This window comes from Mirounga angustirostris, unplaced genomic scaffold, assembly GCF_029215605.1.
Source record: "Mirounga angustirostris isolate CCGP_5_RB_7025 unplaced genomic scaffold, mMirAng1.0.hap1 SCAF_5, whole genome shotgun sequence".
In the NCBI taxonomy this organism is placed as follows: Eukaryota; Metazoa; Chordata; class Mammalia; order Carnivora; family Phocidae; genus Mirounga; species Mirounga angustirostris.
Window position 1 is genome coordinate 62,471,386 of NW_026991713.1, and position 243,793 is coordinate 62,715,178.

The window sequence follows — 243,793 nt, forward strand, 5'->3', positions numbered from 1 at the left end:
TTACAGCCATAGGTATGAGCTGAGTGAAGAACATTGGTGCAATGTAGTGTGTAACATGGGGTTCTGGGGACCCTGCTCATGCAGATTGCTTGTGTCCTCTGATCCTGCTTAGGCTTGATCCCAGGTGTAACATTTCCATCTTATGATGGATTGGTACTGGGCCCATCTGACTTTATGACTTGGTGTGTCTCACACAATCCAGCCAGTGATGGAAAGTTCCAGATGCATGGTCACTTGGTGTCCCGTGGTCACCCTTTCCATCTCCATTGTGGCCCAGTGGCCCACGAGAAGCTGCCTTTCAAACGGCATATAATTCTCTGCTACGACTCGCATGTTCTTGCTCCAGGATTTTAATAGTTTGCATTGTGATTCTTCCACTGGATCTTGCCGTAAACTTCACCTCCACCACCATGGGTCTGCCATATCTATGGCTCCAAAACTTACTTAAAGTCGTCCCTGGTATATTGTGCAGAGCAGTTTAACCAGGGATAGAGGGCGCCTGGGTGGCTCAGTCGGTTAGGCGACTGCCTTCGGCTCAGGTCATGATCCCGGAGTCCCGGGATCGAGTCCCGCGTCGGGCTCCCTGCTCAGCGGGGGGGTCTGCTTCTCCCTCTGACTCTCCCCCTCTCACGCTCTCTCATTCTCTCTCTTTCAAATAAATAAAATAAAATAAAAAAAGGGGGGGGCGCCTGGGTGGCTCAGTTGGTTAAGCGTCTGCCTTCGGCTCAGGTCATGATCCTGGAGTCCCTGGATTGAGTCCCGCGTCGGGCTCCCTGCTCAGCGGGGAGTCTGCTTCTCCCTCTGACCCTCCCCCACTCATGTGCGCTCTCTCTCTCTCTCTCTCTCATTCTTGCTCTCACAAATAAATAAATAAATCTTAAAAAAAAAAAAACAAAAAACCAGGGATAGAATGTGTTGTCTTCACAACCTGAAGAGGCCTACTAAGGACTGTGTTTCCTTCTTGGAGAAAGAGCATGTAAGACGCATTAACTTGTTGTTGTTGTTGTTGTTGTTTACGTAAGCTATGCCTAATGTGGGGCTTGAACTTATGACCCAGAGATCAAGAATCGCAGGCTCTATTTACTGAGCCAGCCAGGTGCCTCAGTAATTTGTTTTTTTATGTCAGGAGATATGTCAGCAAAGCTCCTGACTGCTAGACCTCTGACTCTTCAGAGTTGATTTCCCATCCTCTGGATTGCATGCAGCTTACCAAGACCTTCGGTGTACTAACTACTTCTTGTTCCATCGGTCTCATCAGAGTGATGTCATGTAACATACTCTGGGACAAGACTATAAATGTATATTCTTTTTTTTTTTTTTTAAGATTTTATTTATTTATTTGAGACAGAGAGAATGAGAGAGACAGAGAGCACATGAGAAGGGGGAGGGTCAGAGGGAGAAGCAGGCTCCCTGCTGAGCAGGGAGCCCGATACGGGACTCGATCCCGGGACTCCGGGATCATGACCTGAGCTGAAGGCAGTCGCTTAACCAACTGAGCCACCCAGGCGCCCTATAAATGTATATTCTTATCCCTTCTATGTGAATGTGAAATACTTCTGATTCTCTTCTTAAAAAAACTTTTAAAAATTGATATATAATTGACATATAAAATTATATGTTTCAGATGTACAACATGATTTGATATATTATGTATTACAAAATGATCCCCACAGTAAGTTGCAATAGTTAACATCCATCACTGCACATAGTTACAAATTTTTTTATCTAGTGAGGAGAACAGACTGGAATAGAAAAGGACCCATTTGTCAAGTCAGTGGCTCCATACCATACCATGTACCTGAGACCATATTAATCCGATCTAGCAAAGATACCAGATCAGATGCAATGGCTACAATTGAGGCTACTAGTTGGTTAAGCTTGTACTCGTATACTGCAATCCTCCGGGATCCATGAGTTTGCATAGAACCAGACTGGTGTATTAAATAGAGCTTAAACAGGGACAATTACCTCTGAATCCTGACATCCTTACAGGTGGCACTAATCTCCCCATTCCCCCCCCCCGAGATGCAATATTATTATCGTTATTGATTATTTGGCTGATTTGGGAGCAGTTTCAGAGGTTTCTCCATTTCTGGGCTTTCAGTTCTATCCCATTGATTGATAGGTCTCTCCTTATGCCAGTACCGTAGCTTTGTAGTAGGTTTTGAAATATGGAAATGTGAGTACTCCAACTTTGTTCTTTTTCAAGACTGTTTTGACTTTTCTGAATCCCTTGCATTTCCATGTGCATTTTAGGATCAGCTTATCCACTTCTGCCAAAGAGGCATCTGGGATTTTGAGAGAGATTGTATTGAATCTGTAGATCAATTTGGAGGGTATTGCTATCCTAACAATATTAAATTTTCCAATCCTTGAACATGGGGATGACTTTCCATTTTAAAGATTTTATTTTATTTGAGAGAGAGAGAGAGATACTGAGAGAACAAGTGGAAGGAGGGGCAGAGGGAGAAGCAGACTCCCTGCAGAGCAGGGAGCCCGATGTGGGACTCGATCCCCAGGATCATGACCTGAGCCAAAGGCAGACGCTTAACTGACTGAGCTACCTCGGCACCTTGACTTTCCGTTGTAGATCTTCTTTAGTTTCTTTCAATGATTTTGTAGTTTTCAGTATGTAAGTTGGCACTTTGGTTAAATTTATTAAGTATTTTATTCCTTTTTATGCTATGTTAAATAGAACTGGTTTTTAAATTTTATTTTTGGAATGTTCATTGTTAGAAAATAGAAATAAAATAGATATTTTTGTGTTGCTCTTGTATTCTGCCACCTTGTTGAACTTGTTTAACAGTTTGTGTGTGTGTAGGATTTTGTATGTACAAGTCATTTCATCTGTGACTAGAGATAACTTTAATTCTTCCTACCCAATCTGGATGCCTTTTCTCCTCTGAGTGCTCTCAATAGAACCTCCAGTACAATGCGGAATGAAAGTGGTGAGAACAGGGCGCCTGGGTGGCTCAGTTGGTTAAGCAACTGCCTTCGGCTCAGGTCATGATCCTGGAGTCCCTGGATCGAGTCCTGCATCGGGCTCCCTGCTCAGCGGGGAGTCTGCTTCTCCCTCTGATCCTCCCCCCTGTCATGTGCTCTCTCATTCTCTCTCAAATAAATAAATCTTAAAAAAAAAAAAAAAGAAAGTGGTGAGAACAGACTTTCTTCCACTGTTCCCAACCTTAGAGAGAAAGCATTCAGTTTTTACTATTAAGGATTATGTAAGCGGTGAGTTTTTCATCGATGGTCTTTATCAGATTGAGTCACCTTCATCTTTGAAGACTTTCACTGGATACAGAACTCTGAGGTGACAGTTGTTCTTGTTTTTTCCCTCCCAGCACTCTAAATATATTGTTCTGTGTTCTTCTGGCTTCCGTTATTTCTAATGAAAAATTGGTTATCATTTATGCCATTTTTCTCCTATATGTAATGTGTTACTTTTACTTGGCTTCTTTGAAGACTTTTGCTTTACTGGAGTTTAGCAGTTTGCCCATGATCATGCCTACATGTGGTTTTCTTTCTTTTTTTTTTTTTAATTTTACATTTTTTTTAATTTTAAAGATTTTATTTATTTGAGGCGGGGGGAGCAGAGGGAGAGGGACAATCAGACTCCATGCTGATCATGGAGCCCTATGTGGGGCTCAATCTCACGACCCTGAGATCGTGACCTGAGCCGAAATGAAGAGTTGGATGCTTAACCAAGTGAGCCACCCAGGTGCCCCCACATGTGGTTTTCTTCATACTGCTTGGAGTTTCTTGAGCTTCCTCAGTCTATACATTTATGTCTTCCCAAATTTGGGGACCTTTTGCCAGTATTTCTGCAAGTATTTTTTATGTCCCATTCTCCCTCTCATCTTTGTGGAACTGCAATTGCAGATATGTGAGACCACTTGATATTTTCCCACAGGACTCTGAGGCTTTATTTTTTTCCTCCAACCTTTTTTTCCTCTGTTCTTCAGATTAGGTAATCCATCTATCTTCAAGTTTGCTTTTCTTTATTATGCTATCTTTAGTCTGCTGTTCAGCTCATTAAGTCCTTGAATTATTCATCTCAATTATTGTACTTTCCAGCTCTGGAATGCCCATTCTTTCTTTATAGTTTCTGTTTCTCTCTTGATTCCTTATCTAGGAATTCTTTATCATCCATTTGTGTGTACATTTCCCTTTAAGTCTCAGTATATATGTATAGCTGATTTGAGGCTCTTGATTGCTATTGCACATTTGAGTATTTTGGTATCTATTGACTGATTTCCTTTTCCCTGAGTAAAGATCACATTTTTCTGTTTCTTCACATTTCTAGTAGTGTTATTACTAGAATAAATTATATTGCTTTACAGAGTGATTTTTTATTTCAGGAGGCAGTTAATTTGAGAGGACTTAATTTGCCATCTTTTTCCTCTGTCATGGACAATGGCTGAAATTTCTGCTCAACTCTTTCAGTTTCCAGCTGCTTCCCTCCCACCCCCCACCAGCAACTATAGGTTTTCCTCCATGTAATTTAGTTTAGCCACCAGCCAAAGATTTTGACACATTCTATATGCAGATTTGAGGATTTACACCTTCTGGGGCTCTCTCCCTTCATAGATTTCCCACCTAACTACTCTCTGGCTTCCCTGCCAACATGGAACTCTATCTTTTTATACCTTAAGCCAGTAGGCAGTGGTTATCACTGAAGCTGCTTGAAATTATGACGATGTCCTCAGACACACACACACACACACACACACACAAAATCACACACAAATGTCACCTATTGCATTTCATCTTTCAAAAGTAGTTACCCTCCAGTTTCTGTCTTCTGTGGGTCATTTTCCAGTGCCTTCAAATAAGTAAAAAAAAAATATATATATATATATATATGTGTGTGTGTGTGTGTGTGTGTGTGTGTTATATATATATATATATATATATATATATATATATATATATATATAGTTCAAATTTTAAAAATTCTATCTCTGGGAGGATTAATCTGACCAGGTTATTCCATCATTATCAGACACTAGAGGCTCATGCTATTTTTATGTTTATTGTGTATTCAGCAATCTAATAAATGCCTATTTGTTTATACATTTGTAGATTCTCTTGTATTTTCTACATAGACTAGCATATCATCACCAAATGTTTTTGTTCCTTTGTATCCCATTCATATACCTCATTTCTTTCTCCCTAATGTGCTAGCTATAATCTCAAGTGTAATGCTGAATAGAAAATGAGCATCCTCATCATTGTTTTGACTTTCATGGTAGTGCTTCCCAAGTGTCATTGTTAAGTTGTTGTTGTTGTTGTTGTTTTTACTGTAGGCTTTTGATAGATGTTCTATCAGTTCAAGAAGTCTTTCTGTTCCTTGCTTGTTGAATTTTTTTATTAGTCAGTGTTGAGGATTATCTTGTCTTTCCTGAATCTATTGAGATGACTATATGGTTTTGACCTTCAAGCTGTTGATAAAATTCCTTATATAGATTTTTCTAATACTGAACTATCCTTGGTCTGACCCTCTTTGAACCTCATCTGTTATTTCTTACACATTACTGGGTTTGCTTTGCTAGTGTGGAAGATTGTACTTTCCAGTACAGTATCTCCACATATATCCACCAAAGTCTCTCCCATCCCATATGCTCTTTCACAATCTGACTTTGCCTCTCTCTCAAGACACAGTGTCATCTCCCTTGAAATCTGGGCTGAGCAGTGGAATGCAACCGAAGTGGTGTATGACTTCCAAGATGAGAAGTTTACAGCCTAACATGCTCTTTCTCCTGATGTTTCTTTTGAAAACCTGGCTGCATGTTCCAAGAAGCCCAAGCTATGAGGAAAGGCTACATTGAAGTGCTTTGGTCAATAGTCCCAGCTGAGCCTAGTCTTTGTTATCTAAGTCTGGGCTTCAGAGGTGCGAGTAAAGATGTCCAGATGATTCCAGCCCCAGGCTGTTCAAATCACCCCACACAATGGAGTTTTTGCAGCCAAGGCCAGACATCTTGGAGTGGAGATGTCATTCCTGCTGTGCTTTGTCCATTTCATGATGCACAGGATGTGTTTGTATGGCTTTGTTTATGCCACTACATCGGGGGGGTGTATTACACAGTAACTGAAACAGCTAGGTTTTATTTATAATTTGCATCTTTTCACAAGTGAGATTGCTTTATTTAAAAACTGCCCTAGGGGGCGCCTGGGTGGCTCAGTTGGTTAGGCGACTGCCTTCGGCTCAGGTCATGATCCTGGAGTCCCGGGATCGAGTCCCACATCAGGCTCCCTGCTCAGCAGGGAGTCTGCTTCTCCCTCTGACCCTCCTCCCTCTCATGTTCTCTGTCTCTCATTCTCTCTCTTGCAAATAAATAAAATCTTTAAAAAAATAAATAAATAAAATAAATAAAAACTGCCCTGGGGGCACCTGGGTGGCTCAGTCATTAAGCATCTGCCTTCGGCTCAGGTCATGATTCCCAGGGTTCTGGGATTGAGCCCCGCATCGGGCTCCCTGCTCAGCGGGAAGCCTGCTTCTCCCTCTGCTCCTCCCCCCGCTTGTTCTCTCTCTCAAATAAATAAATAAAATCTTAAAAAAAATAAAAATTGCCCGAGGGACGCCTGGGTGGCTCAATCGGTTAAGTGACTGCCTTCGGCTCAGGTCATGATACCTGGGTCCTGGGATCGAGCCCCGCATCAGGCTCCCTGCCCAGCGGAAGCTTGCTTCTTCCTCTTTCACTCCCCCTGCTTGTGTTCCTTCTCTTGCCGTGTCTCTCTCTGTCAAATAAATAAATAAAATCTTTAAAAAAAAAACAAACAAACCCAAAACTGCCTTAGTCTGCTTTTGGTATCGAGGAGTTGGATGGCTTTTTCTTTTATAGGTGAAACTGGAATTGTCTTCCTTGTGAGTTTGGTCAAATTCACATTTTCTCTTTCTTGACTTTTCAAATTGCATAGTATATAGAAAGTTATCCATTTCATTTAAAATTCAAGTTTACTGCAAAATGACAATAATCCCCTAAGATTAAAAAAAATACGATAGCTGTAGTTATATTCTTTGTGTTTCCTACTAGGTGTGTGGGTGTCCAAGCACACATGAATTTTACTAGAGATTTTATTGGGTTGTTTTTTAAGAAACTAGCTTCTGGCTTTGTTGAACCTTTTCTATTTTCTTTGTTTTCCATTTATTAATTTCTGTTTCCCTCCTTATTTTCTTTCTTCTACTTTCTTAGAGGGTCTTTACCTTTGCTTAGTTGAATACAACTTATTTTTAGTTTTTTTTAATAAATGCATTTAATATAAATTTCCCTTATATCTGCTTCTTAGGAATTCCCATTATTTGCAAGTTCCAGGTCCTATTTTGTCAGGATATTTATTTATAGAAATTATCTCAGAAATGAGTGTTCATCTTCCTGAGAACAGAGGTTCAGAGAAGTGAATGAGGTCATCAGGTGACCTCTATCAACTTCCTCCTAGAGGATCTTGCCTCTACCCAGTTTTATTGAGAAAAAAGTGCTTCCTCCTCTCAAAAGCTAATCCTTCTATCTGTTCTCTGAATCTCTGCCCCTCCGACTTCCTCAATGATCGTTTTTGGTCAGTTATCCCTCACTGCTGTATTTGGATGTTTTCCCTTTCTACTGGCTCTTTCTTCTGACACAGGAATATTTTATTTCTTCCATCCTTTTAAAAACATCCTCCCTTGATTCTACATCCCTCATTTAACTACCGTACCACCTCTTTTTTTGTGCGTAGAAACTTCTGGAAAAGAGTAGCTATTCAGTCTGTTCAGTCACCTTTCCCATCACTCCTCTCTTGAACCAGTTTGCTGCCTTCTGCCCCCAGAGCTGCAAATGAAACCACCCTGACCAGAGTCACCAGTGACTATCCCATTGCCAGATGCAGCAGAGGCTGGCCAATCCGTTATACTCCGCTTCACTATAGCCTTTGGCATGGCTGACCACTCCCTCTTTAAAACTCTTCCTATGATTTCTTTGACCATGTTCTTTTCTGGTTTTGCCCCTACCTCTCCAGGCACTCCCTCTCCTTCCTCCACCACTCTTCGTATGCTGTTGTTTCCCATAGCTCCCTTATGGATCCTTTTCTCACTCTACAGGATCTTCCTTGGCAATGTCATCCACTTCCCGGTTCAACTACCACTTTTTTTGTTTTTTTAAGATTTTTAAATTTATTTGAGAGAGAGAGAATGAGAGAGAGCACGAGAGGGGGGAGGGGCAGAGGGAGAAGCAGACCCCCCGCTGAGCAGGGAGCCCGATGCGGGACTTGATCCCGGGACTCCGGGATCATGAGCTGGGCCGAAGGCAGTTGCTTAACCAACTGAGCCACCCAGGTGCCTCTCAACTACCCTTTTAAAAGGATGTCTCCCAAATATCTAGTTCATGGCCAGAGCTCTCTTGAGGCAGAGACCTAAATATTCAGCTGCCTGCTGAACTTCCTCACTTGCATGTGCCATTGCATCTCAAATGAACATGACCAAAATGGAACATACCATCTTTTTCCCCACATCTGTTCCTTTTCTTTTGTTCCCTACCTTGGTAAATGACCCCACATCTACCTAACTCCCCAAGGAGTTGTTTTGGATTCCTCCTTCCTTAGCCTGAATATCCTGTCATTGAAATCTCACCGCCTCCCAAGTTTGCATGCACTGCCTCGTCTCCATCCTGTCACCGTCTTGGCTGAAGTGTCCTTGCTCTATCCCTGCGGTTTCTGCAAAGGCCTCCCAACCAGTCTCCCTGCCTTGGCTTTTATCACTTTCCCTGCCGACACCAATCCATGTCCTATACCACCAGCATAATTTCCTAGGTTGCAAATTTGAGTATGTCATTCCCTTGCTCTAAACCTCTCATTGGCTCTCTTTAGTCCTCTGGATAAAAGTCCAAAATTCCTAGCAAGATACACAAAGCCCTTGGTGATCTGTGCTTGGATCAAGCCTCCATAGATAACTAGCTTTAACTTTTCTCCCTTCAAACCCTCCATCCTAATAACGAATGGTAGTTCGCAGAAAATCCAACTCTGCCTTTCTACTTGTTGCTTTATCTGGCTGTCTCATCCTTCAAAACTCAGTTCAGGAGCGCCTGGGTGGCTCAGTCAGTTAAGTGTCTGCCTTCAGCTCAGGTCATGATCCCAGGGTCCTGGGATCGAGTCCCGCGTCGGGCTCCCTGCTCAGCAGGGAGTCTGCTTCTCCCTCTCCCTCTGTCCCTCCCTGGCTCGTGCTCTCAAATAAATAAAATCTTTAAAAACAAAACTCAGTTCCGATGTCACCTCTTCCAGCAAGTAGTCCTCATTATTCCCCCTCATCATTGGATTGGGTGCCTGTCCTACCTGCTGCCACTGTCCACCCTTTCTCATAACCCTTAATATATTGTACTGTTTTCCTGGATCTCCTTGAAAGCAGTGACTTAATTTTCTCTCGTTAGCTTCAGTTCTGTTGCAGTGTCTTGGGCCTAATGGATAGACATTCAATAAATGTATGTTAGGTGAAAAATATGTTCTCAGCTGCCTAAATAGGTTGGACAGTAATAGTTCAAGGACCAGTTTTAGTGTTGGGAGAACACGCACAATTTGATGGGCTCACGTTAAATTGAAACCAAGACCTGAAGAACAAATGACATCACTTTAGTGAAGGCTGAAATCCAGTCCAACCACAGATTAGAGAAAAAAAAAAAAAATTTATGATCCATAGTTTAAAACTACCACATGCCACGTGGGTAGGAGGAAACCTAAACTTTAATTGTTCCTGACAAAGGCTTCTTAGTTTTCAAAATGACCCTCTTGTGTTCCTTGATTTGTCTTCCTGTTACAGCACTGATTTACTGTAACTTTGGATCTCTGTGTTCATTTTCCTTAGACCACTCTAGCTATCTTTAGGTCTTACCATCTGAGGTTAAATTTAAAATTTATCAGTTCCAATTTATCAATCTTCCCAATGTGTGAAGCATTAAACACAATCAGGCATCAATATTTATTAACACAAGACAAAGGAAACACATTCAATGAGTTAATAGAACACTGTCCAGCCAGATGTTAAATTTAAAAATGTATATCTAGTCTAATTTCAAATAAATAAAAAAACTTTATACATAATTACACAGTACTATAGTTTGAATTTGACACTGGTAAATATCTTGACAGAAAGTAAACAAAACATCATTTAGGACTAAAAAATTATTCTTATATCTTTACACACTCTTCCTGTGGACAAATAACATGGCCCATCTACACATACCTAGACCAGAAATGTTTTATGAATGATAAAGAAAAGGCCTACTGTGTATTTGGAGTACTGCAGCTTCTTGCTCCAAATACTCTTTTACATCAAAGCAGACAACAAAAACAACACTAAGGCATAGGTCATGTTGGAGTTTGAGGGTGAGGTGATAACTCCTCATTGCTTTAGTCTAAAAGATTGCTGGATATTCAAAGAAAGTAATTTATTTGGCCAAGATATTGAGCACCATGCCTGGGGCGGAGACCTTAACAAAAAAACCTAAGGCCTCAGGCCCTTTGTTGATTCAACAAAAGCATTAAGCAAGCACTGCCCAGGGACTAAAGAAAGGAGACACACTTATATTACCAACAGACAGGCAATGGTCCCTAAACAGCCCGAGGCAGCACAACTTCGTGAGGAAAGGGCTTGATGGTGGCGGTGGTCTGGACCGGGCCCCCTTTCTGAGGCAGCAAGTAAATAAAGGCTGTGGATTCACACCCATGCCCGTTAGCATGCCGGTCATTCCCAGGGTCTCACTGATGCAGGAGATGACACTTGTGCAGCTCTAAGAATCCCTTGGGCTTAGGAATTTTCCTGAGGCAGCCCCTTCCTGATCTACCTCAATTACTTCTGCTGAGAGGCAGAAAGAGGTTCAAAAGCTGTCAGATGAATGGATTTCTCTCAACTGAAATGGGGGCTTGCTATTAATCTCGTTGTCTTTTTCACAGGCATAAAATAAAAACCCAGACAGAATGTGTTCCAGAGTTTTGGCTAGGCTGTTTCTATCGGTAATGGCCTTTTGGGTCTGTCCTAAGAGTCCATTCTACCACAAAGGTTCTACTTAATGTGGAAAGGGCAAGAGCACTGTGTCATCAGGAGGAAGTTTTCTTATCCAAGTCTGTACCAGACTAGGCATTAAAACTATAGATGACCCCTCAAACACCCACAGGCTAACGACTGGACTCTCTTCCCCTTCCAGAGGATCCTTTACCACAGTTACTGAGAAGGTCCCGAAGACATAGCTCAGCTTTCTTTCCTCCACTAGCATATTCTGGCTTTGGGGAATATGCAAAAGATCAGTAAAGCAGCCACAAGGTAGAAAGCAAAAACTAAAGATAAATCAGAGGCCTGAGGAACTACAAACCCAGATAATCAGACCCTAAGTAACTGGGAGTTGACCATACTCTGAGATTACTGGAGTATCTTATTTGAAAGAATGAGTACACATCACCTCTGCCCAATACTGTAGCTACTAGCCATACGTGGCTATCTGAAAACTTGAAGTATGGGTAGTCCGAACTGAAATGTGCTTAATACACACTGGGTTTCAAAGACTTAATACGAAAAAAAGAAAAGAAAGTATCTCAATCCCTTTTCATATTGATTCCACATGGAAATTATAGTATTTTTGATATACTGGGTTAAATAAAAGATATTAAAGTCAATTTCACTGGTTTCTTTTTACTTGTGCAAATGTGGTCACTAGAAAATTTAAGATGACCGATGTGGCTCACATTATGTTTCTACCAGACACCCTAACTTGTGCAGTAAGAATTTTCAAAGCAACCCATAGGATAAGACTCTGCCTATATTTTTTTCTTAGAACTCGTGGATTATGGAGATAGAACTATTTAATCCTCAGGATCCCTTGCTTTGTTTAGTGAATCATTAAAAACTATTGTAAGAAAATTACTTTCCAAATAAGCAGGCTGTTCTTTCTGCAAACTGAACCGTAGCAAGTCACTGGGATTTCCTGCCCCAATGTAAGTACTTTTTTTCTGTACATCTTAGAACCTCTTCCATCATGTGTAAATTAATTTCATCCAAAATGTCAAAAAAGAGATCTGGAACTGGAAAATGTCTTGAGGTCTGCCCTCAGCAGAGAAAAAACTGGGAGGAAAAGAGGCTTATGTAAAAGGGAGGCAAGAAAGTGGCCTGGAGCCACAAGACTGAAGGGCAGCCCCCGAGAGTGACGAAGGGTCTGGGCTTTGCATTATAAACCTTATTTTCAGGGTAATTACAAGTCTTAAAAATTGTTTAAAAACATATTTAGTTTACATGATGTTACAGTGGGGTAAATAATATGTATTATTAAAATAGTCTAAATAAATATTTACACAACAGACCAGAGTGGGTCCATTCTGATATAACAAGTTAACTCTGTTCACTTGGAGCTTTTCTTTTTTTTTTAATTTTTAAAAATATTTCTGTAAGAAAAAAATAATAAAATTCAACTATATTCAAATACATGAAGTATCAGACCAAAGAAAGGAAACCGAGCCAGAGGCCAAACTCAGTCCCACGCTCAGTTCACTTGGCCTGGGCACCACAGTTATTTCAAAAGAGTTTCTTGCATACATCAGACTCCCCCTATTTCAGCATAAGCCTCACTATTTTGGCAACCCAAATTGGTCAGTTTTGAGATCTGTAGTTATGTCACCTTTATGGTTTCCCGTGACTGCTGATCCCACTGCCTTCCCAGCCTGTCATTCTTGTTCCTAAAATCCCTGCCCTCATGAACTGGAAGAACAGAGGACACTCTTCAGTTTTCTGAAGAGAAGCTATATGGATAAACTGGAGACGAAGTTGACGATAGGCCTGGAAAAAGAGGAAATCCTAAAATCTTATGTAGTCACTCTAAATCTGAAACACAGTTTCAACACTGGGGGCCGGAGTGAGTTCTTGTGGTTTCTTAGGATAGGGTGGGATCTAATGAAGCTTAGCCTTTTCATAACAGTTTGATTTTTAAACCGAGATTTTTCAGCTTGTAGAAACAGGTTGAATTCTTAAAAGCTTAAGCTGATTCTGGGAATGCAAGCTTGAAAAACAGAGGCAGCTTTCGTTTATAAAATACATCAGCCAACAGAGACATAGTACAATGTGCAGCGAAACCTGCAAACAATTTGCACTTTTCAGTTACCTATTCAATTACACTGCATTAAGAGAATATTGAAATTCTCACCAAGTAGAAATGCTTCTACTTTAGTTGTCATGACTACACACGCCAATTCTTCAATTGTTTAGCTGAATTGTTGTATTCTTATTTACACGTTTAAAACACTGGTCAAATGTTTTACTCTCAAGAATTATATATATATAAAGTAACTCTCCTATTCAGTGGGTTATTTGATTTGCTTATTATGGGTCAGCAGAAAATAAGCTGAGCAGTTCCACGTCAACAAACCTGCAGAAAGTCCAGCTATGGTAAAACGGCAGAATACAGTACAGAGCGGGGAACTGGAGAACTCCCGACTACCCCCTTCATGTGAATTCATTAAACTCCCTTACAAAATTCTAAAACAGCATTAGATAAAAATACAAGTATATACAACAGATGAAAAAAATGCAACATGCATGGAATCGCTTTAGTAACGTGCTGCTCACGCTATGTCAAAGCTCATGACTAATGACTGTTAACATTTTTTTCATTTGCTACCATACGATTCCCCTTTCCTGTGTGTCCTGTGATTGCAGAATCCCACAGGATGAGATGAAGGATATAATGTAACCATCTCAGCTTATTTCACATCATATGAAAGCTTGCTCCTAGTCACTGGTCTTTGGTCCTTGTGGTTTTTCAGGATGGCCCCCCTGTGATCCCCACAAGGCTGGTTACATGTTATAAGCCACATAGATGGGGTCTAACTGGTCCGCCAGGAAGCTGTCACGGAGGTGCATCCTCTGCTTCTCTCCTCTGGAGTTGATGGGGATAACACCTGGGTCCACCACCACCACGACGCCAACGATGAGGTAATGCTCTTCCAGGACCACGTTTGTCACTAAAGGAACCAGATCTAGGGCTTCCTGTTCAGAGCCACACAGTTCCACAACCACCACAAGCAAGTTGGTCCATGTGAACACGGCACTGAAATTTCAATGACATTCAGTTAACATGTCATTACATTTACCAGGCATCTTTCATAGGATCTGCTCAAGACTTATCCCAATTTCCCTGACAACTGTCTTCTCTCTCGGATCCAAGCAGAAGGCTAGCAGCCATGCCTGCCATGACCTTGCCCCTGTGATCGCAGCTGATTAGCTGAGCCATCTACAGTCTCTCGGGGGTTTGGCAATGGGTTTGAAAGTTGTTAGCTGGTCATGTGAACTAAGCACATGTGAAAGTTTTGGGGTAGCCGGGTGTCCAGAGCATCACAGAGAATGGCTCTTCCGGGATGAGAGAAAGAATGAAGTGGATGCCTCTATGGCTCTAGAAAGTGAGAGGACAGTGGTTCCTGATGGCCTTCCCATCCCTTACTTCTACCTTTCTTGAGATCCAGAGAGACTCTTAGGAACCTCTGAGGTAGCCAGGTATTCTTTTCATTAACTCTCTCTTTTGCTGAAGTTTTTTTTGAAGAGAGTTTCTGTTATTTGCAACTGAAGAGCTTTGACAAAGATAATATTCTGAGGCCCAACAGGAAGGGAGTGGACCTCTCATCTGTGCTTAGTGCCCCATACAGGTGTCTCTCCCATCGGGCCATAAAAGTGACATAAGGTAGAAAGTTGCCTTACATGGAGTGGGACTGCTGGGTTAGAAGGTATGACCTGACCTGTGATATGAAATGTTAAATAGCTTTAAAAAACAGATTCCAATCATTAAAAAAAAATATACACAATACTTGGTTGCATAAAAAGTCAAAGGTCTAAAAAAAAACCCACAAAAGTTAAAGGTCTAAAACTAGAGGGTAACCATGGCACCTGACTTCTCTGTATTGTTCTTATAATTCATGGGCATTGCTCGGGTCTGGGGAGAGACTCTGACCACAGTGAGATGAAGATGCTGACAAGGGGCGCCTGGGTGGCTCAGATGGTTAAGTGTCTGTCTTTGGCTCAGGTCATGATCTCAGGGTCCTGGGATTGAGCCCCGCGTCAGGCTCCCTGCTCAGCGGGAAGCCTGCTTCTCTCTCTCTCCCTCTACTACTCCCCCCTGCTTGTACTCTCTCACGCTCTCTGTCAAATAAATAAATAAAATCTTAAAAAAAAAAAAAAGATGCTGACAAAGGAGCATCTAGAAAGCATGAGCAGCCACAGAAAGAATTGCGGCTATTTAGCATGGGTTAAAAAAACAAAAGAAAAGGCGCCTGGGTGGCTCAGTCGTTAAGCGTCTGCCTTCGGCTCAGGTCATGATCCCAGGGTCCTGGGATCGAGTCCCACATCAGGCTCCCTGCTCGGCAGGAAGCCTGCTTCTCGCTCTCCCACTCCCCCTGCTTGTGTTCCTGCTCTCGCTATCTCTCTGTCAAATAAATAAATAAAATCTTTAAAAACAAACAAACAAACAAATAAACAAAAAAACAAAAGAAAAAAAACCCACCACCAAGGAAGGACATACTGCATTAAAAATGTAGAAAAAAAACTGGGTGGATTCTGTATTGTCAAGAATCCAGGGAACCTGGGTGGCTCAGTCGGTTAAGCCACTGCCTTCGGCTCAGGTCATGATCCCAGGGTCCTGGGATCGAGCCCCGCATCGGGCTCCCTGCTCATGCTCAGCGGGGAGCCTGCTTCTCCCTCTCCCTCTGCCTACTTGTTCTCTCTCTCTGTCAAATAAATAAATAAAATCTTTAAAAAAAAAAAAAAAAAAAGAATCCAGCATGAAAGCCACTAGGTAAAAACTATCGAGTTTTAATTTTAAGGAATTTTTAGTCAGTGTGAGGCTGGATGTTTCTTTATCAGGGATAATGTGGAGGGAATTCCTACACTGAGAGGGAAGTTGGATGAGGTCATGATGACCTTTTTCATCTGCTTACCATTTGACAATTTGCGAAGCACATTCCCATTTGATCCTCCCCATAATTAGGAAATAGCAGAGAAAGTATTTTACATGAGAAAAGCAGCCTAATGTGGGAGAGCTGGGCCTTCAAGTTGGGTCTTTTGACTTCAAGTCATGGTTCTTTCCACCATATTACACCGACTTTCTAGAGACAGATGATCAGATCTCTTCCAACTGTAAGAATCTATCAGTACTCGACTCCCTGGGGGTTCCACGGAGCCTGTCTCAGTGTCTCCACCACCTCATCTGCCGCAGCAGACGGCACATCACGACAAGAAAGAATCAGTCCATTTACTCTCTTACTCTCCTAGGAGTTCTAGGTCTGTAGCGGGTATCTGGTAGGGACGGCTGACTACTTAGATCAGTTTTAACTGACACTACACTACAGCTGGGCCGGCAAACCCATTCTGTGCGGGGGCATTTACCATTCAGCAATGCTCCTGTGGATCCGGGACACTGAGGTCTCGATATCGATCGGGTGGTATCGTAATCCTCTCAGCTCCAGTGTTTCGTCCAGAGCTCCCACCACATATAATGCATCGTGACGCTCTGACAGAAAGAAAAAGAGAAATCTGGTTCATCAGACATAATGAGCGCAATACAACGTTGGAGTGAAGAGCACCAGGTCAGACTGCCTGCCACGTCACTTGACCCCACCACGCACCAGCTGTGTAACCTTGAGCCAATTACTTAAGTCTCCGAGTCCTGCTTCCCCCTCTGTGAGACAGGGAGAACAATACATGGCTGCTGTGAGTATTACATGAGATAATCCAGGTGAGGGAGTTAACATGATGCCTGGTACATTTTAAGTGCTAAAAAAGAATTAGCTATGATGATTATTATTATTACTACTATGTCCCAGGAACTGTGTCCAGTGCTGGGAAGATGACAAAACACGATTCCCGCTCTGAAGACACTTACTGTCTAGTGGGAGAGAAAGACACACAACAGGTGTTCCACTGTGACACAGTAAGCCCCGTGCTAGGAGTGCGCATGAGGTGTGTGTGAGGCGAGCAGAGGACACTCCCTGTGCTCAGTTCAAGGGTTCAGGGAAAGAAAAGCCGAAACCAGGCTAGGCTTTTACGGATAAATAGGAATTAGCCAGGTGACAGCTGGGGGAGGGGTGGAGCAGGGAGAATGGATTTGAGAGGGAGAAGAAATGAGCATGTGTTGTTCCTAGACATCTGCAAGGAGTCCAAATATAAGGAGTAGGATTACAGAATATGGAGAGATTAGTCCTGGTTATTAATAGGCTTGTAATCTGGCTAGAACATGGCAGAAATCTTTTTTGTTTTAATTGTATGCACACACCATATACGTAAGGGTACGTATGTGGTTTATGCCTATATAAATACTGCATTTTGAAGAAAGAGATGATTTTGCTAGGTCTACTGAATACAATATTTTCAGGAAAGGGTAAATTTCTGAAAAATTGAGCAAAACAAAGTGCTAGAAGCTGTTGGAGAAGAATGAGGAGGTCTAGCACATTCCCACCATATAAGAAGAGCTCATAAAGACTATAATAACAAATGCAACAGAAACATGGCAGTTAATCTCACATCATTTCCATAAGCCAGGAAACAGTATCATTCCCACCGTCCAGGTAGGAAACTGAGAGGCTCAGTGATTGCTCAAGGTCACAAAGCAAATGGCAGAAGTAGGCTTCAAAGCCAGGGCGCCTGGTGAGGGATACCTCCCTCTTCCCCAGTATGTTATCCTGCCTCCCCATGAAACATGGAGAAACTATGGGCGCTGGTCACTATGGAACAGACTCAAGGAGCTTAGGAGAAATGACTTTGCTCTAATTCAGGCCCTTAAAGTCCAGTGAGTTACCTGTATCTGTTCTTGAAGTGATGATACAGCTACTGTTGGGTATTTTAACATGGCCATTAATGCCAGGAGGAAGAAAAATTGAAGGCAGGCAGGCAGCAGTGAAGCCATGACAGTCAACTGAGCAAAGGGTAATGGGGGGACTGCTCACACCAGAGCCTTGCCAAGCAGTCTCACATCTAACCCCCGTTAGACAGATGAAACACCCGTCCTAGGAGCCTGTGCAGGGGTTCGAGTCAGCCAGGGGCACTGTCAGCATCGGGCACGTCTCCGAGACTGTCGGCCGTGCTCACCCACAGTTCAGAGATGCTGACATGGTACCTGGGGTGCCTGCATCCTAGTTACTCCTCGTGGGGCAAAGTCTTGCTTCAAATGAATATAAATTCATATATGGGTCCAAGAATCACAGCAGGGAATGACTAAATACACACACATGGGACAACGCAAAGGCCGGCTGAGGAAGGTGAGCCAGGGCTACCAGCTGCAAAACAAAGCAGGCTGAAGGGAAAGCGCTGGTGAGGAAGCTACCTCCAGTGGCCGCTGTGAGCTCAGTCCGGCGGACAAATCCAAGATATCCTGTCCGCGCCCAGAGTGTCTGCGCGGCATCCCCAAAGCTGAGGCGAGTGTTGAAATGATCAGCTTGAAGAGTCTCACTGTCATAGATGGTGTAATAGCCACTGGCCGTGTGGGGACTGTTCACCCAAATCTACAACAGGAAGAGGGCATCGGTCAATTTCAGCAGGGTCACAGAACTCTAACAATTCAATTCTCTTTGGACGGATTATTATTATTTTTTAATTCTCATTGTTATAGTAACAACAATAACACAACAAGAAAGGCAGTTGACATTTATCAAGTGTTTCCCATGTGCTAAACAGAGAGGTAAGTACTTTATAGGCCTTATCCCCATCAATCCCGACATATGTGACAATACAGTTCTGTACTATTGTTATTCCCATTTTACAGATGAAAAAACAAGGAGTTAAGTAACTCGTCTAAGATGCAGAAACTAGGACTCACACCCAAGCCTGCGGAGCTGCAGAGCCCACGCTCTTTTTTTTAAAGATTTTATTTATTTATTTATTCATGAGAGACAGAGAGAGAGAGAGGCAGAGGGAGAAGCAGGCTTCCTGCGGAGCAGGGAGCCCGATGCGGGACTCGATCCCAGTACCCTGGGATCATCATGACCTGAGCCGAAGGCAGACGCTTAACCATCTGAGCCACCCAGGCGCCCCCGCAGAGCCCACGCTCTTAACCACGACGCTACACCACCTCCCTGGCTCATTCCTCAGCCCCTTCCAGAGCCCTGCAAATGCATCAAGGGATCACTTCTGTGCTTCTGTGCTAAGGTATAAAGCCCTCAGGAAAACACTACAGGGTATCTGAATTCGCACTGTCAGCATAGCAGTAGCTAACAATGGTAATAACACTAGTATTTATTGCAAACTCATTACGTAACAGGCACTGTTCCACGTGCATTACACACACAGGTATTAATGTATTTAGCTGTCGCACAATTTTTTTTTTTTTTAAGATTTTATTTATTTGACAGAGAGAGACACAGCGAGAGAGGGAACACAAGCAGGGGGAGTGGGAGAGGGAGAAGCAGGCTCCCCGCGGAGCAGGGAGCCCAATGAGGGGCTCGATCCCAGGACCCCGGGATCATGACCTGAGCCGAAGGCAGACGCTTAACGACTGAGCCACCCAGGTGCCCCAACTGTCGCAAAATTTCATTAGGTGAAATTAGGTGGGTGCAATTATTATTTATGGATGAGAAAACTGAGGCCCAGAGAAAGTGAGTAACTCGCTCAATAGTTACAGGTTGGGAAGTGGCAGAATGCAGGTCATTTGGCTCCTGTACCTACAACTCTGCTCCCAGTAAACTTCGGGGTGAAACATCAGTGCTCCTCAAATATTTGAGGGCAGAAAAATCAAGTCTTTTTAAAAATCTTTTTTTTTAAATTCTTATGTTAATCCCCATACATTACATCATTGGTTTTAGATGAAGTGTTCCATGATTCATTGTTTGTGCATAACACCCAGTGCTCCATGCAGAATGTGCCCTCCTCAATACCCACCACCAGGCTAACCCATCCCCCACCCCCCTAAAAATCTTTTTTAAAAAAAATCTTGATACTAATACAAAGATGGACACATTTTAGAATAAGAATATAAAATTTCTATAAATTAAAAAAATTTAGTATTGTGGCTCCTTTCAGTTCCACCCCTTAATAGGTGGAAACAGGCAGGATTTGCCCATTTTCCTTTTCAACTAAGGGAATGTCAGTGGACCAATCTGTGACTAGTTCTAGTCTGGGTGCTGAAATCTTCTCTCCATCCTGGTCTCAATCTCCCTCTTTTTAATCTTGAACCTTACAGAAAGATTAAAACTCTTTTTTTTGTTTTGTTTTAAATTTATTTGACAGAGCGAGTGTACACAAGCAGGGGGAGCGGCAGGTAGAGAGAGAGGGAGAAGCAGGCTCCCTGCCGAGCAGGGAGCCCAACGCAGGGCTCAATCCCAGGACCCTGAGATCGTAACCTGAGCCGAAGGCAGATGCTTAACGACTGAGCCACCCAGGAGGCCCAGATTAAAACTCTTTTAAAAAAAAGATGAAAATTCACAATGGGGGAAAAGCTAAATCCACAGTTTCACCGACTTCTTGAATGTGAACCCTAAAATCTTTACTGCCAACTTTTCAGATAAAGATAAAAATTATACATACCTCTCCAAGATGAGAGTCTCCAACAGGCCCTTTGGTCTCGGGATTAACAATAACCACTTTCACTCCAGGTAAAATCTGAGCATCAAAGGGAAAACACAAAGACTCAATCAACTCTAATGATCCCTCAGAAATGCAGTCACCCGCCACCCCTCCTTTAGTGAGGCGAGCGAGTGCACAAAGGCAGGAGCTCACTGATGTATTGCTCACTGCATTGCCCTCAGTGGAGACCAGAGGTATAATGAGGTTCATCCTCAAAAATAAACCAGGGAACCAATCAGTCTATCTTCCCTTCAAAGGGATGAGGAACTGCAGCCCAGAACCATAACAGTAGGAATCTGTAATGTGACTGCCCTTTCTCATGATCTATCCTGTTCACTGGAGTGATGGCAGGAAAACCCCTTAAAGCAGAAAGGGCAGCAGGGAGGGATCATGTGAGAGGTTCTGCTCCCGTCTTCAGCAAGAGCTTGTGAGAGGAACTTGAAGAGTAAGAGAGGACGGTGGCGGCTTTGCAGGAGAATGGGTCCTACCCCTGGGATCATGAAAGACATCACATGCTCGGGATCTCCCTCAGGAGAGAAAAGGAAGAACAGGTACTGGCCGTAAGAATGGCTCACGGCTTCTCTGCTTACCCATATTCTGTCCCTTAAACCTCCTTCTCCATCATGGGTTTCTAGAGTCTGAGGTTAGCTGAGAAGAGCTACAACGATTATCTAGGCTCATACATCTAAGACCTCAAGGAAGGAAGAGAAAAGACCGTTCTCACTGGTCTGGGTCAGGCACTGCACTAAAAGCTTCCGAGGCGCCTAACCACGAGCTGAGGTGGATGGAGATCTGACAACGTGGTAAGACGATCAACCCAACTCCACTTCAAAGAGTTTAAATGGAAGAGAGGAACTGGAGTAAGTGCCCCATGGACTTGATCTACTGCATGATAGGTTAGGTAGGATCCCCTTCTTTTCTGTATAGTTTTCCCCTATGCCCTTCAGAATTACTAGAAGGAATTCTGAGGCATCATTGCTATCTCTTCAAAAGAATGAGAAACTCGCTAGCTTATGCTGATGTTCTATCACCCTGAGTAAATGTTCAGAACTGCTACAGACTTAAGGCTGTGTCTCTCCAAAATTCATACGTTGTATGTAATCTACCTAAATCCCCGATATGATGGTATTAGGAGCTGGGGCCTTCTACCATGTGAGAATACAGCAATAGGACGACCATCTATGAACCAAAAATTCTTCACCAGAATCTGCTGGTGCCATGATCTTGGACTTTCCAGGCCCCAGAACTGTGAGAAGTAAGCTTCTGTTGTTTATAAGCCACCCGGTCTATGGCATTCTGTGATAGCAGCCCAACGGGACTAAGACAGTAACTGTGTCTCTTCTTGAACATTTTATTTTATTTTTTAAAGATTTTTAAAAATTTATTTGACAGAGAGAGAGACAGCGAGAGAGGGAACACAAGCAGGGGGAGTGGGAGAGGGAGAAGCAGGCTTCCCGAGGCGGGGCTCGATCCCAGGACCCCGGGATCATGACCTGAGCCGAAGGCAGACGCTTAACAACTGAGCCACCCAGGCGCCCCTCTTCTTGAACATTGTAAAGCCTCATTCTAATCTAAGATATCTTATCCCCATAAACACACACTCTATATATCTGTAGTCCCTTCCCCATTTTGGTTTCTCTTTCAGCTTTAAACACATGCATGCCCTCCCTGATCTTCAACCACACCTCTCCACTGCCACCCTATTTTTCTCCCTGTAACATTTATAAAGACAGAATTGGCTCTTTCTAAGTGCTGTTCACTTCTCCACCTTGAATATAATGAACACTGAATTTCGCTGATTTGTCAAATAAGAATAACACGTCAGTTGCATTTTTAAAAAGAATCTGTGGAAATTAAGAAAGGCCACATCTACAATTCTTATCTATGTACCCATATGCATTTGAAAGTATTAGCTAAGGTGAAACTGTTGAATTATCTCCAGATTTCAATTAAGGCTTGCCCTGGGTACTATTATGTTACATGGTTTCAAGTTTCTTTACAAGGAACCAATAAAAAAATAAAAAATAAAAAAATAAAAACAAATAAAATGAACCACTTCCCAGGTAGACCAACTTCCAATGGTTAACAAATTACCTTTCCAGACTCTGAGAGAAGCAAACTCTGGGGGGCCCCCCGTTCCACAAGACGAACCCTGTAGAAGAACAGTATTTACTATATACATACATACATATATATACGTATTTGAAAAAATGGCTGCACCACATCTACTACAGCTGTATACTGCCCTCCTGAGACCTTTATTTTCTCTCTCCTTCTCATGCTAGAGCGGAGTTTCTCAAACTTGGCACTACTGACATTTTGGGTCAGATAATGTTCTTTTATGATTTTTTTTTTTTTTAAAGATTTTATTTATTTATCTGAGACAGAGAGAATGAGAGAGACAGAGAGCACATGAGAGGGGGGAGGGTCAGGGGGAGTAGCAGGCTCCTTGCTGAGCAGGGAGCCCGATGCGGGACTCGATCCAGGGACTCCAGGATCATGACCTGAGCTGAAGGCAGTCGCTTAACCAACTGAGCCACCCAGGCGCCCTCTTTTATGATTTTTTACGAGGGGCTATCTATCCTGTGCATCGTAGGATGTTTACCAACATCCCAGGCCTCTACCCACTAGATGTCAGTAGCAACCCTCTTGTTGTAACAAGCAAAGCCATCTATGCACGTTGTGAAATGTCTTCTGGAGGGCAAATTCTCCCCACTGAAAACCACTGTCCTGGAGAGATGCTCTACTGTGTAGGCTGGGTCAGTGCCCCGGGGCACATCAGTGAACACAGCCGAAGTCGGTGGGACCTGGCAAAGGTCCCAGAGCCCTAGGACCAGGCACTCACCTTGGGACATAGCTAAAATTCCCGTTAGCTGATGCGGAGGAGGGCTTTTATTCCTGGGGTTTAGATAAAGTGTTGTTTCAAAAACCCTACTCTGCCTCATTTATTTTGTCTGTTCCATCTTTTATTTTTAAACTCCCAGAGGAAAGAGTTTACCCATTTTAGTTCACTTTATATCAAATGTCACAAAATAGTTTTACATAGGCAGGAACTAAGTATTACATTTTAATATTAAAGAACAGCGCAGCTGTTCTGAGAATATCTGAGAATTAGAGCTTTCTTCTTACAAACATAAGTCTTATCAGGTATTAATAAAAACAAATTCCTTCCCTCTTCCCATCCCTCCCTGGAAGATACAAACAAAAGGAATGAGGGAGAGAGCCAGCTTTCTTGGGGCTCAGAACTTTTTATGCTTAGAAACTCAAATAGGGAACGAGCATAATACATCTACTGTACCTGTCATGTCTCAATGATTTCAGATCTACATACACAGTAGTTGGATCAGGCCCTGAGGTTCCCTAAAGAAAAAGAAATCAGTGCACTGTTTATTTAAAATTTAAATGAATTGTGTTTCCATATTTCACATTCTCAAATCAAGAAATAGATAATTTAGCCACACACATGAAAAATCCAAACTCTATTCGGAAAGCTCACCCTCTCTTCAGCCAGATGAGGCAGGGCTGCAGTCAACACCTGAAAGAGACTCATGGCCTCATGTTTCTTTTCCTCCCTCCCCTGGGAGAGCAGGCCAGGAGCCTAGTCACAGGGGCTGGAGCAGCCCTGAAAGGTTACCAGGCTGAGGAGGGTTCTCATCCCTGGACTCAAGGCAGAGATGAGACACGCCAGCATCCACAGGATTTTTAAAACCAACACTGGCCTAAGTGGACAGTAAGGAGCCTGTGATGGAGCTCCAAGGTTAAATCATCATGATGCTACCTGAACGTCCTTTGCCCACGGTCACAGAAGCCCTGAAAGTACCCACCCATGTATGCCATCTTCTTTTACTCTCCCTCTTGTCCCTACCTGTATTTACCGTATTAGCCTCCCAGCTCCCTAAAATCAGACTTAGTTCTTTTCTATTATTTACCCACCAACAATAACATGGCAAAGTTGCCATCTGGCTGAAGAAAAGAATACAGGCTTATTTGTGCTTCCTTTGTTTAAAAAAAAAAAAAAAGGAGACAGAAAAACAGAAGGTAAGATATTAATAAAATTCAAATAGGACTCAAAAATCTTGGTTCATCATCATGTACCATTCAACTACTAGAAGTAAACATTTAAATTGGGGCTCATCTGCTGGGCGTGACTCCAAGCGTGTGTACCTAGTAACTCAGTGACTCTACAGAATGACCCTGTGAAGAATAATTCTATTATCTTCATCCTACCGGTGAGCAAAATGAGGCACCGTGAAATCCAAATGAAGAGCCTGCGGTCCCAGAGCAAGTAAGTGGAACTGGGCTCCCGCCAGGCTGCCTGGCTTTGAAGCCTCTGCTGTGGAACAACACACACTCCGCTTCCATTTATTATCAAGCAAGATTTCATGACAGTCACCTGTAAACATATCGCTACATTGACTCTGGATCCAAAAGTGGTGCTGACAGCCCGAGGGGACAGCCCAATGTCTTTGAAGAGCTTGGAGAAGGACTGCTGGAGGGCAATGCGGGGTCGCTCCTCAGCCACAACCACACATGTCCGGATGCAGGAGAGGTTGATTCCTCTGGTCTGTAAGACACCAATGGCCCGGGAGTTGAAATTAGTAGGAACAGAAAAAGAACCGAATAGTAAGGCCATTGTTCTATCTCTTTGGTCAGGAAGAGCCAAGGAACTATGTATTCTCATCTCAGACACTCAGGGAAAAGACTAAAGTTTTCAGAAATGCCAAGGCATTCCACTAACATCACTACCCACTGGTAAATCTGTTCATTCTCTATTTCTTTCCTCTTTTATCTAAAAATCTTAGATTCTTCAGCTATCCACTTTTATACCTCCCCATTTCTGTGCTTTAGATGTCTTCCTATTTCAAAATGGAGAGAAGGGACTGAGAGAAAAAGAAATCCAGCACTCTAGAGATCGAATCTTACTTCTTTTTATCCTTCTTAGGGTCAATCCTCTATTTTTATTTATTTATTTATTCTTATTTAAGTTCAGTTAACACATAATGTATTATTAGTTTCAGAGGTAGAGGTCAGTGATTCATCAGTCTTCTATAACACCCAGTGCTCATTACATCACGTACCCTCCTTAATGTCCATCACCCAGTTACTCCATCCCCCCCCACCTCCCCTCCAGCAACCCTCAGTTCGTTTCCTATGATTAAGAGTCTCCTATGGTTTATCTCCCTCTCTGATTTCGTCTTGTTTTATTTTTCTCTCCTTTCCCCTGTGCTCTTGTTTTGTTTCTTCAAATCCACATAATTCTCTATTAAAGAAAATCCGTGTCCTCTGACTCTCTCATATGCCAGTCAGACATATCATCCCTGGGTACACACATGAATGAGCTCCCCTGATCTTTGGGGCACACCCCAATCTCCACTACTCTGGGGCTGCAAATTTTCTTGGAAAAAAATCCTACTGGGGGTCATGGTTCTCTTTCATCTTTCCACGAAGTCCTTTCCATTCAGCCTCCCGACTAGTTTTACCTTCCTCTCCACAAAGTAAGACTCAGATTAAACTCTGAAAGAGCGCATGAAATTAGAAAGTGGAAGAAATAAAATTTCTGAGGTTTACAAAATGTTGGCTGGCTAGAAAAAAGCAGGCAGATAGGCCTGTCAGGCCCGGCTCGGGTCTCGTCATGCGTGGCCCGTTTCTTTCAGGGCTCTTGGGACCAGCTACTTGTGTGGTTGCTTCTTACCTTTAGCACCTCCACTTGGTTTCCAAGCCCTTTGGTGCAGAGCTCCATTACTGAATAGGAGCAGAAAGTGTCCCTTATTTTGTACTGGTTGACAGTGGAGAGCCAGAGGAAAAGGTTGTTTTCTAACTCCATAGGAGGAATTAAGATGGACTGGTGACCTGAATAGACACTGCAAAGAAGAAAGGCGAGAGCTGACATCAATTCATCCTAGACGTCTTGATGTTTTAGAACACCATCCATTTAACAAATATTTACTGCATGTGAAGGGCTGTGTAAGGTCATATGAGATATAAAGGTCTAAGCATCAACCTTGCTCCTGTCCAACTCACAAGACACAATAACTAAAATAAAGCAGACTGGTATATACTGTAACTGAGATGTGAAGATCATAAAACCAAGGTAATAAAAGAAGGAGCAAGTCATTCAAATTAGGAAAGCTGGGGCGGGGGATGGGGGCGGTGTTTCACTGAGTAGGTGTCAGTTGACCTGGAGCTTAAAGAATGTGCAGGAGTTTGACAGTGGCTGGAGGAAATGGGGGTGGTGGTGAGAGCATTCCAGGCAGAGGAACAGCATATGCAAAGGAAAAGAAACATAGAAGTATATGGTGTGTTTAAAGTTGTCAGAAATAGCATCCTAGTATGAAATCCTATAGCACAGGATGCATGGGGGAGTGGTGAGAAGTGAGGCCAGAAGGGTTGGGGCCAAACTGTAAAAGAGCGTAATTATCATCTGAAGGAGTTTAGGCTTTACCAGCAGCAGTCTCTGCGGCTTTAAGCTGGGGCGAGCCCAGCACCATGGAGAGAGACTGGACACACAGACACTGGCGAGGGAGGGACAGGAGAGGTAAGAGATGATGAGGGCTTGAATCCCGACAATGCAGCCAGGATAAAAAGAAAGGAATGACAGAGTCACATTTTATATGTATAGTTCGCAGCCATGAATCCTCAACTTCCTAAACCCGAGTATAGATCAGAATCACAAAGAGCCCAAGAATCCCGTATTTAAAAAATACTGGAATTGTGGTTGCCAACTCTGGAAATCTAAGTTATTAGTAAGTCCGGGGAAGGCCCATTAATTTGCTTTTTTAAAGACCTCGAGGTGATTCTTATGTACAGACAGGTTTAGGAACAACTGAGCTACAAAGGACACGACACTTAATTGGATGTGAGACGTACAGATATAGAAGTTGAAAATAATGCTCAAGTTCCTAGTTTGGGCCCCTAAGGTGAATGGTCCCATCCTATCAAAGATGAGGACACACAAGGGGAATGGCTGAGTTGTAGGTGTCTGTGAAGCACTCAGGGGGATGTCTACCAGGGAGGTGAAAATGCAGGGCTGAGAGAAGGTTCCCTGGGAGGAGTGGGGATCTGCCATTCCATAATGCTACTTTCCAGGCACATGCTGTCATCCAATCTCATTATACTCCTTCCTGCCAAACATTCTACTGTTTGTAGAATGTACAGGGGTACATTCTAGCTGTCAAAGCATGACATATTTCACCCAAGTATCATCCTTTTACTTGGCTCTGCTTCTAAAATAAGGATTACAGGATGGAGCAGAGAGCAAGTAATAAGATCACTCACTTTTTGTATGAGGCATAAAACTAACAGACAAGAAAAAAAAAAGGGAATATAACCAAAACTAAATGAACTTCAGAGATACATCAGGTGCACAAATTCTGGAAACATCAGCATTTTATTGAAAGATTACCAAATTAAGGGAGCAAAGGGAAGGATGAGATGGTTATAGCCCCAAAGACATCCCCATTCATTCTGTTTCTTTGTTTTTCCATTCCTACCTGCAGAGACACCAGAGTGCAAAGCCAAGTCCACAGTAAGGGTCAAGGCAGATAGCGATCTGCCGAGAAGAATACAACTCACACTGGAGCTTGATGGCTCTACAAAGAGCGTTGACTGCAGAGTGGGACATCTGGAAAGTAGGGAACATAGAACAGGCTGGAACTGGCATCCCCACAGGCAGAAAAAGCCCTAATGACAGTTTTGAAAAGTTTCAAATTTCCCTCAAACTCCTCAAAATAATGTTTGTTTTTCATTGTTTCAAAAAGTCTATCTAAGTCTGGAGTGCCTGGGTGGCTTAATCAGTTAAGCGTCTGACTCTCAATTTTGGCTCAGGTCATGATCTCAGGGTCATGAGATCGAGCCCCATGTCCAGCTCCACCCTCAGTGCACAGTCTGCTTGAGATTCTGTCTCTCTCTCTGCCCCTCCCCACCCTCTAAAATAAATAAATAAATCTTAAAAAAAAAAAAAAAGCCTACCTAGGTCTAACATAAGGTAACATATTTTTGTTCATTAGTTAATACTGAGTTCTATGAAATATGAATCTATGGTTTCTTACTGGCTTTAACTGTGACTCTTGTTATCTATTAGCTTCTAGGCCAGGTTCAGAACACTTTGTAACACACATTCCTTGGGGTTACTTATTCCGGAAGAGCCAGTGCTTTTATTTAAATATAGCAGGGACCTTTGATCCTCCGCCTACTGTCTCTGGTACAAGCAGTTGGCCTCCACATTTGAAGTCCCTGGGGCAGTGGTCAGCTCTATTTTGTGCAGACCTGGCATTGTGCCAGCATCCAGAGAGAGTCAGTATCTCCAGCCCACTCTACCTTCACTCCTGTCAGCATGCCAGTTGTGGAGACACTAAAATCAAGATACGCCAACATCTCAGCAGTGGGTGGTTTATACAGCTGAGGTAACCTTTTCCTGGGTAAATCATCTGCAATGAAAAGAAAAAAACCTGATGTCAATCAGACACATTGGAACATGAAAATCATTGCTCTTCAACTGGTTTTCTAAGGCTTTGCTATGGACAAATATAGCTCCTGGGATTTGCTAAAGCTTAGGCCTCTCCTATTTAACCAAACAGCTCACGTATGTCACTCCTAGAAGTGGGCTGGGGTTGACACCACTGGGTAATATAAACAAAGCAAATCTACATCAGATAAATGTATTTACTAGAAGGTTGGTGAGGGGTAAAGTAACAAGGCGGTAGAAGACATGAACTAAGGAAGCAGATCACTGGTGTTCAAATTCTGCTCTGCCATTTACCACTGAAGTGACTTTGGAATTATTTAACCTCTTTGTTTCTGTTTCCTTATAATACTTACCCTCATAGGATTGTTAGAGAGTTGATTCACATAAAGCACTTTTCAAACAACTCAAAAACTCAAAAAGCCTTAGTTGTTATCATGCTGGTTCCAAGTTAAAGTTCATTATTTACCGTTTAGTACATGCAATATCACTCATGGACAGCTTTAAAAGTTGTTTTTCTCCAAGTTAATATGATAGATTTTTAAGAATGAAAACCTAGAATTAGGGATTATTTTCCTTTGCTCGTTTATTTATATACCTTGCCCTTCCTCCCAAATTTGCTTCGTAAGTATGTCAAAACCAAGGATGTCAAGGATGTCTCTGGCCCCAACCATGCCTCTTTAATGACTCCTATGGCTTTCTGGATCAAGAAATAATTCTGGGGGCGCCTGGGTGGCTCAGTTGTTAAGCATCTGCCTTCGGCTCAGGTCGTGATCCCGGGGTCCTGGGATCGAGCCCCGCATCGGGCTTCCCGCTCTGCGGGAAGCCTGCTTCTCCCTCTCCCACTCCCCCTGCTTGTGTTCCCTCTCTCGCTGTATCTCTCTCTGTCAAATAAATAAAATCTTTAAAAAAAAAAAAAAAAGAAAAAAAAAGAAATAATTCTGACTCTAAAATTTAAATCTCTGTATTGTTGGGCGCCCATCTCTGGTCAAACCAAAGAATTTATCTATCACTTTCAACCCGCTTTTGTATAGTGTAGGGTCACTCATGTTCCTACAGAAACCTTTCTGTTGTCTGTATCACAGCCCATAGTTCAGGTCTTCCTGAAATGCGGCTGAGTCCAATAACCGTAGTAAATCTACCTGCATCATTAACACCAACCCACTCCATTTGTGTTATATATAACTGCGCTTACGTCCTTAAGTAACAAATGTAAAAAACTCTAGTTCAGCATTTGGCACATAACCACCACAAATACCTGCCATCCCTGCATTTAAACCCATACAAATGTTCCTGAGTTGGACAGACACCATGTGGTACTTACTGAAAACAGGGAGAAAGGAAATGAATGGTTAAGAGTCTGGGAATGGAGCCAAATCAACTGGGTTTGAATTTTAGTTATGCTACTTATTTAACCTCCCTATACCTCAGTTTTCCTATCTGTAAAATGAGGATAAAATTTACACCTATCTAATAGGGTTGGTGTAAGGATAAAATTAGGCAATATATGTTAAATGACTGGCATATAGCAAGGGCTCAATAAAAGATGTTATTATTATGATTATATGTGAGGTGCTTTACATTATGTCATTTAATCATTACAGCTCCCTGAAGTGGTTATTACAACTCCCACTTTATGGACAATTTTGCCCTAGTAGGGATATACGGAGAGTAACAGAGTATCAGGATTTAAATATCATCTCTCTGACTCCAAAACCCACTCTCTTCCCTCTACCACCATTCTCCAGGTATCCCCACATCTTATCCCCCACCGTGCTTTATTAGCACGAATATCATCTACAAGTCATGTACTTCATGGTTTTTAAAGTACTTTCCTATTATGCTGCACTTGACATTCTTGTAAAATACGGGAGTCAGGTAAGGGTGGTTAGCATTTTAGGAAAGGGTAATCTCAGAGAAGATTATATAGAAAATAAGTACTTGAGCTTGAACTAGAACCAGGTCTTCTGACTCCTGGTCCAATGCTGCTTTAACTAGATCACATCTGGAAGTCGAGGATCAGATCATCTCAAGATTTTATATGGTCTTACGTGTACACAGTTATATTCTGCATAAAAACCTAACCACCATTTGAGGATGCCAAGAGTAAGAGCAAGACACTTTTTTGTTTCAAGAGCTTTTAGCAGACTGTGATCTGCATCTTTGGATCTGGTTGCTGTAGCATCCAGTCCTTTGGTAATACAAGCGAACCAGACACGAAGTTTTGCTTCTGTCTTAGCAGGTGGAATGTGTTGCAACCTAAGAGTTGTATAAACATCTTTGGCATGAGAATCTAGGAGATCTCAGGGAATGAATGTTCTTGCTCCTTCAGTAGCTCTGGAGAAATCTCCCTTTCACCTGTGTCAATGATGGTTGGCCACGTTTTCACGTCCACAGCTGCTGCTGCCTCTCGGGACCTCAGTAACCTCAGCAGGGTCTGTGTGGTGAGAATGCAGGCTGCTTTGCTGACCTAGAAAACAAATGGACAGAAATAAGCACCAGGAAGCTCAGTTCCCATGTGGCACCACAGGCTCTGGCTGCTGCTAAAAGCAAACTCATACTGGACTAAAAGCACACCATACTGGACAGGACAGTATTCGTTTTTCAAAGAACACACAACAGTACAGTGGATGCTGGTGTGTCCCCTACATTTGTCCTTCTGGAACTGTGTAACACTGAGTTATCTCAGAAGGATGGACCTGTTCACAACACAAGTTATTGTAAACAAATATTCTCAAATATTTCATAGTTAAAATCTCAGTGTGGATGCCAACATCTCTTGATTTCATGAAGACCAGGATAAAGTAAAAACATGGATTTTGTACTGCTCAGGGAATGAGAGGAGTCAGAGGATCATCTCTACAGGAGTTCGTGTTTGCCACAGTCTAGTGAATGGAGAAATGTACTAGGCCTAGAACATATCCTGAATTTGAGGGATGCGGAGCTGTCATGGAAACTAAGCTCTCCTTTCACACCTATACATGGAAAATGCAAAGTGACCAACTTCCCCTTAAACTGCCAACAGAAGGAAACTCCCCTCCCTGCTGCTCTGTCCTACTTTGCAGAATATAAAGAGGGCATTCTGCTGAACTGAACTTTGTAATAAAATCATCTATGGTGAACATGGCTTTTACACCACAGGCTCTGGCTGCTGACAGAAACAAATGTTACACAAATTAGAATTCTGCCTCTTTGCTGTAACATGAGTTAGGATATGATGCAATACAGATCTATGTTACTTCCTTCAACTCTCATATCCTTGAGAAACTTCTATCACTTCCAGGGCAAGATCTGGATACCTTTTAAGACTATGCCAAGTGAATTTATAAAACTAACCCAAATAAAAATGACCAACATTGGGGAGAATTCAGTTTGGCATGTCAAATTACCTTGGCTACTGTGCAGAAAAAATGAGAACGTTTTTTTAAGAAGGGAGATAAAAAAAGTTTTATGGAGAATTACTAATGACAGCCTCACCTCCTTAACGTTCATGATAAAAATACAATTCTGTACCTCACCAATAATCACTTTCCCATATTCCTTCACTGAAAAATGCTAGTCATTTTGTTCAGATAAATGAAAAGGAGGTGGTTTTCAGGAGACAGATTTCACTTCCTGACTCAACAAAACCGGAAATTTAGTAAGGATCCTGAGGCAAGATATACTCAGTACTTACATCAACAATCATGCGGACAGTAGGCAATGTGGCCGTAAGGTTCTGAGCATGAGGAGGTCGGACAGTGACAGGTATGCACCCCGCATACAGGCAACCATAGAATGCAGCTATTAACTCGATGCCTGCAAGACAGAATAACTTAGCTGCCCTGTATCACTCAGAAACTAAAAGGCAGATCTTCTAAAACCAGTTTATTAAATCATGTGCCAGATAGTTTATTGAGATCATAATTTAACATAGATAATAGCAGAAGAAATTTTTTAAATCGAGAAGGGACTGAATGTAAAGAAGGAAGCATATAAAACAACTTAAAAAATATACAGAAGCCAAGAGTAAGTAACAAGAAAGGAAGTCAGAAGTAAAGAAAACTCTTGAAAGACACCTAAGGAAGGTATTTTGAAATCACTACTTGATATTGCTTAGAAGAAATAACGGCAGAAATTAGGTCTGGTAACTTAGGAAATAAAAGAAAGGGGAAAGGAGGGATGAGGAACACCTGAGCTTTAAAAAAATATTTAGAAGGCTGCTGTGTGACAAGCAATTAGACTTCTGAGATGTTGCTCCACCTGTGGGTGCGAGTTTTAGGGAGGTAAAGTGTGACTCAGTTTGAAGAAGACTTTCCACTATCAGGACATGGAGAGTGGCCTTTTCAGGAAGTGCTCTGGTCCATCACCATGTCATTCACTGGTGGATGGAAGACATCTTACAGGAACACCATAGGAGGGTTCTTTTACCAGAGGACTTTCTTTTTTTTTTTTTTTTTTAAAGATTTGTATTTATTTATTTGAGGGAGAGATAGAGAGAGAGTGAGAGAGAGAGCACAAGCAGGGGTGAGGGGCAGAGGGAGAAGCGGACTCCCCGCTGAGCAGGGAGCCTGACGTGGGACTCGATCCCAGGACCCCGGGATCATGACCTGAGCCAAAGGCAGACACTTAACCAACTGAGCCACCTAGTCGCCCACCAGATGACCTTTTAAGAAGTCTTAGTATCAGGGCGCCTGGGTGGCTCAGTTGGTTAAGCGACTGCCTTTGGCTCAGGTCATGATCCTGGAGTCCCAGGATCGAGTCCCGCATCGGGCTTCCTGCTCGGCAGGGAGTCTGCTTCTCCCTCTGACCCTCCCCTCTCTCCTGTGCTCTCTCTCATTCTCTCTCTCAAATAAATAAATAAAATCTTTAAAAAAAAAAAAAAAAAAAAAAGAAGTCTTAGTATCAGTATAAATAAAATAGCATAGTGAGAATCACAGAACAAAATGAACTAAGGGGGATAAAAGACCAGAGAAAACCAGAGGTATGAGTGGGTAATGTGACAGAAGAATAAAGAAACGAAAAACTCAACTATTTCACCTAACATTTTTAATATTTACACCAAACTGTCATCAAATAATTCTGAGTCCCTCTTACTGTGAAGAGAACATTTTTAAATTAAATGAGAGCATGGAAGATGAAAGCAGCGATAACGAAGACTACACATCAATCAGGATATAAAGAATGCAAAGTCAAAAGAGTTCACACATAATATTCTTTAGGAACTGGGTGAAATGGTCCCATTCCCGAACACTCCTAGAAACAAAGCACCTCTTTTGAAGGTTCCAAAAGTCAGAAAGTCTTCACTTATTCATTCGATATTTACCATAGCACCAGGAACTATGCTAGACAGTGGGAATACAAGACTAAATACAACAGACACAGTCCCAGCAGAGCCATGGTGCTGCCCAACTCCAGGGCGTGAAGCTTGGTTCTTACCTTAGCCTGGGTGCCTGGGACTCCCAGAGCTGGGAAGTGCCCAGCCTATGTGGGCAAAGATGGCGGCCCTCACTTCCTGGCCTCTCATACTCTGTAGTCTGGTAATGGAGCTTGAGTCTAGTTTACCAACCCAACACCTACCAGGTGGATAGAGCAACACCACGTTGTCTCCTGCATTTAGATGACCCTTATCACCAAGAACGGACGCAATCCTCTCTGCTCGCTTATGAAGCTGAAGGCAATTGGCTGTGCACACAGTAGTTCCCTTGAAATAGAAGAAAGTATAAGTGGGTCAAAACTCAGGAAATTGAACAGTGACAAGTACCACGTTATGTCAGAAAGGCTTGTGCCTTGGTAGATTCTCTTTATCAAGTTATCAATTCCAGTGAAAATTCCCGTAGTACCGAAAGACGTGTGGTATTTCTTTTTCAATGCCTGATGGTACTTAGGGAATATCAACATTAACTTAAATCAAACATACGTATCTATAGTCTTTCTTGTTTAAGACAGCTAGGAATTTTTTATTTAAATGAGGAAGTAAGAATAGAAGGAAAATAAAGGAAATAAAAGTAGGATGAGGGCAGGAGTCACTGCTGGCCGTGTGGCCACTTGCATCATGTGCATTTGCTGTGCGTCACACAAATTTGGCTCCGAGTATTCTAACAGCAAAGATGTAAACAAAACAGGAACAATTGGAATCAGAGTCCACTCGCTGATAATAAAGATTAGCAGATCAGAAGATGGCCAGCTACTCCTTTTTTTTTTTTTTTTAAAGATTTTATTTGTTTATTTGACAGAGAGAGACACAGCGAGACAGGGAACACAAGCAGGGGGAGTGGGAGAGGGAGAAGCAGGCTTCCCGCCGAGCAGGGAGCCCGATGCGGGGCTTGATCCCAGGACCCCGGGATCATGACCTGAGCCGAAGGCAGACGCTTAACCGACTGAGCCACCCAGGCGCCCCCAGCTACTCCTGATCCTGAGAATAATTTCTCCTTGAGGTCTTCATCAATTCCTGAATGTCAATCCAAGTTTCACTGAGCTGGGCTTTTTGAAACCCTTTTGTGTGTCAAGATAAACCACACAAATATGAAAGTGCATAAAATATGAATGTACTGCATAATGGAAAATTACAAAGCAAGCCCTGGCATAAGAATGGGCAGGCACGAAGCACACCACTGCCAGCAGCAGCAAAGCACACCCAGGGGTGCCCCCCCGCTCCCGGTCTAGTCTCGTTCTTTCTTTCCCTCCATACGTAACCGCTACTTTGACTTTTTAATCTTAATCACTGATTTCCTTTTCTTTATAATGTTACCACCCGTGAAAGATGGGATTTTATAGAAATGTAATGTACAGTATATACTTCTGTGTTTTGCTTCTCTCTCTCAACATTAACAGTCATCTTTGCTGCAGTGCACGGGTGTAGTTCTCATTTTTGTTGCTGCGTAGTATTTAACTGTACAAACACACGACAATTTATTCATCCATTCTGCTGCTGATGGACAATATCATTCTTATACATGTATCCTCATGCTTAAACACATGAGTTTTGGTAAAGGGTAGACCTAGAGATGGAATTCTGGGGTCACCGCATATGCCTATCTCCAACTTCACTAAATAACACCAAATTATTCTCTGCCTATTGTGCTAATACCACCCTATCTTAATTATTGTAACTCTGTAACTCAAAAAGTCTCAGAAGAAAAACAAGTTTTATTTTTAAAGCTACTTTAAAAATAACTTTTAAGTTTCTTTAATATAAAATAGTACATGTTCAATAAGGAAAAGAGAGACAAGTAAAATATAAGATATAACCACTATCAACGTTTTGCTGTATATTTTCCTGGCTTTTAAAAGATGAGTATATATTATATATAAATTCACATGTGACATTAAAAAAAATGTTACCATATTATACTATCTGCCTGAAGTTGTGTATTGCACTGGTAAAGAATGTGGGCTCAGAAGCCAGCTCTGGGTTCAAATGAAAGCGCTAATTTCCTAGTCCCACCACTTACTAGATCTCAGGCAAGTTATTTTATATCTCCGGGCCTCAGTTTCCTGAACCTTAAAATGAACTATAAAATATATAGCACCCAGAACAGGGTCTTCAGTAGGTACTCTATTATTATTATTATTTTTTAAAGGTTTATTTATCTCAGAGAAAGAGAGTGAGCACAAGTGGGAGGGGCAGGGGGAGAGGGAGAGAGAATCTCAAGTAGACTCTGCACTGAGCACGGAGCCCTATGCGGGGCTTGATCTCACGACCCTGAAATCACGATCTGAGACAGAATCAAGTCAGACGCTTAACCGACTGAGCCACTCAGGTGCTCCTAGGTTTGATTATTTTACTGAAGTTTGATATGTTATTCTTTATCACTTACACATTATGAATATTTTCTGCATAATCAAATATTCTTTTATAACACTGTTTTCAATGGCTGTATAGTATTTCATGCCATAATTTTATATGCCATAATTTACTTAGTCAACTGTCTATTGTTGGACAGTAAGGTTATAACACTAAAATGGATATCCCTTTGGCTAAAGTCAGGGTTAAATCCATAAGGCCATTTCTTGTATCTTACAATATTCTTCTTTTTGGCCTGGGGGGTACAGTAGCAAACTAAACCTTCAATAAAAACAATTTTCTGGGGGTGCCTGGATGGCACAGGCAGTTAAGTGTCTGACTCTGGGTTTCAGCTCAGGTTGTGATCCCAGGGTCATGAGACTGAGCCACTGGGTGTGGTGCCTGCTTAAGATTCTCTCTCTCCTTCTCCCTCTGCTCCCCCATCCCCTGCACTCTCTCTCTCAAATAAATAAATCTTTAATTTTTTTTTTTTCCTGGGCATGAGGGAACAATGTGATATGGTCACTAAGCTTTCTGACAGTCTGGGCTAATCCAAGGTAACATATTAGAATATGCAGAAGAATAAATGGACTAAATGTCTTTGAGTCAACACATACATTATTTCTCTAACCAAGAAGCAAATTTAAACTTATGCTCTCTAACAAATACCTGGGGGTGCACCTGGGTGGCTCAGTTGGTTGAGCGACGGCCTTTGGCTCAGGTCATGATCCTGGAGTCCCTGGATCAAGTAATGCATCGGGCTCCCTGCTCGGCAGGGAGTCTGCTTCTCTGACTGCCCCCCCTCATGTGCTCTCTCTCTCAAATAAATAAATAAAATCTTAAAAAACAAAAAACAAAAAACAAAACACAAATACCTGGGATACAGGTTTCACAGGACTTTAACTGTAGGCCAGCTTAGAAGCGGAGTGGGGAAGTAAGCTGGACTGACATTTTCTTACTGAAATTGAGGACCCTAATGAATCCACGGGCTTGGAGGGAAGCCCAATTCATTTAGAGTAGAACAAGGAAGTCGAAAAGTTTTCTATCAGAATGCAATGGTTCTTTAGATTTTTAATGATTTTTCACTAAGATGCATAGCATACTCCCCTTATGAGGTTCTATCACTAAATAAACTCTCAAAAGTATTTGTATAAAATACATCAGAATCCAGGGGGGCCTGGGCAGAAGGGGGCAATTTGGGTAGGTGGCCCAGGAGATTTCTTTTTTTTTTTTTTTAAAGATTTTATTTATTTATTTGACAGAGAGAAACACAGCGAGAGAGGGAACACAAGCAGGGGGAGGGGGAGAGGGAGAAGCAGGCTCCCTGCAGAGCAGGGAGCCCCATGTGGGACTCGATCCCGGGACTCCAGGATCATGACCTGAGCCGAAGGCAGTCGCTTAACCGACTGAGCCACCCAGGCGCCCGGCCCAGGAGATTTCAATAGGCCCTACAGTCCTCCCCCGATGGTGGGAAATACTGTTATACGCCATTGTCACAGTACTTTTAGCCTCTGATTCAGCTGTTAAAACAAGTATTAGCACATGCCCACAAGTATTAGCAATGCCTAACTTATATAATATTCTGGGGAGCCTGGGTGGCTCAGTCGGTTAAGCAACTGCCTTCAGCTCAGGTCATGATCCCAGGGTCCTGGGATCGAGCCCTGCATCGGGCTACCCGCTTGGCGGGAAGCCTGCTTCTCCTTCTCCCACTCCCCCCACTTGTGTTCCTGCTCTCTCTCTCTCTGTCAAATAAATAAATAAAAATCTTTAAAATACATATATCTATTTTATTCTGATGAACCATCCATTAGAAAGTATCAGTTAATAAATTTTGAATAATTTTCAATTTGTTTTTTATCTGTTAGCAATAAATCATTTAAGTATATAGTAAAAATAACTTTGTTTCAAGAAATATTTATCTATGGGGCGCCTGGGTGGCTCAGTCTGTTAAGCGTCTGCCTTTGGCTCAGGTCATGATCCCAGGGTCCTGGGATCGAGTCCCAGACTCCTTGCTCAGCAGGGAGTCTGCTTCTCCCTCTTTCTCTCCCTCTGCCACTCCCCCTGCTTGTGCTCTCTCTCTCTCTCTCAAATAAATAGTAAATAAAATCTTAAAAAATAAATGTTTATCTAAAGTCATTTTCTTCCTGGTGGAAGTCCAGAATTAAAAGTCAAATTGGGTTAAAAATGACATGACATAATGCATCCTATACATCTGCAGATCTATGGAACTGTACTGTTAGCCCCACTGTTCCTATCAGAACTGAATAAAGGCAACTCGACTGTAACATGAGGAGAGCCAGCATTAGATAACACTCCAGGAGGTCTCATTTCAACCTTGAAGTGATTGCACAATTTATCCTCATATGTCAAAACAAGGAGAAAGCAGTAACTCCTCCCTCAGAGTTGACAATGGAAATTTTCTGATGGAAGAGATCAAGAGTGCCTAAGATCCCCCATAATAGTCATCTGATTAGACATATACAGTTGGATTTTTAATACCTTGGCATTTAACAGCATGAAGAGTACATGGTCAGGAGTTGCCTGGGCTCGCCACTGTAAAATCTCCGCCAGAAACTGGTGCTGAAGTCATAAAGCAGAAAAAAGAATCAGGGTCAGTAACTTTGGAAAAGTTGGATAAGGCATCTCCCATCTACTGCCTGAAGCAGAAGTTCTGTTCTTGACTTTTTTATAAAAATCAACACATCTGAACTCTTCTTACCTTCCTCACTAAGTCATTCTCTTCAATCTGCCCAAGATCTCTTCCTGCAGCTTGTGCTATGCGTTTTCCAGCAACCAGATTCCCAACCATCACAGAAGCAGGGCCCACACCTGTAAGTAAAGGCAAAAATCAACTCTCTGGGGGTGGTAATTCAAACTATATCCCTGAAGTATTTCCAGACTGACCCAAACTAGTTCAAATATTCATTCAACAATTCAGACTGAGCATTCCTCTAGGCACTGGGGGCACAGTAGTAAACTAGCCAAACAGCCTGTTTTCTGGTGCGGAAAGGCAACCAGTAAGTACATATACAAATAAACCATGTCAGGTAGTAAGAAGTGCTAGAAAAAAACAAGATAGAACCAGAGAAGAGACAGGGATTTTGGAGGGTGGAGGGGAGCAGGTGGGCTCCTATAGCTTGGGTATAAGGAATTTTTCACTCTGAGGAGGTAACAGTTGGTTGCACTAGTTCCTATTGATAAATAATTTCATCAGGTCCAATCACAGTATGACCCTAAAAATGGACTTAACAGTAAGGAATATCTGGTCTGGAAAGAAATCCGCCATCTATGAGAACTGAGAGTGGGTTCATCAGGAATCTCAGAAGTGCTTTATTAAAAGTGAGTAATGACAATGTGTTGTGGGACATTCTATAAGACAACTGGCCTGGACTCTTCAAAACCCGTGTCTTTAAGAGAAAATAAGGCTAGGAGTTTCCAAATTAAAGGACATGACAGCCAAATCAATGCATGACCTTGACTGGATACTAAATTTTTAAAAATCAGTTGTAGGGGTGCCTGAGTGGCTCAGATGGTTAAGCGTCTGCCTTCGGCTCAGGTCATGATCCCAGGGTCCTGGGATCAAGCCCCACATCGGGCTCCCTGCTCAGTGGGAAGCCTGCTTCTCCCTCTTCTTCTCCTGCTCCCCCTGCTTGCGCTCTCTTGCTCTGTCAAATAAATAAATAAAATCTTTAAAAAATTAAAATAAAAAAAATCAGTTGTAATAAAGAAGTGAAGAAATCTGGATACAGACTGTGTATTATTAGATGATAGCATTATATTGTTAAATTTCTTTCTTTTCTTTCTTTCTTTTTAAAGACCAAGTATGTGTACAGGAGCAGGGGTGGGAGGCTGGGGGGTGGGCAAAGGCGGAGAGAGAGAGAATCCCAAGCAGGGTCCACATCCAGTGCAGAGCCTGAGCAGGCTCCATCTCTTGACCCTGAGTTCATGACCTGAGCTGAAATCAAGAGTCAGATGCTTAATCAACTGAGCCACCTAGGCGCCCTAAGGTTAAATTTCTTAATAGAATAATGGCATTGTTGTTGATTAGGAAAACTTTAGGACTTTTGTTTTGTTTTGTTTTGGTCTTTGGAGATAACATTACAGAAATATTTAGGGGTGAAATGTCGTGATTTCTGCAATTTATTTCCAAAGAGTTCAGTAAAACAATGTTAACAACTGGTGAATCTAGGGAAAGTATACAGGTGTTCATTGAGGTATTCTTTCAATATTTCCATGGGTTTGACACTTCCAAATAAAAATGGAGAACTCACTGAACTCTACCTCTGAAACTAATAATATATGTTAATTAATTGAATTTAAATTAAAAAATAAAAAGGGAGAACTCTCCCTCTCTTCAAGAAAAAAGTGCTAGGGTGCTGTATGCCTTTCTTGACAGTTGCTTGAAGACTCTATTGTACCAAACTAAGCAGATGGCTAAAAGATAACAAAACTTATTACCATCCATGTTTTGAATAAGGTTGATGCTACATTATGAATTAATATTAAATATCTTTTATTGCCAAAATCTGTTGATCCTAAATATACAGCTGGAATAAAATCACTTAAATCATAGACTCTAAATAACTGGGGAAGTATAGGTAAAGGGTATAAGGGAATTCTCTGTACTATTCGACAACCTGAAGTGTGAAATTATTTCAAAATGAAAAGTTAAAAAATTTTTTCACGTCGAATAAAAAACTCAAGTATAAAGTACTCCAACACTCTGCTGGACAATTTGAGTCTACAAAGTATCTACTGAAATTTTAGGTATAATATGCAAAACTCCTTCCTAAGAAACGGTATAACAAGTTACAGAAAAGATATGTTATATTGGCAACAGCCTTTTATTTTTTTTAAAGATTTTATTTATTTATTTGACAGAGAGAGAGAGAGCACAAGCAGGGGGAGCAGCAGAGGGAGAGGGAGAAGCAGGCTCACCAAGCAGGGAGCCCGATACAGGGCTTGGTCCCAGGACCCTGGGATCATGACCTGAGCCGAAGGCAGACGGTTAACTACTGAGCCACCCAGGCGCCCCTGCAACAGCCTTTTATATAGGCAGGGACTCAGAGTGTATCTGACTGTGTTAGCTACCCAATCCTGAAATTAGACTGTAAAATTAATAAAGGTGTGTGTTTTTATTTATTTTTTATTTTTTAAAAGATTTTATTTATTTGACAGAGAGAGATAGTGAGAGCAGGAACACAAGCAGGGGGAGTGGGAGAGGGAGAAGCAGGCTTTCCATGGAGCAGGGAGCCCGATGGGGGGCTCGATCCCAGGACTCTGTGACCATGAGCTGAGCCGAAGGCAGACGCTTAACGACTGAGCCACCCAGGTGCCCCAAGGTGTGCGTTTTTAAAAGTGAATTTTTCAGAGTAGTTTAAAACAGCAAAAATAATTCAGCAGCTATTTCTTGAGGTCCTTTTGTGTGCATTCCTTAAGTCTAAAGATCACAGAGGGTGAAAAATAATTGAAAGCAATAACATCTAGAAGGCTAACTGCTGACACCTTGCTGCACCTATAAATACGCCTTCGTCCTATTTTTCCCCACAAAATTATGCAAATTTCCTGTGGCAAAGAATGCTAGTCATCAATCCCAATATCTATTCTCCTCTTCCTCCTTAATAACAGACCCCCCAGTTTTAAGCTATGCAAATAAATGCCTGGAATTAAGACTATATTCTTTAGAGTGGAAGACTAATACGTAAGAGAAAGTATATGTGCAATTTCTAGAAAATATGTTTAAAGGGCAAGGGTATTTCCTTCTTTGCTTTTTTTTCCACTTAGCTAGAATATAAGAATGATAGCTGGAGGTCAGGGGGCCCAACTGGGCCCTGAGGCAGTATGCTAGGATGGCCGTGGCAGATTGTTTTATTTTCTTATAATCCTTCCTTTCCTTCCTGTTGTTGCCGAGATAATATGACAGGAGTATACCTCTCTGCTCTAATGACTCTGGGCATGGTCTGAACTTGTTCTGGACAATGACATGTTAGGAGCCATGACACAAACAGAAGCTTTAAATATGCTTGTGTGGTTTGGCTTGCCTTCTTGCTTTTGCCATCTGCCTTGAGAAAAATATGGTGCAGTAGCTGCTGGTCCCATGATGAGGAGACACATGGAAGAGTTCCGAACCCAACTATAACCTGGAATCAAGCCAAGCTCAGCTGATCCCAGCCAAGTTTAGCAGAGCCACATCCCATGAGTGAAAAATAAGTGCTTTGAAGCTATTGAGTTTTTAGAGTTATCTGTTATGTGGCATATCTGTAAAAACAGTTGACTGGTACAATGCCAGAGCAAGAAGATGGAAGCTGGAACCACAATGACTGGGGAGCTACCACCCTAGTCCCACACTGCCTAGCTCTGAATTTCTTTTACCTGAGAAAGAAAAACTTTTCTCTTGTTTTTTTAAGCAGCTATTAGGTTTTTCTGAAATTTGCAGCCAAAACCAGTCCTAATGCATTTCCCTTTTTTTTTTTTTTTTTAAAGACTTCATTTATTTGACAGAGAGCGCCCATGAGCAGGGGGAGCAGCAGAGGGAGAGGGAGAAGCAGGCTCTCCTGCGCAGGGAGCTCAATGCAGGACTTGATCTCAGGACCCTAGGATCATGACCTGAGCCGAAGGCAGACGCCCAACCGACTGAGCCACCCAGGTGCCCACGTTTCCCATTCTTTACACAATAGCTCCAACAGGCAGCTCGCTGAGATTTCTGTCACTAGGCTGCCTTACCTTAACCTTTTCCATCTTCCTTTTCCTCTCCTTTCTTACCTCACTCCTATTCATCTCCACTTTCCCATATTCTTCTTAAATCTCAACCTCTCATGTTATCCCCACATCATCTCTACCCCATCTGTGCCATGGTTTTCAAACTGCTTTGGTCCAACCCATATCCATCCCACTAAGATCTTAGCAGGACATCACAACAGACAGCAAAAATACAGAATCCAAACCTAATACTTTCATTAGACAAGGCAGATGCCATACCTGTGGGGGCTTAGGAATAAATCTTTTATAGAGGTTTTATTGTTTAATAAAATTGAAATCTGGCTAGCAAAAGCAATGTTTTAAGCATCTAGTATGTCTCTAGATAGCATCTTTTAAGCACCTACTATGACATGAAAGGTTTGTTAAAAGAATCCTGGGTTGGGGCGCCTGGGGGGCTCAGTCGGTTCAGCGTCCGCCTTCGGCTCAGGTCATAATCCTGGAGTCCTGGGATCGAGCCCCGCGTCGGGCTCTCTGCTCTGCGGGAGTCTGGAGTCTGCTTCTCCCTCTCCCTCTGCCGGCCACTCCCCCTGCTTGTGCACCCTCACTCTCTCTATCAAATAAATAAATAAAATCTTAAAAATAAAATCCTAGATTAAATGCTATTTAAAATAGCATTTTAGGGGCACCTGGGTGGCTCAGTCGTTGAGCGACTGCCTTCGGCTCAGGTCATGATCCCAGGGTCCTGGGATCGAGCCCCGCACTGGGCTCTCTGCTTGGCGGGAGGCCTGCTTCTCCCTCTCCCACTCCCCCTGCTTGTGTTCCCTTTCTCACTGTGTCTCTCTCTGTCAAATAAATAAATAAAATCTTTAAAAAAAAATAAAAATAAAAAAATAGCATTTTATTATCAAGAGTATGCTTATTGTTATGAACACTGAGTAATCTATAAAATTGTTGAATCATTACATTGTACAACACCTGAAACTAATATAACACTGTATGTTGATCATATTTCAATTAAAAAAGTTATTTAACATATTAAAAACTATTTAATACAATAGGATTTTAGGGATGCCTGGATGGCTCAGTTGGTTAAGCGTCTGCCTTTGGCTCAGGTCATGATCCCGGGGTCCTGGGATCAAGTCCTGCACCGTGCTCCTTGCTCGGTGTGTGTGAGGGGGCTGCTTCTCCCTCTGCCTGCCTCTCCCTCAGCTTGTGCTCTCTCTCTCTCTGACAAATAAATAAAATCTTTTAAATAATAATAATAAAATAAAATAGGATTTTACTCATATGACAAATGAATGTAGGTCTTCAGTAAACCAGGAAGTGAGATGGAGAAGGCTCTGTGTGTTATATGAATCTGCCACACACTTAGGCAGGCAATATGGAGACAGTTTTTATATATATTTTTTATGAATTACTTACAGACTTCTTGATTTTGACTGCCCCTTCAGAATATTAGCCTCCATAAACTCTTATTTCCACTAGCAGAAACTGATAAATATCATATATACTTTGCTAGTGGATGAGTTGACAATAACAAGTATCTAGATAAACAACTGTGACATCATCCCCAGCCACCAGACCAGGGAAGTAACTTTTGCAGAGCAGAGTGTATTAAAATTTTAATAATGTTAGGATAATGTCTTGAATAAAAATGTCCTAGAAGGTAAGAGGCTAACCTTTTTTTTTTTTTTTAAAGATTTTATTTATTTATTTGAGACAGAGAATGAGAGAGAGAGCACATGAGAGGGGGGAGGGTCAGAGGGAGAAGCAGGCTCCCCGCCGAGCAGGGAGCCTGATGCGGGACTCGATCCAGGGACTCCAGGATCATGACCTGAGCTGAAGGCAGTCGCTTAACCAACTGAGCCACCCAGGCACCCAAGAGGCTAACCTTTTATTATTGTACATTATGTTTACCTTCCAGTAAAAGCTGTCTTACAGAAATATGATTAAATGCCACACTTCCCCTTCCTTCCCTAATCTCCCCATTACCTCCTCTCTTCCCAACACATTTGGAGGCCAATGAGCTGATGGACATTCTGTCTGTGTGTGTGCACCTATGTGTAAGTGGGTGAGTGGGTGGTGGTGGCAGGATCTGTAAAGTCCAGATTTGGGCTCTCAGGTTTTCAGCCATTCAGGACACTAGAAGCCTCTTATTAACTTCTCAATTAAAATAAATTAGCATCAAAAAACGTAATGATTTCAGTTTGGGTTAAACAGATATTTCAACATGATTGACCATCAATCAATTACTCCTCCCTTTAGCCTCTTACTCAGCCTTGTAACCTCTGTCTGCTCAGAAATAAGGCAAAAAGGTGAAATGGACTATTTGGGGTTTTTTTTCCTCTTTTCCATATGGCAATTCATGTACACTTACTTGCATCTTTTTTTTTTTTTTTTAAAGATTTTTATTTATTTGACAGAGAGAGATACAGCGAGAGAGGGAACACAAGCAGGGAGAGTGGGAGAGGGAGAAGCAGGCTTCCCGCAGAGCAGGGAGCCCAATGTGGGGCTCGATCCCAGGACCCTGGGATCAGGACCTGAGCTGAAGGCAGACGCTTAATGACTGAGCCACCCAGGCGCCCTACTTACTTGCATCTTGAATTCACAGGAATTCGGAAAATGCAAAATATGCTATTTATCTTGTGCTTATAATGTGGAAAATTTCGAAATTAAGTATCTTGCTCCCTAGAGATATTACAGGCCCAAATCAGACCCCTAAAGCTTAAAACGACTGAGGGATGACTCTTGGTAAGTGATTCCCAACAGAAAGGCAGTATAACATAGTGACTCAGAGTGTGGATTTTAGAGTCACACCTGGTGTGAGTCTCAACTCAGCCACTAACTAGCTATATGACTTTGAGCACAATTCTTTTCTGAACTTTATTTTCCACAGCTGGGGCAACACTTTCAGGTCACATATGTACAATACTTAGCTTGTATCTGGCTTTTAGTAAGCACTCAATAAATACTAGCTATTCTTATTATTATCAGAACTTTCTCTTAGAGGACTTCTTTTATTCCAGTTCAACAAGTGAGATTTCAATCATCTTGACCCCAAGCCTTACATCCAGGGGAAATGGAAGCATGCTACTGAGAAGTACTCAGAAGAGGATGCCAGTAATAAACTCAGAGAAGGAGATTCTGCAGGCTCTCAATCCTCCCTGCTTTTGGTCATCTAATACTACTCTTATGTTACCAGTCTTTGTAAAATCCAGTTCTAGAGAAAGAATCATGCTGAAAAAAGTCAGCTTCTTGAAGTTATAATTTTAATGTTATGTCTTCAAAGCTAGCATATTACCTGGTTGCTTTTGTCGGGGTTTTGGCAAATTGGTCACACATGTATGTGGGCACATGAGGATATTGCAAGGATGTAGAGATCCCTCCAGAAAGAGCTGTTTCGTCTGAGATATGTGGATCCCTCCTAGAGGAGTTTTTGGCAATGTATTGGCAGGCACCAGAGCAAGACAATAAACACCCACTTGATGAATGCTATCGATTGCCTAGAAAAATACAAACAACAATATTCAGTGAGATTAATTTTACTACATTTGACATCCTCCTAACGTAATCCATTATTCTACTCTAGGATTTTTCCTTTTCTATCCATTCTAGGTCTAGAATCTGCTAGATTTTTTAAAATCTCATACACCTGAAGCTACCTGTTTCTTTTAGCAATGGCAGAGATCAAGAGAAGATGGGTAAGATATGATCTAAATGGGACAGCGGTGGATACTGATCTGTAAGCCTCAATATGTTCTCCCTTGAATGGTAATGTCCAAAACCTAGACATTTGTTTCAGTTCTTTTAATATACAACATAGCTCAATTCAATAGAGGCCAAGTATTTTTATTATGAACACAAGAGAAGCCCTGAAAGTGGGCCCCTGCTTAACTGGTTCACCAAGTTACCCAGAATCCTGTCTACAAAACAATGGGGTGAGGCCCACCACACACTGAACCCTGGAGGCCACTGGCACCTCCACTCCCGGCTACGCACCTGTGCCTCTGCTGAAGCTCAGCTGTGCGTGCTTCCACACCTTTTATGCTTGTTCTTGTGTTCACATAATTTAACTATTACATCAATTGATAAAACAGAGGGTAAAAGAACAGAGAGAGTTGTGCTTTGTTTGGAAAGACTCATTAAAAAACTATTGCTGGGAGGTGCCTGGGTGGCTCAGTCGTTAAGCGTCTGCCTTCGGCTCAGGTCATGATCCCAGGGTCCTGGGATGGAGCGCCGCATCGGGCTCCCTGCTCAGCGGGAAGCCTACTTCTCCCTCTCCCACTCCCCCTGCTTGTGTTCGCTCTCTCACTGTGTCTCTCTGTGTCAAATAAATAATAAAAATAAAAACTTTAAAAAAAAACCCAAAAAACAAAAAAATATTGTTGGTAGACACAAGTTAATTCTAAAAAGTAAGGATTATGTATTCTAGTCCCTTTGCACATACTTACATTCTAGTCTAACTTAAAGGAAATGAAAACAGAAAGCACAGACCATGCAATTTGATGTAGTGTATGAAGGAGGCTGACCTGGAATGCAAACTGGTGTACTCATACTCACACTGCTCTCTATCAAATGAATGCAGATATTTAAATGTTCTGTGTAAAAATTTAATAAGTGAAGAATTTCTCATTTTTATGATTCTCTGCTTCAACCACCTTTTAAAACTAACTGACCAACTACTAATACCAGTTCCAAACATACCAGCTGAGAGAGTTCTATTGTATCTCTCATAAGTCTTACTGAAAGAGAGATACAGCCTTAGAAGAATGGACCAATGGTCATAAAAGACAGACACGACCTTTTATTAAAACAACTTAACAGTGCAAAGGAATAAACCTGAACATCATATTCCTCAGACTATCCTACTAATCAACAGAGACAACTGGGAAATAGAAAGTCTGGCAGGGGTCCTAAGTCTCTGGTATTTTAGAATATACAGAGAGTTAGCAAATGTTATTACCTGAAGCCTGGATTCCCCACTGAAAATACACCGTCTGGCGAATCATCAATCGACCACCTTCTTTAAAAGGTGCTGAGTTAGGTATTTAGTTTATATTATACATAGATCTGGAGTTAACCTCTGGGCTCTAACCTCCCAGAACATATGGGGTCCTTACTGCTCTACTGTAGATCCAAATACTCCAAGCTGAGAAGCTACAGATACTGGGGAAATAATGCCCTCTTATTTCATGCCCAAATCAGACCCCGAATGACTTTTACAAGAATCTGGATTAGTAAGTAAGCAGTGCATGTGATTCCTATAGTTGCTTTCCAGGAAAAAGTAAGAAATATTTTAGGGGAATTTCAGTTTCCTATAATAGGGGGAAAATGTGTAATTCATTACAACATTCTACCATTATGCCTCACAATTCATTCCAAATGAAATAAGCATTTTGTTTGTTCAAAAACATGAATGGTATGAAAAATATTCTCTTTGCAGGTCTGATTCTTAGCCATCTTTCGGAGATCAGCCCAGTCCCACTTCTTTATAGTCTTTCCTGACCAGCCTATCCTCAGTAGATTCTCTTTCTTGTCTTTTCACTACAAATAGCCTATACTCTACCAGCTGATAATTCAGAACCACGAACCCCGAATATAAAAAGAAATCTTACAAGTCATCTAGCCCTATCACTCATCTCGGGTTTGCATCATTTCTATACCATTACTACTAACTGGCAGTGAATATATCCAAATACCCCAAGCAGACAAGTAATAAATGTTGGGAACACTTCCAATAACATAGAATTTTCTTTGTCAAAGACAGTCCATGCTTTCTTTGGACCATACATTATCCAACAAATATTTACTGAGTCTACTACGTGTATGTGCTGGCATGACTCTCAGGATCTAGGGACTGAGTTGTGAACAAAATAGAGGAGGTTTTGGCCTTCATGGGCCTTATACTGTAGTGGATGTAGAAAACAATAACTATAAACACATGGTGATGAATACTGAGTAGACAAATAGTGAAAGGGAATGTTATTTAAAACAGTGGATCTCTCTAAACTCCTTACTGGAGATTATGCTTACGATGATTTTTTTTTTTTTTAAAGATTTTATTTATTTGATAGAGAGAGACACAGCGAGCAAGGGAACACAAGCAGGGGGAGTGGGAGAGGGGGAAGCCGGCTTCCCGCGGAGCAGGGAGCCCAGTGTGGGGCTCGATCCCAGGACCCTGGGATCATGACCCGAGCTGAAGGCAGACGCTTAATGACTGAGCCACCCAGGTGCCCCTATGATGATTATTTTTGATGTTAATAATAATCACCATTGTTATTTACCAAATACACCCTGTATACTTCGAATAACGATCTCACTGAATCCCTCCCATAGCTCTATCATTTTATCCCCAACTTACAGGTTAGGAAATAAACTCAGTAAGGTTAAGTAACATCTGGTATGGAGTGGCACTGTGATTCAAAGGCTGTAATTTCAAATGAAGACTAGACTCTTTTCATCATTCTATCCGTCCAACCCTCCCAACTAGTGATGTATCCCTTACACAGAGCCCAGGTCTTTCTCTTTCCCTAATGGTTATCTCACCTAGCTCTCTAACTCCATAGGAAAGCTCCTTCAGCATAAGAACAACATCTTACATTTGCTTGGATCCCTGCATGCTAGGCACCCATTACAGAACATATATAGTAGGACTGTAGTTGTTGACAAGTGGATTGATTTCTGTCAAAGATGTGTTCCACACATGGTCAGTTTAAACTTTCATGGTTACTAAACACTCAGGCGCAAAAAAAAAAAGTGAAAGAATCTGCTGAGGCAGGTCAATTCATTGTTCTTGGCATCCTGAGCAGAAAAACACTATGTAGACCAGAGGGAGAAATGGTACTAATTATATTATTTTGCTAAGAGTAACCAGAATGTTTGAGTACTGACTGGCAAGAAAAAAATAAGGTGTCATAAGTAGCCCAACAAAGAAAAGGCTTACTCAGTGGTTGCTGCCACCTCTGACAGGCACAGCCAACCTGTCCTGACAGATACCAAGGGTGTGCGCTCACCTGCAACACTCGGCTCATCCACTGAAAACTGTCTTCCTCTGAAGCGTCGGGTCTTTGTTCCGCAACCACCACAATGCGCTCATCATAAAATACAGACACAGAAAACACAGCAATTCTAAGAGAGACAGATCAAACACGTCAGGACTCCCTTCACAACCAGACCTATTTGCTTTGCTCAGCTGGAATAACAGAGAGGAGACATCCCCACCACACTAGCCAGAAGCGAGTTGTTTAGAAAATAAAATGCCACGGTCATTACCATTAAAATGAGGACTCAGAACATGTACTAATAAGCACCACTGGCATGAACACTGGGACACAGTGATAAATAGGACACAGTCCCTGTCTTCATGGAGCTTGCATGTCAGAGACAGAACAAATAAATATAAAATAATGTCATGTTGTAGTATACACTGGGAAGAAAAGCAAGGCAGGGCGAGGGGCAGAGCGGTGTGCGGGGTGGCCGCACCACTGAAGGCAGGGTAGTGGGGGAGTGCCTCCCTGAGGAGTGGACACTGGAGCAGAGACCTGAGTGAAGTGAGGACGCGAGCCATGCGAAGATCTGGAGGAAGAGGTTTCCGGGCAGAAGGAACGGAAAGCGAAAAGGTTCTGAGGTAGGAACGAGCTTGGCAGGTTTGAGGAACAGCAAGAAGGCCAGTGTGCCTGGAGCAGAGTAGTGAAGCAGAGAGTGGTGGGGAGAGGTCAGACCCAGACCAGGGCAGGCAGGGGGACCTGGCAGGCCAAGGGGAGGGGGATGTTCTGAGTGAGGTCTCCGCTCAAACGTCCCCTTAGTAGTGAGGCATTCCCAGACCACCCTATACAAACCGGCAAGCACGCTCTCACCCAACCCCGTGTTCTCGATTTCCCTGTGTCTGCAGTTACTGTTTCCCCTGATGAGAATGTGAGCTTCACAAGGGCAGAAACCTGGCCTGTTTCGTTCACTGCCACATGTGTCCAGAACAGTGGCACACAGCTGGCATCCAATAAATATCTGTTGAATGGATGCCTGAAAGAATGGGAAGTCACTAGAGAGCGGCATATGCCCTTCTTTCCTTCCTTTCTTCCACATGTATTTATTGAACACCTACTGTGTGCCAGATGCTGTGCTGAGTGCTGGGGATATAACAGTGACCAAAGAGAGAAGGTCAAGTGCCCCACGGAGTTTACATCTCAGAGGAAGTCATGTCATTACAAAAACTACACATTTTAGGAACTGGTTCTGTATGGTTTCATTAATTTTTCCTACTTCTTAAAAAACTAAAGGGATACCCAGAGTGCTTTAAATATATATATCCATGATTATAAACTACTGGATAGACATCAACTACTCAAGTATGTACCAAATATCTTTTCTTGTGTTAATAAGCAAAGAAAAAAGGATTTGTAATTGACTTTATCCATGGAATTTGAAATTAGCACTTGTGTACTATGTCAATCTCTGTGTTAAAATGTTGTAATAATTTAGTTAGAGATGAGTAAGAGAAACAATTCTCAGATATAAAATTCCTACAATGTAGCATCTATCTTAATTAGCCTGAATGGCACTACTTCTATATTGACAGATGTAGGAAGTTGAATATTTTAGTAAAATTCTCCAGAGTCCTCAGAATTCAACAAAGAGTAATAATTAAAAATTGAAATATAGGATATGGTTATATTCTATTCCTCTCAATTTCAACCAAAGAACCCGCCATGTTAAGACAAATATTCAAAGGCCAACTCCTGCTATGCTTAGCCAAAAATAACCCAATCACTTAGAGACTCTACAGAATACAACTCAAATGACTCTGTAAAGATACATTTAGATTCCACTGGAAGTGCTAACATTTGAATTTTTACTACTCACCTTCCTCTATAAACAGTCTTTATTGATTCAACAGCCAATCCAGTAGCAACAATGTCATCAGCATTATGTCTTCGACCACTAACCATCAGTAACCCATCCATTTTTCCAACTACAAACACCAAACTGCCCTGAAAGGTAACAACAATTTACCTTGATTTCCATTATTTAAATAGTAAAACAGACATTTTACTTCCTACCTTGAAATAGGGCTCATCAAAAATATAAGAAAACAACACTGTGTTTTATGGCTTCTAAAAAAAGTGTTTCATACCTCAAAAATCAGGGGGGAAATCAGTAGCATATTACAATTAATTACAGCATATAAGAAAGGAATTTGTTGATATTTATTCTCAGGGAGGAATTTTATTAAGAAAACAACTAGGATTCCACACAAGCACAGTTTATTTTCTCAGACATGATTATGTACCTATTCATAAGATGGATGCAAAGAAAAAAATGGTTAACTCATTTAATACTGGAATTAGGAAGAAATTAAAACAGCTGAATGTGAGAACGCCTGTTTTAGGTTTACAAGGTAATGCTGTTTCCATTTGGCAAGATGAAAAATAGGCTAATAAAGGTTTAAGAAACACTGGAGGAGGGCGCCTGGGTGGCTCAGTTGGTTAAGCGACTGCCTTCGGCTCAGGTCATGATCCTGGAGTCCCGGGATCGAGTCCCGCATTGGGCTCCCTGCTCGGCAGGGAGTCTGCTTCTCCCTCTGACCCTCCTCCCTCTCATGCTCTCTGTCTCTCATTCTCTCTGTCTCAAATAAATAAATAAAATCTTAAAAAAAAAAAAAAAGAAAGAAACACTGGAGGAGCCTCTCCCTTCCAAGAAGATAACACAGCTGCAATCCCCCAAAAGCATCACTGTACAAATAATACTTCTCAATAATTCCCCTAGACCCATTTACAATAAGTTGACTTTTCCGTTCATTACACAAGTCCTAAATTTCCTGGACAATTTACACATATTCAATTATCTAGTAGTCGTCTCCACATGAATGTCACCCGTTGAATTATCGCGCACAATGTAGTGTCATTCACTGACTGGGTTATGTAAGTAAAGTAGAACTTCTAGCCTCAGGAAGCTACTGGTCAATCTCAGAAGATGGAAAGGAACCAGCCATTTCTAACACAGTCTGAAAAGTGCTATGGTGGAAGTAAGTGAAGAGAAAGACAGACACAGATCTGTCCATTTCTTCATTTCTTTCACAGCAGAATTTTCAGCTGGGCATGGCTGACCAAAATAAAGACTATTTCAGTGCCCCCTGACCCATGAGACATAAGGGGAAGTGTTGCTCAGTAGCGTCAGGAAATCTTCCTTAGGAGATGGTAGGACTGCACTCTATCCTGTTTCCTGGAATGCAGATGGGACACCGCAGCTCCATCTTGGACCTCAGTCATGGAGAGGTAAACTAAAAGGGGCTGGGTTTTGGAGAACTTTTTGGTGCTGAGAGGAGAAGTCAAGACAGTGGTTATAGATTTCTCTTTCTAGGACAGTGATCCTCTTAGAGGTGTGCCCTTCACGCCCCTGCCCCCATAAATGGTGGGGAAGAAATAAAATTAGATCTCTCCTTACGTAACTTGAGTTGTTAAGAGAAGAAAGAGTAAGGAGGTAATTAGAGTTGGATGGAGATATATGGGCTTAACTATGATCACGAATATCTGTTACTAACAAAATATAATCAAACTTCCCATTATGTCATGTAAAACCCTTCATGATCTGCCTGCCTCTCTACCTTCCTTGTTGGTTCATGAAGCTAACTGTGAGCTCTCTGAGAAGAGACTTTGCATTTTAATTGTCTCTGTCAGTGCCTGTAAACACCACTTGCTGGAAAGCAAACTGATTTCATGGTGTAGTGCTGCTAATTTGTATGAAAATGCTTTGTACACAATTATGGTGTCCCTTTGCTAAGGTAACTTTTCTCAGCATTCTTCTAACTTACTGAAACACAGAAATCAAATCAAAGAAATGGAGCAAGAATAAATGAAGAGTTTTTCTTTGAAAGTAAAAAAGTCTTAGTTTGAAGGAGTCAAATGAACTTGGGTAATGAAAGCAATAAATATTAACTCAGTTTATGACATTTTTAAAAAAACTGCTCTAAATCTAAGAGAGGCCCTGTAACACTCTTGAACTAATCTGAATTTCTTCTGTTCTGTGACATAAACTTTTGTAAAGTACAAATATCTGGATCAGATACACCAAAACAAACATGAATGTATCACTTACCGGCCCTACAAACCCCAGAAGTCCTGACCGGATGAAGGGCACATCCCCAACAGGAGAGCCTGCAGAATTCACTGGAATCACCTAAAAGACAGAAAGCAGTGAAAATCTTCATTTTTTCTTAAAATATGTATTTGATTTTTATTTTTTATTTTTTTAATTATGTTATGTTAATCACCATACATTACATCATTAGTTTTTGATGTTGTGTTCCATGATTCATTATTTGCGTATAACACCCAGTGCTCCATTCAATACGTGCCCTCTTTAATACCCATCACCAGGCTAACCCATCCCCCCACCCCCCCTCCCCTCTAGAACCCTCAGTTTGTTTCTCAGAGTCCATAGTCTCTCATGTATTCGAGTTTTAAAAAGTCTTTAAAAAAACTACAATGGTAATATACACTTGTTAAAAACTTAAAATTATATAGTGATGTCAGTATTCCCACTTTTTTTTTTTTAAGATTTTATTTATTTATTTGACAGAGAGAGACACAGCGAGAGAGGGAACACAAGCAGGGGGAGTGGGAGAGGGAGAAGCAGGCTTCCCGCGGAGCAGGAGCCCGATGCGGGACTCGATCCCAGGACCCTGGGATCATGACCTGAGCCGAAGGCAGACGCTTAACGACTGAGCCACCCAGGCACCCCGAGTATTCCCACTTTTAAGGGATAAACATTTAAAATTTGTTGTGAATCTCTTGGACGTTTTATAGCTAGACTTAGACTTAATATTAACATATTAAGAATTTATTTTTATAAAAGGTCATATTACATATACTGTTTTGCAACCTTTTCCCCCTACTATATATTTTTCACATAACATATATATGTTGGATATCTTTACAAGTTGATGATTGTTGCTCTAGCTCTTTGTTTAATGGTTCTGTGATACATCATCACACGGGGGACGGGATAGAGTAGCCCTCGAAGTCAGACGTAAGTTCGATTTTTGACTCTGCCATTTACTAGTTAAGTTCCTGGACTTCTTGAAGTCTCAGGTCCTTCGACCATAAAATAGAGCTCCCAATGCCTGTCACAGGTTTAGGGTAAAGATTAAGGGAATGTAAATAGATCTGGAGATGTAAGCACAGTGTTTGGCCCACAGTCGGTCCTCAGGAAACTATGAGAATTTAGTACTATTACAGTATAAGCAGTCTTTCTGGCTAGGCAGGCCATCTAATTTTACTGTTATAAACGTGCTTTACTGCTGTACAGATTTCTGTGTATTTGTACAAAAGGCATGAGCCCTTTCAAGTTTTTCTTACCAGTAGTTTATTTTTATTTTTAAAAAGATTTTATTTATTTATTTGACAGAGAGAGAGAGAGAGAGAGGGAAAGAGAATCTGAAGCATACTCCGCACTGAGCACAGAGCCCAACATGGGGCTTGATCCCACAACCGTGAGATTGTGACCTGAGCCCAAACCAAGAGTTGGACTCTTAACTGACTGAGCCACCCAGGCGCCCCTGCCAGTAGCTTATTTTTAAAGATATACTTTATTTTATTTTCTAGTCATGACTAGGTCTTCTGTCCTACTGGAAGGTTAACTACACCAGAAAACTCTCTCAGGATTTAAATGTAAGAATCCAGTAAGAAAAGTATTAGAAACTGTCATTTGCAAAACCAAGGCAATAGTTTTCTCCTTTTTTTGGTTAGGATTTTTATTCTACTTCGTTATCATTAAATTTATATTGCAGATTTCAAAATTTCTTCAGCAATAAGGACCTAGCAGTTTGGCATTAAAGTCTGAGAATTTTGGCTAGGCAGTTGCTCTTGTATGAAAGGCAACATAATAAAATATGATCAGTATCTTCAAACACTGCTTGAGTATCTTGTTTATGGTAAGGAAAATGCAATGACGAAAAATTTAGATATTGGGAACCTAGGTACTCCAAGCATTTAAAAAGAAGAGAAGTAGGGTGAGATTTGAAGTAGTAAAATGTATAGACACTCAGCACAGGTAATTAGTCACCTGTGAGAGCAAATCAAGAGCCTGGCAGTAAACCTATGCCTTAAGAGTTTATCAATTTCCACTCCTATCAAGATGAATTGGTCACAGCTTTTGAAGGCAGGCCAAGATTGCAGTAGTAATAATGATGATGTGATGATGAATAGACATTTAATAATTTATATTATACCATTTTAGGCTGTGGAAACACAGCTCAGGAGCGCTTAACCTTTTCCAGCTACCACACTATTCATATAGATTAACACTGTCCTGTCAGTTACATCTGTTGCTACATAAGTTTGTAATGGTATGTACCAATAGTGGTATGGTAGACAGATGTGCCCTGCCATACTGAGACTGAGAATCAATTATAGAAAAAGGAAGCTCAAAGAACCGAAAATTGGTAGTGGTCATATTATAAGCCCTGTCTAATATAAAGGCCCATAAAATGGAGTTTTCTGTTCCCTAAAAGCTACCCTGAGGCAGGTTAATCCCAATTATGAAATACAGACAATTCATTATACCTGTTCTGATTCCCAGGCTCACCAGGCAAACTTTCATTACAATTTGTCTTCACATGCAGAACTGTCTGCAGGAAAACAACGTGCTAGTTCTACTAGAATATGAGCTATTTGAGGAGCTTTGTTTGTTTTCCTGAGGTACCACAAGCATCTAGAATACTGCCAGACACACAGAAGGTGCTCAGTAAGTATTTGTTGACTGAAAGACTGAATAATGGGAGCAATAAGGCCCTGTGACGGGACAGTTCTTCATTAGTAACCCGGTGTTCTGGGGGACATCAGTCTTCACAGGCTCAGGTTAACTTGAGTCTTACTCTGGAGAGATGGATCTACTGTCAATGTACTCTTAAAATTAAATATGTGGGCTTACAAAGCTCAAGTATGGCATATTCACCAGACTGAACTTTTGTGAGGCCTCTTACTCTTTATTTACTTGACGGGTAAACAGTACTTCCTGCGGGCCGGGGCTGTTCTAAGTCCTTTATAAACATCAACTCATTTAGTCCACAACAATCCTGTGAGGTAGATAACTATGATTTCTCACATTTTAAAGATAGGGAAATTGAGGATCAAAGGGGAAGGGAGGGAAAAATGAAACAAGATGAAACCAGAGAGGGAGACAAACCGTAAGAGACTCTTAATTTCAGGAAACAAACTGAGGGTTGCTGGAGTGGAGAGGGGGTGGGAGGGATGGAGTGGCTGGGTGATGGACATTGGGGAGGGTATGTGTCGTGGTGAGCGCTGTGAATTGTGTAAGACTGATGAATCACAGACCTGTACCCCTGAAGCAAATAATACCTTATATGTTAATAAAAAATAAAAAAATAAATTAGAACAGGGAAAAAACAATAAATAAAGATAAGGAAATTGAGGCACAGGAACTCCCCCAAGGTCAGCTAGTAAGTGGCGGAGTTAGGATCTGAACTCAAGCAGCCTAGCTCCAGAGTATACTCTTAGCTGCTCCATTATGCTATTTCCCATAGACCAGCTCATCTGACTTTGTGACACCCTGACCTCACCAAGTAAGATCCCCCACCCCAGACTTTCATATTATGTACCTCAAATGTATTTTTTGTCACACCAGCAAGCCCAAAGTACATCATGCCTCCTGTTCTAGAGCTGACACAGATTTCTCCAATTTCATCTGTTTTGCAGAGTTGGGGAGGTCCATCAGGTCTCACAATGCACATCATCCCTAGTGTGCAGAAAATACAGTTAAGGGACAAAGATTCTGGAAACTTTGTAAAATAACAGCTTCATCCCCGTGAACCCAGGAAAGTTGTGCATTTACTGAGTGGCGTTAAGTAAGAATACTAAACAGGAATGTCAAAAATAGACCTGAAACTACATAGGTGTATCTGAAATGTCCATTTTTTAAGCTCTGATAATCTTTAAATCTTTAAAATTCAGCAAATAAAACTACAACAGATGCAGACCGAAGCTTTCAAAGAGAGTAACATTTTTTTTGAAGATTTTATTTATTTATTTAAAGAGAGAGAGAGTGCGTGTCTGCAGGAGAAGGGGCAAAGGGAGAGGGAGAGAATCTCAAGCACACTCTGCACATAGCATGAGCCCAACAGGGGCTCGATCTCATGACCCCGAGATCATGACCTGAGCCGAAATCAAGAGTCAGATGCTTATCGATTGAGCCACTCAGGTGCTCCCAAAGACAGTAACATGTTAAAAATGACTACAAACGGCGCCTGGGTGGCTCAGATGGTTAAGCGTCTGCCTTCGGCTCAGGTCATGATCCCAGGGTCCTGGGACCGAGTCCCACATCGGGCTCCCGGCTCAGCGCAGAGCCTGCTTCTCCCTCTGACCCTCTCCCCTCTCATGCTTTTTCTCTCTCGCTCGCTCTCTAAAAAATAAATAAAATCTTTAAAAAAAAAAAAAAAAGACTACAAAGTCCAAAGAAACAGGTTAAATTAATTTACCCCTGGGCAGATCAAACTCACTCATGGAAGCAGTGTGCTCTAACTTTCTTCCAGCCCCAATGTCTTGGCAATTACAGTGAAAACCAGACAACTTTAGTGTAACTCAGTACTTAAGCTTTCCATACGAAAAACTGTAATCAAATCATTCAATTAAATCATACAATACTGCTGGAAAGTAAGTATAATTAGAATCACCAAACTGTTAGAGAGACTTTGAGAACTTAAGTGACTAAGTATTAAATTTTGTATTCCTGGGTGTGGGTCTCATATTTTATCAGGCTCTACTATCCCTAATGACAAATCTTTATGAAAAACCAAAAGGTGCTCCGGAGAGAACTCACCACCAGGCATTACGTGGCCCACATCCTGGACCGTCAGTGCTGAATTTTTATCTTCAGTATTGACCCGTATTACCCCATAGCTCAATCCATTCATTGAGAGAATAGCTCTTCCTGGCAAAGGGGCCCCTGGAACTCCAGGCCTGAAAACAAAATAAACTCATCAAATTTGGCAAATTACATGGTATCAAGATAAAAGTACAAATATGTAAGAAAGCAAATTTCCTCTGGCTACCACACACCAAAAAATCCTCCTTTTCTCTACCCAAAACATGCCAAATTAATCAACTTCACACGTACAAAGCATGGTTCACATTCATTCGGGCGGAAAAAGTAAATTTTAAATCCAGTATTAAGAATATATTGGCTTGGGTGTACTTTCCATACTTAAGCTGTTATCAAGAACAGCCTATTTGTAGTTTAAGATGCTAACGAAGGAGTCTGAAGAGCAAAACAGCACAGAAAAAGAACTCATTCACAAATACGAGATGAGAATAATTAACGTAAATTTTCAGTTTACCAGTTACCCTTAGGGCAAGAGTGGGGAAAAATAAACGAGATGCTTCCAACTGCTTTACAAAGTCATTTTCACTTTTAGGCTGATGAAGCAGAAAATTAGTTAGCACCCCTTGTCATTGCCTGGTAAATATTGCACATTTGATCAGAGTTGTAACATACGTCAAGGGCCCTAACATTCTGGACGATACCTGCGGATTGCAACAGTCATGGCTTCAGCAGAAGTAGCACATGGACAGATGGCCTCAGGTTTCAGTCCATGGCTTTGGAATAGACTCAGGAAGGCATCACAGGACGACACAGACCCTAAGGAGTTGGAACAGATCAACTTGAAAGCTGAAATTGTGATTTTCATTACTGCGGAAAATTGGTAAAGTGTGGAGAACGGACCCATTTGCTTCTCATGAGAACTCTCACTGTACATCATTACTTCCATATAGATATTTTATTGTACCTGTGAGATGGTGGATACATTTCAAGGACAAATAAATGCTCACCCGGCCCATAAAATAGGTCAATGACACTATTCAAAGTCACAATTTGGCATAGGGCTGCGCCTACCAAACTGCCCAATCAATAGCAGAGATGCACTGTAGCCAATAGGCAGCCAGTCTGGAAGCGAGCAACTCTTCCTGAAGTAACTTGTTTAGCTACTATAGTGCTGATATTCTCTTCTATGTGATATTCTCCAATTTGTTTCTTATTAATGTCAACCCCACACCTGTGTTTATACCAGGATGACTACTATACCATTGTGACTACTGACAGAAATCCATTTATGGCAAAGAGCACAGTTTCTAATGCTTTACCTGATTCTACTCAGAGTGTTTGTGCTTGTAAGGAAAAGCAGGTAATATGGTAAGATCTCTAAAAGCTTTCCCAAAGTCTCTGATTTGTTCATAGGGGGAATTTACATAAAGTCCTAACACCTGGTTATAGCAAGTCACCATCTTACCACTCCTTGTAGTCACATGATAGAAAAAGGATATAAATGAGTGAGCAAGAAGGGGTGTTTTTTTGTTGTTGTTTTGTTTTTAAAGATTTTGTTTATTTACTTGACAGAGAGAGCACAAGCAGAGGGGAGTGGCAGGCAGAAGGAGAAGAAGAAGCAGACTCCCCATGGAGCAGGGAGCCTGATGCAGGACTCAATCCTAGGACCCTTGGATCATGACCTAAGCCAAAGGCAGACACCCAACCAACTGAGCCACCCAGGTGCCCCAAGAAGGGGTGTTTTTGAAAACTTATAGAAAATGTGGCGTATCTATTCAGTGGAATATTACAGGGCAATGAAAAGGAACAAAGCATGAACACATGTTACAACAGGGATGAATCTTGAAAACATGCTATGTGAAAGAACCCAATCACAAAAGACCACATGTAGTAGGATTACATTTATACGAAATGTCCATAGTAGGTAAATCTGTAGAGACAGAAAGCAGATGAGCAGTTGCCTAGGGCTAGGGGACAGAGAGGGAGAAATGGGGAGTGAACACTAATGGATACAGGAACTTAGTTCATGGTGACAGTTGACTAACTATGCATATTCTGAAACCATTGAACTGTACACTTTAAATGGATGAGTTTTACGGTATGTGAATTACATTTCAATGCAGATGTTAAAAAAAAAAAGCTTAGAGAAAGGAGGCAAAAACCTCAACCTACCAAAGGAGAGAATATTCCCAGGCCCACACTCTAGAAATACTCACAGGGATTAGCTCCATCAGTTACAATTAACATTCGGAGGGAACTCAAGCTCACATCTCTTTGGTCCCGATGCGCCATCATAGCCCAATGCAAGTCTCGACATTTTACTAAAGCTACCTTGGCTATAAATTCAAAAGGGATAAAGTTAACACACACATACATACTAAAACTGGTATGTATTTAATATACTATCATAAAAACATTTTTACTTATTTTAGGGATCATGATTCTCACTTAGAGAAAATAAAAAAGACTTCAAAGAAATTGTGCCAGGTGTGCTGAAGCATTATCGACTGACAGGACACACAATTATTGTGCTTACTGTGACCCGCAGGCAGGCCACATAGCTCAGCTAAGGAAGTTTTGAACACTGAAGCACCCAATAAATCTAATTCGGGGCTCAGACTCAAGCAAATTAATCTCAACTCTTAAGACGTTGAGACAACATACCTGATTTTAGAGTGACTGAATTCTAAAACCTGTCAAGCCACCAAGGCACAGAATTATGGCTCTATAATTGTTCTAAGAGCAATTTGAAAATCCCTGAAATCTTAGTTCAAACAGTCACATAATTAAAGCTTAGATGCTATGTATGATTACCTTTGTGGGCATGTACTCTTTGGACCCAAGAGAGAGGGCAAGTCTTCATAACAGAGTAGGGTACGCTAATTGTATGCATCTTATTCATTACATTCTGAAAAGCCAAGAAAGATAAAAAGTAATCAATACCCAATACATACTAAGCATTTTACAACTGAACTGATATTTTATTATTTTAATCATACAAGTAATACATGCTCTTTGAAAAAAATCTGAAATATTGACTCTAAGGTTAAAGTCTCCTTTCTACTACCTACCCTCAAACTTGGTTCCCTCCTCTCCTCCTCAGAGTCAATTGATTATGAATCTGGCGTTTATCCTCCTAGTCCTTTTTCTATATATTTACAAATATATTTGTCCCCACAGAAAGATAAAAGTTTTTTTTAAGATTTTATTTATTTATTTGACAGAGAGAGAGAGACAGTGAGAGCAGGAACACAAGCAGGAGGAGTGGGAGAGGGAGAAGCAGGCCCCTCCCGCTGAGCAGGGAGCCCGATGTGGGGCTCGATCCCAGGACTCTGGGATCATGACCTGAGCCGAAGGCAGACGCTCAACCGACTGAGCCACCCAGGAGTCCCAGATAAAAGTATCTTTAACATAAAAGGCATCATACCATACATATATTGGCAGCTTGCTTTTTTCATTTAAATTGTTTTATGGCTAAGTCTATGCACATCAGCCTAAGAGATCTACAGGATTCTTTTTGAACTGCTGCTTACTATTCCATAGTATGACTATTTCACAATTTATTTAGGTCATTTCCCTATTATTGACAACTTTTTTGCTATTATAAACAATGTTTCAAGGGACAGGTTTATACTTACTTCCCTGCGCACATGTACAAGTGTTTGTCTACAGTAGATACAGAAAAGTAGTACTGCTGGGTCATAGAATATATGCTTTTAAAATTCACCAGATACTGCCAAACCACCCTCTAATCCACTCGGTGCTTTCATCATGCGCATGCTCACCACATACCACAAAGAGGTGGGTATTACAAAGCAAGAAATCAGAGTTTCCCTGATTCTTGGAGGAGGTCCTGCTCAGACTTATTATGTGTTGGGGTAGATAAAGCTGAGTGAGCTGAGGGGGTCATGCAATTTGGTGTCTCTCCTGTCCCCCAAATCAAACATACCCAGACTCCGTGTCCCCAAAGAGATCCAGCCCACAGAATAACTAAGTCTTGGTATTTAGGCTGGTCATTTTATTTACCACCTAAGTGGCCCCTCAAAAACAAGATACCACTGTAAACCCCCTTTACCTCCCTCCAAGTTTCTAGCTATGTTGACAAAGTTTTGAATTTCCAGGACAAAATGGTGTTACTACCAAGTCTTTATACATGTCCCTATCTTGCTCTTTGTATCACAGGGAGAAAATTCCCTCTAACTCCTCAAAAGGGTGTTTTAACCTCTGATTAAAAAAACAAAATGGGAAGGCCTTCGGAAAGAAGCTGGAAAGTATGTACACTCAAGGAATAGGCTCTTACTACTCTGAGGTGTCCTGGGTGAAAAGGGATCCTCCTCCTCTTCCCCCAGGCTTCACTGTCTACTCATTCTCAGATTCCTGCAGTGCGCAGGGAAGTTGGATGAGATGTTCTCTCGAAGGTCCTTTGCAACTCTCAGATCCTTTATCTCTCAGCATGCTATATATGGTAGCTTTTCCCATTTAAATGTCCCCTCTCTTTATCTCCACCCCCAAAATACCTCTATAATGGCTAAATCTTACCCATTTCTCAAAGTCCAACTCAACTGTGCTCTTCTAGAAAAATGGCCTGATATCAGAGCTGGGAGGAACTACCCTTGGCCTAACTCCCATAGTATGTTACCTGTTCCTCTATTACAGAAGTAGCCTGATCTACCTTGTTACTCTATTCTTTAACTGTCACAGGGAGTCATTCAATATATTTTGCCCAATGGAAAGGTTAGATGTCATTAAGCACAGTTGCCAAGTTCTAAATACATTTATGTAATCCTTTCTTGAGAAAAGAGAAGAGGTAAATCTCAAACATACTATTGTTAATCATAAATAAATATACAGTCATTTGTAGAAAAGTGGTACTATGATGGCCGATGTTTTAAAAAAATTTTGATCCTAAGTTCTCCCACAAACTGTTATGTGAAAGGTATGCCCAACCACACACTGAAGAAAAAACAGAATTACGGTCTCCTTAAAAACCATTACCATTTTATTACAAAATTATTCTAGAAAATATTTTTGATCTTTAGGGGGCTTAAATTTCAAACAAGCACAGGGAGATGATCTGGTTACACAGCACACATACTGATCTGAATTATAAGCACAATTTACACTAAAGGCCATAATTCTGAGGAGCTTACCGCAAACATGCCATGCCACAGCCCGGCATCCTTCTTAAAGTCTAAAACATTTACTACTGTCTCCCCTAGGATTAAAAAAAAAAGGAAAAAACAAAAGGAAATCATCTTTAGTGTTAAGCAGTAAAATTGTCTCACTTGTCTCTATTAAACAACTGGTTTGATACTTTGGAAGAAATCACTAAAAGCTCTCAGGGTCTTTTGATTACTTGAGGGTCCCCTCAAACTGGCTAGGGGACTGATCATAGGTCAGAGAAGAGATAATGAGTTTGAAATTCCTTACGACATAGGCACTGTCTTCCAAGAGATATTTTTTTCCTAATTATATAAGGAACACATGCTTATTTTAGAAACTTTGCAAGTTTCACAAACACATGTAAAAAATTGTTACTTCCTAGAGAAAATTAAAAAGTTGGTGTATATATATATATCTATATATTACATACACACACGCACACACACACACACAAGCATACTTATATCTAGACAGATGCCCACCATAACAAAATTGGCATACAGATATCTACCATAATAAAACTGGCATACCACTCTGTATCTAAATTGTTGCCACTTAATGATATATTGAAACAATTTCCCTATATCTTTAATATTCAAGAACAGGAGTCTTAATGCCTCAGGGTATAATCCATTACTTGAGCATATTATAATTTAATCAATCCCTATTTTCTGGCATTTTGATTGCCTCCATTATATATAAATACATTTTACCAGACAAGAATGCTGCTCTTTAATGAACATGTATTAACTTGTTTCATTTTATGAAAGGAAAATAAAAAATTTAATATTGTAAAGAACATTCTAAGGCAAAGTCATTACACTGTATCAACATATCTAAAGTTCAACAATACAGAATACATTTTTGTGTTTTAATTTATGCTTTTTGGTAGCTGGATTTCTTTGACTCTAACTCCAAATGTACAGCTGGTGTCAGCTCTGTATACACAGGAAGACAGAGATATATAACATTTTGCAGCTAATAAACACATGGTTTTAATTTGTTTTCTATTTCTACACTCTAGAAGTCATGCTTTACATATTTGGTTTGCCCAGAATTTTAGTTCCTTTAAATTATAGCATATTTGTGAAAAAGAAGAAAGCAAAAGCAAGCCAAGAATGTGTCTTAGAGCATTTCACTCTGAATTTGGTCATTAACTGGAATCCAGTCGTTGAGCACTCTGCTCACGGTCACATATATCTGAGGCTCACAATGAGGGCAGTCACGGGATGGAGTCTGACCTTCAGAATAATTGCAGGCCTGGGACAGAGCTTGGCAGTGAGACAACATTGCAAGGCGGGACACTGTAACTCCCATTACACTCCCTTCTTTGCTTGTTTTATACTAGAAAAAAAAAATCACAAAAAACAAAAGCATAAGAAAACACAATAAAATGGGTTATTTCAAATGACAAAGTAGAATTCAAAAATGAAACCCAGACAAGCCATGGTAATGGGCTGATTTTAATGTTTCATATGACTATTTGACGCTATGCACTGGGGGGCCCCAAACTCTAATCATGCAAAGATAGGACTGAGGAATGATGAAGCTTGACAAAAGTATGTGTGAAAAATTCTTAAAGGTTTAATTAGTCATCAGTGTGAAGTGGCTGCTAAAGAAGCCAAACAAGTGAGTGGAGCTGCATTAATAGAAGCATCGTATCAAGTACACAGCAAGCAGGGCACTGCAGACTTAAAGGTGGGTAAGACGTGGTTCCTGTCTGTCAGAAGCTCCTACATCGGGAAGGGGAGACCTAGAAATGGCCTATTCACTCCTACAAATCAATCAACTCGCATTTTGCTTTTTACCTCAATGCTCCACCCAAGCTGTTTTTCACCCAGATCAGCAACTTCTGTTTGTTAAATCAAAAGGATATATGACATACTTGATTTTATCCTGCATTTCTATGACATCTGACACCTCCTTCCTTGACACTGTCTCCTTCCTTGGCTTTTGTGATATTCTTCTCTCCTATTCATCATCTCTCCCCCTCTCTCCCCCTTCCATTTCCTTTGCCCATCCCTTAAATGTTGGCATTTCCTGAAAGTTCTGTTCTGCTTTCTCTTTTCACTTCATTCCATCGGGGTACCACTCTCCTGATGGCTCCTAATTCTCGGTCTCCAACCCAGCCCTCCTTCCAGATATCCAGACTTATAGAGTCAACTGTTCCCCCTTAACGACCTGTAGTCCTGTGAAAATAAATGCATCCACCATGGTATTCCTCATTCCCCACCCCGTGCCCATGAACTCTTACTATATTTTCTTCCCCCCCCAAATTATTTATTTATTTGACAGAGAGAGATAGCGAGAGAGGGAACACAAGCAGGGGGTTGGGAGAGGGGGAAGCAGGCTTCCCGCCAAGCAGGGAGCCCGATGCGGGGCTTGATCCCAGGACCCCGTGATCATGACCTGAGCCGAAGGCAGACACTTAACGGGTGAGCCACCCAGGCGCCTCCTTGCTGTATTTTCTTAATAAAGGATGGCATCATCTACCGCGTTGCTCAAGTCAGAAACCTGAGAGTCTTTCTTGCTTCCTCCCTCTCCAGAGCCAGGCCCTAAATCCTGCCTCTTCTACTTCCTTACTGTCTCTCAATTCCACCTACTTTTCTCTATCCCCATTACCATGAGCTTGGGCTTATCTAGATAACTATAAAAGCTGGACTCCCTGTTTACCTTCTTAACCCAACCAAACCAGATACATCTTTTAACAACATATTTATTCTTATCAAACTCTTCTGACAACCCTTTAATAGCTCCCTATGACTCCTAGGGTACTTTAAACTCACTAGAAATGTCCTGTGGGTAATAAGAGGTTCCTAAGTAAAAACTGCAAGTTAGTTCAGAATAGCCAAAGCCTAGAAATGTGGAGGGTAGTAGTTCTACATGAGGTCAGAGAGCCAAGCAGGGGCCACAAATGAAGTGCCCTTCACTTTTTATGAAGAACCAATAAAGAAGCCTGAAAAGGAGTGTTCACTGAGGCAGGAGAACTGACAGAGTAGTCAGGGAAGCCAGTGAGCAGGGTTAAGGAGGCTGGAGTGATGAAATATGTCCTCACTGAGAAATGATATGGATTAAGAATTGACTGCTAAATTTTAATTGCCTGTTTACTTGTCTTTCATTTATTTTAATTAATTTATTTTTTAAAGATTTTATTTATTTATTTGACAGAGAGAGCGAGAAAGCACAAGCAGGGGGAACAATAGAGGGAAAGGGAGAGGCAGACTCCACGTGGAGCAGGGAGCCCGATGCAGGGCTCGATCCCAGGACGCTGAGATCATGACCTGAGCTGAAGGCAGGCATTTAACTGACTGAGCCATCCAGGTGCCCCACTTGTCTGTCAAACATACTCAGCTCTCTTTCATCTTTCAAAGCATCCAACATGAACATATCACTGCTCAAAGCTACTGCCCACTCTCTTCCCTATTATAGCCAGTTATTACCACAGGGCTCAAGGCTGGGTGGATTTTTTTCCTGAAACTTTTCTTTTTTAATGTATTGATTTGTCATTAATTTAGCAAACAGGTGGTGAGCATTTACTAATATGTCTCGAGCACAATGCAGAGTCATCAAGGGCACAGCTTTTAAAGTGAAACAGATGGGAGTGTAAATCCCAGCTCTGTCATTTTTGAGTCATGTGGACTTTGGTTGGTTACTTGAGTTCATTTAAGCCTTAGTCTCCTCACCTATAAAGCAGGTTTGATAACAGGCCCAACCTCATCGGGTACTTGTGGGGACTGCCTAAGATCACGCATTTGAAGCTGCTCTTAGCCTGGTGCCTGCTATGCAGGAGGACTTGATCCCTCAAACTGAATGTTTCGATCACTCAAGGTCCTACACTGACCTTCAATACCAAACCCTTTAGCCACGTGTTTCTTCTTGCTCTTTATCTTTCATCTGTTAAGTTTGTTCTTCTCAAGCACAGCTCTTTTCCTTCCTTGTTTCTCCATTCTTTTGCTTCCCACTCCCATACCTCCCCAAAAGCGGCAGAGGAATATCTCTGTCATTATATCATTTCTTAAACCTTTGTACATCTCTAGGTCTTGTGTAACTTTCTTCCATGACGAGGATCAATTTTTTTTTTTTTTTTGTGGGGGCTGTCTCTCTTGAATGTGTATTTACGTTAAAAACAATTAGAAGGTCTAATACAAGCATTTTACAAGCCAAAAGATGGAACTCCAATAAACTAGGAGGCTTTTCTAAAATTAAAACTGCAAAAGGTTAGTTTTAAATTTTATAAGATGGCAACTGAAGCCACACGAAGCCAGAATGTATGTTCTAGTCTCAGGACTTACCTCAATGTACGCTGGTTCTGTACCAGCAGGTGAGATGTGGGGCTGCCAGTCTTTAGGTGGCTTCGAAAGGTACTTGGAATCTGTTACAACCCATTTGAGCCGGGGCCAACCTAAATCAAACCCAAAATAAAAATTGAATTGCCTAAGCCATAAGGGAAGGAGTTCACACTGAATTGGTCGTTTTAGTATCGAGACCAAATCAAGGTCATTGTAAAATCAGTAAAAGACTGCATTTTTTATTAGTTTTTAGTGATAAATCACCAGACAATTATACCTTCTTTCAAAAGTACAATCGTTCCACATGCTAATTTCAGGCCTTGACATTACCTCAACAACTGGGAGGTCCATTTGGCAGTGGAAGTCCACTGAGGTTAGTGGTCTATCCTCTGTCTCTACATGTAGCATTTAGCTTTAGTGAACAGAGTGGTAGCTTTTCCAACCATCAGCATAAAGGTTAAGGGTGTGGGCTGTGGAATCAGACAGATTTGGGTTCAAATCGCTGCTCTGCCACTTATTAGCTGTGACTTTGGGCAAGTTACTTAACCTCTCTGTGTCTCAGTTTCCTCACCTGTAAAATGGGGATAATAATGGTACCTACTTCATAAGAATGTGAGAATTAAATAAGAAAATAGATGTTAAGTACTTAGCTATTATCAAATTAAAATACTTATTAAAGTATAAGTTTTAACTTTCAATTGATAATTCAAGTATAAATATTACTAACCTTTAAACTGTACAATTTCTCCATTCTGGGTTTTTGGCAGCCCCTTTAGACAAACTTCACTGGTAAGAGCTAAGGCAATACCACAGCTTCCTAGCAAGAAGCCAATCTGCTGCCCTCCAGCATCCTGTGGAGAGAAGATAATGAGCACGGTGGGGAGTGAACGTGAGCACATCCGTGCCCCAAACCTAACACTGAGCAATGCTCTGGCACTTGTGTGATAACATTCACGGGACCCCACTGACACCTGGCAATTGTCAAACTCCAATGACAATATGTTCTTCCAAATAACTTCTACAATACAATGACTTCCTGAGTACAAATCAAATATTTTATTAATCTGACATTGCTAATGGTGAATTCTACCAGTCAATGTGACCATTTTATTCAAAAGTCAGCAATGTTCCTCTTTTAAATTAATTTCAGGCCAGTGAAATAGATGTGACGTGAACCTGGTTAAGTTGTCTTGACCTAGCCACATCCCCAAATTCAAAAGCAAAGCAACCCAGGTCAGAATAAAATAATGTAAATGGACACCAAATGTCCAAATTTACAATGAAAGTGAATGGATGGTTATACCTAAATCCACATACTCCTTATTATTCTATTTTAAAGGAGGTAAGATTTAAGCCTTATGACAATAGCAGAGAAAAAAACTGAAGAGATAGTCTAAGGTAGTTCCATTAAAATATCACCTTGAAAGTATTATTACGAAACCACACAAACACAGCCAACTTAATAATTTAAGAACAACCCTATGATTTCCTGACTAATCTAAAGATGCTATATCCCATCAACCAGTTTCAGGGATGTCACCAATTTGTTTTTTACTCCTTTCACAAAATAACTGTTCTTATAAATCCACACTCTCTATCATATTTGTCTTTATCATGACCCCTCAATAAACTGTAGGAGAAAATCAGGGTCAAACAGCTCACGGAGAAATCTTTCGGTTAAACTTAAAAAAAATTTGCTACATATGCTGCATGGGCTGATGTGTCATTAAAGTAAAATCTTATTCCCCAGAGTAGTAATACACATCACTGTATCATCCTTCAACTTAAAGGAAATCCTGGGTTGTATGATACAATTAAAGGAAATCCCTTCACAAAAAGGTCTCACTTATTATAAATGTGGATTATCTATAGTCTCAAGGAAGTAATAGGGATCCTCTCTATAAATGGTAATTGTTGAAAAGTAAGGTATGCCCCCATGAGTTTTAAATTTTATCTATAAAAATTCTAACTTAGTTGAAACAATATTATTTTCCTGAAATTTATAAACAATAATAACTATTATTTGTCTACAACTCTCATGTTTTTAGAAAGTGAAGCTGAATACTTAAGAAAACGGTTAGGCGGTTTCTAATGTCATGATGGAGTCAATCGATCCAAGATCCAAGAAGCCCACCATGTCACATCAGGCTACATTCCTCTTAAATTTAGCAATGTTACCTTTCTGGTAAGAGGTACCTCTATAGGCACTGGAATCACTTCTGCCAGGAGACATCCATAAAAAGCCACCATAAACATGACTGGATCATTGTTGGGGTAAACCAGGGCTACCTAAAATGCATAATGACATTCAATAACAGAGGAATAAAACCAGACTAATACTTTCAATGTCATTGTCGAAGATAAACATTTATATATAACATGTCTCATGAACACAATAAAACTAATAGCCTAAAGAAAATTAAGTTATTGAGAAAGATGCACAAGTCTAAAAAAGATTTCTATCATTCCCGTGATTATACTAGACATGTTTTAGAAACTATAATGCAATTCATCATCATCATCATAAGAAAAATTTTTCACTGAATTCTACTGGTGATTGAGCAGTTAACAACTCACCTTAAGTAGTAAGTTAATTACTTGTAAAACCTAAGGCAATTTACTTTAGTGCAGGACTAAAGCAATAAAATAAATGTAATGGGTCTCTCTAGATAAGCCAGCATATTAGAGAATAAGCCTTACAACTCTCAGAGAACTCACAGGAGTTGACGGACTCGATTGCCATTACAGGGCCAACTCAAGGTTTCTTATTCTTTAATGAGTTCATTGCATTAGTCCTCACTCACTTAGCCAACAATGCAAGTCCTCTAGCATGAAGGCTTTGGTAATGGTGTAAGTTAATACTGGCACAAGCCATTATGGATAAAAAGCTAATTCATCTACAAAAGATAAACATTGAAACTATGTTCAAACTATTCAAAACCGTGATCTTACCTGTAATGCATCATAGGGATAACTGACCCTTCCTAATTTACTGAAGGAATGTAAAACTATTATCATTGTGGAGCTTGTTACTTAGCTTAGATGTTTATAGATTGACATGTTAAACTTAATTATGTCACCAGACTCTTGGTCCCCCTTCTTTTACTTTCAAATTCTCTCAACTCACTCCCAAGATAAATTCAATCCTCAAGTTGCTAATCCTTTCTAGAGTTCTAAAAAATGTTAATTCCACAAAACATTTAAGACAACCCATTTCCTTCCTGCACACAAGTGTCTATGGTGCTAGGAAGACACAAAAATTACCTTCTTAGGGTTCAGTGAGGACCAGGAAACCCTCATGTGTCACAGTTATAAGTGGAAGTCACCCTCTAGGTGCCCTTTGCCACAGTGCAAAAGTATTTTTAAAAGGCTAGTTCAGGAGGTTCTATATCATGAGCCTACTAAAAAGAAGTCTGTTGTGTAGTTGATGCTTCATTCTACAAATACCAAATAAAAAGTAACATTTGACGATAAGAAGTCATCATATTTAGAAAGTCATTGATAGGAAAAAAACTCTCCAAAAAGTTAGAAAAAAATTTTGTTTAATGTCACCTTCAATTAAAGAAGAAATTAAATGATGTCATTTTGTTTCTTCTTAGAATATGGCTCGCCCTCTCTTTCTACATAAAACCACAGAAAATGTTTTGAAAAATTTTTATGGGTAATTTGTAATGAAAAAAAATCAGAGTAAACTTTATTGCTATTTTTGTTGTCTGATTAATGAAATATTTATTTCCAGAAAGAGTGAGCTCCCTCTTTCTTTGTATTAGCACAAGAATTTACTGAGTAGTAGGTACTGAAAGGGACATGTGAATTTCCTTCAATCTGTGAATATAAGAACTATAACCTGGCATTGAGCAAACCATTTTCATTTTCTAAGAGTAAAAGTTACATAAATTGTACTGTTGTGCATTAAAAGTTCAGAATGTGCATATTAGAAAACAATGAAACATCACCTCCCTAGAACCAAAAAACCAATTACCCTGTCTCCAGGTTTTAATACAGGTTCATTTTTGGTCCCCAGTTTATTAAGCAGTGTGTAGGCCAACTTTAAACTTCTGCTCCACAACTTTCCTGGAAAAAGAAAAGAATCATATAGAAAAACACAGGCCTACCTCAGCGAGGGGGCATTCAGTTCATTAGCACATTTAGTAAGACAGTGGCCCTTCCAAATGTCTCATTAGACAAGCATCACCCCCAACACGCAAAGCTCCTCCCCCACAAAAACTGCTTTATATTCACTTGAGTTTACGGAAGCCAGTCCTGTTTCCAAACAAAAAGAAAGCTTTATCAGATGCTCATTCTGGTAACAGATAATATTTCAAATTCTTTTGTGAAGTAATCTGATATCTTTAGAAATAATTTGATGTTAGCTGATCACATTTAAAGGGAGGACAACAATTTTTATAACAGGGCTGAAAATCAGAAGACTACTTCTGCTCTAAGCTTCTTCTGAAGAACTACTTACATATATGGTATTAGATACTTGAGGTTAACTGCAAAGCAGAAGTATGACTCAAATGATTAAGCATTCCATGGCACTGTATTTCAGTGAAAACAGACAATATGGAAATTAGGTGAAACGTGGATATATTCATAGGTGTTATACAAACATGTAAAGATTTAGTCAGCTAACTGCTTTAAGGGTTACATGGATGAAATTAATATATAGCTTCTGAAATGAATGCTAAAAACCACTTTTTGGGGAAAAAAATAGTTGATCTTCCCCTCTTTCTTCCCCCTCCCTCCAAACACCCTTAGAAATTCTTATCTTAGATTATGCAGAAAGTGAAAAAGAAATCATGTCATTCTGAATAGGTATGTTAGTTTTACATATAACTCATTCAGTGGGGCAGCTAGGGTTTTAAACTCACGTCTGTCAGATTCTTTAAATAAAAACTACTTTCTTCCGAAAATTACTCAGTATCTAGGTTTATGGACATGTGCTTCACTTCTTTTTTTTAAGATTTTATTTATTTGCCAGAGAGAGAGAGAATGCATGAGAGAGAGCACAAGCAGGGGGAGCGGCAGGCAGAAGGAGAAGCAGGCTTTCTGCTGAGCAAGGAACCCGATGTGGAACTCGATGGGATCATGACCTGAGCCGAAGGCAGACACTTAACCGACTGAGCCACCCAGGCGTCCCTGAGCTTCACTTCTGAAGGGAAAAAGGAACCTGATGTTTGAATAAACTAGTATAAAATCTCACAGCCCAGGTTGAATCCATTCTTCTTCTTGTTGATAATTGAAAAATAGGGGCACCTGGGTGGTTCAGTAGGTTAAGTGTCTATCTTTGGCTCAGGTCATGGTCTCAGGGTCCTGGGCTCCCTGCTCAGCAGGGAGTCTGATTCTCCTCTCCCTGTGCCTCTACCCCTGCCGCCCCCACCCCCCTTGAGCTCTCTCTCTCAAATAAATAAAATCTTTAAAAAAAAATCTAAAAATTGAAAAATAGAATTATTTTAGAGGAATTTTTAAAAGAAAAATAAGTTACTTTGAAAAGCTATTTAAAAAAGAAAAATCAAACTTTAGCTGGGGTGCAAAACTAAATGGAAAAGTACCAATTCTTTGGAGGTTTTTTTTTTTTAAGATTATTTATTTATTTATTTATTAGAGAGAGAGAGCGAGCGAGCACAAGCAGGGGGAGCAGCAGGCAGAGGGAGAAGCAGGTTCCCCGCCAAGCAAGGAGCTGGATGCAGGACTCAATTCTAGGACCCCGGGATCCCAACCTGAGCTGAAGGCAGATGCTTAAACGATTGAGCCACCCAGGCATCCCTAATTCTTTGTTCATTATAAAATTTTGTGCCTATTCTAGCGAGAGGTAGAATGAAATGGCAAAGATCTAAAAAGTAATTGGTTTCAATTTTTAGATAAAACTATCAGATTTTGGGGGGCAACTGGGTGGCTCAGTCAGTTAAGCGTCTGCCTTCAGCTCAGGTCATGATCCCAGGGTCCTGGGATCAAGCCCCGCGTTGTCGGGCCTGCTTCTCCCTCTCCTCCCAGCTTGTGCTCTCTCGCGCTATCTCTGGCTCTCTCTCAGATAGATAAATAAAATCTTAAAAAAAAAAGCATTTCTTTAAAAACAAAAACAAAAACTATCCTGCCCAAACATCTTCTCCAAATCCCCTTCTAATATTAAATCATCAGTGGATCCAGAAAGCCTTTCTTCTTTCTGCTCTTTTAAATATTAGCTGCTTTGCAAATATCATTTAGCAAATGAAAATATTTGACAATAGCTTTACTTAGACCTCAGGATCCTATTAAAATAATTTAAAATATCTGTTGAAACACAATGACCAGCAACCGCTAAATATCAAGATGAAAACACCACCCATGATAATATGAAGAACTATCAGGAGAAAAGGAAGGAGCTGGGACTCTTGCAAACTGACCATATGTGAGTGTGTAAACTGGTTTCCCCGTCACGTCCAGGGCGGTCAGACAGGGGCATTTTGCTTGTGTGGTGCCCCAGCGCTGCAGGGCCGACTCAAGAGCAGGAGGCCAGTTACAGATGACTCCTAATGGCTCCCCCTTTACAGGGGTCATCTGCCGTCCTTCAGGCTTGGGCTGGTTGGGGTCTGGCTGAGGTACTGTACCAAAAAAAACCCCAGGGGTTATAAAAATATTATCTGAAATATATACAAATAGCAACTAACAAAACTTAGGTCTCTAATCGCAAATATATTTCCCTTTTCTCTTCATCTTTATTTGGTTTAAACTCACTCTGAAAAAAGAAATGATATCACTAGAAATGGTAATCCACAAAATGGGCCTGAATTCACCTTCCCACATAATCATGAAATCATATTTAATATATTTTATGTAATTAACAAATCCTGACTCTAACAAAGCAAATCATTGAACGTACAGAAAAGCACAGAGCCTACATTCCTTTTTAGCAATTTTATAATTTGACTCAACTGGTTTTTAAATCCTTAAATCCTTCTAATTCAGAAGTGTCTGATGTTAGAGAGCCAGGTTGCACTTCACTGGGTTATATTTAACGAAAAAGCACTAAACTGTGTGTCAGAAAACCCAAATTTACGTTAACATTTTACCAGTGTGACCTTAATCAACTTGAGTTACTTGAGTCTCATTTTTCCTCATCTGTAAAATGGGGATAGTAACACTTAGACAGGGTCATTATTACACTTGATCTTAGTCAAAAGGCAGAGACGGGATCACAGGGTCATTATTAGACTCAAACAGATGACAGTGTTCCATGTCTCCGTACGTTCGTACACATCTCATCTGGCCAACCCCTTTGCTCCTGGTATACTTGTACGCATCTTTGTCAGGATGCAGCTCAAACAGCACATTCCCTGGGAAGCCGTCCCCAGTCATTCCTTCCTTAGTGCTCCCCCACTGTATGGTAGTCTACCCTTAATTAAAGCACTGAGGATCCTCAAAGAATTACTGTGTAAGCTTTTCTCCCCCTAAGCCTGACACCTTCTTGAAAGAAGGCCTGGTTCTTTGTCTTCTTTTGCCTATGGTGCCTAATACATAATGGTAGCTCAACTGATGTTAATTAAATTGAACTGAATTTGGGGGAACGGAAGTGCTAGATTATTAACATGGTCATTCCAGAAATTGGAGGTGAATAGTATTTCATATTTTTTCATATAAATAAAAGTCCTCTTAATTTTTCTACAATGAACAAATATTATTCAAATAATAAAAAGCAGAAAAATTCTATTTTCATAGCAGCAAGATAATTTATACACGGAACAAAGTCATTTACTAAGTGCCAATGATATGCACAGGATGTAATAAACACTGAGGAAATAAATGCTGTACATATCATTCTTTGAACAAACATTTATTGTTTCTAATAAGTGCTAGGTGCAAGGAGCACTGAGTCTGCGCCCTCATAAGGTATCTGGAGTGCAAGGGGGACACACACACATACACAGAACTAAGTAGAGAAACATGAACAATGCATGACAGAAACGTTACAGGGATGGAAGAAGGCCACATCACCTAGCTTAGAGGACGGAGTCCCCCATGTGAGCTGAGTCTTAGAGGAAGGGTAGGAAGTGGGAGATGAGAGAAGAGGCATAGAAAGGAAAAGAAACAGAATAAGCAGCAAGTATTAGATGGGCAAATGAAATATGAAATAACTTTATTTTATAGCTCAACTTAATGACAGACTTGGGAAATTTACTTAAAATGTCTTGATTCTTTTTTCTACTAACATAAAACTAATGAAATAGTTTCACTTTCCAATTCACTGCCCTAGGTATGTAACGTTTCAGCTGCCCTTCTACTTCATATATTCCCAGACTCTAAACCACCATATTCATTAAAAAAATAAACATGTGTGATTCTAAATAGTTTTGTTTTTATGGACAGACTGTATATATGGTAGGCATGGTCTTCTGGTCATAAAAGTGTGTATGTTATTGCCACCCACTAGGCCTCAATGCAGACCCTGGGGGACACTCTTTCAAAGGCTCCCAAAGACATGTGGATACTTTACTTTTCCAAAGATAATCATCACTTAAATGAGCAACTGTCGCCTATTTATAATTAGTGGAAAGCTGTTAGTGCTATTCTGCCAATGAAAATTGTTCAAGTATGATTCCTATTAAACCTTGACCTTCATTTGCCTGGTTAATACACAGTGCTAGAAATACTGGGGAGGCTATTACTGGTATGAGCATCTTGAATATCAGGATATGTAGGAAGATGTCCATAGTTCAGTGAGTTTAGTGACTCCTAAAGAAACATAAAGTCATCTTAACCTCGTACGTCAGGTTGCCTGTTGCTTCTGGCTGCATAAAGTGGGCTAAGACCAGATCTAGTCTATTAACATGCCTAGTTCCATTAACACATCCAAAGTGATCAAAGCCTACTATATTAGTCTCAGGATGTAAAAATGAACTACAAAGCTACCAAGGCTCAGTTCTGTTGACAAAACCTTTTGTTAGGTAGATCTGTTCGTCATCCAGCTTCAATAATTATCAAACGGCCACTTTCATTTCATCTATACTCCTACTCATTCAACTCCCAATTCTTTCTATTAAATTTCATCCATAAATATCTGTTAAATTATTAAATAAAGAAATCACTATTACCACTTGCTCTACGAAGCTCTCCCTAACCACACAGATGGGACTGATTTCTGCCCTTCTCCCAGCTGTTGCATTAGTCGATACATACTTACTGGCTAAACTATGCTTTCACGTGTATATATTTTAGTATATCTAATGTGTAAACAATATGAAGGAGTGGCTCTATTTTCATAAATCTTTGAACTCTTCACCATTTACCACACTGTCCTGTAAAAAGCAGACATATGTGTTGACTGACTGATTTAACAAAAGGATTATGTTGTATCAAAAAAGACTGGGCAAAATTTTTTTTTTTTTTCCCTGTAAGGAGAGACTTTATTTGAAAGGATTAAGGCAGGGTTGGAAGGAGGGGAAAGACTGTTACAATAGGGAGAACTCTCTGGCAATAAGATCTGCAAGTGTCTCTGACTGGGCAAATTTTTGAGGTCAAATTTGACATGTGTATTCTAGGATAATGCAAAATGTAAATAATTTAAAAAATTTTATTATTTGGGAAAGTTCCTAATTTCAAAGAGCATATTTTACAAGGATAGCTCTATGCTCCAGTTATCTCTTTGCCTTTCTCTCCCCTTCCTCTCTATTTTGCACCTGAGATCTGAAATACAAATGATCCTTAGGGAAAGAAGAACAGAGAACTACGAATTCTTTCAACAAAAATGCTGCCTCGTTCACCTTTAAATCCTACGGTACCTGACATGTAGTAATTGCCTAAGATATGTTTGTTGAAGGTATATATGTCTTCAGTATTATTACTACTACCTTCCACAATTTCTTCAGAGTCATCCACGAAAAATTCTTTTAAGGGAGGTCTTTTGGGTCGTTTCAGAGTGTTGAGAAGCTGCTGGATTTTGGTGGATACTCTGCTACTGACAGGAACACCTAGAAGGGAAAAAACAGTAAGTTAAAATTCATTGATTTTAGAGCTATCTCAGCTTCTCAATCCTCTTAGGAGTTTTTATTTCTAATGACATTTGGCTCTTGCTCAGTCTTACTCTAATTCAACTGGGTCAGAAATGTACAAATATGTACATAACAAGTTTTATGACAACACAGAACAAATATGGTGCTATTATTAACACCCTGCTTCCAGATTTCATCTAATCCTCTTTCTTACTTATAGCATTCTTTTTTTTTTCCATACTCAGTTTTTTATTCAGAGTATCTTTTGACAATGCAGACTGTCTGAACAAGTAACAGTGCTGCCACAGGGCAGGCTGTTGAAAAAGAGGGTGCTCCAGGGGACATGTGGGCAGTGGAGTTCTGCTCAACCACTCAGGCGCTGCTATTCACGATGTGAATTTTCCCAGTTTAACTAATATTCTCTATTTAGCTGCCCAAAAGAACTCCCTACCATCAGCTGTATCCATAAGGCTGGACCTGTTGGATCCTTTGTGCATGCCTTTAACTATCCCCGAGGGGGGCAGATCAATATTTGCTGGGCGCATTGAGGAAGATGATGATGAAGAAGAGGTAGTTGTAGTAACATCAGGGGGAGCAGAGAAATTCTCTAAGAGGGGAGAAAACAAAATTTAGAATCATATTACATTAGCAATAAAAAAATTCTTTAAAGTTTTGTTGTTTCTTAACAAGGAAAAAATTACCTAAACAGGGCATCAACTGTTATAAAATAACCTTTGAAATCAAATTCTACTAGGAAGATATAATGTGAGGGCAAGAGGTTAAGGAAGGGCATATCAAAATTATTATTTTTAAAAATTTGAATAGCCTTAAGTAAGAGCAAATCACACATTAAATATTCCTGAAAAACATTCTTTCCTACACAGAAAGACTGGTAGAAATTCAATATTAATAATCATAATAGAATAAAAACTGTGAGTGACTTCAAAATGAAAACAAAGTGAGTATGGTCATAATGCTACTAATATTCTAGTCTCAAGCATTTCTTCATGTTTACGTTGGCTTATCTATGTTTCTTCTTCCACTGAAAATGGAAGGAGTGTCTTGGGAGTGGGGTCAGATTCCTCAGGTCTCCAGATGAAGAAAACCAGATAAAGCCCACTTCCAATTTTTATAAAATAATCCACAAGAACCTCAGATCTACTTGACACACAAGGTTCTTCCCTTGATTGAAGCATGATTAAATAATGTTATTGTACTCTGCTTCATGTAGGGATTCTTAATATTGAGAAACTGAATGACATAAGTTGGAGGAGAGCATTCATCAGGGATGTGTTACAAAAAACTTAGAAAAACATCTGGAGAAGGAAAGGAAAATTAGAGGAAGTAAAATATATGATTCACAAGAATAACAACAAGCCACTCAAAACTATAAAAAAGACAAAAAGCATAATATAAACAATTTCTAAAATAAGTTTGGGAGTAAGGTCTCTATGCCCTAAAAGTCTGCTCTTACTAGTTCAATAGTTTTTAAAGTTCGAAATATACTAGCACAAGTATACTACAGTGTATACCTTTCTGTAGGATAATGAAGTAACAAAGCATTAAGAATAGGCACTTTTGTTTGACCCAGCAGTTCCACTTACTTGGAATATATCTTAAAGAAATAATCAGACAAACGCACCAAGTTGTGTGTTCAAGGATGTCCCTTCCAGCAGTTTTTACAATAACAAAAAATTGGATACTAGCTAAATGTCCAAAACAGGGGAACGGCTAAATAAGCCAAAGCATAACCATATAATGGCATACTTTGAAACCATAAAAATATAGTATAATTCTATATTAATGATCTAAAAGATGTTTGTGATACACTGCTAAGAAGAGCAAGTTATGAACATTATGTTTAGTACAATTACATTTTTGTAAAAAAGACCCAAACCCTACATATTCATATGCAAAAAAAAAATCTAGGAAGAGACACATTAAAGTGTTATCCATGGGAAATGGCTTTATAGATTATCTTTATTTGTACCTTCAAATTTTTCTACTGGGAAGATGAATTGCTTCTGTTAGAGCAAACATCCAAAAGGCAATAATGTTAGATAAAACAGTTTCTCTGAGTACCTGAATAAAAAACTTTTCATAGACTAGCAGAAGCAAGAGAAAAAATATAAGGTCAGATGAAATCATCTTGTTAACAAAAATCCAGACAGAGTTAACTGGGGATTAGGTCTGCCTTCTGCTCAGGTCATGATCCCAGGGTCCTGGGATCGAGCCCCGCATTGGGCTCCCTGCTCCACAGGAAGCCTGCTTCTCCCTCTCCCACTCCCCCTGCTTGTGTTCCCTCTCTCACTGTGTCTCTCTCTGTCAAATAAATAAGTAAAGTATTAAAAAAAAGGACAATATTTTTAATAACTGAAATTGCTCTCTTTTAGACAAATGTGGAAATAAAACCTGACCCAACCATGGCTCTGCTGCTTGTCCTTCCAAACAGAAGAGGTGGTGAGCATGCTCATCTGTAGCTACTTTAAGAGGTTCAGTGAATTACAGGGCAGAGCCAAGAGTGCGCGACAAGGCACCAGCTGTTGGCACTTAGCTTTTTAATGTGGGCAATCATACCCTCCAGGTAGCTATGTTCTTTACTAATTACAGGCTTGAATTACAAATTTTCTAAGTTTTTCTTTTCAGAAATCAATTAATAGATTAAAGATATATATATGTAAAGTAATAGAGAAAGGTCACTGATATGAAAACTAAGACACCACAGACACATGATGTTTAAAACACATTACTTAGTGCAATATGTACCAACCAATTTAGCAGCAGAGATCTGAGCTGTATCTTTACCTGCAGATGTCACAAACTCTTAAAAAAAACACACACAAAAACGTAAAGCAGAGCCAAGCAAAAGCTACAGTCCATACAGGCGCATCGGCAGCAGGTAGCAGCTCACAGAGCACCAACATCCTCAGCCTGCACGCCCCAGGTGTAGCAATAACACAGCAGCAAGGACAATAAATCCAGTCTTTATGCTAAAGACAAAGGGCTTCACTGATACTGTCTTAGTGCAGAATTTGTTCAGGTTTTATGGGTTTTTGTTTGAGAAAACACAGATAACAATCCTGGGAAAACCTAAGATGTTACATAGTTTAACACCTTTTAATACATGGAATATTCTCTAACAGGGATAAACCCACATTAAGACTGGTGTTATATCTTGCAGCTTGAGTATTGCTTATGGAAATAGCTATGGCTTCAGGTGGGCAATGCTATGCACCAATAATGCAGATGATGCCTATCATTCCAAATGTATTTCAGGTGTTTCCTTCTTTGCCCCATTAACCGTTATGTTCGTTCTGATTTTCTTAGGCCACTCTGAAAAACCTAATACAAATCATAAACTATTTCCTGGATGCTGGGAGCCAAATGGAACATAATTTGAGCTTCTTGGGTAGATCCAGCTCCTACCTATTCGAGTATTGGCAAATACATCAGCTAGAGACCCACTGGTTCCTTTGACCTCTCCATGGGACAGCGTAGAAGATGCGGATGAAGAAGTGGACGATCCCTGAATTGAACGGTTGATCCAGGACTCAGCATTCTGTAAGCTCTGTTGCAAGGCAGCAGAGAGCGCAGCTTGGCGTCTCAGAGAGCCCTCATCCTCAGAGGCCGAAGACGTGTCTGTGTGGAATTAGAAAAAAAGAAGTTCTCGATCCTGCCTCGAACAGAGACCTTTCAGTTCTTGCTCATTGATCACACATTCAATTTTGACACCAGCAAAATTTTGCACTTTTTTTTTTTTTAGAGAGACAGAGAGATTTGGGGGGGATGGGGGAGAGGGAGAGAGAGAGAGAGAATCCTAAGGAGGCTCCAAGCCCAGCATGGAGCCCAATGCAGGGCTTGATATCACAACCCTGAGATCATGATCTGAGCCAAAATCAAGAGTGGGATGCTTAACCAACTGAGCCACCCAGGCGTCTCTATTCACATTCTTAAGGTAGATTTAGTATGTAAAGTTTCTCAAGAATCTCAAGGAAAGGTCTATGGACAAAACCTGCAAAAATAAAACAGCCTAAATCTGTAAGTAATTTTTAAGTTCTTAAAAAATCCCTTTTAGAATATTTAAACTTCATTCACTGCTTTTCTGTTCTGAACTTAACCAGGATCTAAATTCTTCTGGCTTATCTACTTATATTCAAGTAATACCGAAGTGCTTATATATCTTCCACAACCTCTTAATTAGAGAACCTTGTGATAGGTTGCTACACTGATTCTGACAAGTACTTATTAATTAGTGTCTACTCAAAAGGAAATGATTTTTTTTTTTTTAAGATTTTATTTATTTGACGGAGAGAGACACAGCGAGAGAGGGAACACAAGCAGGGGGAGTGGGAGAGGGAGAAGCAGGCTCCCCGCCGAGCAGGGAGCCCGATGCGGGGCTCGATCCCAGGACCCTGGGATCCTGACCTGAGCCGAAGGCAGACGCTTAACGACTGAGCCACCCAGGCGCCCCTCAAAAGGAAATGATCTTGATAGTGTGATATAAAAAACTTACTTTCGTTAACAACAACTTAAGTGTCTAACAGTGAGTTAGGTGCTGGGGAACTAGAATGGAGTTAGAAACAGTGCTTAGCCTGGAGGCATTCATGGTTTTAGAGGAAAAGTGGTCACTCAGCACACGTAAGCTTTTCAAACATGACAGCAGACAACCCTGATCTGTATGGCTCTCCTTAATTCTCAGAGAAGAACTGTGAGAAATTTACTGATGCCTGTATTTGGCCTGGCTCTGACTTCAGGAAAATAAGGCTTAAATTAGAAAACCATGTTGAGAAAAATAAAAAATGAAAAGTTCAACCAAATATAGGATAGCCGAGGGAAGCAGAAGTCAGGAATTTATTTCCAGGCTCTCAGCTTAGGAGGCATACAAGTTAAAGGGGCATTTGGTCTGATGTGAAACAAACCCTTCGACATGATTTAGGGGGTTATAATTAACAGCCTGTGGACTGAATTTCATTCAATTTTTTAAAAAATTAAACACTCTGTGGTTAAACCTGCTGAACACTCTAACTCAGGGGAAACTGTAGGTTTGCGTTCTGCTTTGGTTCAAAAAGCCAGAGAGAGGGCTGCCTGGCTGGCTCAGGTAGGGCATGCAACTCTCAATCTCAGGGTTGTAAGTTCAAACCCTACGTTGGGTATAGAGATTACTTAAAAATAAAATAATTAAAAAAACAAAACACAAAGAGCCAAAGAGACAACAGGGCTAGAATGCTGCTAGCACTCCACAATGGAAATTTGAACCACAAAAGACTAATTTAACCTAGAAGCCAAATTTTGCAGGTCCAGAGCAAGCAAGGAAGTTAAAATAATGACTATATCCTGGCTTCGTGCTCTGAACCACCTCCAACTTATTATCTCATATTGAAGGAGATATGAGGCCCAAGACTGATTATTTTTACAATCTACTACATAACTACAATACGTGCTGGAAACTATGTCAGGTTCTGGGGATTCTGAGATGTTTATGTTCTTATGAGACAGTGCCCTAAAAAGGCTTATGGTCCAGTACAGGAGACACAATCCCACGGACTATCTCACAAGAATACAAAGGATGCTAAGAAACAGGGTAAGCAAAGGGTTTCACAAGAGGGGCACCAATCTTAGTCAAGGATTTCAAGAACTTCTATGTAAATGGAGTAAAAACTTTGAGGTGTAAGGGGCAAAAGATGAGGCTGGAAAGGTAAACAGTGGTCAGACCCCAAAGGATACATTGATGAGGTTCTTTAAAGGGGAAAGACATCTATAATGCAAAAGGAGAGTGACTTAAGGAAAATATAGAGAAAGAAAAATAACAGCATCTGTAGCTTTTTATACAAGCAAAGAGGTTTGTATCATTCCCAAAAAATATTCCAACATTTTAACGGTATACCTTGGAGGGCAGAGATTTCTGTCTTTATAAACATGCTAAAGAAAAGATGACTGGGCGGGTGGCGTGGGACAGGTGAATCTGACCCTAAGAACAAAGTACTTTCAGGGTCATACATCTCAGGATCCCACAAACTCCACTGGATTTACAGGCTGTCTTTATTGGATCATTTATTTTAAACTGTGTTAAGTCTAAAATCAGAATAACCCAATTTTCAGGAGATAGTAAAACCAGTATTTTCATGATTAGGTTTATGGAAAATTGGCTTCACTATGTTTCTATATTGGATCAATTATGTAATTAGGTGTATTGTTTCAATTCAATTACCTTGTTTGCCTGCCAGTCCTCCTGAGTGTTTAGTGACTACAACTGTGGGCTGGAAAAAACATGGCTTTGGTGTCTGTCTTCCATTTGAACTCTGGGGTCCGCCCCTCACAAGCTATGTGACTTGGGGATAAAATTATCCATCTGAGAAGGTTTGCTTGTTCATCCCTTCAACAAATACCACGAAGCGCTACACTAGTTGGCAGGAATAAAATGGTGAACAAGGAAGATACGTCCCTATTCTAATAGGACTTAGAGTCTTACACAGTGCAGGCACCCAAGGAAGTGAGCCCTAAACCCAGGCAGCCCAGAAGGGTGAGAAGCTATTGGTTCTGAGGGCCACTGGGGGGCGGGGGAGCAAAGAGTCAGGGAGAGGGAACAGCATGCGAGGATGCTGGGAGGGGACAGAAAAGGCACATTTGAAGATCTGAAAGCAATAGGACTAGCTCAAGCACAGGATGCTACACTGACGAAAGATGAGGCTGGACCAGTGGATAGTACTGGGCTGCTAAGGGTCTTTGTGCTAACTGCAACAGGAGACCACGGAATGAGACAATGTCCAGAAGGCACCCCCAGCAGTGCCAGCACATAGCAGCTGGCCAGTAAACCTTAGTCCCCCTCCTCCTCCCCAAATAATCCACCCTACGTTCGCTCACCGGCACAAAACTGGCCGTGCAAAGCTTCCGGCGGATTGCCTACTAAGATCACACAGAACATTATATCTTTTAAGAAATAAAAATGAGCTCCCTTAAATATTTATATGTTTATTTGGTAGTTTTTTGGGTTTGTCAAATAGCTATCACCCAGGAAACTGCTGTGGATTAGAAGAAATCTGGGCAAGATTTAATAGTAATAAAGTTATCTTCCCACTCATTCTGCTCCGGTTGAACATGAACTCACAACTCTTATCCATCAAGTTCCTTGCCAACTCTACTTTTATGTAAGATGAATATCATAGGTCCTACAGAAGAGAAAACAGTTTTTAAAACATGGTTTGCCCTTCAGTTTATAGCCGGTGTGATTTTTAACACAGCACTATTTTATACGGATAACCAGAAGCCTAAAATTCATTTATAACCAATTAGAAAACATGTAACAATTAGCTTGTTGATTTTAAGGGAAGGAAAGTCCTGAATTTACTGCCTTTAACTGTGGTAGCACTTTTAGTTGTTAGCCATGAGTGGAAATGACTTCCTTCTTCTTGGCAGAAAACAGATCTATGATACCTAAAAATGTTTATTTTAAAAGTTTAAACACCTACCCATTCCACCTACTAATGGCATAATCCATCCAGTCTATTCCTCGGTTATCTACCCAAGAGAAATGAAAATATACAAGGACTTGTACATGAATGTTCATAGCAGCTTTATTTGTAACAGGTAAAAACTGGAAAGCACCCAAATGTCCATCAAGAACTGAAAGGACAAAGAAATCGTGGTATATGTATTTGACAGACTACTATTCAGCAATAAAGAGGAATGAACCTCCGATATACACAACATGGATGAATCTCAAAATAATTATACCGAGTGGAATACGACAGACCTCCCTTGCCCAAAAAAAGTACAACAAAGTATGATTCTATTTATATGAAATTCTAGAAAATACAAACCAATGTATAGTGACAGAAAACAGATCATGGGGAGGAAGAGAAGTAGGATTACAAAGGGATTATGAGGAAATTTGGTAGGGGGGGGATGATGGATAATGTTCATTTTCTTAATTGTGGTGACAGTTTCACAGTTTTGCTATGTCAAAACTTAGCAAAATAAATACTTTAAGTATGTTTATTGCACGTGGATTATAATTCAATAAAGCTGTAAGAAGAACGAATTTAAAAAGATCTATGAGGGTGAAAATGGCACCTCACTGAGAGGATGGTTACATCTCAGTCCAGCTGCACTACCTGAGGGCCACTGTACCAGCTGGACACGCTCCTGGAAAGACAGTGCCTGCCACTGGGTTCTGACCGCTGACACCAAAATCAGGCCCAGACATCAGCTTAGAACAGTAGCTAGGTCAAGATTCACTGAAAGAAAGATCTTATCCTAACAATGACTACAAAATATACCACATAAGCTAGGCCAAGAAATAGGAGCTTCAAAGAACAAGGAAAAGGAAACAACTCGTAGGACAGTTGGTGAATGACTTCTGACTGGCATGAATTGCCTGACCATGACTGTACAAATTGGAACCCTTCTGAGAAGGGGTACTCGCTGTCAATAATTACTCCAGGGTCGCTGTACCTATAAGGGACCTCCAAACACTGTTTTTCTAGGTATTTTCCCATGTCTATGAAAAAAACAGTTCACAAAATCAATTAATATTACAAATAATACTGTTGCCCCTTGAACAAACACAAGGGTTAGATGCACTGGCCCCATGCATGGTGGAAAGTCCACGTATAACTTTTGACTCACCCAAAGCTTTACTAATAGCCTACTCTTGACCAGAAGCCTTACTGATTATATAGTCAACACATATTTCTTTCTTTTTTTTTTTTTTTTTGGTTTGTTTCAACACATAATTCATGTATTATATGTATTATATACTGTATTCTTACAATAAAGTAAGCTAGAGAAAAGAAAATGTTATTAAGAAAATCATTAAGGAAGAGCAATACATTTACTGTACTGTAAAAAAATCCACATAAAAGTGGACCCACACAGTTCAAATTGTGTTTCTCCTGGGTCAACTATATTGAGGTAAGAAAAGAGATTTTTTTTTTTTTTTAACTTACTACCTATTTGAAAAGTTAGGTCAACCATGCAGCAATTGCTGGAGCTCCAGATTTACCACAAAATATTTACTTGACACTATGGTAGAAGGAGAGGCAATATGCCAAGTGGTTTAGAGAATGGGCTTTTTAGGTCAGACTGCTCTGAATTCTGATCTTAGCTCTGCCACTGAGAGATCTTGGGCAAATCAGTTCTTAAGGGTCTAATTTTGCTGTTTGCTGTTGTTGTTCTTTTTCTATTGATTCTCTCCCATGGTGTTTTCTATTTTTGGACTGTTTGCTCACAAAATTCAGCGGATCTTTATCTCTGGGAATCCTAAGTTCCTGGGTTGAGGTTGTATCCTTGCAGAAACTGTGTGTCCCAAAGACCATTTTTTAATGTTAGTCAGTTCTTACCAGGCAGTACAGTGAAACTCAAAGCTTGAACCCACTTGACCCCAAATTCTTAGGTAAGGTCCGAGCCCCTGTTATCCCAAGGCCAGGCGCAAGGCAAGCTTTCTTGACATCTTTTGCTGGCATGTTAATTTTTTCTAGTTCACTCTTCTGCTGAAGATGTAAGCCCCTCCAGGGATCTCACTTCCAACCCCCCACCTTATTATTTATTTATTTTTAAGTAAGCTCTACGCCCCCCGTGGAGCTCGAACTCACAACCCCAAGATCAAGAGTCACATGTTCTACTGACTGAGCCAGCCAGGCGCCCCCAACCTCTAACCTCTTATATAGGTTCAAGGTTTTATCTTTTCTATCCTTAGAGTAATTAAATTTAGGCCCTTTGTTTCCTACCTCCCTGCTCCCCAGGGCAGGGAAAGTGAGCACCATCTCAGCATTCTGATGTTCAGTGACTGTTCTCGCCCTCTCTTGTTCCTGTATGTATTTAAAAGGAAACTGGTTATAGTCTATCTAGCATTTCTAAAGGGAAGTTTTCTTTTCCCTGTTCTAGGAGAGAATTTTCAGATTATCTAACTGACTACACAGATAGAAACAGAAGTCTGGGCAAGTAATTGAGCTTCTCTAAACCTGTTTTCTCATTTGTAAAATGAGAAAGGGGACTGTTGAGAAAAAGAAAAGAAAAAATATATGCTAAGCACTTAGCCCTTTGACTAGTAAACAGAGGGTACTCAATAAATGGTAACTATGAAATTAGTTTTACTGGAAGCCTTAAATTTTATAATCAGCCATTGGAATAAACAAATTCAATCTGACAGAGTGGGTTTTTATTGTGTTTTGGCTTAAAGAATACTGAATATTTACTGGTCTCCCAAGCAACTGCAGACCAATGCTCATAACCCATACCATAAATTAAAGTATGCTATTAACATGATCCAAGTCTATTAATTAGAGCACATTTTATAGGGGTCTGATTTGCCAATTCTGTTTATTTTGCAGTTTTGAATAAAAATGGAATATTTGGGGAAAACTCCCCAAGTTGGTAATTCAGACAAGTGTTCTCTTTTGAGTTTAAAGTAACTAACTAGAATGTTTGGGGCTATAAGCTCTCAGAAGGCAAGAGCTATTCAATTTGCTTAGAATAATACCCATTATTCTAAGGAAACTGAGTATCAATTAAGTAAAAACGATCTCCCAAACATGATACTTTGGTAGAGTAAAAAAACAAAATCAAGTAGACTTGAGTCTGATACATAATTGTGCTGCTTGACCTGGGGCAAATCCCTTAGTGACTACGAACCTGTTTGTTTCCTCATTTCTACAGAAATCTGCCCTTTCTATGTCAGAGTGGCTATGAGGAGCAAATGAGGCAGGGCAGCCATTGTGAAAGCCACGTGAAAGTCCCTTTTGTACTGTAATGTACTGTAATTCTATAAAGCATTATTAAAGTATGTTAGAAGTATATAACATCCCAAGTCTGTTCATGGGCATCACTATCATATAGAGAAATGCAGAGAGGTAAATTTCTCCTTGTCTGGTCCCATGAATTACTTCTGTAATCACTTTCAAGCAGGGCCCTGTGTGGGACAGATGTCTAAATTCATTCTACCCAAGCCAGCTGAAATAGCTTACTGTGTTTTGGGGTCATTCTGTGGTCTGTTTGGTCATCCAAGTACCCTTAGAATGCAGCACAGGGTAAGTCCACAAGGGTGGAGAAAAAATTTAGAGGGGAAAACAATGTATGCTGCAGTTTTTGCATTGTGTTTATCCGTATGAATGAGAAACAGCATTACACAAAGAACCCCTACAAAGAAAGAGCTGAGGTAATTGCCTCATGACATTAGTAAATGATTTCAGCACATAAAGGGAACTGGATGGCAGTAATTCAAGCAGTCTAAAAGACTCTGAAAAAGGCCACAGGCACTAAAAGAACCGTAGTTTGCTACCAACATGGAGAATTTAAATTTTCCAGTCCATAAGACAGAAATCAGTGTACCTATCAATAAGCAAATTTTAGGTTGACTGCTATTTTATTATTTGTGAATGACAGATGAACAAAGGCCAATTATTTCCCATGCCAACTATTTATCGTATTTTCCATTCCATATAATACTATGAATAAGGCCAAGATTTATGGCATATTCTACTTGCTAAATCCTTTTATTAAATCCTTCCCAAAATAGCTCTAAAATTTCATCGGTTCAGCAATTCCAACAGTTATATGTTGGATGCCTCCCAAAGAAGCCCGGTGGCTCATGCACTCTCACAGGGATCCCAGGTACTGGGCTCCCACAGGACAGCACGTTCACAGTGCGCACCTTACAGCAAACCCACTTTGTGGGGTGTGGCGTGACTGCTCGCACAGCGCACAAAGGGCAACACGACTAAATTACTATGAAATCTGAGGCTGGTTTTGCTCTGCAAGCGTAGTACAACTTTTCTAGAAAGAGTGCCACGGCAACGTCATTTTTATAGTTGCCCAGAACTTCCTCTTTAAAAAAAAAAAAACAAAAAAACCCCGCCCATCACCAGCAACAATCCTCTTCCACCTCCCCAACCCTGAGGGCAGCCTCAGCATTCTTCTGAACTTCAGGGTTTCAGGGGCTATCAGAGGAAATACGTGAGATAAACCCTACCTGCCATCCCTGGGTTAGAGGGAGCCAGTGACACCGGATTAAATTGCAATAGGAACAGGAGACAGCCAAGTGTCTCAGCAGTGGCTCTCAGAAGCTTGGAGAGAATGAAATCTGAATCCTAACATGGGGACAGCAAATTCCATTCCCTAAAATGAAAAGTACTGATGGAGGCCTTATGGTACAGTTCTTCCACACCACATCACGCTAGACACGGGCATGTGCGTAACTGCAGAATGAGAGCATCAAGATCTATCTCCATGTGGGGGCCATGTGAGAAATCACTCTGTAGGGTGCGCTCAACATTTCTTCATGATGGGAGAATTCCTCTTCTGTTTGACAACGTTCATGTCCCTGATAGTACAGTAAGGTTTCTCATATGTTATTCAGAGATCCCTGGATCCGGAGATAAATGGATGGGAAACCTTTTTATTACTCTGCTCTGCTGAATAAAGGTCTTAGGAGAGAGGACCATATCTTTATAATCATGAAATTATCAAGACACATAAGGTGATCAGGAAAGTTATGCCACATCTTTAAGGCTGTAGACAGAGTAGAACATTAGTGTTTAGAGATCCAGAAGACTGTAGTGAATTCCAAAGGACTGTGGTCTCATTCAGCAATGAATAGCCATGACTTGTTTCTGGAGTTGGTAAATTCCCCTCAGGCAGTGACTTTTGTAAGGGGATAAGAAAGGTTTCCATTCCTTCTGAGCATTCTCAAGATCCTTTGCTGCACTCTCACATTTAACCCGAGGCCATGAGAGCAGACTATTTACTCTGAAACTGCATTTCTTTAATACAGCTATGGAGAGGATTGTTTCTAAGAACTGCGCGTCATGTTGCTCCCTACCCTTTGCCATTTATTACAACTGAACTCTCAGCCGCGCTGCAGCAGAATCTGCCAACAAGGAATAGCTACTAAACTGAGAGCCCCCTTTGTCCACCAGGACCCACTGGTGCTATACCGATGTGGAAGGGAAACCACCCAAGATTTTGCATGAATGGGCTGGAAGTGTGCACCATTACAGACACAAATGTCTTATTGTGAAGGTCTGCTAGAGGTATCCTGTGTTACGGTTTGAGAAACACTTGAAGCCAAAAAGCTATTTCTCTTTCAAACATACTGACACCACAGATGTAAAGGAAAAACAGCACACACAGTTAATGAGCCCTCAGCACACCCAAATGCTGAGAAGTTAGCCAAAACCTAGGAGAAAACCATTAATATGAACCCAGACCAGGGAACAGGATCAGTGTAAATAGCTCAACTTGAGAGCTGTGAATCAAAGTCAATCACGACAATGTAACCTTCTCCCCAAAGATATGGTAAGTCCTTTAGACCAAAACTACAGGGAAAAAATGTTTCCCTAAAGATTTCATTACCAGTAAGAGGACAGTAGACAGATACTACATTGAGGCTCTGAAATAGATCTATTATGTTTAGTCTCAGAGGCCTACATGGAGATCTTGTCTGGGATTTCACTTAAAAATTTTAAGGTTTTTAGGAACTTTGGGAAAGATTCTAAATAGACAAGACAACTTAAAGTTGTTCCAGTTGTTTCTCAAATAGGAAGTTAAAACTCCTAAATTTACTTTAGCAGGGTTATAGATTCCAAGTCTGGGGAATGAGAATGGGGTGGAGACACTTAGTTCTCGCTGATCTCATGAACCCATTATAAAAAGTGGGTTCTTAAAAATATATAAATGTATATAAAATATATTAACACATACACAAACACACTTACATATGTTTTTCAGATCAATTAAAACTTTGCATGACTGCTCTCACATTGTCTTTAATGACACATAAAATTTTGTCCCACGTGCACTTATCTGTAGAGACAAAGCATCTGATATAGGAGTACAATTTGTTAAAGAAATGTATGACTATGGGTCATATTTTAGATGTCAACGAAAATAGCTATTAAACCACAGAAGGATTTTTTTAGGCCCTAAGCTTTGGCCTGTGTTTATTTATGACTACATGAGTTCGGGGGTTACATCAAGGAAATGCCAGAAATTCAGAAGGACATTAAAAAAAAAATAGCTTTACTCTTAAGACCTCTTTTTGTATGTCATTTACAATGTAACTATCGACACCTGCCACCTTCAGTGTGTACTCTTATACACCTGGGATGATGAGGCTAGTTCCAGCTCCTACCTCAGAAAGGAAAAAGCCGAGCTTATTTCAGGAACATCAAAGGAGTAACTGTCCGAGAGAGGTTCTGATAGACCTACCAGGAGGTGTGCAGGCATCTGCAGGAGACTGGACGAATGTGGACCGCCTTTTGGTTGGCATGGGCAGAGCCATTTTCTGTTCTTTATGCTTTGCCAGTGCGGCTTGAACTGCTTCTGTATGGATATCTGAAAGATTAAACATTTGCATTTATTAGCTCCTGGTTCTTAAAGTGTTTACTTCTGTGAGCTGAACTATCACTGCCTCAGTTGTTGAAAAAGGGATGTTTAGGTGATTTTTACTTATACTTTGTGTTGTAACAATTAAAAATAAAAATGAAAGAGAGGAGACAAAAGAAGAAGTCAAGGATAGTTTTACAAAGAAGGAAAAAGAAACCCAGAATAATTATGTGACTGCTTCAGACACTGAACAAAATGGGGGGGGCAGGGCTGGGGAGAGGGTAAGGCGTCTAACACGCACCCGTGCCAGGCAGGGAATCCCATCGCTGGATGGAATGAGTGTTGTGCAGGTCCCTGGAGGGCACTCACTATTCTTCAGGAAAAGACGCTTATGATCTACTTAACTACCTGAAAGGGGTTGAGACACGTCAGTTCTACACCACAGAAACAGAAGGGCTGATTCTGATCTAGAAAAAATATAAGGGCTGATGGTACTTGTTTGCCACTTTGGCCACAAGAGAATTCAGTTCTCCCCTTGAAGTCTAAATGGAGTCTCAAAATTAACATATCCAGACAGAACTTGAGATTCTCCACTCCCACCATAAAATGCCCTCTACATTTCTGCAAAATCCTATGAAGGTAGATAACAACTGAAGTAGCTTTCTAGTTCACAAGAATTTCATCCTCTCAGGAATGGGCCCAGTCAGGGGACATGCAAACTATCCTTAGAAGCTGTCTATGCTATGTAAAGGCACCCCTTATAAGAGGTGGACCAATCAGATCCTTTTATTAGGGTAGGGGGAATTTAAACTGAATCAAGAAAACACAGGTCCTAGAACTGAGTCACTTTAAAGATAATGCCCTACAAAGAAGGAAAGTTCTTGAACTTCAGGGTTGAGACCCCCAAAGCTGTCTCTCCTTTTCTAGGGATTTCTCAACTGTTCTCTGCTTCTATGACTTACCCCAGCTATTTAAGGTAACCCGAGCTAGCCTGTTTCATGCAACAACAAAAAAACCTTCACTAATATAACCAGAAATATCTTTGTGTGTAAATATAGACTTACAACATAATTTTAAAGGGCTGCATAGAATTTCACTATATGTCTATGCCATAATTTATTTAAGCAACTTTGTTTCCAAAGTTTTGCTACTATTCATAGCAATTATTCACAGCAAGAATAATTCAGTATTTTCACCTTAGTACACGTCTAATCCTGTTTCTGTAGGATTAATTCCAAAAATTGCTGAGATGTATTTCCTAAGAACAAGGATTTTACCCTTATATAACCACAGTACATTTATCAAAATGCAAAAATTGAAAATTGATACAAACCATTATGTAACCCACAACCCATATTCCAACTTAGCCTACTATCTTTCAATAATGCCCTTTATAGTTTTTCCTCCTTTGTTCCTGACCTGAGACCTAATATAGAATCACACATTACATTTACTTGTCACATCTATTATCCTATAATCTGGAACAATTTCCCAACCTTTGTCTTTTATTACCTTGACATTATTGTACAGACTAATTATATTGTACAATGTCCCTTAATTTTGGCTTATTGATATCCTTCATAATTAGATCCCTCATATTCCTGCATTTTGGAAGGAATACCACAGAAGTAATGTCTTCTTGAAACATTATGTCAGGAAGCATCTGCCCCATTACTGGTGATAGTAACTTTGATTACTTGGTTAAGATGGTGTCTACTAAAGTAATCCATTGCAAAGTTACTATTCTTCCCTTTATGTAATTAATAAATTATTTATGGGTGAATGCTTTTGAGATGATGTAACTTACATATTTCATTAAACTTTCACCTATTAGTTTCAGAATCCATTGATAATTCTTGGCTGAATCAATCATTATTATAATGGCTACAAAATGTTGATTTTATTTTTTAAAGATTTTTTAAATTATTTATTTGAGAGAGAGATAGAGATAGTGAGAGAGAGCACGAGCAAGGAGGAAAGAGAGAAGCAGGCTTCCACTGAGCAGGGAGCCTGGACTTGGGGCTCCATCCCAGGGATCATGACCTGAGCCGAAGGCAGATGCTTAACTGACTGAGCCACCCAGGTGCCCCCAAAATATTGATTTTATAACTCCATCATTACTTCTGTATTTATTAGTTGGTTTTTCTATTATAAGAAGAAGCATCCCTTTCTCCCCCAATTTATTTATATCAATACAGACCTATCGATTCTCATTTTATTCCATGGCTACTATTACTATCATTACTTATTTTGATGGTCCTATTACCCCAAATTTGACCAATTAGGCCAAATCAAATTGGCTCTTACGTCCTTTAGACGTATTCCCATCATTTTGAGCAGTAGCAGTTTTCTGGTCTAAGATATTCCAGGTATGTTCCCTGTTCCAGCACTAGAATTAGACATTTCTCTAAGGAGCCTTGGCTCCTCTTAGTGGAGAATGGTATTTAGAAACCAAGATCTTAAAAGTAGGAGTGCAACTGGGGTATCTTTCTTCTAAGCCCTTTCATTGGATAAAGGAATATATATGTGAAAATATTCACACACATATATCTACATCAATATTAAAACCATAAATTCATATTAATAACTCTAATTCCATTTCAACACCACAGAATTCATTCAACCTTCCCCTTTTGTAACTCCCTTCTCTAACAGTAAGAAACCTGGTTCACAAAATCCTCAATATATTTTATTTATTCACTCAATCGTACAATACACAAAGTAGTTTCAAAATTACTATCCCATATTACTATGAAAAATAAGTCTAAGTAGAGGTTCAGTATTTGTTTGTATTTCTTTTTGTCTTTACACTGAGTCAAAGTACTGTGTTCAAAAGCTATTTGGAATAGTTCTCACCCCTTCCCCTTTGGTGGTTATATTATTCCACTGGGTAATATAGCTAAGTTAATTTGTTTTTCATATTCCATAGGTCCCTCTCAATGTTGCAGATTAAACATTATGTGACATAATAAGAAATATACAGTTGGTCTCTGCCCCATTTCCTGACACTGAGCTCTTAAAACCCTTGTAATTTCCTGGGTGACAGGAGTGTCTTCTGTTCGAATTAGGCAACTCTTGGTAGCGTCCTTGACAGCCTCAGGATTGGGGCTGGTCACCAGGAAGACCAAGCCATGATTAGAAACTTGGAACTTTCAGTCCCATCCTTCATCCTCTTGGGAGGGGAGAGGGGTTGAGGATGGAGCTAAACACCAATGGCCAATGCCTACATAATGGAACCTTCATATAAACCCTAAACAAAGAGTCTGGAAATGTAAATCAAAACTACAATGAGATCTCATCTTAAACCTGTCAGAATGGCTAGAATGAAAAAGACAATAACAAGTGTTGTGAAGATGTGGGGAAAAAGGAACCCTGGTACACTGTCAATGGGAATGTAAAGTGGTGCAGCCACTGTGGAAAAGAGTATGGAGGTTCCTCAAAAAATTAAAAATAGAACTACTAAATGGTCTAGTAATTCCACTACTGCGTATTTACCCAAAGAAAACAAAAATGCTAATTCAAAAACATATGCATCCTTATGTTTACTGCATTATTTATTTATTTATTATTTTTTTAAATAACATATAATGTATTATTTGTTTCAGGGGTACAAGTCTGTGATTCATCAGTGTTACACAATTCACAGCGCTCACCACGACACATACCCTCCCCAATGTCCATCACCCAGCCACACCATCCCTCCCACCCCCGTCCACTCCAGCAACCCTCAGTTTGTTTCCTGAGATTAAGAGTCTCTTACGGTTTGTCTCCCTCTCTGGTTTCATCTTGTTTCATTTTTCCCTCCCTTCCCCTATGATCCTCTGTCTTGTTTCTCAAATTCCTCATATCAGTAAGATCATGATACTTATCTTTCTCTGATTGACTTATTTTGCTTAGCATAATACCCTCTAGTTCCATCCTCGTTGTTGCAAATGGCAAGATTTCATTTTTTGATGGCTATTGCAGCATTATTTATAATAGCCAAGATATAGAAGAAGCTCAAGTGTCCACTGGTAGAATGAATAAAGAAGATATGGTATAGGGGCGCCTGGGTGGCTCAGTCGTTAAGCGTCTGCCTTCGGCTCAGGTCATGGTCCCAGGGTCCTGGGATCGAGCCCTGCATCGGGCTCTCTGCTCCGCGGGAAGCCTGCTTCTCCCCCTCCCACTCTCCCTGCTTGTGTTCCTTCTCTCGCTGTATCTCTCTCTGTCAAATAAATAAAATCTTTAAAAAAAAAAAAAAAAAAGAAGATATGGTATAAATACACAATGGAATATTACTTGGCCATTAAAAATAACAAGATCTTGCCATTTGCGATGACATGGATGAATCTAGAGAGTATTATGCCAAGTGAAATAAGTCAGACAGAAAAAGACAGATACCATATGATTTCATTTATATATATATATATATATATAAAAAACACAACTCAAACTGACTCTTAAATGCAGTTAACAAACTGGTGGTTGCTAGAGGCCAGATGGGTGGGGCGGATGGGTGAAATAGATAAAGGGCATTAAGAGGTACAAACTTCCAGCTATAAAATAAAAAAGTCACAGCGATTAAAAGTAGAGCATAGGAAAGTCCATAATATTGAAATAATGTTGTGTGGTGATGATATTTATCAAGGTGAGCATTGAGTAATGTACAAAATTATTGAATCACTATTTTGTAACCTGAAACTAATAAAACACCATATGATAATCATACTGGAATTTTTTTTTTAAAGATTTTATTTATTTATTTGACAGAGAGAGACACAGCGAGAGAGGGAATACAAGCAGGGGGAGTGGGAAAGGGAGAAGTAGGCTCCCCGCTGAGCAGGAAGCCCGATGTGGGGCTCGATCCCAGGACCCCGGGATCACGACCTGAGCCAAAGGCAGACGCTTAACGACTGAGCCATCCAGGTGCCCCATCATACTGGAATTTTTAAAATAAGTAAGATGCAGATTTTTAAAAAGGCAGAAACAGACCCATAAATACAAAGAACAAACTGATGGTTGCCAGAGGGGAGGGGAGTAGGGAGATGAGCAAAATGGCTAAAGGGAAGTGGGAGATACAAGCTTCTAGTTATGGAACGAGTAAGTCATGGGGAAAAAAGTACAGCACAGGGAATATAATCAAAGGTATTGTAATAGCAGTGTATGGTGACAGATAATAGCTACACTTGCAGGGCGCACAGCATAATGTACAGATTTGCTGAATTACTATGTTGTAGATCTGAAACTAATGTAATATTGCATGTCAACTATACTTCAATTAAAAAAAGAAAAGAAGGGGCGCCTGGGTGGCTCAGTCATTAAGCGTCTGCCTTCGGCTCAGGTCATGATTCCAGGGTCCTGGGATCAAGCCCCGCATCGGGCTCCCTGCTCCGCGGGAAGCCTGCTTTTCCCTCTCCCACTCCCCCTGCTTGTGTTCCCTTTCTTGCTGTGTCTCTCTCTGTCAAATAAATAAATAAAATCTTAAAAACTAAACAAAACAAAAACCTACACCAATATCCCTGATGAATACTGATGCAAAAATTGTGAACAAAATACTAATAACCTGAATTCAATAGCATATTAAAAGGACTATATACCATGGCCAAGTGGAATTTATATGTTGAATCATAGGAAAATCAATAAATGTAAGGCTCTACATCAACACAATGAAGGACAAAAATCATATGACCATCACAGATGCAGAAAAAGCATTTGACAGAATTCAACACACTTTCATAAGAATACTAAACAAACTAGGAATAGAAGGATATTCTCTCAAAATAATAAAATTCATATATGAAAAGCCCACAACTAACCACATAGTCAACAGTGAAAAACTGAAAGCTCTTCCTTCTAAGATCAGGAACAAGGCAAGGATGATTGCTCTCACCACTTCTATTCAACCGATGTCCTAGCCAGAGTAATTAGGCAAGAAAAAGAAATAAAAGGCATCCGAACTGGAGAGGAGGAAGTAAAACTGTTTCTGTTTGCAGATGGCATGATCTTATATGTAGGAAACCCTAAAGATTTTACACATACATACAACTGTTAGAACTAATAAGCAACTTCAACAACTGCAGGATAGAAAATCAAGATATAAAAATCAGTTGTTTCTCAATACTAATAATTAAACCATCTGAAAAGGAAAGCAAGAAAACAATCTCATTTATAGTAGCATAAAAAAGAATAAAATATTTATAAATAAACACAACCAAAACACAAAAGACTTGTACATTATGAAACATTGCTGAGAGAAATTAAAGACACAAATAAATGGAAAAACATCCCATGTTCATGGACTGGAGATCTAATATTGTTAAAATATCCGTACTACCCACAGTGACCTAGATAGATTTAATGCTATACCTATCACAATCCAACAGTACTTTCTGAAGAAATAGGGAAAATAGGAAATAGGAAAAAACATCCTAAAACATATATGAAGTCTCAAAGAACCCCAAATATCCAAAACACTCTTAAGAAAGAGGAATAAAGCTAGAAGCCTTATACTTCCAGATTTCAAACATATCAGAAAGCCAGAGTAAGCAAGATAGTATAATACTGGCATTAAGACAGGTACATAGACCAATGCAATAAAGCAGACAGCCCAGAAACTAACCCTTGTTTAATCGGTCAGAGGGTCCTTTACCAGGGTGCCAGGACTGCACAATTGGTAATGACAGTCTCTTCAACAAATGATGCCAGGGAAACTGAAATATCCACATATAAAAGAATGAAGTTGGATACTTATCTTGCACCATATATAAAAATTAACTCAAAATAAATTAAAAACCTACACGTAAGACCTGAAACTATAGAACTCTTAGAAGAAAACATAAGAGGAAAAGCTTCATAACCTTGGAATGGATAATAATTTCTTGGATATGACACTATAAGCACAAGCAAGAAAAGCAAAAATAGGTGGGACTACATCAAACCAAAAAGCTTCTGCAAAACAAAAGGAACAATCAGCAGAGTGAAAAGATAACCTACAGAATGGGAGAAAATATTTGCAAACCATGTACTAGATAAGGCATTAATGTCCAGAATATATAAAGAATTCCTACAACTCAACAAGTAACCCAATTTTATTTTACTATTTTTTTTAAAGGAAACACTTTTTTTTTTAAGATTTTATTTATTTATTTGACAGAGAGAGAGACAACAAGAGAGGGAACACAGCAGGGGGAGTGGGAGAGGGAGAAGCAGGCTTCCCGCGGAGCAGGGAGCCCAATGTGGGGCTCATCCCAGGACCCTGGGACCATGACCTGAGCCGAAGGCAGATGCTTAACGACTGAGCAACCCAGGCACCCCAAGTAACCCAATTTTAAAATAGCCAAGGGACTCGAGTAGACATTCTCCAAAGAAGATAAACAAATGGACAACAATCATATGAAAAGATGCGCGACATAACTAATCATCAGGGAAATGCAAATCAAAACCACAATGGCATATCACTTCACACCAATTAGGATAGCCACAGGAAAGGAAAGGAAAAGGAATAGGGGAAGGGGAAGAGAAAGGGGAGGGGAGAGGGAAAGGGAGAGGGGAAAAGAGAAAAGAAAAGAGCAAGTGTTGGTGAGGATGTGGAGAAATTAGAATCTTTGCGCACTGTTGGTGGGACTGTGAAATGGTGCAGCTGCTATGGAAACAGTATGGCAGGTTCCTCAAAAAATGAAAAATAGAACTATCATATGATCTAGCAATCCCACTCTTGGGTATATATCCAAAAGAGCTGAAAGCAGGATCTCAAAGAGATATTTGCACACAAATGTTCAATGCAGCATTATTTATAATACCCAAGACATGGAAGCAACCTAAATGTCCATGAATGAATGAATGTATAAAGAAAATGGTGTATGTATATACAATGGACTATTATTCAACCTTAAAAAAGAAGGAAATCCTATCATATGCTACAACATGGATGATCCTTGAGGACATTATGCTAAGTGGAATAAAACAATCACCAAAAAACAAAATACTGCTTGGTTCTCCTTACAAAAGATACCTAAAGTACTCAAATTCTTAGATGTAGAAAGTACAAAGGTGGTTGGCAGAGACTGAGGGAGAGGGAAACAGGGAATTGTCATTAAGTATAAGATCAAAGAGTTCTAGACAGTTATTATGTAACAATAAGCACATAGTTAATACTGAAACGTACACTTAAAATTGTTTAAGAGGGTAAATTTATGTATTTTTTACCACAGTAAAAACATTTGTATGTAGTCTCATCACATCTGGATTTTGAGTCTCAGAAAGCCTTCCTCCCATAAGGTTTCCTATAAGCCCACATTATAGAAAAATTGTTTTCTTTCAGTACTTACCTTTTTTTTTTAAAGTAGATCTCTGATCCATTTGAAGTTTTTGCTGGCATATGGTGTGAGGAATGGATTTACTTTGTATTTTTCCAGCTGTCCTAGCACCAATTTATTAAAAAGCACATTTCTGACCCAATGATTTACAATGCTATCTTTATTTTTTATTTATTTTTAAAATTTTATTTATTTATTTGACAGAGACACAGCGAGAGAGGGAACACAAGCAGGGGGAGTGGGAGAAGGAGAAGCAGGCTTCCTGTGGAGCAGGGAGCCCGATGCAGGGCTCGATCCTAGGACCCCGGGATCATGACCTGAGCCAAAGGCAGACGCTTAACGACTGAGCCACCCAGGCGCCCCCAAGGCTATCTTTATTATACACTAAATCCCAGAGGTACTTTGGTCTATTTCTGCACCTGTTATTCTATTTCAGTGGTCTGTCTGCCACTTTGTGTGCCATACCGCACTATTTTATAGAGTATGCTTTAATATCTAGTCGGTATAGTCACTCTTCATAGGTTTTCCTTCTCAGTGTTTCCTAGCTATTCTTACATATTTATTTTCCCAAATGAATTTCAAAAACATGTTTTCTAGCTCCACAGATAAATTTGATAGTGTTACTGGGACTGGATTAAATTTATAAACTAATTTAGGGAGTCCTGCCATCTTTGTCATGCTGAATTTTCCTATCAAAGAATAAGGGATGCTTTTCCATTTATTATGTCTACTTTGTATCTTTCAGGGTGTTTTAAAGTTTACTTCCTAAAGGCTTTACACATTTCTTATGTTTTTCCTAAACAGGTCTTATCTTTTCTATTGCTTCTGTAAATGAAATTTGCTCTACCATTGTATCTTAACTGGTTATTGGTTGCATACATGAAGGCCACTGATTTCTGTACTAATTTTATATCTTGCTACCTGACTGAATTATTTCATTAGATTAATTTTGCCATTGACTCTCTTGGTTTTCTAAATAAACATCATACCAAGTACAAATACAGTTATACTTTTTCTTTTCTAATTCTTATACCTCTAGTTGATTTCTCTTGTCTACTTGCATTAATACCTCTAGTACAATTTAAATGTTAGCACCGTTAAGATTAAAAAAAATTCTTGCAAATAAATTTTTTAAAAGATGAACAGCTTAACCTTAATAAAATAGGCTTAGGCATTGGACAGGTAGTTTATAGAATAAACATAAAGGGTCAATAAACATATTCAAAAGATCCAATCTCATTAGTAACACTTCTACCAACAAGGTATGAGAGTGTCCATTTCCCTACATCTGTGGACAACACTGAACCATTTTTTTCATTTTTCCCCAAGAGATAAGTGAAAAATGTTATTTACAGTTTTAAAGTAGCTGCTCCTATTTTTGGCTTGTTTTTATGAAGTGGTTAAGACATGATGCGTAAATGCCATAGATGGGCTTAAGTACATCTATGGGGCAGAACAGACTCTAAGTGCCCTTACCTCTTAGGATGGATGAATGGATAGATAGATGGACAGATAGACAGACAAGTAGGTAGATAATGGACAGACTGAGAGGCAGACAGACGCATGGGTAGGTTGAGTCAGTAAATAGAGAAGTACAGTTAAGAGTTACCTGCAAGCCATCAAGTAGTCACGTCATTTTTACCAATTTCTAAGGTACGAACCACTTCAACATTTTTAATTATGGTAGAGGCAGCAACTATTAAGTTCTGGAACATTAGGATATCACATTAATTTTGGCACCACGCTGTGGGCTAGTGGGGATGGAGAGTGAAATTTTAATTTAGTTTAAATTTAAATGAAATTTAATCTGCATTTCACATTCCCCTATACAGATAATGTATCGTTAGCCTGGAACATCTATATAGCAAACAGCTACTCATCCTTCAACACCTCCACGAAGCCTGCCCCTGACAGTGCCCAGTTCCCAGGCTCCTTTCCCTGTCACCCCCTCGTCTATGCTGCCTCTACCTTGTATAAAGGGTTCCTGTGTTTAACAACAGATTCTTGTATTTCTGTCTGTGTTTCTCTAGCATCTAAATTGTGCTCAACTCATAGGAGGTCTACAATAAATTCTTGATGAACTGAAATAAACACAATTTACTTTCCTTGGCATAAGGAAGCATGTTAATATAGAAATAAAATGGTCCGGGTGTATCTGTGGCAGCTACCTTAGCAAATGCCACCATGTCAGAGATCAGATTTGGACAGAGAAATAAGTTCTCAATTAGGGTGACAGAGGGAGTTATTGTTCCATTTGGCTCCCGGTATTATGTTGGAAGAATCCATACTTAAGAGTAAAAATCATTAAGAACAGTAACTGATTTAAGGCTTTAAATCATTTATCCAGGGCTATCATTTTTAAAACTCTTTTACAAACTTCCAGTTATAAAATAATTAAGTCATGGGGATGGAATGTACAGCATGGTGGCTATAGTTAATAATACTGTATTGTACATCTGAAAGTTGCTAAGAAAATAAATCTTTTTTTAAAAGATTTTATTTATTTATTTAGGAAGAGAGAGCAGGGAGAGGGGCAGAGGGACAGAGAGAGAATCTCAAGCAGACTCCCCACTGAGCACAGAGCCCAACGCAGGGCTCAATCCCACAACCGTGAGATCACGACCTGAATCAAAATCAAGAATCAGATGCTTAACCAACTGAGCCACCCAGGTGCCCCTAAGAGAATAAACCTTGAGTCCTCACCCCAAGAAAAAAAATTTTTTGTAACTATGTGTGGTGGTGGACTTACTGTGGTGATCATTTTACAATATCGAATCATTGTGTTGTACACCTGACCTAATGTAATGTCAATTATACCTCAATAAAAGAAAGGAAAAAACCTATCTGCTATTTTTTTTGTTTAAAAATAATGTAAATACATTTTATATTATATGTATTTTGTATTTTACCACAATTTAAAAAAACTGGAAAAAAATTAATATACATATTGGAAAAAGATGTAAGCAGGGGCGCTTGAGTGGCTCCGTCAGTTAAGCATCTGCCTTTGGCTCAGGTCATGATCCCAGGGGCCTGGGATCGAGTCCCACTTCGGGCTCCCTGCTCAGCGGAGAGCCTGCTTCTCCCTCTCCCTCTGCTGCTCCCCCTACTTGTGCTAGCTCTCTCTCTCTGTCAAATAAATAAATAAAATCTTTAAAAATTAAAAAGAGGTAAGCACATAGAATGCTGAAGTGAAAACTTTCCCCAGATCCAGCTCTTCTCAGAACTAATCCCACTTCTCTCTCTAAAATGAATAAATCTTAAAAAATATATATAGATATATACACACACACACACAGTACATCTCTCCATATCTGCACAAAAAAATCTACCTCATTGCTTTTCTATGAGCCTTCACAGAATTTGAAAATCAACTTTCATATAGTTCCATTGTGTGGATCTGTTACAAACTATTTAACCATTGTTTTATTATGAATGATATTACAACAATGATATTTGCATATATATCTTTGTGCACATACGTAGGTATTTGTATAAAATAAATTCCTAGAAGTGGAGTTTCTGGGTAAAAAATGTATGAATATTTAAAGTTTTATTTTTTTTTTTTTAATTGGACAGAGACACAGTGAGAGAGGGAACACAAGCAGGGGGATTGGGAGAGGGAGAAGCAGGCTTCCCACCGGGCAGGGAGCCCGAGGTGGGGCTGGATCCCAGGACCCTGGGATCATGACCTGAGCCGAAGGCAGACGCTTAGCCACTGAGGCACCCAGGCGCCCCTGAATATTTAAAGTTTTAAAGTATTGCTTTTTAAAGTATTTCAAAGTAAAATACTTTAATAAAGTATTATAAATAAAATACTTAATACTTTTTAAAGTATTAAGACCACAGTACCAACTTACTTACAGCTCTGAAATAGTATTACACTGCATTTATATTTATTATACTACTTTAGTGTCCCTGAGGTTTACTTAGTTGAATCAAGAATACCATATTTTATTGAATCTATGATGCCATCCTATATAAAACATGTCTTGATTTCAGACATGTTAAAATGTGAAAAGTGTCCTTATATTAGATGAAATTATGGTACTTAGCTGTCATGGAAAACAAATGATTAACTGCTTATACTGAGAAAAAGCACTTCCTCAGCAACAGCAAATCAAATACTTACAGTTATTAATTAAAAATAACACACTTCCAGGAGTATTTTTGCATGAGATATGAAACATGTAATAGCAAACTTGCTAAAAACGGGAATTATTCACAATAATCAAGCTTTACAAGGCCCGTAATATTTGGATAATTAACAATTACAGAGCATGTTCTTCTTTACCATAAGGATTCTAGCATCAGGCCACAGAACAAATCAAACCACCCATCTATTTTCTAACATGATAAGCCCTGGCCCATACATCAGTGTCAAAAGGAGATGTTCACCATTACTATATCAGCAAAGCTTCTTATTGATAAAAACAGGCAGCTCTCCTAACTGGCTTTGACTCATTCACCAGCATACAATTCATCCTGATCTTTGATAAAGAAGTCACTTCCGAATTTCAGTCCCCAGACACGGCTGACTTCGGACATCTTTGCCAGAAGCACGTGAAAGCTGGGTATCATTTTCCAGCACTACTGTTCGAGCTGAAAAGGTGATAAAATACTTTAAAAGTCCTTTTTTGTTTTTGTTGTTTTGTTTGAGGTAGCTAATTGCTCAAAAATTTAACTTTAAAGGAGTTGTCAGAATGACTAACCATAAGATCATTATCCATCTCAGGCACCAACTATTTTCTACACTTGTGACCATAACACATGTGTAGAAAGGTGTGTCATGCCTTGATATGCAGGAAAAAAAAGGTACTAACCTTTTGCACTTTGGCTAAGTGCAAAGAACAGAATCAGGTCAGATATAACTCTGAATAAATATAAACTCTTTACACCATGTCCGAAACATGAAATACTAAAGTCTACTTAGATTTGATTCAACTAATCAGTTGAAATGTCATAGGTATTAATAAGCCTCCATCAAATAAGAAAGGATTTTCCAGTTACACTCACTAACATCATTAAATCTTTCCTGTGTACCCACCAGTTTATTCTGAATGCTTGTGATTTTTGCTAAACACACCCTATGTTCTCATGCCACTGTCACAAAGAGGTGAAGTTCAACTTCCAACAATTTCTACCATTTATTTGCTCTACTGCTGCTGTGACTGTTGATTTCTTCTTCTTCATAAGGGGCGCCTGGGTGGCTCAGTCATTAAGCGTCTGCCTTCAGCTCAGGTCATGATCCCAGGGTCCTGGGATCGAGCCCCACATCGGGCTCCCCGCTCCGCGGGAAGCCTGCTTCTCCCTCTCCCACTCCCCCTGCTTGTGTTCCCTCTCTCACTGTCTCTCTCTGTCAAATAAATAAATAAAATTAAAAAAAAAAAAGAAGCCACAATTTGTTGAGTTTTCCTTTGCAATTTGGCTAAGTAAGTCCTAATATACTGAAAAATGTGATTTTCACCTAAAATCCATGCTTGCATGCCTCCTTTCATGTGCCCCCTCATGACAGCATTGCAGTAGTCTCATAGCTTTCAATATCTTCAGGGTTTTTAAATCAGCTTTTCTTCCCTACTTTACCTCCTCTCTGGCCTGCTTGCTACTACCTCAAAAGAAAAAATCCCTGTAGACAAATATCCAAAACCCTACTCTTAAACCCTCAAAACCCCTGCACCTAACTAAGAGACTCCAGAGTCTGCTAACCAGTATTTGATTCATAGACTACACTTTCCAACATTTGGGGTAAATCTGAGAGAACTGGTATAAAATAACAGGGGCTGGAGATGACGGTTAGGTTTTAGTTGACAAAGGCCAAAATTTTACACTAAAGGTCACTATAGCCTTTTTCTGTATGTGATCAGCTTGGACATAGGATAGAGAATCACCTTTTTGGTTCCTTACTAATCCTTTTATTATATGCCGTAAAAACAAACCAGAAAAAAGGGGTGGGGTGAGAGGACCCACAAAACTCCCAGAAGGCCAGCGGTGAGAGTTTAGAGGCCCAAACCCTTCTGGATTGGTCAGAACCCACTGCTCCTGAACCTGGGCCCCAGCCTTAAAAGGTGCCTAGGAAATCGGGCTTGGGTCTTGGCAACAAAGAGGAGCTCCTGAGAGGTTTTTCTACATCCAGCTGTACCTCCCTCTAATCCATTTCTTAACTAATAATTACTTTTATTCTTTCTTTTCTCCAAAATATCTATTTAGCCCTTATATATGTTTGGCCCTGTGCCAGGCACGGGGATGCAGGAATGGCAGAACAAACATGCAGTCTGCACCTGGAGCAAACCTCTAGAACAAACACAAATCTACGTAACTGCTCTGCTGAAATCCTTCAATGGTATTCAAATTTCCTCAAGATCTCGTCCCTGGTGATCTTTCTAGACTCATCTCCCACCTATTTCTGGGTCCTTGCATTCTAAGTTCCAGTCATAATGAACCCCTTTCAGGTCTACTACCTGATGCTATCTCCCTAATGTGTGTCTGCCATGACACCATTTAGATGTCTAATTCTCTGAGAAAGCCTCCCCTGATTACTCAAGACCAGGTTAGGTATAAGGGAAAATTCTGGTGTGGCGTGGAATTTCTATTTTTTTTTCTTTTTTTTTTTTTTTTTTAAAGATTTTATTTATTTATTCATGAGAGACAGAGAGAGAGAGGCAGAGGGAGAAGCAGGCTCCCAAGGAGCAGGGAGCCCGATGCGGGACTCGAACCCAGGACCCTGGGACCATGACCTGAGCCGAAGGCAGACGCTCAACCATCTGAGCCACCCAGGCGCCCGAATTTCTTTTTTTTTGATGGAACACTTCTTGTTCCTTTCTTTCAGTGTATAAAAATACATATCTAATAAAATCAGCTCACAAAAGGTCTGACACAACTCTGCAACCATGTCCTTTTCCTCATTTCCTCTAAAGCAGTTTCTGAAAGGATGTGATATACACTGTTTTCCAACTCAAGAAAAGATTAAAGATTGGCTGGTACAGGAGTCAAAAATCTGAAGAAAGTAAAAAAGAGCACTGCAATTAGTTTGATGGCTTAATTCTGCTACTTTGCAAGGCAGTGAATGGGCTGCAGAGACTGCCTTAGCACACTGGACAATGGGTGGGCATGGGATGGGCTTGCCATGCCACAGGTCCTCCTGAGGGGCCAGAATTGGTTGCTCTGCTCATCAGTCCTGGCCATGATATGGCAGGGGCACGTTCCCGCTGCCAGCCACAGCCTGTTGCCTTTTCCCTTCTTTGGGAGACCTTTTGCGTCAGAAGAAAGCAAGTTTAAGAGTTTACTAATTTGAAATTTCACTGTGAGTTTTTGTTCCAGCTCCATTAGTAAGAAGACTTGATCTACAGCTCTGGCAAACACAGAAGGATCTGCCTCTTCCAACAGTCCACGGAGCTCTCCCAGGACCACCCTATGTGACCCTAGCCCCCCACTCTTCTTATTTATTTATTCGTGTTGCCTTTGTACCTGTCTGCCTCCTCTTCTGCCCTTGAGGGCAGAAACGTAGTTGCTGCTGTAGCCCCAGCAAATACTGAGTATCTACCACACCTGGCACATAATAAACAATAAATGACTGATGAATGAACTAATATAGACCTGCTGGCCCTTCAATGGGAAAAAAACCAAACATTAAAAGCTTTCAGGATATAGTGTTCATATTACAGTCACTAAAAACTCTTCTGCTGATAACTTTCAGTTCCTTCTCACCTGATCGGTATCGTTCATCCCTGGCTCCCCCAGATCGAGTTCGGTGGTACTTAGAAGGAGCGGAAGTTTGAGCTGCAGACGGAGCAGGTGTCTGGTTTCTATGTTCTTTCTGCACCCCTGAATCAGTTTCTAAAAAAGGAAGTTTGGAATACAGTTATCTGACAACAATAACAGCAAAGGTTTCTGAGCACTTTATGGCATTCCCACAACACTCTCAGGTAAGTACTATTACCCCATCTGTAATAAATGATCAATATACACACATAAAAATGATGCAAAGACATCCAGGCTAAAAAATATAATCTTAGAGTCGTAATTGTCAACAGGTGATGGGAGAGAAATAGCAAGAAGCTAAATGTAAAGTGAAAAGGCCATTCCAGAGATTCTAAGAATTAATGGGGGGGGCTGTATATGACCCCCTAATCCTGCATAATGGTACAAAGAAAGCATGGAGAGCTTTAGCCTCCCCCACCATAAGTTACTCCACATAAACGTGTCATTTAAGCAAAATTACAGTGTTTATTATGCAAACAGCTTCAAGTCAAGTCTATTAGCCCCTTTCAACTGGAGTCACTACTGAACTTGTCCCTTTCCAGTACCTGGCCTGTCCCCATTCTCTGCCCTCTCAACATTTACTGTCTTTTTCTAAATTTTTTTTTTTAAGATATTATTTATTTATTTATTTGAGACAGAGAGAATGAGAGAGAGAGAGCACATGAGAGGGGGGAGGGTCAGAGGCAGAAGCAGGCTCCCTGCCGAGCAGGGAGCCCGATGCGGGACTCGATCCAGGGACTCCAGGATCATGACTTGAGCTGAAGGCAGTCGCTTAACCAACTGAGCCACCCAGGTGCCCAACATTTACTGTCTTATAACAAATACAGAGAAGGGGGAAATAAGCAGGTAAAATAATCAGAAGAAAAACACTTTAAGTTCTGGTATTATACTGCCTTTTTTTCCTCAAATGGTGTGAGCTCCTAAGTCATATTTTTTAAAGTTATAGTAAGACCTTTTAACATAAGATATACCCTTTTAATAAATTTATAAGTGTATAATACAGTACTGTAAACTCCAAGCATCATGTTGTATAACAGATCTCTAGAACTCATTCATCTTGCATAACTATAACTTTTTAAAATTTAAATTCAATTAGCCAACAATATAGTACATCATCAGTTTCAGATGTAGAGTTCAATAATTCATCAGTTGCGTAAAGCACCCAGTGCTCATCCCATCACGTGCCCTCCTTAATGCCCATCACCCAGTTACCCCATACCCCCACCCCCGCCCCTCCAGCAACCCTCAGTTTGTTTCCTATGGTTAAGTCTCTCATGGTTTGTCTCCCTCTCTGATGACTTCCCCATAATTAAAACTTTTTACCCACTGAGTAGCAATTCCCCATCCCCCCCCCTCAGCAACCACCATTCTACTCTCTTTCTGAGTATGACTGTTTTAGATTCCTCATAAAAGTGGAATCATATAGCATTTGTCCTTCTGTGACTGGCCTATTTCACTCAGCATCATATCCTCCAGCTTCATCCATGTTGTCATGTATTGCAGGATTTTCTTTTTCTATGGCATATTTTAAATTTCTTAAATACACTTAATTGTGCCCAGCAAGGATCTCACACATAGGAAATTAAGTGCCCACTACAGTAAGATGGCATTTATCCAGTGAATGTACTGCTCCAGATCACAGGTGAGAATCCGCTTCTAATCAAGAAATAAAAAAGCAGACTGAAAGCACAGTGGTCTGGGGAATATAAGCAATAGTCCCACATACCTTGTGCAGGCTGAGGGCATCACATTACTACAGGAACTGAGACGCCTCATGACAATGTCATATCATCTTTTAAAAAGGGTTAGCGGGCGCCTGGGTGGCTCAGTTGGTTAAACAACTGCCTTCGGCTCAGGTCATGATCCTGGAGTCCCTGGATCGAGTCCCGCATCAGGCTCCCTGCTCAGCGGGGAGTCTGCTTCTGCCTCTGACCCTCCCCCCTCTCATGTGCTCTCTCTCTCTCATTCTCTCTGTCTCAAATAAATAAATAAAATTTTAAAAAGGGTTAGCATGCTAGAGAGGCCATCTCTAAGAGCTCTTGGTGACAGTCCCAGCTGAGCCCAGCCCTCTACCTGCCCCTGCCAAGGCACCAGACATATGAGCGAAACCATCTTGAACCTTCTAGACCAGCCCATGAACCAGGTGAAAAGCACTTAGTGACCCTAAGTGGCACCATGTGGAGCACGAAAATCACCCAACCGAGCCCTGCTCAAATTCCTGGCCCACAAAATCTTAAGACAGAATTTAAAAGGTTTTTTTTTTTTTAATAGTTAGATTATTTTTCATATACTGTTTTTAAGAAAGCAAGAAGAATATATTTTAGGATGCTCTCCACTAAAGTGCTTTTATGGATCTAGAAATGCTTATTTTTGATGGTTCTGGCAGCTGAAAATTTTAACATAAAATATATTAGCAGAGCAGAACATATTTTAACACTGATATTTTGAAATGTAATGTCTGGGATTGTAAATTGAAAGGTTTTTTTTTTTTAAGATTTATTTATTTTAAAAAATATATATATATTTTTAAAGATTTTATTTATTTATTTGACACAGAGAGAGAGAGATAGCAAGAGAGAGAGAAAGAGAGAAAGAGCACAAGCAGGGGGAGCGGCAGGCAGAGGGAGAAGCAGGCTTCCTGCATGAGCAGGGAGCCCGATGAGGGGCTTGATCCCAGGACTCTGGAATCATGACCTGAGCTGAAGGCAGCGGTTTAACCAACTGAGCCACCCAGGCGCCCCAAGATTTATTTATTTTAGAAAGAGAGAGAGAGAGTGTGCACACACAAGTAGGAGGGGCGGTGGAGAGGGAGAGAGAATCTCAAGCAAACTCCGCACAGAGCACAGAGCCTGATATGGGGCTCAATCCCAGGACCCTGAGATCATGACCTGAGCTGAAACCAAGAGTTGGGTGCTTAGGAGCACCTGGGTGGCTCAGTCGTCAAGCGTCTGCCTTCGGCCCACTACAGTAAGATGAGAAACAGTTCTCCCTCTACCCCCGCCCCCCACTCATGCTCTCTCTCTCTGTCTGAAATAAATAAAATCTTAAAAAAAAAAAAAAAAGAGTTGGGAGTTCAACCAACTGCACCACCCAAGCGCCCCTATAAATTGAAGTTTTTAATCAACCTAAATTCTTTTGATAATACATTTCACAGAAGAGCTATACTGAATTCTTAATATTTTCATACCTTGTTTCATTTCTTAGTTTACAAAGGAGTTAACAAACTATAGCCCATGTCTTTTTATTTTTCTAACTAGTTTCATCAGAACATAGCCGTGCTCGTCTGTTTATGTACTGCCTAGGGGTGCTTTCGCACTGTCAAGGCAGCACTGAGAAACTGAGACAGGTACTGATGGTCCTCAAAGCCTGAAATATCTACTATCTCACCCTTCACAGAAAGAGCTTACCAACTCTTGGTCTATAATAACAAAAGCTAGTGGCTCAGTCGGTTAAGTGTCCGATTCTTGATTTTGGCTCAGGTCATGATCTCAGGGTCACAGACTGAGCCCCACATTGGGCTCCACGCTGAGCATGGAGCCTGCTTAAGAGTCTCTCTCTTAAAAATAAAAATAAAATAAAAAATAAAAAAATAATAAGGTTTGTTTTGTGCTAGGCACTGTGCATTTAGAAGTTTTCACATGTTATTTATTCTTCACAACAATCCTACAAAGTCAGCAGTAACACTATCAATCTATTACACAAAAGAGATCAGAGACATGGATTATTTTATGCAAAGTCACACAGCCAAGGGATGGCAGAGCCAGGATTCAAACCCAGATCTAACTCCACTGGTTCTCAACCAGAAAAGGGTATGAAAATTCTCCCAAGACTATTAGCAATCAGAATTAATAATATAGTTTAGGAACATCTAAATGCTTCAGGATTTACAGTCAGCGGCTAGATAATAGTTCCTTTTAAAAAAATAAAATCAACTGCCTTCATGTACAAGATTCTGCAAAAAGCCCCTCCAAATAAAAATTTCAGCCTTTCATTAGAGGAATCATTTAAAGCATATTCCAATTAACTTTAAATAGAGAACAAAATATAGAAAGGGGCTATTTTTATTTATATTGTCAGATGATCTATACAGGAAGGAAATCAGATTAGTACACATGAGCTACTCTGCCTGTAAATATGCACAGAGAAAATGGTTTAACTTAGAGCACTAAGTTTAAAACACTAGCTTTGTATTATTTGCGGGGGAGGGTGTCACAGTGAACCTATATCTGAATTACCCATCACTGATTATTTTTTAAGTTAAATAAGTAGGACAGACCAAACCACCCTGCTAAGAAACAAGGAGCTTCTGAATTAGATAGGTAATAATCCAAAGGATGAAAAGCATGAACACAGATTCTCATTTCACAAAGGATGGACACCAAAGGTTTATGTATTTTTTACCATTCCTCTCACTTATGCTTTTACTTTGTATTCTTCAATGTAATTACTTAGGAGAAAGAAGATAATATAGGTCAAAGAATAGAATTTGTTTCAAAGAAATGACAGGGCAGTGATAGGGAAAGTGGGAGTTGATACATTTGTTTGAGGAAAAATTCAAGAGAATGAATATTTCTACTCAGGATTAAGCGTTATCAGAGATCAAACAGACATCTGATGAGAACTGAGAGTCAGATGACACTTAGCAAAAGATCTACTGAGCTGGTACCGGGGGAAATTAAAAAAAAAAAAAAAGGTCTCACAACACTCTATTCACCAAGCAACATTACTATGATGCTCTGCTCAGTTCTCAGTTCTCTCAGGAATTTAGTCATTCAAGCAGACCAGGTCCCTTTTGGGTCTAAAACCATGACAATCATTTTGTTGTAGCTTGTCAGAAATGAAAACAGAAGGTCGACTTGCAGTTTTAATACGTGGCTGACAAGTTTGTTCACTGAGTATTCCTTGGGTGCCCACGAAGCACAATGCCACAGAAACATGGATTTCTGACTGAACAACCTTGGCTTAAATTTGCAATACATCTGCTTGAAGTTCAAAAGTAGCTAAAGAAAGAAAGAGAGAGAGAGAGAGAGAGAGAGAGAGAGAAAGAAAGAAAGAGAAAAAGAGTAAAATGAATTCTTTGGAACTGAATCATTTTAAGTATAACAGGAGAGTTTAATAATGGAACTGTAGATAATCCTTTTTTTTTAAGTAATCTCTACATCCAACATGGGGCTTGAACTCACGACCCTAAGATCAAGTCACATGACTGTACCAGCCAGGCACCTCTGTAGATAATCCTTTTGAATGTAAATAATCAGTCTCCAATTCACATGAATTTTATAAATTTTTATTCCCACGAATTAGTTTATCTTTTAAAATATAATACAAGTATATTTTATATGTGCATTGAAAAAACTGGAAGCAAATACAGTAAAATGTTAATAGCAATTATCTCTAGGGGATGAGATTATGAATGTTTTATATATTTTTTCATAGGCTTTACTGGGATGCTATAATTTACAAAAGTTATCTTTTTCAAAACATAAATATATGTTCATTATAGAACATCAAGGAAATAGTTAAGTGTAAAGAAGAAAATAAAAATGATATTAGATCTTCTTAATTCAAAGGTCGTACCACATAGACTGACCAAAAGAAGTTGAAATAATATTCAGTTTTTAGCTTCTTTAGATAAATTAGGACTCTGCAAGCAGGATTTTTCAATCTTCTAAACTCAGTTGCCTCCTTTTCCAAAAGTAACTGACAAATCAATACAAATTTGGAGGTGAGAGGGAGGAAACAATGTCCTAGTTGGATTAAAGAACTGTGAAAGTCTTTTTTTTTTTTTAATTTTTTTTTTTTTAAAGATTTTATTTATTTATTTGACAGAGAGAGAGATAGCGAGAGCAGGAACACAAGCAGGGGGAGTGGGAGAGGGAGAAGCAGGCTTCCTGCCAAGCAGGGAGCCTGATGTGGGACTCAATCCCAGGACCCTGGGATGATGACCTGAGCCAAAGGCAGACGCTTAACGACTGAGCCACCCAGGCGCCCCGTGAAAGTCTATTTCTACCTTAGCTTACTTGCCAGGGCAACAATTTGTCATGGAAGGGGGCAGGAAACAATGTACCTCAAGTCTCCTCAAAGAGAAGAGGGAGGGTCAGGGGACATGGGAGCACAGCAGGGCATTATTTAACAGTACATCCAATGTCAGCAGGGCAGGCAAGATGCTGCTCAAACATGAATCATTCCTTGCCCAGGGTTTCACACTCCAACAGATCTCAGGGATTACCTGGGGCCTGAAAATAGAGATTTCTATACTTCGAATAAGATGTGTACAGTTTCGCTATCATAGTAAGAAACTAAAAGTAAAGATAGAATTCACTACATGTATCAACATAATAAGGTATTACACACCGCAAAAAAAAAGAAAAATATGTTGCCTCAGCAGACCTGTGAAATAGTCTAAATGAAATAATGTCAAGTGATGAAAGAACACAAAATATCATGTCCATAAGGTGATTACAACTGTAAATGTTAAAAACTACTTATATGCACTTATAAGGACCAAACAGGACATAAAATCCCTTAAGTAATGATGAGGTACTCTGTAGTTCTTCACTATTTCATTCTTTTGTTTACAGAAAGAGTTATGTATAAATCAAAATAATTTTAAAAAACAGTAAATTCAGGTACATGCTGGAACAAGAGCTGTGGACCTCACAAATCAAGTCTTCTTCAAAACTTCTAAATTCAAGTGTGAGGGTGCCTGGGTGGCTCAGTTGGTTAAGCGACTGCTTTCGGCTCGGGTCATGATCCTGGAGTCCCGGGATCTGGTCCCATATCGGGCTCCCTCCTCAGTGGGGAGTCTGCTTCTCCCTCTGACCCTCTTCCCTCTGGCGCGGTCTCTCATTCTCTCTTTCTCAAATTAATAAATAAAATCTTTAAAAATAAATAAGTAAATTCAAGTGTGAACATACTTGAGATCCAAAGAAAAAGATAACTTGCTGATTATTACACAATGACTGTTAGTTTGAGGGTTCCTGATATTTTGGTCAGTTGTATAGAATATCCACTAGGGGTCGCCATTATGTTTAACTAATGATGTTACCAGATTTAGTAAATTGAAGAAAAAACACAAATTTTAATTTCTTCTACAATACAAAGCCTCCCTTCTCAATGATCAACATGTACATGATTTATTGTTCTTTCACAAAGACAGACTTCCATGATGCCATTGTTTGAACACAGTAACAGTGATGACTTGAAAAAGAGGCTGATATTTACTGGTATAAAACTATGCAAAATTTCCTTTAAGAAGATGGAAGAAAGCCAACCTCAGCTTCTTATCTTTCCACTCTGCCTATGATTTAGCAGATATTCTCACCTGCAGGAGTAACAGAGTAAAGCAGGATGGGCTCTGAGGACCAAGTAATGTAATAATTCAACGTTTTAGAGTAAACAGAGCAGATATGCTCACTGCTCTTGGTGCTGGAGTACAGAAAAGAAATTAAATAAGTGATCACCACTTCCTGTATATCTTTTACACCACATATGGGCTGAAAGGAAAAGAACCAGGCGCTCTGAATGCCCACAGAACGGGCAATTTAGTTTGTATTAGAATTTCAGGGAAGATCTGTTACGAGGAGACACTGATATAGGCTTTAGTAAGGCAAAGAGAAGGAAAAGCCACTTTCTACAAAAGCATGGTATCTGTAGAAGTCCAGAGAGGGAGGAAAAGCCTTGACAAGTGTAAGAAAGACTGATGGGGACAGCGAAAGAGATGGAGCGATAAAAAATGAGGCTGGAAGAAAAGCTGGGTTGGGCCACTTATGCTAAGCCAAAAGAGCGGTCTTTGAAGGGATTTAAACAGGAAATGACAGAATAATAATGATAATAACATTTCTATGGCTCTTTAAACTTTCATGACACCATCTCATTTTACCTGCACAATAACATTATCTGATAGACACCATTAAGGGAGGACACCCATCACAGATTAGATTTATTTTTCTATACTGAGAGAATGTCAGTAATCACCTTGAATCATTATAAATGGAGCCTCCACTCCCACCTGGTACAAGAAGGGTGGGTGAGGGTACCGGTAAATCACCTGGGGAATCTTCCTTTTGGAGCTAAAGTCCCATCCCGTGTTCCTCCCCACTCCCTTGCTAAGAGCCTGCCTTAGAAGGATACGTGATTAACCTCACTGGCTGGGGAAAGGGAGGAAAGAATGAAGAGTGTTTGCATTTGGAGCCTGGAAAAGGGGCCACCCACCTGCCTGATTCCTAGGGGTGGATTCTGAGAGAAAGGGGAGTTAGAAGTGGCAGGTGTTTGAACAGATCCTGACCCAGAGCTTCCCAGGCCACCTGGCATCAGGAAAATGGCTGAGCATGGAGCTGAAAGAGTACTATACGAAGAGCTCTGCTCTGAGAATTCAAGACGGCTACGTTGGCTGAGCTGAGTAGAGACTGGGTTCCTCTGTCCAGAAAGCATGCTTAACAGTGGGTTGGTACCACTGGTCACCAGGTGAGGAGCAGTATTCAAAACTCCCCCATGAGGTACTGAAAAGCAGCAGCAGACTATGGGGCTCTTCCCTTTTCGGTGTGGAAACTGCACTGACCACCTTTTTCTGCTCTAGCTATATCCCAGGGTGTTCTTGAACAATTCAGAGAAGCCCCCCGAGGAAGATAGTGGACTTCCTTCTGATAAGGAATGTGGGAACAGATGACTGCAATGTGTGTGCACTCCAGACTATAATACTATCCAAACCTAGCAAATGAAAGCACAGAACTGGGACTGGAATACAAAATTCCATGTTTTTTCCATTAGGATGTGATCCTCACTCGGGAAGGAACTTTTAAATCAAAATGGAATAGATAAAATAAAATAGATGCCACCCCCACCCCTCCACACACACCAAGAGACATTCTGCCTACTTAATATTTATATAGTTGGAAATGATCTGGAACATTCCAAAATGCCATACCTGATTTCAATAGCTGGTTTTAAGTTCATATCCCTTGAATTTCCACAGTTCGTTGTTGAGAACTCTCTTACAATACTTAGTTTACTGTATCTTTTATAATCCTCATTTGTATATCTGTCTTACCTCTCCTACTTGTAACTTGTACTCCTCCTACTACAAATAACTTGAGGTCAGAGTCTGGTCTTAACTCATCTTGTACCTCCTGCAGTCTCTGGGTCTGGGTCTCACAGTGTAGGCACCCACAATTTTGGCTAAAATACATAATTAAGGGACGGCTGGGTGGCTCAGTTGGTTAAGCGACTGCCTTCAGCTCAGGTCATGATCCTGGAGTCCCGGGATTGAGTACCGCATCGGGCTCTCTGCTCAACAGGGAGTCTGCTTCTCCCTCTGACCCTCCCCCCTCTCATGCTCTATCTCATTCTCTCTCTCAAATAAATAAAAAGGAAAAAAAATCTTAAAAAAAAAAATACATAATTAAGATCTTGTCTGTCTCCTCAGCTCCACCAATGATAGTGAGTGACTGGGAAAAACAAAGACAAAAATGGAGAGATACCAATTTAAAGGGCATGGTCAAATGTTAATATGAAAAGCCTGCTTATTTGTGTATCTCTAAGCTAGGCAAGTTTTATGCAAAAAAAAAAAAAAAATGTACCTTTCACAATTTTCATACTTATGCACAGTCATTAAGAAGAACAGGGTCGTGGGGTGCCTGGGTGGCTCAGTCATTGGGCATCTGCCTTCGGCTCAGGTCATGATCCTGGGGTCCTGGGATCGAGTCCTGCATCGGGCTCCCTGCTCCGCGGAAAGCCTGCTTCTCCCTCTCCCACTCCCCCCTGCTTGTGTTCCCTCTTTTGCTGTGTCTCTCTCTGTCAAATAAATAAATAAAATCTTTAAAAACAAAAACAAAAAACAGGGTCGTAAACTGATGGTTACCAGAGGGGGGTTGGGTGGGGGGATGGGTGAAATAGGTGATGGGGATTAAGGAGTGCACAGGTCATGATGAGCACTGGGTGATTAAAATAAAAACAAAAGAGAGAAAGAAAAATAGGGTCACAGACTATCTTCTAGAGGGGTTATCAGAGGCTTCAGAGAGACAGCATACAACACAAGGTTTTCTGTAGTCATCTACAGGCTTGCACAATCTCAAAGGCAGGACCGAATGGGAAAGAACAGTGATGAGAGGGGTGTGGAGCTGCCGGCAAAGGCAGCATGTGGATACGGACTGGAATACCGGTGAGCAAACACCCTCCAGCAAAATAAGCAGCAATCACAAAAGAAATCCAAGTTTGGGGAAAACCTCTAGGTCACCAGAGTGTCTTACCAGGACAAGCTAGAGAATGTCAACACATGAACAAATTCATAAACTGATAGGTCTTATCCTTAAAAGGGCAGTATGTGAGGGATTGGGGAAAAAATAATGTGCAAACCTAGGCCAAGAAGGAACATGGAAAAGGTGAGATTCTATTCTAAAGCAGGAGAAAAGCATAATTAAAGGAAGTGAAAGAGAGTGGGACAAAGGCTAAGGACAAAGGAGAAAAACACACACACAAAGGTTGCAGACAGTATCAAATATACGAAGACAGAATGGATTGTCTACACCAATGCATCAAAAACAGAAGCTGCAGTAATGTCCTAAAACAAGAGACGTGGGCCCAGAAGAAGATGCCACTACTGAACTTCAAGGCAATTTATTTATTTATTTTTAGGGGGAGGAGGGGGAGGCAGAGGGAGAGAGAGAATCTTAAGCAGGCTCCATGCCCAGGGCAGAGCCTCACACAGAGCCTGACCTCAGAACACTGAGATCACCGTCTGAGGTGAAATCAAGAGTCAGATGCTTAACCAAATGAGCCACCTAGGTACCCATTCAAGGGCAATTTTAAGTGGTAAAGAGTTGCCAAACAGAGCTGAGTAGGTCTCTTCTCAGACCCGCCTGAAGGAGGGAAGCCTCCCAGTTTGAACACATGGATCAGGCTGTTTTGGTGACCACATGATCAGCTTGCTCGTGAACAGAGAAAATGAAGTACTAAGGTCTCTGAGGTCTTTTAGTTTGATAGAAATTATCTCTGAATAACGCTTACATAGAAATGTTAGGATAAAGAATTCTGATTAAACACGGCAGAATGAACACTTCTATCTACCCCTACTCCTTCCCAAAATGCCACCAGAATGATGATGAAGGCCTGTAGCAGAACAAGAAAACAAACAGTTCAGATACATGCAGGAAGAGAGACAGCACCAAGAGCTGTTTCTACAAAAAGAATAATAAACTGATGGATAATTCTGAAAAAAATGTAATCCTAGTAAAGCGAACGGCTTAGCCGTGAACAATATTTACATAATCATAATAACGTAAGCACTGAGTTTCTTCAGCTGCTGCTAAGGTGCTCAGTCCTTCAGAGGAAGCAAAGACCGCATTAGGGTGAGGTTCTCACTTCACTGGGTGACTTGCACCATGCCCAGCAGTGCCCGCTCAGCACTCCCCCGCAACATGGCCTTGGTCTTGGAGCTCGCCTGCAACAACTTGGCCCTCATCCTGCACGGAAAGAGGTGATGGTCCTGGAGGATAAGATCAATGCCCTCATTAAAGCAGCGGCTGTAAATGTTGAACCTTTTGGGCTGGGCTTGTTTGAAAGGCCCTGGCCAGTGTCAACATCAGGAGCCTCAACTGCAATGCAGGGGCTGGTGGACCTGCATCAGCAGCTGGTGCTACACCTGCAGAAGGTCCTGCTCTCTCCACCAGGGCTGCCCCAGCTGAGGAGAAGAAAGTAGAAGCAAAGAATCAAGGGACTCTGATGATGACATGGGCTTTGGTCTTTTTGACTAAACCTCTTCTGTAACCTGTTCAATAAAGAACTGAACTCTTAAAAAAAAAAATGTAAGGGGCACCTGGGTGGCTGAGTCAGTTAAGCATCTGCCTTCAGCTCAGGATCCTGGTATGGAGCCCCTCAATGGGCTCCCTGCTCAGTGGGGAGTCTGCTTCTCCCTCTCCCTCTGCCCCTCCCACTTGTGCACAGGGTCTCTCTCTCAAATAAATGAACGGAATCTTAAAAAAAAAAAGCACTGAATGCTGATTTAACAACAAAAGTAACATATTAAGGATATAGCCCACAATTAAGTATGAGGTGGGAGATGTGAAAGTAAAGGGGAAAAGGGAGTATGTGGTGTCCATGTGGTTGAGGGAGGAATATGTAAGAGAGAAAGATTCTAATATTTTCTAGTAGGAAATAAATAATGCTTCAAATTGAAAAAAAAAAGTCCAGAAATAGTGGTAAAAATGGGGGTGCCTGGGTGGCTCAGTCGTTAAGCGTCTGCCTTCGGCTCAGGTCATGATCCCAGAGTCCTGGGATCGAGCCCTGCATTGGGCCCTGCTCCGCGGGAAGCCTGCTTCTCCCTCTCCCACTCCCCCTGCTTGTGTTCCCTCTCTCGCTGTGTCTCTCTGTCAAATAAATAAATAAAATCTTAAAAAAAAAAAAGTGGTAAAAATGTTACCTAGAAACACAGAGGTAAATGCCAGAAGGAACAGTTAAAGGAGTTGAAAGAATCCATCTGTAGGGAAGAAGACACTGCCCATTTTTGTTGTTGTTACAGACCCTGTAGTCCCATTTGACTATTTAAAATAGATTCATTAATTTCATTTAAAAATAAAACTTAAATAAAGAGAAATGCCAAATCTCAGATGAGAACCAAAATACTCTACACAGTCTCTTGGAGTTGTAGCACGTCTAAACTAAAAGATTTATTGAGGGTGGAGACAAGCTGCCAGGATCATCACTCTCCAATCTGTACAGTAATCTGTTTCTTTCATTACCCAACACTTTCATCTTCACAGAAGTTTACTGAAAGAGATACTGGAAATTCTAAATGTCCTTTCTGTTCAGTTCCACAAACATTTCTAGAATGTCTACTATATGCCAGGCCCTAATGCTAGAAACTGGAGACATGAAGAATAAAAATAATAATGAAAAAAGAATTTTCCTGATTTCAAAGACCTTAAGAGTCTAGTAGGAGAGTAAGACACATAAATAAACCATAATCAATGAGACAGTCAAAGAGAACTTCTTAAAAATGCAGCTCAGATAATGGGAATGGGAACGGTTTTTGATAGGGCTGATCAAGGAAGGCTTCTCTGTGGAAGTCCTAGTTGAGCAAACCCCTAGTGGAGTGAGGGAACAAGTCAGGGCGGGGGAGCGGGGGAAGGGGGGTGGGTGGGTATGCCCCAGACACATCAGCCTTGTCCAGTGTTGTCTCCTAGTGTCTCAATAGTACTTGGAACCCTGGATGCACTTAGTAAATATGTGGTGTCCAAAGGTTTTCTCAGTAACCCCTGTATCATTAGAATAAACTCTTTCCTTAAAAATAGCTGAAATATCAGTTACTTGTATCCAAAGTATCTTAACTTAAAGATGAGACCTGGGATCAGCAGAGGGAAATTGCCTCCCTACATAAAACCTTCGGTTTTTCTACAACTCTAAGAGTGGGCAAGAACGACTAATTTATAGAGAGGTAAGAACACATGTGGTTTGAAATTTCAATTCTTTGGACCATGCCAAAAGAGAGTTAATTTCTGTCCCCTTCCTCCTGTACATCTTGGCAACTGAGGTGTGTGAGAAGCTCTATATCCAGGCCCTAGTAGTTTCCATACTCAAAGATGTGCTACAAGCCATTCCTTTCAAAGAGGCCATGGCTCAGAATGAGTAGAAGATGTGAACATACCAAAGCTTCATTTCTCCCATGACTCTCAATATGTGAGCTTCTTGAGTCCCTGAGTATGATTTTAACCTTTATCAAGATGCATATTTTTCACACATCATGGTTCTTCATTTACCAGATAAAAATCTGGTTTGTGTTTAACTAAAGAAACAACTATCAGTTCCAATGTTGGGAGATTTGAGTTATTTGACACGTCAGATTTTTGTCAAATAGTGACTTCAGAACCTAACCCCTGTGACACCACTGATCAGGCTATGCATATTACTATTACTATTTTTTTATTTTTTAGATTTTATTTATTTATTTGACAGAGAGAGACATAGCAAGAGAGGGAACACAAGCAGAGGGAGTGGGAGAGGGAGAAGCAGGCCTCAGCGATGCAGGGCTTGATCCCAGGACCCTGGGATCATGACCTGAGCCAAAGGCAGATGCTTAATGACTAAGCCACCCAGGCGCCCCTAGGCTATGCATATTATTAACCAATACTGTCCTTACTCAATTTCTACCACTTAATTTCTAAGTATTTTCTTCAACCCTTGTGTCCTCTTGCACATATCTCCATTCTCCTGCTACACTGTTAAATTTCTTAAGTCTTATTTTAAAGATTTATTTAACACTTGAGGAAAGAAATCGAAAATACACATAAATATGCAATCCAAGATAATTTCAACCCCAAATAAATTCCATACAGAAAATCATTCACTAGGGGCGCCTGGCTGGCTCAGTCAGTAGAGCATGTGACTCTTGAACTCAGGGTCTTGAGTTCGAGCTCCACACTGGCTGTAAAGATTACTTAATTAAATAAATAAAAATCCTTAAAAAAAAAATCACTGAATTTTTAGATAAGCACGTGCACATAACTGTTCTAGTAATACAATGCTGCAAGCAGTATTAATTTTTTTATTTCAAAAGAGATTAGTGAAAAATGCCACTTATTTTTTTTTAAAGATTTTATTTATTTGACAGAGAGAGAGAGACAGTGAGAGAGGGAACACAAGCAGGGGGAGCAGAAGAGGGAGAACCAGGCTCCCCGCCGAGCAGGGAGCCCGATGCAGGGCTTGATCTCAGGACCCTGGGATCAGGGCCCGAGCCGAAGGCAGATGCTTAACGAGTGAGTCACCCAGACACCCCCAAAAATGCCACTTTTAAACACTACCACCTTCACAGTGAAGCTTCTCGCCATTAAAAGAATGAAATCCCATAAACTAAGAGAAAGAGCTCAGAAGTTATCCTTCCAAAAGGAAGATTTAGAAAATTCTTACCAATCGTTCCTCGGCCTTTTGGCTAAGATCAAGTGTAGAAAATTCTTACCAAAAGCATTAAAATGACTTTTATCTCATTTAATTCTATATCAGACATTAATATAATTTAGTAAGTTTAAAACTTGCATTCCAATGTTCTTTAAAAAAAATCACACTAAATGGTTTCTTCAAAATCTACAGAGATATACGGGGTAAATACTCTAAGGGGTAATCTCTTTGCTACAGAACCTATATCATATAGATTATCCAGCCCTACAACCAAGCCCATTTTGGTAAAGACATGAATAGATTCAAGATCAGAGGTAGGTAAAGTGATAAACACAAATAGAGAGAACTCCCCACTAAGAAACCCTCACTAACATACGTAAATACTATAGGATGGACTTTAGAAAGAAGGAAATTAAACTGAGAGGAAGGACTGAGATGTATGAAGAAATAGGGAGCAAAGAATAGATATTAAGTACCATTAGCTATATAACAATAATTGATAATGGAGGGAGTATGTAAACAAGGTCATACTAAAATGTAAGATGGAGAGTAACATTAGTCAATATTGAAGCATTTTAAAAGTACTTATATTGTTTGGGAGGAGAATTAAGAGGTCTAATAACTCTAGACAGTTTAGATTGTTTAAAAAGCCTTAGGATAAAAAACACCACAGGGACAAAGACAGTTACTCATGATAAAAGGAACAATTTACAGGGTGCCTGGGTGGCTCAGTTGGTTAAGCGACTGCCTTCGGCTCAGGTCATGATCCTGGAGTCCCTGGATCGAGTCCGGCATCGGGTTCCCTGCTTGGCAGGGAGTCTGCTTCTCCCTCTGACCCTCCCCCGTCTCATGTGCTCTCTCTCATTCTCTCTCTCTCAAATAAATAAATAAAATCTTTAAAAAAAAAAAAGAACAATTTACAAAGAAAGACAGTAATTATTACTTCGTGTATACCTAGTAACATCACGGTTTTTTTTTTAGATTTTTTTTTTTTTTAAGATTTTATTTATTTATTCATTAGAGACAGAGAGAGAGAGGCAGAGGGAGAAGCAGGCTCCCAAGGAGCAGGGAGCCCGATGTGGGACTCGATCCCAGGACCCTGAGATCATGACCCGAGCCGAAGGCAGACGCTTAACCATCTGAACCACCCAGGCGCCCGACATCACTTTTTTTTAAAGATTTTATTTATTCATTTGAGAGAGAGAGAGCATGAGAGAGCACAAGCCAGGGGGAGAGGTAGAGGGAGAGGGAGAAGTAGATGCCCCGCTGAACAGGGAGCCTGACTCAGGGCTGGACCCCAGGACCCTGAGACCATGACCTGAGCTGAAGGCAGACGTTTAACCGACTGAGACACCCAGGCTCCCCTAACATCACTTTTTTTTTTTTTTTACCTTTGTAAACGTATTTATTTATATTTTATTGTATTTTTATCATTTTACTTTTTTCCTCACAATAAGTGTGCTCTTTAATCCATATCCCTTATTTCTCCCATCCCCCCATCCACCATCCCGCTGGTAACCATCAGTTTGTTCTCTATAGTTCAAAGCCTGTTTCTTGCTTTGTGTGTGTCTTTTTTTTTCCCTTTGCTCATTTGTTTTGTTTCTTAAATTCCACACGAGTGAGATCATATGGTATTTCTTTCTCAGACTTATTTCACTTAGTAGTATACTCTCTAGCTCCATCCATGGTGTTGCAAATGGCAAGTTTTCATTCTTTTTATGGCTGAATAATATTCCTTTGTATATATATACACCACCTCTTCTTTATCCATTCATCTATTGCTTGACACTTGGGCTGCTTCCATAGTTTTGCTATTGTAAATAACGCTGCAATAAACATAGGGGTGTATGTATCCCTTTGAATTAGTATTTTTGTATATTTTGGGTAAATACCCAGTAGTGTGATTCCTGGATCCTAGGGTAGTTCTATTTTTAGTTTTTTTGAGGAAACTCCATACTGTTGTCCACAATGGCTGCACCAATCTGCATTCCTACAAACAATGCAAGAGGGTTCCCCTTTTCCACATCCTCTCTAACACCTGTTGTTTCCTGTGTTTTTGATTTTAGCCATTCTGACAGGTGTGAGGTGATAGCTCACTGTAGTTTTGATTTGCATTTCCCTGATAATGGGTGATGTTGAGCATCTTTTCATGTGTCTGCTGGCCAGCTGGATGTCTTCTTTAAAAATGTGTATTCATGCCTTCTGCCCATTTTTAATTGGATTATTTGGCTTTTGGGGATTGAGTTGTAGCAGTTCTTTATATATTTTGGATACTAAACCTTTATCAGATATGTCATTTGCAAATATCTTTCTCCCATTCAGTAGGTTACCTTTTAGTTTTGTTGACTGTTTCCTTCACTGTGCAAAAACTTTTTATTTTGATATAGTCCCAATAGTTTAATTTTTGCTTTTATTTTCCTTGCCTCAGGAGACATATCCAGAAAAATACTGCTATGGCCAATGTCAGAGAGATTACTGTCTATGCTCTCTTCAAGGATTTTTATGGTTTCAGCTCCCATTTAAGGTCTTTAATCCATTTTGAATTTATTTTTATGTATGGTGAAAGAAAGTGGTCCAATTTCATTCTTTTGCATGTTGCTGTCCAGTTTTCCCAACACCACTGTTGAAGAGACTTTTTCCAAAGAAGACTTGTTCAAATTATATTTTCAGTTCTCGTGTGTTGAAGATTAATTGACCATATAATTGTGGGTTTATTTCTGGGTCTTCTGTTCTATTCCTTTGATCTATGTGTCTATTTTTATGCCAGTACCTACTGTCTTAATTACTACCGCTTTGTAATATAACTTGAAATCTGAACTGTGATACTTCCACAGTTTTTCTTTTTCGAGACTGCTTTGGCTACTCAAGGTCTTTTGTGGTTCCATACAAATTTTACGATTGTTTTCTAGTGCTGTGAAAAATGCTGTTGGTATTTTAAATAGGGATTGCATTAAATCTGTAGATTCTTTAACAAAATTTTTTCTTCCAGCCCATGAGCATAGAATATCTTTCCATCTCTTTATATCGTCTTGAATTTCTTTCATCAGTGTTTTATAGTTTTCAGAGTACAGGTCTTTTCCTTCTTTGGTTAAGTTTATTCCTAGATATTTTATTAGTTTTAGTGCAATTATAAATGGGATTGTTTTCCTAATTTCACTTTCTGCTGCTCCATTATTAGTGTATAGAAATGTAACAGATTTGTATACATTGTATACATTGATTTTGTATCCTACTCCTTTATCAGTTCTAATAGTTTTTTGGCAGAGTCTTGAGGGTTTTCTATATATAGTATCATGTCATCTGTGAGCAGTGAGAGTTTTACTTCTTCCTAACCAAATTAGATTCCTTTTATTTCTTTATGTTGTCCAATTGCTGTGGCTAGGACTTCCAGTATTAAGTTGACTAAAAGTGGTGAGAGTGGACATCCTTGTCTTGTTCCTAGTACTATCACTTTAAAACATAGAAAGCAAAACTTGACAGAACTACAAGGAAAACTGATAAACACATGGTCATGGTACAGATTCTTTTTTTTTTTTAAAGATTTTTATTTATTTATTTGAGAGAGAGAGAATGAGAGAGAGCACATGAGAGGGGGGAGGGTCAGAGGGAGAAGCAGACTCCCCGCCGAGCAGGGAGCCCGATGCAGGACTCAATCCAGGGACTCCAGGATCATGACCTGAGCCGAAGGCAGTCACTTAACCAACTGAGCCACCCAGGCGCCCAATGGTACAGATTTTTTTAATACATTTCTATCAGAAATGATAGATCAAATAATCAAAAAGTTACTAAGAATAGAAAAGATCTGAAAAACACAATTAACTACTTCGAATTAATGGGCCAAAACCATCCATTCAACAAATAAAACACAAATAGATGAGTTACAGAAATTTACCAAATACTAGGCACGTCTTAACAAATAAGACTTGATTTTATACAGGCATGTTTTCTGACCATAGTGAAATTAAGAAGGCAGAAGAAAATCTAAGCATCCAACTCAGGAAATTTAGAAAGAATACAAAAGAGTAAACAAAGAGTTTAAGGAAGGAAATACATGTAGAAGCTGAAAATAATAAACCAGAAAGTAAAAGACATACTTAAAAAGGTTCAACAAATGGGGTGCCCGGGTGGCACAGTCGGTTGGGCTTCGGACACTGGTTTCAGCTCAGGCCATGATCTCAGTATCATCAATCAAGCCCCACATCAAGCCCCGCATCCGGCTCCACACTGAATGCAGAGTCTGCTTGAGACTCTCCCTCCCTCTCCCTCTGCCCCTGCCCTTCCTATGCTCTCTCTCCATCAAAGAAATAAATAATCTTCAAAAAAAAAAAAAAAGTTCAACAAAATCAAAAGCTTATTCTTTGACAAGACAAACTTCTGGGAGGACTCATCAAGAGAAAAAAGAGATACAAGTAGACAATGTAAACAAGCAGAGGCTTTAAAAATAAAGAGAACATTGCAAATAACTTAGTAAATCTGAAAATGTATACAAAACAGATTTCCTAGAAAAAAATTAAACTTGCCAAAAATGAAGAAACAGAAAACTGATAAAACTTGGTGACAGAAAAGAGATGGGCAATGAAGGACATGCAAAGGATGATTTTTAAGTGTCTAACTTGTTGGGTTTTCAGACGTGGGTTCAATTTACTCAGAAGGAGAAAACTAGAAGAAAAGCACAAGAGCAGGCTGGATGTCACTGTAGTTGGATTTTGTTTTTTTGTTTTGCATGTGTGCGTGTTGGTAGTGGTGGTAGGGATGGTGTATGGATATGATGAAAAAGAGGCTCCTTAAAATTATATAAAGAGAAATGTTAAGTATGCAGTTGGATCTACGGGTCAGGAGCTTAGGGCAGATTTGAGGTGAAGATAACAGTATTTTGGAGTTACCTGTATTTAAATGATAATTAAAGCCACAGGTATGACTGAAATGCTGTAGGGCGATAGAGCATTTGTCTGGATCAACAACCTCAACATCACCTCAACAGAAATGCAAATTCCCAGGCCCCACCCTGGACTTCTTGAATCAGAAACCCTGAGAATGGGGTCCTTCAATTTGTATACTGACAAGCCCTCCAGTGATTGTGATGCAGGCTGCAATCTGTGAGTTACTGCTAGACAGTGAGACATCAAGAGGGCTTGGGGCCTTGCCTTGAGAACCTCAACACGTAACAGAGGAGAATGAGCCTGCAAGGATGACTAGAAGCAATAGAAAGAGGAGTGTAAGAAAATGAAGAGAGAGTTTCAAAAGGAGTGTTTCAAGAGGTAGAGTGACAACCTCTGTGCTGTCACTTAAAATAGTTCTAGAAGGGTCTGGAACGGGCTGAGAAGTGAGCAGGAGTTGAGAAAATAGAGACAGTAAATACAGACAGCTCAGAGCAGTTGGATCATAAAGGGGAAGCAAAGAGGGTGAAGATGGAAGAGGCTGACAAGGGAGGATTTTTTTTAACAGAACAGTAACAAGCATGATGGACTGCTGTGGAAGAATCTGGCTGAGAGGGACAGAGTGAGTATACGAGAGACAGGAGCTGACAGCAACAGCAATGGCACTTTTAAGGGACGGGGCAGCTGTCTGCATCAGCAGGGGGAACATCTTATTACTTACAATCTTTGGAACTGCTAGACAGGATAATAATAAAAAACAGACCAACTTTTTGTTGGCTTTATTATTGCCTTTTTTTTTTTTTTAAGATTTTATTTATTATTTGACAGGGAGAGAGAGAGTGAGAGCACACAAGCAGGGGGAGCAACAGAGGGAGAGGGATGTGCAGGCTCCCTACTGAGCAGGGAGCCCTATGTGGGGCTCCATCCCAGGACCCTGGGGATCATGACCTGAGCCGAAGACAGACGTTTAACAGACTGAGCCACCCAGGCGCCTCCTATTATTGCTTTTTTAATTGTTAACAGATACTGCACCCCTTATTGCCTATATCAGGGGCAGCCCACTTCCACTGCCCTGTCCTTGGTGTCACTGGATGATAATATAAAGTTTCTGAAAACGGAAGAGGGAATGGGATCAAAGCACAAGTGGAATGACTGACCTTGGATAAGGGGAACAGATTACCTTTTAACCAGAAGGAAGGAGGTAAACATGATGGGCACAGATGTGGCAAGTCTGCAGTTTGGTAGTAGGAAGCTGAAGGAGCTACCCTCAAATGGCTCCCATTTTCCCCATGAAGTCATCTGCAAGACCCTTCCTACTGTGACAAGGCTATGTTCCATTCTGTTGGCCTACTGCAATTAAATGTCTGATTCGTACTCACTGAACAAACTTCCATGTGTGATTTGGCTCCCCCTGTAGGCCTACCCATGGGCAAGAATGTGCTGATCACACAGATTTGAGTATGTCTCAGTGGTTTCTCACAGTAAACTGATAAACTGTTATATTTTTTTAAAGATTTTATTTATTTGGGTGCCTGGGAGGCTCAGTCAGTTAAGCATCTGCCTTCGGCTCAGGTCACGATCCCAGGGTCCTGGGATGGAGTCCTGCATCGGGCTCCCTGCTCAGCAGGGAGTCTGCTTCTCCTTCTCCCTCTGCCCTTCCTCTCCTCTCATGCTCTCTCTTTCACAAATAAATAAAATCTTGAAAAAAAGATTTTATTTATTTATTTGAGAGAGACAGAGAGAAAGAGCAGGAGTATGGAGGAGATACAGAGGGAGAGGGAAAAACAGACTACCTGCTGAGCAGGGAGCCCAACACAGGACTTGATCCCAGGATCCAGGGAGCGTGACCTGAACCGAAGGCAGAAGATGCTTAACCTGACTAAGCCACCTAGGCGCCCTGATAAACTGGTTTTTGGAACATGATTTGGCTTCTATGTAGCCTGGCTACAGAAAATAGATCACAGTCCTTTTTTATATTGAGTCCTATTTCTTGGCCCTATTTCTTATTGAGTTATTGTCTTGGGATCCAATTGCCTTTTTTTTTTTTTAAGATTTTATTTATTTATTTGACACAGAGAGATAAAGCACAAGTAGGCAGAGCCTCAGGCAGAGAGAGAGAGGGAGAAGCAGGCTCTCCACTGAGCAGGAAGCCGGACGTGGGGCTTGATCCCAGGACCCGAGGATCATGACCTGAGCCAAAGGCAGCCACTTAACCAACTGAGCCACCCAAGGCGCCCCAAGATCCAATTGCTTTTGCACAAAGTCACTAAAGTAAATCTCTGACCCTACAGAGGTATGGGCCAGATCCACATTTAAGCAGCCAGAGTACCCCTCTTCTCTGTCATGCCTTGCTCAGCAAATGCTGGCTTTTCATTAGCTGTCACTGGCCCAATTTCTACCTCTTCTTTCTCCATTCCTTTTGACATCTGTCTGTTCATTAAGATATTTTAAATTGGCTGTCACTGCACTGACCTACTAGTTTTTGTAGGGAGGAATTTCCAAGAATAATATAGGAAATAAAACAAGGACCTCAGTGAAATATACTGATATGTCACCATTATTCATTTTCTTATTCTATTATTCATTCAGTATTTACAGACCATATACCCTGTGCAAGGCTTAATATTAGAACTATGGGGAATACAAAGTTCTCAAGGTATTTATAATCCAGAAATAAAAGCAATTAGCTCCACAGAGAACAGGCTTGAGGAAATGGGACTTTGATTGCAAGGGAGAAATAAAAATTCCTTATGTAAAAGTGATTAAAGCAGAAATAGGCTATCAAAGGAAATCCTCAAATCTGAGTAACTTTAAAAAAATATGATGACTTAGAGACAGACAGCCTTGCCCACAGGCAAAGGTTACAGCAAGCCCTCTGGAATTAAGCACACGACTCAGGACTTTCTGACATATAAAGAACCCACCAGTCTCTTTGCAGAGGAATAAGGGAATCAACAGAAAAGTTTATTAGGGTTCTTACCCCCCAATCCTCAGGTACTACAATCCTTGAGTTGCCTTGTAATACTTCTCACTTCTTATCTTTGCTGCCCTTGCTCCTCTCCACCACAGTTTGTGCTCAGGCATAAATAAGATGCAGTTTTTCCATGACCTGGAATTTTCTGCCATTGAATCACGTCAGCTATGCACATAATGCTACCACCCAAGCTCTGTGTAAATGATTTGATGACTTAGGTATTTTAAAAGTGCCTAGCACACAGCAGATGCTCAATTAAGATTCATTTCCTCCTTTCTTTCCTTCCGTTTTTCTCTCTCCCCTGGTGAGGAAGGGAGGGAAAAAACAGGAACCAACAAGACAGATCTTCTGTAAGATAGCATTCTTTGGGGTAAAAATACAGAAAAGGTTTAAACCATTTCTCATTGCCTACCTTGTGTCTGCGGGATGTAGGGAGACAGGAGTTTTGACCTTTTCTTTTCGTATCCCTTCTGTGTGATGTCCCCTAAAATAGCAAGAAACAGAAATAGGTTATGCATTATTCTTACTCTGTGGTTGTTCACTGTAAAAATAAAATTAATTACAGAGTGTTATAGAATTACCACATAGAGAGTAGGGGGAAAAAATGTATAGTTCCTTGCCAAGGATTTTGCTATGTGTGATTTCCCACAGTCTTGGAGCTGACTTCTTGTGGAAAATTGTAGGGCTTGTCTCCACACCAATCTAGCATAGCAATATGCTGCATACCATGTCAGAGATTCCCGAGTTTCTAGGCACCCCTCGTTTCCCTGGTATTTAGGATAGACCAAAATGGAATGCTGCAAGGCTGGCAGACAAATGATCTCTCCAAAGTTTCAGTTTGACCACATGAATGCAACTGATACAGGAGGTACTCAACTATATTGCTATATGGAACCATGTAAAATCAAAAGTCTAGTTCAGGGGAGAAGTCGAGGTTCAGGCACTGGGATGGGATACCTGAAAGGCCTTTCTGCATCCTAGTACCTATGCTTGAACCAGGGCTGTAATTCCCATATTCTCTCCCCTTGGTTCACTGGTTTGTATTATTTATGTACCTGGATGTCTTTTTCACAAGGTTAAACAAAAGTATACACAAAGGACAAAAAGTACACATGCAACAAATGCAATAAGAATAAACTGATTAACAGAGGAAAAAATGTGTGGAAGTGCCAAGAACTACACTAGGTACTAAGGAAAAGGGAGCAAATGAATGGGTCGAGAGCAGGGTGAAAAGGAACAGGAAACGCAGGAGAACAAAAGTTCATTCAAAGGCGAATGAGTAACTCAAAGCTGGGGGAATAAATATGTATTGTGAGTTGACATGGTAAAGCATTGTTTTCTAAAAAAAGAATCTTTTTTTTAATTCAGAGAAAACTTTATTTTAAAGTCAAATTTTAGCATAAAAAATAATTTATATACTAAAATTTACAACAGAGACTTGCAACCAAGGGTGGTGATTGTCAGTTGCTGTTAGCCTCAGCACGGGACTGATGGAGTAGACGGTGGGGAGGTAGCAGAGCTCACTGAGGGCTTAAGGAGGGAAGTGACACTCGCAGACTGTGGAGTTCAGCAAGTTAGTTCACTCTTCCTGAGGAGAATGGGACCAAGGGTAGAGGCCAGAGAGACTACCTGTTACCCCAGTGCTACCACAGTGATCTGGGCAAGTTAGTAGTAGCCTAAATTAAAGACAGTGGTAGAAGGGATAAGAAGAAGTGAACGGATTAAGAGAGACATTTGGGAAAAACACTGGACAGGATCTGGTGACTGGATGGATATGGGTGAGAAGGTTTCTGGCAGATGGTGGTGCTATTCTGTGACAGAGAAATACAGTAAGAAGTCCAAGTTTGGTGGGTTGAAGAAGTTGAGTTTAGGAAAGGCCCAAGAGACACACAAAAGAACATGTCCATCCAACAGCTGGGTATGTGGATCTCGAACTCAAGAAAGAGATAATTTTGTGGGGCGCCTGGGTGGCTCAGTCGTTGGGCGTCTGCCTACAGCTCAGGTCATGATCCCAGGGTCATGGAAAAGGCAAGATACTGAACAGTTTACATAGTATATTCAATTTTTGGAATAACTATTTTTATACACACACATATACATAGAGAAAATCTGGAGTTTTACACATCAAAATATTAACAGTGGTTAGCTATGGCTTGCAAGGTTATGGATTCGTTTTAGCTTCTTTTCCTTTTTGCTTGTCTGTATTTTCTCATTTTTCTACAATGAACATCCATTATTTCAAGAAACAATAAATAATTAAAAACTACAATCACAACTACTTACTAGACCGCACACACTGAATCACAATGGCCCTTCATCTTTCCTTCTCTAGTGAAATAAGAGAAACCTGCAGTCCATTTTTTGGAAAAAGAAACCAAATCTTGTCAAATTAGCAAACTGAAGAGTTTAGGTAATCTCCAGCATTATATACAACTAAGCGACATGTGGGAGCCTACCAAGGGAACCCCCCTTAAAAAAGAGGAAATCAAGTCTTTTATTGCAAAAGAAACAATGGAGCATTCTCCTGTCCCATTTCCCACTCACAAGCTTCCCTATTTCCACTGTACACATACATCCCACTCCTCGAAGGGCACAAAGACCACTCTGCTGCCTCAGAACACATCTTTTAAAGTGAAAGGCCTTTTTAAGCTTTCTTCAGGGTTTAGAGTCTCAATTATTTACTGTCAGCAACTGATCGTGGGACAAACTGGTAGACCTAGTATCTTGGAAGTTAATCAACTAACCATCTCAGGTTTTGAAAAAAGTCAATTAATGGAGTCCATCCAATTCAGCCATGACAATCAGCTCCATTAGATCCATAAATGAGCAAAGCCATTTAAGGAGACCTAGAAGATGAATTGCAATAAGAATGTGTGGACTCTGCTGATGAGCCTTTAAAATGCCCTCTCTTTTTTCTATGACCACAAGACCATGCTCAGAAGTCACCTCCTGTGACACCTGCCACCCCTCTTCATCACTTCTCAGTACCCCTTCAACTCTGCACACGCTAGAACAGCATGTGACACATCACTGGTACTTTAATTATTTGTTTACACATCTGTGTCTCTACTAGACTGTGCACTTGAGGACAGGGATTGTGTTGTGTTCATCTCTGTAGCCCGCCCACAGCCTGGCACAATAGACACTTGCTGAATGAGTGACAGAATGAATTCGTAAGGTGGAGGCAGTGAGAGAAGAACAAATCAGAGACATGTGTACTTGGGCGGAAAACTGGAAACGTGAGAAAGAGAGGGCTTTACATTAGCAAGAGCTGAAAGGCCCAGGGAAAGAAATTCAGTGAACCAAGTTTACTGAAATTGGACAGCTAGACTTCAAAGGTGACTAGAAAAGCTGCACCTGGCCCGCCTGAAGGGAGGAATATAGTCCATAAGATCACTGGGCATTAAAAGCTATAGGAACTGCACCAGATATCGATGTATCCCTTAGCCAGAGGGCAAGATCAGACCGAAGGAATTCAGTCGGCCCGCCTAACTGAAGTTGTTATTCCACATCTCAGTCACTGTCCACCGGCAGTCTGTGCTCTTATCATTCTCACCACTGCTAGTTAACCAGTGTTTGCAGCACTAAAGCAACATTTCCCAAACACCCAATTTTTGAGAATCACCTGAGGAACTTGTAAAAGTACAAATTCCTGGGGCACCTGGGTGGCTCAATCAGTTAAGCGGCTGACTCTTGGTTTTGGTTCAGGTCATCTCTGGGTCCCGGGATGGAGCCCTGTGTTGGGCTCCCTGCTCAGCAGTGAGTCTGCTTTAGGATTCTCTCTCTTCCTCTTCCTCTCCCCCGCACTCTCTCTCTAAAAGAAATAGATAGGGGCGCCTGGGTGGCTCAGTCGTTGAGCGTCTGCCTTTGGCTCAGGTCATGATCCCAGGGTCCTGGGATCGAGCCCCGCATCGGGCTCCCTGCTCAGCAGGAAGCCTGCTTCTCCCTCTCCCACTCCCCCTGCTTGTGTTCCCTCTCTCGCTGTGCCTCTTTGTCAAATAAATAAAATATTAAAAAAAAAAAATCTCTAACATGTTTAAATAAACAAATCAATAAATAAATCTTAAAAAAACAAAAAAATTCCCAGCCCCTAGCGTGAAGATTCTGATTCACTAAGTCTGGATTAAGTCCAGCTCCTGTATTTCTAACCAGTGCCTTCCAATGAGTCTTTAAAAATCAGGCAAGTTTGGATTGCCTGATAGAGAATCATGTCTGCAGTGTGCTGGGCAGTTCTGACTTAATGTGAGGAGGGGACAAGAGAAGAGGGGAAGAATGTTGTCTCAGTGGGGACACAGCCTCAAGGGAGAGCAGGAAGGGGGCTCACAGACACTCAGTCACACCACAGGCATTCTTAGAACAGATTTTTTGCCATCTCTCATATAAAACAAAAAGGAGTGCCATAACTATACCTGTATAAAATTTGCATTAAAATGGCACAGATCTAAGTTAAACCTGTTGTTCAAGTTTTTTGAGAACTACACAAATAAAGAAAGGATTAGCCTTCCCCTCCCAATAGGGTAACGTATTTCTCTGCCCACATACGCACTTAGGAGAGCAGCCACTTCCGGGGGTCTGCAGCCCCCAGCAGTGTGGAGGCACCCAGCCTGTAAGAAGATACACGGATCCACATGACTTAGACTGTCCAGTCGCTAGGCAATGCCACAATACTGAATAGCCAAAACCAGACAAATAGAAAGATCCATGTGTGAGGCGGAACCTAAAGGAAGTATGTTCCCGATTTCCCTCCTCGCCAACCCAGGGTCAATGAAAGCAGCTTGGCACAGGCAGCCAGGAATCATCTTTAAGCAGAGTGAAGAGGGGGCTGGGAAGAGGTGTGTGTGAGCCTGCTAGCCAACACAAGCCTCTCAGAGGTCAGCAGTGAGAGGAGGACTAATCCTACAAACTGGTCGGCCGTTTGAGTGTCTATTTACACTGATGAGGTGGCATGATGCTGTGGCTTGCACTTAAAGAGTCTGTGCTAGAAAGAACTACATCTGGAGCACAGCCTTGCCACTTCCTGGCTCGCTGACTCTAGACAAGTTTTACTTAACCTCTTGATAAGTCTCGGTTTCCATGTCTGTAAAATGGGTAACAGTAATAGCTGTCTTGCTAAGTTTTTATGGTGACTGAGACTATTTGGAATGGGGTCTGGGCTCTAGAAAGTACCAATGTCAACAAACTTTTAGTGAAAGCCTACTGAGGCCTACCCTACTGGCCAGGTGGGGGTTGGGGTGGGCAGCTGTGTCGCAGAGAGAGGAGGAAGGCAAACAACGTGGCCAACACTCTGTAACTGAGTGCTGTGGGAGAGAGGCACAGCAAATACAGTACGGGACCCACAGGAAGCACCGTGAGCTCTGCCTGGGTAGAGAAAGGAAAGCTTTACAGAGCAGGTGACATTGTGGCTGGGGTCTGGCCTTGCATTCTAATATCAGAAATAGGACATAAACTCCTCATGATGCAGTCACTCAGCGGTTTACTCATTTTCCTCTGCTGCTGACTGGCTCTGTGTGGATACGGCCGTGTTTGAGGGTTCCTTTAGGATTTTACCTCCCAGAGAGAAGTAGAGCAACACTAAGTAATTTTCAGAGATGACCTTGTACGGCACCCTGAGCAATTAGGTGCTACGTAAACACAGGGCTCAGGAAATTCTGGAGGGTCACCAAATGGTATGTATGGATAATCTTGATGGACGGGGAGCAAGGATTACAGTTCCAGCCATAAGCTCTTTCTGCTCCAATGGAAATAAAAAGGCATGCGCCACTGCAGCCCTGCCTTAAAGTCATACCGCTTCAGTCAGGGGTGGCAACGGTTTGAGGGACTTTGGGATGTCACAAAAACATTTTTGAGCAATGAACAAATGACATGCAGAGTGTTAATAAAACAGTATCTATGTCTTTAAGAAGTTCCCAATCTAAACAAATAACTACAATAAAAGTGACAAGTGCTACACTAGAGATCATGTACAAAATTCTAAGGGAATAAAAAAAAATAATGGTAATAAAAAATAATTACAATACTCCAAGAATAAATAAGTAATTAACAGCTCATCGAGGGCTTACTATATATAACAGTCTCTGTTCCAAGAGCCTCACAACATCCCTTATAAGGTAATATTATTATCAGTCCCATTTTATAGGTGAGGCTACTGAGAGACATAAAGTTTAAGCTACTTGGTCAGTCATGCTTAGTAGGCGATATGCTTAGGATCTGAACCCAGCCAGTCCTGGCTCCAGGACCCCTCCTCCTAAAAACTACCCTATATTCATTTTTCCAAGAGAAGCTACAAATTTGGCCTCCAAAAGACTGGGAAGACATCCCAGAAGTTGCTCTTGGGTTGGGTCCTGAAGGATGATGGTCAGGACTGTTCTCAAACCCACAGCTCTGGAAGAGAATAGCAGACCTGGAGCAACAGAAGGCTATAAAAGCTGTGAATTCAATCTCTGAAGAATAGACACTGTCCCTACTGCTGTTCCTCCAGGCCATGGGTGCTCCAGACACCTGAAGTTCAAGGCTGATATTTATCTCATGCGTCCACAATTTTACTTCTTTCTTAATTAAATGCCTCTATATAACACAACAAGCATTCCAACTTTCCAAAATATTCGGGTATTAATTCATCTGATTTGCCTAAAAATCCCCTTCAATAAACAGAAAAGACATCCTCTCTACTACAGGACAAGAAACTGAGATGTGAAAAGATAAACGGCTTGCTTAAAGACACACAGCGAGACTAGAATCTGGGTCTCCGGCCTTTTCTTACTGTTCTTTGTCCATTGTTTATTTGTAGGTGGCCCCCAAATCAGATGCAATAAAAGTATAAAACTAATCTATTGTTCATAAAATGAACAACATGACATAAACAATTTTTCTGACTCACTCCAAAATATAGATGACTTTCCAGAAGGCATTAAAAATCCACCCCCACCCCCCAAGGAGGACTCTGCATGAATTGTCTCTTTAATTATATTTTAAATGAGACAGCCAACTGTGGAAACCGGGTCCAACTGCAGTTAAAAAACAATCAGCAAAGTCATTATACTTCATTACTAAATATTCAGCTAACAGAGAATGTGGACTTTCTTTTTTGTTAAGTAGTAATTAGGAGGGAAAGAAATGAGAAACTAAGAAGAAAAACTTCTAGAGTTACCATCTTCCAATATACTTCTATCTAGTAACTCCTATCCTTGACATGTAAATCTTAGACCAGGAAGGTGGTACATGTTGGTTATGGCTGGAGATGGGGAACTAGGACTGGGGTTATGGCCATTTACACATCAGAAATGTAAAGAGACACATATAGACGAAGAGCCAAAAATATAGCTGAGAATGTGAATGAGGTAGATCTTAGCAAAACTTTTTTTTTTTTTAAAGATTTATTTATTTGAGAAAGCGAGAATGAGAGAGAGAGAGAGTACATGAGAGGGGGGAGGGTCAGAGGGAGAAGCAGGCTCCTTGCCGAGCAGGGAGCCTGATGCGGGACTCGCTCCCAGGACTCCGGGATCATGACCTGAGCTGAAGGCAGTCGCTTAATCAACTGAGCCACCCAGGCGCCCTGATCTTAGCAAAACTTAAAAAGGCAGAGGATTTGGATCCTATCCAGGAGATGCTGGCTAGAAGACCAAGAACAATTTTTATTATTAAACTTTATCATGTTCTCCTTACAACAATTCTATTCAATGAATTACATACATCAGCCACCCATCCTCCAAATATCCTCCTTCTAGACGTGATAAAGACTCACAACAAATATGAATTTTTTCTCTAAAAGCACTGTTTTTATTTACACAGAGGCCTAACCACTTCAGCTGCAGGAGGAGTGGGAGAGGTTCACAGTCACACAGAACAATGGTCTTACCCCTTAAACCAGCTACAGGGCATTTTGGCCTTTGTCTTTCCCTATTTTTCTTGCCATATCTGAACTAAAAGTGGCCAACAGGATTCTAAGGAATTAAAAACCTTGAATTATTTTTTAAAACTCCTTGTAGTTTCTTTCTACACACAGGTATAGAATTAATCCTATGTTGAGAGAAGAGCGAAAGCTACAATATTTTCAGAGTTTAGCCAGAAATAAATCTGTTAAAATACTTCAATCTGTTGAAAGAAGAATTTTTATTTTAGAAAAAAAAATTTTTTTTAAAGATTTTATTTATTTATCAGAGAGAGAGAGAGAGGCAGGCAGAGGGAGAAGCAGGCTCCTTGCTGAGCAAGGAGCCTGATGTGGGACTCGATCCCAGGACCCTGGGATCATGACCTGAGCCGAAGACAGGCGCTTAACCGACTGAGCCACTCAGGCGTCCCAAGAATTTTTATTTTAATCTAATTTTTCTTTTTTCTTTTTTTTTTTTTTTTAAAGATTTTATTTATTTGTCAGAGAGAGAGAGAGAGCACAAGCAGAGGGAGGGAGAGGGAGAAGCAGGCTTCCCGCGGAGCAGGGAGCCCGATGCGGGGCTTGATCCCAGGACCCTGGGATCATGACCTGAGCCGAAGGCAGACGCTTAACGACTGAGCCACCCAGGCGTCCCTAATTTTTCTTTTGAAAACAAAAATCAGCCGTTCTAAAAGTTCAACTGGCAGCCTATAAAAGCTATAGTCTTCTTTTAACTCAAACTTGCTAATCTTACAAAAGATTTTCAAGGAAATTAACTTCAGGGCATTCACATTTCCGCTCTCAGTAGATGTCCTCTCACCTCATTTAGGACAATAACTAGACATTTTCCACGTCAAGAATTTGAGAATAAGCCCAGGTTGCTTTCTTCCAAAACTCAAACCACAGAATTGTTTTGGCTGCACAGTTCTGTTTTCTAGGTCAAATATATATGACTTCTTACAGATGGTATTTCACCTAAGGCATCAGGCAAGTTCAAACAAATAAAAAGCAACAGAGTAAAACGCTTGAAACACGCTGAGAAATTGAACTCTCAGCCTGACTACATCAGCAGGCAGCTGGCTCAATTAATCCATCTAAGGCAAAAGGTATGCTCATTTGTCCATGAGAAAAACTATGTCTGCAAATAAGAAATTTGCTATACAAATGACCTGGATGTCGAAAGAGAGCAGGAGGAATCCCTGAGATGGTTCAGTCGGTAGGAAAAGCATGGGTTCTAGCATGAGGCAGGTCTGGGTTTGGACCCCGAGTCTGCCAATTTACTGGCTCCATGACAAGTTACTGAACAAGTCGGCCTCAGTTTCATAATAGGTGAAACTGGAATAACTCCTACCTTGAGTGCTTAAGATGAGTCTTAAATGAGAGAATAAATGCAAAAGTCCCTGGCACACAGCACACATTCAACTAGTTTTAGTTGACACCACTCCAGCCCCAGCCCCACCCATAAGTCCCAACAATAGCTTTAGCCTCAAAAGGGTTACCTAGAAAATTCGGGATTAGGTTTTCTTTAACAACAACAACAACAAAGAGGAGAGACTGCATGTCATGTCTAAAGACACATCAGGGTACTAGATCTTTAGCAATAAGAGCCAACAAAATTAGTTACTTTGGGTGCTAGTGGTCTAAAAGAAGGAAAACTGACATCAAAGAGGAGGTACAAATATCTAAACCAGAAATGAGCAGAGATTAGTTAAAATGAATATATGTAAATTTATGTAAACGAAATAGTGTCACTATGCACAGAACAGGATTCCATACCTCTGACTATGGGTGTTGTGACAATTTAGGGCTGCAAATGCCGAGGGAAAAAAAAATCCCCAAAAAAGTCAGGGAGTAAAAAAAGGTAGTATTTTTATAACTTCTCTACCTGACTTTTATCTTTATGTTTCCTCAGAAAAGTCAGGAAACTGTTCCTTTTGAGAACAGCTAGATATTTGCCCTTCTCCTGGTATATATCAGAATAATTTTTAAAAACGAAGCATAAGTAATAACATCTACACCAATCACTGAATCTGAAGTAAATAGGTCATGTGCTAGGCATTCCTTATCGATGGTATAGAAAAAATTAACAACGGCTCAAAATCTAAGTATGTCATCTAGCAAGTGCAGAAATAAAGTGAAAATTTATAAACAGATAAAGAATTTTGTTGGTAGCCAATTCATACTGGAAACCAAAGGTACACAGGGAAAAGTTTAAGTAGGGAGAACACTGCCACTGCTAGAGTATGTGGATCACAAAATGAACAGTTCGTCTGGGTCAGTGGCAAGGGCTTTTCCAGTGGGACAGAAAACAGATTATCTTTATGTGTATGGCACAGATTTACAATCTCAGATTCCAGGTGTCGGGAGACGGGTTTTCTTCCCTAGTTGCTCCAAACCAGCTCTCTGGGTCCTGGGCAAGGCACTGTACTTCTCTGGGCCTCCCTTTCCTCATCTGTAGGAATGAGGATCCAATGAGCTCTACATCTAAGGCTGCTTCTGATCGTTTGCTGAATGCCACTTGCCTGGCATTATTATGTGTGGCAAGTCAGGACCAAAGGAAGATATCCAGTAGGCAATGAGATAGATGAGCTCTAGGACAGACATATAGATGTTCAGCATCAGCGTAGGAGGTGGTAAGTGAAGGCCTGGGTGTGAATGATATCATCAGAAGGAATGCACTGTGAGAAGAGATGGCAGCCAGAAAAGGAATCTGGGAGAAAACTAACATGTAAAGAATGAGGAGAGGGAAACTAGATGATACTGGGGCACAGCACGGGCACCAGGAGGGAACGGGGGGGAATGGAGGGAGAGGGAGAGGAAGGAGAGGGAAAGGAAGAAGACGACGACGAATAATGTATTGTCACATGTAAAATAAGGACTGAAAAACACCTGCAGGATTTGACAGCTAGATCAACAGGGGCCCAGATAAGAACAGTTTTAAAGGAACGGTGAAGGAAGAAGACAGAAATATTTATAATACTGAAGAGCGGATAAGAGGTGAAGTGAGAGTAATAGATTCTTTCTTTCAATATGTTTTGTTATAAAGTGAACGAGATATGGGGCAGTCTATAGGAGGCTACAGAGTCAAGGGGAGTTAGTCTTTCTTTTTCTTAAAGAAGGACAAATTTATATGTTATAGAGAAAGAGCTATTAGAAAGAGGTTGAAACACTGACTCAACCAACAAATACTAAGATCTTCTTACGTGAAAAGCATTACTTTAGAGGTATGAGACAGAAGAGAACAGACACGGTCCTGAAACTTAATCATGGTCATGAAGTTTACAGTCTAGTCTCTTCCAGCACAGAGAGACATCCAGAAGCAATCATATAATTAGTGAGTGAATTACAAGTGGGCTAAGGGCTTATAAAGAGGTCACGTCCAGAGGGCTGAGAGACCTCCGACAGAGGCTGCTGCAGGCACAGTGCTCAGTACGACTGTGGGCAGGTTCAAGGGCCGGTCCTGGCCTTGGCTGGGCAGCTGGGGAAGGCTGCTCTGAGGAAGTGATATTTAAGCTGAGACCTAAGAAAAACAGAGATGTCTAAGTATTTTGAAAATGGAACAGGAGCTGGGGGCCGGGAGCTGTGGACCCACAGTGGTATGCTTCACATATCCCCTGTGAAGACCGTGAGTGGGGCGGGTCTGGGTGGGAGGGAGCACAGCTGAAAGCCAGTTCCATGCAGCAAGCGGGATGACATGAAGCTCTGGAGGCAGTGGGAGCCCAGATCCCACAGGGCGCTGGACACCATTTGAAGGAGTTGGGATTTTACTCCAAATAAGAGAGAAAGCCATTGAAGGCCTTGAAGCAGGGGAGGAACATGATCAAATATAGCAAAGGAACAAGGTAACTGACAAAGATGAAGATTCCTGAAAAGATTAGAAGGAATAAGATCCAGAGCTGGGGGCATGGGCTCCATCATGGGTTAGCTCCATGGCTTCTCAATCTATGCTGGGAACGTGGTATGTGTCCTCGCTCTGTGAGTGCTTTATGGGTGTGGAAATGTTTATCCTCAGCCCTTGGGTCAGCCAGGCAGAGCTTACAGGAGCTGGAAACCCTGGGGCAGCCACCTCAAGTAGGCAAACAGCCTTTTTTCATCCCGTTGTACTGAACAAATATTATCATTTTCTGTGTTTGTCAAGATGCATGAAAGACTGGGAAGTATTACAGGACTTTAATATCTCCTTCTCTAAGAAAGGAAGCAAGTTTTCGGTCCCGGTTTTCAGGTGACAAAGTGAGGCGCAGGGAGACTGTGACTTGCACAAGGACACACACTGGGAGAGCCAGCTTCAAACCAGATGGTCTCGCTCCACGGTCCCAGCTCTTTAACCACTGCTGAAAGCTGCCTCTCTAAGGCTCTTTGCTGAGAAGGACCGGAGAGCTGGAAGAAAGGGTTTTAGTAAAGACGCTGAGCTGCCACTAGAGGAATGGGAGGCACACGCTCTGAAGCTGACAGAGGCGACAGTCTGGGCTCTGCCGGTTGGTTGGTAGCCAGTTGTGTCTGAAAAAGCTAGTTAACGTCTCTAAGCTTCAACTACCTCAACCGTAAAACAAAAACAATAGAACCTAATGTGTTGTTATGGGGATTAAAAAGATAATACAAGCAAAGTTCTTAGTTCCTGGCACAGAGTAAGCCCTTAATGGCATCTGCCGCTCTAATGGCAGAGGGAGTTAACTGAAGAAATGGACAGTGTGCCAGGCACTGCTGAGGGCTCAGGGAGACAGAACAGAACTTTTAGTGGCACCGATTTCCAGTTTTGTGATTCTCCCCAGCAGTCCCTGCCAGATGGCTGCTTAGAGCTGGGGTTTAAGAGGAAAGGAGGATGAAAGGAAGGAAGGATGATGGGATCAGGCTAGCAAGTATTTATTGATCAATAACCAATTACTTGTTGAATAAATGATCTGCAGTACTATCAACCTAACTTCTTTAACTTTTTAAAGCTTCTAGGAGAAATACACTCAGGATCCATCTTGGAATGGCAGAAACACATTACCCTCAGGAAGAAATGACAGGGTTCCAAACGGAGAGAGCTGAAAGGAATCAGGGAAGGGAAATCTGGAGGGTATATAAAGGTTCCCCGCTAGGCCAGTTCTCCTTTCCTACTTCCCATACTTGCTTTTCTTTTCTCACTTTGGACCCATTAAAAACAAAACAAACAACAAAAAAACTATTAAAGACAAAAATCATGTAAATGTGATAAAGAATAGAGAAGACTGAAGATTAGTTTATGTTTGAGAAGAAACACTAAAAATTGAAATTTTCTTGGGCCTCATAATGGCCTGGGGGAAGAGCAGAGCCTGTCAATGAAAGGATTATTACTGGTGCAGGGAGAAGCTTTGGGGGACGTGGTGGTGGAAGCTGGGGGGTGCAGGGGACAGGTCTGTTGGAAGAGTGACTGAAGGGATGGATTACTAGGGAAAGAGGCAGAGGGAGGAAGAGGGAAATGAAGAAAACCATCAGAGGCAGTGGTGGCGAAGAAAAGGGAGTTCCTAAATCCAACAAAGTCCACCCTTGATCAAACATTCATAAAAGACAGCCAGATGTTACCGCTGGTTCCTCTTTTACCATGGTGACATTTAAAATAACTAACCAGTGGTCACTATTTTTAAAGATTAAATAAAAACAACGCACACCCCTCAATGCAACCTCAGCAAAAGAATTCATGCTTGATGTTAATAATCCTCAGGAATAGAGGCTTTCTGAGCAAGGGTAGAGAAACAAGCGAAACGAATAAAAATGATCTTGCAGCTACATAATTTGCAGTAGAAAGCTGCAATGGCATTTCAGTAGTCCAAGAGCTGATATCCTTAGCAGGTAAAAAAGTAGAGTGAAAGAAAGAAATATGATGAACTGCTTAAGGATTCTTATACACAACTTGTAATTTTATAAAACACCTATCCACCAATGTTTAGGAGCTGTAACTTTTGGTTTGGCTGATAAAGTATGGGGTGTGTGTGTGTGTCTATTGTTCCCCTAGAGATATTTAAATCTCCAATATCATTACCAAAAAATCTACTTCTTTCCTGTAGTTTCACTTGAAGGGGGAAAAAAAAAAACAATAACAAATTCCTTCCTAAAATAGCAAAGACAACAATGCGAGGAATAATACTTCAGAGTTTGAACAGATATTTCCTGTACTTCATTCAATGTACTAATCACAATCAAAATTAGGAATTAAAGGGAAAAAAACACAACTGCTACATACCCTCAATAATAACAAAAAACCAAGTACACCATTCTTTGTCCACACTTGCCCCTCAAACAAGATACCACCTCACGTACGAATAGAGTATTACAAAAAAATAAACTCTGAATGCTGTCAATATAAGAAATGTGAATATTAAGCAAGATAAACGCTCCTCATGACAGTAGTGGTAGTCATAAGAAAAGCCATTATTCCACAATAAATGCTAGAAATAATCAAATGCTGGTGTTCAATTATGTTTAAGTGCTATAGCTATAGACTTAGAATTTTTAAAAAATTTATTAAAATCCTTGCATTACAAATACTGTCATTATGAATTTGAAATACAATTTCCTTATTCCCTATCCTATTTGAAATGTGATTTTGTAATACAGTTATTTTCAGAATGAAGATTTTTTTCAGAATGTAATTATGTTTTAACAGAACATGAAAGATGATGAAACATCATTATAAAAGCCAAGTATGAAAGAAAAAAAAGCCAAGCATAAGCAATTTGTGTGCCAAGGGGTTAAAGAAAAGATAAGTGCCGCCATCATCTCTTCTTTTGTCTTACATAATAGAATTTTTAGCTGGGCAAAACAACTACTGGATAAAGACCACATTTCCCAGTCCCCTCATAGTTAGGTGTGGTCAAATAACTAAGTTCTGGCCAATGTGGTATGGACAGAAAAAATGTGTTACAGCACGACCTCTCCTTTTCTCCCTTCCTGATGGCTGAACTGGGATTTTGGTAATCAGCCATCTCAGACCATGTGCTGACAGACAAATCCAAGGATGGTGAAGGAACAAGACAGAAAAAGCCTGAAGCCCAACGACCTCATGAAGCAGAGTTGCCATATGCTAGTACAGACCATTACATGACATGGAAACCAATCTCTATCTTAAGTACCTGTTATTTGGGATCTCTGTTACATATAGTCAAATCCATAATCCAACAAATACATAATAAATGAGATGATTTCCAGTCAGTGGCAGCAAATAATTGCTGCTATTTGATGTCCTCACCACAACCATAAGCCATGGTACTCAAACTTTTAAAAGTTAATTTAACTTGTATCAGACTCGGTTCATCAATACATTGTATCAGTGTTAACACTTCTGATAGATGCTGTTTCCACGAAAGGTTTTAGCACAATTAAAATGGCACCTCTGCATTGTACTTGTGTTTATTTTTATTCTTGAAGTTAAAACAGCAAGCACTTGATATGCTTAGTTCCCCATCAAAATGTTATCTAAATAAACTATCAGTTAAAAATAGAAAAAAATTTGTGTGAACACAATTCCAATTACTAATTTGCCAATTGTTGAAGAACTACAGCCTGGAAATAAGCAAGCTGTGTGAGGAATGATGCTTTTCCTCTGTTTTCAGACTAAAAGCTTGCTGTACCAGAGCCACTAGTAATTCCAGGAAATTCTCCCAAGCTTCAATCAGAACAACTCTGTTTTTACCGATTACCTTTGATCATGCTTTAGCATAAGACTGTTTTTGAACTTGGGGCACCTGGGTAGCTCAATCAGTTAAGCATCTGACTCTTGAATTCGGCTCAGGTCATGATCTCAGGGTTGTAAGATGGAGCCTCAGGTCTGCTCCACGCTAGCATGGAGCCTGCTTAAGATTCTCTCTTTCCCTCTCTCTCTAAAAAAAGAGTAAAAAGAAAAGAAAAAAAAAAAAGACTGTGTTTCAACAAAGACCTTCGCCTTAGTTAAAAGATTTTAAAACTACTGAATATATAACTAATAGTCATAGAGAATAGTCTTCTTTTCAGTAGTTGAAAAGAAATGCTGTCAGGTAAAGGAAAGGAAGAAAGATAAATCACTGGGGAGCATCCTGGCTGGCTCAGTCCGTAAAGCATACAACTCTCAGGGTTTTAAGTGGCATGGAGTTTACTTTAAAAGAAAAACAAACAAAAAACAAAAAAGATAAATCATTGGAAAGAACTGATTTGATGAAAAGAGGTAATGAGATTATCCTAAAAAAATTTTTTTAAGATTTTATTTATTTATTTGTCAGAGAGAGAGAGCGAGAGGCAGGCAGAGGGAGAAGCACGCTCCCCGCTGAACAAGAAGCCCAATACAGGATTCAATCCCTGGGATAATTACCTGAGCAGAAGACAGACACTTAACTGAATGAGCCACCCAGGCATCCCTTAAAAAAATTTTTTTTTTATTTAAAAATTCCTGGATCTTCCGTAACTGTGTGATCCTCTAGAAGTCAGACAGATCTGGGGCACCTGGGTGGCTCAGATGGTTGGGCGTCTGCCTTCGGCTCGGGTCGTGATCCCAGGGTCCTGGGATCGAGCCCCACATCGGGCTCCTCGCTTAGCGGGAGGCCTGTTTCTCCGTCTCCCTCTGCCCCTCTCCCTGCTCATGCCCTCTCTCTTTCTATACCTGTCTCAAATGAATAAATAAAATCTTTAAAAAAAAAGAAGTCAGACAGATCTAAGTACTGAGCCTGGCTCATCACTTACCAGCTGTCTCTTTTAACAAGTTACTTAAGGTTGTGGATCCTTGTTTTTTCCATCTATAAAATGTAGAAAGCCACACTATCTCACAGGACTGTTAACAAAGATTAAGTGAGATAATGTTAAGTAAAGCTCCTAGCAGAGTGCTTAATCCAGAGCAGACACTCAATAATTGTTAGTTTCCCTCTCCACCCACTCTGCCCCTACCACCATCAAAATCTCTGAATGAATTACAAATGAAAGGGTTCTGATGTGGGTTGAATACCTTTTTGCAATGGGTGATATTTATATCGAAGATCGGAAACACTTCTCTGGAAAAAAACATGCATTCACACAAAAATTTGTACAAGCATGTTTATAGCAGCATTATTTATAACCAAAAAGTAGAAACAACCCAAATGTTCATCAGCTGATGAATGGATAAACCAAATGTGATATATCCATACGATGTAACATTTTTTAGCCATAAAAAGGAATGAAGTACTGATACATGCTACAACATGGATGAACCCTGAAAGCAATATTCTAAGTGAAAGAAGTCATTCACAGAAGACCATATTCTGTATGATTCAATTTATGTGAACTGTCCAGAATAGGGGGAGGATGGGAAGTGACTGCTAACGGGTATGGGGTTTCTTTGGGGGTAATGATAATATTCTAAAATTAGATTGTATCAGTGGCTGCACAACACTGTAAATTTACCAAAAAACAGTGAATTGTATACTTAAACGGGTATGTGAACGATACCTCAATAAAGCTTTAAAAAAATAGGAAGTGCTAATTCAAAACAATATATGCCCCCCTATGTTTATTGCAGCATTATTTATAACAGTCAAGACATGGAAGCAATCTAAGTGTCCACTGATAAATGAATAAAGAAGATGTGATATATATATATGTGTATGCATATATGTGATATATATATGTATGTATGCACACAATAGAATATTACTCAGCCATAAAAAAAGAATGAGACCTTGCCATTTGCAGTAACATCGATGGACCTAGAGGGCATTATGCTAAATGAAGTCAGAGAAAGACAAATAACATATGATTTAACTTATATGTGGAATCTAAAAAAAACAAAACAAAAACAACAACAACAAATGAACAAACAAGCAGAAACAGACCCATAAATACAGAGAACAAACTGATGGTTGCCAGAGGAGAAGGTGGGATGGACAAAATAGATGAAGGGGTGTGGGAGGTATACAGGCTTTCAGTTATGGAATGAATAAGTCATGGGGGATGAAAGGTATAGCACAGGGATATATAGTCCATGGTATAATAGGTGACAGATGGCAGCTACACTTGTGGTGAGCACAGCATAAGGTATCGAGTTATTGAATCACTATGTGGTACACCTGAAAGTAATATAATATTGTACATCAACTATACTTCAATTAAAAAATAAATAGGGGCACCTGGCTGGTTCAGTTGGTGGAGTATACAACTCTTGATCTTGGGTTTGTAGGTTCAAGCCCCAAGTTGGGTGAAGAGATTACTTAAAAATAAAATCTTTAAAAAACAACCAAAATAAAGGCTGGACATTAAAAAAAAAAAAAAAGTAAACAACAAATGACACTGTATCTAAAATTTAATAAGCCAAATCACAGCTATTCAAAATACTGTCATCTGGAAAATACATTGTGGGGGCACCTGGGTGGCTCAGTCAGTGAAGTATTTGCCCTTGGCTCAGGTCATGATCCCAGGGTCTTGGGATCGAGCCCCACATCGGGCTCCCTGCTCAGCGGGGAATCTGGTTCTCCCCCTTCTTCTGGCTTGTGCTCTCTCTCACTATCTCTGTCTCTCTCAAATAATTAAAATATTTAAAAAAATAAAGTACATTGTGGGTTTGTGTATATAAACTTCTATGTCATGTATAGGAACTTTTAGCAGTTTGTGTTATTATTTCTTTCTGTTCATTACATACAATGGATGCCTTCTCTACTGTGCATCTAAAACTGTATCAGCTATGTATCCTACTTGGTAGAAGTGAGAAAAGCCACTCAATTTCCTGTACAGCTTAATTCTCTTGTGGAATGCTAACTGATATATGTTCTTTTTAAACAAACAGAATACTTTGAAATCGACCACACAGGAGAACATAAAGCAAGATACACAATTTTTAAAGAACTGGTATCATACAGATCACTTCATGTGTCAACAATGCAAACAAGTTATAAATCAATAAAAGGTAACTTTTTTTAAGGGCAGTCATAAAAATAGTCTACTACTGTGCCATTTTGTGTATGTAGTATACTATCACTTGATATTAGTACATATGGCAATGGGCTGAGGTTGGATATATGTTTGCATACTGTCAACAGATTTCCTTGTTATATTTAATACATTTGTTTCTCAAAAAATGTATACAGTCAATCCTATTTAGAAGCATTAGAGAATCTGCTATTTAAAGGATTCACAGAGTAAACTTTCTATATTACAAATATTGCCTAATTCATCTGTACCTAATTCTTTCAAAAGTTTATTCTGTATGTAGCAGAGTATTCACTGTACTATTACTATCTGAGTGAGTACAACCCATCAGGGGCTTGCATGAGATGCAAAACAATTCAGAGAAAGGAATTCGGTACTCTGGTCAGTGCCAAGGTCAACATTTCCCCCAGTGTTCTCCTAATTCAGCAAGCCAAGGCCTGGAACCAGTCCATGGCTTTATCATTGCAGATTTATCCTTGGGCAGTTCCTGAGAAAAGACCTCCACTGGGTCCTATCCTGGCAGAAAAATGGGACCAGACTTTAATCACCTGAGGGGACCAACTAGCTTAAAAATCGGAAACATAGCCAATAATCTTCCTCATGGCTAAAATGGCGAACACAGAACTCTCTCTTCTCCTTTCCAGGCTCAATGTCACTGACCAACTTGAGGCTTTTTTTAAAAAGACTGAGTTCCCAACTAATATACCTGCTTCTTATTAGACTAGGCAGTCGCCAGACAGAGACAAAACTAAGCATCCATTTTTTGCGCTGTGATACTCTCTTTCCAATTCCTCCATTCTGCCTAGGCCTCTTTTCCAATCTGGATGTATCTTCTGGACACTATATTCTTCACTAATTTATAAAAAGGCATGACCTTGTCTGTTTTCCCTTTAAACCTGTATCACTTGTTTATTTGCTTGAGAAAAACAGTAATTTTAAATATTAAATTAAATATTGAATTTTAACTACATACCAATTATACTGCTGAGACATGTATGTATTAAATTATATAAACTTCAGTGCTACCATACACAAGTGTGCAAAGTCCTGCTCTATTTCTGCCTCCTCTCTTCCTACTCACAGATTCCTAAGAGGGGCAAAAGTGGGAATTACTTCGGTAAATTAATATAAGAGCTTCAAGCTGGAAATATATGAACCTGCTCAAGGCTGACAAGGGGGATTTCCAGAACTCCAAGAACTCCCTTGTGATCCAGCCCTGGGTGACTAATAACAAGAGTTAGAGGAATTTTGCTCTCTGATCACAGGATCAGAACGCTGAATTGTATAATAGGAGCAGTAACTGTGACAAACCAGGATAGGACTGAGCGGAGAACAAAGGTGAAGATGGCTAGAATCAAAACCATATGCAGGGGCACCTGGGTGGCTCAGTCACTGAGCGTCTGCCTTGGGCTCAGGTCATGATCACAGGGTCCTGGGATCAAGCCCCACATCGGGATCCCTGCTCGTCAGGAAGCCTGCTTCTCCCTCTCCCACTCCTCCTGCTTGTGTTCCCTCTCTCGCTGTGTCTCTCTGTTAAATACATAAATAAAATCTTAAAAAAAAAAAAAAAAAACCATATGCAAACAGATTTGGGTTCTTTAGAGACTGAGGCATGAGACAGGGTAAGATTTAAGTGCTAAGAATAAAAACAGGTTAAATGTGAAGCAAGAGGTAGTAAGAATGCATAGAAACATTATGAAGGCCAACAAAAACAGCCTACAGATGCAAGAGAAGTGGTCACTGAACTGGCTAAGAGGTAAAAACCAAATATACAAAATCATAAAATATTTTATATAAAACATAAAAAAGCAAACATGATTTCAATGAAAAGGCTCTCTCTGGTAAGCCCGTTCCACACAGTTTGTACTGTCCACAAACCATACAGAAGCATGCACATACATATGTTACTGATCTCATCTCTCATTCAGCCAATGTTGATGGCCTGCTAGAAGTCAGGCCCTGGTCTAGGCACTTGGGGAGTGCCAGAGCAGACAAAGATTCCCTCGTAGAGCTTACATGTGAGGGAAGAGACACACAATAAAACATAAAGATAACAGGAGATAAGTGACAAAGAGTGTTAGTGGAAAGTGCTACAGAAAAAGAAGAAATTAGAAAAAGCTCAGGGTATGGAGGAGTCAGAAGGAGGAGGCAGGCTGTAGTATTTGATAGGGCAATCCAGCAGAACTCATTTGACAATGTAAGATCTGAGCAAAAACTGAAGGAGGAGTTAGCCATGCAGACATCTTGGAAAGAGCCTTCCAGTAGACACCTTCCAGGAAGAGGAACTGGCTATACAAATCAATGAATTGAGAAATACAAACATGTTTTAAGCTTTAAAGAAACAAATATCAGCCTTCTCCCAAACCCTTATCTTTGGAAAATAGTTTTCTGAGGCAGTTAAAAAAGATAAATTGGAATGCCTGGATTTTATAGAAACATTTTAAAAAGCAAGCCACCAATTTAAAATCTAATCAATTAAAATGGTTATCTAAACAGATTGGCGAGGGGCACCTGGGTGGCTCAGTTGGTTAAGCGACTGCCTTCAGCTCAGGTCATGATCCTGGAGTCCCAGGATTGAGTCCCGCATCGGGCTCCCTGCTCGGTGGGGAGTCTGCTTCTCCCTCTGACCCTCCTCCCTCTCATGCTCTCTGTCTCTCATTGTCTCTCTCGCAAATAAATAAATAAAATCTTAAAAGAAAAAAATTTTTAAAAAATAAACAGATAGGCGAATGTTTTCCTGAGCTATGGGTGGCGGGGGGGGTGGGGCGGCGGGGGTGAGCTGTGGATGGCTAATGCCAGGCCAGGCTCCCAGGGCCCAGCCTCCCTGCTCCTCCGTGAGGCCTGTTCCATGTGGCTCCCAGGGAGAGATCATCACACTGCTATCAGGCTGCTCCCCTGCACAGGAAGCGCATCTAGTTTGGGACTGGTAACGGGGAGATTTGTTTTCCTCATTTATAAAGTGTTATTTACACCCACATTTATGCACACTATTACAATGGCTTTTCTGTGGAGAAGAGCAATCAACTTATTCTAGTATTAATACTGTTAACAATTAAAACAGTAAATTCTAAGAAATATTTTGTCTTCATCAAATACTAGCTAGCAGGGGCCACAGGGTGGTTTTGGAAATCCACTGAAACGTCAAAAGATGTCTAAATTAACTGGCCTGGTCACATGTACAAAAGAGAGTGGTGGAGATGCATTTAACTCAAACATATACGTTTCTGGAATTTACCCATCTCCTACCCCGAGTGAATAAATGTTAATTACTAACCATCATGAAAATAGCTCTTTTTGGTTCTATAAACTGACACCATCTCCCAACCATTTGAGGTGGCTTACTAATTAAAAACAAAGGTTCCCAATATTTCAATTTTTTTTCCTGTTCAGTTGAGCTGCAGGAAATGGAAGCAGTTGAATGTGAATGTAAATACGGATGTCCTTACAGAACTGCTGTCATAAATTACATGACCAGGAAAAGAGCAAAACAATACAAAAGATCATAATCTCAAAATCTCCTACTACCATCACAGAAAACAGGTAATTTTTATAGAAATGGTGTTGATGATAACAGTTAAACTAATAAATAACAACCAGTGACTCTAATCTCCCTCAGCAAAGCCTATAATTACACCCTGTCAGGCTTTCTCTGTTATATTATATGGATATCTGGTTATATGAAGAACTAATAAAATCAGAACATCCCCTCAGGCAAAAATAATTGTGCAGTGACCAAGAGTCTTTAAAATATTTATATGTTTTTACCCAATATGTCTTCTAGGAATCTACCCAAAAAAAAGACAAAAATTTGTCCACTCAAATGCTATTTTTATAGTGACAAACTGTGAAAAATCAAATGTTCAACAACTGGGAACAGTTTAAAAATTATTTGGAATGTTCTGTATCTAGCGTAAAAAATATTTACTAAGAATTCCTATAGCAAAAAGGAATTACCTTTGTTTAGTAAAAAAACTTTTTGAATACACAAGGTAGACAATGTAAACAGCACTGGTTTTGGCATAAAATGATCTGGTTGATGATCTGGTTCCATTCTTCACTCGCTCCATGTCTTTAAGCAAGTAATTTCTAGCCACCTATCAGTGCCCTCATCTGTAAAGTAGGGACATGAATATCCAGCATATCTATCCCACAGTGGTGTGTGTGTGTGTGTGTGTGTGTGTACCAAAGCAAAGTAATAAATCTACAAACCTTTTGAAAGATGTTAATAAAGGATCATCACCATCATCAAAGCTACTTTTGAAGGAATGAATAAAAAAGGGAATGGAGGTATGGTAGTTTATATTCTTGCTAGACAAAGGAGAGAAGGAAAGCAGACTGCTTTATAAAATTACCCACTTACAGATGACCAGAGAGATGACGCAGTGGCATTCATGAAGAATCTGGAGCTGTACAAGGATACATTTTAGAGCAATGTGAGCAGCAGTTAAAAAGCCAGGTACAATAATATGTTCCAAAAGTCTCTAAGGAGGGGAGGATGGAGCCTGGGTGGAGGAAAAAGGTAGTGTGTGTGAGGCACCCACGGCAGGCAGATAAAAGCACTCATGTTAAGATTCTCCTTAAGGGTAGGGGCGCTTGGGTGGCTTAGTCAGTTAAGCTTCGGACTCTTGATTTCAGCTCAGGTCATGATCTCAGGGTTGTGAGATTGAGATTATCGCTCCCTCTCCCTCTCCCCCTCCCTACTGCCCCTCCCCCCTCTTAAGGGCATGTGCTCCTTCTCTTAAAAAAAAAAAAAAAGATTCTCCTTAAGAGTATAAGTCCAGGACTAAGACTACTTAACAAAACTATGTACAAGTAGAACACATCATGAGATGCAGGTTGTATCTACTGTTTCCAAGACACTGTCGTTACCATTACCTTAATTAAGTGGATTACCCAATTTTTATAAATCGGGATTCTTCGTTTGCCCTTCCTTTAAAGAAAAAAAGTCCTTTCCTCATTAATGAAGAAACAGGTAGCTGTGGATGACTTGATGGTATTAAAGAAAGGAAAACAAGTCAAACTCATACTTGGAAATTACTGGAGTTATTTCTGAACCTTACATCAGTTAGTCACATGGATGCTCTGAACCCAACCTGACGGCATTAAGTGTGACCGCGTTCCACAAGAGTGCTCACTTCATGCCAGTGGGAGGCAAAAAAGTATACTTGCCAAATGTGATAAAGAGAACTCTGAAGGGCTGAGAACAACCAAGCCAAGAAGTAAAGCCATCAAAAGAACTTTATTGTTGAATTTGCAACCCCTTTCCTTAAATGTGAGCATTCACTTTAATATAACATATACTTTATACTCACAAAGATTGAAGATAATGATACAAGGGCAGCTGTAAAATATTATTAAAGCACTCCATTGTTTCAGCTTAAACAGGAGTCTGCATTCATTCCAAAGACTCCACTCTGAGGCATCCATGACAAAGTCTGGGACCACGCAGGAAAGGTCCAAGGGCCCCCTTCATCAAGTCCCAGTGTGAGTCCTCACGACAACCCTCCTCTCAAAACTCCCTTGGTCGGTCAGACACCACACATCCCAACACTCAAAGAAGTGATGCTCATTTTTCATAACACTCCTGCATGCACAGGAGGCCACAGCACTACTTAATACTGTTATATTAACATAACCTTCTCACTTTAACCTTGTCCTTCTCCAGAGTAATCAGAATAGTGAGTAGCTGCTGTCTGCAAATTCTTAACTATGAACACAACAGACAAAATAAGAAAGTAATTTCTATGAAATACCATAATGCTGACAAAGAAGATCAACATTTCAATATAAGATGCCAGCTTTTCAAACACCTTTGCTTAAATTAAAATAACTTTTAAAGTGATTTAAGTTTGTTGTCAAATAAATGATGGATTTCCCATTCCAATTTGCACTATGCAGCCCTTAAAAGAATGAAGTAAATCTATATGTGTTGAAATGGGAAGTTCTCTAAGATACACTGAGTAAAAGAGTGCAGGAGAGTCTGTAGAGTGGAGCCCCCACTATATAAAGAGTATATCTCTGTGTGTCTATGCTAGAAGGATTCACAAAAGGCTGGAGAGACGCGTGGCGTGAGTTGGAAACTATCTATATAACAAAAAACTAGCTTAATTTTTAAAAGAAGTTAGTGGAAATTTTTACTGATCTTATATAAATCTCTGACTACATTTCAAGCAAATATTACCTATTCTGTCATAAAAAGTAAAAATAACCAAGCTTCAAAGAAATAAAACTGAGACCAGTGATAGCTATTTTTAAAAACATGCAAATCAGATTTAGCTCAATACCTTTGATTACTGACCTCCTGTTACTGAATCCTGTTTATTTTAATTCCAATTGAAAACTGCCTTTTTTTAGGATCATCCAAACCAGGTCAACTGGTCTTGGACACATGTCAAATGGGAAGTCCAGGCTGGCCTGGCACTTACACAGCCATTAAGACTACATGAGCAGGAAAAGCTCTAAGATTCAATAGCCCCGGACCAGCTATGCATAGTAATGACCATCCTCCAACTATCCACATACGTTGCTCTTGTTAGCCTGTTTAACCAGCATGCAAAACTTTTAGACACAATCCTATTCATACAGTCAAAACTTTATCAGACCCTCTTGCAATTTTTCACTTTTACTTATGATTATTTTATATTTTTAAAACAATTAAAAAAAAAACCAATTCTATCTCATTGTAAATACATAAAACACAACAGGAAAGAACCTATGTTCCAGAAGCTGAACTAGAGTTATGAGATTTTAAAGGCACAAAGAAATCCCACTCTTTGAGGGTAGAAGAGGGATGGCTAAACGTAAAAGAGGAGAAGGTAGGAGCCCTTCAATATATTCCCAGGAGGCCATGTGCCAGAGACAACTTATTTAATTCATTTCTCATACATTTTTACTTTATTTTATCTGGAGATTTTTCTTCTGTGAATAAATGACTTATTTTATTTTTTTTTTTTTTAAGATTTTATTTATTTATTTGACAGAGAGAGACACAGCCAGAGAGGGAACACAAGCAGGGGGAGTGGGAGAGGGAGAAGCAGGCTTCCCGCCGAGCAGGGAGCCCGATGCGGGGCTCGATCCCGGGACCCTGGGATCATGACCTGAGCCGAAGGCAGACGCTTAATGACTGAGCCACCCAGGCGCCCCAAATGACTTATTTTATAATATAAATCAATACACATCCTTTTGGAAAATACATTCAACTGTCACAAAGTAAGAGAAAACTGTACTTGAGCAACATGGATTTGTCTCCTAAATGACTGCATTAAAGATAATCTTTGTGTACTTGAAGCCTTCTGTTAATAAAACCTTACCGGTTTACTCTCCAGTTCTAAATTTATTCATCAATACACAAAGGGACAGGAAACCTACCAGCTACGTGCACCACTAGCTTGCTAACACACATTACCAGAGTCCGCGTGGTTTTACTCTCATTAGAGCCAATAGCTGCCAGAGTGTTATTCCTTTCAGACCTTGAACCTGAGCTCCATGATAATTTATATGGCCAATTTAACTTAATGGTACTATGAAAATAATGTTTTAAAGATACCATGTTATTCAAAGTAGAGCTCCTCCCTCTGAACAAGAAGAAAGCGTCAAAGCAAACCAAAAGAATTACATTACAGCTAAAAGCTAAAAAGGTGGATCATGGATTCTGAAAGACAAGACCTTTAAGATTTGTCACTCAAGACACACCAGGGCTGACACTGTTAAGTTATTTTGTGTTGTTGAAATAAACCAAATAGGGGCGCCTGGGTGGCTCAGTCTTAAGTGTCTGCCTTGGGCTCAGGTCATGATCCCAGGGTCCTGGGATCGAGCCCCGCATCGGGCTCCCTGCTCTGCGGGAAGCCTGCTTCTCCCTCCCCCACTTCCCCTGCTTGTGTTCCCTCTCTCGCTGTGTCTCTCTCTGTCAAATAAATAAATAAAATCTTTAAAAAAAAAATAAACCAGATAATCTTATCTAAAAATCAGGCAAAATAAAAACAGCAAAACATTTAAATTGATATAAGACCAAGAGAGACAGGCAAAACATTTTATCACACATCAAACTATAAATACCTTTTCATATGTCATTTTTGAACTGGGCTAAACTTTAAAAATACATTATTTCAATATTTCTGATGGCCTTTTCCTATTTGATAGTTAATGTTGAGTTCTAGATTAATAATTTGATCATGAAACTACTTCACACTTAACATAAAGGGTTATACTGATTAATTCTTAATCTATGTCACATGATGAGGTAATACACATAACAAGCTACACATTAATTTGTTGACTTTACTTCATAAAACTTCTTAAAATTCTGCTAAGTCCAAAATTTGGCCCAAACATCACCAAGAGTTTCTTCCCTTCTAGAGACCTCATCTATTAAAAATTAACCCTAAATTAATTCTCACAAAACTGAGGTAAACACTATGTTTACAGGTGTGGGTCATCAGATCAAAGAGAAAAGAGCAAAAGCAAAAGATGTCATGGTTCACATTCAAACTCAGGATGACATTTGGTTCTGTGCTCTAATTACTAAGGCAGCAGAGAAAGATTGGTTGGGCTCCAACATCTCATACTTGAAATGAAACAAAGAGGTGTGTTCCCAATAGGAACTACTGATTTCCTGATAATGCCCACACATCATCTCCATTTGTGGCTTTAGGTGATTCACTAATCTCTGATGGGCTCTCCGTCATATGCAAAATGGGTGGAATCATTTGTAAGGCTGGGACATATCTTTAATCAGCTGCTGCTGTGTCTTTAACAGAGCGTCAACATGTTCTATATCTCTAGAAGACTAAATTCAGCTCTGGTCTTACACCAGGACATTAAGTGTAGAGCTACACATAAATTCTACTTAGTGTATGGGTTTTTAATTCCAGCAAGTGTGGAAAACAATGAGAAAGGTTGAAGTGTAAAATTCAAGTTTAGCTCAGATTGAAATTTAGTTGCCTATCAAAGGAAAAAGAAAGAAGGAAAAAGAATTAAAATAACCCTACCAGATGGGATTAAAAAAAGAAGAAAAATCAATATAATAAAAACTTAGAAGAATTTCAGGTTCAACAACTGGGAATTAGATTTAGCCCCCAGCTTCTTGGCCCTCAAAGTACATGGAGAAGTGAGACAAACTTGGGGTGCCTGGGTGGCTCAGTCGTTGAAGTGTCTGCCTTCGGCTCAGGTCGTGATCCCAGAGTCCTGGGATCGAGTCCCGAATTGGGCTCCCTGCTCAGCAGGAAACGTGCTTCTCCCTCTCCCACTCCCCTTGCTTGTGTTTCCTCTCTTGCTGTGTCTCTGTCAAATAAATAAATAAAATCTTAAAAAAAAAAAAAAAAGTGAGACAAACTATTCGATTCCTACTCTTTGAAAAGATGGTATACCTAACTTGTAAAAGTAGATTGCCATGTGATTCTGGTCCATAAAAAGACTAAAATGTTTTAACATCAAAATTTGATCAATCTATAACTTTATATTAAAGTCTAAATTCCTGTTTTTAAAAAATGCTTTCACTGGAAATGATGATCACAGTAATGACCTTCTAGTAGCTGCTGCTGTAACAATTACAACAATGATTCACTCCTTGGGCCACAACTATGAACCCTCAATCATTTCTCCAGTGGGGGTCACAAGTGGCATCTCTAAACAGAGAAGAAAACCATGTTGTCAATGTTACTAAGAAGAAAGAAAAGAGAAAGGAAGCAGCTTGAGGATCTTGGAAGATAATTAGCTCCAATCGGCTTTTATTTCCACTGTAATATTTAAGTTTCTCCTCTTAACCTCTTGTAATTTTTCTTCTTGATGATCCTAAATCACTCAACTGTAAAAATTTCAGTAACACAAAGAATCCTCCCACGGGATCACAAAAGCCTAGTAGGATATCTGGCCTGTTTGTGCGAATCTGCAGACCCCATCTCCCATCACTCTCCTCCTAACCCACCCACCTCACACCCTTTGCGTCTGCTCATATACACTAAGCTTCAGGAATCCTGCACCAATCATTTCCTGTGCCTGAAACACACTTTCCCTAGACTTTCTCATAAACTGGCTCCCCTCTCATCATTCCAATGGTTTCAGTTCAAATGTCACCTCCTCAGAAAGGCTGCTCTGTAGTAAGCACGCACTCTTACCTTTTTTTTTTTTTTCCAAAATGGCAACACACTATGGCAATTACTAAAGAAAATCAGCCATCTTAAAGTAACCGGCAGGATTACTGTCACGATTTTAAATTAATAAGACATTTAGCAATCACTTTAATCGAGTGACTTTAAAGGTGAGGAAATAGAAGTTCTGAACATTAAGAGATTTTCCCTTATACTTCACTTCACTAGACCTCACCTCCACTCTCCAAACTTTATAATGTTCTATAAAAATAGGCACAAAATCTGGTTGGACATTAGGGGCTGTAAACACAGAACCCAGCAGCCAGGTTAAGACAGAATTAGCGTTAACATGGTCTTGTTATGGGTGCCTGCTCACCACCCAGTAGAGGGAAACAAGCTGGAGGATAGAAAGATACCTCGTTCAGAGCATTCCCTAAAAAAGGTCCTTCTGATCTTCAGTGAAATGCCTATTAAGGAAATAACCACTGCACATGCATTTAAAAAATGCACTGGGGAACTCTGAATCTTGTATAAGTACAGTACCGTAGCAGTACTAACAAAACAATCTCTAAAGCTGTTTCACCAATATATTACTTCAAGGTTGGTTTTCTTGGTGAGGTGGGGGTGTGGGGTGGGCAGTGTATCTGAACATTTAGTCTAGCTTTACTCACATCTGTTGGTATTCTACAGCTACAAAAACAAATCCTAGGCCTACAGATTACATTTTTATTAAAGCAAACGATCTCAAGAGACAATTTTCTTTAAAATGTCTTTCCTACTTTGGGGTGCCTGAGTGGCTCAGTCAGTTGAGCGTCTGACTCTTGGTTTTGGCTTGGGTTTTGATCTCGGGGTTGTGGGATGGATGCGCTCAGTGCAGAGTCTGCTTGTGATTCTCTCTCCCTCTACCCCTTTCTCTCTCTCTCTCTCTCTCTCTCAAATAAATAATCTTAAAAAAAATACAAGTTCTTTCCTTTGTCTACTTTTCAAACACAACTAGGACAGAGTTTAAAGTATAACACTGCTTGTCCTTTTGTTCTCTAAGGCCCAAAACAGAAATGCAGGCAGACCACCTACAGTATCTGACAAGTCAATGGAGAACTGAAAAGAAGCAGGGAGAAGAGTGGATGAGAGAAGCATGGGTGGCACACAATGTATATGTGGGTTTTCAGCTTTTGGAAATGAATTGTAAAAGGTTAAAATTTAAGATCTCAAAGCACAGGAGATACTAAGAGGAGGAAGAAACACAAAATAGTGAGACTAGGACTAAAGCAAATTCCTAGGCTATCACAACCTGCCATAAGTCATTTCTATGCACCTCTATGAATTAAAATGATGATGCTAGTTTTATTTCAGACAAAATTTAACAAACTCCCTCATGAAAAATCTTCCCTCCCCATGAGACACCTCCATAGCCTCTAATAGGGCAGGTATCCAGAAGAAGGAGTGGTGAAAAGGTAACTACATTAATTAGTCATCAAGTAAATATTTGAATAAGGTCCAGATAGCAAGTGAAAGGCAAAACAAGCAGGGTCTAAAGGCTGGGCAGAGTCAATAACTTGAGTATCCACCGAATCCAAGAGGACAAGGGAATACTTGTAGTATTAAATCATCACACTGTACACCCTAAAAGAATAAATGAAAAAGAGGAGCAGGGAAAGGGTAAGAGAAGAGACAAGGGGCTCCTGACTTGGTATCAAGCTCCAATTTTATCCAGAAGCTTCATATATACTTCCAACTGGAATGCAGAAAGACACCTGCCGAAGATACACAAGTGTAAAAACAAAGTAGTTGCATCTGGAAGAGAAAGACACCTAAGAGCAGACCAGTTTATAAGTTGTAATTAATGTATACTACTTATTTTGTAATATATTCACCCATGGTTCAAAATCCAAAGATACACATATAATAAAAATATCATTCTCTCTCCTGTTTTCCAGTCTAGAGCTTTCCTGAGAATCTGCCCAAAGACGCATACATAAGCAAACCACATTTTCATGTGGACATGTTTTGACCTCAATATTTTTAATAACATTTTTCCCCAGGAGTCTTTCTTTTAACCAAACTCACTGGCATCACACATACCTATATATTACAACTTTCCTAAGAAGCTGAGCTGGGGTGGGAAGTCTGGGCTCCGGCTTCCCTCTGGACAGAGGTCTATTTTCTCAGAGAAGCATGAAACAAAGCCATTAGTTGAGAGAATAGGAGTCTGTGAGGTTTGAAGAACAACTATGAAATAGTCCTCTCAGAATCTGAGAATGCAAATTATCAGTGGGGTTTCCTAGCAGTGATGAGCCCCTTGGAGGCTTGTGGTTATGTCTACGTGGAATTCTAGTAACACTTTTTGCATACAGTAAATATTTCTTTCAATCAACTTTATTATCCAAATTTATACCAAGAATTTGATTTGTGATACCATCTTTGATGGGCTCTCTACACATTCCCCGAATTTGATTCAGTCATCTGATTATCAGCATCTTTAAAAAAGAAACCAGACAGGCGCCTGGGTGGCTCAGTCGTTGGGCGTCTGCCTTCGGCTCAGGTTGTGATCTCAGGGTCCTGGGATCGAACCCCGCATCGGGCTCCCTGCTCCGCGGGAAGCCTGCTTCTCCCTCTTCCCCCTGCTTGTGTTCCCTGTCTCGCTGTCTCTCTCTCAAGTAAATAAATAAAATCTTAAAAAAAAAAAAAGAAAGAAAGAAACCAGACAACAAACCAAAGAGAAAGCAAAAAATTATATATCAGGGGAAATGTGACTACAGAGTGAGTCTCTCTTATATTTCTGGATGAAATTATAGACTGATGCTTGAGACATACTTTAAAATAAAGGGGGCATGGAGGAGAAAGTAAAAGTGAGTAGAGGGTATTAATGAAATTAGATTAGCCATGTGTTGGTAATTACTGATAATCAGTGATGGGTACACAGAGATTCCTCATAGTACTCTACCTACTCTGGTATATGTTAGGAACTCTCCATTAAAAAAGGCAAAAACAAAAAAGAAATCTAGAACAACAAATGTAATTATTTTATGCTTCCAATATAAACTAATATTCCAAAGCTTCATAAATTTCTAGTTTGCTTCCGTAACAACTAATCGGGAAAAGAAGCTTATCAGCTTTCCAAATAAAATCTCCTTCATTTCCAAAGTTCCCACCCTTTTCTTTTGTCTTTTTGGGATGACTCGGGCGCTCCGTTGCAGGCTCTCACACTAGGCTCTGACTGGATCACTATTAAAGGCAGCATTTTAGCCTCAAGAAGAGAAAAAGAAAAAAGTAAGATAATAGTTATCATCTCTTCTTTCCTGCCTCAACAATTTTCTGATCTCCACAGCATATGGAACCACTGTAACAGACAAGCCTACCTTCATTAATTTCCCTTTTAGCGAACAGCAAGTAAAGTAAGGACTGGGACCAGAGCATGCTTGACAGTGGCAATGGAGTGAACAGTCCTGTGCTTCCCAGTGTCCCCAGCACACTGGTGAGGTTAATTTATACCAGAAGCAGCTTTTAAGGACACTTACCATTGTGGTGAATGTGGGTAGCAAATGGATGTTATGGGAGAGAAATCAGCACTGTGTAATCCCCCTCCTGGGACAGAGGGTAAAGCATATTTCTTTTATTCTACTGGCATTCTCCTCCATCCCTCCCACATCTCCTTTCACCCCACCCTCTTCTAATACCAAACTTGTGGCAAATAAGATGAACAAGACACTGTAAGGCTGGAAAGAACCAAAATTCTATTGGATGCCACTGCTCTAGTTCAGCCTGCCTATCGAGGGTTACCTGACTGGTTTTACTGACGGAACTGGTTGCCCAGGAGGGTGTACATGATCTCTGGGAGCCACAACGAACATTTTCTTTGCGGTAGCAGTCTTAGAAGTTTTTTAGCTTATGAATACGTATCTATTTCAGCGATTCCCAAATCTGGCTAATTAGAAGAATTTCTAGAGGCATTTTTCTAAGACTCAGCTGGGGCCCAGAAATCTGTATTTTTAAAAGTCATCAGGCAGTTGTACTCACTTAGGTTTAGAAACTGATGATACATTATGACTTAAGGTACAAACGTAAGTCACAGTCAAAAGAGTAATGCCTCTAAAATCTTTAATTATTCTGAACATAAAGTATTTTCTCCAAAATAAAACCACAATTCTAGATGACATACAAAGTAAAACCAAACTGTTCACTCAGCAAAACACAATAAAGAGCTAACAAATACAAAGGAAGGATTAAATAAAGCAGGATCTTTTTAAGACTGGTATCATTAACATCTGGGGCTAGACAATTCTTTGTTGATAGAGGCTATGCTATGCATTGTAGGATGCTTCTATCCTTTGAACACAAATTCGGTGAAAATCTCAATGTAACCACATAATGAATGATTTTGTTGACATGAAGGCAAGCTCTGACTTCTTTCCATTAGATGCCAGTCACATCCCCCTACGTTGTGACAACCAAAAATATCTCTAGATCTAGCCAAATGTCCCGTGGGGGACAAAATCACCCCAGTCCAAAACTACTGGACTAAAGGAACTTGGCGAAAAATAGAAGAAAGACTAAAGGAGATTGGGGGTGAAGATAAAGAAAATAAAACCGTCTTCAAAATATAAAGCAATAGCAAGAAGAGCACTGTCCGTAGCTCTTTATTTTTATTAAAAATACAACTGACGGAAATGGACTTAAATTACAAAAGGGAGCATCTAGAGGACTCAAAAGGAAAAACTTCTTAACTCCTGAGGTTACTGGAAACTGGAAGAAGGCCTTTCCTGGAGATAATTAGAATGAAAATACTATGATATGACTCAAAAGATGTGGGGCTAGAGTGTGTAGGTCTGAGAGACCAATGGGGGGCCCTTTTGAGCCAAAGAATCTCTCCTGCCCTGGAGCCTGAAAGACTCCTTCAGAAAGAAAGCACTTGACTCATAGTTAATATCTCCCTGTGGACTCAGGTCCATGTGATATGACCAATTCTTGAATGCACACACAGCAAGCCAACAAGGCTAGCAGGTTTGTGGCCCTTCCCTGTGCTTTTGTCCCTCGAGGCCAAGGTGAGGCTATGAAATAGTCTTTTCCTTTGTGCCCAAGGTCATTCCCAGCATTTGCCTAGTGCCTGTCAGACAGAGGCCGCCAGTTGGGAGTGGGGATTTGACCAGTAATGGTATTCAACCCAGATCTGTGCACCTCACCAAAAGAAAAGGCAAAAAGAAGAAATCAGAAAGAACTAAGTTAAGTCAGAAAGTATTTTACTGTAAATCAGCAGTTCCTAAAAATGTGGCCCCTGGGTTTCTGGAGGTCCCTCAAGAACTTACGGAGCTCCACAAAGGAAAAAAATATTTTAATAATGATATTAAGACATTATTTGCCTTTTTTACTGTGTAAAGTCTATTTGGAATTTTTACCTCTCATTCTTTATCCATAACAATGGATTTCAAACTTCACACTCTTAAATTATTTGCACTCATGGCGTAAAAGTAACAGTGAGTGAAACTGCTGGAACCTTAGCACAAATCAAGATGGTGGTGACCTAGGCCACGCACTCACAGGTGGAAGTTATTGATTTTATTACAACTTGACGCCTGAGTGCACATCTTTTTAATATTCTGTGTTGTCTCAAGGAAAAGCACTTGCATAACTCAGTTATGAGCTGAACTGGATGCCTTTTTATTTAACACCATTTCTATTTGAAGGAACAAATGATGGACAAACTATGGTTATTCAGACTTGAGTATCTGGCAGATGTTTTCTTGAAAATAAAGGAATTGAGCCTGTTACTGGTGACACTGATGAAAATGGTAAGTTTCAGTGAACTGACAGTGATTTCAAGCAAAAGTCAGAATTTTGGAAAACTTAAGCTTGACAGCTTCCTAACACTTACCATTTTTTCCTTATGAGACTGGAGGTGATATTAACAAATATAAATTTTGATATTGTATGATGAAATGTGTCATAATTTACAAGATGTACATAACTCAGTGATTCAGTATTTTCCAAATGACCAATGCATAAGGTTAAAAAAAGAAAAAAGATAATACCTGGGTAATAGCTCCATTCAAAGTACAAGACAGGTAGAAGGATTTTTGTGTAACATAGTATGAGATATTAATCTACATGGTTTCATAGTCTACACTGTAACTAACCTTCAACAGACTACCATTTGAGTTTGGGTGTAGTATCAAAGAAGAATATCCACAGTTATGTAAGTATTTCTCATAAAAATATATTACTTGTTATAACATACCACAAATTTATTATTGTTATTTTAAATATGTTAAATATTTTTTAAATATTTGTTTTAATTTCTAATACGGTAAATTATAGATGTAATACACTTAAAAGCTCTTTGAGCCTCAGTAATTTAAGGGCACGAAGTTTGAAAAACACTTTTATAAAGAACAAGAGGTAAAATTTTTAAATACTTTTTAAAGAAACTGCAGTGATATATAAATAGGGGACTGCTTCATCTTTTAAAAGTTATGAAAATTTAGCAACAAAAAGAACTACTGATATACAAAACAACCTGGATGAATCTCTAGAGAATTATGCTGAATGAAAAAAAAATCTGGGGCACCTGGGTGGCTCAGTAGGTTAATAATCTGCCTTCGGCTCAGGTCATGATCCCAGGCTCTTGGGATGAAGTCCTGCATCAAGCTCCCCGCTCAGCAGAGGCTGCTTCTCCCTCTCCCTCTGCTGCTCCCCCTGCTTATGCTCTCTCTCTGTCAAATAAATAAAATAAGGAAAAAAGAAAGAAAGAAAGCGAGAGAGAGAGAGAGAGAGAAAGAAAGAAAGAAAGAAAGAAAGAAAGAAAGAAAGAAAGAAAGAAAGAAAGAAAGAAAGAAAGAAAGGAAGAAAAAGAAAGAAAGAAAGGGAAAGAAAGAAAATCCAATCTCAAAAGATTACATACTCTGGGGCACCTGGGTGGCTCAGTTGGTTAAGCGACTGCCTTCGGCTCAGGTCATATCCCAGGGTCCTGGGATCGAGTCCCACATTGGGCTCCCTGCTCAGCAGGGAGTCTGCTTCTCCCTCTGACCCTCCCCCCTCTCATGCTCTCTCTCTATCTCATTCTCTCTCAAATAAATAAATAAAATCTTAAAAAAAAAAGATTACATACTCTAATTCCACTTATATAATACTCTTGAAATGACAAAATTTTAGAAATGTAAAACAGGTAAGTGGTTGCTGTGGGGGAGGGTGGAGCTAATCTGGGAAGGGAAGTAGGTGTGGCTATAAAAGGACACCAGGAGGGATCCTTGTAGTGATAGAAATGTTCTGTATCAATGTCAATATCTTAGCTGTGATACTGTTTTATGGTTTTACAATATGTTACCAGTAGAAGAACTGAGTAAAAGGTAAATGGAATCTTTCTGTATTATTTCTTCATAACCACATGTGAATCTATAATAATCTCAAAATTTTAAATTTAGTATTTAAAGTTATGAAACAGAAATCAACAGAATGTAGCATGACTGTATCAAAAACCTAGAAGCTATAAATCCTGCCTACCAAAGTCAAACTGATTAATGATACCTTATTTAAACTAGTATTTTTCATATCTTAGGAATAAAAATTATTCTTCAAAGCACCTATCCTAAGTATTAATTCATTATAGTTCCTACAACATGGCAGACATTGCTAGGAAAAAAATATAAAAATGAATAGGACACGGAACCTGCCCTCAAGGTGGGCATAGTGTAGCAGGGATGACTGAATGGCAAATGAGCTCTCGGAATGCAATCTGGAATGTGCAATAACAGAAGTACAAACAAGGTTGAATGGGGGCATAACTGCATAGGAGACAGGTGGACTTAAGGGAAAAGGTGACAAGTGAGCAGAATCTTAAAGGGTGAAGAGGCTGCTGCAGGCAGAAAACAGGGGAGAAAAGGGCAAAATGCAATGCAGGATTTTAAATCAGAGGGTATGATTAGCCTTATGTTTTATAAAGAAATCTGACAACAGTACGGGAGGAAGAGACAAGTGAGAGGGCTACCAAGTTAGCCCACGTGAAAAACAGGACAGGCAAGACCTCGGGGGGCAGAAGGAAACAATTAAAAGTGATATTTTGGAGGGAGAAATGATAGGACTTGCTCAGCTAGGACAGGGTTAGCCAAACTTTTTCTGCAAAGGATCAGAGAGTAAATACTTAGGCTTTGCAGGCCACAGAGGGTCTCTCTGATTGCTTAAAACAACTGCTTAAAAATATACAAAAACGGGCGCCTGGGTGGCTCAGTTGGTTAAGCGACTGCCTTCGGCTCAGGTCATGATCCTGGAGTCCCAGGATCGAGTCCCACATCAGGCTCCCTGCTCAGCAGGGAGTCTGCTTCTCCCTCTGACCCTCCTCCCTCTCATGCTCTCTGTCTCTCATTGTCTCTCTCGCAAATAAATAAAATCTTAAAAAAAAAAAAAAAAAAAAAAAAAACATACTTGTCTCCCAAGTCTCTGCCTGGATTTGACCCAGCAGCCAGAGCCTGCTGACTCCTGACCTGGGAGATTAGCAATGAAGAGGGAAGAAGAGCTGGAGGTGACACCCAGGTTTCTAGCCTTACCTAGTGGACAGGCTGAGGTGCTGCTCACAAAGATTGTGAACACACAGAAAAAGGCAAGAGTTTCTGAGTTGCTGTTGAGAGAGTGGGTGGAAGAGAGAAGTTTATTCTTAGATGGCCCAGATCAAACTGTGAAACAAAGTGTCAGATATACTAATATGGAGTTCAGAGCAGAGGTCTGGGTAGGAGAGAGAGAGAGATTTGGAAATCATCAAGATATAAAACAGTTAAAACCATGTAAGTGGTGATGGTGAAGTGGAAAGAAAATGGTCTATAATTGTGGTGAACACTGGGGGGGGGGGTGAGAAAAGGGGTCTGTGAAGAACACAAAGAAGAGACGAGGAGGCAGGTATATTTTAAAATGCTCAAGGACGGCACAAAACCAAGCTGTGGACCTTATTGCCAGGAAAGAATGTTCAGTCAGAGATGTTTCAGAAAAGCAGAGAGAACTGCCTATGGAGAGACAATTCTCATGATTCTGGTAAACAAACATTTGCCACAATGTCCAAGAGGCCAATCGCTTTAAGGTCTGTTTCCCAAAACAAAGGTTCACTCTCTGGCCTACTTAGACTCCCGTTTACTACCCCGGCACCAGCCGATTCTTCGTGTAAACCATGCATGGAAGAAGGAACCAAGTGCTAGAGGGGACATTTAGTCCTCACGTCTGACATCTCCTTCCATGATTCCAAGTCCATCAGTTGTAACATCTCCGCCATTTCTTTGCCACTTAGAAGATTCTATCCTGGGGAGGGAAGCAACGGATCTGGTGGGCAAATTTGGGGAAAATAAACAGTCCAGCTGTGCCCTTCTTCCTCGTATCAGCGAGCTACCTGTAGGAGCTGGGTCGGGTGGAGGGTTTGCATACCACATATCCCTTCAATTCAGCACCCCTGTGACCAGGGGGTAGGATTGCCTAATTTGGGAATTCAGTTAACAAGCCAATTTAGCTCTAATACTACGAAAAGCACATCTCCAAAATGCCCTTCAAGTACTTACATATAATTCATAAATATTTACCTCTGGTCACTTTAAAAATACTTGAGAAGACAAATTATTTAAATAAGTAAATTTAGTGACTTCATGCAAAATACCTCCCACACTATCATACAGTACACCGTGCTATTTTTAGTTTAAAGAAGGAAAATACACATTCTGTAAAACAAGGAAATGTAATCAAAATCAGACTATTTTTAAAGAATGCCTCCCGTCTGGGTCCTGCCTGTTTGAACCATGAAAATCATGGGACTCCGTTAGAAAAACGAAATTGCCCTGAAATAGTACCTCAAGTGGTTAGTGCTACAGCTTCTCCACCAATCACTGTAAATACTGTCCAGGGCTCAAGGCACATCTCTATTGTTTCTAACACCTACTGTACATTAAGGATAAGGTTATACAGATTGTGCTGGAATCACCACATGCAGCGATTTAGGAGTCCACACCAAGTTGTAGGTGGCTACAGACCGGGTAGACCAGGAAGAAATGGGACTTAAAACAGGATGGCAGGTAGACCAACTAGCACAGACTGTTTTACTAAATCTGCAAGTTACTTGACAGGTACTCAATTTTATTTGTCTCTTTACACCCTGAAGCACCCAGAAATTTACACAGTAAATATTCAAGCAGTTATCCGTTTAACGAACTGGATGTTTGTGGCTGATGAAGCCAGAATTCTGACTTCCGGATAAATGATTGTATCTGAAGATTTTATGGAATTCACTTCTTCTGGGTTATGTGCTAATAGTGGCGGTTAGATTTAGAGGAGAGCCTAAAAGGATACTTAACCATTTAGTTCTCCCCAAATGAAAGCATGGAACACCCTATGTGGCTTTATTTATTAGAGTTCACATGCAGAATAGTTCATATCTAATCGGTTTCGGAATGCCAAGAGTGTTCTTTGTTTCAACAGCACATTCTAGCCAAGATGCTGACACTGGGCATATTCTCAAACTCTCAGCTGTCTCCCAGAGCTGCTCAGATCTGATTTAATACTATCAATGAAGAGTCACAGCACGAGAGGGGCTGGATCAAGATGCTTTATGAAAAGCAGCCACTTTTTTTTTTATTAAAGATTTTATTTATTTATTTGACAGAGAGAGACACAGCGAGAGAGGGAACACAAGCAGGGGGAGTGGGAGAGGGAGAAGCAGGCTTCCCGCAGAACAGGGAGCCCGATGCGGGGCTCGATCCCAGGACCCTGGGATCGTGACCTGAGCCGAAGGCAGACGCTTAACGACTGAGCCACCCAGGCACCCCTGAAAAGCAGCCACTTATATGAACGTCAATTTACAGAAGAAGACACAAAACGTTTCCTGTCATTTTAATACTGGCAGCATGAAGGAGGAAAAAGCCACCAACATTTTAAGCACACTCATTTACAGATTTTCCAGCTTAGAGAATTGATAAATCAGAGCTCTAATTTTCACTATCTGGGAAATGGCAAAGATGCATAATGGAAAAGAGGAGATTCAAACAGTGTAGTAAACTGGAAGGTCCTTGGAAATAGAGCCTATGTTTTGTTCATTTTCTTACCCATCAGAGGGCCTAGGAGTAGTGTTTTACAGCATTCAGTAAATGTTTACTGAATCAAATTGCTACAAAAGCATTCTCAGCACACCACCCATCCAGCCTGCCGTAAGTTTAGCAACCCTTAACTCTCTCCTTAGCAAATGCTTTCAGTTCCACTTAACGGCAAAATATTTTTTGAGAAAACATAACTCCATAATATATAAATGAAAAAAAAATCTCCTTTGTGTATTTTTTTTTTAAAGGAGCCATATATTAGGCAGCAAAGTCTGAGGTAATTATGTTCTTATTCTGGGAAGAATATTTGTATATCAGCATGCAATGGCCATCTTCGCTTTGAAGAGAAAAGGAAGATAAATAAAGATGATAAAGTAGAACAACAGATCCAAGTTTGTGAATTTTTTTAAGTTTTGCCTTGTTTATACAGACTGAATGAAGACAAATGAGAAATATTCTGTGGTAAAAAGGAAAGGGCAACCTAAGCACAGCAGTGTAACTGGAGCTGCGCTGAAAGGGACTCAAAGGAACAAACATCTGCAATGCTGCATACAGCTGCAGCCATAAACGTCTTTTCCTAAAGGACTAGTTAAACTAAAGTTTACACTGAAAGGCAGATGCATCTTTTAAATAAACTCCCAGGCCTAGATGTATGTTAAAGTCATATGAATAATTAAAAAGCCAAGGGTCACAGAGATTTGACTCCCATCTACCTACAGCCAAAATCGTTCTTCAAGAGGTTGCCAACAATAATGCATACTCTGTGAGGCTTTTCCTGGCAGTCCCATCCTTCCCCAACTCCTCCCCTATATTGCCATGGAATTTTCTTTTCATACCTCTACTTAATCACCTGCCTTAGCATATAATCAAACTGTAATTTCCTTTTTATTACAAATTGGTTTCTGATTAGACTGGAAGCACTTTGTGGACAGGAACTGGGTCATTTTGCTATCCTCAGTATCTACTAAATAGTAAGCAGTCAGTAAAAGTTTTGTTGAGAATAAAGCCAAAACGTCTGAGAATACTGTTTTACAAATCTAAAGCTGCTCAAGAAATTGTTTATGCATCATATACCTACACATGGTCTGCTTATATCTTTTACACCTTAGAATGACAGCAACTATCTCATTCAGGACAATGTTTGCACTCAGTAGGTAATTGATAATCAACTGATACATCTAGAACACTCTGGGTGTTCGAATGTACATACATAAGACAGAGAGAGAATGAATATATACAATATACTACAGAATATAAAAGACAAATTTCCTAGATCTATTTTTAACCTATGAAGATGTTAAACAACATACAAAGGGGGAAAAAAAAACATAGAAAGGATAATTAGAGAACTTCCTCATTTTTCAATCAGGACTTGGAAAGTGTTCTGGAGTTGATTTTCAGAAGTGATTAAGGAATCATGACATAGCAAAAATCCAGCCAAACTACAGAATCTCTCATAAAGATATCAGATAACTTCAGTCATAGAAGTGTCAACTTTCTAGAACAAATCACAAAAGATTTCTGATTTGTAACAACTAGCAGTAGATGTCAACAGAGAAGCTCAGATGTTACTCCTTCTTGGATATTAGATGATTTTTTTTTTTAAGATTTCATTTATTTGAGAGAGTGTGAGAGAGATCACAGAGGGAGAGGGAGAAGCAGACTCCCTGCTGAGCAAGGAGCCCAATGGGGCTCCATCCCAGGACCCTGAGATCATCACCTGAGCCAAAGGCAGATGCTTAACCGACTGAGCCACCCAGGAGCCCCAAATATTAGATGATTTTTAAACTTCTTAGTTTCACAATATAAAAATATGTAAAAAAAAAAATCTTCTAAAAGACCAGTTTATCTGGTATTTATATAATAACTTTAAGTTCATTTAAAGGCAGTGTATAGTTTTATAAAAGAGCTGAATCTCAAGTCACTATCTGGTAAAAAGTATGTACTGAGAAGTAAAAAAAAAAAACAAAACTCTGACAGTCAAGAGTGAGGCTAAGCAATCTTTAACTGCCACATATAAAGGGCTTAAGAGCCTCATTCTTCCCTTAAAGTCTCACCCTCAACCCACTAGAAATAGCTGTGACAAATCAGCAGGCCAAGAGAAGGGGTCCAACAGTTCAAATGGTGGAATTCACATGCATAGTCTCTTCCACCTTCAAATGTCTGGTAGGTTAAAAGGATATTTACCAACCACATAACATGGCCTTGGTTTTCAGTAACAAAATGCCATTTGACAAGTCACAATGGAACAAAATTCTCCCCAAAAGTCCAATATACACTAGAGATTTACATTGCAGAGCATGGGGGGCGGGGAGGAATGGCCCATGATGCAGCATTTCCTTTAGGTAACATGTTTAGTAACTACTGAGATAGTTAACATACCCCTTGAAAAAGCTACAATAAGGACTCACATTTGGCAGACTCTGGGAGAGAGAAAAACAATGATCATATTCACTGAAAACTAAACTGTCTTCATCACTAGACTTTTCCCCTTGACTAATAAATAAGGGAAAATGCCTTTCAGACACTGGCAATCTTCATTTATATTCAAGATTTTAAAGATCCATTAAAAGTATAATTATAACAGATCTAACATTCTTTTATTCCTTTTATTAATGGAGTATGACTACTTTTAGTGAAAATACATGCATTTATAGTGTACCATGTGTGTTATGGGCTGAAATGTATCCTCCCACAAAATTCATATATTGAAGCCCTAACCCCCAGTACCTCAGAATGTGACTGTATTTGAATACAGGGCCTTCAAAGAGGTAAGGAAATTAAAATGAGCCTCTTAGGGTGGGCCCTAAGCCTATCAAACTCATTTTCTTATTAGAAGAGAAAGTCTGGACACACAGAGATGCCCACACACAGAGAAAAGACCATGTGAAGATGCAGTGAGAAGGCACTATATGAAAGCCAAGGAGAGAGACCTTAGAAGAAACCAAATTTGCTGACACCTTGACGTTGGACTTCTAGTCTCCAGAACTGTGAGAAAATAATTTTCTGTTGTCTAAGCCACCCAGTCTGTATTTGTTAGGGCAGCCTGGCAAACTAATACACACAGTAAAAAGATGTCTTCCACACGATCAAAAAGTGGTATGGCAAAGATGGCTAGTTGCCCAGCAGAGATTTAGGTTTTCCTTCACAAATGGGGCTGGAAAGCAGGTGACCAAGTACAGACTACATTTTCTGCCTCTTTTGTACCTAGATTTGTGCTCATCAACCCAGTACGCCCAGTCTGAGATGAGATTAAGAAAATGGAGGGGCGCCTGCATGGCTCAGTTCATTAAGCCTCTGACTTTGGCTCAGGTCATGATATCGGGGACCTGGGATACAGCCCCACGTCAGGCTCCCTGCTCAGCCTCTCCCTCTGCTCCTCCCCCCTGCTCGTGCATGCTCTCTCTCTCAAATAAATAAATAAAATCTTTTAAAAAAATAAAAGAACCACGTGGAAATTGTACAAAAGAAAAGCAAACTATGTCAAATAAAAAGGTCACAGGATAGGCTGAAGAGCAGAATTGAGATTATAGGAGAAAAAGCCAATGACAGATCAACAGATCATTCAATCTGAAGAAGAGGGAAAAAATGAAAAAATTTAACAGCCTCAGAAACCTATGAAACACTATCAAAAGGTTTAATATCCATGTCATTAAAATCATAGGAGAGAAGGAAAAAAGTGGATGGTAAAAAAAAATAATTGAAGAAATAATGGCTATAAACTTCCCAAACTTGAAAGACACAAATTTACAGATTGAAGAGAACTCCAAACAGGATAAACTTAAAGAAAACCACACCCAGACACATCATAATCAAAATGCTAAAAACCAAAAAATATTCTAAAATGCTTAAAAGTGGCTAAGAAAAAAAATGTCTTATTATACACAGGGGAACAATAATTAAAGTAAAAGCAGATTTCTCATCAGAAACTATGAAAGCCAGAAGGCAATGGAACTGTATTTTGAAAGTGTTGAAAGAAAAATACTGTCAATCCCGAATTCTAACTTTACTGAAGATATCCTTCAAGAATGAAGGTGAAACAAATATGAGGAAAGGCTAAAATAATTTGTCATCAGTAGATGGAAATTTCCACACTATTTGCACAATTTCTCTGTAAATCTAAACTTATTCTAAAATAAAAATTTTATTCTTAAAAAAAAGAGATGAATTGGATAAATTTTTGGAAAATTTTGGAAATGCCAAAGATAGCACAAGAAAATCTGTGAATTTAGGGGTGCCTAGGTGGCACAGTTGGTTGAGCATCTGACTTTTCATTTCAGCTCAGGTCATGATCTCAGGGTCGTGGGATCAATGCCCACACATCAGGCTCCAGGAGTCTGCTTAAAACTCTTTCCTTCTCCCTCTGCCCCACCCCCATGCTCTTTCTCTCAAATAAATAAGTAAATCTTTAAAACAACAGCAACAACAAAACAAAACTGTGGATTTAAATGACTAAGCATTAAAAGACTTGAAAAGACGTAAATAAATTTTGAAAAAGACCTTTACTTTTTCATTCAAATTTTAAACTGTTTGCCAAATCTCTCAAGAAAAATACACATGGAATTTAACTGGCACAACACTGACCATTAAAAAAAAATCTGAATATATTTTAAAAGAAAACTAACTCCATAACTTTCAAATATATAAATAGCATTGCTGAAAAGTGATGGGGAAGCCCTGCTCTATTCTTTTAAGTACTTGCTCCAACCCTGTGTGCAAAAGCGACCTAAATGATAACTTCCTTCCTAATCTTATCATCATAAACACTCCCTCACGATGCCCCATAATCTTTTGTATTCCATAATCAGGTATAACCACTATTTAAGACTTGCTCTGAAATCTGGAAGAACAGCTTCTAACACCTTCCCCTCCTCCACCACCTCTTTATTTGAAAGCTTGTTCCTGGCAGTCAAGGTCAGTGAGATAACTAACACAATTCACATGTCAGTTTGGAAAGTGATTCCAAATATTTGAATTATGATACTATATTATTTATTCTCTTTATTTCAGTCAAGAAGTACTAATGGTCCTAGCAATACGGAGACAAAAAACATGGTCCTTTACTACTAGATTAAGAACTCCTCAAAGAGAAACAGACCAATAATTACAAAAGAGATTGAACAGGATTATGTTAGAGTCAATTAATTTCCCTAATTATGTGATAAAACAAATTTTTACGTACAAAAATTACTGTACACGCTTCTTAGGAGTATCATTTCCATCAGTCAAGGTATTTCCGTCATCTTAGATGCAATGCATTTATGGGTGCACTAACTTAATTCATTCTACTCTGAGGAAGTCCACAGAAGCTATTTGTAGAAAGACATTTGTAGCTCTCTTTAAAAAGAAAACAGGCACCCGGGTGGCTCAGTCATTAAGCATCTGCCTTCCGCTCAGGTCACTGTCCCAGGGTCCTGGGATCGAGCCCCGCATCGGGCTCCCTGCTCCGCGGAAAGCCTGTTTCTCCCTCTCCCACTCCCCCTACTTGTGTTCCCTCTCTCACTGTGTCTCTCTGTCAAATAAATAAATAAAATCTTTTTAAAATTTTAAAAAAGAAAAAGAAAACAACAATTTAACTATGTAAAAGTCACAACCTGAAATGGCGATAATAAATAAAGGACTTTGTATAAAAGCATTAGAAAATGTCCACAGAAGATTTTTCCACCTTTTAATATGTCTGGAGATAACTATGACAAACTGTAGAAATATAAAAACACCCTTGTCAGCTTTCATGAAAAACCTGAAATGTCTCTGAATCAAAATGATGGCTCCTAAGCATAGTTAATAAAGGATAACGACAAAAATAAAATCTCAAATACTCACTATTAACTGGTTTGGCTGAGAAGAAGGAAAAGGATCTGGGGGGGTCTCACTTTTCTTAAACAATCTATATTAGTAAATAGGGGGAAACGGCTGATGTTTTAAATATAATTTACCGTCCATCTAATTCACATGGGAGTTAGGGGGACTGTGCTCTTATACAGGTTGCTATTTTCTAAAGTTTTACTCTGTGGAATAAAGTTCAGAAATACTGAACCATAAAAAATGTGAAAACAGCTTATCTGCCAGACAATTGCCTAAGCATTTAACGAGCTACTGTTTAATGTGAATCTCAGAAGAAACTAACCACTGAATCTTTTAGAGATGTAATATCCAACTAAATTTAACGGTAATTAAAACATAATTTGAGAGGGCGCCTGGGTGGCTCAGTTAGTTAAGCGACTGCCTTCGGCTCAGGTCATGATCCTGGAGTCCCGGGATCGAGTCCCGCATCAGGTTCCCTGCTCAGCAGGGAGTCTGCTTCTCCCTCTGACCCTCCCCCCTCTCATGTGCTTTCTCTCATTCTCTCTCTCAAATAAATAAATAAAATCTTTAAAAAAAAAAACAAAACCATAATTTGAGAAAGACCATTTCAGACTGAAAATTCTCTGAAGGTAGAGAACAAGATTTTTCTTTTTTACTTTTTACCTCGACTTATACTTGTACACAGGTACACAAAGAATGACAGATTAATTTGGTATGCTATACCTTTTCCCTTCTACAAGTGCAAACAATACATTTTAGATTTTTTTTGTACTGCACCCCCTACCAGTCTCTGGTAGGGTGAAGAAAGGGCATTCTTTTGGCAGCATGGAGGGAGGGAGAGAGGATCTGGGAACCTAACCTGTTAAGACATTCAACAAATCTTCCTGTTTGTAACCTACTTTCCCCTGCATTTCCAGGGGGAACTGCTCCAGCCCATTCCTGAGCCTTTTCGATTTTCATAGTGTAAATCGCCTAGCTCCCCCATTGCCACTTAGATTCAGCTTTTTTGGGTCTGCTGAGTCAGTTACCAATCATCCACCTGTTTTCCAGTTTCCAAAATTTTGTTGCTGTTGTCTCTTCTATGGTTTTGTTTTGTCCTTGTGAGTTAATGCTTACATTTTTTTTCCCCTTCACGGTCATTTAGGGAGGGGTGGGAAAGAACCAAGGCTGTTAGGCATATTCATTCTGCCATCTCTGACTGCAAGCTCCTCAATGGTTCCTGAGATACTCCTCACTGGTAGAAAACACATGCAGAAATACAGTGCTGCTTTACTGCATGACCTCAAGCAAACCACCTCACCTCTTAGGACCTCAATTTCCACATACATAAAAAACGTTAGAATAGAAAATTCCTAAGGTTCTTTTCAATTCTAGGAGTGTATGATTCTCAATTATTACCCTTGGCAGGAGCATAGAAACTTAAATCACCTTGATGTCTTCAGTCAGCACTGCTGTATCTAGAACTATTTCCTTTTTTCCATTATTTGTATTACCCCTAACAGTAAAGGACGTTGATCAAAACAATGCAATATCTAAAAAGTTCTTGAACTAGACTGTTAACTTACATAATTTATATATAACATATATAATTTATAATAAACCTCAAAATTTGTGACAATTTACACTGGGCTGTGTTAAAGTTCACCTTTTATTATCTATAACACTACCATTTATTAAGTACTTAGTTTTCCTTGTTCTTGAAGAAATGGTTACCTAAACAAATCAGTAGTGTCAATTACATGGCAGAGAGGCAAAGCTCAACCTTAGGAGACAGAAATAAGAACATTAGAATCCATTTACTAAGACTCACAAAGCTTACATAACCTAAGTTCCTCCAGGGCTAAGCAATCTGTGCACATAGATGTGGTCACAAGAACAAGATTCTTGCTGTCTTTCACCCACCATGAGCTCCAGCAGATCCCTCAGGGAGTATCTCTCCCACAGCAGGCCACTATCCATAGTTCAGCAGGGGTCAGCCACCATCATGCAGTTCTTGCAGATGCTTCTGCCTAGGAAGGGCCTGCCACTGTTCTAAGAACTGACCAGTGTCCCTACCAAGAACGCTAGAGCCAATACTTCAGATCTGCCAGACTTAGAGGATAGGGCAAGGATGGCTTCCACCCAAAAGTAGAGAGATCACCCAAGCATAGCCATGACACCTGAGGATCTACTTAATCCCACTGGTGTCTACACACCACACACAGAAAATCAGCTCCCAAACCTTAGCCTGGACCATGTGCAGAATGCAAGATGGGCAAGGCATATAAACTACATATCATTTCAGAGATTTCCAGACACTTTCTGCTTAATCGATCTCATTCCCTTCTCAAAGTCCTATAAAGTTGTAAGAAATTATTATCCCTGTTTTATAGATAAATGATCAAAATTTAGTGATTCAGAAAGTTTCAAAATATCTAATATCATCTAGGGCACTAAACAGTTCTCCTGACATAATGTTTCCTCTCTTACTCCCTAAGTTTATTCTACTTAAAAAGGCAATACCTGTCTTCCCAGTGGCAAAACCCTGGAGAGAAGAAGACATATCAGTAGATAAGTAAGTAGTATAAAGATGAGAAGTCAAAGAGACATGACACAGGAAAAGGGTAGCAAGAATGGAAGAGAAGCAAAGTTAGGACATGTGCTAAATCAACTAAGATTTAATTTCTCAAGATTTGTATGGGGTTTTTGCTGTTGTTCATAAGAGTTTCTTGAACAGCTAGGAAAACATAGGCTAAAAAACAACAACAAAAAAAGCAGAGGCTAGAACCTATCCTTTGATCAGTGTTTTATATATTGGGGAGCAGGGAAAATGACAAGAAGCAACGGGAGAGAAGGCTCACTCTGCTTAGTAGAGGCACCTAGAAATAGAGAACATGAGGTACTAGAGAAGTGTGGGGTAAAAGGACAACAACAGATAAGAGGTCCAATAAGCTGGAAAAAAGTAAGTATTAAACATGACTGCAGTTGGAGCAAGATGAAGTAAAAGTTAGAAGTCAGAGAGGCAAAGTAGATAAACATAAACTAGAAAACCAGCTCACAAGGAAGAGGAGAGCCAAAAGTCCCAGGAGCTTCCAGTCGGAGACGTTAGAATGTCTGCACAGCCTCTGTTCCTTCTCATCTCTCACTGAAGAGCAGAAAAGGGAAAAAATTTAAGCATTAACCCACAAGGACAAAAAAAGGACTGAAAAGACAGCAGCAACAAAATTCTGGTATTTGGAAAACAGGTGGATGACTCAGCAGTCTCAGAAAAGCTGAGTCTAAGTGGCAAAGCGGGAGCTAGGCAATTTACACTATGAAAATCAAAAGGCTCAGGAATGGGCTGGACCAGTCCCTGGAAATGGGCGGGGGAGTAAGTTACAAACAGGAAGATTTGTTGAACGTCTATTTCAGAGAAGTCAAACTCCCAGATTCTCTCTCCCTCCCTCCCTCCGAGCAGCCAACAGACTACCCTCTCCTAACCCTTCCAGAGACCACATATTTATTTTCTAAAGAGATTAAAATAGAGCACCTCTAGAACGGATAACACCAGGAAAAGCTGAGGGCAAAACCCTATACTGAAAAAAGTAAGAGACATGTAGAGATGTCTTTCAGACATGCAGCTAGCCAAAGTGAGGGAGTAAACCCAAAAAGGTAAAAACCTAGGACCCAGGACATAGAGAATGAAGCAAAAGCAATCCCTAGGGAACTAGAGGACGGCCCGTTCTAGTGTTGTGCCGCATACCCAGAGATCAACCCATCAAAACCACAGAGGTTCTGGGGCGCCTGGCCGGCTCAGTCAGCAGAACATGCAACTCTTCATCTCAAGGTCGTGAGTTTGAGCCCCATGGTGGGCACAGAATTTACTTAAAAATTTTTTTTTTTAAATTGGGGCGCCTGGGTGGCTCAGTCGTTAAGCATCTGCCTTCGGCTCAGGTCATGATCCCAGGGTCCTGGGATCGAGCCCCGCATCGGGCTCCCTGCTCGGCGGGAAGCCTGCTTCTCCCTCTCACATTCCCCCTGCTTGTGTTCCCTCTCTTGCTGTGTCTCCCTCTGTCAAATAAATAAAATCTTAAAAAAAAAAAAATTTTTTTTAAATGAACCAGAGTGGGTCAGAAGACTCTAGGATGGACTTTGTTCAAGAAAGCAAAACTGATAGAACACTTAATGTGAATGACCATACAGACGGGAGATTCATGCAACTGAGAGAGAGTATGAAGACCAGTGCTAAATATATAGAAAATTAGTAAATTAAAGAACTAACAACTCCAGAAGAAATAAAATTTAAGCAGAAAAGAAATAATCATGGTATACAACATAATTTAGCTGTCAATATCATCTACATAATCATAATAGTGTAAATTCTGAATATCGATCTAACATTATCCAAAATTATGCCATGACTATATGGAGAGGAAAGTGGTATGGGAAGTACAGGTAGGTGGCTAAGGTAGGAAGCCAATAACGCAAAAAAACTGAAAATCAAGAAGTAATGTATGCATGTTATTTAAAGACATGAAGGTGAAACCTAAAAGAATCCACTAAAAGAGGTTATCTCTGGGGAGAAAGAAATTGGGTAGAAGGGGTGAGCAGAGGACTACTGTTTGTGGTGAAATCTTATAAAATTATTTAACTCTTTAAAACATGTGCATATAAAACTTCAATACCAATAAAATTTTAGTAAAAATTTAAGAACAAAGGAAAACAAAAATGAACCAAAGCCTTCTTTTAAGGAAAAATTTAAAAAGACTTCATATTAACTATTAGAATAACATTCCCATTTAGATGAAACAGATAATGCCATTACATATATAATTTAGTTCTACCTCACAACATCCTGGCAATGATTCTAAAACTGCTCTGCAATACACAAACAGCCTCTTGCTACATTCAGGACTGCTTAATGAATTTATTCAATAAATGAATACTGAGGGTCTATACTAAGTGCCAGGCACTGTGCTAGGTGCTCAGTGGTCAGCAAAACAGATACAATCTTTGCCCTCATGATACTTCAATATAGTGGGAAAGAGATTTAATCAAATGATCACACAAATAAAATGACAATTTAAAAAACAGCTTAGGTGAGAAGGTGCCAAGACCACTCAATGGAGAAAGGGCAGTTTCTTCAACAAATGGTGCCAGGAAAACTGGGTATCTGCATGAGAAAGAATGAAGCTGAACCCTTACCTTACACCATATGCAAAAATTAATTCAAAATGGATTAAAGACCTAAATGTTAAGATGTGAAACTATAAACTCTTAGAAAACATGGGGAAAAGCTTTATAACATTACAGTGGGAAATAATTTCTTGCCTATGACACCAAAAATACATTGAATTAAAATTTTTTTTCAAGATTTTATTTATTTATTTGGCAGAGAGAGACACAGCGAGAGAGGGAACACAAGCAGGGGGAGTGGGAGAGGGAGAACCAGGCTTCCCGCTGAGCAGGGAGCCCGATGTGGGGCTCGATCCCAGGACCCTGAGATCATGACCTGAGCCAAAGGCAGACGCTTAACGCCTGAGCCACCCAGGGGCCCCCCACATTAAGTTAAATTTAAAACATCCAAGGACACAATCAAGAGTAAAAAGGCAATCTATGGAATAGGAGAAAATATTTACGAATCTCCATTTGAGATGACATGGATAGACCTTGAGGGCATTATGCTAAGTGAAATAAGCCAGAGAAAGACAAATACTGAAAAATATCACATGTGGAATCTTTTTTTTTTTGTTTGGTGCCTTTCCTTGTGTCATTTTTTAAATCTTTTTAATTGTTATGTTAATCACCATACATTACATCATTAGTTATAGATGTAGTGTTCCATGATTCATTGTTTCACATGTGGAATCTTAAAAAGAAAAAAAAACAAAGTCAAACTCATTTAAACAGAGAGCAGAAAAGTGGTTGCCAGGGCTGAAGGGGAATAGGGAAGGGTTGGTGAAAAGGTACAAACTTTCCATTGTAAGATGAATGAAGTCTGAATATCTAATGTATAATATGGTGACTGTAGTTGATAACACTGTATTGTATAACTGAAATTAGCTAAGAGTATAGAACTTAAATGTTCTCACATACAAAAAGTATGTGACATGATAGATGTGTTAATTAACTAGACGGGGTGAATCCTGTCACAATGTATACATATATTAAATCACCATGATGTACACTTTAAATATCTTACAATTTTATGTCAATTATATCAATAAGGCTAAAATTTGAAAAATATTTACTAATCATATGTCAGATAAGGAGTTAATATCCAGAATATATAAAGAACCCTCACAACTCAACAACAAAAACACCAATCAAAAAATGTACAGAGGACTTGAATAGACATTTCTCTAAAGATGATATATAAATAGCCAACAAACATATGAAAAGATACTCAGTATCACCAATCATCAGGGACACGCAAATCAGAAACAAGGAGATATCACCTCACCCTCATTAGGATGGCTACTATCAAACAAACCAACAAACAGAAAATAACAAGTGCTGGCGAGGATGTGACATTCAATGCAGCAATCTCACTTCTGGGTATATATTTATAAGAACTGAAAGCAGAGTCTGGAAGAGATGTCTGCACACCATGTTCCTAGCAGCATTATGCACAATAGCCAAGAGGCAAAAGCAACCCAAGTGTCTAATGAGGCATGAATGGATAAAGAAGATTTAGTATATGCATAAATAGAATATTATTCAGCCTTAAAAAGGAAGAAAATCCTATCACATGCTACATGATGAAGCTTGAGGACATAATGCTAAGTGAAATAAGCCAGTTACAAAAGACAAATACGGGGCTCCTGGGTGGCTCAGTTGGGCATCTGACTCTTGATTTTGGCTCAGGTCATGATCTTGGGGTTGTGGGTCTGAGCCCTGCACTGGGCTCTGCACTCAGTGGGGAGTCTGCTTGGGACTCTCCCTCTCTGTCTGCCCCCCGCCACACACATGCACACCTGCTCTCCCTCTCTCTCTCAAATAAATAAAATAAAATAAAATCTTAAAAAAAAAAAGACAAATACTATATGATTCCACTTACATGACATATCTGTAGCAGTCAAATTCATAAAGGCAAAGTAGAACAGCGTTTACCAGTCCCTGCTAACCAGGGCCAGGGAGAAAAGGGGAACTGTTTGATGGGTACAGAGTTTTAGATTTGCAAGATGAAAAAGTTCTGAAGATCTGTTTCACAACAATATGAATATATTTAACACTACTGTTCACTTAAAATAGTTAAGATGGTAAATTTTATGCTATGTATTTCCTACCAGGCACACACAAAAAATTATAAAAAGAAAAAGGCGTAGGTGAGATGCAAGCAAACAAGTGGTAAGAGGCAGATGAGTGGGAAGAGAGGCATAATGAATAACACAGGCCCTCTGGGGCATATGAATCAATTCAATGGAAACATTTATGGCTGCTTACAAGATACTGCCCTATGTTCTCTGGGGGTTACAAAGAAAGTGAGACTGCAGCTCTGCCCTAAGAATTGACAGCCTATGACGAAGATTTACTCGGCACTGAACTATAATACCAAGTTGTATATGGTCCCAAGGAGTACAGACAGAAGTGCTGTACAAGGATAGAGAAGGTAGATTTTTGATTCCCAAAGTGAGGACACCTGTATAAAAACAAAGAAATACATCACATGCCAGGCAATGTTTCAATGTGGAGACAGAGACGATGCCACCACTGCCCACAATGAGCTCAGAGTCCAGAGCTCAAAGTCTAATGGAAGAGGCAGAAAAGTATCAGACAAAAAAAGTGCGGAAGTGCTACAAGAGAGCTGAGAAAAGAATTAAGAGGGGGGCATCTGAAAGGCACCCAGAACCCAGCCCTGAGGAGTGACTGATAAGAAGGAGGAGTCACCTTAGGGCGCCTGGGTGGCTCAGTTGGTGAAGCGGACAACCCTTGGTTTCAGTTCAGGTCATGATCTCAGAGTCATGAGATGGAGCCCTGCATTGGGCTCCGCACTCGGCTGGGGGGTGGGTGGCTCTGCGTGAAGATTCTCTCCCTCTGCCCCTCCCCCTACTCATGCATGAGCGGCGTGCACGTGTGCGCTCTCTCTCTAAAATAAATAAATCTTTTTAAAAAAAAGGAAAAAGAAAAAAAAGAGTCACCTAAACTTTGACTTAAAAGATGAGAACGGCAAAAGGAGTAAATTATGTAAAAGAACAGACATACAAAAATACACAGCTTCTTTCAGGACCCACAGTGCTACTGTAGGAATAAAGAAGCAGGCAGGCAGGGCACAGGAATCAATTTCAAAGAAATAATTAAGAAAAGACACAGCCCTTAAGACGTATTGTTTATTTTAAAGTTGAAAAACAAGGTGCCTCGGTGGCTCAGTTGGTTAAGTGTCTGACTCTTGGTTACTATGAAATAGCACGCAATTATTAAAAATTACTCTGTAAGAAAAAAATTACTGGGTGCCCTTTTAATAGAATATAGGCACACTCTTTCAGGGTTATCTGATTCCATGGGAGTCTGGACCTTTCACCGTTAGCGCCTGAGCTATTTTACAATAAGTTGTAGAAAATTCTTAACAATTCAAATGAATTTTGTCCAGAGGAAATGTAATCACTACTATCTACTTGGCTCTCCCCCACCCCTAAAAAAACACCAGCTTTACATCTGCTACTAAATTCATTTCAGCATTCCTGACTGCCTATATAAGTATCTGCTGTTTGGATTCTCTTTCGAATTAAGTTGTAAAAGTTCTTTGACGTGTGTTCATTTATTTTTTTAAAAAGTAGTGAAAATTTATTTATTGAAACATAAAGATCAAATTACAAAACAGTTTATTCCTTTTGGCAAAGAAAAAAAGGAAAAACAGATATAGAATTATATTCAGTCCTTTCATCTATGTGTACACCTCCATATACATATGGACTTTAAGAATATATACCAAACAATTAACAATGGTTATCTCTATGGTACATGTGTAATTTTTCAAATTGTTTCTGCTTATCTATGATTTTTTTACTTTTTCTACAGTCAGTATGTATTGCTCAATGTGGGGAAGATTAAGAAAAAATTTTATTCAAATTCAAATAAAAAGTAAATGAACTGATCTCAGAAGTATCAGAAACTGTTAAAGCACAGACAGCAATCAGAGGCCAGTCAGTATAGAGATGAACAGTCTTATACACCTCTAATGCCCAAGGACAACATAGTAACGTAGCATAGGACACTAAACACTCAAAATAATGAACCCGATTTTATTAATAAAGGGTTAAATTATGCTCTGTTTAAGAAATTAGAGAAATATGTCGTATAATTTCAGGTGACTTCCATCAACCATGACTCAAATTTAAATAGCTTTTGCTCTTAAAATGCACTATGGTAAATATCAGTTACGTGGGAGATTCACATATTCAAGATATCCTATTACTCAAGAGTGAGTTTGAGTCAACTACTCTGATGTAACATTTGACTGATACTTGAAAAAGGCTAAGTAAAAGAAGTCAGTCACACAAGACCACATATTTATTGTATGATTTCATTTATATGAGAAAATCCAGAATAAGCAAATCCACAGAGGCAGAAAGTAATTTAGTGGTTGCTGAGGGCTGGAGGAGAGAGAAAGGCGGAGTGATTGTTAATGGGTTTGGAGTTTATGAGATGATGAAAATATTCTAAAATTAGATAGTGGTGATTGTTCCAACTCTGTAAATATAGTAAATACAACTAAATTGTATACTTTGTTCAAAAGTGTGATTTTTATGGCATGTGAATTATATCTCAATACAGATGTTATTTAAAAAAAAAAAAAGACGTAAAGGAAAGGAAAATGCAAAAGTTGACCAAAAAGAAGTTGGATAAAAGGTCAGTGTGTAATCCTCACATGTAAATGAAAATAACAATACCTACCTTGCAGGGTTTTTACAGAATATATGTAAAGCACTTAGCACAGCACTTGGCACAAAAGAGCTACTCAACAAACAGAAGCTCTTCTTAATATACACATTACGTAAACTGCTTTTGACTACAGATTTCAAAACAAATACATGACAGACTCGGGTCCTCAAAATACTTCATGTTTTGAAAACACTACTGACAAACCTGAAATTTGTAGCTAGCTGGCATCCCTAGAAAAAAATTTGTCACTTGCCTGCAGACGGGGGTAGGCAGCACTGGTTTCGAGCCTGCGTTACTAACCGCACAGAAGTGGGCCAGTATGCTGCCTGTAGATTAACAGCCACCATGAGCACTGAGGGACAAATCACTCCCTTCCCGCTGAAACAGCGCTGTTTGGAATCTGGTTCTACCAGGCCTATTCATTTCCTTCTGTTTAAGATAACTTTTCAATAAGGTAAAATGAATCACGAGAGATGGAAAAGCCTGGTAGGTTACCCAGACCACTCCCCTCAGGAACTCTGGGATATAGGAAACTTTTACAGAGCTATTAATATACCAATAGTAACAAATAATATCTTAGAGGCTAATTGTTCTTTTAAACTGGGTGTCTCTCATTAAACATTCATAGTTAGATTCTGAGTAGTTCAATTTCTCAATTCAGTTGCGAATGCCATGGTCTCGTGAAAAAGAATGAAAAAAAAAAAAAATCAGTGAAGAAACTGTTCCAAATCTGCAGGAAGCTTCAAGTCTCAAAAAGTAAGCTGGCCCCACGAGTTTGCTATTATTAAGCCTAAGATTAAAACCCAAGAGTTCTCATGGAAATTTTAAGAACTTAATGTTATCCATTACACACAAAACTAACCAGGCCTAAAAAACAAAATTCACAGTTTGTAGGCATCTCATTTTCCTTCCCTAGGCAGAGAGGTGACACAATGCAAATGGTTGCTATTCTGCAGGTGGGGCGGGGGGGGGGGGGGTAAGCTGACGAAGGAAAACAGAGTCCTAGCTAACTTGGAAACTGATGAGTCCCTGGGATCTAAAATTGCCAATGACAATGAAAGGAAGTTCAAGAAAATTTCCAAATCTGATATAACCAGATACACTGATTCTTAAATTTGGAACAGGACTTTTCCTTCATATGTAAAGAGCTTAAATTTCTATACCTGAAAAAGAACAGCATGTCATTAAATTCTTTAAAAATCATCCAGATGAAACAAAATTAGGAGCACACGGACATAAGCTACGTATTTCTATGTGTCAAGAAGATCATTCTAAAATGAATTTAAATAGGCTATCAATGTCCTCTGAAACATAAAATTCAGAAAGAAGTCATGAACAACTAACCACACAGGCTTTTTAACAGGCCCCATTCTTATCCCTGACGTGGTCTCTAGAAGGGAATTCCAATTCACAGTCCAAACCTGGAACAGTTGTACTGAGTTTCATTGCTCTCGAGTACTTTTTTTGCTCAGTTTCAAAGGTCATGCAGTTGGATAATTACCATAAAATTTAAACTTTAACTCAGAGACATGAACAAACTATAACCTGCATTGAAGAAACCCTAACACATATCACTGCAACACTAGAAAACTGTCTGTACATTTCCAGAAAAATTCCTGTCACCTCTTGAAGAACTTAAGAACTATTATTGCACACTGTGACACATGGAAAACTACTTCTTTGTGTTCCGCACTTTAAAATACATGCCAATACAAAATAATAATAATAATAAAAAATAAAATAAAATACATGCCAATACAATCCATCTTGTAGCTTCACTGAATATTCAACTGTACTCATTCTATATGTGTGTTGTACATGTATACATAAATATACATATACATGTATACATATGTATGTAAACACACACGAGTGTATGAACATACAATTTTAAAGGACATCTTTATTAATTAAAAATTAACTTAAAATACCTAGTTGGATCTGTATCTTCTATTAATTTTTTTTTAAAGATTTTATTTATTTATTTGAGAGAGAGAGAGAGAGCATGAGAGGGGGAGGGTCAGAGGGAGAAGCAGACTCCCCGCCGAGCAGGGAGCCCGATGCGGGGCTCGATCCCAGGACTCCAGGATCATGACCCGAGCCAAAGGCAGTCACCGACACCCAGGCGCCTTCGAATAAAGCAATCTTAAGGAAAAAATTAATAGGGCGCCTGGGTGGCTCAGTCGGTTAGGCGACTGCCTTCGGCTCGGGTCATGATCCCGGGATCGAGTCCCGCATCGGGCTCCCTGCTCGGCGGGGAGTCTGCTTCTCCCTCTGACCCTCCCCCTCTCATGCTCTCTCTCTCTCTCTCAAATAAATAAAATCTTTAAAAAAAATAAAAAAATAAAGATTGCTTTATTCGAAAAATCAGAGAAAAGTAAAAAGAATGTAAGTCACCCAAAATTCTCACCTTTTTTCAAAATACATCTAGTAAGAAGTGAAAGTTCCATACTCTGTTTCTCTAAATCCAATTCCAAGGGAAACCACTATTAAGATTCAGATGTTCATGCTTATACAAAATTTAATATATACATACTTTTTTAAAACAAAAATTAAATCATGCTCTACACACTGTGTCACAGCCTAATTAGTTTCACTTAATATTTCATAGACTTTTTTTTTTAGCTCAATACATATATAGCTCTAGTTCATTTTTTTAAATGGATGAATAGTAAAGATAAATCATAATTTCACTGTTTTTCTGTTGACAAGCAGTTAGGGTGTTTCCCACTTTTGCTCTTAGAAATAATGCTTCAGGGGCACCTGGGTGGCTCAGTCGGTTAAGCATCTGCATTTGGCTCAGGTCATGATCCTAGAGTCCTGGGATCAAGTCTGGCATCAGGCTCCTTGCTCAGTGGGGAGCCTGTTTCTCCCTCTCCCTCTGCCTGCCACTCCCCCTACTTGTTCTCTCTCCCCCTCTGTCAAATAAATAAATAAAATCTTAAAAAAAACCAAATAATGCTTCAGTTAACATCCCACTGCATACATTTTTATGGTTCATGCTATTGTTATTGTGAGAGATTGTTAGACATGCAATTACTGTGCCCAGGTTATACAAAATGAACCCTGCAGAGTAACTGCTAAATGATCTTCTAAAAAAGATAGTACCAATTAATATTGCCATTAAGTATTTTTCACTTATTCTTGGCTAGTATTGTACACAGGGAAATTATTACCTCGAGAAACCTTTCATTCTTTTCAGCCAAACATTAACTACTAATTGAATCAATAATCAATGGTTAAAGTTAAACATATAAGTTTGTCACTTTTTCTTTTAGTAGGTTCCACACCCAGTGTGGAGCCCAACTCGGGGCTCAAACTCACAACTCTGAGATCAAGACCTGAGCTAAGATCAAGAGTCAGACTTGACCAACTGAGCCACCCAGGCACCCCTAAGTCTGTCACTTTTATAAAAAGGATTACGCCCCCGCCCGCCAAAAAGGAGTGAAATTCATTGTTTAGAAAGTGCTATTTTCAGGGCACCTGGATGGCTTAGTCGGTTGAGCATCTAACTCTTGATTTCAGCTTAAGTCATGATGTCAGGGTTGTAGGATCCAGCCCCGAGTTGGGCTCCATGCTCAGCGGGGCGTCTACTTGAGGTTCTCTCTCTTCCTTTTCCCTCTGCCCCCACTCTCTCTCTCATTTAAAAAAAAAATTTTTTTTTAATAAATCTTTAAAAAAGAAAGAAAGAAAGAAAGTGCTGTTTTCACTAAAGTCAAGGGATGAACTAGTTGGTGGTTAACAATGCCATGAATGTCAAGGAGGAAAGAGAGTAAAAATAAGCCAAGGAGAACTATTAACCTTTAAGTAAGCAGCATTACTAAAATAGAGAATAAAACCAAACAGAAAGTGGTATATTTTAAAGCTGTTTTGTAAGTAATGAATTTCCAAATTATACATAAAACCAGTTGTAAATGCGAAAGAGACGTTTCTTTTTCTTTCTCCACACCGCCTCCTATATTAGCCCTAAAAAATAAGACACAAGGCCATGATGCAACCATTCTTAGTTTAAAAGCATCCCTATCTGAGAGCTAACATTTGTTAGGCACCTAATATCTGTGCAGCACTGGGTAGGCACTTTGCATGCATTACCCTATATTTAATCCTAACAAGTGTATGAATAAGGTATTAATGGACTCATTTTCCAAATAAGGAAACTGAGACTCCCAAAGAATAAAGCAACTTGCCTAAAAATAAGTGTTGGAAATATCTAAATTGGTAAGGGTTCCATACTGTGCCTCATTCCACCAAGGTAAATATGTGGCATAAACATCACTCCTGTAACAAGAGCAGACATTACTATCCAGTGACCTCAGGCATGGCCTCAGAATTCTCCATAACACATGACTCCAACCCATAGGAGGAGGCATCTAAAACTATATGCCATCCCTGTAGCATGCCATCTTGCCTCTCACTGAATACTAGATATTTCCGGAAGGGCAGGACCAAATTTCGCTATACTTGTGCATGTTTGTACATGTATGCATATACAACAAATTATTTTCATCTTTTTGAGGAAGGCAGCATATCTGGTCGGCCTAGGACAGGGCAAGATAATGCAATTAGTGCCGAGTGGAAACAAAATAGACAGGCATGGCAGCCCCACTATACTCAATTGTACTCATATCTTTTCTACAGAAGGAACTGTAAAATCAAAAGAAGAAATTCTACTTTTGTTTCTAACACGCTATACAATTACTCAATAAATCTTACTTTATTTGCATGCTTATTTTTCTCTCTGTCAAAAAGGTGTTCGATAAGTATGTTCCGCAAGTCTCTTTCAAGGTGTAAGGAAATTCTGAAATCTACATAATGCATTCTTATGAACAAAATATAACTAGTTAGATAAAGCAAAAAAAAAAAAGAGATGGGGCGCCTGGGTGGCTCAGTCGTTAAGCGTCTGCCTTCGGCTCAGGTCATGATCTCAGGGTCCTGGGATCGAGCCCCACATCGGGCTCCCTGCTCGGCGGGAAGCCTGCTTCTCCCTCTCTCACTCACCCTGCTTGTGTTCCCTCTCTCACTGTGCCTTTGTCAAATAAATAAATAAAATCTTAAAAAAAAAAAAAAGATATTATAGTACATTAAAGTAAATTATAGTTAAAAATATCACTTTGTGTCATACTACTCATTCATTCAAACAACAGTCACTAAATCCTTACCATATACCAAATATTTTCCTAGACAACAGGGACAGAAAGATAAATTTCAGTTCTTTTCCTTAAAAAGCTCAGTCTAGGGATAGCTGGCTTAGTCGGTAGAGCATGCAACTCTCAATCTCAGGGTCGGGAGTTCAAGCCCCTTGTTGGGCAAGGAGCCTACTTAAAAAAAAAAAAAAAGCTAAGTCTAGTATGAGAGACACGTAATACACTACTTACACTTTGTATGACAAATGCGGGGGTCAGCAAACTTTTTCTTAAAGGGCCACACAGTATATATTTTAGGCTTTACTAGCCAAAAGGCAAAATCAAGACTATTACATAGGTGCTTACATAACCATTTAAAATATAACAATTTAAAACTAATGATGTAATGTATAGTGATTAACATAACATAATAAAAAATAAATAAATAAATAAAATATAACAATTTAAAACTGAAAAACCAGGGGCATCTGGCTGGCTCAGTCAGTAAAGCATGTGACCCCTGATAGAAAAAAATAAAAAACGAAAATAAAATTGAAAACCCATTGTTGGCTCCTGGGTCATTACCCCCAAAAATAAAATAAATAAAGGTAATTGATGGAATTTGGCCTTCTGGCCCAAGTTTGCCCCTTCCTGCACTCAGGAGGACTAAGATAAAGTAGTGGCTTCCAGGAGAGAACATTCGGTTTTTCAACAGTTGTGCTGATTTGGGGCACCTAGATGGCTCAGTTGGTTGGGCGTCTGCCTTCAGCTCAGGTCATGATCCCAGGGGTCCTGGGATTGAGCCCTGTCAGGCTCCCTGCTCAGTGGAGAGTCTGCTTCTCCCTCTGCACTCCCCCCACACTTGTGCTTGAGCTCTCTCTCTCTCAAATAAATAAAATCTTAAAAAAAAAAAAGTTGTGCTGATTTGACTCTTGAAGGATAAGTAAGATTCTCCAGGAAAACGGGCAGAATAAGTCTCCTACACACACACACACACACACACACACACAAAGTTAAAAAGCAAGAACTGGTGGTGGGACAACTATATATTCACCAGCAAAAGAATAAATGTGCACCCCTACCTCACAACATATACAAAAATTAACTCAAAATGGTTTAGAGACCTAAATACAAAAGCTAAAACTATGAAACACTTAGAAGAAAACATAGGTGTAAATCTTCATGATCTTGGATTAGGCAAGTTTCTTAGATATTTGCAACCCATATATCTAATAAGGATCTAGTATCTAAAATATATTTAAAAAATGTACAATTCAAAAATATACACATAAGTCATTTTATCTTGTCATCCTGGCTAGCCCACCTACTAGGATGGCAATTACCCAAAAAACAGATAAGTGTTGGGAAGAATGTGCAGAAACTGGAACCCTCATACATTGCTGGTGGAAGTATAAAATGGTACAGCTACTTTGAAAACCGTTTACCAGTTCCTCAAAAAGTTAAACATAGAGGTACTATATGATCCAGCAATTTCACTCATGGGTATATTCCCAAGAAAATTGGAAATATATGTTCATACAAAATCTTGTATGTTAATGTTTACAGCAGCACTGTTCATAACAGCCAACAAGTAAAAACAACCCAAACATTATCAACTGATGAATGGATAAACAAAGTATGTTCTATCCATATAACGGAATATTATTCAGCCAAAAAAAAAAAAAAGGCATGAAGTACTCATACATGCTCCAACACAGATGAACACTGAAAAACATTATATTAAGTGAAAGAAGTCAGACACAGACACATATTGTATGATTCTGTTTATAGGAAATGTCCAGAATATGCAAATTCACAGAGACAGAATATAATTAGTGGTTGCCAGAGGCTGGATGGAGGCATGAATGGGGAGTTATTACTAATAGGTTAGGGTTTCTTTTTAGGGTGATAAAAACATTCTGGAATTCGATAGTGGTGATGGTTGCATGACTTTGTGAATCTATTAAAGATCACTGATTTGTACACTTTAAAAAATTTTTTTTTTATTTTTTGTTTGTTTTTTTAAAGATTTTATTTATTTATTTGACAGAGAGAGACACAGTGAGAGAAGGAACACAAGCAGGGGGAGTGGGAGAGGGAGAAGCAGGCTTCCCGCTGAGCAGGGAGCCCGATGCGGGGTTCGATCCCAGGACCCTGGGATCATGACCTGAGCCGAAGGCAGACGCTTAACGACTGAGCCACCCAGGCGCCCCTTAAGATTTTTTTTTTTTAAGTAATCTCTACACCCAACGTGGGGCTCGAACTCACAACCCCAAGATCAAGAATCACATGTTCTACCAACTGAGCCAGCCAGGTGCCCCTGACTTCTACATTTTAAAAGAGTGTCTTTTACAGTATGTGAATTTGATTTTTAAAAATTGAGGAACCAAGGGGTGTCTGGGTGACTCAGTCAAGTAATCATCTGCCTTTGGCTCAGGTCATGATCCCAGAGTCCTGGGATCCAGCCCTGCATTGGGCTCCCTGCTCAGCAAGGAGTCTGCTTCTCCCTCTCCCTCTGCCCCTTCCCCTGCTTGTGCGCTCAGTCTCTCTCTCTCTCATATAAAATCTTGGGGCGCCTAGGTGGCTCAGTTGGTTAAGCATCTGCCTTCGGCTCAGGTCATGATCCCAGGGTCCTGGGATCAAGCCCCACATCGGGCTCCCTGCTCTGCGGGAAGCCTGCTTCTCCCTTCTCCTACTCCCCCTGCTTGTGTTCCCTCTCTCGCTGTGTCTCTCTCTGTCAAATAAATAAATAAAATCTTTAAAAAAAATTGAGGAACCAAAAATAAATAAATAAAAACAAAAACAAAAACTAAGGGACCAAAAAAAAAAAAAAACATCTGGCATGCTTGGAGAACTAAAAGCAGTTTGTTATGATCACTTTGAAATTCATCTCCTTTCTCCTCTAGACCGCTACAATTCTCTAAGTGGTCTTTGAGCTGAACCAGGCTTACCACACACAAAAATCTGTCTTTCAAAATTCATCATGTCACTCCTCTGCTTAAAATTTTTCAATGGCTCTCACTGACTACAGAATAAAATACAAACTCATTAAAACAATTCTTCAGGGTATCTGAGGCTATTCCCCACTACCTCCTCAATGCTGAAGCCAAACTTAAGACCTGAAGTTCTATTAACTGCCAATCCCCTCTGCCTTCCTTATCTTGTCCTCCTTGCTAACCCTGATCATCTTCAGGTCTTGGTTTCAGCATCACCTTCTCTGAAAGGTAAAGTTTGACACGAGTGGCAGAGACTTAGTTGATCTGCAAAATTCATCTTCCCCTTGTCCTAAGTTAGGGACCCCCCCCAATTTTTAAGCTCATGGGTAGGTGTGGAGTCATATAACTAAGCTCTAACCAATGTAATGTAAACGTTAAGTTCCCATGGACCTTCCTTAACAGACAGCTCTACCCTTCCTCTTCTTTACTCCTTTCACCATCTCGTAGCCTGAAGGAAGAAACTGCCATCTCAGACCATGAGGCTGAGGCCACACATGGTGGATCAACAACATGGATACGCTAACATCATGAAATAGCACACCAGCCCCAATCCACCCAACCAAACATTTATAGAAAAGGGAAACAAACTTCTGTATCACATATACCATTGTTAATTTGGGAGTTCTATCTCAGCTGAACCTAACTCTAACTATTACAGAATTTGTTCTCTGTGTTCCCTTACTGCCTTTGGAATATTCTCACAGTAGCACCAGTGATAAGCACTGTCACTGGTTTTCATTTTGTTTTTGTTTTTGTTTGTTGTCTCCTTCTAGTCTAGACTGTGAGTTCCCAAAGAGGGTGCTATCTAATTTATCCCAATATTACCAGCCAAGCACAATATCTGGCCTTCTGTCTTGGCACATTAGTAGGTGTTCAAAAGGCATTTACTGAATTTAATTATCTTGGTGACTAAGTACCAAGTTATTAACCTCAGCTATCTTGCCCCTTCTTTCTTTTCAAAGTCCAAATATGAAAGGAACTCCTTTTCTGAACACATCTCTCAGTATTTCTCCCAAATTTCAGCCCCAAATCTCAAGCTACTTCTTTCTTCCTTTTTGAACGCTGTTGGTTGAACATAAAATGTACTGTTACAAAATTACAGTATTCTCAGCATCTCTTCCATGTCAGCAACTCTAAAGATTAGAAAGAATGCAGGACACCTGGGTGGATCAGTCCTTAAACTTCTGCCTTCGGCTCGGGTCGTGATCCCAGGGTCCTGGGATCGAGCCCCGCATCGGACTCCCTGCTCGGTGGGAAGCCTGCTTCTCCCTCTCCCCCTTCTCCTGCTTGTGTTCCCTCTCTCGCTGTCTCTCTGTCAAATAAATAAATAAAATCTTAAAAAAAAAAAAAAAGGCAGACGCTTAACGACTGAGCCACCCAGGCGCCCCAATAAATAAAATCTTTAAAATCTTTAAAAAAAAAAAAAAAAAAGAATTCGTCATTGACTCAAAAACCTGTATTAAGTATCTACTATGTGTCAGGCACCACGTAAGCAGCCAAGAATATTAATTAGGCATTCCTGGCTCTCATGCTCTGTTCAGTTTGGTGCTTCACTTTGAGGACCCACCCCCAGCCAAGCCAGAAACATTAAACTGTTCTTTAACGGGACTTGTTGCTAGAAGAGCCCCATGTTTGTGAGATTTAACATGTCTGTACCTTAACCGTTTTCTGTTCTCTATCTTTTGCCTCTCCAGACTCCTAACTGCCCCAGTCCTTCTAGTCTGATGTCTAACTAAGTCGCTTTTCCTGCTTTGACCCTCCCAATTTATTTCCTGGTCTATTTCCTATCTCCCTAGGCCTTTCATGGAAACTGTTTTTATACAGCCTTCTTGATAACTGACCTCTGATTTGGTTCTGCCCACTCTCCTTGAATACTATCTCAGGAGGCAAAGGCAGTGTGTTAGGTTTCATATCAGTCTCTCCCCGACAGACACACAACCCTGTAGGGAGTGTGGTGTAATGGAAAGTCCACTGGCTTAAAAGCCAGAGATTCACAGACAAGTATGGCCTTAAGAAAACAATTTACCGGGGGGTGCTGGGTGGCTCAGTCGTTAAGTGCCTGCCTTTGGCTCAGGTCATGATCCCAGGGTGCTGGGATCGAGCCCCGCATCGGGCTCCCTGCTCCGCGGGAAGCCTGCTTCTCCCTCTCCCACTCCCCCTGCTTGTGTTCCCTCTCTCACTGTGTCTCTCTCTGTCAAATAAATAAATAAAATCTTTAAAAAAAAAAAAAAAGAAAGAAAATGATTTACCCTCCTGAGCTTCAGTTTCCTCAAATATAAAAGGAGATTCCATCTTATTAGGGTTAACAAGGACTAGAGAAAATTCATGTAAAGGGCCAAGGGCAATGTCTAACATAGATTTTTAGTCATCATGACTTACTTTAATACAAAGAGGTATGTGTTATAACAGATCCAAAATCTTGTCATCAATTATAACAATTAGTATTAATTTTTAAAAACCTAGTTTATAGGGGCACCTGGGTGGCTCAGTCGTTAAGCGTCTGCCTTCAGCTCAGGTTGTGATCTCAGGGTCCTGGGAGAGTCCCCCATTGGGCTCCCTGCTCAGCAGGGAGCCTGTTTCTCCCCCTCCCACTCCCCCTGCTTGTGTTCCCTCTCTCGCTGTGTGTGCCTCTCCCTGTCAAATAAATAAATAAAATCTTAAAAAAAAAAAACAACCCTAGTTTATAATTCCACAACATCTACGGAGCACTAACTCTAAGTTGTGCTGGGTACTAGAATTGTTAAGTAGAAACAAGAAAGTTCCTGTCCTCCAGAGGTTTACATGCAGATAAGGAAGAAAAGCAAGTAAAAACATAATGAGGCAAGGAACCAAATAGGAGTAAGAACAAAGGTTTAAAACAAAAGAGCATAAAATATATATATTTTTTAAGATTTTATTTATTTATTTGAGAGAGAGAGAATGAGAGAGAGCACATGAGAGGGGGGAGGGTCAGAGGGAGAAGCAGACTCCCTGCCGAGCAGGGAGCCCGATGCAGGACTCATCCAGGGACTCCAGGATCATGACCTGAGCCAAAGGCAGTCACTTAACCAACTGAGCCACCCAGGCGCCCAAGAGCATAAAATATTTGAGATACAGATTGAGCATATCCAGGGACATGGAGGAGGAAGAAGGCACAGTAGGGAGGATGGAAAGTAGGAAAGTGGCAACAGTGAGTGTAAGAGACTCCAATTGTGAAATTTAAGGAAGAACAGCAGCTATCCATGGGCCAATATGCACTCATAACTTTCCTCCTGTTCAAATAATTAGAACCACAAGCTGGCCTACTCCTGTACTCATGAAAGATTCTTATACTCCCCAGGAGTCCCCTACATCACCCTCCTCCAAATCCCAAGGTTATAAACTATCCACACATGAACTACAATGTCCAAATACAGCACACTGGGAATAGGAGTCAGGCCCAGCAACCAAAATAGCATCAATCCACCCAATTCGAACAAACTGTTAAAAAGAGAGAGAGAAAAAAAAAAAAAGAGAGAGAGAAAGAAATTAATGAGCCAATTGGAAGAATTCTGAACACATGACCAAATATTTAAGGAAATTAAGATTTTTTTTTGAGAGCAAGAAAAAAGAGCGCACACGTGCGTTCAAGCAAGCGAGTGGGGGAGGGGCAGAGGGAGAGGGAGAGAATCTCAAGCGGACTCCATGCTGAGGGCCAAGCCCGACTCAGGGCTTGATCTCAGGACCCTGAGATCATGACCCGAGCCGAAGTCAAGAGTCTGGAGGCTTAACCAACTGAGCCACCCAGGTGCTCCAGCCTTTTTCTTTTTTAAAGTGCACACCGTTGGGCTGTATAAAATGAAATTCTGGTGTCTACTGACAAATGCTGATTGGAAGAGCTACCCACAGAGAACTAAAAACTCAGACAACAGGAGAGGCAACTCGAAACCCAGATATGATTTCGAATCCAAAAGAAATGTGAGATAAAACAGGTTTTGAATATATAAAATTTAAACCCTTTGAAGTCACCAATATCTATTTTATTCTTACTCGCTTAAAAACCCTGCTTCCTGAAAGCATGTATAAATTCAATTTGTCCTTACAAATAAATAAGTGTTTTTAATCTTTTTTATCCTTTACTTCCTAATAACAGTAAACATTAACTGAGCTCTCACTATGGGCCAGATACTTACCATTAATTATCACATTTAATCTTCACAAAACCCTTATAGGGTAGATATACTATTATCCACATTCCAAAGGTAAGGAAACTAAAGCTTAATTAAGGAGGCTAAATAACATAACTAAGTTGCCAAATCAGTAAATCCAAGAGGTAGAATTCCAACTTAACACAGAATCTGAGTTCTTAGACATTAAATGATACTACCTTTCTATCTTTTTGCCCTCAGTATCTATATATTTTTTTTTTAAGATTTTATTTATTTTTCAACAGAGAGAGACAGCGAGAGAGGGAACACAAGCAGGGGGAGTGGGAGAGGGAGAAGCAGGCTTCCCGCGGAGCAGGGAGCCCGATGCGGGGCTCGATCCCAGGACCCCGGGATCATGACCTGAGCCGAAGGCAGACACTTAACGACTGAGCCACCCAGGCGCCCAGTATCTATATTTTTAACTCTTGGCTTGCAGCTCTTATTTTATTCTAACTCTGGAGAAAAATAAAGTCAACTTTTACTTGTTTATATAATGCCTACTTTTAAATAGATTAAAATTTATCAAGATCCTAAGCCATTGTGTGCAATTTAAGCATTAACTTGTATGTACAATACCTCATATAAAAATGACTCTACTGGGGCGCCTGGGTGGCTCAGTTGGTTAAGCATCTGTCTTTGGCTCAGGTCATAATACCAGGGTCCTGTGGTCCAGCCCCAGATGGGGTTCTCTGCTCACCGGGGAGCCTGCTTCTCCCCCTGCATGCCACTCCCCCTGTTGTGCTCTCTCTCTCTGTCAAATAAACAAATAAAATCAGGGGCACCTGGGTGGCTCAGTCACTGAGCGTCTGCCTTCGGCTGGGGTCATGATCCCAGGGTCCTGGGATTGAGCCCCATCGGGCTCCCTGCTCGGCGGGGAGCCTGCTTCTCCCCCTCCCACTCCCTCTGCTTGTGTTCCCTCTCTCACTGTGTCTCTCTCTGTCAAATAAACAAAATCTTTAAAAATAAACAAATAAATAATAAACAAATAAAATCTTTGGGAAAAAAATTACTGGGATGCCTGGCTGGCTCAGTCGGTGGAGCATGTGACTTTTTTTTTTTTTTTAAAGATGTTATTTATCCATTTGAAAGAGAGAGTGAGAGAGGGAGGGAGGAGCAGAGGGAGAAGGACAAGCAGACTGCACTGAGTGCAGAACCCGACACAGGGCTCAATTCCACAACCCTGAGATCATGACCTGAGCCGAAATCAAGAGTTGGGTCACTTAACCAACTGAGCACCCAGGCACCCCAAGCGTATGACTCTTGATTTGGGGGCTATGGATTCAAGCCCCACACTAGGTATGGAGATTACTTAAGAAAATCTTAAAAAAAAAAAAGACTCTACTAAGCCAGTATTACCAGGGAGATAGTAGTCTCCCAGGGTTAGAGATAAATTTTTACTTATCAATCCATGTGCTCTGCTGGTTTCTCTTGCAACCAAGGGCCCATATTTACTTATAAGAGAGCTGGCACCACTCAAGGGGCAAACCATGACCATGATGCTGGGCAAAGCTAACAACAACACAACTTCTGCTTTTATTATCCTCTTATGCACTGTCCTCCAAGTAAGTGACCTCTAGCTAGATATGAATGTGTATACATTTTTACCAAAATAACACTGTCCATTTCTTAAAGTTTATTGTGTGATCAAGAGATACCATTAAGGGGTGCCTGGGTGGCTCAGTTGTTAAGCGTCTGCTTTCAGCTCAGGTCATGATCCCAGGGTCCTAGGATCGACCCCCGCATCAGGCTCCCCGCACCAGGCTCCCTGCTCGGCAGGAAGCCTGCTTCTCCCTCTCCCACTCCCCCTGCTTGTGTTCCCTCTCTATGTCTCTGTCAAATAAATAAATAAAATCTTTAAAAAAAAAAAAAGAGAGATACCATTAAGAGAGGTCAAGACACAGAAAGAATATATTTGCACTGCATACAACAAAAGAACTCACATCCAAGATAGATAAAGAAGATCTACGAATCAATAAGAAAAAGGCAACACAATTTAAAAACTGCCAAAACACTTCAACAAGTACAAAAGAGAACATCCAAAAGGCAAATGAGCGGTGCAGCCACTCTGGAAAACTGTATGGAGGTTCCTCAAAAAGTTGAAAATAGAGCTACCATATGATCCAGCAATTGCACTACTGGGTATTTACCCCAAAGATACAAAAGTAGGGATCCAAAGGGGTACGTGCACCCCGATGTTTATAGCAGCAATGTCCACAATAGCCAAACTGTGGAAAGAGCCAAGATGTCCATCGACAGATGAACGGATAAAGAAGATGTGGTATATATATACAATGGAATATTATGCAGCCATCAAAAGGAATGAGATCTTGCCATTTGCAACGACGTGGATGGAACTGGAGGGTATTATGTTGAGTGAAATAAGTCAAACAGATAAAGACATGTATCATATGATCTCACTGATACGAGGAATTCTTAATTGTAGGAAACAAACTGAGGGTTGCTGGAGTGGGGGTGGGGTGGGAGGGATGGGGTGACTGGGTGATAGACACTGGGGAGGGTATGTGCTCTGGTAAGCGCTGTGAATTGCGCAAGACTGTTGAATCTCAGATCTGTACCTCTGAAACAAATAATGCAATATATGTTAAGAAAAAAAAAAGAAGAAGAAGGTAGCGGGAGGGGAAGAATGAAGCGGGGGAAATCGGAGGGGTAGACGAACCATGAGAGCCGATGGACTCTGAAAAACAAACAGGGTTCTAGAGGGGAGGGGGGTGGGAGGATGGGTTAGCCTCGTGGTGGGTATTGAGGAGGGCACATTCTGCATGGAGCGCTGGGTGTTATGCACAAACAATGAATCATGGAACACTTCATCTAAAACTAATGATGTAATGTATGGGGATTAACATAAGAATAAAAAAATATGGAAAAAAAAGGCAAATGAGCATAAGAAAAGGTGTTCAATTCATCAGGCATCAAGGAAATGCAAATTAAAATCACTAGGAAATTCTACTACTACATATTTACTAGAATGGTTAAAAGTAAGAAAATAACAGTACTAAGTGTTGATAAGTATAGGAGCAAATGGAACTCTCATATTGCTGATGGGAATGTAAATTGGTATAAACACTTTGGAAAACTGTTTGATAAAATATCTGTTAAAGCAGAACATACACATACCTACAGCCAAGCAATTCCACATATATAGATATAGATCCACATATATATAAAAAAGACATATATATAAAAAAATTCATAAGAGCCAAAACTAGAAACAAACTAAATGTTCATGAACAGCAGAATGAATAATAAAGTATGGGACAGCCATATAATTAAATACGGTACAAAATGAAAAAGAATTAACTACTGCTATAAGTAACAACATGGAGGAAACTCACAGATCCAATGTTGAACAGAAGTCAGACACAAAAGAGTACATACATGAGTCTATTTATGTGAAATTCAAAAACCAACCAAATTGAATTGGCAAACTGTGAATTGGCAAAAACAATCAATGATGACAGAAGTCACAGCAGTGGTCAACTTTGGGATTGTAGTAACTGGGAAGGGGCATGACTTCTAGATGCTGGTAATTAATGCTGTCTTTCTTGATCTGGTTGGTAGTTTCATGGGTATGTTCATTTTATAAAAGTTCACTATAAATTCCCTAAGCCATACGTTTATTATTTGGACTATTTTGTATGCAAATTATACTTCTATTAAAAAGTATACTTTAGGCACGCCTGGCTGGCTCAGTAGGGAGAGTATGGGACTCTGGATTTGGGGTTGTGGGTTCAAGCCCCATGTTGGGTGCAGAGATTACTTAAAAATAAAATCTTAAAAAATGAAAGTTTAGCGGCACCTGGGCGGCTCAGTTGGTTAAGCATCGCCTCTTGGTTTCGGCTCAGGTCATGATCTCATGGGTCGTGGGATCCAGTCCTGTGACAGGCTCCATGCTCAGCAGGGTGTCTACTTCAAGATTCTCTTCCTCTGCCCCTCCCCCTCACTCGCATGCACAAGCATGCATGCATGCTGTCTCTCTAAAATAAATAAATGAATGAATAAATATTTTTTAAGTTTACTGTAGAAAAATTTAAAGCTACCTATAATTCCAATGGTAGGTGAATATTGAAATATTATGGTATATCCAAACCAACAGAATATTACTTAGTCATGTTTTTAAAGAATAATGAAATAGGAAATGTTCAAAATAGTTTAAAAGTTAAAATAATTGAATTTGCTGTATTACCTCAATTTTTAAAAATTCCATTATAATTAGTATACAGTGTTTGTATTACTTCAGTTTTTAAAAGGTATCTATATAGGAAAATGACTGGAATGAAATTTATGGAGGTAGTATTAGTATTTATATTTGGGTGTTAGGTGTGAGGAAATACTTTCTTCTTCAGTTTCCTCTTTTTTTTTTCCATTAAGCATGAGTTATTTTTATAAGGGAAAAGCTATTTTAAAAACATTAACAACGTGGGCGCCTGGGTGGCTCAGTCATTAAGCGTCTGCCTTCAGCTCAGGTCATGATCCCAGGGTCCTGGGATCAAGTCCCACATCGGGCTCCCTGCTCAGCAGGAAGCCCGCTTCTCCCTCTCCCACTCCTCTGCTTGTGTTCCTGCTCTCGCTATCTCTCTGTCAATAAATAAATAAAATCTTTAAAAAAAAACAAAACATAAACAACTTGCCACAAACACTGCAATTATTTTAACCTTAATGAATTCACCCATGAAAATCTATCTTGGTGGAGGATCTGTACCACTGAAACAACTGACCCAGAACCAACAATACAAGAAACAACTAGAAATTTGTTTTGGTATGTGTTTCATTTTCTTTGTATGGTCAAAGTGAGAAACAGTGTAATCATCAGTCTGATTAAAGCTTTGTAATTGTTCTAGCACCTGTTTAACTTTGCTGATGAACAACACACATGTGACATACTAAAATCCAGACAGGATTTAACAAGTGAGGTATATCAAACACAGGCCTTGTTATTGTCAAGGTTTCTAGGTGTGGTTGCAGCTCAAGTATAATAAGATCATTTACATCTTTCTGAGTCAGTCACCCACTCTCCTGTCTGTGTCTCTTCTTCCATATCAGACGTGGGCAGGCGTACAACACTCTATACATAGCACAGATCTGAGCAAAATGAGTAGATTTTAGGAAAGTGATAACTCAGAAATATCAAATCTCTTTTCATGAGGGAGAATGGAGAGGAAAAACTATACTGAAACACAAATCTACAAAGATGAAAAAAACTTAAGTTTTTGAACACATTTATGAATTCTAAGACAACTGCAGCCTTTTACCATTCTATTTATGAGATTTAGTTTGCCCTATTTGTGTGTATGCATGCACACACACGTGTACTTCCCCACACAAGTTAGAGAGTAGAAGGAATTAGATTACAGAAAGTTTCAAACCTAGAAAGGTCAGACAACTTCCAATCACTATACCCCTCAAGTTTATAGAATTCTCGTAGAAATTTAGTCCAAAATTTAGGGAATATGAAATACTACAGTAAGCCACAACAGAGGATTAACACTTTCCATTTGTATTTCTCTTAGTCTGCCTTTCTCTTTTCTCCAGTCTGAAGTTGTTTGTGACCATGGATTAAAAAAAAATTCCCCTCCAACTGTAAGTACAGCAGTTCAGTTCTCATACTGCAGTGATGCAAATTTAAAACCAAAATTACTACTATTACTAACACTCTAAGCACTTTTAGGGGTTTTGAGTATCATTCAAACCAAGTACCAGTGGTTTCCTTTCACTTACTAACATGTCTTAAAAATAGTAACAAAAATGTTGAATACAGCATTTTCAGTCATTTTCTCCATATTTTTTCGTCCAGACTCTCTAAATTTTGTTAGGGATGGGGCTAATCAATGAATTAAGAACATTATGTACCATGTGGGAAAAACTAACATTGCTCTACAATATACTCACAAATATTTCTAAGTCAGCCAGGACCACAATACACCCTCTAAAAGGCTTTCCCACGGTAGGGCACAGAAAGATCGTAAGTATTTTGTTTGGTGAAATATAAAACGGAGATGATATAGAAAATGAAGTGCTTACATTTTAGAAGTTAATATGGACATTAAGTGGGTTGTTGAATCAACTCCAATTTTTACTTTCTAATCTCTTGAGCCATACAATAAGTCTCAGCTATTATCAAGAAACTTTCTTCATCCACCCCCACTGTGAAACTTGACTTTCCTGAACTAAGACTGCCATCATGGCCAAATTTTTCCCAAGTCTGTTCAGTACATGTTGCTGCAAAGAGATGGTGTAAGTAAGATCTATGGAATCTCTCTAAAACCCAAAGTTCACATTCATTCATAAACCCAACTGAGGAAAACTGCTTGCAGCTCCTTTTGTTCAAACCAGTTCCATTATCCAAATTTACTTACAATGGTGATCATCAGAAAATTTTCAACCAATTCCCATAATATGTTCAATGTATTACCACGTTTTATACTTTAGCAGACACTAAAGGACGCCTGCCTTAGAGAACTCCAGAGGCCTATGAGTGTTTATCCAAGGGGGTGCATCTTTAAATGAGGATCACACAAAACTCTTTCCCCAAAGTTTAGAGGTATTTAAAATGGATTTCTCCTTATGTCTGAGGCTGAGTTTATTAGCTCTATTATCAATCAATCCAAATTTCCCGAGTTCTGTGATAGGTTGCTTTGAATGCCTCTCAATGCTCAATCACCTTCAGGTGAGTCAGTGAGGTACAGAAAAATTGTTACCCCAAACAAGCCTATATAATTTAGGCAGAGTATCAAAACTCATTATCAAAAGCATAGTATGCCTTAGTCTGAAGAATTTCAGCACTAAAAGCAAAACCAAAACCCCAAAACCTTATAATCCATAAGCCAGTTAACCTATAATAAATCTCTCATATCTTTTCAATGCTTCAAAAATACTCCTTGTTCTGGGGAGCCTAGGTGGCTCAGTTGTTAAGCGTCTGCCTTCGGCTCAGGTCATGATCCCAGGGTTCTGGGATCGACCCCTGCATTGGGCTCCCAGCTCCGCAGGAAGCCTGCTTCTCTCTCTCCCACTCTCTCTGCTTGTGTTCCCTCTCTAGCTGTGTTTCTCTCTGTCAAATAAATAAATAAAAACCTTTAAAAAAAATAAAAATAAAAATACTCCTTGTCCTTAGATAGCATAAGTTTTTGATGGCTCTTCTTTATTCTACATAATGCTGGCAAAGGAAATTTGAGATAGCAGATGAAAAGGAAAATAACAGAAAAGAAGTTTAAGAAGTTGCAAACTTGACAGAAACTATAATTCAAGCCTGGAGGTAGTTACAAATAGACTTATTTGATATAGACACACTGCTAAAGATTCTACAAAATAATTAGGCTTGCAAAAATCATAGTTAACACATGACAGTAGCACTGATTCTTTCCACATTAATGCAAATTTCTCTTATTAACCCTTACCCTTTCTGCATTTTCCAAAGGAAAATAGTGCATATGTTAAATGTTTTTAAATTTCAGAACATAAAAGTAAGGGCATTTAAGGAACTATGGAAAATACAAATCAGTTTATTAAAGAATTTTTAATCATTCACAATTTCCTATCCAGAGATTTTGTTCTATTTCATTCTAGACTTTTATACACATTTGAAAATCCATGACTGAAGGTCATGGGTATGTGCACACATGCACACACACGTTTAAATATAGAAGATATATAGCAATGATGTCTCCAATAGCAAAAATGTGGAAACTAAAATATCTGCCAGCTGGTGAATGGACTAACAAGCTGAGGGGAATTCATGCAATGGAATGCCAGAGCAGCAGGAAAACAAAAAGAAGTACAATAACTTGCATCAGCAAGAATGAATCTCATAAACAATGCTCAGCAAAAAAAAAAAGCAAGTCACAGAATACATATAGCATGATTCCACTAGTAAAGTTCAGAAACTTACAAAACTAAATATTCTGTTGGGATATATACAAACTATAAAGGAAAATTAGGTAATGAGTAACAAAACTCAGAATGATGGCTACATTTAAATGTGAGGGAGAATAATCAGCCCACAGGCCCCTCAGAGGCCCCCAAACTAGATCACAATTTATTACTCTTACTTAAACTGTGTATACACATAATATATACTCTTTTGTATGTGATATTCCATAAAAACTTATACTCAATAAGACCAATTTAACTCCAGAAGAAAACCATGCCAACTATCTATACTAATCAATCTAGTCATTCACATTAACCATGAACAGCCATGAATTACATGACATTTACAGAAAAAAAATGGACCAAGATGAACCACTGGAAGAACTTGCCCCAAAGGAAATATGAGATATTTCAGGAATTAGAAGACAACTTTTAAAATATTCTAATCAGCAAACTAAGATTCAAGAGGCTATCATGTCCATAAAAATCAAGAATAAACTGCTGTTAAAAGAGAATTTTAAAAAAGAAAAAGAGAGAGAAAACACAAAACACTTTAAAAACAAGACCCATGGAAGGAAAGAAACAATAAAACAAAATCCCTCTGAGCTGTAGAAAGACAGCCAATAAAGACAGATTGAAAGAAGTCTACCAAGTACCAAGTAGGATGAAAGAGAAGACACGTACCTAGACACATCCTAATGAAATTTCACAACTCCAAGGACAAAAAGCAAATCCAAAAAGCCTCCACAGTATAAAAATAGGTTACATTCAAAGAAATGACAATCAAAGGGAGATAAAGACATTTCTGAAAGGCAAGGACAAAGTTTAACACTCATGCACCCCATATTAAAAATTACTCCAATTTTTTTTAAAAGACAAGAAATACGTCAACTTAAAGTATGAGAAACAATAGCATCTGAGTAAGACCTAGATGGAACATAGAAAGTGAAAAGAAAAGAGGACTCGGGCGCCTGGGTGGCTCAGTTGGTTGAGCAACTGCCTTCGGCTCAGGTCATGATCCTGGAGTCCCAGGATCGAGTCCCGCATCGGGTTCCCTGCTCAGCGGGGAGTCTGCTTCTCCCTCTGACCCTCCCTCCTCTCATGCTCTCTGTCTCTCATTCTCTCTGTCTCAAATAAAGAAAAGAAAAGAAAAGAAAAGAAAAGAAAAGAAAAAAGAAAAGAAAAGAAAAGAAAAGAGGACTCAGTAGATACTGTTGTTTGCACCATTCTCGTTGAGGCAGGAATCTGATGATAAAGCATCCTATTTCCTTCTCCACATGCCCAAAGTACTTCTAGGTTCTAAAGTAATTTTTATTTAGTAATGATATTGCAAAAGTGGTATTTGTGGAGTATAAACATTTAGGCTTAATTTGTACACGTAATAGCACAAAGACTACTTCTTGTTACGCAAAACTATAAATATTTACTTTGACAATATAAGAACAACAGTATAACTGAAAAAGCTCAGGAGGAAGAGTACTAGAAATGGGTGAATTTCTCATTGTAAGTTGACTTACCATATTACTGAAAGTTACACTGTTAACTACCAGAACTTATAGAAAGTGATTTCATTTGGGAAGCAGGACTGGGAGAGGAGGAGGAAGGGGGCTATTTTTCCATTTCACAGAGTTTTTCAACAATGTTCCCATGCCTTTTTTTTTTTTTTATTGGGGGGGTGAAGCATAGCATTCTTACAGGTATTCTCACAACTTCTTCCACCTCAATATCCTTTAAATAATCTTTCTTCCTGCTTCATACACATACACACAAAAACAGTGACACGGGAATATATCAACAATACGGGACAGTCTGAATTGCTAAGTCAAGGCCGATGGCATAGTGTTCCTCAAGCCCACCCCTCCTCAGAACACATTCCCATCTTTACAGCCTACCTTCTGCTTTCCTCTGGACCCCAGGGGGCCACTGACATTCGCACTAATGGCTTACAGAACATCTTAATCTCATAGTTCTACACAAACATCACGGAACCGTGTCCACGCCCAAATCCATACTGACCACACTGGCTCTGGCCTCTCAGGTTCTGGCGCTGCTTTCGTTGTTTCATTAATTCTTCTCACACTTCCCTTCAGCTGCTGCTCCATTTCTTCTTTTTTTTTTTTTAAAGATTTTATTTATTTGACAGAGAGAGAGACACAGCGAGAGAGGGAACACAAGCAGGGGGAGTGGGAGAGGGAGAAGCAGGCTTCCCACGGAGCAGGGAGCCCGATGTGGGGCTCGATCCCAGGACCCTGGGATCATGACCTGAGCCGAAGGCAGACGCTTAACGACTGAGCCACCCAGGCGCCCCTCCAATTCTTTTCACATTTCTCCAAACTCCAAGCTTCCATCTTTCTGAACAATCTTTTCCCACTAATCCCACACCAATTTCCCCTCCCCATTTTTTCAGCCAAACCCCTCCTATAGTCTCAGAGGGAGAGGTGCCCCTCTCTCCACTCCAGCGGGACCACAGCCCCACCATCCTGCTCTCAAGCTCACCTTCTTCTACCCTCAAGGGATCCAGTTTGCACCCAAACCTCCCTAGCCAACTCCATCTTTTCTTAACCTCCCCAGGCCTAAAAAGATTTCTCAGGACGCTCTATTATTAAAAAATAACAACAAAGTAAAATAAGTCCTCCTTTGAATCTGCCCTTGTTCTTTCAATCCTTTTTCCCAATTTCAAAATGAGAAGCCCACACTCATAGTTTCTATGTCCTCATCACTTTTCAATCTAGCCTCTGATTCAGCCACAGGACCGGAACTGACTAATCCAATCATCTGTGTTCCTTCATCTAATCCTAACCTCTCCAAAGCTTTCACACTGCTGAGTCTTTACCTCCATACCAGCATGGCACCACATACCCCAGTCCATCTCCTACTCTGTCATCATTCCTGGCACTTTGGATGACTCTTCTTTCTCCTCTAGTTTCCTAAATACAGGCAGCCTTCCCCATTAGCTCCATTTTTCACTTTCCCTTTCAAAGATCTGTTTCACCCTGATAAACCTCATGAAGATGATGCCCAAATCCTTCAACTGCTCCAGGATATAAGTCACCATTTCTCCCATCCAAGTACTAACCAGGCCCGACCCTGTTCAGCTTCTGAGATCAGACGAGATAAGTCACCATTTCTAACTATCTATTGACTAGTCTACCTGAATGTCCTGACGATGCCACACATTCCATCTTTTCCAAAATTATATTCACCACCTTCTCTCCAAACCAGCCCCTCAGGAGTCTCTATATACAACACCATCATTCCCTTGGTTTCCCAAACCAAAATCTGGGCCATCTTTGACTCTGCTGCTACCTATTTCCTCGCACCTCACCATCTTTCTTCTCCTCAATGTTTTACAATAAGAAAAGATGAATAAGACAAGGCTTCCAGCCTGGGGAAGGACAGAAAGAAATGGAAGCAAACAATCCTAAAGTAATCTGATAAGCATTACACAAGAAAAATGCACAGGATGCTGAGGTTGTGGGGGAGGGAAGGGCAAAGGGGAGAGGAGATGGCAGTAAAAGAGGAACTCAATATTCTGTAAATTCTAAGAGTCAGAACTAAAGTCCTGTCCCCAATCCTCACTAGGCCAAAACAAAAACAGTATACATCCTGAATAACTGTGTGCCTTGCTTAAAGAAAACTCAACATGTAAGTTTTGACTGAATACAAATTAGGCAATGATTCTCACTACCTACATGGGTTTTCTTCAAATAATAACTGTACTGATAAATTTAAAATAGGATTTCCTTTTCATTTATTTTCATAAACATACAGGTGGTCACAGGAATTAAAAGCTACATTCACTCATCTAGCCACTTCATCTCCCAGAGGCTAGGGGAGGTTAAATGACTGGCCCAAGGTCACAGAGCTTGTAAATAGCAGAAATGGAACCTGAACCCAGTGATCTTTTCCATGTTACTTCACTCACTGCCTCTGATGTCTCTTGCTTCAACATGCTTTCCCAGTTGATTCCTATGAAAGCCAACAGAAATGAGAATCTGGAAATGAGAATCTGGAAAAAAGGTCCAGGCGTCAGATGTCTTTCAAAAGACTTGAATGTGGTCTCTTACACACACACACACACACACACACACACACACACACACAATATAAATTCAGGAAAATACGGATCTGGCTACAACTTAGTAGTTTATAATAATGAGAAATGGGTCCTCAGCTTGTTGATGCCAAATTGACTAGATGAGTCTCTCGTTCCCTAGGTTCTCCCCAAAATGCTGATGAAGTTTTTTCTTCCCCCAAATAAAGGCCTAACTGGAGTTCTAACTATTCAACTAATAGCTAAAAAGCTTAGAATGTGGGGGAGTGAGGTGGAGGCACACAGGGTTTCCCCCATCCCCCATCAAATGCTGGATGGCATAGAAAAAAGGAATTCTAAGTACTGAGCTAATTGTAATACCAAATCCCAATTAGCATAGTTTAGTCAACCTGATTTCACCTTCTGTCAAAGAAAAGGAAAAAAAGTTACTTCTCTCCACCTCCAAAAAGTGACAGGTGCTTTTCACATTATGAATTTGTTTTCCCTGATAGGGCAGTTAAGTAAGTGATTACAATTGGCAACTTGCTCTAAGCAAAACCCCCTTTACTCTTAGAATCTGATCCCTTTCTGAAAGATCCTGTGCTCACTTTACAGGGAACGTGTTTTAGCATGTGAAAAATGCAAAAGCAGAAGCAGCCAGAGCTCAAGGCCAACTCCAGCCTGCCTTGTATAGCTTCACTGTCAGAGATCGATTTGTAATTATGGCTCATAAGGTTAATAGCAGCAGAAAAAAAAAATCAGCTTGTTTGGGTTATTTAAATTCAACTTAAGTCTAGAAGACCATAAAACCCATTCTTACTACCATATTTTCCCAGTCAGAAAATTCCTGAGAAATATGGAGTCTTGAACTTGATTAGGCCAGAGAGAGAGATTTCTGAACAAGTGAGAAATTACTAAACAACTGTTAATTAAAACAAAATGGACACTTTAATAGACTTTGATTCTAGATAAAACCTGATGAGGTAAACAAATATGGCCATGTCTTACTCCTTATGACTCACTGAGACACTGTCACATCCTCTTTCTCACTACTACCTCTGCTTCTAAACAGACAAATCATTTTAGATAACAGGTTGTCAAAGTTGGGAAAGAAATTTCCTGTGAAATGAATCAGAAAGAAATCACTGGAAAACCAGCCTGGTCAGAATCGGAGGACTTGCTAACAAAGCTTCTCAACTTCACTCAAGGCTCAAATTTCTGTTCATTTTACCTCAAATAGGAAAAAGTGAGCCTCCTGCACTGCCTTTCCTCCCGACTTCCCTGAGAGTCCAAGGACAATCTCCTGCCGGTTGTGGGTCGCAATGAAATGGGTTCTCACTGGTATGTGTATTCCCTTCTCTCAGCTCACAGCCACTCCCTACATTTCCGTCTGAGACTGGAGACCTCTTGTCTCACCTCCTCTTACTCATGCTCCCTGGCACATCCTTACCTCATCTACCCTTTATGTGTGTCTACAATTATATATCCAGAACTTTCCAAATAAGCATAGCTGCTTAAGTGGGAGTGGCTTTTTCGTAGGACTTCACAAAGCATTTTCCAAGGATATATAAATGATACTCATTTTTACTTTATTTTTAACTCAGAGAATACTCGTAAGACCATCAGGAGAGAACTCGCCCAACTTCCTCCTCCACCACCTATAAATATCTGCCCCTGTTCCCATTCTTTCTTCCTTTCCTTCTGTTTCAGCAGGAGTCACTTCTGGTATCCTGGCTAATCACTCAAGCAGTGCTTGGAATCTCACTTTCCTGACTCATGGGGACCATGCTCCATCATGTCCTTTCTACTCTATACCTTCAACCTCTCCTCTTCAAGACCTCTTACCCTTCACCTCACAAATGAGCAGGCTCAAGTCTCTCCCCTCTTAACATAATTCATTAATACAGCCATCAAACATTTATTGACCACCTACTATGTGCCAGGAGCTCTTTTCTACCTGGCATAAAGTGGTGAATAAAAGGAAGTTCCACTCCTCATGCAACTTACTTTTTTTTTTTTCTTTTAAGATTTATTTATTTGAGAGAGAAAGAGAGAGAGAGGAGGGGCAGAGGGAGAGAATCTTCAAGCAGACTCCCCGCTGAGCATGGAGCCCAATGCAGGGCTTGATCTCACAACCCATGAGATCATGACCTGAGCCGAAACCAAAAGAGTCAGACGCTTAACTGACTGAGCCACCAGGCGCCCTTGCAACTTGCTCTCTAGTGGGGAGAGAAAGAAAGAAGAGAGAAACATATAAGCATCCTAGCTACTATTCTTTCTCTCCTTCACTTCACACGGTTTGGCTTGAAAGAGCAAGGTACACTGCCTGCCTCTACTTCCGCTTTCTCTTCCATCTTGGATTCCTTACCACACTATTCCCAACAGGTTTGCAGTCCCCTGCCCCAACACAATTAAAACAGCACAAGCAAAGGTCACCACCAATGATCTCCTCTACTTGCAAATCTCAATGGCATTTCTCAGTCTGCTCTTGGTTACACTGTCCGCAGCAACAGGCACTTCCTGCAATTCCCTGTTGCTCTGCTCTTCTCCCTCTTTGGCCATGCATACCTACCTCTCTGACCGCTTTTTCTCAGGTTCCTTTTCTTCAGCTTTCCCCTTACATGGTGGTGCTTCCAGAGCTCTGTATTTAGTCTCTTCTCATTCAGTGTGCTCCCTTTGGACCATCATGCCCATGGCTTCATGATCAGTGATGACCACTCAGGAATACTGAATGGGTGTTATCTTTAGGACAGGCCCTTCTAAAGAGTTACACGCACATAGCCAACTGCCTGCTTTGGATCTCCGCCTGCATGGCCCAAAGACCTCTCCAATTCAATAATACTGCATTTATCTCTTCCCATTTATCTCTTTGTTCTTCTTCCTCTCTTCCCTGTATTAGGAAATCATGCCATCTTCCTCTCAAGATGCTAAGCCAGAAACCCTAGAGTCAACCTCAGTTCTTCTATCATATCATATGCCCTCCTCTTACACACTAGTCCCATCAATTCTGCCCCCTACTTGTCTTTGCAGGTTTTCATTTCCTCTGCCCATGTTAGCATTCCTTAGGGTTCTGGCTGAAATACTCCTCTCTGTTTCCTGGGTGAACTCATCTATTCTCATGGCTTTAACTATCATCCTATTTTAGATAAAGCTGGAAGCCAAATTTGGGTTCATATACCCAATTCAGATACTCTTCACTAATCACAACTTCTGTATGGATGGAAGCTTTGGGAGTATAAAATTATAGCAGCACAGTGGCATAAAAGACTTAGAGGCCTTACCAGGTGCCAGGCACTGCTGTAGTCATTATACTTGTATATATTAACTGATTTTGTTCTCACATAAATCCTATAAAGTAGACGCTATTCTTATCCACATTTTACAGGTAAAGAAACTGAGACAATTGCAACTGACTACAAGGGGGACAAAAAGTAGGAATGAAACCCCACCTCTAATGAATAACTCTTTTTTGAACAGTTGTAAGGAAAAGTTAGAAGGTGATCAAATCAAATTCTGGATTCTGAAAAATTTACTTCTGATAATGATAATCATCTGTTAGTTAATAATAATCACCTTAGTCATGTTTTAAGCTGATAATCATGTTAATTACGTTTCTTTCGCTCTTTACTGAAATAGGATAATCTTAATTATTAAGACGTTTCACAAGTCTATTTCTCAACCATGAAGATAAACTAGAAGCTCATGAGAGAATAATGGAATATTTGACATTTTACTGTATTTATGCCATGTGCAAAATTAAAATAAATTTAGTATTTGAACAATATCTTGGGCATAGATATTCAAATAGGCACCTGAGAGAAAATTGGTAGGACCTAAGATAAAAGTGTTGTTGTGTATGTACAGCTGGACATACTACGGGTGGCCCATGAATGTCCTTGGAAGTCTAGTTGGCATATACTAGGTTAAACTGACCAAAGGCCTGACCTAGTTCAACAAACCTAATACTTACCACACGGCTAAATATTTCACTTCCCTGGTTTTCCAACATTTTTTAAAAAATTTTTTTATTTGAAAGACAGAGAGGGAGAAAGCAAGAGGAAGGACAGAGGGAGAAGCAGATTCCCTGATGAACAGAGAAGCCTGATGTGGGGCTTGATCCCAGGACCCTGAGATCATGACCTGAGCTGAAGGCAGACGCTTAACCAACTGAGCCACCCAGACGCCCTGGTCTTCCAAAATTTTGCAAAAGACATGTGGCCAAGATAAGATGTTGGAAAACCAGGCATACAAAATATTTAGTTTTTCCCAAGCAGTTAAACCAAAATGAAGGTTGCCAACAATAACTGTTCTACAGAAAAACCCACCCAATTAGCTTACACCCCAGATCAGATCCTGTGGGTAATACATTTGGTAAAGGTAAAAGGGGAATCAACTTTCCATGAGCAGAATACAATGAAAGAGAAGGGGTGTATGCCCCCCAATGCAGGGGGCAGAGCCCCTCAGGGGTGTGCTCCACTCTCATCAAGCACTGTATACTAGGTACGGCACTATCTCTCCTGTTAGGTAGCTGCAATAATAAATATCAGCCAAACTGAATGAGCAACGTAGTCAGCTGGGCTGATGAAATGGAAAGTTGTCACACATCATCCAACTATAAAAGTCACATGGAAAATCAGAGGGCACAAATAGGTGAGGGAAACAAAGGAAAAACAAACAAACTTCAGAAACTAACCAATGCCAGGAAACATCCTGAGCCCCTGAGTTCCAGCCCTGACCAGCTCCCACAGGGGCTCCTTTTCCTTCCTGCCAGAGGCCCTGGGGCCAGAGCCCACACTTCTTTACTCTGTAAAGCTGCACCATCTAAGGAATCCTGGTGGAATCTTCTCCTTGTAAAGTCCATCTGTTCCCTGAACAAGTGTCTGCTGAGAGTCTTCTATTCTAGGCTCTGGGCATCCAGCAGGGAAACAGGACAGCAAGGTCTCCGCTCCCACAGAACTAACATTTTACTAGGGGAGAATCAGATAAATAAATACAGGAACAAGATCATATCAAATGGTGGAAAGCATTAATTAAAAAAAAAAATTTTTATTAATTAAAAAATTTTAAAACAGAAAAAGAAAGTAACAAGAGAAGTAAAGGAGAAAAGTGGGAGGAGTTACTCGTTTGAACTTGATCAGGGAAGGCATCTCCGAGAAGGTAACTTTTAAGCTGAGACAGAAAGGAGGCAGAGCTGTTGGCCCAGCACAGATCTTGGAGCGGAGCATTCCAGGCAGAAGCAAAACAAGAAACAAGGAGGTGGGGACAAGTATGGTGAGTTCAAGGGAGAGGAAAAAAGCCTCACTGCCCTTGGGATTTTGTTCAAGTGCCATCTTAGGACGAGGTTGTCCCTGACTACCCTATTTTAAATTGTAACCACTGAGCCAGCCCCAGTAGTGTTCTCTATTCCCCTTCTCGACTGCTCTCCTTTGAAATTTTTACCATCTGACAAGCAATATATATTACTTACTAATTTCTGTCTATTCCTACAGAGTGTAAGCCCCTTAAGGGCAGGGATTTTTGTTACTATAACCACTGCTACATTGCCTGTACCTGAGTAGCACATTGTAGGCCACAATAAATAGCCACTAAATAAATAAAAGGGAAAGGGAACAGAAGGAGGGAGGGAAGAGTGAAAAAAGAACGGAGAGAGGGAGACAAGGAAGAAGTCAGCCAGCGTGGCTGAAGCACAGCAAATGAGAAGAACAAATGAGGGGTCGAGACTGTGCAGGCCTTGGAGAGCACAGAATGGAGTATGAATTTTATTTTAAGACAAAGAGAAGCCATTGAAGGGTCTTAAGGCAAGGAAGCAACATGATCAAATTTGTGGTTTAAAAAGCTCACTGTAGGGGCGCCTGGGTGGCTCAGCTGTTAAGCGTCTGCCTTCGGCTCAGGTCATGATCCCAGGGTCCTGGGATCGAGCCCCACATCGGGCTCCCTGCTCGGCGGGAAGCCTGCTTCTCCCTCTCCCACTCCCCCTGCTTGTGTTCCCTCTCTCGTTATGTCTCTGTCAAATAAATAAATAAAATCTTTTAAATAAATAAATAAATAAATAAAAATAAAAAGCTCACTGTAGGTTCTACATGGAAATCAGTGAGAGAGAAGAAAGCAGGGACACTAGGAAGGAGCTAACAAAGCCGGAGACGAGCAGGTCAGGCAATGATTAGCAATGATCAACAGTGGAGAGAAGCAGATTAAGGATCCTTCTCAAGGGACGCCTGGGTGGCTCAGTCGGTTAAGCGTCTGCCTTCGGCTCAGGTCGTGATCCCAGGGTCCTGGGATCGAGTCCCACATCGGGCTCCCTGCTCCGCGGGGAGCCTGCTTCTCCCTCTGCCTCTCTCTCTCTCTCACTCTCATGAATAAATAAATAAAACATTTAAAAAAAAAAAGGATCCTTCTCAAGGTGGTACCAAAAAAACTACGGATAGACTAGATATGGGGAGTTGGACTGAAGGAAAGAGAGGAATCAAGGATATGTCAGTTTTGTTTTTTTTTTTAAAGATTTTTATTTATTTATTTGAGAGAGAGAGAATGAGAGAGAGCACATGAGAGGGGGGAGGGTCAGAGGGAGAAGCAGACTCCCTGCCGAGCAGGGAGCCCGATGCGGGACTCGATCCAGGGACTCCAGGATCATGACCTGAGCCGAAGGCAGTCACTTAACCAACTGAGCCACCCAGGCGCTCGGATATGTCGGTTTTCAATTCATTGCTTCTCAGCTCCAAATCTACCCTCCATTGCCTGTTCTGTGAAAATTAAGATGGACCCTTTAAATAATTTCCCTTTGCCTGATACCTCAATGTTAAGCTTGGTCTGTAGGGGGTACCGGAAAGACACTGCAAGAGGAATGGTCTTTTCTTTCTGGTTCCAGTGTGCTTCTCTTGGCAGCATAACTAGAAGAACATCAAGAAGTTCGGTATTGCCGATGTCCTACGGAGTCCTAGCCAACTTAAGATCTTTTCTAATTTGAGAATTTAAGAAGGCAAGTGGTCTAATAAGCTCATGAAACTTTCATGTTTTCATAATTATTTTTCCTACATATACAAGGACTTAGGCACTTCATACTGTCCATTCATCTTTATTCAAACACTGTACCATACTGCTTTGAGCATAGTAATTTTAGACTCTGTTTTAACACATGGTAAAGCAAGGACCACCTCATGATTCTGTTTCTAAATTTTCTTGGCTATTCCAAAACATTTACTCTACCACATGCACATTGAGATTTTATCTAACTCCCCACCACCCAGAGAACTCTCCATTGGAGCTGTAATTGATTTCCATATAGACTTCCCATCTGGGAATATGTTATATTTTTCCATTTTTTCAGATCTTGCTTTTACATCCTTAAGACTTTACAATTTTCTTCACATGGATCCTGTGCCTTTCTTTTGATACTTATCCTTAAGTATTTTATATTTTTCAACACTATTATAGTCTTTTTCTCCTCACCAAGGCTGTTCACTCCCATACTTCCCTCTGCCAACATCCCAAAGATACCAAAGAATGCTATTACTTCCCACCCATTCCCATACTACCCTGATCCACAATGTCTGAGTTCTGCTAAAATCTTTTAGACTATTTGTTTTTTTAAAGATTTTATTAATTTATTTGAGAGAGAGAATGAGAGACAGAGAGCACGAGAGGGAAGAGGGCAGAGGGAGAAGCAGACCCCCTGCTGAGCAGGGAGCCCGATGTGGGACTCGATCCTGGGACTCCAGGATCATGACCTGAGCCGAAGGCAGTCACTTAACCAACTGAGCCACCCAGGCGCCCTCTTTTAGACTATTTTATTCAGACAACCAGGTTTTCTGCTGCAATGTCTCTTCTATTTCAAAGATTCTTACTTAGCATTTATATTACACGTTCCCTGTCACTTGCTATATATGCAATTACATATATATTTTATATATATATCATATATATATATATAAAACACATATATACATATGTTTCAAAGTCCAATATCCACCGTTTCCTTTCTTCCTCCTATCTTGGGGTCTCTGTTTTGCAATATCTGTTTGATTAGAGTATACTGCTTAGATTGGAGTCTGTGGGTGATACAATCTTTGAATCTTCACACACTCACACAGAGCTTTCTTTTGCCTAAAGGGTGAATAATATCTAGACTGCATACAGGATTCTTTGGAGCAGAGACCTCTTCTCTAATCGGTAGATGTTTCTTACACCATCATCAAAGTTGCAGTATTGCAAATGACAACAGCCTATTTTGCTGTTGCTGTTTTAACTTTATCCTTCTATCTGGGAGCTTGTAGGACTTTTTTTTTCTTTATCACTGAATGCAGGAATTTTATCAGAATATGCCTACGTTTATGCCACTTCTCATCAGTCTCGCCTGGAACATGGTGAACCCATTCAAATCTGCAGTGTTTTTCCATTTGCAACCTTTTCTCAGCTCAGGGCATTTTTCTTCTATTACTTATTTCTCCTTCTAAAATTTCATTTTTTGAAAAAAGATTTATTTAAGAGACAGAGAGACAGAGCACATGCATGTGGGGGGAGGGGCAGAGGAAAAAGGAGAAAGAGAGAGAAAAGCAGACTCCCCGCTGAGTGTGGAACCTAATGTGGGGCTCGATCTCACGACCCTAAGATCATGACCTGAGCCAAAGCCAAGAGTTGGACGCCCAACTAACCGAGCCACCCAGGCACCCCATCCTTCTAAAATTTTATCATATGCATTTTAGATTTCCTGAATCTAATTTCCAAGTCCTTAATCTTCGTGAGTTCCCACTCTAACTCTTGGTGTTCTTGTTCTAAGCTTTGAAATTGTTATTTTACTTAAACTGAGTTTAAAAAAGAGGGCAGTAGAGATGTACGCAAACTGCCATCTTCCCAGAATCATTTCAAATGGGATTTTTAAACGCTACCTTATCACTCAAGCAGAAAACAGAATGCTTTGGGGGGTCTGGTTGGCTCAGTCAGTTAAGCGTCTGCCTTCAGCTCAGGTCATGATCCCAGAGTCCTGGGATCGAGCCCCATGTCAGACTCCCTGCTCAGTGGGGAGCCTGCTTTTCCCTCTGCTTGTTGCTCCCCCTGCTTATGCACTCTCTTTCTCTCTCTGTCAAATAAACAAATAAATAAAATCTTTAAAAAAAAAAAATGCTTCTATGTGCTTAAAAGACAATTACTTAAATTAATATTTTTAAAATCCAAACAGCTATTTGTTGAGAAGTTACTAGATTGAAAGCTCCTTGAAAGCAGGGAATCTGCCTTCTTCGCATCTCTCACCCTCTCAATAGATCGTGTAAATAAATGTGTTCAATACACCTTTACTGATATACTGATATATTGAGCTTACGAGTTCCAAAAGGTAGAAGACCTTGCCATTACACTCACAAAATGTAAAGTCCAACTAAGGAGGCAAAAATAATGGAAACAAATAATAGTGGTCAGTTAAGTGTTAAACTCTGTTACTGAATACAGTGGTCTAAAAATAGAAGAGATTAATATGAATGAAAGCAGTCAGTTGGTTTCATGATCAAGGGAACATCAGCTGGGCCCTGGAATATGGAGAAATTTTAATAGGAGAAAAGGCAGTCCTGACAAAGAAAATAGTCATTGTAAAGACAGAAAGATAGGAATGGGTCTGTCAGGAAAAAGAGTGAGGAAACCAGTCTTACTATAATAGAAGAGCCTGTCAGAGACTAGTAAGAAAATAAGAATAGACAGGGAGGATGATGACAGGGTCTAGATTCATTCACTGATTGAATAGGTATTGAAAATACACATGCTGAAGGATGCTGCATGCTGTCCTCAAGCAGCTTACAAAAGGAGGTAAGAATAGGTATGTAAATGTTAACTTCCTAAGTTTGAGATCATTTGAAAAATAGATAAAACACAGGGGTAACATGAGAGATCAGAGCTTAGATAACGAACAAATGAGGAAGTTGGTGTTTTTAACAGGAAGTTCATCTTCCAGTACTTCCCTTGGTCCTTGAAGAAAAACAAGCAAAGAACTATGGGAGGAAAATTCAGACTGATGCTTTTTCTACACGTTCAATTTAAGAATGAAAGTTTCTCCAAGCCAGAAAGGAAATCCAATAATGTAAGAATGGCAACTCTTTAAAATTTTAAGAAAGAAAAAAAAACTTTTTGTAATCACATACGGTGACAAAAATTAATACTTATTATGGTGATCATTTTACAATATATACAAACATCAAAGCCTTATGCCGTACACCTGAAACTAATATAATGCTGTATGTCAATTATACCTCACTAAAGAAAAATTGAAGATAGCCTGTTTGCCTCAGTCACAGATTTACTAAACAAGAAACTATCAGAAGCTTCTACCTAGTAATTCCTGCTGGGTTCATTTTTAAAAAGGAGATTCAGGGACAAGACCGATCAACACCATAATGCACGCATGCCTGACCTGAGTTAAAACCCACAAGTTCCAGACTGATGAATAAAACCTGTACGCCTGAAACAAATAACATTATATGTTAAATAAAAAAATAATAATAAATAAATAAATATTTGGTAGACTTAAAACAAAAAAAACCCCACAAGTTCTAGGCTATGAGTAACTTGAAACAACATAATCCAAAGTTCTTAGAAAGAAACAAACAAACCCTACAGGTGCTTTAATTTATCATGAAAGCAACAGTCCTCTAAAAATAAAGATATTAGAGCATTATTCCTTCAAAAACAAGAAATAACTCCAAGAAAAAATCAACTAAAGTATATGTCATTTACAAAAATCCCTACATTAACTTATACATTAACTTTAAACTTAAACATTAAATATCCTAAGCACTAAAAACTCTTTCTGAACCAGAATGTAACCACAATCCTCTCTACAGTCCAGAAGCTCAAGTCCAATGCAACCAAGGATCTTTCAAAGACACCAGACCTGTGGATTTTCATTTAGGACTGTCCTCTGAAGCATCCAAAATATTTTCCTCTTGGGTTTCCCCTTTTCAGCTTCTGATCATCCTCACCTCAATTCAAGGAAGAAAAATTAATTTCACATCTATTCTCTGAGAATAGGACAGAACATTCCCATCCTTTTCCCTCCAGGGAGCCCCACCTCAAAAGCTCCAAAGACAGAAGGTGTAGTCTAAGAAAAGTGGGGACCAGTAGTTAGGATGGAGAAGAATTTTGCAGAAACAACTTGAAACATGATTCAGGGTGACAGAGGCAGATGGCAGTGTGGAAACCCATGGGGTTTGGAGCCAAGCAGACTTGGGTTCCCACCCCAGCACACTGTAGCCTCAGACTGCACGTTCTTTAACAAGTCTCTACAAAATGGAAATCCCACTTATCTTCAGCAGCTGTAAGATGAGAAACACATTTCAAAGACCTGCCTGAGGTCCCACAGTAAGCAGCAAACACAGTAGGGAGTGTGTTTCTCCCTCTCCCTCTGCCTCTCCTTTCCCCCAGCTGGTGCTCGCTGCTCTCTCTCAAACAAATAAATGGAATCTTAAAAAAAAAAAAAAAAAAAAAAAAAAATTCTAAATGACTGTTAAGTCCACTGTTCTGATCCCTTTGCCATTCATTTCAGAATGTAATTGTCACTGGCAGGGAGAAAGGGAAAGATCAGGGTATAGGGCCAGATCTGGCACACACTGCATTCCTCTCCATTTCAGGTGCTTTCTGCTGGCCCAGTTCTCTCATCATGATAATAGGAGCTATTTATTCAGCACCTACTTACTGGCCAGTTAGGGCATATGAAGAGCTAAGCACAGGGCCTGCTACATAATAAGCACTCAATAATAGATAGCTCCTATCTTAACTTCCTAAAGGCTGGCTTCTTACAGGAAATTGAGTGGAACAGAAGTAAACCAGGCAGAAAAGGGGGAAGAATGTGCCAGAATGGGCATTTCTCAGAGAAAGGCAACGTGTACAAAGGCATGGAAGTGAAAAAGCACAGTAGTGCAAGTAGCTAGGCACGGCTAGAGAGGGGAGAAAATCATGGAAGACACAGGAAATGAGGCTACAAAGGCAAGCAGGTCTTGCTACGCAAAGGATGCTTGCATTTTATCCTGTGGATGGGGTAAGCCAATGAATAATTTTAAACAGGGGAGAAGACACGATAGAGAAGGATAGACTGGAGGGAGAAGGGTCTGGGAAGGGACTGGAGGCAGATGGATAAGTTAGGAGACTACTATAATAATCTCAGTGAGAGGTTGATAAGGGCCTGAACAAAGACCAGGGGCGCCTGGGTGGCTCAGTCAGTTAAGCGTCTGTCTTCAGCTCAGGTCATGATCCTGGGGTCCTGGGATTGAGCCCCGCATCCAGCTCCCTGCTCAGTAGGGAGTGTGTTTCTCCCTCTCCCTCTGCCTCTCCTTTCCCCCAGCTGGTGCTCGCTGCTCTCTCTCTCTGAAACAAATAAATGGAATCTTAAAAAAAAAAAAAAAAACAAGAGCCTGGACTAAGACCAAAACAGCATGGATGGAGGGGAGGAAGAAGAATCAACTGGACTTAGTGACTATCAGAAGTTAAGGATGACCCCCAAGTGTTTGACCTGAGTAAGTGGACATTCCGAAGTAGGGTTCTGTGGAGTGGGCTGAAATAAGGAGTATGGTGTTGGACTTAAGTTACCAGTGTCGGGGAACCAATGGGATGTCTGGGGCTGAGGGCTCAGAGTCAGGCCTAATGAAGACACAGACCAGGAAGCCATCTCACAGCCAAGATGGCTAATGCCCTGGGCACGGATGAGATTACTCAGCAAGTTTATGTGAAGTGGGATGAAGGCTAATGACAGCTAGCAGGAACACTTGTATCAGAAGGAAGCCCAAAAAAGCTCAAGAGAGAACATAAGAAGAAAAAGGCGCCAGAAGGAAATGATGCCATAAAAGCTAAGGAAGGAGAGGGTTTTATAAAGATAACTATTCACCATATCCAACGCTGCAGAGAAAGATACTGTATCCAGTGGGTACTTTTCAGTCTGAAATTAGAAGTCACTGATGGCCTTGGAGACGGTTGGTTTGGAGGCTTGATAAGCAGAAGCAATGGACCAAGGAGTGAGCAAAGGAAAGGAAATGTAAACTACACCTTCTAGGATCTGTGAGAGGGAGAGAACGCACGCACACAAGAGCAAGCGGACTCCAACACAAAACTGTGGGAAGCTGCTTTTTTTAAGTTGGGAGAAATTTCAGCATATATATTTATAGGCTGAAGGGAAGGAACCGAGAGCCAAGTGTTAACTGAGAGGCTGAAGATGAGAGAGAGAGACAAAGACAAAAAGACTATGAATGAAGACTATGAATGAATAGATCAATCAATGAAGTAAGACGTCAAGATCACAGAAGAGAAGGAATGGGACTGAGATGGATAAACCACAGAACAGGCAAGGGGATATTTCTTCCTCTGAGAAAAGGAGGAAAGGGAATAGGGTGGGACCTGGTTCAGATAAGGCTCAGAGTGCTGAGGAGGGAAGTGGAGGGAGTTCAGCTTTCCTTACAAGCAAGCTCATAAGAATGGTTCTTAGCTTTGCTTCATAGTCCTCTTTAAGAAAATGATGAAAGGAATAGATTCTGCTCCCTAAAAAGACACATCAGCACTCACACTCAAAATTCTGCACATGATTTCAGAGTTTCCAGGTCCACTGAAGCCAACTCATGAATCCAAAGAAACTGCCTTTCAGAAGTGATCTTGTTTATAGATGAGCATCCACAGGGAAAGCAAACAACCAATTCATTATAAACACAAAGATATGAAAAACTCTCACTTAAAACCTCTAGAGTATGATCAATCACCAAAAGAGATGGGACTATTTGAGGTATACAATAGCACTAACTTAGACTCTAGGGTTAAGAGATATAGGAGACCATCCCTGCTTTTTAGAAAACTTAGAATTTAAAGACAATGAGTGACAAGAGTCCTGGATTTAGCAATGGCTTTAGAAAAAAGCAGTATCTTTAAAAGACAAAAAAGATCAACCTAGAGCTCAAGGGAGACAAAAATCAGACCCTTGGGTCTAAAGATAGAGGACCAGACAAGGCTGGTGGTAAACACAACTCAAAAGAAAAGAGGACGCAAGAAAACTTTTGAAGGAGGAACTGAAAGGATTTGTTCACTAAAGACAAACGGAGGACTAAGAAAAGGAAGAGATAAAAACTATCTGAAGGTTCTAAGCACCCACATGTGCCTTTTCATAACTGGTAGATGCCTGAGTCTCAGAAACTACGCTTAAATTTCAAAGCCATTTACCAGAACCTACTGCCTCGGAAATGTACTCACACCAGATGTCTCTATGAAACAAACCAGCTACTCTGCTCTGCTCTAGTCAACTGCCTGCAGTGACCCAACATGTGTTAAACCAAGGGTAGAGGGTGCCGACAGGAGCAACTGATGGTGCAGTGAGGTCTTTCTTTTAAAAAATACGTGCACAAATTGATTCCATTCATCACTTCATATACAACCATATTCTGCTAAGTAACACGAGATACTAAAAACAGCCAAGTCACCATGCATCCATTCACTATCAGAAACAATAAAGATTACATGCACCAAGCCAATTACTGCAGGCCACACACTACAGTCAGCTCGTTTTCAACCTTACAACTCCAGTGACATTGTCATTCCTTTAACAACTGAAGAAGTTAAAAAGAGGGAGGGTAGACAGTCTGTCCAAGGTCACAGAGCTAAGTGACAGGCCAGGAATGGGACCAAGGCCCACCAGATGCCAAAACCTGTGCTCAAATGGTTACACAACCCTGCCTCATACCAAAATCAAATCCCAAGACAGGGACTTCATGTTTCACTTTACATCAAATTGAAGTGAGCAAAAATTTACTGTACTCCTAGAACAATACAAGAAAGAAATAGTTGGGGAGCTACTTAAAGAAGTTTAAGTATGAATGACCTCTGTAGGAGCTTACATTGAGGTGAAATGAAAAACAATTTAAATAATTAGAAAATGTACTGGTTGGCAAAAACGACATACACTGCAAATGCTGTAAGGTTTGAAGCGAGGGAGCTCATAGCGGTCAGGGTTAGGTTGATTTAAAAAAAGCTGGCACTTGAGCTAACTCTTGAAGAGCAGTGGGGCGGGGGGGGGAGAACCGTAGTAATTATGATACAAATATAGTGCGAGGGCCCTTTTCAGCCAACCATCTGAACTTTCCACCCTGAGGTGCTAATCCTTACACAGGCTAGGAAAGAAAGTAGCCACCAGGGGCCAGGCTAAGAATGAAGAGGTAATGATTTTTTTTTTAAGCCTTTATTTATTTGAGAGAAAGGGAGAGAGTAAGCGGGAGGGAGAGAGAGAGAATACCTGAAGCAGACTCTGCACTGAGCACAAAGCCCGACGCGGGGCTCGATCCCACAACCGCGAGATCATGACCTGAGCAGAAACCAAGAGTCGATGCCTCACCGACTGAGCCACCCAGGAGCCCCTTAATGATTTCTTTCATTCAAAAATCCAGTTCAATGCTACGGGGCTGTCAAACGATACTTTTTCAAAATACACATCAGAACAAGAGTGCCCAAACGAGTGCTATCCTTTACAGTAAGCTGAATCATTCTACCAACAAATTCGTCACTTGTCTTCTGAACTACCCTCAAAACCAGTTTACATCACTCTACTTTTTTGACAGTCACAATGCAAATCAGTTTATAATCACTCTAATTTTTTTCAATCACAACTAGTCTGGACTCTAAAAGAACATCACCGGATTTTCTCTACTTGACTCCAAGTAACCTATAAAATGAAATTCCACCCTCAAATAAAATTTGCCACCCTGAAGATTTTCAAAGGAATGTGCCACAGGCTCTGACCACAATTCCTAAAGATGAGTTCCAACGTAAGATGAGTATGACCCACCAAAAATATATACACGAAAGTTTTAGGGAGAAGATCACTTAGATAATGCCCCATTTTGGTTATTTAAAAATCCACACCCCTGCTTTCCTTCCCACCCCTAGCAACAGGTATGACAACTACTTACCCGTACTTTTCTGATAAATGTATATCCTATGAATTCAAAACCATGTGTTGTATTTGGGGGAAAGTGGACCACTTTCCCACTGTAGATTAAACAGGAGGGACTCGCCAGTTTCCTGGCTCCTTAATTTTACTTGCCCACTTCAGAGACTGTGAAATATGATCTCTAGCCAGCACCTATCCCTTTCCCTCTTCAACTCCCCCACTGCTTCCCCACTCCTCAAGAAGATTTTCCCTTCAACTCCTGGCAAGGAGCCCTCTCTTATCCCTCCACCTTCAAGGTGGGCCCTACCAGCCTTGCAGGGCTGCCAAGATGAGTGATGGAAGAGGAGGAAGGGAGGATGTGATTGTGTTTGTTGTGTTTGTGCTCAGAGAAGTGTTCAAACAAGAAAAGGGAGAATCCCTTCCTGTGTTATTTTGTCTTAAATACCTTCCCAGTTGTCATCTTTGGACACTGAAAGACTTGAGCTCTTCCAACAAGCCACAGAAGTATGGGATTTATGTCCTTCTTTCCTTCACGCTAAGGACTGAACTGCACAAGCTCAATCTCAGCCGTCTCTACCGTGTCTCCACACGGCCCAATCTTATATTTAGAGTTCTCTGCTGTTTCTTTTCCACAACAACGACAAAGCAGATAGCTTCCTCTTTTCTTGGAAGGCAGCCTCTGGACAAAGCTCTACCATGGTCTCCTGTACTGTCTGGTTGGTACTGTCTGTGTGTGATTTCCCTTCTAGACTCAGGGCTCCTTGAAGGCTGACACAGTACCCTGCTCACCTCTGTATCCCCCGCACATAGTAGGCACAAAATAAGTGTCTGTTGAATCAAATAAGTGAATGATAGACTTGAAAGAGACTTCAGAAAGAGAATCAAGGGAACTATTTAGAATTGTGGCAAACAACTGTTACACAGCATTTCCTTAGAGTAAAAGAGAATAACTTGTGCCATAACAAGAAAGATATTTAAATCATCTGATGGTAACAGATGCCATAATTACATGGCAGCTTAGGATAATGGCACTTAGTAGATGAGTGACTTTAGATAAAACACTTAGCCTCTTCACCTTTCTAAGTCGTCCCTTCTGTTAAAACAAACAAACAAACAAAACAAAACAAAGAAGGACAAGAAAAGGTGAGTGATGGTAATAATATCTATCTATTCTACCTAATCACAAAGTTGCAGCGAAGCCCAGATGACATGATGTATAAGATCATTATACAAATACAGTGTATTATATGACAGATTTAAACACGTAAGTCTCATCATTAGTGTTACTTAATATGCATGCACTTGAGTAAAACTCGTGAATAAAGTGACAACAGAGTTTCCTGTCAAACATATAACAACACAATAATATATGTGAATTATGAAAAAAATATGCACCACGGGAATACTTGTAGAAACCTCCTACCTATTCAATTCATCTACAGAAGAGCTCCGGATTACGTGTAACTTCACTTTAAGTGCTTCTCTGCACAGCTGCAGCCTCTTCTTTTTGGTGCAGAAGCAGGAGCTTTCAGGGCCAAGTCCACAGCGACCTGCCTGAAGCACCAGACACAGCCCTGGGCTCTGCAACGCGCTCTGCGGCAAACAGCTCACAGAGGCACAAACCTGCATTTCAGCACAGAGGTGGTGGAGCTATGACCAAAGCCTGCAGCCGAAAATGCAGACAAGCGCAAAGAAATTTCTTTAACAGCACACAGCTCAGACTATCACTATAATTAGGACCAACTACGGCCTGCATGAAAAAAAAAAATGAATAAAATCAAAGAATGAGTACACCAAAGCCAGCAACCCATGATAAACACAAAGTTAGAAGTACATTTTTTTTGAAAGGAAAAAAAGTACTTCTGTCAACAGAGCAGCAGCTGTAGAGAAAATGTACAATAAACAAACAAACAAGCAAAGATTCATTCAAAATATACTACAGACATCACAAGTAACACCACTCCGGAGATCTGGGGGTTAGTGGGTTGTTTTAACTTCACTTGAATTCCTAAAAACGTCTACCTAATTTCTCCAGTCAAGCATCCTCCATACTTTATTTTTTTAAAGATTTTATTTATTTATTTGACAGAGAGAGACATAGCGAGAGAGGGAGCACAAGCAGGGGGAGTGGGAGAGGGAGGAGCAGGCTTCCCGCTGAGCAGAGAGCCCGATGCGGGGCTCGATCCCAGGACCCCAGGATCATGACCTGAGCCCAAGGCAGAGCCACCCAGGCGCCCCCTCCGTACTTTATTTTTAAGCAAGAGAAAAAAGACAGATGGCCCAGATGCTGACACTGCAGGCCCAAGATTTTTCAACTGTTATTTCTTCCAGTTGTCCGTTGCTAAAAGAGATGAAATACAGGACAACACAGCATGAATCTATAAGAAACTAATTCAAACTAAGTATATGTCACCCAAAGCAATCCTGCATGCGAAAGCAAAGCATACATTTGTCCTTAACGATGCTGAAGGCTTGACATCCACAGTTTGTAGGAGTTTCACACCTTTCTAAAGGAGAGAAAGGTGAGCTAATCAGTGTGAGTCCTAGAAAGAGTTCCTCAGAATCATTTCTAGAAACACTCAGAGAAGTAAACAATAATCAGTTGGAAGCCGATATACCAAGAATAAGGAGCTTCCAGGATTTCCCTCTGTGCAAAAGCAATCAACTCCTATTTTTAATCTCATTCTGACACAAACATCCAGCCAAACCTCTCTCTTGCTGGCTAATCAAATATAGCTGATTTGTTACTATAAACTGTTTTAAAAGTCAGATGTGAATGGAAGTCATTACAGATTTAATGACAATGTTTTAGTATAGGAGAAGAATGAGGTTATCTTGAGAGGCAGGACCCATGATAATACTCTAAATACCTCACAGAAACCAACTCACCCACCACCGCGGATTCTGGGGATGGGCCAAAAAATAACTTCCCAACTGATTAATTGAAAAATAATATGTTGGTAATTAAGTGCAAATGGAAACAGCACCTCCCTATACATTGGGAAAACCTAACAGGGTTATTAAAAATAATTATTTCCTTGCATGCCCAACAGGATTTATAACACTCAAATCTACTTCTGGTTTTTCATTGTAAAGGATTAACGGGGGGATGGGGAGAGAATGCCTCCATAAGTAAACAAAAAGTCTGAACTCTCCTGGGAACTTGTCACATTCTTCTCTTCCAATCAACAATATTTAATCCACTTTAAAAATGCTGGCAAAGAGGGCCTTTGGCAAGGAACTCGGTAAAAATATGCAACTCTGGGGACACCGCCACAATACTGACATCAAGCTTGTAGAAAATGCTGCTTTTGTCTCAGAGTCAGCCCCTGATAAAAACAGGAACTTTATGGAGAACTGATCACAACTGCACAAGAAGCCTGATCACATGCTCACAACAGAGCAACGTTTCTCTCATTGTTGTCCAAGGGACTTCTCTAATAGCGGAGGCTTGATTTATTCCATTTTTTTAATTCTCAAATCCAACCCTCCTTGTACCAATCCTGTCAAAGAGGATGCCGGCCAGGATTTGCATGTAACCGGTGGCCACCCTCCTCTGTTGAAAGACTCCAAAAGGTGATCAGATGCGGAAAATTCACCCCCAACACAGGCACCAGGAAAAAGCCCTTATGACAAAGGTGATCTGAAAGCAGCACAGTGTGTGTCTCTCCGGGTTAATGCCACTGCTTCTAATGTCCCTAGGACCCTCAATGGCCCACCCTGCTTCTCCCTCACTCCTGTCACTGGGGAGGCATCTTGTATTGTTACAGAAGGAGGAAGAAGAAATGCTGCGGATTTCCCATGTATCTTTCTCTTTTTCGGAAGGGGGGAGGGGAGCTGAAACAGGCGCGGGGCCCTCCCCTCGAAAAGGGCAGAGGAGGCCAGGAGAAAGCTGTCAGCCGCCCTGCTCGCAGCCTCAGCCCCCGCCCCCCACCGTGCCCAGACGCCCGGGCAGGAGCGCGAGGGCGCAGCTTTGTCTCGGGTTTTGAGGGGCAGGGAGTGCAGAAACTCCCCCAAGCAAGCCCCTGCTTAACCCCTTCCCAGAGAACACAACGAACGCCACGGGAAACCCACTTCGTGGGGTGCGGGAGCAGGGAGCCGACCCTTCAGAGCACGGGCCAGATTTCCGGCACCCTCCTCCCGTCTCGCCCGCACGGCCAGCAGGGCGCGCGGCGGGGACCTGCTCTCCCTGTCGCCGCGACCCGCAGCGGCGCCCGGGCGCTCGCTCCCCCGCCCGCCTCCTACCCTCCGAGAGCTCCAGCTCCAGCTCCGCCAGCTGCGCCCGCACTTCGGGCGGCAGCGCCGCCACCGCGGCCGGCGCGGGCTCCAGGCCTCGCTCCGCCATCCGGGCTCCGCCAGCCACACTCCGGAAGACACGAGAGGGGGCCGAAGGAGGGACGGACTGACGCGGGCCCACACCCCGGCTACAGGATCCGGCTCCGGCCGCCGAGCGCCGCCGCTGCCGCCGCCGCCGCCGCCATGAGCGAAAGTCACGTGAGCACGGCGGCCCCGCCCCCGGGCCGCGGACGCCCCGCCTCCGCGGCCAAGTCAGCCTGAGGACTCGCGAGCTTACGGCGCCCTCTACTGGGCATCTCCTGAGACGACGAGCCCAACCCCGCCGCCCCGAGCTCTCCTAAGCGAAACGAGCTCGAGGTGTTGACGGCTTGGACACACGTAGCGGGTACCTCTTACGAGCTCCCGGGAGCGAGGAGTTTTCAGGGGAGCCAAGCCTCACTTTTTCCGGTTCTCTTAGTGTGTTTGCCTTTGTCTTCTCCCCTCCTCCATTTTCCCAGAATTGACATCTATCCATTTATGAGGATCTGAACTCAGGCCCCCCCTTTTTTTTTTTAAGGTTTTATTTATTTATTTGAGAGAGAGACTGAGATAGAGAGAGCATGAGAGGGGGGAGGGTCAGAGGGAGAAGCAGACCCCCTGCCGAGCAGGGAGCCCGATGCGGGACTCGATCCCGGGACTCCAGGATCATGACCCGAGCCGAAGGCAGTCGCTTAACCAACTGAGCCACCCAGGTGCCCCAGGCCCCTTTTTTTTGACCGATTAATGATTTTTTTTTTTTTTTTTTTTTTTGTATTATTATATCACAGACCACTTCTTTCACGGGGGCTTCCTAGTCCCACTTGCCAGGAGCTCTTTGTTTCTATTTCAGCTCTAGCATTTAAGGCAACAGAGAATCTCCTTCCTCCTACCTGGAATGCTACTACTTGCAAGTGGGGAACTTAGTCTTCTTTATCTTTTTATCCTCTTCAATGTCTGATTTAATAGGTGTTCCAAAAATATTAATATTTTAATTCAGTATAATGAGGATCCAAACATTTGTGTATTTTTACCAGGAACTACTGGGGCAGAAGCTTTAAATAGTCGTTCATATTCTATTTTTTTTTTTTTTTTTTTGAATGCCAAAGCTCCCCTTCACAATTTGAGGGATTTCAGTGCTTTCACTTCCCTTCTGTGCTGATCCCAAATTGGTCCTTTAAGAGATAAGGCCTCAATATCTATTCACTAGTAGGAGTTTCTAGACAGTAGTACACCAGTTAGGGGCTGAAAGGAAAATTATTTTTTATTTTTTTAAAAAGATTTTATCTATTCATTTTGACAGAGAGAGACACAGCGAGAGAGGGAACACAAGCAGGGGGAGTGGGAGAGGGAGAAACAGGCTTCCTGCCGAGCAGGGAGCCTGATGTGGGGCTCGATCCCAGGACCCTGAGATCATGACCTGAGCTGAAGGCAGACACTCAACGACTGAGCCACCCAGGCGCCCCAGGAAAATTATTTTTTAGTTGAGAAAAGAATTTCAGCTTGAAAAAAAGAAATGTGACATCATGGTTGATTGAGGGATGGACTGAAATTTCCTTTTAACTGCAACAATGTAAGGAGAATCTTGGGAATATATGTATGTATGTCCTCCGGTTTACATGAGGACTGTTGAAGGTTGGTTGGTTTGTTTATAAGGCTGCAAATTTGTTGACATTCCTCCCCTCAAAAAGTGAGGTCCATGACCCCTCCCCTGAATCTGGATGGGCTTCTCATTGCTTTGACCAATAAAATATGGCACAAGTGATGTCCTAGAAGGCCATTCAGCTTCCCTAGTTCTCGGTATTCTCCTTCTCCAGAGAACCCCTCAGAGGGTCCTCCCTCCCAGGGCACTCTGAGAACCCAGCAGCCATACCAGGAGCTGACCACATGGAAGACCACGTAAGGTGCTCTGCCCAACTGCCCCAGCTCAGCCCAGCCTTTTAGTCATCCAAGCCCAAGAAGCCTCCAGATGACTCCAGCCCCCAGACATTTGAGTCTTCCCAGCTGAGGTCCCAAACAATGTGGAGCAAAGACAGCCCATCCTTGTGCCCTGTCCAAATTCCTGTGAACATAATAAAATGGCTATCCTTTTGTGCCTCTAATCTTGGGGTGGTCTGTTACACAACAGTAGACTCCCATAAGAAGGATCTTAGCAGGTGTTCTTGTTTACCCTCCCAGTAGCCCTGACTCCCTTTTTTCCTTGTCACTAGACCACACCAACCCTGTTGAGGCTGAATATGCCAAATATACACTTTTCTTTTTTTTATTATTATTATTTTTTATTTTTTTTTAAAGATTTTATTTATTTATTTGAGACAGAGAGAATGAGAGAGAGAGAGAGAGCACATGAGAGGGGGGAGGGTCAGAGGGAGAAGCAGGCTCCCTGCTGAGCAGGGAGCCCGATGCGGGACTCTATCCCGGGACTCCAGGATCACGACCTGAGCCGAAGGCAGTCGCTTAACCAACTGAGCCACCCAGGCGCCCCAAATATACACTTTTCTGACCTTCTTGGCATGTATGTGACCCACTGGGGTAACTATTGTAGAGGGAATATCCTGTGGAGGATTTTCCTTTCTGATGAGAGAGATGCACGAGGAGAAAATGCCCCTTCACTTCCTTCCTGTCTTTGGATGTTGTCCCGTTTAGGGCATCAGTAGTCATCCTGCAACCACAGGGGAAAGCTAAGAGAAGTGCAGAGATGTCACCTAGAACTTGACTGAATTGTTCTGCTAAAATAAATTCTGGAACCACCTATACTTGGGCTTGTCCTTCTTATATGAGAAAATAGGTTTAAACTTATTTTAGTTGAATATTCTGCTATTTACTGCTCACAGCTTCCCATCTGATGCTCAGTTTATTACCAAAAAATGGAGTATTACAAGTGAGCAAAAATGTGAAATGACTGAGTGCAGTTACAAAATGTCTAGTAAACTATTGTGACACAGATCACATGTAGACTGGGGCTGTTTTGCTAGGGAAATAATTGGAAAAATTCGAGATTTAGGGAGTAAGTGGACCACTTGGTATGGCTTTCAGTAAATTCACACAAGAGATAAATAGTCTGGAGATGTCTCAACCGAGGACAGGTGGAAAAGTTTGGCTTTACAAAGAAGCTCTTCTGGCTGCAATCCAAATTGACAGGGATGACAGGGTGGAGCTTTGTTGACTTGGGGAAGCCAAGGTCTCCCAGGTTAAAGTGAGGTAAACAGAAGCAAGAGATTTCACAGTGATAAAATTGAAAAGACTGAGGCTCCAGATCTCTGAAGGATCTCAAGACCTTTCATTAAACAGTTTTTGTCAGATGAAGGAGGTCAATTTAGTAATGAATACAATAAGCCTAGCAGGAAAGATTACATTAAGGGTGGTATTCCTCCCCCTGAGGTCATTAATTTCGAACTGTCTTAAGGAACAGACCTTTAAACTAAAGGAGAAGGGGGTATTTGCAGAGTATAGAGATAAGAGGTATGAGGCAGAAATTCTCAGGCTTAATGACTGATCAGTGCTGTCTAATAGAAAACACAACGTGAGCCACTGTGTCATGTTAAATTCTACGACATTAAAAAGTAAAAAGAGGGCGCCTGGTGGCTCAGTTGGTTGGGCGACTGCCTTCGGCTCAGGTCATGATCCTGGAGTCCTGGGATCGAGTCCCGCATCGGGCTCCCTGCTCGGCAGGGAGCCTGCTTCTCCCTCTGACCCTCCTCCCTCTCATGCTGTCTCTCATTCTCTCTGTCTCAAATAAATAAATAAAATCTTAAAAAAAAAAAAAAAAGTAAAAAGAAACAGCACATCTCAATCCAGACTAGCTATATTTCGAGTGTTCAATAATTACATGTGACTAGTGTGGCTACCGTGTTGCTCAGCGAAGGTCTAGGTCTTTACCTGCTTTATTAGCATATGGAATTACAGGATTAAACAGTCCAGAGCCCCAGTAAGTTTTTGCAGCGTATGTATTGCCAAAGATATTCCAAACTTGGTTTTAGCTGCAGCTAATTATTCAAGACTAAAAGCAGTCCTTAAACTTCCAACTCCCACCAATAGGAAAATGGCTGCCAAAGTTCTGCCCAGAAGGGCATATACCCAATGCCCATATTAGGTACGCCCGTGAAGGACAATGGATAACTAAGGCACTTCCAGAGATCAGAACCAGAGGCTGCCAGACTAGCTAACACATTCATTCTATTTGCCAGGGTCAGGCATCCTCACTAGTCCTGTCAGGCAGCATGGTAGATTATTTGCAAAAAGGGCTGCACTGTATTCGCTATCCTTAGGTAAATCCCTCCAATATAATGGGTTTGATCATATGACTTGCTTTGGCTAATGAGACAATAGTAAGCGTGACCTACAGACTTGGAAAGTGCTTGTGCATTGGGCTTGCCCCCCCTCTTTCTGCTTTTGAGACCACTGCCTTGTGCATGAGCAGGAGCTGGGCTGCTAGATGACAGACATGGCCCAGCTGCCCTTACTGCTCTAGGCAAAACCCAACCTGCCGCGAGGTATATGAGTAAGGCCATAGACTGCCGGTTGATTGCACGTCCTTGCTGAGCCCGGCTCAAGTGGCCCATGCACGGAGAAAAAAATGCCATTTTAAGCTACTAAGCTTTGTTGGTTTGTTACACAGCAAAAATTGATAGAAACAGGTATGACATGTGCTCAGGAACAGTGTCTGCTGCCTATTTCCTTTCCTGAGCGAAGGTACTATTGTACTTACAATTCCTTGTCTGGCATTGTTTGCTGCGATCGTTCTCAAACTTTAGCATACCTCAGAATCACGGGGATGGCTTATAAGACATCAGTTGTGCCGTCCAACCCAGAGTTTCTGATTTCATAGGTTTGGGATGTGGCCCAATGACGGACATTTCTACCACCTTCTATGATGACACCGCTGCTTGCGTGAGCACCACACTTGGAGAACCAGCGGTCTCTTGGATGTGTCGGAGGCAGTTATGACTCCAGCTGCTGGTCCATGAGGAGTCATCTCCAGGAATGAAGGAGATGACGTAGTCCCAGAGGTCTGGACTTGGAGCTGGAAGAGGTAGCTGCATGACACGGGGATTGTCTGCCTTAGAGGAAGGGAATGACATTTCACATGAGCGAATTATATACATTTTTGGTCTAATGTGTCATCCAAAGACACCGTTTCCTTACTGATTTTCTGCCTGGATGAGATATCCATTAACGTAAGTGAGGTATTCGAGTCCCCTACTATTATTGTATTATCATCAGTTTCCCTCTTTATGTCAATTAATACTTGCTCTATGTACTTAGATGCTCCAATGTTGGGTGCATATTTACAATTGTTCTATTCTTTTGTTAGATTGAACTATACCCATTTTTAATTGTGTATAATGGAATAAAAGTGCCATAAGTGGGCGCCTGGGTGGCTCAGTGGGTTAAGCGACTGCCTTCGGCTCAGGTCATGATCCTGGAGTCCCGGGATCGAGTCCCGCATCGGGCTCCCTGCTCGGCAGGGAGCCTGCTTCTCCCTCTGACCCTCCCCCCTCTCATGTGCTCTCTCTCATTCTCTCTCTCTGAAATAAATAAATAAAATCTTAAAAAAAAAAAAAGTGCCATAAGTGAGTGGGCTCTGGCAGAGGCTGTGAGCCTATTACCCAAAGTTCATTTCCCCTCCTTTCTACTTTGTCTGGAGAGCCCACCTACCACCATAGGCGCTGAAAATACCAGATACTCAAGCTTCCTTAGTGCTAGGTTATTAACAAATCACCCTATCCTGGCCAAGGGACCTGGAGGGAAGTCAGCTAGGGGTCAGGGGACAGAATTCTGGGAAAGATACCCCTCCCTGGTAAGGGAGACATCTGAGAGAATCCTGACTGAGAACTCTGCTAGGTTCTTGGATAATTATACCCTCAGGAGAGAGTGGCACTGGCAAGGCTGGCAAACAAAAGCTTGCAACAGAGGGACAGCCACCGAGTCCTGAAGGTGGTGGCAGAAAGCAGCAACCTGGAATGACTTGTCATCTACCTCCTGGGAATACCCAAAGGTCCCTGAGTTGGGCAAAGAACCAGAAAAGGCTCCTGTCAGGGAGTCTCTCACCTGTAGGCAGAAGCAACAAAATTTTTGCGTTCATGTTAATAAGCTCTCCCTTGTACCCCTAGACTGAATACTGGGAACATTTAGGTGACATAAAACCTACCTATAATTGAAACTACAAAATAAAGCCCTGCAGAAACTGGAAGGCATTCCATGAAGGAACAGGTTCTGTGAGATGAACCGACATCTCATGATTAACATGGAGCTTTTTATGTTCTTAAGTCCGTATGAAACCACTGGAAAAACAGCAGAAACATACAGTAGACCGTCTTCAACTTAGGAGGGTTTAGAAAAATATTAGGAGGGCGCTTGGGTGGCTCAGTCGGTTGACCGACTGCCTTCGGCTCAGGTCATGATCCTGGAGTCCCAGGATTGAGTCCCGCATCGGGCTCCCTGCTCGGCGGGGAGCCTGCTTCGCCCTCTGACCCTCCCCCCTCTCATGCTCTCTCTCTATCTCATTCTCTCTCTCAAATAAATAAATAAAATCTTTAAAAAATAATAAAAATAATAAAAATAAATCAAATGGGGCGCCTGGGTGGCTCAGTTGGTTAAGCGACTGCCTTCGGCTCAGGTCATGATCCTGGAGTCCCTGGATCGAGTCCCGCATCGGGCTCCCTGCTCAGCGGGGAGCCTGCTTCTCCCTCTGACCCTCCCCCCTCTCATGTGCTCTCTCTCTCTCATTCTCTCTCTGTCAAATAATAAATAAAATCTTAAAAAAAAAAAAAAAGAAAAATATTAGAAAAAAGATTCTCTTCCTGTGTTGTGACATGTCACTGGGGAAGACTGACGTAGCATCTTGGGGCACCTGTCAGTCAGTTAAGCGTCTACTCAGGTCATGATCCCAGGGTCCTGGGATTGGGTCCTGAACTCCCTGCTCAGCGGGGAGTCTGCTTCTTCCTCTTTCTCTGGCCCTCCCCCTGCTCCTCTCTCTCTCTCTCTCTCATTCTCTCAAATAAATAAATAAAATCTTAAAAAAGAAAGAAAGAAAGAAAGAAAAGGCATCTTTCCTCACTATGATCTTAAGTGAAATCCTGGCAGGCAGAGGAAACATGGAATAAACTAGCTGAGCCCTTTATTAAACTCTGCTAGTGAATTACTTTGCATGACCCATCCCCATTACACCATAGCTGCTGCAACTACAGCTGTAGACTCTGAGAGAAAGGACTAGAATACTGTCCTAGATGAGGCCAGGTCATTTACACTTGCTATTTCTAGCTTTATCCAGCATGCAATGAGTGCATAACAAGGGGTAAAACCAACAACAACAAAAAGTCTATTTGGATGAATATACTCTGTAGGAAATAACATAACGGCAAACAGTAACCTATACAAAATTATATAGAAATGTATTAATTTAATTCCATCTCATTCAACTCCTCCCTTCTATGAGGTAGAGCTTAACTCCTCCCCACTTAGGTATGGGCCATATCTGGTGACTTGATTCCAAAGAGTAGAGTATGGAAAGAGGAAACAAAAAATAACTTTCCAGTGGAAAAACCTGGTAAGCACAATCCCAGCCAGGTGATCCAAGTTAGCATCATCAGTGATAAGTTATGTTTTAAGTATGGACCCTTGATATGATGGGATGAAAACGGCATGTCACTTCTGTGGTCTTGCCCTCAAAACTCGTAACTCTAGTCTAATAATGAGAAAACCCAAATTGAGAGACAATCTACAGAGTCTCTGACCAACAGTCCTTAGCACTGTCAAGGTCATCAAAAACAAAACAAGACAAAAAGTCTGAGAAACTGTCACTGCCCAGAAGAGCATTAGAAGACATGACAACTACAAAGAATGTGGCGTCTGGATGGGATCCTAGAACAGAAAAGGGATATTAGAGAAAAACTAATGAAATCTAAATAAACTGTGGAGTTAAATTAATATAGTACGTACCAATGCTGGTTCCTTAGTAGTGACAAATACACCATAGTAATGTAAGATGTTAGCAAGAGTGGAAACCAGATGCGAGGTACATAAGAATGTTCTGTACTATCCTTGCAACTCTTCAGTAGATTTCAAACTATTCTAAAAATGTTTATTATTTAAAATAAGGAAGGAACGGGGCGCCTGGGTGGCTCAGTTGGTTAAGCAACGGCCTTCGGCTCAGGTCGTGATCCTGGAGTCCCTGGATTGAGTCCCGCATCGGGCTTCCTGCTCGGCAGGGAGTCTGCTTCTCCCTCTGACCCTCCCCCCTCTCATGTGCTCTCTCTCATTCTCTCTCAAATAAATAAATAAAATCTTAAAAAAAAAAAAATTAAAAAAAAATAAAATAAGGAAGGAAGGACCAGCAGAAAAATTACAAAATATTCCCAACATACAATTAAGTGTAAAGAGTAATATAACAAACATATGGCTACCTATTAATACTGCTTTAAGAAATATTAGTATTGGGGCGCCTGGGTGGCTCAGTTGGTTAAGCGACTGCCTTCGGCTCAGGTCATGATCCTGGAGTCCCGGGATCGAGTCCCGCATCGGGCTCCCTGCTCGGCAGGGAGTCTGTTTCTCCCTCTGACCCTACCCCCTCTCATGTGCTCTCTCTCATTCTCTCTCTCAAATAAATAAATAAAATCTTAAAAAAAAAAAAGAAATATTAGTATTTACCATGTCTTATTTTTTACAAGAATATATTATGAAGAGTTTGAGTCCTTTTGAACCCTTACATCCCCAGCAAGATTTTATACTTTGACTACGTGTGCATGTTGTAAATAATGTAGTTATACAAGTGTACATTATCTTCTGCATATTTATGAGCATATTTATGTACACATCCTTGTGTAGCTACATGTAGCTCCATATGATTCATTTTAACTGCTGACTGATATTCCATTGTAAGAATATGGTATAATTTATCCTTGTTAGACATTTAAGATTTGGGGTCTTGTTTTGTTTTGTTTTTGTCGTTTGCTATTTGAAGTTGCAAGAATATTCTTTTTTTTTATTATGTTATGTTAGTCACCATACAGTACGTCACCCATTTAGCCCATCCCCACCCATCTCCCTCCATCAACCCTCAGTTTGTTCTCTATTGCTAAGAGTCTCTTATGGTTTGCTTCCCTCTTTCTTTTTTCCCCTCTTCCTATATATTTGTCTGTTTTTTTCCCCTAAATTCCGCATGTGAGTGTGAAATCATGTATTTCTCTTTCTCTGGCTGACTTACTTCACTTAGCATAATAACTCTAGCTCTATCCACGTCATTGTAAATGACAAAATTTCATTCTTTTTGATGGCTGAGTAATATTCCATTGTATATATATACCAATCTTTATCCATTCATCAGTCATTGGACGCTTGGGCTCTTTCCATAATTTGGCTATTGTTGATAATGCTGCAGTAAACATTGGGATGCATGTACCCCTTTGAATCACTATTTTTGTATCCTTTGGGTAAATACCTAGTAGTGCAATTATTTGGTGGTAGGGTAGTTCTATTTTTAACTTTTTGAGGAACCTCCATACTGTTTTCCACAGTGGCTACACCAATACACATTCCCACCACCAGTGCAAGACAGTTCATTTTTCTCCACATCCTCACCAATACCTGTTGTTTCTCGAGTTGTTGGTATTAGCCATTCTGACAAGTGTGAGGTGCTATCTCATTGTAGGTTTCTCTTTTTTGTATTTTTTTTTTTAATTGTAGTTTTGATTTGCATTTCCCTGGTGGTAAGTGATGATGAACATCTTCTCGTGTGTCTCTTGGCCATCTGGTTGTCTTCTTTGGAGAAATGTCTGTTTATGTCTTCTGCTCATTTTTTTTTTTTTTTTAAAGATTTTATTTTATTTTGAGAGAGAGAGACACAGTGAGAGAGGGAACACAAGCAGGGGGAGTGGGAGAGGCTGAAGCAGACTTCCCACGGAGCAGGGAGCCCAATACGGGGCTCAATCCCAGGCCCCTGGGATCATGACCTGAGCTGAAGGCAGACACTTAATGACTGAGCCACCCAGGCGCCCCAACTTATGTTTGTTTTGCTTAGATCTCTGGCTGTGGCAGTGTCCTGTTCTTTCATTTGGGACAAATTCCTCTGTCTTCTCATTTTGTCTAAGTCTCTGTGCCTGTTTCTATGCACTTGAAAAGTCAGCTTTGTCTCCTATTCTTGAGGGGAATGGCTTTATGAAGAAGAGGTCTTGTAGTGCTCTGACGTATAGTGTCCCCTGTTCTTGAGAGCCTGGTGCTTCCAGGAGTGGCTGCAATTTTAATTTTTTAAGGACTTATTTATTTGAGAGAGAGAGAGTGGGGGGGGAGGGGCAGAGGGAGAGGGAGAGGAAGAGAATCCCATGTACACTCCCCACTGAGCAGGGAGCCTGGATAAAGGGCTGGATCCCACTACCCAGAGATCATGACCTGAGCAGAAACCAAGAGTTGGATACTTAACTGACTGAGCCACCCAGGCACCCTTATTTATTTTGAGGGGGGCGGGGAGCATAGCGCAGGAGAGGGAGAGAGAGAATCTCAAGCAGATTCCATGCTGATCACAGAGCCTGACACAGGGCTCTATCTCACCACCTTATCTTAACCTGAGCTGAAACCAACATTTGGACACTTAACCCACTGAGCCACCCAGGCATCCCTGAATGTGGAATGTTTTAACTAGGTGTGCTCTGGTCTGCTTATGAAATGAGACCTGTTGCCACAACCAACAGAACTGAGGTCTCACAAGATTCCCGTGTTGGGAGGGGCAGCGTGGACAGGGGTTTGGGCTGGTCTTCTGGGAGAGGGCCCCCACTGCACTGGGACTGAGGCAAGTGTGATTGGGAAGGGAGGTTCCACCAGAGCATGAGGCGATGTGGTTTGGTGTTAAGTTAGGGAGTGTCAGTGCCGTGCTGGTTCTGGCCGGTGGCCCTGTGCTTTTGCTGAGGGGTCAGGGAAGAAAATGGTCCTGGCCAGTTCCTTTGTTCCCTGAGGGGTCTCTCCATGAATGCTGCCTTTTTTTTTTTCTTTATTTCTTTTTTTAAAGATTTTATATATTTATTTGACAGAGACACAGCGAGAGAGGGAACACAAGCAGGGGGAGTGGGAGAGGGAGAAGCTGGCTTTGCAGGGAGCCCAATAAGGGGCTTGATCCCAGGACCCTGGGATCATGACCTGAGCCGAAGGCAGATGTTTAATGAAGGCACCCGAATGCTGCCTTTCTGAGACACACTCTGAAAGGAGCAACTAACCTCTCCACTGTGTGCCCCAGGCATTCTTCAGATCACTGTCTCCACATTGTATGTCTATGGGCTGTTTGCCCTGACTTCTCTCCAAGAATAGCCCCAGTGTCCTCTGAACTCTCCCAAAGCCCAGCACACTGACCTTTACAACTCCAGGCTTTAAGTCCTGTTGGTTGCAAGAACTAATGAAATTTCGGCCCTCTCATTTTCTAAGCCAATTGCTATGGGGATTCATTTTCCCCGTGTGCTCCCATGTGCTAGTTTGCCTCTCACCCTTCTCCATGATTGGGGATCCCTCCCCACTCTAGTGGCCACAATCCGTTTCTCTCCCACACTTCCTACCTTCTTCAATGTGGCCTCTTTATCTTTAGTTGTGGGGTTTGTCCTGCCAGTCTTCAGGTCAATTTCTGGAGTATTTAGATGATTTGATAATTATCTAGTTGTATTCATGGGATGAGGTGAGCTTAGGATCTTCCTACTCCACCACTATCTTCCCCTATAGACGTTTTTTTTTTTTTTAGTATTGAACTCATAGGTCTCAGTATAGAGATAGAGGAATAAATACAGATATGTATGTGTGTGCAAGTGCACGAATGTGTGTGTTTGTGGCAATGAGCACACCTGGTGATCAGATCTTGGTTTTTATTTTTAAAGCTTTTTTTTCTTTTTTAAAAATTTTAATTCCAGTATAATTAACATACAGTGTTATATCAGTTTTAGAGAAGAGATTTTTTAAAACAGAAAAAATTTGAGGACCAGGAAAATTCTAACACTAGATATTAAGGAATGTTTTATATTTTTACATATGGCAATGGCATTGTGATCATGTAACTAA

General features: G+C 40.5%; 1 protein-coding gene and 1 pseudogene across 5 annotated transcripts; one reads left to right on the forward strand and one right to left on the reverse strand.

Moving 5' to 3' along the window:
* Positions 1 to 9,909: 9,909 nt before the first annotated feature.
* On the reverse strand, positions 9,910 to 231,932 carry DIP2B (disco interacting protein 2 homolog B). Of its 5 annotated transcripts, none has more exons than XM_045873455.3 (38): positions 231,698 to 231,931; positions 132,239 to 132,310; positions 109,036 to 109,164; positions 92,924 to 93,049; positions 82,148 to 82,360; positions 79,173 to 79,328; positions 78,581 to 78,700; positions 75,140 to 75,337; positions 72,736 to 72,827; positions 70,932 to 71,042; positions 69,481 to 69,604; positions 68,757 to 68,866; positions 65,706 to 65,808; positions 64,452 to 64,516; positions 62,116 to 62,209; positions 61,518 to 61,637; positions 60,003 to 60,117; positions 59,299 to 59,438; positions 58,082 to 58,218; positions 54,559 to 54,639; positions 52,327 to 52,454; positions 50,481 to 50,595; positions 46,769 to 46,970; positions 39,488 to 39,597; positions 39,268 to 39,348; positions 34,563 to 34,686; positions 32,680 to 32,801; positions 31,362 to 31,473; positions 28,859 to 28,968; positions 28,033 to 28,163; positions 26,235 to 26,403; positions 24,936 to 25,106; positions 23,841 to 23,902; positions 22,637 to 22,694; positions 20,504 to 20,578; positions 18,309 to 18,486; positions 16,376 to 16,499; positions 9,910 to 14,051 (listed from the first exon to the last, which is right to left on the reverse strand). In XM_045873455.3, exons 1-38 carry the CDS (start codon positions 231,795 to 231,797, stop codon positions 13,799 to 13,801), a joined length of 4,731 nt encoding a protein of 1,576 aa, XP_045729411.1. In that variant the 5' UTR covers positions 231,798 to 231,931; the 3' UTR covers positions 9,910 to 13,798. The 5 variants fall into 5 exon arrangements, with proteins under 5 accessions (XP_045729411.1, XP_064447319.1, XP_045729410.1 ...); XM_064591249.1 differs by having other exon boundaries at positions 70,950 to 71,042; positions 78,578 to 78,700; XM_045873454.3 differs by having other exon boundaries at positions 78,578 to 78,700.
* On the forward strand, positions 120,504 to 120,839 carry LOC123843755 (large ribosomal subunit protein P1-like; annotated as a pseudogene).
* Positions 231,933 to 243,793: the final 11,861 nt, after the last annotated feature.

Bases quoted from the DNA above. Each gene is read 5' to 3' on its own strand.
- DIP2B (XM_045873454.3), bottom strand. From the start codon at position 231,797: ATGGCGGAGCGAGGCCTGGAGCCCGCGCCGGCCGCGGTGGCGGCGCTG. The intron at 39,598-46,768 runs GTAATATGCTAG...CTTTACTTACAG, and splicing joins ACCCCGACAAAAGCAACCAG to GTGTGGGCCCTGCTTCTGTG. The intron at 31,474-32,679 runs GTAAGTACTGAG...TTTGTTTTCTAG, and splicing joins CTGTCCGCATGATTGTTGAT to GTCAGCAAAGCAGCCTGCAT.